We start from the raw sequence: 288358 nt of genomic DNA, 5'->3' as shown, positions 1-288358 counted from the left end.
CGGTAATCTTAATACTTTTACGCATGAAACAATGAGACTAATCAATTGGTGTAAAAAACACAATTGATTGGAAAAAAATTATTTTGTTCATAAAAGGCTGATTCGGAAAGCGATCATTAAATATTTCTGCAGCATTTTTATTGCCATAACATTCGTTCCATGTAAAGGTCAACTTTGTAAATATTTTGTTAAATATGTCAGAAAATTGAAGGTGAATAAAAAATTTCACAAAAGTTACTTGTTTTTATTACGTAGAATATGTTGTCATTTTGAAAAATGTTGTTGATTATTTAAAATGACAAAGTTGACCTTTATATGTTCTAAATTTTGGACAAATGTGGTAATAGAAATGCTGCAGAAATATTTAATGATTATTTTCCGAATCAGTCTTTATGCACAGAATCATTTTTTTCCAATCAATTATATGTTTTCCTTACACCAATTAATTGGTCTCATTATTCTGTATATAAAAGTATTAAGGTTACCGAAAACTGAATGTTTTAAAAGATATGTTATATGTAAAAAAATTGTAAACTTCAGGCCTTATAACTCAAAAAGTACTTAAGAGAAACGTACCTTATAGTATTTTGGAAAGTTCTATAAGCTACAAGAATATGCAATAAAAAATAGGAGGTTCCGCTTAAGAAATTGAAGGTGACCTTCAAATAACTATCCAAGATCAAATCAATTATACCATCTTATGTCTCCCTTCAAGCTATGTTTGAAACATTTTTCTTTGAAATGCTTTGTTTCCGAGATATAAGTTTATAACGTTTTATTTTGAACACCCGGTGTGTGTGTGTGTGCGCGCGCGCGTGTGTGTGTAAGTACTAACGTGTATATATATATATATACACTTCGATTATAATATTTACAAATTGAATCACATTCAGATTTTTTGGTTTTTGGTCGATGAGGCGGAGCTTATCTCAAAGATGTTGAATACACTAGTAACATTGTGATGTAATGGGAAAAGTAAAAGGCTGGCAGTCTACAGTTCTATAGTCAAAGGTTAAAATATAGGACTTTATTTTATACTGAAAGCATCGAAGAAAACGAGTAAATTTTCAAATCCATGTAAAACCTCTCCTCACTTATATATTCAATTTTCGATTTTGAACAATATATACTTATACAAAGATTCTGCATGACTACATATAGGAACGTCTATATGTTTATTAAATATGTGTATATATGCATAGCAATATCTACAACTGCGTTCAATCTTTTATTATTTAACAATATAAAACTATAAAGTTACCAGATGATAATTAAAAAATGGTAATGATTCAATCGACCAACTTTGGCAAATAAGTAATTTTATTGAATTTTTACAACGTTTCGGCCGTGGGTTTCGACCCTTATCAAGTGCTATGTTCTTAAAACAAAATAAATCACAACTTTTTTATAAAACAAAAAATTGATCTTAGAATATGACATAATATAATAACATTGATAGTTATTTCGTTTTTATACTATCATGTTATTATATCATATCATATTCTAAGATCAAATTTTTGTTTTTTAAAAAAGTTGTGATTTATTTTGTTTTAAGAACATAGCACTTGATAAGGGCCGAAACCCACGGTCGAAACGTTGTGAAAATTGAATAAAATTACTTATTTGCCAGAGTCGATCAATTGAATCATTACCATCTTTTATTATTTATTCGTTGCATTATTATTAGTTTATTTTTAATTTCGCTTTGCATACACCTTTCTATTACAATTTTTAATAAGCAGTGCTCGAGTGATGAGAATGACGATTAAAATCTTTTGAAAGTTATTCAGAGTCCCGACTTTAAGAATAATATGTCAAAGTCAAAGTTATCTGCATTATATATTCTACTTTAAAACAAATATTTATTTTGATGTATTTTGTAAAACAAAATACAATTTTATTTTTTTCTCATAATTTAATATATACGCAGTAAGTAATAGAAATTTAAATCGAACATTTATGAATAGCAACTATTGACAATAATTGACAATAATACATGTCTTTTGAATAACTGTCAAAGTTAAAAATTATAAATTTATCTGTAATTATAAGATTATTTGGAGATATTTTGTATTTATCAAAATTCTCTCTCAATATAATGATAAAGATGTGATCTCGCTTCACGTATAAAGTTATATATTAGTTTATATAGTAATAATTATAGTCCTTATTTAGCACTGCAAGTATCGAGAAAAACGAGTGAATTTCAGAAATTTTCTAACCCATGTAAAACCTCTCTTCGCCTTATATGTTAAATTTTCAAATTTAAACAACTTATACAAAATTAAAGTGAAATTAATGTTCGCTTGTGTGTTGTTAAGACAATCAAAATAATTTAGGAGGCCAACTTATCGAGCATTATATAAGGTGTTATATAAACTATAATTTATTCAGTTTATTATACAAAGAATATTATCTAAACGAGAAAAATATATAATTTATGAAAAAATATTATAAGTACATAAATAAAAAAGTACAAGACCAATGTATAAAAGCTATAAAAAGATAGACGTTTCGACTGCACGCAGTCTTCTTTAGTATTACAATTCTAAATATTAAAAAATATCCTAACAGTTATTGGTATTTCGTTAATATCGGATCGAGTATCATTTTGGAAAATTTGTGCGTGTTACAACGGTGTCATGTCTGATTTCTCATCCATGAATTCCTTGTGTTGAGATCGTTTTTAAGACATAAAATGATTCCCATGAAGTTTTGTCGTTTGTAAGCAAGAAATTATTAATATCGGTATGCACTGTGTGTGGTTAATGTCAATTAATAATTGGTCATATGTTATAAAAAATATTTTTACGTTATTATTCGGCTTACTTGTATGTCCCTCTTCACTGTATTCACGTTTTTTAGAAACGTTATAACTAACTGTATGCTAAGACATCTCATTTCCAACTGTATCAAATCACAAAATTGAGTGTGTTTATATATATTGAGATTAAGTATGTATAAATTGTTGATGTCCTATTTGTCTTGTATATATTTGCTAACATATTTAAAACATTAAAATAGAACTCGCAGAGCAACTCGGTATCTTTGTTACAATTTAGGCCGTTTTTTTGTTCTTTGATGTTCAAAGATGCAAAGAAAATTAAGATAATCATTTAAGTTAATTATTTCAGTCTTAAAAATCGACATTTGCTTACATAAATATACGAAAAAACCGCTTAAAAAAGGTTCGCTCAATATAAACACGTAGGCAATAAATCAGGATTAGCGTAAAAAATGTGTCAACTTGCAAAACGAAATTTAACTGAAATTTTTTGATACTGGCCTACTCAGCCTCATAAGAGACATGCGCCGTGCAATCACGTGGCTTCCGAAAGCCAATCGATCATGTTATCGAACGTTTCGCGCATGCCAGGCGCGTACTTATTCCGAGCAGATCGTGGGCAGCCAATTATGACAAGCGCCCTCGCGTCACCTTTGCCGTTTTCAAATTCGCGAAAATTAATTGGCGCAGTAAAGATAGTAGGGCTTCAGCGCCGCAATAATAAAAGGAGCGCCCACCAAATTGCGCCTGCTAGTCTTTCGAGTCTCAGTACGCACAACCGCTGTCAAACCGCTTAGAAAATACCGCAAATATTAACCGCACACGCACATTAAAATCGATCTCGGCTTATCTATTGGAACTTTTTGTATAATTATTGTATCGTCTAAGTTGTGTTAAATTAAACTCTGTGTTATTTTTTTAAAAGGTGACTAATTTTTTTTCGGCTCAAATACGCGCTCTCCTTCACACGTTCGCGCAAACAATATGTAATATCTGAGAGATAAGTCTCTTATGATAATTACATTCTCTATCTAGAATCTTTACATTTTCCCAATCAATAGTATGATTTTCTTTTATTATGTGCTCAGAGATTGCCGAGTGTCTCGTCGAATCCCATCTGATATTATTTCTATGTTCTTTTATCCGAGTATGCAACTGTCTCTTCGTTTGGCCTACGTATGATGCATTGCAATCCTTGCAATCACAATTCTTGTATACATTTGAATGTAAAGGTTGTTCGCTTTTATCCTTTTGTGTCTTAATTATTTTGTCTAATTTATTAAGACATCTGTAGCCCACTAACCAATTAGTATGTGAGGATGATTGATAGGTTGGCGTATATGAGAAAGTGGATGGCTGAGAGATTGAAACATATGAATATGGCTGATAAATTGGAGTATCTGTGAATAATGTCAATGGTCCGGATGCAGTGAAATTTTGAGAAAATGTCTCCGTCCAAGTATCTGGCTATATACATATAAGAAAATATAAAAAGAATGAATAAATGAAACGGATAAAAAGAGAAAATAATCAAAGAATTTTAATTTGTTAGTATTATATATATATATATATATATATATATGTATTGTTACGTCCCTGGTTTACATCCCTTAAGCACCTTCATCCCTTTTCATCTCCTGAGCATCATCGCTAGGAGGGTTGTTTATAGACAACCGGCGTTCGGATGTTTTTCCGGCGCCATGACTAGATTTTGTCTAGCTGTCGCACCGTGCGGACGCTTACGAGACCGATGAGCATTCTGGCCTATTACATATTGTATTTCTTCACTTTATTGTATTGGGTCGTTTCATTAAAACTCTTTTCCACATTACGAGAGTTTGTTCATTCCGGGCGCAAGTAAGAGTGTGTGTGACACCTTTTGTGAGACAGCGCAAGAGACGTCCCGAGGACGTAACATTTTGGGGGCTCGTCCAGGATTGAACAAATAACGAGCTACGAAAGATAATTAGGAAAATGACTACCCAACATTTGCTCAGACTAACCCGTTCACAAGCTTCGCTGCGAACACCATTGAATACGGAGACTTTCGGAGGAAAATGTATTGCAAACTGCGCTCCGGGAAATCAAGGAGCTGCGAGAACAACGAGAGCAGGAGCGTACACAATTTGAAGCTTTGCTGCGACAACGCGACGAGGCGTTGCGCCGATTGGAGCAGAGAATCGCCTCGCGAGAGGAAAACGAGCTAAGTCCTTCCAATAATATCGCTTCTTGTAACACCGATAATAGAGGTTGCGAGGATGTTAGTAGTGATCTTCGCGCGAGAATCGGTTTCAAAGTAAAACCCGATACGTTTGACGGAAAAGTTTCGCTGTGGGAGTTTCTCTCCCAATTTCTTTTGGTCGCGCGCGCGAATAATTGGGACGAATCCGCGGAGACCGTTGCTTTAGCCGCGAATTTAAGAAAAAGCGCGAACTGTTTTAGAAAATATAGAGAATTTAGATAATCTCAGTTTTGCCAAGTTAAAATCAAAATTAGAATTATTTTTTGGGGAGGGAAATCTTACTCAAAACTATTATTTTTTATTTACGAATTTGAAACAAAAATTCGGAGAAGATTTCGCTTCTTTTGGTGCCGAATTGGAAAGATTGTCGTGACTTGCATATCCCGAATGTCCTTACGCGGTAAGGGATAAAATCGCGTGCGCGCAATTTATCTCTGCTCTCTATGACGGTTTCTTGAGAAGGATCCTTCAATTAGAGGAGATGACCTCTTTAAATTTGACCATTGAGAGAGCAAAGACTATAAAAATCATTCAAGGAGAAAATTTTGAAAGAAAGAAGGAAAGTTTAACAGCGCGAATTTTCAAAAGGTGGGGAGGAACGACGCGCAAAAAGATTTCGATAAAAAAACGGGAGCAATAATAAGAACAATGAAAACAGCGCGCGAAAGTCAGATCATGAAAATAGAAATCCTTCGAGAGAGGGATGGCAAAGAAATAATTTTTCCTCGAAAGGCAAAGAGTGCTGGACATGTGGAAAAACGGGACATTTTCGATTTGAATGTCCCGAGGAGAACGGAAACGTGGTTTAGTTGAGCTGTGCGGGGTGAGCTCGACTTTTTCCGAAAAAGCCCCGATATCGAATCGATTTGTAGATTTTAGTGTTGGTAGAATTAGAGAAAATGATTTTTATTATCTCGGAAAGGTTAACGGTAAAAAATGTTCTTTGAAAATAGACACGAGTTCCGATATTTCACTTATAAATAAAAAAATGTTGAATAAGGATGTAGAAAAGATTCAAATTAAAAATTGTATAAACAACTAAGATTCAATAACAGGCTCTGTAATATAAATATCCCCGATTCAGCGATTTTTGGATCTATATTTTTTTCTCGCATTTAATTATTTATTTCAATAGGGGGGTCAAGGGGTTTTTGGAAAAAAAATCTCAAGTTAGAGATTATTTCAATATTCAAAGTCTTGGTTAGTACACTAAGAGTATTTGTTTCTACAGCAACATCCGCGTTTAGCTCTTCACACCTTCTTACAATTTAGATTTATATTTAAAAATTCTAATTTAAAATATCCTACAGGAGAAAAAGTTCTAATTAATTTTTTAGTAGAAGTTAGAGTAGAGATTGGAAGATATTGTGTTTCTATTTCTATGTTTGTCGCCGCTATAAATGATAATTGTATTTTGAGAACAGACTTTCTTAAAAAGATTAATTTACAAAATATTTTTGATGATGAATTTAATGAATTAAAGTCAAAAGAAAATAAATCTTTTAATTGTTCTAGAATTAAAAACTCTTGTAAAGTTCCAACTATTTAAAAAAATTTTTTTTTAAATAATTCTTTAAATTTGAAAGAAACAGAGAAAGAAATTTTTGCAAACTTTTTAAATGATTTCTCTGATGTATTTTCTAAAAAAATTGTGGCTGGCAACTGTAGTGTTGTAGAACATGTCATTAACATAAAAGACTCTCTTCTTATTAAGCAGGCACCTCGTCGAATTTCCATTCATTTAAGGAAAGTAGATAAAATTATTGAGAACATAAAGGAACAAGGAGTAATAGAGGAATCGCAAAGTCCATGGATCTCTCCGGCCGTTATAGTGAAAAAGAAAGACGGCAGTATAAGATTTTGCATTAATTATTGGAAATTAAATAATGTAACGGTAAAAAATTCATACCCTCTTTCCAGGATTGACGATATTTTAGATCAACTCTCAAGTAACTTTTGGTTTTCCATATTAGATTTAAAGAGCGGTTATTGGCAACTAAAAGTCCGTTCCGAAGACAAAGAAAAGACGGCTTTCTCGATCGGCAGGGGTCTGTGGCAATTTACAGTAATGCCGTTTGGTTTATGTAATGCTCCCGCGACTTTCGAACGATTAATGAAAAAAGTCTTACATGGCCTTTTATCGAAAAAATGTTTAGTATATTTAGATGATGTAATAATTTTCGGAAAAACTTGTGATGAAATAGTAGAGAATTTGAATTTAGTATTTTCGCGATTGAGAGAAGCTAATTTAAAAATAAATCCAAAAAAATGTATTTTCTTTCAAAGAAATGCGAAATATTTGGGACATATTATTTCAGAAGAAGGCATTACTAAGGATCCCGAAAAAATTATAGCCGTAAGAGATTGGCCGGTCCTCCATACTATAAAACAGTTACGAAGCTTTCTCGGTTTTTGTTCGTATTATCGTAAATTTGTGAAAGGATTTTCTTCTTTGGCAAAACCCCTTTACGTATTAACAGAGAATCAAGTTAAATTTGTTTGGGGAAAAAAATGCCAAGATGCTTTTGAGAAATTAAAATCGATGTTATCGTCTTCTCCAATATTATTTTTTCCTAAGGGAGAAGATGAATTTATTTTAGATATTGACGCGTCTAATATCGGTATCGGTGCAGTGTTATCCCAGAGACAGATGGGAAAAGAGAAAGTAATCGCTTATTTTAGTAAAACGTTTAGCAAGACTGAGCGGAATTATTGTGTGACTAGAAGAGAATTGTTAGCAATAATAGATTCTTTGAAATTTTTCCGTCATTATCTTTTAGGTAAAAAATTTGTAATTCGTACAGATCATGTATCGTTAAAATGGTTGATGTCTTTTAAGGATCTAGAAGGACAATTGGCTCGTTGGCTTGTTGGCTCGAAAGACTTCAAGAATTTGAGTTTAAAATTATTCATCAAAAAGGACAAGCTCACGGAAATGCCGATGGATTATCTAGGCGGTCATGTGAGACTTTCGGATGCGAATACTGCGTTAAAGTCGAGACGAAAAACGCAGAAGAAACAGAAAAAATGGTCGCTCGCATTATGCTTGCGGGAGAAGATCTTGAAGAGTGACGTCGTGCACAGCAAAATGATCCAAGCATTTCATTTATTATACAAGAAAAAGAAACAGGAAAAAGACCATTGCATTCGGAAGTTGCTACAAAGAATGTTTCGGCTCAGATTTATTGGTCTTATTGGAATTCTCTTGTTCTAAAAAATGGAATTCTCTATAAGAAATGGGAAGCCCCAAATCTTTAAACTAGTTTCCTTCAATTAATAGTTCCTCAAGATCGGATCAAAGAGATTTTACAGGAAACTCATGATTCTCCGTCCGAAGGACATTTCGGAGTTAACAAGACTCTTGAGAAGATTCGAAAAAGATTCTTTTGAGCAAATTGTAAGCAGGACGTTGAAAAGTGGTGCAGAACCTGCAAGATATGTATATCAAAGAAAGGTCCTTCTGGAAAAAGGAAAATTCCCTTTGCAAATTTCTAACGTCGAAGCTTCATTAGAAAGGGTTCAAATGGATATCCTTGGTCCTCTTCCGTTGACTAAGTCAGAAAATAAGTATCTTCTTGTAATGGTGGATTGTTTCACAAAATGGGTGGAAGCTTTCCCTGTCAAGAATATTAGAGCCAAGACTGTGGCTGAAATTTTTGTGAGTCAGTTTGTTTCAAGACATGGAGTGCCTATTGAGATTCACACAGATCAAAGAAAGAATTTCGAGTCTCAGTTATTTGGAGAATTAATGCGACTTCTTAGGATCAAAAAGACAAGGACTGCTCCGCTTCATCCTCAATCAGATGGCCAGGTGAAACGTCAACATTAGACGATTATCAATTACTTGGCGAAATACATTTTTAAAAATCAGAAAGATTGGAATGAATGGATTCCTATGTTTCTCTTGGCATATAGATCGTCGAAACATGAGACTACAAGAGTGACTCCTGTCAAGTTGTACTTCGCTCGAGAACTTAGGCTACCAGTAGACTTGTTACAAGAAAGTCCTAAATTTGATGAAGAGAAATTGCCTCCAGAGAATTTTGTGGATAATTTAAAAGAACAATTAGAAGAAATTCGTTCTTGTGTTAGGAAACGTATGGCTTTAAAGTCTTCGCAAATGAAAGCCAGATATGATAGAAAAGTTAGAACAATTCTTTTTGAGGATGGAGAGAGAGTCTGGCTATATAATCCCAAGAGAAGTAAAGAAAAGGGCCAGAAATTGCAGAATAATTGGGAGGATCCTTATTCGATTATTAAAAGATTTAACGACGTGGTATACTGTATTCAAAAGACTCCTAGGCATAGGAAAAAGGTCGTACATGCGGATAGGATAGCTCCTTTTCTGAAAAGGGATTAGAATTGTTAGAATAGATTGGAGCCTGGAGAATGTCTATTTTATGGAAAATTCAGAGGAAAATTGAACAGATAGAAGTAGAGTGAATTAATTATTGCGTAATCTTCTTTTTCTTTTACAGAATCTCCGAAGAAGAGAAGTTTCACTCGAAGGAGAGGATTCAATTGAAGGAGTATTTACGGTTCTGCTTCGGGGAGAAACAGAGTTTCCTGGATATGGCGGAGAGGCCGATTTTCGAGCTGAGCTTTCCAGGAAGAAGGGTCTTCATTCTAAGAAAACTGCCTTTCCCGCGGTTTTTGATCCGTGGTTTTCTCGCGAGACTTTGGGCAAATGCCGAGGTAGGGACTTGGGGAGTCCATAAGGGACGATGAGTCCACGAAAGTTATCCCCCCTTGTCTGAAATTCTTCATGAGGTCGCAGGAAAATCAGGACGTGGAAGACAAAACATCGGAGGTCGATTGGGTTCGAGTTGGCAAATCGCCCGGTAACCTGAGGCAGCAGCCCGGGATAGGGCAGGATGATTTGTTAGAGCCCTGGAGTTGACGTTGGACTGTCAGTCGATTGGGACCAGAATGACGAAGTCGCTTGGTAACCTGTGGTAGCAGCCCAGGGTAGAGCAAGAAGGTTCGTCGGTGTTCTGAAGTCGACGATAACTTGTATGGATGTGCGACGGGATCCAGAATGGCGGATTGTTCGGTAACCTGTGGCAGGAGCCCAGGGTAGAACAGGAAAATTCGTCGGAGTCCTGAGGTCGGCATCGGAATGCAGAGTTATTGGACAACGTTGGATAACCCCCTGTTTCTGATTGTCGGAACGACAATCTTGAAGAAGGGGGGCAGTGTTACGTCCCTGGTTTACATCCCCTGAGCACCTTCATCCCTTTCCATTCCTTGACCATCGCTAGAAGGGTTGTTTATAGACAACCGGCGTTTGAATGTTTTTCCGGCGCCATGACTAGATTTGGTCTAGCTGTCGCACCGTGCGGACGCTTACGAGACCGATGCGCATTCTGGCCTATTACATATTGTATTTCTTCACTTTATTGTATTGGGTTGTTTCATTAAAACTCTTTTCCACATTACGAGAGTTTGTTCATTCCGGGCGCGAGTGAGAGTGTGTGTGACACCTTTTGTGAGACAGCGTAAGAGACGTCCCGAGGACGCAACAGTATATATAATATACAGTATATATAATATATATGATAAATTTAATACACTAACTTCTGTTGGATATATGATATTTGCATGACTAACTACTGCCTCTATACCAATTAATAATATTAATCGTTCTTCTATTTTTAATAAAGGAGTTTTGCTTGCGCCTCCTCTTCCTGTGTCTATTTGATAATTTTTTAGTTTTGCTGCTTTTGCCTTCACATCAACGCACCAATCTCGCTATGACTTTAAAATACAGATTATTATTATGTATGCATGTTTGTGTATATTACTTATGATATTACATACACAGTTGAAAAATTTATGTTAAATTTAATAGAAATGACATCTCCCAAAAGGACTACAGACGTTTTTCTGTTAATTTAACATAATATGGATATGTTGAATGACACAAAAATATTGTGTTAATATTTTAATAAAAAAGAAATGCAAAACTTCAAATAATTTGAAATTAATTTTGTGTAAAATTAACAAAATGTTAATTAAAATGTTAATTAATTAATATTATTGTTAATGTTAATTTTAGATTTTATCATCCCCACTTATATTATATTGTAAAATAGAAAATCATTTTTTTCTGTAAATTTTAACAGAAAAATCGTGTCACTAATAAAGCAGAACATATTTATTGTGTAAAATTAAAAATAGATGTACATTGTGTTATTTTCACATTTTTTAAATAATTTAACATTTAAGCTTATTTAACAGAACAGTAATATGTTAAATTAACAGAAATTTTTCTACTGTATATATATTATATGTATTACTTATGGTTCTTACTTTTATTCGTTTATCAACGGATTTTGTAGTTCCATTTCCAAAGTATTTGTAAGTTATTCCCGCAGTATCTTACTTTTTTCTTTGCATCTATACCTTGCACTCGATTCTGTGCAAGGTCTGGATGTTCCTCCATAACTTGCAGCATCAAAAGTCGCTGCTCAGATGAAGTTTTTTTACGTTTCTAGAAAATATATATACTTATATGTAATATTATATATATAGTGTATATATATAAAATATTATGTACAATATATATATATATATATATATATATTGTAACCGTTGATTTTATATTGTCCGTCGGATCGAAAAGGATCCGGGAAATAGGGCCGATGTAAGTGGCCGACGGCACACCTTCGGCGCGGAAAGCGGGAAATTCGCGTAAACACAAAAAATATGTTTGTTTGGGCGCCAGGCGCGAGATTCGCGCCACTCTGAAATTTCCAAATCGACAAATGACTTTTATAATCAGTAAAGTATCCCGAAAATTTCCGCGACGGCGATAATCGACTTGCTCAGATCGTCAGGGGGTAGAGGGGAAAGTTCGGGCGGGAGAGAGGACGAAATTCGAGAAAGGCTATTTGAAATCGCTCAAATATAACAAACATTAAATATATTTAGACAATGATGACGAAGATAGACAGAAAAATAATTGTATGAGATCTTGAGTACAATGTTAGGTCAAGAAAGAAAAGTAATATTCGTCCGATAGATTACGGAGAGATCTCCGCTTTAATAACGTCGAAATACAGATAAACGAGGCCGAAAGGTGATTCGAAAAATACAATACGGCGTATGTACGGCCGAGACGCGGCGCGTTGTTATTATTCCACGCCTTTGAGACGACCCGACGCGAGGATATCGGACGACACGCGGGACCCGGAAGTAAATTCGCACGCCTACGTGTCAAATAATTATTAACGCACGAGACTTAATAAGGTCCGTGCGGCGTAATTAATTCCGATGGTCTTAGGCAATACAAAATTTCCGTAAACTCGAGTAGGTCCCGCGCGACTTCCTTTGAGATCGCTCACGCCGGTCGTTCCTCGCAATATTTCACAAGGGATCCGAAGACGGCACAGATAAGGATATGCGCGAGAAAGAATACGCTAGTTCGAATGCGTGACTCTAAATAATTCTCTATTCTCCGATCTAGAAACTCTAACAGACGAGAACGGTACAGTAATTACAAGACGATACTTTAATTTTTACATTAACGTGACAAAAATCGCGGCGACTGTCGGCGTATCCGCGGGAGAGAGAGCCTCTCTTAATATACGCGCGGGAGAGAGCACGCGGTCGGCCGGGCGCCGGGATAAATTCTACGCGGAACGAAACTCTAAATCAAACTCTCAAAATCACGAAATTACCGGTGAATCTAATAACCGGCCGCGGCCGTGACACGCTTCTCTCCCGAATACGGTACTCACAAAGAATTTAGCGGCTTTACAATATTACATATAGGGCCGTTCGTCTCACCGGTATCGCCGGGTCCTCGTATCCTTCGGCATCCGCGCAGGAACCTCTACTCTCTAGGACGCCTCGCCGAACAGTGACGAGCAAGAGGCCTGCCGGGATCACGCCGATAATAAATTTGGCATTTTCCACCCGTGGCACTCCTTATCCTGGCAGGGCCGCCGGGTACCCCGCGGGGCCCTGCGAATTTTCTTGATGTAAATTTTCCCTCGCCGTTCCTCTGTGTTTCCGCTTCGGGTTCCGGTATTCCTCTTTATGGGCCGTCGGGAAGACTCCTACGAGTGCACCTCTTTGCGATTCCTCCCAAAAATCCGCCAGATCGATTGTTTGATCGATGACGGGATTTCGGTGTATCCGGATCTGTGGGGCTCGAGGTAGGGTATCTCCCGCGCCTTTCGTTTGCGGGGCTCTCTCGCCTCTCGCGAGAGAGTGGCCATCCCTGTCTCTGGCCGGAATCTCTGCGGAAGAAGGAACATTTTACGGCGGTACCCAGGTTCTTAACGGGGGGAGCAAGCCAGAAATTTGATGTGAAAATAATATTTACCGGGCGTGATCCGGACTTGGTGGCTCCTGCTTGGTCCTCAATCGTCCTCTTCGTCCTCTCCGTCCTCTCACTCTTTCTCTCTATTGGTTTCCTCGGTTGAGACACGTACCCTATGCAAAATTGCTCGCCGAAATCGCCAAAAATCGCTCAAACAAAAATCATACAAAAAGTAATTCGCGAAACGGATGCGCAAAGCGCATCCTCCGACGCGATAGAAAACGCAAAATGATTGTTCGGGTGCTTTCTCTCTCTCAAAGATTGGCGAGAGAGCAAAGGTTCCCGAATTTCCCGCCTTCCCGGCCGGGCCTTCGGCCCTTGTGACGGACAGTACAAAATGTCACGTCACAATATATATATATATATATATATATATATATAACACATCGTTCAATAAGTCCCGAGACTAACCCAGAGATAGTGCTAGTAGTACCAAGCTGGCCACGTTTCCCTAGAGTGCGAACCTTCACATGAAACGTGTAAAAATTTCACGTCAATCGGACCACAAACAGCTGAGTTATTGAGGTTAGAGCAAAGTCACTTTGTAATTTGTTTGAAAAATGGAAAAAAGCGATACCAACGACAAATCGTTGATTTGGATGGAAAGGAGTCCGGATAACATTTCTCAAGCCATTGCTGGGCTTCTACGGTGTTTTTACCCAACCATTGTTTTTAAAAAACAATGCTTTATCAACACGCGAAACTCGCTTTTTTCCATTTTTCAAACAAATTATGTTACAAAGTGACTTTGCTCTAATCTCAATAACTCAGCTGTTTGTGGTCCGATCGACGTGAAATTTTTACACGTTTCATGTGAAGGTTCGCACTCTAGGGAAACGTGGCCAGCTTGGTACTATTAGCACTATCTCTGGGTTAGTCTCGGGACTTATTGAACGATGTGTTATATGTATATGTATATGTATAATGTTATGTATAATATAGTTATATATATATATATAATATTATAAATATAGATCTATATATTTTTTATATAATTATTATTAAGATAAATACTTTACTTACATTTTCTGTCATGTTTCTACAGCATTTGATTATGATATAAAATAACACAAACACACTAGCCTTTTAGGTACTTTATATTTTAATTTTTAAGACTTTTGATATAGAAAAATAAGTAATAACACTTACTCGGCAAACACAGAATATAGCCACTATATAACATAGAAGTAACATATAATATAACAAATGTTACACTCTATTTATATTATAATTATATAGCATTTCTTTATATATGTATATAATATAATTATGTTATAGAAATGTTATATTATTTTTGTTACTTATTGGTTACAATAAACTAAATAATTAATAACATCAATATAACATGTTATATAACAAATGTTATGTAAATATTATTTTGATGTTATATATATAACATTTGCTTATAATTCGTAATGGTTGGCGCCTTTGTGATTACGCGGACGAAGCATTGTGAGTTGATGGCGCCATGTAAAGGACCATATGATGCCATCACCATGCTCATGCGCCATTGTCACCAGTTAGAGGCTAGATCTAGACAAGTAAACGGCGAGTTTAACGACTTTTCAGTACATATGTGCAAAGATTAATTCGAGTGATTAATATAAGAATTTTGGTAAGTCTATTCTTTTATCGTGTGCATTCGTTCTACTACTTATGAAACTTATACAAGCAAATAAGGTTCCTGTTTTTTATTTATTGCCACACGTGCTGCCATAGCCGGCAATCTCGATCTTGCGACACGTGCTGATTTGACAATATTTTGCTCGAGAAAGGTCAAACGCTCGCGTGTGTCTGAAGTTTTTATGTTATAAGAAGCAAGTGCTCTAATCCTTCTCATCAGAAAGTTATATATATGTACGTATACAGTTATACCTGTAAGCTAAATTTCGGTACAATTATTACATATATATACAAGTACATGTTAGTTTTTACATGAATTTATTTATATTACAGTGCTTCATAATTACAACATTGTATTCATATACTCTACCTCTTATCTTTTGTACTCTGGGCTTATTTAATGCATTTATACATATGCGATTCTACAGTTATTCGATAGCATAGATATTTGACAGCATTTTTGTTTAAGTAAGTATTAAATAATTATAAGCAAATATGCATAAAAGTAAATACATATATATATACACTACATACACACATGCCTACATGCACACGCATATTAATACATACTCAAACATACACACATAAGAAGTATAATAAATGAGAAAAATAAATTTTAACTTTAATTTTATCATCAATTTAATTAATTCTATGCATGACAAAATTTGTTTGTAAAAATAAAAAATAACGTTATTAATTTTTATTACATTTTATTTAATAATGTGAAAATATGATTTGACATATTTATTTTATATATGTATAGTATAATTTTTTATATATTTTTATATATATAGTTATATAGTATTTTTTGCAATACTTTTACAAATTCTTTAATATTACATTTTAGAATTACACATTAAAAATGCCGAAAGACTTATGTTCCTTGTCAAAACGAAAAAAAAATCAACTGATTTCTTCAAGAATAAATTTTTACAAAAATTATTATATATCAAATGTGACAGCACACATCAATCAACATCATATACATTTACAAGAGAGAATTTAAATAATGAAGAACCTTCTGTATCTTCAGAATACATTTCACAGAACTCTCCGAATATAAAAGAGAATTGTGGAGACAATTCTTTGATTAACGTTGAACAGCATGCTATTTCAAATTCAAGTTTCTCAGAAAATAAAAGTTATTCTAGTTATGATGAAATTAGTATTTCACATACTTTAAGTAGTAAATTGCAATCGTGGATGTTCAAAAAACAAATATCTTACAAAGCTGGTAATGCATTATTAAAAATACTTCTCGATTGTGGTCATAATTCGCTACCTAAAAACATTTCAACGTTAATGCAAACAGAGAGAAAAGTTACGCAACAAATTAAAAAATAGATAACGGTTTCTATGCTCATTTCGGACTCTTAAATGATTTACAACGTTTAATGGAAAGATATTGTAAAGAAATCTGTTCAAATTCTGTTATTAAATTAATAATTAATTGTGATGGCATGTCATTAACAAAAAGGTCTGGTAGCCAGTTTTGGCCTATTCTAGTATCATTATATACGGATATTCGTACAGAACCTTTTCCTGTGGGTGTATATCATGGTTTTTCGAAGCCAAAAAATGCGAATAATTATTTAAATGATTTCATAAATGAGATGACAGAAATTCACAGAAATGGCTTTTTGTATAATAATAAGATATATAAAGTATCAATTGCAGGTATTGTTTGTGATGCTCCTGCAAGAACTTTCATAACATATACAAAGAGCCATTCTGGTTATTTTAGTTGCAGTAAATGCACTCAGAAAGGAGATTAAATCTGTTATTTTTCCGAAATTAGAATTTACATTGAGAACTAATAAATCCTTTCGTAGAAAAGAACAAGAAGATCATCATACAAATGTATCTGTCTTGGAAAAATTGAAAATTGATATGATCAATCAAATTGCATTGGACTATACGCATACTGTTTGTTTGGGGATAATGAAACAACTTCTTCTATTCTGGATAAAAGGTTCAAAGAATATTTGTTAGTAGTAATACTAGGAGAGTTCTAACCCGGGAGCAATGAGGGGAGTGCGGGGCGGGGGAGTTTTCGGGAGCGAGAGGTATGACGTCACGCGGGGGAGGGGGTCTTATCAGCTCAGGTTACCTGATAAGGGGCTCATATTACCTGATAAGGGGCTCATGTTACCTTATATGTTTATAAACATAAGATAAACATTCCAGCGATCTCTAAGTTTTCATAAACAAGATAAGATAAAAAATTCTGGGTAATCAAATTCTAAGAATTATTAATGGCTGCCGCTGAATCCAGGCTTGGATCAAGCGCTGACAATTAGATATTTATTACAGCGATATCTATTACAAAAGGGCTGCCGCTGCCGACAATCGGGGGGGGGGGGGGGGGTGCGTTTCTTCTCCTCATACGTTATCTGTATATTTCTAAGAAATATAATCAAATTCTAAGAAGGGCCACCGCTTGGCATGCGCCAACAATCAAGGGGGTTGCGTTTCTTCCCCCATACGTTATCTGTATATTTCTAAGAAATATAATTAAATTCTAAGAAGGGTTGCCGCTTGGATCCGAGCGCCGACAATCAGTTCTCTGAAAATCTAAGATAATCAAATTCTAAGAAGGGCTGCCGCTTAATCCAGGCTTGAGCGTCGACAATCAAGGGGGTTAATACATGATCTATACGTTATCTGTATATTTCTAAGAAATATCAGCGGGTAAAGTTTCGGGGCGAACAAGTTGCTGCATGCAACCTCGCCGCTTGCAGCCTCGCTGCCTGCGACATGTTTTTGCATGGGATTGCATTTCACCCTCGCGGTACCTCCCCAATAAGCCCAATAAGCGGCGGTTCTTTATTGTTTATCTTAGAAAGAAATACCAGCGCCGATAACCAGCGGCTGCAAGAATTTATAAACAAAACAAGCGCCAAAAATCTACGTCATCTAAATTTTTCTCGTTTGTACGTTGACGAACAAAGAGTTGATCGGGATATAAAATGAGGACCGATGCCGCTGCCGGGCCATAGTACCACTGGCGAGCGCATGCTTTCCTCAAGGAAAAATAGTTGTGAGAAAAAAGTTTAGTGTGCAATTAAAGTAGTTATTTCTGTGCAGTACAAGTGAATTTTTTACAAAAATGGAGAACGTTGAGCGCGACCTGTTCCCGCCAAGTCGCCACCTTGGGCGAATATTTTGGATGGCTGCAATAGTGCGAAGAATTTATCGAAGATCTGGAAGAACGCAGCCGTGTCAAGCGTCCGCGACTGTCGATTGGACATAAACAATCTCTGGTGGCGAGAATAGCGCGACTCGAGAGTGCAAAAATGCGCTTGCAGAGACGGTATGTTGGTGAATCCATACCTAGTGGCGGCGGATTTAGTGGTGGCGGCAATAACGTGCAATGACTCGTTTGGCGCGAAATCGATACGGCGTTCGATGCCGTATACTTACCGGTGCGGTAATTAACGCAGACTATATCGAACCGCGTCAATTTTTGGAAAATGCCGCAGACATTGTAGTCGAGAACGTGGAGAATATGCTACAAAGACACTAGCCTGGGAGGGAAATATAAACATACAATTTATTAGAGAAAAATCAGAGTTTTTAAACTCATATTTAACAAAATACACGACAAAGTCGGAAAAATGCAATACAGACTTTGAAGTGATAGATTCGAATAAGTCCTTGGCATCGAAACTGTGGAATTTTGCAATGCGTTCATTAAATAACAGAGAATGCGGTGCTTTAGAAGCTGCGGATACACTATTAGGGAATCCCTTGTACGGTACGGATAATGATACCATGGTCAAATGGATCGATGTTAATGAGGTGAGAAATAGAAAAGTTAAAACATTTAATGAAATTTAAGCTTTTGATGAAAATTCTACGAATATTTACTGTTCGTCACTCATCGATGATTACTATCCAAATAGACCTCAGGAATTAGAATCATTGAATTTGTACGATTTTGCCAGATTCTGGGAAATTACGAAACAGATGTCAAATAATGACGAAGTCAAGTGTTACAAACTGGCATCGGGTTTATTTTTAAAAAAACGAAAAAAGGGTTATTTAATTAACTATTATCGATTTAATATAAAAACTGAGCCCGAAAAATACTTTTACTCGCTGCTTCTTCTGTTCAAACCATGGAGAGATTTGAGTGAACTCAAAGGTACATTCGAGACTTACACGGATGCCTTTAAGAATTCAGAGTCTGTTTTAACGAAGGCGATGAAATATCACGAAAGGCTCGAAGAAATACAGAAAGCTTTTGAGAACGTTGCTGAATTAATCGAGAAGCGCGAAAATGATCTGAAAACAGCAGACAGAGACAAATCCGATGACGATGAACTGGATTGTAATCCGATAGAAGCTGACGACGCGATAAAATATCTGGAAGATTTTGGTAAGATTGACGACCCGATTGATTTATCGCAAATGATGTTGCAATTGAACAAAGACCAGAAAAGAGTCTTTGATGGAGTATGCCAAGTTTTACAAGATAAGAATCAGATTCTGCGACTGTACGTAAGTGGCAAGGGTGGTACAGGGAAAAGTTTTCTAATTGAAACGATTAAACATTGGATCAGAATAAATTTGGAAAAAACGACTGCCATATCTGCTCCCACGGGTATCGCAGCATTCAATATCGATGGCTTGACAATCCATAGAATGTTTCAACTACCGGTTAGTCATGAATCTACACCAAAATATACGCAATTGTCAGACATGGTCTTGAAAACTTTGAGAGACAAATTAAAGAATGTCGAATTATTTATAATCGAAGGAATTACATGTAACAATGCAATGATGGATTTAAGAACGACTGTATTCAGTGATGATCAAGCCTATGTAGGTTTGTCACGAGTAAGTAAATTGGAAGGCCTACATTTGATAAATTTCAATCCAGCATCAGTTAAAGCAAACTCGAGAGCCATTGTAGAATATAATCGACTGAGATCTATATTCAAATCTAAACTGCCACAAATCAATCCGTCCGAGAAAAAGGTTGTGAAAATGTACGATCGTCGATGGGATATCTCTAATATCATTGATGATATGCAGAATTATGATTGAGGAACCAGAAAGTATAGTTACGTGGAAAATATATGGCCTTTGCAATAACAATGCTGTTTCGTGTTACGCTAATGTAATATTACAATGTGCGTTTCTTTGCGTACGTATTAGGCAACAAATACTGAAAAATAAAGCATCGAATGCATTGATTGATGCTATCTGCGCGTATGGTGAACGTAAACATTGCAACATTCAAGCGGTTAGAAGATTTGTCGGAAAACTCTTCGAAGAACGAACACAACAAGATGTTTCGGAATTTTTTACGGCTCTAATGTCGACGTATTCCGACATCAATAATGTATTAGAACTCGAATTAAAGCACGTAACATGTTGCTCAAATGTCAAATGTAATTACAATGTAACTAAGCTGGAAAGCAGTAGTTTGTTAATATTACCTATACATTCGACATTAAAAAGGAAAAAAGGTGTCACTCTACAAAGTTTGATTAATGTAGAATTTTCTAAATGGGAAACGATAAACGGCAATTGTAACGAATGTAAGGGCACCGTGTTGAAAAAGAAAACCGTAATCGAATCAACTTTATCCGTCGTAGTAATACAGCTCAATTTATATACTTTTGTAAACGGTGCTTCTAAAAAAATTATCAACAATCGGATTACCGCCGTGCCGACGAGTAATATCACGATTAATAAAAAAAAGTACAAGCTAATAAACGCTATATTTCACGAAGGTACAGAAATGAATCGTGGTCACTACACGTGTATGTTGAGAGCTGACACAAAATCGGAATGGTATTACTCTAATGATATGGAAGTGTTCAAGAAAAAATGGCCCAAAGGAGCACAAGGGGCATACATATTGTTCTTAGAACAGATTAAATAATGGCGCTGTATAAAGGCTGCCGTAAACGCTACATTAAAACATCAACTGTTCTAGCGCTGTATAAAAGTTGCCGTAAGCGCCAAAATAAAATATCGGCTGCTCTGGTGCTTTATAAAAGCTGCTGTAAGCGCTGCATTAAAACGAGTGCAATAAGTTTCTAATTTGACCTAGGCTTCATGACATTTCAAAAAGTATCATCAAGAAAAAAATTATCAGACAGAAATATGTATGTCGTGTTAAAATCGGAGAGACGAAGAAAAATATATGGTTGCGTTCTCACGAGAATGAGCGATGGAGGGGCCCATTCTTTATTTTCAATATTCATACAAGAATATAAATTCATTCTGTTGCAAATGAAATAAATGTGCAATGTATTGTTAAAAGTTATTACAATTATACAAACATTTACATATATGATTTTATAAAATATATATGTATACTATAATATAATTATATATTTTATATATGTACATATATACCATATATTTCAATTATTTTGAACTGTATTGCATAAATTGTTACTTATACAAAGTTATGTGATAAGAATCGAAAATACATATATTTGTGATACTTGAATTACTAGAAAGCTGCTCTATATATCTGTACTTTAAAAAGTAAGTGATATCCTAAAAAAATCATAAAAATGAAAAGGTTAGGCCATGTTCAAAAGAAAGTACTCAAAAATTTAAACGATCTAATAATAAATTATCACGAAAAGTAACTGATATGTTATTCAAGGTGCCAGTTCAAAGTGAACATACGTAAAGTGTATATTATCTAAATTTAGTTATAATATATTACCATAAAAAGTAACTGTGATATTTTATTCAAGGTGCAAGTTTACATTGAATATACATACATATAAGTAAAACTGATTACAATTTGATTCTAGAAAATAAGTGCGATATGTTATTCTTAGTGCACAAAATATAATAGTTGTTTATTGAGATTTGATTTGAAATTTATACTAGCCCGTACAATGAAAAATAATTGCTCGTAATTCCAGAGTACCAATTTGTTAATGACTCAGAAAAATAACATGGCGGCCTGCTCTCAAAAAACTTTTGATGGGTAGAATAAATAATTGAAATAAGAGTTGTGAAAATTGTATAAATTAAAAACCTCCAGTTTTTCTTTAGTAAAATTTCGAATTTTCGTATCAACTTCCGATTTGTGTTATACCGTATTTTCAGGGAGTAAGTTATTGATCAGAAAACTTTGCCTTGTTGCTCGAAACGGGTGTATATTAAATAAAATTTATAAATGTACAGTTCTCAGGTCAACTACAATAAAGCTATACGCTTAAAAAGTTTACTGATTATTTGTCGTAATATACAATAAAAAATTACATATTAATTATTCAAGATACAAGTGAGAAATAAATATCATTAAAATATACAAAAAAAAATTATCAATTTGACTCTGAAAAGTAAGTGACATGGTTCTCAAAGTGCTAGGTTTCATTTGACTTACAATTTTCTTCAGAAACACAGAAGAAAAAGGTATTTGTATATATTGTTTTGTATATTCACTTCGTTGTGTGTGTAGAGCTTTTAAAAATACGTTGAATCCTTATTCTAATCTAATCTTCTTCTAATGTAATACTTTTCGTATTTCAAATGTTGTAGTAATTATTCTGTAAGAGCTTTGACATTATTTCTAAATGGACATCGAAAAACATCATAGTTTTTTGAGAGCAGGCCGCCATGTTATTTTTCTGAGTCATTAACAAATTGGTACTCTGGAATTACGAGCAATTATTTTTCATTGTACGGGCTAGTATAAATTTCAAATCAAATCTCTATAAACAACTATTATATTTTGTGCACTAAGAATAACATATCGCACTTATTTTCTAGAATCAAATTGTAATCAGTTTTACTTATATGTATGTATATTCAATGTGAACTTGCACCTTGAATAAAATATCACAGTTACTTTTCATGGTAATATATTATTACTAAATTTAGATAATATACACTTTACGTATGTTCACTTTAAACTGGCACCTTGAATAACATATCAGTTACTTTTCGTGATAATTTATTATTAGATCGTTTAAATTTTTGAGTACTTTCTTTTGAACATGGCCTAACCTTTTCATTTTTATGATTTTTTTACGATACACTTAATAGAAAATATTATTTACTATTGATTTCATTTTATGTAGATGTAGTATCTTCTTTATTCGTATCATCATTGTTAAAAATTGCACACGAAACTGCATGTGGTTGAAGTCGATTCTTTAAATCGTTCAAAAACATATAAGATAGAAAATGTTTTAAGCAAACTCTATAATTATTATATAACTTTTTTGGTGCAATATTTTTTTTTATTCCGCATGCTTGTAGCCACAATTGTGCTCTAAAATAAATGTTATTGTAATTTTAGAAACAATTAAATTTTATATATACGTATATAGGAAATTGTCAAACAATTAATACCTTTCTGGATGAGATGGAAAGCGAAAAAAGCTCAAGTGACGACTGGAGCCGGAATTTTCATTGCAATCTTGCATTGCGCACGTGAAACCACCAACAACTACGCGACGTTCCATTATTATAACAATGTTTTTTAAAAATATTTTCAAACCTGAAACTTAACAGAGTCCTTTAATTAACTTGAATTCATTAATAGGATATATTTATTTTGATAAACATAACCACCACTTACTGTGTTTACAACTCACTGTACGCCATATTGTGGATAGTAATCCAACGCATGCGCCGTAGCATTTCTCTGACGCTATTTTTTTTGAGTGACGCTACTGGTTATACATATACTGTGCTTTTATCCAGAATAGAAGAAGTCGTTTCATTATCCCCAAACAAACAGTATGCATATAGTCCAATGCAATTTGATTGATCATATCAATTTTCAATTTTTTCAAGACAGATACATTTGTATGATGATCTTCTTGTTCTTTTCTACGAAAGGATTTATTAGTTCTCAATGTAAATTCTAATTTCGGAAAAATAACAGATTTAATCTCCTTTCTGAGTGCATTTACTGCAACTAAAATAACCAGAATGGCTCTTTGTATATGTTATGAAAGTTCTTGCAGGAGCATCACAAACAATACCTGCAATTGATACTTTATATATCTTATTATTATACAAAAAGCCATTTCTGTGAATTTCTGTCATCTCATTTATGAAATCATTTAAATAATTATTCGCATTTTTTGGCTTCGAAAAACCATGATATACACCCACAGGAAAAGGTTCTGTACGAATATCCGTATATAATGATACTAGAATAGGCCAAAACTGGCTACCAGACCTTTTTGTTAATGACATGCCATCACAATTAATTATTAATTTAATAACAGAATTTGAACAGATTCCTTTACAATATCTTTCCATTAAACGTTGTAAATCATTTAAGAGTCCGAAATGAGCATAGAAACCGTTATCTATTTTTTAATTTGTTGCGTAACTTTTCTCTCTGTTTGCATTAACGTTGAAATGTCTTTAGGTAGCGAATTATGACCACAATCGAGAAGTATTTTTAATAATGCATTACCAGCTTTGTGAGATATTTGTTTTTTAATCATCCACGATTGCAATTTACTACTTAAAGTATGTGAAATACTAATTTTATCATAACTAGAATAATTTTTATTTTCTGAGAAACTTGAATTTGAAATAGCATGCTGTTCAACGTTAATCAAAGAATTGTCTCCACAATTCTCTTTTATATTCGGAGAGTTCTTATATTTGGAGAGTTCTTTAATTGATCACGGCCAAGATTTTAAATTGGAATAATCTCTACAAGAGATTTAATTCCATACATCCTCTCTTCCCCCCTAAGGAAATATACGCTGACTTAAAGGCGTTTGTTTACCAACATTATTATATATATAGCAGAGAAAAGTATAGAATCGAAAGGATCTGAATAGCTCAGTTGGAAGAGCAGTCGCCCGGCAAGCGAAAGATCTCGGGTTTGATTTCCGATTCAGCGACTGTTGGATCTATATTTTTCTCTCGCATTTTTTTCCTTAGGGGGGAAGAGGGGATGTATGGAATTAAATCTCTTGTAGAGATTATTCCAATTTAAAATCTTGGCCGTGACCAATTAAAATTTGATGCCTTGTGCACAGGTATTTAATTCTAACGAAGAAATTTTAGTTATGTTGGGATAACGCACTGTCATCCGTGATTTGGCTCTTATTGCCTGTCTTACACTTTAAATTTGTATTTATATCCGCGTGTTTGTTATTCGAAATCAGGAAAAATTAAACTTGTGGAATTTAAAGAGTTTGCTATTACCAACAAAAGTCCGAACAATTGTTGATTACTAAAAGATAATTCGTTTTTAATTGTAAAAAAAATCATTTTTGTACATTAATTCATCACTAGTAAACAACAATCATGTAAATAATTGTAAATAACATGTAAATATATCGCTTTACTTATATATATATATATATATATATATATATATATATATTGTTCTCGACTCTCCGTTCGGAAAGCTCCGATAAATCGGCTGTTTTTTTTTGGGGAAGACAAGGATGTCGTGGATGGATTGTAGAGAGAAAAGATCACGCATCACCGCACTCACAGCTTCACTTCACGGATTATATTTTATCTAGGCTCAATTATAAATAATTTAATTGACGGTATTCGATCGCTCTCGAATGCTTGTTATTCTCGCAGTTCTCGCAGGAGACTAAACAGCCGGTAAACCCTGCGTAGGAATTCGCGAAGCCTCATCCCCTTGCCCCGAGCTCCTCAATCCACCCGTTGACAAAGGGAATAGGCTCCGCGATATAGAATAAACCGTGTCGCAAAACATCGTCACGGTGACTCCTTATACAAAGATATTTTGATAGCATCTGTTTATGTGACGGCTCGGTCTATCGATCTCGACCGTCATCGGCGCGCGCTAAATCGATTCGCGAACATATATATATATATATATATTTATTTATTTACTTACATATCTCTGTTAAATCTTTGTTTTTCAAAATGTGATTGTTCTGATGCAAAATCATCTAATTTTCTATCCGTTAATGTATATGTTACTCTAAAATTATTTCTTGTAAAAATATATAATTTTATGTATTTATATAATAAACACGTGTGTAATTTTACGTTAATAATATATTATTAATATAATCATATTTAATATAATTACAAATATATGTAATTACAACGAAAGAAAACATTTCTGTTACTAATAAACATGTATATAATATCAATTCTTATTTTAATTATTGAAATTTATACGTTTCTTTTTCTTAGATCATGGCTTATGCAATTGTTAATTTTATTGATGATCTTATATCAGAGATTCCAACAAATCGGTTACATAAAGATGGAGATAATTATACATGTTGGTGGCCACCATCAAATACAAAAAATACAAAATTACTTATATTAAAACGTGCTAAATCTGATATAACAACTTGGATGCTACTTTTAGTAAACGTAGAAAAATTTAGTGGTAAAAATATTTACGTATAAAAAATATTTTTTTAAATATAATATACTTATATATAATATTTGATTTTTTCTCATCTTTTTAGAAACGTATGAAAAAGCACGTAAAATAGCAGAGGATATAAATTATACTTCCGCAGAAGATTCCAATTTGGGGAAAGGTCGGAAGAAAATTCTTGCAAACCGTTATGTCAATACTGTTGATATAAATCTTGACAATACTGATTTATCATCGTCAGATGAATTAAATAAGGATAATAATAATGCTAAGAATACGAGAACAATTAACTCCGATTATACACCAAAACAATACTGCAATAAGTCTAGAAAAAATTTACATGTGAAGCCTATTGCTACTAATAAAAAATTTAATGATAATGCAGTAATTAAAAGCAAATTACCAAAATGGCCATCTTCTATAAATGATTCTAGAAATGAAAAAAATTTCTGTATAAATAAAATAATTGATTTTCAAAGTGAGTATTACATGCATATAATAATAAACAAAGACACATATATATATATATATATATATATATATATATATTTATATGTATAATAAAAATCTATGTAAAATAAATTTAATTTTTTAGCGCTTAGTGATAAAGCTAACATTGATGAGCAGGATGATAATACATCTCGATATCAATCCAATACATCTCAGCATCAATCCATTACATCAGCAAATCTGTCTGAACACAATAAATCATTTTATAACAACAATAATAATGAAAAATTGATAAAATCTGTTCGAGATATTAAAGGTATATTTATGTAAGGTTGAAAAAAAAAATAATTAAATATAGAAAAAAATATAAAAAAACTTAAATATATAAATTAAATTACAACATATTCTTTATAGCAAATACAGACACAATAATAAGAATGTGTGCATCATTTGAATTGCAAATAAGAGATATAATGCAACATATTAATAAACTTACACCAAACATGCAATTCAATGTTTCAACAGAACGTATAACATGTTGCCATTAAAATCCATCTTATAAATCAAAACAATAGAAGCTTTACTACGACAAGAAGCTTTTGTAAAAAAATATGTAAGTTAAGAAATTTAAAATGCATATTCTATAATATTTCAATCTTTTGTTTATTAATTTTAGAAAACATTTATTCTAAAACACGATATTGTAATTGTATAAGTTACTAGCTATACTAGGATCTCGCGGTGCGGGAGAAAGGATTACGAAAGAATTACTCCGAATAGCAACTCTTTATTCGATTCTTCTCTTATAATTTGAGCACGTGTCTGAGACCCCGATTGGTTTTCTCCCTCTCCTTATATACACTGCGAGATATCTCGCAGTCTTCTTAATCACCCTATCAGAGCTTTCCACGGCGTCGAAGATTTAGCGCGCATGATCGATATCAGTTGCCGACCTATCATAAGTCTACACGTCATACCTCGCTGGATACGTCACGCATTATCGGAGCTCTCGCAAGAGCTAGTGGTTCTCATCATACAACTGTCAGTGGCACTCCTCTAATTATAAGTGGTCGATTACAATATACACCTCCTTCTTCTCGGCCACAGAGCCAAACGCGATGTTATTGCAAAATTAAGGAATCTGAGAATCTGTATCCTATGTTTGGGATTTCGAGAATTCGTCTTGTACCTCTTTTACTTTCCCTGTAAAGAAATAGGCGAGAAAAATATTGGTCCGAAAGTTGGCTAAATCGGGAATCAAACTCGAGACCTTCCGTTTGCCGGGCGAATGCTCTTCCAACTGAGCTATTCAGACGCTTATGAAACAATACTTAAAAGCATTGAGAAAAGTATTGTTTCGTAAGTGTCTGAATAGCTCAGTTGGAAGAGCATTTGCCCGGCAAGCGGAAGGTCTCGAGTTTGATTCCCGATTTAGCCAACTTTCGGACCAATATTTTTCTCGCCTATTTCTTTACAGGGGAAGTAAAAGAGGCACAAGAAGAATTCTTGAGATCCCAAACATAGGATACAGATTCTCAGATTCCTTAATTTCGCAATAACATCGCGTTTGGCTCTGTGGCCGAGAAGAAGGAAGTGTATATCGTGTTTTAAATTAAAAGAGCCGACCAAAAATTCTTATTTATTTATTTTAAAAATTGGTGGTTATTCATCAAAAGAAATGATACGGAACGTAGTGTCACGTATATTTTCAAATGAATTTTCGATTCAGTGTTCATGGAAAAGACGTCGACAAAATTTCGGCGTGGCAAAACTGACTCTTATCAGTATTATAAAAGGTAGTATTTATTATATTACACGCGTATAATTACATTTATCATATATACATATGTACGTACAATTAAATATTTTTACAGAAATTATTTTAGAACAATATACATTAACGGAAAGAGAGTTAGATGACTTTGCATCAGAATAGTTCCGTTTTGAAAAGCAAAGATTTAATAGAGAAAATAAAAATATGCAAAACAAAAATTAACTTTTAAGATATTTGAAGATGTTTTTCTTTTAAATTCTTTTACGAAAGAAGATTATTATATAATAATAATAATATTCCTAAAATAGTATTTTTTTTTTAAATTTTTCAATCTTATATATATATATTATTTTTGTCATTTTTAGTTTAAAAATATAAGTTAAAAAACCGTTTTAATTTTATTTATGTATAAGAACAATTAAGTTACAGAATTCCTTTTGTGATGTTATAAAGTTAAATGTGATATTTAATTTCTATAAAAATTGATCTAATAGTTAATTTTTCTATAAAAATTGATACGTGTAATAAGTAAAAAATTAATTGCAATAATATTTTTATTTATATATATGCGCGTATGCAATTCTCAAACATACATTGTGACGTAACGCTTTTGGAGCGCCGTCACAAGGGCGAAAAGCCCGATCGGGTAGGACGCGGGGATCTGGAGCGCCCCTCATTTCGGGGAGGGTGCGATCCGTTTACGTTATTTCATTTTATTACCGTATTTTTTGCGAGAACCGCAGTTGCACGCAGCGTCGGCCTGTCGATGCGCGTGTAACCCGATTCGTAGGAAAAGCGACAGAGACGGTCCGAGAGAGCGGCAGGAGAACGTTGTAAAGCAAGAGGGAGAGAAACGGAGGATGCCGGAATACCGCAGCTGAGAGAGAAGGATGGATCGAGAGTGAGAGAGAGAGAGAGAGAGCACGGGACCTCGCGCAGTTTAAGTATCGAGTAGCCGAATTCAATTTACTATCTCTCGCGCAATGTTGATGCCGTGCAAATATTCTAGGATACCGAGAGGACTCCGAGTCATATCTACACCGGGGCCGCCCCTGGAGAAGGACGACGGAGGGCCCGGCCAGCCTACCGCTTGTTCCCCCAGGAGAAATGCCACAGGAACAAACCCGGAGAAATATCCTCTCGAGCAGCATTAAGATACCGGCACGGCGAGAGAATTACCCCAGATAGAGGGAGAGTGAGGGAGGCCCTAAGGCCCCCGCCATCGACCCTATCATCGAGGGAATGCGCGAGAGATCGGCGCGGCACGTAAGATACCAAGACGCGCGAGGCCCGGCTCTCCACTGTTCGGTGTGCCACACGTGAGAGAGGGTGCCTCCAGACCTCCGACTACACTACAGAAGGACGATCTTTCACCGCCGAAAATTGTAAGCCGCCTCTCAGGTAGCCGTAGATGGGTGTTGGTCGGTGCCGTGTGTATTGAAAACTTAGAGTAATTACCGTGAGTACCGCGTCTCTCAGTATCGTATCGTTTTTGTGTAGGAGAGAGCGGTCTCTCTTATTCTGAGTATCGTACCGCGGAGCCAGCCGACTTCGAGATCGCGAACCGAGCCCTCTCCGAAAAGTACCGCCGACAGTCAATCGTTTTCGCGAGCGATTATCGTACATTATAATTTACCGCTGTATTCAGAGTCACGTTTTGTTGTACATGTGATCTCATTAGATTTTCGGAATTTGCGTGCAGCCGTTCTCCGCGGGTTTGTTAAATATTTCATTTTTCGACTCGGCGAGAGAGTCGTGCGAGAGAGTCGCGAAATTGCCGTTGTCTATTTGTTACCTTTTTTTTGGATACCGCACCATGTCTTGAGTTTATAATTGTGACCTCTGTATGTACCGCGTGTCCGCGATAATAAGTTTGAACCGCATATCAGTTACCGATCTCTGTTTTTTCCGTATAATTTCTGTTCGTATAATATTGTCGAAAATTTAGTTAAAGTATTTGAAAATCGTTATTATTGATAAACAATTAATAGGTTAATTCTGTCATTCCGTTATAGTCGCCGAGAGATTGTTATTATAATTTTTTGTTCATACCGCTAATCTATATATTAATTCCTTTCCAAAAATGTTCTTTCCTTCATAATTGTCGCAATAATATCGCGTTTGGCTCTATTGGTCGAGAGGAATCAAGTGGAGATTGTGGCTTTAAAAATTAAAAGAGCTGACTAAATAAGTATTCGCATTACTATATATTAATGTTATTCTGTATTTATATCGTCCAATTATACTAATCATATGTACCATTGCTGGTCTTAAGTGTCAAATATATATATATGTCAAATTCTATCACCACGTGTATGTCTCTCTCTTAGAACATATATTACTGGAAGGGGAATTGCTATTGTTCTCCATGTAAAAATCTGTGTCCAAGTTGGGTGCGAGAGAGAAAGATAGCTTTTAATCTATGCTTGCAATGCGCAAACGTAGATGACGTTACGGTGACGTCACGCTCACCGCGCCATTTGAAACTGGAAATGTAATTGGTGCTTTCGCTAATTCGCGTTTGCGCATTGCGAACGGAGGTAACAATCTACCCTTCTCTTTCCTTAAAAACGTGGTTCTCTCTCGCACCCAACTTGGATACAGGCTCGATCCTTTATTCCCCTTCCAGTAATATATGTTCTAAGGCCTCTCTATACCTTTCTCTCAACCACAGACTACCATCCTATAGACCCGCGACCCTATATCAAATTTTAATAAATTACCTTAAGTACCGTTCACATTAGTATCGTGGCGCATTCACATGCGCCTGGCGCCCAACTTTACCGTGAATTACCGAAAGTACTTAGGTACGAGTAATTAACTCTTTCGTTACCGAATTTTATCGTATTAGGGTTCAAATCAGTAGAATATTTAAATTGAACGCTCCCCTGTCCGAACTTGGCGTTTCGGAGCAGGAAAAGACGTTGCAACATACATTATATATAATATAATAATAATAAATATAATAATAACAAATATAATAATAATAAATAAGTGATAATGTATTCCAAAGTTATTTTGTACACATATAATTTAATATATGTATATAATAAGAGTTTTTAAAACTTTATATCTATGTAATTTAATTAAAAACCTATAAATATAATATAAATGTATACATTTCTACAGTAATATTGTAATTATATAACAGGAATTGTTGCTCATATATAACTACAATATAACATGTTATATTACATGTTACATTTATGAGTGGGAAATAATAATGTAACAGTAATGTATAAGTTACTTTCCTGTAATATAAACTATTACATCATTTTCTATTGCAGTTATATAACATTGATATAACTGTGTTTGCCGGGTAATAATAGTAATAATTAATCTTTAATAATAGCAATAACCTTTGTTTTTAATTTGGCTGTCAACGATTTTGATGGTATGAAATGACGCGCGGAAACTCGATTCCGTTCCGATTTCGACGAGATTCATAATAACTGAAAGATGCAAATGAAATTGTGATCGGAAACTCGCCGATCGGAAACGTGATATTCCGATCGGAATTATGAAAATTACATAATAGCTGCCCAGGATTTTTTCCGAAGAGACAATCATTTCCGAAATTTTGTTGACATACGGGATGACGAATAATTTTTTTCTTATTATTTCTTTTTCTGTATTATATGTTAGTCCACTATTTTATTGTTTTTTTTATGCTTTTTTGGAAAAAAGATATCCCACTCTATGATTTATTTTGTTAAGTATGAGGTCCAGAGAATAACCGTTGCTTAGTAAAATATTAATAATTAATTCTACATTTTTGTTAAAAAATTGTAGATATGATAGCAAGAAGCATCTATCCACTAAATTAAAAATTACTCCAATTTTATGGCAATGTGCATGGTTGGAATAGAATAATAGTATTCTTCCTGAAAAGGTTTCTTTTTGGTACCAATTCAAGTATATTATATTAAACAATTTGCGTAATTGAACAATTTGCTAAAATTAATGTATTCTTTAAAATTAAAATTTAGCAGTGCTAAGTAATTTTTTATTTAAAAATTTTTGATTCCCGATTCAGCGACTTTCGGATCTATATTTTTCTCTCGCATTTATTTCCTTAAGGGAAAAGAGGGGATGCATGGAATTAAATCTCATGTCTAGAGATTATTCCTATTTTAAGTCTTGACCGTGACCAAGTAAAATTTGATGCCTTGTGCACAGGTATTTAATTCTAACAAAAAAATTTTTAATAAGAATATTTATAAGTCAGCTCTCCAATTTTTAAAACCACCATAATCATCTCGACTAAAGAGCCAAACGCGATTCAGCCGACTTTCGGACCAATATTTTTCTCGTCTATTTCTTTACAGGGGATGTTAGGAGAAGGAACAAGGGGAATTTCTGAGATCCCAACCATAGGATTCAAATTCCTTAGTTTCCAAATTTTCTTATCTTAATCTGTCGCAATAACATCGCGTTTGGCTCTTTAGTCGAGATGATTATGGTGGTTTTAAAAAAATTTTAGTTTTGTTGGGATAACGCACTGTCATCCGCGATTTGGCTTTTATTGCCTGTTTATACACTTTAGATTTATATTTAATATTACAGAGCCTTGTTAAACTCTTAAAATTTTTTAATTAAAAAAATTTTTTTTAATTTTTTTAAAAATTATATATACGTTATATATATATTTTTTTTTTAATTTATTTTCCAAATTTTTATTTTTTTATTTTTGAGTTTATTTTTAATTAGAGCAAATTTTTAATATTATTATTTTTGTAGGATATATAATTTATAAAATTAAAACTACTATTTTGTATAACGTCTTTAATTAATTAAATAAAATGAAAATATTTTAAAAAGTTTTTAGTTTTACAAATTTTTATTTTTACTTAACTCAATTTTTTTGATATCATTATTATTTTGTAGGATTTTGGAGATATATAGTTTTTAACGCAAATTTAGCACCTTTTTTACCTTTTTTAAAGGTAATTTTTTTAGAGATATCACTCTTTTTTGTACTATTTCTTTATTAAGTGTCATTAAATAAATAAATAAAGAACCCACTACAACCCCCGTCATATTTCATTAAAAAAGGACGGTCTTCTTATTTATCAAATTGCCAATAACATTATGATATTTTTTTATATTAAAAGATTGATGAAAATATATTAATTATTAATCACAAGTTAAATATTATGTACTATTATGTAGTATTATATTATGTAGTATGTACTTTTAATTTAATAACATATATATATATATATATTTATATTTTTTGTAAAAAAAAGTAGATAAACATCTTTGGCACCTTTAGGCCATTGCCTTTTTTTAACTTGAGCATCATTAGTTTCGACCATTTCATTGGGACAATGAGATCTTAAGACGATCTCAATTATAACATCTAATATAAATAATACAATATAAACAATATCAATCTTATATTATCTTAAGATTTTATTGAACCAATAAAATGGTCGCATATCAACATTTTATTTATCAGTTGAAAGAGATATTAAAACAATCTTAAATATAAGAATAAACTATAAATACAATATACTATATAATAAAAAATTTAAATAAATAATTTTAAAATAAAATAAAATAAACTTTTGAGATAAACACAAATAAAATAAACTTTTGAGATAAACACGAATAAACGAATGCGGAACCCTCTCTACCTCCCGTATAGATTAATAGACGAGAAAAATTTATACATTATATTATACATTATACATTATTATATATATATTTTGTATATATTTTTTATTTTTTATTTTGACTTCTTCAGTTTTTTGGCCCTCCAGATTCGTGGCCCTTAATAATGGTAAAAACATTTAATATATAATAGTACAGAAATGTAATTAAATTAATAATAATAGAGACATTTACCTTATACATCTTGTATATATATTTTAACAGTCATTTTTATCTATGCTGCATCGATGTATCGAAGCATCAATCCTCATCAAGAAACACGTCAAAAAAATAAGAAACGCTGAATCAACGCATCCGCAACAATGGTGAATAAGATTAGTAATACAATTATATTTATTTATTTTAATAATTATATTACAGTATTATAATCGTATTACTATTATTATTATTAATTTATTTCATAAATTTTTATATCTTTTTATATTTATTTATAGATATCCGACGGATTGGAAGATTTGGACATGGAGGACTTTGAAATCGATTTATTAAAATTAACAAATTCCGGCGCCGCTACTCCTGGCGCCGCTGCTTTTGCCGCCGCTGCTCCTGTCGCCGCTGCTCCTGCCGCCGCTGCTCCTGCCGCCGCTGCTCCTGGCACCGCTGCTCCTGACGCCGCTGCTTCCGAAGTCGCTGCACCTGAAGCCGCTGTCCACTGCGCCGCTGCTCCCGGCGCTGCTATCCCCTGCGCTGCTGCGCCCGGCGCTGCTATCCCTTACGCCGCTACTCCCCGCACTGCTGTTCCCAGCGCCGTTGCTTCCGGCGCCGTTGTTCCTGGCACCGCTATCCCTTGCGCCACTACTCCTGGCACCGCTGCTCCCGGCGCCATTGCTCCCGGCGCCGCTGCTCCCAGCGCTGCTATTCCAATCAACGGGTTTGCCGGAACAAATTCGCGTAAGTTTTAAATTTTGTTTTCTGATTTTGTTTACTGATTTATATTAAAAAATGTAGCGCAATAATTTAATTCTTAATAACAATTTTTTAATCTATAATGCAAAATTACCAGACTAATAGAATATTTTATAATTACAGATTGGAAGCAAAGAGGACGAAGAGCAGGTGCCTGCCAGCAAGAACAAAAATTTTTTTCATTTTTTTATACATTATTATCTTCGCATTATTATTGGGGGCCACGGACCGCAGGACCAAGAAACTAGAGAAATAAAAATGAGCCACGGACCCCGGAGCCAAGAAAAGATGAGGATAATAAAAAATAAAATTTTTTTTTATTTTTTATTATCTTCTAATATTATTATAACATTACATTTATAATTTATTATTTTTAATTACTTATATTACTTATAATATTACTTATAACATTACTTATAATTACATTATAATTACTTATAATTACTTTATAATTACTGTTTTTCCTTTTATTTAATTTTAATAACAGTAATTTTATTGTATCATATCAGATTTGTACACTGTATCTGGTTCAGACGCTTTGGACCCTTTTGATAGACTATTGAATACGTGATTTAGGTTCGATTGTCGTTCTTCAAGAACAAAGAAAGACAGGATATCGCGGATCCGTTACAAGCATACCGCTTTATCGTTGGGTGCTCTCGACTGTGTCTTTGGGCTAACTGAACTCCCGTTTTAACCTCGGGGAAGACAACCGATTTGGAATCACGAGCTTTGCATGAACTCGGCGCGTGACACGCGCGCGGCTAATCGCGATTCGCTGACCGGTTGACCTGTCGATGTCCGCTCGAGGTGCCAAACAAAGTCGATCGTTGGTCGAGCCTTGAGTCCCTGGCTTCGACTCGGAACCAGAACAATATATATTTTTTTTTCTTTTTTCGACGGCTTTGTTTCAAGTTTTAAACATACCGCCCGCCTCGCATGCGAACCGATGCGAAATCATTCCACAGGTTTGAGTCGTTATAATGTGTCAAAATGAACAATCGATGTTAAACTCGCTGAATGACCTTTGAAAGGGCGAAACCTTATAATCTTCGCGACGACGTGACTATGTGACAACAAATAAAATTCGCGAACAATGAGTACAGCTTGCTTAGAACGTGCGAAGTATTTACTTTTTCGAAATTTCGAGTGCAAATAGGGACGGATATCTATACGAAGGTCGTCCGTTCGGATAACACAGTTATCTTCAACCGAAAGACCAGCGAACCGCTGTTGCAAACAAATACAAACTCTTCCCTAAATCTAGATTTAATCCAATTACAAATTTTCTTATAATACGGAATTAATTATCACAATTAATCGGGAGACGGCAAAGCAGCGTGATTGGTCGCTTGAACGAGGAGCACGTGGTGCGTATCGTTACTACCCGAACGAGCCCGTCGGATCCGGGGTGGATCTGTGTAACTCGAGCGAGTTCCCACTTACTCGGAGGGAGCAGTGGGTTCTTTACGAGCACAAGCTCACCGACGCAAAAACTCGCAGTCTTATCCTTCCATTTGCTTCGTTGCTGCAACGAATGCAAATAGTCAAGAGACCAAGCACGCCAGACGCGCTCGTGCATTGCGTTGACGAGCTGCCATCGAGAGAGTCGATTTTTGTTTACCGCGAGTACTGATTCTTCCGGTACTGCGGTTATTGGTCGACCTATGAGAAAATGACCCGGCGTGAGTGCTAACAAATCGCTCGGGTCGTCGTTTAACGCAGCAATGGGACGCGAATTGAGACATGCCTCGACTCTGCAAAGTAGTGTTGCAAATTCGACCTGAGACAAGGCACGCGGACCCACTACCTTTTTCAAGTGCGTTTTTAGACTCTTTATTCCCGCTTCCCACAGACCGCCGAAGTGCGGTGCTGCGGCTGGAATAAAATGCCATTCCACTCGGTCGTTTGCAAGAGTGGCTCGTAGCGAAATATCGTTTGTCAATTTGTCAAAAGCCGTTTTTAATTCTCGGTCCGCCCCGTGAAAGTTCGTGCCGTTGTCGCTGTAGAGGTATTGCGGCAATCCTCGTCGACTAACGAATCTTCGAAAGGCCGCTATAAATCCCGCAAAGGAATAATCCTCAACGAGCTCTATGTGGATAGCCTTCGTCACAAGACAGATAAACAAGGCGATGTAACTTTTACGTGTCTTTTGTCCTCTACCGACTAATAAAGTAACAAGGAACGGCCCGGCGTAATCTACTCCCGTATGCGTGAACGGAGATGATGGATTTACGCGAGGGGAGGGAAGGTCTCCCATAAGTTGATTTGATAGTTTGTTCGCGTAACGAGCACACACGACACATTGTCTAATGCAATGTTTTACGGCATTACGACAACTTAATATCCAATATTTTTGGCGGAGTGTTCTAAGCACAAGTTGAGTTCCTCCATGAAGTGAGCTTTGGTGCGTTTGATCAATTAATAACTCGGCTACTTGACCCCGAGGAATTAAGATAGGGTGTTGTTCCTCGAAGGATAGAGCGGAATTCCGTAACCGCCCGCCGAGACGTAGTAAGGAATCTTTTCCTATGAACGGATTAAGAGGCTTCAGTGGGCTCTTTCGCGGAAGGTTTTCTTCTCTCTTTAATGCTTTGAGTTCGGAGTCAAACGACTTCCTCTGCGTATATGAGAGCCAAAACATTTCCGCGCGTTTAAGTTCGTCCGCGTTAAGAGACAACGCAACATTAGCTTCAAAATTCCTTTGTTTAGCGGAGCGGGATATAAATCTGTAGGCGTAGGCTGTCACTCTAATGAGCTTAGTCCAGGAGGAGTATCTATAAGGGAGATCCCATTCCGGTGTACCTTCCACGTGAAAGACAGTGGACTTTCGACTTTCCGAGTGTATTTGCTTAGTTAACTCCGTAGAGATCGGAGAAGCAATGTTATGTGGCGGCCATGCTGTTGAAGGCCGTTGAAGCCAAGGCGGGCCCGCCCACCATAACGGATGTGAGACTAATTTGGATGCGTACAACCCTCTGGATGCACAGTCGGCCGGATTGTCTTTGGACGGTACGTGATTCCATTTGGCCGAGGGTAGATTACACTGCACCTCGGATACTCTGTTTGCTACGTACGTAGTCCATTTCGATGGATGTTGGCGTAACCATGCCAACGCGATCGTGGAGTCCGTCCAACAATAGATCGGACAATGAATAATATTTAATGACTTAATTACCCACTTAACGAGTCGACTCAATAAAACAACGGCGTTGAGCTCAAGCCACGGAATGCTAACAGTCTTGACGGGAGCCACCTTCGACTTCGCAACGATCAAGCTAACACGGTATTCCGAAAGAGAATGGAAAACGCGCAAGTATACGACCGCAGCGTACGCGCGATTTGAAGCTTCGGCGAATCCATGTATTTCTAACGCGAGATTATCAGGGCTCTGACCCGTCCACCGAGGAATTCTAACGGATTCTAATTGCGGGAACTCGGAAGCAAAAGCATTCCACCGTTGACTCAATTCATTCGGAAGCGGAGCATCCCAGTCGCAATGTAAAAGCCATAGCTCTTGCAGAATGATTTTTGCGTTTATTACAACCGGCGCAGCCCATCCGAGGGGGTCATACAAGCTCGCGATGCACGACAGGATTGAACGCTTAGTTAACGCGGTAGGAAAATTAAATTTCACAGTAAGGCAGAAGGAGTCTTCCGTAGGGAGCCATGATAATCCGAGTATTTTCAACGTTTCGTCCTTCAGGATGAGGTGATCGGTAACGTCCGATTGATCGCTGGATAAATCGTCAAGAAGCTCGCTACAGTTTGAAGCCCATTTACGAAGTGAAAAACCTCCGCGCTTCATTAGCTCAGCGAGCTGAGTTCGCGTATTTATTAACGAATCGATATCGTTTGCTCTGAACAATGCGTCGTCCACGTAAATGGAATCATTGACGATCGGTACCGCGGCAGGATAATTTGCATCTTCATCAAGCGCGAGCTGTCGAAGCACGCGCATCGAAAGATAAGGTGCCGATGCTAAACCATACGTCACTGTAAGAAGGCGAAAGTGAGTAAGCGGAGCGTCATCCGTCGGACGCCACAGGATTCTTTGGTAATCGACGTCCCGCGGATGCACGCGTATTTGTCGAAACATCTTGGCGATGTCTGCCGTGTAAACCAAGCGCCATGCACGCCAACGCAATAAGACGGCAGGGAGATCCTGCTGCAACTTTGGCCCGATGAGCAAATGGTCGTTAAGTGACGTGCCATTCCGGGTTTTACACGACGCGTTAAATACGACTCGAAGCTTTGTGGTGCAACTATCCTCTCTCATTACTGGATGATGGGGAATATAAATCGGTATATTCTCAGTGGGTTCGGACTCGCCAACGCGAGTCATATGTCCAAGAGCCTCGTACTCTGTAAGAAAGTCTCTGTATAGCGAACAGAGGTCGGATTTTGAATTCAATTTATTTTCCAGACGACCGTATAATGTACGCGCTATGGAAAGAGATTCCCCGATATCGATCGGCAAAGCATTTTTGAAGGGTAATCTAACGACATAACAACCGTCAGGATCACGACTGTGCGTTTGAGCGAAATGAGATTCGCATTTTTCCTCCTCCTCCGTGAGGGGAGTTGGCGTGGGAATCTCTTCGTCCTCCCAGAATTTCTGGAGGAGAGAGTCTACATCCAGCGCGGATACGCAATTCAAAACAGCTACTTCTTGTGAAGTAGTTTCTTTACTTCCGGTCGGTCCAGAGATTATCCAACCGAACGCGGTCGATTGGGCAGTGGGCGCTCCATAGGAGCCCTGTCTCAGGTCGCGCAATAATAGCGAACCGTACACGTTCGCGCCGATCAGCATGTGAATCTGATGTCGACTAGATGGATCCGGATCTGCTAGTGAAAGGCCCTGTAAATGAGGCCATGATTCTATAGGCCGAATTCGCGACGCGGCGTACGAAGTTATTCGCGGGAATACATACGCAATGACCGGAAAAACAGGATTCAATTTTTCGCACGGCGTCAAATTTAGCGAAACTCTCGATCGCGCAGAACCGGCATATTTCTCCCCGAAACCTTTTATTTGAAGATCGGTCCTCTGTCGTTTAGTGCAAAGCGTTTGACTCAATGCTTCGGAAATAAAGCTAAAATTAGACCCTTGATCTAATAAAGCGCGGACCTTAAAACATATTCCTTCAGAAGTGTGTATGTCAACCCACGCGGTCGCGAGAAGAACGGTGGGCATCGTGGTATTCTGAGGTTTGAGTTTGCACTCTGGCGACGGCGGCGTCGCCGATTACGACAGTCTTACTCGTGGTAGTAGACGCATTAACGCTCGAATTTGATAAACGGGAATTTTCCGCTGTGTCCTTATTTTGATCACTCTCATTGTGTAACAATGTGTTATGAGAGCGTTGACAATGAGTGCATCGAATTTTGCTCGAGCATTTCGACGTGAAATGTCCCGCTCGCAAACAATTGAAGCAGACCCGATTCTGTCGCGCGATTGCATGCCGCTGTGTCGCGTTTTTCCGACGAAATTCCTCGCACTTCATTACCGAATGACTGCCGGAACAGCAAATGCACTTAATCGCGGAAAGATTATGAACGGAGGACTGCGTTTTGTCACTCTTAGAATTGACGATTACTTTAGGATTGTCGGAGAAGTCCGACAGACCTCGTATTCGAAGCGTGAGGAATTCATGAATATCTTTGTACGAAGGAAGCTCGCGACTTGACGAAATTTTTAAATTCCATTCGCTCCTTCTTTTCGAACTAAATTTTTGAGAGATGAGGTAGACGAGAATGTCATCCCACTCGCGTACCGGCCGCTTTATATTAGTGAGAGCCGCTAGAGATGCGGACACGGTATCTCTCAACTTTCGCATTTCCGCGACGTTTTCCGCCTTCATTGTCGGTAGGCACATGAAGGCATGAATGTGAGTATGGATCAATGTAAGTTGATCGTCATACTCGTCAATCAACAACTGCCAGGCGGACTCATAATTAGCGTCGGAAATCTTTAAATTACTAATAATTGAGGCAGCGTCACTGATGACGCTCGTTTTGAGGTAATAAAATTTCTGCGTGTTCGAGAGAGAATCATTACTCGCGACAAGAGACTCGAAAGTATTTTTAAAGCTCTCCCATTCGGAGAACTTGCCCGAAAACTTCGGAAGTGAGATCCGTGGCAACTGAAAATTGTGATTATGAATGCTCTCGCGAATTGAAGAATCAGTACTGTGTTCTAACAACGGAGATTGATTAATTGAGAATCGACTTATCGTATCGCAAAGGAGGTCGGCCGTGTCGTGGTAGATCTCCTCGGCGCTCAGGAAGTCTCCATTCAGGAAATACGAGACAGTCTTCTGCTTCTCCGAAGTTGTGGCTTGCAGCAGCTTGACGTGTAGCCCTCGACAGGAAGTCCAAAGCGTTTCCAGCGTTGCAAGACGCCCCTGCGTCTTTGCTAATGTAACATTAACTTTCGCTAATTTCTTGAAGTTAACGAGAACTCGCTTTATCGAGTCGATTGTTTCAACTTGCGAGATGAGCAAATTTCTTAATTCTGCCATTATTTCTTCGTTAATGAGCTATTAATAGTGACTTGATCGAAGGTACCGGGCGCGTGAGCACGGTGCCGACGGCAACGAATGCGCGACGACTTTCGGTCGAATCGCGACACTGTTATGTCGCTTAAGAATACACGGGATATGCCGAGGAGCGTTACCGCTGCGCCGACGGCAACCTTTCCGCGGATGTTTTCTTATCAACAAGCGGATTTCTCCGGTGCCTGAAGAATCAACGTCGTGACGTTCAATTGCCACGCCGACGGCGACGAACTCGCGACGATTCCCTTTTAATCGTCGCGTCCAGTCTCGATTAGCACAGTGTATGATGTTCCGGGCGTGTTATCGACGCCGACGGCAACACCTTCGCGGAATACTTCACTTTGTTCCGCGAAACACGATGTAATTTCGACTTTGAGTTCACGAATTGTTTCCACCACCAGACCCCCGCGTTTGAACCTTGTAAATGAAACTCGCGAATAAGGCGCGAAGCTCAACATTTAGATTCCCGCGGGAATGTTCGTTAAAGTTAATTCCACGACGGGAAGATAACTCCACTTGTCGCTCAAGTAGAGTGAGTGAGCCCAGAGAAAAAACCCGTTGGATAGCGAACGCGACACTGTCTTTGTCTTTCCTTCTCTTCTTCTGCACTCATTCGATTGTAAAACGAGGAGTCACAGTCCGACGTCTCACTGACAATGTTCACCCGTTCCGTCTCACAACGCGAATCTCGCGTTAGTTTGATTATCCGTATGATCGGGTCAACGAAATATCCGGCTCGAAGGACCAATGTTTTTCTTTTTATTTAATTTTAATAACAGTAATTTTATTGTATCATATCAGATTTGTACACTGTATCTGGTTCAGACGCTTCGGACCCTTTTGATAGACTATTGAATACGTGATTTAGGTTCGATTGTCGTTCTTCAAGAACAAAGAAAGACAGGATATCACGGATCCGTTACAAGCATACCGCTTTATCTTTGGGTGCTCTCGACTGTGTCTTTGGGCTAACTGAACTCCCGTTTTAACCTCGGGGAAGACAACCGATTCGGAATCACGAGCTTTGCATGAACTCGGCGCGTGACACGCGCGCGGCTAATCGCAATTCGCTGGCCGGTTGACCTGTCGATGTCCGCTCGAGGTGCCAAACAAAGTCGATCGTTGGTCGAGCCTTGAGTCCCTGGCTTTGACTCGGAACCAGAACAATATATATATTTTTTTTTTCTTTTTTCGACGGCTTTGTTCCAAGTTTTAAACAATTACATTATAATAACATTATAATTACAATTAAATTATCAAATTTTTATAAATTAAATTGATTGAAAAAAAGTAATACATTTTGTGATCATATTTATTATTTTATTTTACTGCCAAACATTTTTTATCATAATTCCAATAATTTAAATTATTTTTATAAACAATATTATAAATATATATGTAGGAATAAATTTATTTTGTAAATTTTTATATCGCACAAATATATGTAAGATCGAAGCGATTATAAAAGTGTTTTCTCAACCGACTATTTGCTTAAGACAAATACTGTCAATAAGCGACAAGTAAACAAAATATTGTAAGTCGACCTGTGTATTATGTGAAAAGACGAACTCGAAAATAAAATGTACGATTAGCTTGAGAAGGCAAGCTCGAGAAAACAAAGAGATGATTGAGAAGGTTCGAAACGAATTTGAAGACGAACGGAAGGATATAAATAAACTGGAAAACAGGCGGAGGACACAGTGCTCGCATGATTTTCATACCAGTAACCTTAAATTAAATAATTTCTTCAAGTACATAAGAGATTCTTTATTTCGACTGCTTCATCTTTCCCACAATTTTGGGGGCTCGAGCCAGGATAATTGACGCTGCGGGGAGCGGTAAACGGTCGCAATTTTTGAATTTTGCTCGAAATTGACCTACGAGAGGGAATGGCGAGCGCTGAGAAAGATGCAAACAAGTTCACTGTCAACAAATTGAAAGGAATATTGCGAGAATTGAGCCTGGCGACTACTAGCGTGAAGAGTGAACTTATAGCCAGACTCTTTGAGAAAGACTCAGCGGGCGGATGGATGTCACGGGTGCTGAGCGAGGAAGAGGAGAGACGAGAGGAGTCTCGCGAAAATCGCGAGGAGACGGGCGAATCGAGTGCCGATGGTCGTGATGTTGAGTATTTGCGACGAGAAATGGAGCTGTGCCGGAGAGAGAAACAATTGATGAAGCGTGAACTACAGCCGATGCGGCAGGAGAACGAGCTATTGAGACGGGCACAAAATGTGGACAGCGAGAGAGACGACTTGGTGACGAAAAGTCCGGCAATCTCCCACGAGTCGAGCACAACAAATATAAAATGCAGTCGCGAGTTTGCTGGGACACTTTGAGGGCGACAGCAGCATGTTTGAGTCCTGGGAAAAGCGCGTCAGATCCTTGAGGAACGCATATAATTTGACGGACGATCTGACAAAAATTTTGATCGGAGCGAGGCTGAAAGGCAAGGCACAAGAATGGTTTTACTCTAATCCGACATATACTGAAATCGACGTTGACGAGTTGTTGCGCCAGTTGAAAAATATGTTCTTCCACGAGCCGGGAAAAGTATATATGAGGAGACAGTTTGAGCAGCGTATTTACAAAGAGATGAAACCTTCCACAAATATTTGCACCAGAAGGTTATCCTGGGCAACCGTATTAAGATGGAGGAAGGCGAATTGGTGGAGTACGTGATCGAAGGAATTCCGGATCCAGCTTTACGGAACCAGGCTCGAGTGCAACAACTGCGAACGAAGAAGGTGCTACTCGGAGCGTTTGAGAGAGTGTCGCTGCGCGGGAAAAATCAACCCGGAGTGCAAGGAAGTGCGAGAGACCGGCGCGCCCAGGAACGCAGCGAGAGAGAGGAACCTGGGGCGGCGAAGAGCACGGTGCGATGCCACAATTGCGGAGCGCAAGGACATCGTGCAGCAGATTGTCCATCCAAAGTGAAAGATACGCGTTGTTTTGAATGTAGAGAATTTAGCCATATTGCGGCGAATTGTGAAAAAAAAAAAACTAAATTAAACGAAGTTAAAAATATGTCCGATATTTCGAGAACGGAGCGTAAATATTTTAAAGATATAAATATTAATAATAAAAAGCTAGTCGCGCTAATTGATACGGGCAGCGATCTATCATTAATTCGCGAAGATCAGTACGTAAAAGTAAGATCGCCGAATTCGACACAGCGAGAAATTGTGTTTTGCGGGATAGGCGCGCAAAACTTTAAGACGATAGGCCAATTTGATAGCAAAATTAAGATTGACGGTGAATGTTTTGTAATAAGCTTGTCGGTGGTGCCAAATAATTTGTTGCAATACGATCTGCTCTTGGAAATCGATCTGTTGGACAAGGTAAATTTATATATCGAAGAGGCAAAAATCACAATGCGAAAACCGCGTGCGGAGATCCGAGCGATAAATAATCTCCCCGAGATATTTAAAATCAAGTTATCAAGCGAGTCTAGTAATATCGATTTATCTCATTTGAGCAATGAGCGCAGAGAAAATGTAAGCGAGATGATTAAGAAATATAATCCTAATAAAAGAAATAAGACCGAATTTGAGATGACTATCGTGCTTAGGGATGACGAACCTGTTTACATGAGACCTAGGCGTTTATCTCCGTTAGAAAAAGAAAAGGTTAAGGCACACATAAACGAATGATTGACTGCAGGTATTATACAACCATCGCTTTCGGATTACGCGAGTCCGGTGGTACTAGTAAAAAAACGGGAAAGACGAGGTTGTGTATTGATTACAGACAATTAAACAAAAAGATAATTAAAGATCGCACTCCCATTAATAGATGATCAGTTAGATGCATTGCAAGGGGCGTCGATATTTAACACAATCGATCTGAAAAATGGATTCTTTCACGTGCCGATAGAGAAAGGAAGTAGAAGGTACACTTCATTCGTGGTTCCCGACGGACAATACGAATTTCTCTTTGCGCCCTTCGGTTTATGTAATTCCCCGGCGGTATTCCAGAGGTTCATAAACCAAATTTTTAGAGAACTAATTAAAAATGGCGTGGTTTTGATTTACGTGGACGATCTGATTATTCCGTCTATGAATTTTGAAGCCGCACTATTGGGCCTTGAGAAAGTTTTGTGTGTCGCCGAGAGTTTCGGGTTAAATATTAATTGGAAGAAGTGTAAATTTTTACGTACTGAAGTCAAATTTCTGGGACACATTATATAAAATGGTTCGATACGCCCGACTGAGAATTAAACGGAAGCGGTAATGAAATTCCCACAACCGAAGACGCTAAAATAAATTCAAAATTTTTTAGGACTGACTGGATACTTTAGAAAATTTATAAAAAATTACGCGCTAATAGCTAGATCGTTGAGCAACTTCCTCAAAGCAAACGCAAAATTCGAGTTTGGCACAAAAGTAAAGGAGGCTTTCAATAGATTAAAATTTATATTAAGCGAGAAATCGGTGTTGAAATTGTACAAACAAAAAGCGGAAACTGAATTACACACCGATGTGTCTATGTACGGTTTTGGGGCTATCTTGTTTCAAAAATGCGATGACGATGGTGCGTTACACCCGATTTATTATGCGAGCGAAAAAACAACTGACGTCGAAGCAAAATATACGAGTTATGAGCTAAAAGCACTAGCAATAATAAAAACGTTGCGAAAATTTAGAGTTTATTTGTTAATAATTAATTTTAAAATCGTGACGGATTGTCAAGCATTTGCATTGACGATGAAAAAAAAAGATTTGTGCGTGCGTGTCGCCAGATGGACGCTATTACTTGATAATACGATCGTACGACGTCCGGGAAAAAACATGACTCATGTTGATACATTAAGTCAAAATCCTTTGCCTTGCAGCTTGTTAGTAAACGAATTGGAGGAAGGTATGACTGCAAGAATTTGTAAAGCCCAGAAAGAGGACACAAACGTGCGAGATATGTATACGTTAGCTGACAAAGATCAGAGCGTTGACTATGTTGTGCGAGGCGGGCTGTTATTTAAAGAATCAAAAGATGATCTGCAATTAATTGTGCCCAAGTGTCTACAAGCGCAGGTAGCTCGATTAGCGCACAAAAATGGTTACTTTGCGGTCGAGAAAACAGAAGCGTTAATTAAATAAAACTATTGGTTTTCTAATATGCGAATTATAGTCGAAAAAATTATTCAAAACTGCGTGAGTTGTATATTGGCGAACAGAAAAACAGGTAAACTCGAGGGCTTCTTAAACCCGATACTTAAAGGTCATATACCTCTCAAGACGTATCATATAGATTACCTGGGACCGCTTCCGTCGACAAAAAAAAGATATTGTTATATTTTCGTCGTCGTGGACACATTCTCTAAGTTTGTTTGGCTTTTCGGAACGCGATTGACCGGCGGGACAGAAGTAATAAACAAATTAAATGAATTAGCAGTTAACTTTGGAAATCCGAAAAGAATAATTTCGGATCGAGGAACTGCCTTTACTTCAAATGAATTTTGCGTATACTGTAAAAGAGAAAATATCGAGCATATACTAATTACTACAAGCGTTCTTCGAGCCAACGGACAAGTCGAAAGAATAAATTGATCGCTAATACCGATATTAACAAAATTGACCGCTCCGAAGCCGGCCGAGTAGCATAAGTATGTCAAGAATATAAATATGATGTTTTTTAAATTGGCCAACAGAGCCAAAGCACGAAAAATTAATTATTCGGAACTGTATCTTTTGGTTTGAGATCACTAAGTTCTATATATAAATTAATCTCGAAACTTACATGGATTAATAGGCGCGAAAAATATAGGTCCGAAAAGTCGCTGAAGCGGGAATCGAACCCGCGTCTTTCACTTTCCGGGCGACTGCTCTTACCAACTAAGCTATTCAGACCCTTTTGATCCTATATTTTTCATTTGCCTTTTAGTAGATGTTAGTAAATAACGCCGTGATTAGGCCAAGGCGTGAATAAAATCAGAAAGAAATATTTTTATTGGCTCTCAATATTAAGAATATAAATATGATGTTTTTTAAATCGATCAACAGAGCCAAAGCATAAAAAATTAATTATTCGGAACTGTATCTCTTGGTTTGAGATCACTAAGTTCCATATATAAATTAATCTCAAAACTTACATATGGAGAAATAGGCGCGAAAAATATAGGTTCGAAAAGTCGCTGAAGCGGGAATCGAACCCGCGTCTTTCCGAATAGGTTTATACATAAGACTGAGAGATAATCCCGACATAAAAAACTTTATTGAGGAGGAGATGGAAGCGACATTCCAGGTTGATCGAAGTGAATTGAGAGAGCAGGCGCGAGAATCTATAGCGCGCATGCAAGAAGAAAACAAGCGAAATTATGATAAGCGTCGTAAAAAGGCGAGACAATACTGTGAAGATGATCTGGTAGTTATTAAGAGAACGCAGTTAGGGCCAGGTTTGAAATGCGCTGCTAAATTTCTAGGCCCGTATCAGATAATTAAAACTTTGCGAAACGATAGATATATAGTTAGGAAAGTAGGCGATCACGAGGGACCAATCGAATCCTCAACAGCAGCCGATTATATGAAACCGTGGCTAACGAGTGACGACTTTTGCGACGATGATGATATTCAGAACGAAATCTGAGGACAGATTCAACTGTCAGAACGGCCGAGTGTAAGAATAAATTTATTTTAAGGTAGTAGATATTAAACTGACTACACTGGCTGTCTATTAGATTTGTTAAACTATATTTATTGACGTTTCGACCATACGGGCTGTGGTCCTTTTCAAAATTACAATAGAAGCATTAATGAGTTACTGCATATCGTTATTGACATTTAAAAGTACGCTCCGGTGAGACTTAACTTAAGATCGGATGGTAAATTAACTGCGTTTCACTTGTGTCATCTTGCTGTACACGCAGTACAGTGTGTTCAGTCGTGGCAAGATGACACAAGTGAAACGCAGTTAATTTACCATCCGATCTTAAGTTAAGTCTCACCGGAGCGTACTTTTAAATGTCAATAACGATATGCAGTAACTCATTAATGCTTCTATTGTAATTTTGAAAAGGACCACAGCCCGTATGGTCGAAACGTCAATAAATATAGTTTAACAAATCTAATAGACAGCCAGTGTAGTCAGTTTAATATCTACTACCTTAGTATTTCATTCCTGGCGAACGAAATTTAATATTTTATTGTTAAATTTATTTTGTAAATTTTTATATCGCACAAATATATGTAAGATCGAAGCAATTATAAAAGCGTTTTCTCAACCGACTATTTGCTCAAGACAAATACTGTCAGTAAGCGACAAGTAAACAAAATATTGTAAGTCGACCTGTGTATTGTGTGAAAAGACGAACTCGAAAATAAAATGTACGATTAGCTTGGCGAGCTCGAGAAAACAAAGAGATGATCGAGAAGGTTTAAGACGAATTCAAAGGCGAACGGAAGGATATAAATAAACTGGAAAACAGGCGGAGGATACAGTGCTCGCACGATTTTCATACCAGTAACATTAAATTAAATAATTTCTTCAAGTACATAAGAGATTCTTTATTTCGACTGCTTCATCTTTTCCACATATACAGGATGTCCCATAATTCGCGAACCACCGCGAATGGGCAGATAGAGCGTGTTAAACTGAACAAAAAAGTCCTGTATCATTTTGCGATATTCGCAATAATTATTGAGTTATTTATTAAAATATCTAAACGAATAAGCAGGTAGAAAGCATTATTTGATCGAGAGGCGGCGTCATGCAGCGAGCGGCGACCAATGTAGGGGCGCCGAAAAGTAAGATAATACTTTTGATACTAAGCGGTACATGCACACCGAGTCCGGCCTACCGCTTTCTACCCGCTCATTTGTTTAGATATTTTAGTTAATAACTCAATAATTATTGCGAATATCGCAAAATGATACAGGACTTTTCTATTCAGTTTAACACGCTCTCTCTGCCCATTTGCGGTAGTTCGCGAATTATGGGACACCCTGTATATAAGTTTATTTTAATTATGCTCAGAAATAATTAACAAATAAAATTAAGTTTTTATAATTTATTCATAATTAAATATATAAAATATATATTTATTAAAATGTAAAATGTTTACTTTCTCCATATGTAAGTTCGAGATTAATTTATATATGGAACTTAGTAATCTCAAACCAAGAGATACAGTTCCGAAGAATTAATTTTTTGCGCTTGGGCTCTATTGGCCAATTTAAAATATCATATATTATTCTTAAGATTGAGAGCCGATAAAAATATTTCTCATTTGATTTGATTTTTAATGTTCAAAATTGAAATTATTTATAATTAATTGTTTTACTCTTTATAACCAAAATAAATAAAAGTGACAAGTAATCAATATAATAAAATAAAATCAATAAAATGTCATGTCGCAGAATATACAGTTATTAGCGCCTTTTTTCGCCAATTATATGAACTGTACATTTGAGCCGAGAAAACATTTCTTAATAAAAAATTTTGACATTTTAACTTTACGACATAATAGGTTTTTTTATAAAGCATGTAGTGCAAAAATAAAAACACTTTCATTATATAATTTAAACCCAAGCTATTGATTGAGCCTAGTAAGAACTCGATCTGTTCAGCGGTTATATGTGAACTGAAAATATCGAGTACTCGCAACTATCCGACTCACGTAAAGATACACGGTGTGTCTTGTTGCTTACACAAACTTAGCACAAGACACTACCGTGTCTCTTGATTGTTCATTATTTTAATTGTTAAATCTAAAAAAATTAAAGCTACGGTTTACCTCCTGTTCCACTGTGAATTTTATTCTATCGTGATATTTATTGAAACTATTAACAATTGGAGTCATGTTATTAGCAGATGTAGCTAATAATATGTCATCCACATATCGTAAATAGAAAGTACATTTTATGTTTAATGAATTAAAAACTGTGTCCTCCAGATCCTGCATACTAAATGCGCGATCACTAAATCCGCGATAAATGGTGACAATAGAGATCCCATTGGGATATTAAAAGTTTATTTGTATATTTTGTTTTCAAATGTAAAATATGAGGAAGTCAAAATAAGTTTAATGCTTTGTATAAAATCACTCTGAGGTATTCTTGTGTAATTAGTAATGTGTTCCCACCTATTATTAATACCATTAATCCCAAGATCCAGAGAAACATTCGTGAAAAGCGAAACAACGTCTATAGAGTACAAAGTATCATTATTGTCGATCTTTTTATTAAATAGCATGTTGTACAAATCAAAACTGTTCTTGATATGCTATTGACTAAGGGGATACTGGTTGATAAAATTTTTTGTAGAAAGGACGTTAACGGATATGACGCCATATCTACCAATAAAATTATAATTCTGAATAGGATATTTTCTTTGTGAATTTTTGGTAATCCGTAAGCTTTTAGTAGGCTGGAATTGCTGGAATAATTTATAATAATCATTTATCATCAATAATTTATAATAATTGCTGAATAATTTATAATAATCATTTTTGGAGATATAATCTTTCTTAAGTCAATTTTTTAACAAGTTATTAAGTTCTTCCTGTATTTTTTTCCATGGGTTTTTTTTAGAATAGAATATGTGTTACAATCTTTTAATAAAGGAAGATGTTAAAAAATGTCAATTTTCTGACTATCAATGGAACCTAAAATTCGAGTTCCATGGATATCTATGAACCATATAAGATGTAAAAATGATGGTCTTTTTTCCTAGAGACCTGGGGAAAGTATTAAAAATCTATCAAAACTATTAAAAATAACATCATTTGATTGATCTGAAAACAACTAAAATCGATGACATAGATGAATTTTCAATCAAACCAAGTTCTGGTAAAGTACTTATCAAATAGTTTTTGAGATCAATAATGTTTTAATATCGGGATCGCAAAATTCAAGATTGCGGATCCAATATGGTGGACCAGTATTGAGAAAAACTAGATGCTAGGATGTAGTTTACATTATGTTTTTTAGTTTGTTTATTTGCTTGTTAAATATTTTTGTTTCATTGTTGAATAGAATTCTTTAGTTCTAACATAGAGAATATTAATAGTTCTCATATTTTCTCATATTTTAATTATTTTAAATTATATCATTTTCACACGCTCTGATAAAGGGAATGTGACAGTAGCGCTGGAGAAAACCGATTATATCAATAAAGTAGAGAGTCTTTTAAAAGACAATAACACGTACTCCATTGTCGAAAAAAATCCATGTTTAAAAATAGAAAAAAATCTAAATTTAATGTTAAAAGAATGGGTGAATAAGGAATTCATTTCCAAAAATGAATACTACAGATTATTTTCGAGTAATGCTATCTTACCTAAAGCGGTTACCTACGGTTTACCTAAAATCCACAAAATGAACACTCCCTTTAGAATCATTGTTTCCTCAACCAATACAGCACTTTACTCATTAGCTTTTTATATGCATTTCATATTATATTTCTGTCTCCCACCGGCTAAAAGTCACATCAACAATAGTTTTGAAATGGTGAGCATTCTATCAGGTAGAAGGGTCAATGATGATGAGGTAATGGTATCATTAGACGTAGTCTCTCTTTTTACAAATGTACCTCTGGATCTAGCATTAGACAGTATTAAAAAAAGATTATATTACATTAATAGTGTTACACTGATACCACAGGCGGACTTTCTAAAGATTAATTTTAGAAATGTCGCACATTAAAGAACAACAAACACAGAGTTACTTAGTGATTCTTATTCTGAGATTCTGGAAAAAATGGCAAACTTTGAAAAATAAACAAATATACAAATAAAAGTCAATGATAAAAAAATTTTGAAGACTTACGTATGATATATAAATGCGTAGTTGAACTCTGTCTTTCTATAAGGTACTTTGAGATAAGATGGTATAGAACAATCAAGTGAGAGGTGTTAAAAATTACATTGTAAGTACACATGTTTATTATAATTGTTAAAATGAATATTGTGATGGTCATCACCTAAATAAATTTTAATTCTGTAGATTATTTCATTTATTATAATGAGATCTCGGATAATTCCACGCTTTTCACCGATGGAATTAGATGAGAATTTCTTCCTACACATATTGTTTTCCCTAAGCTTTGAAAGCGGTCATCAAAGGATTTATAGATGAGAATTAAAGATGAAATAGAATGATGATTGTCATAGTTTATCTATATGGTTAATCGACTACGCATCGTTATGGTTTTTAATGATTTTATTCGCATTGTATTAGATACTAACGGATTATTGTAATTTTAATTTAATTGTTTTATTACACTAAAGAAGGCTGTGTACAGCTGAAACGTTTGTTATTCTACTCTATTTTTATTATTTTTTTGTATATCAATTTTAATAATAAACATGTCAAATATATTGTATTTTAATTATAAATTTGTTCTTAAGATCAATTAAATAATTTTGATTATGCGGTTATTTTTTTCTTTTTATGTGATCTTTTAAATTAATAAAAATTAGGTTATATTCAATAATTTTAATGTTTATCAGTTGGGTATACATGTTTGAATTTTTATTTTGATATAAGCGATTATAATTTTTAGAAGTTTAGTTGTCTGTTAATGTTTACATTTTTTAGTTAGTTCTTAAAAATATTTAAATAAAAATACTAAAAAACAATGTATTTGAATGTGGAATCAGATCTTTTATTCGGAAGTAACTACATCCTGGAATCTAGTTTCTTTCAATACTGATCTATCATATTGGATCCGCAATCTTGAATTTTGCGATTCCGATATTAAAACATTATTGATCTCGAAAACTATTTAATAAGTGTTTAACCAGAACTTGGTTTGATTGAAAATTCATCTATGTCATCGATTTTATAGTTGTCTTCAGATCGATCGAATGACGCTATTTGCGTTTCGTTGGGATAACGCACTGTCATCCGCGATTTAGCTCTTATTGCCTGTTTGACACTTTAAATTTATATTTATATTAATTATTTTTATTATTTTTTATTTCAGATACTATAATTAATTCTCGAATTGATTCTAGGATAGATAAAATACAAGCAGTTATTAAAACATGGTTGCAACATGCTGGAGATTATCTTCCTAAAGAAGGAGGAACAAAAACGAAATAAAAATAACTATTTACAAAAAATAGAAAATATAATATAATATATTATTAACAATTAATATTATACAGGGTGTCTGGTAACTAACGGACCAACGATTACAAATGGATTCTTTGGTCAATTTGGGAACGATTTTTCCTCAGCGAAAATGTCGAAAAAGGTCATCATTTTTTACAACTTTCCAATATTTGTCATTATGTATCTTTATAACTAAGCCTCAAATTAAAATTTTATTATAGTAAACTCTACCTGAAATTAACTGAAGAATGTAATTATGTTAGTCTTTTAACTCCAAAACGTTTAGTTTTCAAAAAACCCATTTTTTTCAATCGCTTATAACTCGAAAATTATTGACTTCTCAACATTTTTGCTAAGGAAAAATTGTCTCCAAATTGGCCAGAGAATCCGCCCTTAATCATTGGTCCATTAGTTATCGGACACCCTGTATATTTTATATACATATATATAAATAATGTAGGAATCGAGAATTTATCGTCTTAAGTCCGTTTTTATTTCAAGTTGTTTTGATATATTGTTATTTCTCGTGTTGACGAATCGGTCGTGGCCGAAATTTATTGTGACTTGCGGGTCTATTGTCTCGAGCCCGTATTTGTCTTGAGACAGTTTTTGTACTCTTGTTTTGCCATGCGATGGATTAGATATGCGAATTTGAACACTCGATGTGTCGCTTCCTGATTGGCTCACGCGGGGCTTGACGAAGATATAAAGCGTCTCTCCCGAGGTTCCGGGAGGAGAGCACCAAATTTCGCGAAGCCGAAGAGTACGTGGAACTGCGGATAAGTTATCTGAATATATCTATATTAAACCGTCTCTCGTAATACTTTATTATTCTATCCGAAATAAGACACAATCCGTGATTCCTACAATAATGATATATAAATATAGTTTTTTGACAATAAAGAACAAAGGACAACTCTAATTTTCCTTTATATATTATGTTCATCCTTATTCACATTGTCAAAAATTGTTTCAAGAGCTTGTTAAATATATTACATCAAAACCTTTGCATTTTCTTAATATTGCACGGAGAAAATTTTATAGTAAAGATTATTATGATGTGTAGTAGATATAAACAATCAGAAGATATCATTTTAAAGTAAAGTACTATAAAAAATTGTAAAAATTGTGTAAATTAATTGTCGTAATTTTACAGTTTTTTATAGTACTTTATTTTAAAATGGTATCCTGATCGTCTATAAGTAATACATATCATAATAATCTGTACTATAAAAATTTCTTTGCGTAGTGTTTTAAATATCTTGAAGTAGATGTCTTATCGATATCATAAACACAAACTCTTAAAGATATCCAATTTGAGATATCATATATATATATATATATATATATCAAATATAAGATATCTCAAATATATATAATATATATATATATAAATTAGATATCTTTAAGAGTTTGTGTTTATGATATCTATAAGACATCTACTTCTGTTTAATAATAATTTGAGAACTGATGCGCCGGTTGTAAGCCGGCGCGTTCTCTACCCAACGTTTCTGACTCGCGCCATCCGATTTAAGACGGACGTCGATCCGAATATTGACATTTCCGTAGGCAATGTCTTTAATCTCAACTTCGCCACGAATTTATTTGAAATAAAATTCGCCTGTGCTCCTGCATCCAGCAAGGCACGGCATGACATCCGCGAACCGTCCGCGCCGTAAACGTAAACAACCGCTGTTGACAGTAAGGGCTCCGCGCCGTGCGCGACCACGACGGCAGGGTCGCCCGTAATCGGAGTCGAACCGTCCGCCGCTGAGCCGGCGGCCCGCGAATTCTCAATTCCCCTTCCCTGGTTCGAGAGATGTAGCAGAGTGTTATGCTTCAACTTGCATGTCCTGCAGCCGCTCGACGAGCACTCGGCCGCCACGTGATCACGACTACGCAAGCAATTTAGACAGAGTTTTCGACCGCGCACCTCACCTATGCGCCGATTTACCGGAAGCGCTAGGAATCCCTTGCAAAAGTATATCAAATGCGCACCCCCGCAATAAGTGCATCTTCCCCCCTCGACCGTCGCATGCAGCGCGCGCCGTCCCGAAGTCGATCGCGCCCGCGAACGAATGTCGGAGCGCTCGGAAGCGCTTGATCCCCCCCCAGCCAACTCCTCTAAAATCTGACTGTGATGGGCGAGAAAATCAATTAATTCTTTAAATGCGGGCAACTCCGAGCCCCCCAGGGAGGAATGCCACTTCCTAGATGTTACGTGATCTAATTTGGACGTAATTATATGTATTAACAACGCGTCCCATTTGTCGGCGTTGCAGTCCAATGCAGTTAACGCGTGCACGTGTGCCGCCGCACCGTCCGCCAGCTGCCGAATGCCACTCGCGCTTTCTTTCGTAATCGCCGTTAAATCGAATATCGCTTTTATGTGTGTCTGCACGATTACACGGTTATTGTTATAACGCTCTTTTAAAATATTCCACGCAAGGTCGTAATTGTTATTTGATATCTAATGTTTTGACGATGTCGAGAGCTGTACCCGTCAACGACGCCCGTAAATATTGAAATTTTTGTATGTCAGATAATGTTTTGTTATTATGTATGACCGAAATAAAAGTGTCATGGAACGGGAACCATTCCTCGTACTTTCCGGAAAAAGACGGTAAATTTAATTTTGGTAAACAGACGTATGTTGCGGCTTCGCTCTCGGATCGCGCTGATACTGGCGTGGAGGCCCGCGGACTATTTTGACCGCTGTCATTTTGCAATAATCGCTGCATTCTCGCGCACAACGAATATACGTTGTCTTTGAACGCGACTCTGTCCTCTATTTCGGCCTCGTCTGTTGCCTCTAATTGCGACTGCACCTTGCAGTAATCTTCCCATATTGGGTCTAAGCGCGCGCGCCTCACTTCCAATTGCGCTCGTGCATCGTCATCTACCGCGTTCACACTATTCACAAACGTTTCTATCCGCATGCACGAACCCTTTATTATTCCGCGCCTTCTTTTCAGCGCCGCTATCTCTGATGCCGTCACATTTGACGTCGACGCACTCGCGCTACTTGTACCCGGGCTACGGTCGATCGGCATTTTTTTTTTCTTTTTTCGGTTTACAAACAATTTATAATGACCGACGCGAATCAAGTATTTGCAAATAAATAAATAAATAGGTCACTTACGCAGCGCAAAAAATACGATTGGTGCAGGCTCAAGTACCGCTTACCCAGTTACGCGTCCTCTTCTCTGCCTGGCGCCACGCCGCCCCTCGAGGTGCCGCTCCGACGAATATCGTCTCTCCCTGCGTGCAGCTCGGCAGACCCGGTCACCGTCCCCCAAACTGGCTGTCGTCCTGGTACGTGGCCGACACCCTCGCCGTGGATCCGTACTCAGACTTGAGTCGGTTTCGTCTCCTCCGAGACGCCCGACGCCTCCGGAAATTAATCCGGCTCGAAGGACCAAAATGTTTAATAATAATTTGAGAACTGATGCGCCGGTTGTAAGCCGGCGCGTTCTCTACCCAACGTTTTTTTTTATATTGCGAGATAATGTTCCAGCCGTGAGGCCGTTCCTCTGATTGCAGGATGCAACGAAGGATAGATAAACCCGTGTGGAATATCCACACGGAATAATTATTATGTTCCGCTCCTTGTAGTACAGGATTTATTATTGCGGCGTCCAAGTATACCGCTCGTCTGAGTACAAAAGGTTGTTGTCGATACACGCGCAGGTTTATGTATATTTTCGCCGAGAAGTAAGTACAGAGAGAAGTGTGTCGGAGAAGCGTTTGCTTCTCTATTTATATTTTGGGGCTATCCCCACGTATTTTTATCCGCGAATCGCGTAAGACCATATTTTCGACTAATACTTATATTTTATGATTGGCTATCTTCTGATCGTCGTTGTAAGTACGAAACAACTTCAAGATATTTAAAACACTACGCAAAGAAATTTTTATAGTACAGATTATTATGATATGTATTACTTATAGACGATCAGGATACCATTTTAAAATAAAGTACTATAAAAAACTGTAAAATTACGACAATTAATTTACACAATTTTTACAATTTTTTATAGTACTTTACTTTAAAATGATATCTTCTGATTGTCTATATCTACTACACATCATAATAATCTTTACTATAAAATTTTCTCCGTGCAATATTATATAACAAGATATCTACAAAAAATTATCTTTTTGACGACTTTTGGAAGAGGTCCTTTTCTTTTTAGAAATGGCGCATAGGAGCTCTTTTTGATATCATTATGTTATATTTCTGAAAGAGTTTCTGGATGTCCAAGTCTTGAATGAGAGAACATTAAGAGTTCTTTTTGTTATTATTTTACTATGTGGGATGGATCGTCAAAAACTGAATATATAAAATTTATACGACCTTTATAATTTTGTCATCGATGTTGTTTACATTCTCTGTGTCTTTATGTAGGTTAACTGTATTATTAACTTTTTTGATAAAAAACATCTCTGCGATTTCTCTCTTTCTAACATGTTTTTCATTATGTAATATAACGGGTGATACCCAATCAAATTCATGTCCCAACTCTTGTCTATGTTTGCTTATGACCGAATGATTTGTTACATGTAATTTTATATTGTAAAAATGTTCTTTCATACGAGTACGCAAATGTCTTTTTGTTTGACCGATATATGAGGAATCACAATTTTTACAGTCAATTTTATACACAACATTAGTTCTATCGTCGTTAGGTAATCTATCTTTGCTTCGTTTTATTAATATGTCCAATTTTTTGACTGTTTTATAGACTACACTAAAGCCGGCATTTTTTAAAAAACGACCGATATTCTCGCTCACATTTTTGACATACGGCAATGAGATATAAGGAGACTTGTTTTCTCGCACTTCATAAGTCTCATTTGTAACATTATTACTATTATTATTTTTTTTTACTTATATGTCGCTTAATAATATGTGTTGGAAAGCAGTTGTTCATTAAAGTCTGCTGTACTATATTAATATTCTTGTTATGAAATTTATCATCTGATAGTAAAATGGCATGGTCTATAAGATTGTAAATGGTATTGATTTTGTATTTTAACGGATAATTGGAGTAAAAGTTTATATATCTTCCGAACCAGGTGGGTTTCCTGTACCAATTTGTAATAAGCTTTTTATCATTGTAAATGATGCTAGTGTTTAAGAAATTAATTACAGAATTATTTTCTGTTTTGTATGTAAATTTCAACCTTTGATTATAATTGTTAAAGATTGATAACATCTCGTCTATTTTTTACGTGGCATAATTGCAAAGACGTCATCTACATATCTACATATAATATACAGGTACATCAAACTTTAATAAACTCAAATATTGTGTCTCTAAGTCGTCCATTACAATGTCCGCCAAAATTGGTGATAACGGGGAACCCATAGGACTACCAAATATTTGCTCGTAGAATTGTCCGTTAAAACTAAAACTGGTCGAATCTAAAATCATTTCAATTGCGTATATAAACTGAGATAAATTAAATTTCGTGTTTTTCTCTATGTCGCTCCAGCGTTTCTTGATGCAGTCTAACTAATTCCTTGGGAATATTTGTAAATAAAGAACTAACATCCAACGAGATCATTATATTGTCATCATTAATAGGCATATCTTTAATGTTTTTTGCAAAAGACCACTCATCTTTAATATGGGATTTCGGTTTTTTCATAGAGCTGCATAATATGTTGTGAATATAGATCGAGACATTATACAGTGGACTATCAATTGACGATACAATAATTCTTAATGGAAAACCAATTTTGTGAATCTTGGGTAACCCGTAGCAACGTAATAAATTGTCGTTAGTGCAATTGAGTTTTTATGAGTAATTTCATCTATTAAATTATTCTTAAACCAAGATTTTGTTAAGAAATTTAATTTGTTCGTTAAAGTCTTAATAGAATTTTTCTTTAATTTTTTGTAAGTAGAGTGGCCACTTAATAGAAGTTCCATTTTCTCAAAATAATCTACCTTATCCATGACGACAGTGGTCTGGCCCTTATCAGCTCTCATGACATGAATATCATCATTGTCACGTAAAAACTTTTTGCAAATTAAAAACTCTTTCTGAATGTCTAAATCTATCTAAATAGTTAATATGTTTTTGTTCACAAAGGAATCTTTAAAGTGTATTTGCAATTGAGAGTCGTGTTACTTCAATGGAATCCTTAGGAATATTTTTACAATTTGATTCAAAATTTTTAACAATGTCAAGTACATAATTTATGTGGTCATTCTTTTGAGATTGATCAACAGGTAAAAAAAAATTATCACCTAAGCTTAAAAAGTCAGAAACTGTGTCAGGAATTAATTTATTGCTAATTTTTACTAGCCATTTAGACTTGTGAACTGCATTAAAAGGATTTAAACTAATGTTGTGTTTAAGTTTTAAATTGTTAAATTTCTTAATTGCATTGTTTTTCGTTCTAAATTTAAATGCCAACATTTTTTGTTTATTGAATTAGAAAAAACCAATTACTAAGTCATGTGGCAAACGATCAAAAAGTTTTTCTTCGATATTTTTGATCCTTATACGTAGATAATTTAGATTAATGTTTTCATCCTAAATCTGTAAATTCAACAATCTAAACTGATTCCTCAAAACACCGTTGTCAAACTTACGATGAACGTTGTTGCTGTGAAAAACGATGTTAGTTTTCAAGTTCTTGATATGTGACGGAATTAAATCGCATCTTCTACATCGTGATAAAAATATTAGTTGTTGGTTGGAAGTAAGCATTTTCTTCTTGCAGTTTATCCATGATTTCAGAAGACGTGTGTTACTAGTGTCAAATTGTTTAGAAATTATTTTGTAGAAACCGTTGATATATGAAAACTCCATATTTAGGTCAAGGAGTAATATAAAATCAAATTGAATACTTAAAACGTTCTTATAGTATTAAAGTTAATAATACAGTTAACCTACATAAAGACACAGAGAATTTAAACAACATCTATGACAAAATTATAAAGGTCGTAAATTCTATTTACTCAGTTTTTTACGATCCATCATAACGATAAGATGCGGTTACTTTCTTTCAAAAGTTCTTTCAAAAGTTTTTTCAAATGTTTTAAAAATTCAGATATAATCATATTGTTTAATAATGACAACAGTGTCAACTAACTGCGCTTTTATTAAGAAAGTATGTAAAATTTAATTCTTGCGTTTAACATCAAAATGTTTATCTTTATTAATCTTAATTAATTGTATCATTCTAGTTTCTCACTTGAAAAGGACCTAAAACAGATAGTCGAAACGTTGTGGAAATAAAATAAAAAATTTTTCTTGGCTAGTTTGGGTCGAATTTAATATATCGTTCCTATTTTAAATATCACTAGCGACGTTTTAAGTATTCAATTTGATTTTATATTACTCCTTGACCTAAATAAAGAATTACCGCATAAATTATGTACTTGACGTTGTTAAAAATTTTGAATCGAATTGTAAAAATATTCCTAAGGATTCCATTGAAGTAACTCGACTCTCAATTGCAAATACACTTCAAAGATTCCTTTGTGAACGAAAACATATTAACTATTTAGATAGATACATTCAGAAAGAGTTTTCAATTTGCGTTATTTGATAGACTATCTTCTTATGTGCCAAATGCATTTAAATACATTTGAATACATTTGAAATTTCGGAAAAGAAAGTTGATTATGTATTATCTTTGTAGTTTTATTATATTATTACGTGCATGTAAATTTATGTCATAATTAATTAAAATAACATTATCAGAAAAACATCGAACAAAATTTGTCCAAATTCTAAAATCGAAAACATCTAAAGGTTGGACAACACTAGTTTTTTTGTATTAAAATATTTACATTTAATATTGAGAGCCGATAAAAATATTTCTCATTTAAAATATTTACTTCTTTGTCTGCCAGTATAAATTCTTTTAATTGTTCCGAACAGTGTCCTAACCATGAATCAAGCAGCAATAAATTTTTTTCTCCTTCGTATTTTGTCTTTATTTTATTCCTCAAGAACTAATTTCCGCAACATAATTTTATTATATAATATATATGGTTGAATTTGGCATAACACATAAGCATTAAAATATATATAATTCAAAATTTTTCAAAATATAAAAAATATTGAGGGAGATATTTTGAAAAATTTTATCATTTTTTAAAATTCAAGCATACCTTTGTAAAGTACATTTAAAGCTATAAGACTTTTATTTGAACATCAAAATCTATTATATTTTTATTCGTTTCAAAAATATTCGCTTCGGAATGTAAAAACTAATCTTTTAACGGATGGTTGCACCTCTAAACTCATTTTTTAGGACTAACAAATAATGGTTTCGTTATTAGGATCTATTACATTAAAATTATGACGAGTTTCGAATTTTTTTAAATTTTAACTTGCCGAACATTTCTTGTCTTCTTTAGCGCATGTGCACAGATATCTTTAATCACAAGTAATATTTAATTATTTTCACCAAATTAAAAGCTTATATTTTCAATTTTAATCATATATAATAAAATTATATTTGTTTTCTTATTTCAAGAATAGTATACGTATGTGTGGGTCATAATTTAACTAATGAGCTTCAAAAAAGTCTTGACTTTTAATTTTTCGAAGTAAGATATACAATATAAAATAAATGATTTATTCAATTTAAACTAACACGTTGCAGATGGTATCAAAGTTTATCGGATACAATACCAATTTTGAATATTTAATCAAAATAGATACGATGACACAAGAATATTTTAATGCTGCAATGCGAAGTAGAATATATAATATAAAATTAATTATTTATTTAATTTAAATTAACATGTTGCACGTGATGTCAAAGTTTATAAGAAACAATACAAATTTTGAATATTTAAGTAAGATCAAAATAGATACAATGACACCAAAATATTTTTATAAACGCATTTCATTGTTGCAAGGAAATAAATTTAAAATTTAAAACGTATTTTTTGATTAAATTATAATATGTAAGATTACTATATTTTTATAATGCACTAAAAAATTGTATACGTATATATAATATATATCTTTTTATATTTAAATTTTACTGATCAAATTTTTAAAGAAGTGTAATGTCTGCTTGAAATTTAATGGCTAAATTGTTTCTTGATGTTTTTACTAAACATTTTCCAACCATGAATATAATACTTCCATCTCTAATACTTAAGAACAATAAGACTTTCATAAATCTAAAAACACTGTATACAACAGTATAGAAACATTCAGCTATCGACAATACCCACAAAACAATTTGATATGATGATATATCGTATACATTTATGTATGTTGCATATACATATGTATTACAGCATACATCCAATGTATATGTAATGTAAATACAAATGTAACCCCGCGTATGTACATAGAACATCGTAAAAATTTACATATATATATGATAAGCACATATTCCATGTATATATTTGATGTATGTATATTTAATTTTTATTCATTGCATGTGCATAGGATATAAAAAAATGCGCATAAAGTGTACATAATACGTACATAGCATGTACAATATAATATGTACACAAGATTACATGACACAAGATGTATATTTAATTTTTATTCATAGCATGTACAATATAATATGTACACAAGATGTACATGACACAAGATGTACATGTATATTTAATTTTTATTCATTGCATGTACATAAGATATAAAAAAATGTGCATAAAGTGTACATAATACGTACATAGCATGTACAATATAATATGTACACAATATGTACATGACACATGTATAGGTTGTACATAAAATCCACATAATATGTGCATAGCACGTATACAGAGTGTTTTAACTGCTAGGTAAAATTTAAGGAATGGATTCTTTATGTTTAAAGATGAAAAAAGGTTATATCAACATAAAAAATCCGGAAGATTAATTTTTGAGCTATTAATATTCTTGTAATACAAAATTTTTGTCTCAATTGTCGTCTTACAATTACAGGAAATGTTCAATATGTCCACCTCCTGTAAACATAGGCCGGTGAACTTGAAAAACATCGTTGCCTTTAAACGGACTTCTAAGACGAGAAATGGGACAAAAAATTTGTTTTATAAACATCTTAATAACTTAAAAAATCATCACTTCCGAACCTATGTTGATATAATTTTTTTTCTTCTCTAAGCATGAGAAATCCATCTTCGAAATTTTACCCACCACTTAAAACACCCTATATTTTGTATATAATACCCACACGAAAAATCTCTAATGGATTGTCAGTAGACATTCATTATGGAGATTCGAAATCTTTATTCTACATTCTATGAGGATAAAGATAGAATGATGTTTGTGTCGACTTGTGTTGCTAAATGGAAAGCACCTATCTCTAATCTGGGCACTCGCTTTTTGTTATATATAATTCTCATGACTAAATCTTAAATCTTAAATGTACATCTTAAGCAGAGAGAAACCTGAGAGGGGCCACGCTGCCGTTTCTCGTGAGACGGCTTTCCTAGCTGGTACAGTGGCACTAACTGGATCCATAATTGAGCCAGCAGAACTACATAGTCAGATCCATTTTTCGCTGCCACGATAAAACGAACGATTGGTGCATGTCCGTAAGCTACGATCCATTATTATGAATCTATATGTAAGTTCTCCACAAAAATATAGAGTAATAGGTTTATATTAATACATATGCGTATATTCATTTCTAAAAAAGGCATATTATTTATTTATCGATGTCTCGAAAATCTTGAAGTGTATTTTTGCCTTTAATTTGCGAAGCCGATTGGTTCTATCGTTGCGTTTACTTCGTGAGTCTCTGTTATTGCATATTTTGACAGTTGTACGTATCGAGGGATTAGTGTATTAAAAGTTATGCATTATATTGATTTGTATATAATTTTGTGTATAATTTTGTGTATAATTTTGTGTATAATAGTGTTTTTTTGTGTATAAGTTTTGTGTATAATTGTTATTTATTAATTTTGTTATTCAGTGGTTTTTCAGATAATAAAAAAAATAAAAATTCGGTGCATTAAAATTATATATATTATAGTAATGGAAGTATTCAATTTTAATTCTTGAATTTCCGTTATGTACATAATTTAAATTCCCAAATTTCTATTATGTACATAATTTTTATTTGTCGAATTTCTATTATATACATAATTATAATTCATCAAATTTTTATTATGCACGTAATTTTAATGCCCGAATTTCTGTTATATACATAATTATAATTCAACGAATTTATATTATGTACATAATTGAAATTCCCGTATTTCTATTATGTATGCAATTTTTATTTATAAATTTTTATTATGTTTATAATTTTAATTTGTCGAATTTCTGTTATGTACTTACATAATTTTAATTGACCGAATTTCTATTAGGTACAATTTTTTAGTTATTTACATAATAGAAATACGGCGAATTAAAATTATGTGCATAATAAACATTTAAGAAATAAAATTATGTACATAATAAAAAATAAAAAATTAAAATTTTGTGCAAAATAAAAATTTGGCAAATTAAAATTATATTTATAATGGAAATTCGGGAATTAGAGTTATGTATATAATTAAAATTCGGTTAATTAAAATTATGTACACTCGCGGAGCAGAAATTTGTTTGGTGCGCGCAAAGCACGCGGTTGTATTATCTAGTATACAGGGTGTCCCAAAGTAACGGACCACCCTAATAACTTCAGTATTGAAGTTTCAAGAAAAATGACCTCAATAAAAATTGTAGGAATTTAAGTAAGCTACGTTATGATGACCTTGACTTTGACCTTGATCTCAATTTTCAAGGTCATTTAAAGGTCAACTCATGTTTTCTAAATAGAAACCACTATTTTTGACCTCGGATTCTGAAAGAACGGAAAATGTTACGTTTAAATATGTATCTATAAAGGTTGAAATAAACTGTAGCGGTCATTTGAAGGTCAAATAATTATTTGATTTTGAGAGCACCGTGCAGTAATGGAATACGTTGCCAATGTTCACTTGATTGAATAAAATATTAAGTAACTATTGCCTGCATAGCAGGCTGGATTTTCAAATCCTAAATCTAGTCACTAAAGGCAAGATCGTAATAATCCATCTACTGAAGGCAAGATCGTAATGACCCAGTTACTGAAGGCAAGATCGTAATGATCCAGCCACTGAAAGCAAGATCGTAATAATCCAGCCATTTAATATAAGATCATAATGATCCAGCCATTTAAGGTAAGATTGTAATAATCCAGCCACTGAAAGCAAGATCGTAATGATCTAGCCACTGAAGGCAAGATCTAAGTCATTCGGCTAATGAATGCAAGATAGAGGTCGCTTCCGGAATTGGATCCTCACTTATGTGTAAATGGAAAACTAGTGGATTAAATGTTGAAATCGAAGGCCTTTTGACAATATGTCATGCGTTGATAAAAATCAGAGACAGATCTTTTTATCATATCTTGGTCTATTGAGATACACTTTTGGATAATACGATTTCGGAGCTCATATAAATCATTTAGCTTCGTTCGATTTGATTCATTGATGATTCAATCCATTGATGATGATTGAGAAGGCCATTCGATTTCAATTTATTGATGATTCAATCCATTGATGATAAAACTGATTATTAAGAAAGTCGCGAATAATTATGGCATAATGAGGTTTTGCTTCATCTTGTTGAAACCAAATTTGTTCAAAATTATCACCTGCAATCTCTCTTATCCTTGGTATTATTTGATTCCTTAACATATCTAGATATTTTGCAGCGTTTAAATCATCAATAAAAAAGGACCTACTATTGAATTATTCAAAATATTTGTCTAGACATTCACTTTCTGTGGATATTGAGTAAGAGATTTTTGCTTCCAGCGTGGATTGGTGTTACTCCAATATCTGCAGTTGTGTCTATTCACTTCGCCCTTTAATGTTAAAGTACATTCATCAGAAAATACTATATTGTAAGGAAAATCCTGGTCCCTGTCGTGCAAATCCATCATCACAAAATTCTATTCGACGATCGGCATCGTCTTTATTGAGTTTCTGAACTAAGTGAAACTTAGTTCTCAAACTAGTTTGAGTAATGAACTCAAACTTCATTTTCTCAGAAATCAATAATAGACTGAAGTTCCTTATTGTTAATAGATTAAACAAAGAAATGACTCAAGAAATAAATAACGAAATCATAAATAACGACAGAAATAAAAAATTCATAGCGATACCATATATTGAAAGAATCTCGGAACTAGTAGCATCAGAATTAAAGAAATCAAATATAACAGTAGAATACAGATGTCTAAAGAAATTAAACAGAGTCATAAAAACGCAAAAAAAAACAGGGATAAGCTCCAAAATAATTCGGGGGTCATATATAAGATATCGTGTAATAATTGTGATGCTACATATATAGGACAAACGAAAAGACAATTAGGTACAAGAGTAAATGAACATAAAAATAATATTAGATTAGATTCTGCAAGGCACTCGGTGGTTTCTGATCATATTGTAAAATTTACACACAATTTCAATTGGAACGACACAAAAATCCTAGATTATGAAAAGAATTATTATAAAAGGTTAATATCAGAAATGATATATATTAAAGAAGAAAACAACAGTATCAACCTAAAAAAGGACACCAAGCGTCTTGACGGTTCTTATTTTGATATTTTAAAAAAATTGTCTACGTCATCTTAAAAATTGGGTATATATACAGCGCGCCGACATTGTGAGATACAGATATCAATTTGTTTTTTAAAAAGTACACATTGGGATTATGTTATCTAAAAAGAAATAATTGTTTAAAAAAAGTGTTATGTTCGTGACAAAAAAGTAAGTTAATATTGCCTGTCTTATATATGTTAAATTTATATTTAAGTTAATACTATTTATTAAAAATCTAAAATGTAATATTTGAGCGGATATATTAATTTGTTCACAGTGTTGTTACATAATATAACAGCATGACACACAGAAATCTGACGCTCTAACTCAAGCCAACAAACATGAATTTTGTACTGCGTTCGTCATATGATAATCTCATAAATGTTGTATTTATAATAAGGTCGATATGACTAAATTAATTTTTTGACATATTAGCATGATATTGAAAAAGACTGTCGTACAGTCGAAACGTTTATCTTATCTTTTGTATATTAGGACGTAAATTAATAAAAAAATTTTTTAATTAATATCTTATAAGCTCGTTAAGTTGGCCTTTTATTATATCACATATCTTAAATAGTACTCTAAAGGAATTCTATTATAGATCGTTTTAAAAGCTTCTTGTGGATAAGTTGTTTCGGATAGATTACAAATTATTTATACTTTAAGAATTTAACAAGGCTCTGTAATATATATATAAATTTAAAGTGTAAGACAGGCAATAAGAGCCAAATCGCGGATGACAGTGCATTATCCCAACAAAACTAAATTTTTTTGGATTGGTTGACAAAGCATTTTTATTATCGCACCCAATTTTCCATACCAAGAACTTAAAGTTGATAATTGATATATTAATTAATAATGGTTATCCTACTAAATTAATTTTTTAAACCATAAATCATCGTTTAAAATTACTGATCAATAAAAACAACAACATTATTAACAATAGTATTTCTACTCTAAAATCACCTAATTCATACTTTACCATTCCATATTTACTAACCATATCTAAACAATTTAAAAATATCACAAGGAATCTTAATACGAAACTCTCCTACTTCAGTTTAAACAAGTTAAACAAACACATTAAAGTGCATAAAGATAAAGTTCCAATTTTTTCCAATACCAATGTTGTTTATAGAATTGAATGTGCAGACTGTAATGCATCATATGTGGCCAAACTGGACGTAAATTAAGTACTAGGATTTTGGAACATAAACTTGACATTAATAAGAATACAACGAATAAATCTGTTATAACTAACCATAGGCTCGATTTCAACCACGAATTTAAATGGAATGAAATAAAAATTCTTGATAAAGAAAATTTCCTCGAAAAAAGATTAATCTCCGAGATGATTTATATTAAAAGACAAACAAATTTGAACTTGCAAACGAACACAGAATATTTACCTGATACATATATAAACAGTATTGATAAACTACCGAAATTCTGAAAATAGATACACAAATATAATAAGTTAACACCGCTCATTTTCACCTTCTGATCACTTTGTCTGTGACATTGTAAGTGTGCGGATCTCAGGAATCGATGTTCCTCCTACACTACTGTTTTACGTTGCAATCTAATCATATGTAAGTCTATAAACATCTTCGTTTTCGTACAACCTATTAAGCTTAAATAAATCAATAACTATTTAATAACGTTATAGGATTCAAATCATTATGTGTCTATCGGGTCTAATAATTGAAGTGGAAACACAATTTACGCGAATTTTAATCATCACATTATGACTATGTTGGAAGAATATCGCTTTTCATTTTTACATCATGTTCTCTTTTTCTCTTACCATAATATTTGTTAATCATTATATCTATTATTGTATTTTTAATGCGTTACATACTCTATGACGTTTTTGATTATGCTTGATGTATATGTTACCGTTATGACTCCGTTTATTATTAAGAATTTAATCAGCATTGATAATGGTCAAAATATTGACCGAAACGTTCGCTTTGTATTTGTATTTAAAGAGTATGGTACTTATGTTTAATTCTTTTTTGTCACCTTTTATTGTAATTCATTATTAGACATTAGATTAAAAAATATTATTTTTATTAATGACTTCACTTTTAAACATAATTTGAATTTTTATATTTACTGCTTTTAACAGCCTTTTATCAAATTTATTCTAATTTTTTTTGTTAGAATTAAATATCTGTGCACAAGGCACCAAATTTTACTTGGTCACGGCCAAGATTTTAAAATTGGAATAATCTCTACAAGAGATTTAATTCCATACATCCCCTGTTCCCCCCTAAGGAAATAAATGCGAGAGAAAAATATAGATCCGAAAGTTGCTGAATCGAAATCGAACCCGATGTCACGGCCAAGATTTTTAAATTGGAATAATCTCTACAAGAGATTTAATTCCATACATCCCCTGTTCCCTCCTAAGGAAATAAATGCGAGAGAAAAATATAGATCCGAAAGTTGCTGAATCGAAATCGAACCCGATTCAGCGACTTTCGGATCTATATTTTTCTCTCACATTTATTTCCTTAGGGGGAAACAGGGGATGTATGGAATTAAATCTCTTGTAGAGATTATTCCAATTTTAAAATCTTGGCCGTTACCAAGTAAAATTTGGTGCCTTGTGCACAGATATTTAATTTTAACGAAAAAATTTAGTTTTGTTGGGATAACGCACTGTCATTCGCGATTTGGCTCTTATTGCCTGTCTTATACTTTAAATTTATATTTATTTATACTTTATTTTTATTTTAAAAATAATTTTTTATTATAAAAAGATGTTCTCTCATATAATATAAAGATGTTGACATATTTGTACATTATTTTCTTTGGTTTTAATGTACTTCTAATAAATCATATAAAAATAAAACAGCGTTTTTAATAAATATCTTGATCACAACCAATATCACATGAGAAAAAACTTATAGATACTTAACGATAACCTTAACTTTGTGACAACCCCTTAATGGTCGTCACTGATTATGCCGAGCCGGACATCTGCCCGACGCGCCGAGCCGACCATTTGCCGGTCGCGTGATTCATCCTCTCCGAGGGGATGCCCGCTACGCGCAAAGGAGCGCGTGGAGGGACCCGCGCTAGTATATAAGCCGGCTCGTCCGAAGAGCCGGCACCAGTCCTGTCCCGAATCCTGATCCTAGCACCAGGCCTTTGGGTGTCCCCGAGGTCTCTTAGACTAGATTCCCGACAGTCGACGAAGACGGGAGTACTCTCTTCGGAGCCTGGGAGTTCCCGGCGTTCGACTTTCCTCTCTGCGACCGACGAAGGTGGTTGTAACCCTTTCGCTGCCTGGGAGTACCCGGCGTTCGGTTTTCTTTTCCGCGACCGACGGAGATGGGTTTAACCCCTTCGCTGCCTGGAAGTGCCCGGCATTCGGTCTCCTGTGTCCGGCCGACGGAGGTGGGTTTGACCCCTCCGCTGCCTGGGGGTACCCGGCATTCGGCTCCTTTTCTCCGGTCGGCAGAGGTGGGCGTGCCCCCTCTGACGCTAGGGTATACCCGGCATCCGACTCTCCCGCAGCGCGCCGCGCCGCCGCCCGCGACCCCGCGACCGCGAGATCGTTCGTCCGTCCGCGCGTTAGATATAAGCCAGTGTGACCGTCCGCTAGGCTAAATGTGTATATAGTGTAAATAATCATTGAATAAACCATTTGTAACTTTGAAACCGTGTACGCAAGTTTGGCCTTCCGATTCCGAATCCTGGTTCCGGTGATCCGTCCGAGGCTAACCGAATTCCGTACCGTTACAACTTAAAGATAAACCTATAAACTAGATATCTCTCTCTCTCTTTATATATGTACAATATTATATAAAAGTATAAAGTTTTCTATAATTGTTAATTTATAACGCTCAACATTACAGGCGCAATCTTTTAATATAATTGTACCTTATAATAAATGTATTTTCAGAACATATTTTTTTAAAAATAAAATTATATAATTAAAAATAAAAATAAATCATTTGTGATATTAAAAAAAATAGCGAATTTACTTTTAATACGGAAAATAATTTCGGAAATTTGACCGAATATAATTTATAAGAAATCAAGGAATTCAAATTTCCTTTGCCTATCAGCTTGCTCGTTATATATAAATGAACGAAGTTTCGGTAACGTATACAGGTTTAAATTGTCAAGTATATCCTTTTAATTTACAAAGAGTAAAGAAAAAATTGACAAGAATAACAAGTATCTATATATATAAGCACCGTCTGTCTGTCTGTTTGTTTGTCTGTACCCGAACTACTACCGCATTTGTGGACCGATTTTCGTGAAACTGGTACCAAAATGTTGCAAATTTTTCGGGGGTGGCTGCTGTGGGGTTTTTTTTTAATTTTTTTTTTCCTCAGAGGAGGGTATGTTTTTGCAAAAAATATCTTTTTTTCAAATTGGTACCAAAATGTTGCAAATTTTTCGGGAGTGGCTGCTGTGTGGTTTTTTCAAGTTTCTATCCACCCACGCACACCCACCTACGCACTTACACATTTATTGGCAGATTTTCACGAAATTGGTACCAAAATTTCGTAAATTTTTTGGGGATGACTACTAGGAGTAGTAATACTAGGCCGGTTCTAGACCAGGGGCAATGAGGGGGGTGAGGGGCGGGGGGATTTTCGGTGGTGAGGGGGGGTGACGTCACGCGGGGGAGGGGGTCTTATCAGCAGATTAGCTTATCTTATCAGCTCAGGTTATCTGATAAGGGGCTCATATTACCTGATAAGGGGCTCATGTTACCTGACATGTTTATAAACAAAAGATAAACATTCCAGCGATATCTATTACAAGATAAGATAAACATTCCAGCGATATCTATTACAAAATAAGATAAACATTCCAGCGATATCTATTACAAGATAAGATAAGCTAAGTTTTCATAAACAAGATAAAATAAACATTCCAGCAATATCTATTACAAACAAGATAAGATAAACATTCTAGCGATATCTATTGATAAGATAAAAATTCTGCGAAGGGTTGCCGCATGAATCCAAATCCAGGTTTGGGTCGAACGCCGACAATTAGATATTTATCACAGCGATAAGATAAGGTAAAAATTCTGCAAAGGGCTGCCGCCGATTCAGACTGAGCGCCGACATTCAGATATCTATTACTAAGGGGGTTGCGTTTCGTCATCTAAATTTTCTCTGAAGATAAGATAAGGTTCTGAGTAATCAAATTCTAAGAACAAAAGGGCTGCCGCAGAATCCAGGCTTGGATCGAGCGCCGACAGGTTGATACATACATTTCTAAGAAATATCAGCGGGGGCGAACGCGTTGCGACATGTCAATCCAGGTTGTGACGTGTCAATCCGATCCGACTCGGATAATATTTCTATCGGCGGGTAGGTTAACAATTGCATCATCGCACGTTAAAGAACAAAGGGATGATCGGGATATATAATGAGGACCGATGCAGGCCATAGTACCACTGGCGAGCGCACGCTTTCTTCATTCGGGGTGCAAGAAAAAAAAGTTTAGTGTGCAATCAAAGTAGTTATTTCTGTGCAAGTACAAGTGAATTTTTACAAAAAAATGGAAAACGTTAAGCGCGACCTGTTGGAGCGTTCCCGCCAAGTCGCCACCTTGGGCGAATATTTCGGATGGTTACAAGAATGTGAAGAATTTATCGAAGATCTGGAAGAACCCAGCCGTGTCAAGCGTCCGCGTCTCTCGATTGGACATAGGCAATCTCTGGTGGCGAGAATAGCGCGACTCGAAGGTGCAAAGGTGCACTTGCAGAGACGGTATGTCGGTGAATCCATACCTAGTGGCGGCGGATTTAGTGATGGCGGCAATAACGTGCAAAGACTCGTTTGGCGCGAAATCGATACGGCGTTTGATAGCCGTATACTGACCGGTGCGGTAATTAACGCAGACTATATCGAACTGCGTCAATTTTTGGAAAATGCCGCAGATATTGTAGTCGAGAACGTGGAGAATGTGCTGCAGAGACACATCAGTGTAAAAGTGAACACTGTTTTCAACGGCGAATTTGTGTCCGGTGACACAAGCGCGCATATAAAAGTATCAACACGAGAAACTTTAAACTCTTTCGCACGTCTGATGTACGGGAGTGGTACGAGCGCCGCGTAATCGAACCCACGCTAGCATCGTTAGAAGAGTTCCAGGAACGTGATAGCGGCTGGGCATTGTCACGGATAATAGATTTGACAGTAAATGTAAATAAGTACAATCAAATGCGCGCGGGGTGCCATGTTAAATTACCGCGAAAATTGTGACAAAGAAAGCGGTTGTTAATGTGCGATCAGCGGACAATGCGTGTTTCGCATGGTCAGTGGTGGCCGCTCTGTACCCCGCTGATATACATGTGGATCGGGAATCCTCTTATCCGCATTACATCACAGTGCTGAATCTCCAAGACATTGAGTTTCCAGTGACTGTTAATCAAATTAAAAAATTCGAACTTGCAAACGACATCTCCGTAAACGTGTACATCATCGAGAACAAGAACATCGTCCCGCTACGTCTTTCGGGAAAAAAGAAGGACAGACACGTCAATTTGCTGTACGTGGAGGACGAACACGGGCATTTCGCGTGTATAAAAAATCTGTCTCGCCTCGTGAACTCGCAACTAAGCAAAAAAGCTCATAAAAAATTTATATGCGATCGGTAAGTATATATATTTATTAAACTTAAATTATATTTAAAAAATGATTTTAATTAAAATGTTTAATATTTACAGATGTTTACACTATTTCGGAGCGGCGGATAAATTGCAGGCGCATACAGAAGATTGCGGGAAACTGAACGACTGTGCTATTCGGTTGCCGAGCGAGAATGACAAGTGGCTCAGCTTCGACAATTACACGAGGAAAGAACGGCTTCCATTCATCATGTACGCCGATCTGGAGTGTGTTTTGGCAAAGACCAAAGATGCCAAAAATTATCAACACCATCAAGTATTCAGCATCGCGTATTACGTACAGTGTTCGTATGACAGTTTGTTGTCCGCATACAATTCCCGGCGTTGCATGATTCGCCGAACAGCTTAAAAATTTAGCAATCCGCGTAAAAAATATTTTAACAATCAATGTCCCCATGATAAATTTAACGCCTGACGAGTGGGCAAAATTTCGCACCGCGACACATTGTCACATTTGTGAGAAACCGTTTGACGAAGACGATACACGCGTTCGCGATCATTGTCACCTCACCGGGCGGTACAGAGGCCCCGCGCACTTAAATTGTAACTTGAATTACAAAGAATCATTTTGTATTCCTATAGTTTTTCACAATCTGTCCGGCTACGACGCGCATTTCATTATCGAGGACATAGCCACAGCGTTTGAAGGGGAAATTAAATTACTGCCAATAACAAAGGAAAAATATATATCATTCTCGAAAATTGTTAGATTGACGCAAGAAAACAATGCGAAAAATTATATCAAATTACGCTTTATCGATTCATACAAGTTTCTCAGTGCTAGTCTTGACAAATTAGCGTCATTTTTGGATAAAGAAAAACTAAAAATTTTACATTCGGAATATCAAAATTTAATTAGTGAAAAATTCAATTTATTGACACGGATGGGCGTCTTTCCGTATGAATACATAGACTGCGTGGACAGATTACAAGACACATGTTTACCGCCGCGCGACTCATTTTACAGTTCCCTAACCGGCGACACAGTATCCGAGAGTGATTACGCGCACACCGAGACCGTCTGGAACCGATTCTCCCTTCGAACGCTAGGTGAATATAGCGATTTATATTTAAAAATTGATGTCTTGTTATTGGCCGATATATTTGAAAATTTTCGCGACAGTTGTATAAAAAGTTATGGACTCGATCCCACGTATTATTATACCCTCCCCGGATATACATGGGACGCCATGTTAAAACATACGAATATAAAATTTGAATTATTAACAGACATTGACATGGTAATGTTTGTCGAACGAAGTATACGCGGCGGCCTTTGTCAATGTTCAGGTCGATACGCACAGGCTAATAACAAGTACATGCAATCGTATGACCCATCGAAACCCTCATCTTATCTCATGTATTTCGATGTAAATAATTTGTACGGATGGGCAATGTGTCAACCATTGCCGTATGCCGATTTTCGGTGAGTCGACGATGTATCGAATTTTGATGTATCATCTATCGCGTGCGATTCGCCTATAGGCTATGTTCTCGAAGTAGATTTAGAGTATCCGCAGCATCTTCATGACGCACACATTGACCTACCGTTTTGCCCAACGCGCGATAAGCCACCCGGCAAGCGGGAGTATAAACTCCTCGCAACGCTTTACGATAAGAAGCGCTATGTAATACACTATCGTAATCTACAGCAGTGCACGCGCCACGGGCTTCGCATAACAAAAATATACCGCATACTACAATTCACGCAGTCAGCGTGGCTTCAAAAATACATCGAACTCAATACACAGTTTAGAACACAAGCGAAAAACGATTTTGAAAAAAATTTATATAAATTGATGAATAATGCGGTGCGGTATTCGGCAAGACGATGGAAAATGTACGCAATTATGTGGATGTAAAATTATTAACAAAATGGGACAGACGGTACGGTGCGGAGGCAATGATCGCGAAACCAAATTTTCATAGTACAAGCATATTTTCGGAAAAATTAGTTGCCATAGAATTACGCAAACTCGCAAGTTAAATTTTACAAACCAATCTACGTCGGCATGTGCATACTCGACATATCTAAAGTATGTCTTTATGAATTTTACCACGAATACATGTCACCGCTCTATCGTGACAATTGTAGAGTAATGTACACCGACACGGACAGTTTAATATATCAAATTAAATGCCAGGATGTCTATGAAAATTTGAAACGCGACATCGCTCGATTCGATACCAGCGATTACACCGCGAATAATGCGTACGGTATACCGCTCGCGAATAAAAAGGTGCCGGGTCTGATGAAAGATGAGAATAACGGTGCGATAATGACCGAATTCGTCGGGCTTAGAGCAAAAATGTTGCGGGTGGACGGTAAAAAGGACACTAAAAAGGCAAAAGGTGTCAAAAGTAACGTTGTAGCACGTAGTATAACAGTCGACGATTATACGCGTTGGCTTAATGACGAAATTGAAATGACGCGTCAGCAGTCGTGTATAAGATCGAAATTGCATAAAGTGTATACCATCAGCGAGACAAAAATTGCTCTAAGTCCCTACGACGACAAACGGTATGTCGTACCTGATTCGACCGACACCTTGCCGTGGGGACATTATCGAATACCATTGTAAATTATCTTTATTATATTTATTATATTTATTATATTTATTATATTTATATTATATTTATTATATTTATATTATATTGTAAAGATGTAGTAATGAGAATTATATATATATTTAATACATACGCACTATGACATGTCTTCGAGGGAAATTTTTTCTCGCTGACGCGTGAACTCGTTTACCAACTGCCATCTCTCCAAACTATGTTGCTCGTTGTTATTTTCACTATTCATTCTCGTTCGACAGGATCTTGTTGTATATATATTTTTGTTATATATTTCATATATGATATATAATATATAATATGTTATACAATGATTGAATAAAATACATTATATAACATTGTTTTTATATATCCAAAAGTTGTGCGAACTGTCGAATCCCAGCCATTTCACGTAAACCTCGTCACCCCTCCTGCGCAGTGTTTTCTCCACGAGGTACACATCCGGACAATTTGCGCGATGCAGCTCGTGCTCGTAAAACGCTCCAGCGATAGATGTCTTGCGATAATCCTCGAGTAAATATGTTACGGGATTAGTATGCTGCACTTCAACAATCTTAAACACCTCGGTTGTCCAATTTGGTGTGTATCCCTTCTCGAAAAGTTGTTTGTACTTGCTGACGCGTACCTGATCACCTACTTTGAACTTTGCCGAGCCCGCGATTTTTACACGATTGTACACGGTAGCCAAGAGTCTTTCGGCGATCGCGGGGGTAACGTCGGCGGGTCGCATACCAATTGTTCGATGCGTCCGTTGTAATCTGATACGAGGCGTGGCAGCATGTCGAACCACTTGTAAGTGCCATTCAGCGTAAACATCTTCCACATGTCGTTCTTTAGCGTGCGATTGAATCGCTCGACGACCGACGCCTTCAATACCGAAAATGTAGAATAGTGATTAATGTCATGTTTTCGCATAAGTCGTTGCACATCGGCGTTGTAAAATTCCTTCTCGTTATCGGTTTGCATGTTTTTCGGGCATCTCTTGCTGTCTCGAATTATCTCGGCGATTGCGTCAGCTGTCTCGCTTCCTTCTTTACTCTTGAGTGGTACAGCCCACGCAACTAAAAAGGCAAACCTTAAAGGGACCCTTTCCCAAAAAATTACCCCATTGCAAACCCGGGAATCCATCCTTTTGCAAACCCCGTAAATCCTATAAAATTAAATTCATTGAAAACCCCATGTAGAACCTAGGAAAAATTAACCATTGAAAACCCCAAATGTAGAATCGTACCCATTGCAAACCTATGTAAAATCCTATGAAAAAAAAAACCCTTTTGAAAAATTTCAGTAAAACCCTATAAAAAAATTAAACCCATTGCCCCCCCTGTAAAATTTTATTAAAAATTATCCTTTGCAAACTTTGTAGAATTCCTACATTGAAAACCCTTTGTACAATAAAATTGTATGAAAATTATCGATTAAAAACCCATGTAAAATCGAAAACAAAAGTATGAAATAAAAAAAAATTGCCCCAAAGGGAAAGTCAAACTTGAAACCGGGGAAAATTAAAGTTGCGACATATATGATTTGTATAAGGAATCATAAAAATTTTTAAATTTGAAAATTGGACTCGTCCCAATAAAAAAAACTTATCTTTTAAAAAAGGTACATTCTACATTGCAAATTTAAAAATTTTATGATTCAAACACTCATTATGTCTGCAACTTTAATTTTTCCACGGGTACAATTTTCTATTTCCTTTGGCGCATTTTTTTTTTTTTTCATTATTTTTTGTTACGATGTACATGGTTAAAATCGAAATTTTTTCATCAATTTATTGTACAGGTTTTTGCAATTAGGATTCTACAAAAGTTTGCAATGGATAATTTTTAATACAATTCTCCCGGGGTTTGCAATGGTTAATTTTTCATGGGATTCTACATGATTTAAATGTTATTTTCATAGGTTCTACATGGGTTTTTCAAGGGGGACGATTCTACAGGGTTTGAAATGGTTTTTTCCCAGGATTCTACAGGGGTTTTGGCAATGTTTAAATTTTTCATAGGATTTCAGGGGTTTGCAATAGGATAGGTTTTCTACAGGGTTTGCAATGGTAATTTTGTTAATGGCGTGCCCAAAATGGTCGCCTTTTTTTATTTTTTTAAAAGTGAGTTTTAGAGATTATGTGGGTGTGTGCGTTTTTGGTGTGAGAAAGAAAGAAAAGAGAAAGATAGAAAAGAAAGGATAGACACGGATTTAACCGTGGAAAGAAAGGGAGATAAGACGGAAGTTTGGGAGAAATAGCAAGGAGAGAAGAGGAAAAGAGAAGAAGGACGTGGAATAGTAATGGCAAGATAAGAATAGAAGAAAATGGTGGAGATGGGATGAGGAGAAAGAAGTTTGAAAGATAAGAAGGGAAGTGTAAAGAAAGTGGTAATGGGGAAGAGGAGAAAACGGAGATGGTCTGAAATTGAGATAGATAGAAAGAGGAAAGGGAGAAAAGGAAAGGATGGAAGGTGGTTTTTTGGAACGTAGCGGGAGTAGGGAACAGTAGGTATACTAGAAAGTTCGAACCCGGGAGCAATGAGGGGAGGTGGAAATGTTTCGGTATTCACGTGATCGTTGTACACATGCTTCAAATTGGTGGCGTCCTGTTTAAACAGGATTAGCAGGTTCGCGTTGTTGCGTATAAGATGTTTCGGTATTCTCGCGTATGTCTGACAGAGATAGAAGCAGTCGATGTTTGAGTGGCGCCCCATTGAGAAGTACTCTCTTATCGTATCTTGCTTGTCGCATGCCACATCATCAAAGACAAAAATTGAATTTGGACATGCCTTGCTCGGTGGAATAACGTCACTGTTATTGGAGAATGTAAAGTAGCCGATTTCGTCAATTGGTGTCAATAAATCCTCCAAATAGCGATATTTCGGCTGTTGCAGCGATTTAGAATACACGTACACGTTCTCGAAACGCACGCCGTGCGGACTTTCCAGCAGGCTTATCAACACGTTGGTTTTACCGCAGTTTGAGGGGCCGCAAACGATCGCGCGTATAGTTGTCGGTAACATCGTACCGTGTTTGCGCACACCTTCGTTCACGTTGCAGCGTACTCTGTCGTCGTAATTCATCACTCGTATCGTCAGAGGTTGTCGCACGAATTTCATTTTCTCACTCCCGATTTGACCTCCAACATCCGCCTATTTATAGCTGTGCGGACTCGCGCTTTGCTCAGTATTGTCTAGAAATTATAGCAAATGTCATCGAAAATAGGTACAGGTCTATTAAATCGTGCGATAAACGCACTTCCGGTCGAGCTTCATATCCCCGGCTATCAATTTTGCGGCCCGGGAACTCGTTTGGAATTGCGATTGGCTAGAGATGATCAAGGCGTCAACCTATTGGACGCGGCGTGAACACGATATAGCGTACTCTCGGAGCAGCGAACTCACTGAGAGACACGCGGCGGATAAGGTACTCGCCGAGAAAGCGAAAACTCGCATCGTCGCGAAAGATTCGAGTCTCGGTGAGAGAGCCGCGGCGGTAGTTGTCTGGGCAGCGATGAAAGCCAAGACGAAGCTCGGCATGGGCTTGAAGACGATAAAGAAAAAAAAGATGAAAAAGAGAAGGATACTTTCGGCAGCAAAACGAGGCGGTTTTTTACCGATTTTACCAATGCTGGGCGCGCTCGGATCTTTGGTCGGCGGAGCGGCTGGCGTAGCAAAAGCGGTGAACGACAATAAAGCTGTGCAACGTCAGTTGCAAGAGATATTACGCCACAATCGCGCCATGGAAGGCCGCGGACTGTATCTCGCCCCTTACAAATATGGACGAGCGAGGAAAAAAAAGACGTCAAAAAAACGTTAAAAATGCCGAAAGATGTAACTACAAATGTGCAATTGCTACAACTTGCAAAACGTATACACATTTCATATTTTAAAGGTGTATTTATGCGCAATAATTTACCGATAAATGGCGTGCGAGAAGATGAGAGCGGTATCGTCAATCTAGACAGCACAGACGGTCCTGGCACTCATTGGGTGGCGTATGCAAAAAGGGGAAATCGCGCAATCTATTTCGACAGTTTTGGCAATCTTCGACCGCTCGAGGAATTGGTGCAATATTTAAATGTGCCGAAATTGGAATACATTTACACCTCTTATCAAACGTATGATCAGAGTATCTGTGGACAATTGTGCTTGCAGTTTCTCTGAGATTTCTCACCGCGAATTTAAAGACTAACATTGCGCTATTTAACTCAGTTTTGTCAACATGTCGCTAACATTAACATTGACTGGGAAGAGTAGCGTCCTCGCGGCGACCTACTCTCCACCCATAGATTTGAGCGACGCTGACTACGAGCTCGGTCTGACGGATTTTGAAATTTATTACACTATATCAAATGTGAATTCCTCGAATAATAAATTTTACTACGGCAAAGACGACGCGGAAATTACAATTCCCGAGGGATCGTACGAGCTGCAAGCGATACATGAATTTTTGAAACGCGCACTTTCTCAAAAACATAATGCTGTTAGTGATAAAGATGTCGCTAATGAAGATTATCCAATTGTGCTCCGCGCTAATTACAATACGATGAGAAGCGAGATCAAGTGTGCCTACAAAGTAAACTTTAGCATGCCCAACAACATTGGATCGCTGCTGGGATTCTCGAATCGTATACTACAACTGCGAAAATGGTACGAATCAGACATACCGATTAATATTATCAACGTGAACATTATCCGCATAGAGTGTAACATGACCGCGGGTGCATACAGCAACGATAAACTCGTTCACACAATACACGAATTTTCACCGAGGGTACCACCAGGATATAAAATATCGGAAACGCCGGCGCAGATCATTTATCGGCGCCGATCTTCGTACGGATCATTACTGATTTAGTGTTACGCGTTGTTGACCAGGAGGGACGATTGCTCGATTTTCGAGGTAAAGAGATAACAGTAGATTGCACGTACAACGGCGGGCCGCAGCAACACCTCGTGCGACGGAATGCTCGTGTTGAATAAAGACACGAAGAACACAATCAGGCTAGCAGCAACATCATTCGCTAATATCAAATCAACCACGAAGAAGAGACTCATCTCGTCAAACGTTGCATTTTTACAATCTTTGGGATTTGCGGTGCGTGCCATTTGAACAATGACTGAGATTCTCAACATCGAGGAAGAGCCAGTCTTTGACGATCGCATCGTCAAGATTGAGATTCACACATACAACCCGTTTGCCAACACAACATTTGGATACAGCGATGAGATAAGAATACCCATACAACAACAGGATTTATATACGTTGCCGTATGAAAGTTTCCTCTACATTGAGGGAGAACTGCGGATAAATCATCCAGTTGAGGGATCCAATGTGATGTTTGAAATAATTGCGTCGCATTCATGTTTGACGAAATTCGCTATGAGCTCGATGGTGTGGAGATTGATCGCAACAGGAATGTGGGAATAACAAATCTGCTGAAAAACTATGTAACAATGTCATTCGATAGAAGCGTGATTATGCGAAATGCAGGCTGGGATAGCCCGACTACTGTGAGTGGATACTTTAATTTTTGTGTACCGCTGCACACATGTTTCTGAGATTTTGCGAGAATTACAAACGTGTGGTTATTAATGCGCGTCATGAGTTGATCCTAATACGAGCGCGCAACGACAATAATTGTCTGTATGGAGATTCTGCACTGGAGCCTGCGATCAACATATTCAAGATACAATGGCGAATGCCACACGTGTTGTTGAGCGAGATTAAGAAGTTGTCAATGCTGCGCGCTTTGGAAAGCAGACGTTACCTCAGCATGGGTTTCCGCTCGTGGGATCTATACGAATTTTCACTATTGCAGCGTACGACCAAGCATTCGTGGGTCATTAAGACCGCGACTCAACTGGAGAAGCCGCGATATGTAATTTTTGCTCTGCAGACAGGGCGGAAAAACGTCATGTCCGAGGATACAAGCCGATTCGACGACTGTAAATTAACCAAACGTGAAACTCTATCTGAACTCGGAATGTTATCCGTACGACGATATGATCTGGATTTCGATAGAAACAGATGGTCGATTCTGTATGACACGTATGCGCGTTTCTGCAAAAATTATTACGGATACGAGTTCTCGAGCCGAGCCTCATGTGTCTCGTTATTTCTACGTTACGGTCCGGTTGATTATCGATTTTTCTTGACAAAACAAATCGGTCAAGAGCGCAAACGGTAGATGTGAGATTAGAGTTTGAGTGTAAAAAGAATATACCTAATAATCCCACAGCAATTGTCTCATCATGCACAATCGCGTGATCCAGTACAACCCGTTGACCAACGTTGTGCGCAAAATCACTTAAAAATGTTTACACAACTACGCGTGTGAGAAAGGGGGAGGAGGATACATAATCATGATGATGTGAGATGTCTGAAGAGTATCGTAATACCTCTCAACTGACTCACATCGAAAAGATCATGTCTGCACCAACGTTTGTCGACCTACAAGGATTTATCCTAAACAAACAATTTATTGTGAAGGAAGCGGCAATCCTGAGAAGAGGATATATCCTGTGACTCTATTTCTTCGCATGCCCTGTGCCATGGAGCGTGTTTATAAAGTCGGAAAGGCGCCAGACCTCGTGGTTAACTCAGCATCATCACAGCTTGCAATGAGAGGATGGAAATGTTCCATACTGCATGGCTCAGCGCTTGATTACGGCAGCTATCGCTGGCATAAATGAACAAGAAGAGGAGGAAGAAGAGTCCTCTCTCGTGTATGTAAAAGAACTCGAAAAGCGAGAATGGCTGGCCGAAATAGTGGACGATGCGAGCAGCGGTTTTCACCATTGAGACCTTGGATGCCATATATGAAGATGTGCCTGCATTAAATAAGTTAGATCCCACATATACTCTACGATGTAATAAACATGTAAAAAATTGCGCGTTACAAAATGTATTAAATTATTTAATTGGTGGTCGGCCAATCGCGACGATCATCCGTTTTTTGAATAAAATATTGTTACATGTACATTCTCTTTGTTATTTCCATCACCAGATATTCTAAGAAATCATTTTACCCCCACTCCTCTTAAAAAAATTTCTCACCGGCAATCGTATTTCTAAGAATTTTCTTTTAACCCACTGAATTTATATTTCTCTTTACCTCCAGATATATTTCTAAGAATTCGATTTACCCTTTCTCTTCTATTTTAAAAAAATTTCTCACGGCCTAATCATATTCTAAGAAGAATTCGATGTACCCCTACTCAGTAATATTTAAAAAAATGATTGTTACTGTTATTAGTACTTTTTTATACGATCAGTCTCTCGTCGACCATTCTAACTGACGGTTCACTTTTAATACCCTCGGTTTCAAAGCAGCATGAATTACATACATGCCGAGACGTGATTGAACGTGCGAGAAGGAAAAAGACAATGCGCGAGTAAGTAATAAATTTTTTTATATTTATCTTTTATATATTTTTTTTTACGAGTTAGAATTTTATCTCATTTTACAGCGTTCGCTGAGCCCTAGATATCGCTCAAAAAGGACGCCGCTTATCTTATATGTTTATAAAAACTTAGCTTATCTATATTGTAACAGATATCCGCTTATCTTGTTATAAAAATATCAGGTAACATAATCCCTTATCAGGAAACCTGAGCTGATAAGATAAGCTTATCTGCTGATAAGACCCATCTCCCCGCGTGGGACGTCACCCCTCGCCCCCGATTTCCCCCCGCCCCGCACCTACCCTCATTGCTCCCGGGTTTTAAGAACTCCCTAGTATAGCTACTGAACAAGGAAGGGATACAGAGTTTTGGAAAAGATTAGAGGGGAATAGGATGTGATAGTGTTATCAGAAACATGGATGGAAAAAAAAGGAGGGGAAGAAGATGAGAAAATATCTACCGAAAGGGGTACGTATGGGGAGTACAAGGAGCAGTAGAAAAATAAAAGAGGAAGAGCGATAGGAGACATGATCATGGGAATAAAAAAGGAGATTGCAGAGAAAGGAAGAAAGATGGAGTTGAACAAGAAGGGCTTTGTGGTAGGAAGAGTAAAGATAGGGGAGGAAAATGGAGGGTGGTAGGAGTATTACGAGGAGAAGGAAAAGGCGTGCAGGGAATAAAGAGGTGGACACAGGAGAAGGAGGAAGAAGTTTACACGATAATAGGAGATTTTAATGCGAGGACGGGAAAGGGGGGAAAGAGTTTGGGGTGAGGAGAATGCAGGAGAGGAGAGGATATAGGAAAATAAAAGAAAGTCGAAGGACAACTTAATCAATGCAGAAGGAAGAAAATTGCTGGAATTTTTGGGAGAAAGAGGATGGAGCATAATGAACGGTAACTCAAAGGGAGATGAAGAGGGGGAATGATCATTTGCCCGGAGAAGAGGGAAAACGGTAATAGATTATGAAATAGGAAATGAGGATAGCGGAGAGAGGTGGAAGGTTAAGGATAAGAGACAAGGTGGACTGGTCTCACCCAAAAAAGTGGGATAAAAGAAAGGCAGATAAGAGGGGAAAGAAAAGACGCGGGTGGAATGAAAAGGGTCGGGGTATTGGGGAAAATTGGGGGAAAATAGAAGGAAGAGGGAAGAAATAGATGGAGAAGGGGAAAAAATAGAAAAGGGAATGAAGGAAAGCTTTGAGAGTAACAGAAGAGGTTTGGAGGAAAGGGAAGAAGGAGAAAGAGGATGGTGGAAGGGGAGTGAGGAGGAGAAAAGAAAGGAAAGGGAAGGACCTAAAGAAAGGGAGGAGGGAAGGAGGAGGGGGGGAGAATATAGGAAGAGAAAGGGATTATAAGAGATTGTGTGGAGGAAGAAAAAAAGAGAACGAGAAAGGGAAGGGAGGAGTGGAGGTAAAAAGAGAATCGGAGGTATGGGAAATAGTAGACAGGGAGAGAAGAGAGGAAAAAGAAATAATGAAGAAATTGAGATGAGAGGGGGGGGAGAAATTTTGTAACGGCCCCCTTTCCCGACGCCACGGATCGGCTCGTGGTGCAGGATTCGGGAAGGGGGGGAGCCCAGATTTCAATGAAACGGTTGTTGGTAAAAGTAGATTTTATTCGGGGCCCCCTTCCGTGGTTCTCCCGTGATTCAAACCTTTAAACAGACATTTTAAATGGACGAAAACGGGGCCCAGATGATACAGGCTACCGCTTATTGCGGGTTAAAAGTAAAATATTACGGACGAGACGCGACCAGTTAACGGACGCGGACACGATTATGTAGGATTGATGGATAGAAATTTTAGGACGAGCGCGCCCCTTTTATAGGACGCGGACCGACTTATTGTAGATTTTCCAAGCGGACAGCGTAGGGGGGCCCGGGAAAAGGGCGGCTCCGTCGGGCGCCGGTGACTTCAGGTGGACCCGGTGACCCGAGGACGCTCGGTCCCGACGAGAACGCTGTCGGCGGGGGTTTTAGGACGGCCCGGGACGAGGACGCTGGGCCCCTGCACGACGAAAAAGCTCGTGGGCCCGGGGTGATTAGGGCAGGACCCGGTGCCGGGACGCTCGGCCTGCACGACGAGAACGCTCGTGGGCCGGGGTGATTAGGGACAGGACCGGTGCCCAGGACGTGGGGGCCTGCACGCAGAACGCTCGTGGCCGGGGGAGCGGAAGGACCGTGACCGAGTACGTGGCCCTGCACGACGAGAAACCTCGTGGGCCGGGGGGAGTTACGGAGGGACCGGTGACGAAAGCTCGGCCCCAAGAGAAGTGTGGCGGGGTGTTTTAGGACAGGACCCGGTGCCCGAGGACGCTCGGCCTGCCGACGAGAACGCTGTGGCCGGGGGGGTTTTACGGACAGGACCCGGTGCCGAGAACGCTGGGCCCCTGCACGACGAAAAACGCCGTCGGCCCGGGGGTGTTTTTGGGAGGGGGTTGGGGAGTGCCCCTGAGTAGTGAGGGACCGGGCGGGACGGTGTCGAAGTCTCGGTGCGCCGTTTTTATCCCCGGGGCCACCCCATTTAAGATGTTTGGGGGGGGGTCGAGTGACGGGTGGGGGCGAAAAGGGGGATTCCCAACGTATTCGTGTGGGGGCCCAAAAAGGGGCCTTTTACACGAGGCGGGGGATAGTGGGGCTAATGGGGTCGTCCATCCCCCTTTTTTCAGGGGGGGGGGGGGGCTATTCGACGGATCGTTCGGGTCTTCCCGTCGGTCAATTGATGATCCAGGGCCCCGTGGGGTGGTCCCTTATACGCCGTGAGAGGGTGGGGGGCGTGGTGGTAGTGAGTTTGGCCATCCCCAAGGTGACCGGTGGGGTGGCGGCCCCGGGGGTGGTGTGGCATGGTGGGGCCGGCCGGTTGGAGGTCGGCGGGGTGCCCGGTTGGGGTGGTCCGGCTGGTGGCGCGACAAGGGATGCACCTTTTGGGCCCGTGTTGGCGCGAGCGGGGGGTCGCTTCGGCAGGCGTCGCTGTGGGCGGGGGTGGCGGGGCGAAGGGATGGCGGTGTCGGCGGGTGCGGTTGAGGGAACCCGATGGTTGCGGATGGTCGAGGGGGTGGCGTGCGGGGCCCCGGTGTGTCGTGGGGCTGGGGACCCGGCGACGGGGAGGCGGGGAGCGGAAGGACCGGGGTGTCGATGCGGGTTTTCCCCGGGGATAGGTGGCGTCTGCCGGGGGGGGGAGGTGCCTAAAGAGCACCAATTTCCGAGTCGTGCTCGGCTTTCGGCCCCGCTGGATGGGGGTCCCATTCCCCGGTCTGGCGGGTGGTTCGCCCGGAAAAAACGGGCAGATTTTCGCCCGGGAAACGGAGGTTTTTTTTTTTGAGCCGGGTTTTGTTCTTCTTTGGTTTTCCCCATGTGAGGGGGATGAGTCCACCCAAGGGTGCCCGTTCTTTTCCCCCTCGGTGATCTGGAGGGGGGAATGAAGGGGAGCTCCCGGTGCGGGACGGGGGGGCAAAGGGGACCATGAAGATCCCCGCTTGGGTTTGGGGACCGGGTGGAAAGCGGGGACCATAAAGAAGTCTTTTCCCGGGATTCGGCCAAAAGATTTTCGACAAGACGGGCCATAAAGGTGCCGCCCCACGTTTTTTGATTCGAAACCGCGAAATCCCAACGGTTGCCGGCGGCTTTTTAATGGCGCGCGTGCTCGGGTTCGGACTAGGGTTCGGTCGGGGGACGGGGTTGGGAGGGGATTTCAAGTCCCTCAGTGGACGTGCCGTCCCCATGCCCTGGTGGCCCTTTCAGGTCCACGATGAGGGGGAGAGGTGGTCGGATCGTCAAGGGCCACCAAATTTGGTGTGTTTGGCTTTAAAGCCGCGCTCGGGGGCGAAAAGGGTGCCTTTTTTTCCCATACTCGGTCTAAAATTTTGGGACGCCAGTCGCGTCGACGTAAATCGTATTTTCGTGTTGATGTTGGAAGGCGGGGCCGGGTTTGATTTGACAATTTGTAAGCGTTTCGAGTCGAGGCAAATGTTTCAGGAGGTGCTGGTCGTGCCGGGCGGGGGGTGTCGGGAGGGTGTTGTAACTCCCCCCCGACATCAAAAAGGCCGGGGTGATCCGGGATTCTTGGTGCGGTATTAAAAGCAAAATGGAGGGGGGAATGTTTTACCCAAACGGCGATGTCGGCCCCCACTAGCGCCACCATGGTCTTTAGGGGTGCGGTTGGCTCGTCGACCGGGTTTGCTTGCGGGGGCTTTAGGCGGGGGGGGGTTCTTGTTTGATCCGAGGATGTAGAATCCCGATGGTGGATTAAATGAGCCTTTATCAGAGACGAGGGTGTCCGGGCACCCGTGACGATATAAAAGTCCAGTACTTCTCGGTGATTTTGGGGGGGTGGTTTGGCGGGCGGCTCATTCATCCATTTAGAAATCGATCCTGCTGGCAGCAGCCGGGTATGGCCATGGTCGATCGTGGCAAGGTTCCCGGGACCAAAATCAATGGAAAGGGACGTTGCCAAGGGTGCGTGACTTTGGTGGCTCGAAATTTTCCGGCCGGCAAGGTTTGGGGGTTGTGGGGGCGCAGTTTGGCAGTCACGGAGTACGAGGAGTCGGGAAAACTTTTCTGGCCAAAATATAAGCGCGCTACCGTGGGCGATGGTCTCCAATCAAAATTCCGGGGTCGGGTCGTATGCAGTGGGTTTGCAGTATTTCCGCCCCTGGGGTTTCGGGACGCATTTTTCCTTGCTCCTGCTTGGCGGGGTCGGGGAAGTTGAGACAGAGGATTTTGTCATGCAACTGTGGGTTTTGGGAGCGGAGTCCGCTGTTCGGCGGGTGTTGTTTGTACCTGGTGATAAAGGCGGCGGTTTTCCCATTGACAGTCGGAGCGGCGTATGAAAAGGCCTCGGGTTGAGAGAGGGAGCGTGGGCCCACGATGTTCGTTTCCTTTCGATCCCGGACATATCGTAGCTGAAGTCAAACCATTCCTAGGCGCCCCGGGGGGGTTTTCCAGTTTGCGCCTCGAAGCGAGGGACGGGGGGACCCCGTAAAGTGATAAACCCCTCCAGTAGTCGGCTTTCGACGGTTTCCCCAAAATCCCGCCAACATTCTAGTCGTAGCGCGTATTTCCTTTCTGCGTTTTTAGGCGGCGGCGTAGGCAATGAAGCTTTCCCTTGGATAGTTCTTGGGTGAGCACGGCACCTAGCCCACCGTGTGGCTCGGGCTGGAGGGTGAATGGGCGGCTGAAATCGGGGCAAGCAAGAATGGGGCGGGGGGTGAGCGCCCCCCTTTAGTCGTCGAAAAACCTTTTTTTTTGGTCCCCCCCAAAAGTGCTCTTTTTTTGGGGCAAGGTGTCAACGGGGCGGCGGGGGGTGGAGAAGTTTTGGGAAAAACGGGGCCAGGGGGGACGCGAGGAATTTGGGGCACTGAGTAGGTTGTTTGGGGTGTCCACGCGGCTACCCCGTGACCTTGTCGGGTCATTGAATGCCCTTTGTCAAATCCCCCAAAAATTTGAGACGGGGAACAGAAGGGCACTTTGGGTTTTAAAGGGGAGGGCCGCTTGTCCAAAGTTGAAGGGCTTCGGCCAAAGTTTCATAGGGTCTCCATGACGAGCTGATACGAGATGTCGTCGAGGTGACCAATAGTGTGGCCCAGTTCCGGGCCGAGGACATATCCGCAACCGCTGGAACGTGGCCGGTGCCCAAGTAACCCAAAAGGCATGACTTAAATTGGTAGGTCCTCGCCCCGGAAATTTTAAAAAAAAAAAAAAAAAAAAAAAAAAAAAAAAAAAAAAAAAAAAAAAAAAAAAAAAAAAAAAAAAGGGGGGGGGACGGCTGACCCGGGTTAGTGGCACCCGCAATCCGTCCTTTAAGTCTGTGTTGAAAGGTACGGGGCCCCCCGGGCTTATCGGGGTAGCGAGGATGTGCGGCAGGGGTAGGCATCTTTGTGGGGGCTTTATTCAACTTGCGGAAATCGATACAAAAATGGTTTTTCCCACATCCTTTTTTGACGAGGGCTAGGGGGAATCCAGGGCGGTTGGGGGCGGTTCGATCCTCCGGTTCCAAAATTTTTTTCACCCGCTATCAATGACGGCCGCATGGGCCGGGTTCGGGGTCGGTATCTCGCTTTATTGGGGGGCCCGGCCCAATTGATCTGGTGTTTTGGGGCATCGGGGGGCCCCTGCACGGACTCAAATAACCCCGGGTTCGGTATCCAAAATGCCGGAAAAAGCTGGTCTTCCCCCTTTGGTGAGGTGGGGAGATTCCCGGGGGGAAGGGTTTTCCGTAGACAGACGACCCGGGCCGGAGCCTCCTCCCTGGTCGGTTTGGGTGGGGGAGGCGGCGCGTAAGCGTAACCGAGCCCATAGGGCGATCCATTAGTACCCGCTCTGAGGTTTCCAGGGCCCCGGAAAGGGGGCGGACAGAGCGGGGCCGATGGGGTGGCGAAGCGGATCGAACCGGAGGTGGGTGCCTTGGGGCCCTCGGCAAGTTGACCGGTTCTTCGGACGGTGGATCTGGAGGCCCCGGGTCAGACAAAACGTTTGGCCAGCGGCGTTCACAAAAGACACTTTGGATCCGGAATCGAGAAGGCCCAGGTGTTGAAATCGGGAAAATTGGATGGTAAAGCGGCCGCGGGGTACTTATCTGGAGCGGGTGGGCGATGGGCCCCCTCGTTTCCCACCCGCCGGTCGTTTTCCCTGGGGGGGCAGTCTGCGTTAGGCGCCTCCTTCCCGCCCTGCGAGAGAATTCCCTGCTGGGCGGGACAGTCGGTTTGGGGTTTCCCCCTCGGTTTTTTCAGCCAACGCAACTCGCCGGTCAAGGTATGGCGGCAAAATTTTGCCTCGGGGACCGTATGTTTTGCGGCGTTTTTGGCGACGCCGGGGGATTTTCCCCCCATCGGCGGCCCCGAAATGCATAGCGGGAAAGGGTGCAGTTGTCCAACAAAAATAGCTGGGGTTCCGGGTCGGCGTTTCGTATAATTTTTTGAGCCGTTCCCGGCTAGGTACCGCCAGCCCCCCGATATTGTTTTCGGCGGTGCGTATGCGTAAAGCCTTCCGGCTTCTGCGCCGGCCTTTTATTTTTCCCCTCGTAATTGTCTTTGTCCCGGGGGATGATTTTCGGGCAAAAAATCCCTTTTGAACCCGGCCCCTGTGGACCATGTCTCGGGTTTTTCGCCACCACAGAAGGCGTGCCCTTAAAGTCGGACGACCCGGGGAGAAAATTGTGGTCTTCCCGACCATAGGCCACCTGGTTCCTCCAGATGCCCAGGAAAGCGAGGGGGGTCCTTCCATCAAAAATGGATCCCCATTTGCGTATTGGTTGAGGGTTACCGGGTCGGTTTGGTGGTTCGGGGGTTCGGTGCACTCCGGTAAATTTTGGGCTAAGCGGTGGAGCGTTTTGGCCCCTCCGGGGTTTGGGTGATTGGCCATTAGTGGTCTTTTATGCGGGGCGGAGGTCGATTAATCTCCTTTTGGGTCTAGATGCGGGTGGGAGGTATCGGGCGGCTTCCTTTTATCTAGGCGGTGATCACCCAAGCAGTGGGTTTAAAAACCCGGAGTCTCAGGGCGGTGAGTCGGTCCCGTTCGGGCGCCATGTAACGAAGCACCTTTCCCCACGCCACGGATCGACTGTGGGGCCAGGATTCGGGAAGGGGGGGGATCAGATTTTCAATGAAACGGTGCTTGGGAAAAATAGAGTTTATTCGGGGCCAACTTCCTGGGTTTCCCGTGTTCAAACAATACACAGCACAGTATAACCGGGCGAAAAAAGGACCAGGAACAGACGGTACAATTATTGCTAGGATGAAAAGAAATATTAGGACGAGACGCGACCAGATTATACGGGCGCGGACACGACTTTTTGCTAGGATTGACGGGTGAAATATTACGGACGAGCGCGACCGATTTTACGGACGCGGGCACGACTTATTGCTAGAGTTTCCAACGCGGCACGCGTACGGGCGCCCTGGAAGGGGGAACTCCGTCGGGCGCCGGGACTTTAGGTAGGACCGGGACCGAGGGCGCTCGGCCTGCACGGAGAACCCCGCGGCCGGGGTGATTCGGACAGGACCCGGTGACCGAGGACGCTCGGCTGCCCGAGGAAGTGTCGGCCGGGGTGATTTACGGGAAAGGGCCCCGGGACCGGGACGCCGGGCCGCCACGAGAAGCTGCGGCCGGGGTGATTTCGGCCCGGGGCCCCGGTGACGAGCGCTCGGCCCGCACCGAGAGAACGCTCTGGCCGGGGTGTTTACGGACGGCCCGGGACCCAGGGGCGCTCGGCCGCAAGGCGGAAGCTGTCGGCCGGGGTGAGTTAGGGACAGGACCCCGGGGACCGAGAACGTCGGCCTGCACGACGAAAAAGCCGTGGCCGGGGGGGGAGTTACGGAAGGGACCCGGGGACCGAGAACGCTCGGCCCCGCCAAAAAGAGAACGCCGTCGGCCGGGTGATTTTGGCAGGACCCGGTGCCGAGGACGCTCGGCCTGCACGACGGAACGCTGTCGGCGGGGGGTGAGTTACGGACAGGACCGGGACCGAGAACGCTCGGGCCTGACGACGAGAAGCTCGCGGCCGGGGTGATTTGGGGTGTGGGGGTTTAGGGGTGATCCTGGTACGCTGAGGGACCAGGGGCGGGATGGTGTCGAATCTCGGTGCGCCGCTTTATACCCCTCGGCCACCCCCCCAAGACTAGCTTGGAGGGGGGCGGTGACGGGTGGGGGCGAAAAAAAGGGGGATTTTAACGTATTTGTGTGGTGGCCCCCAAAGGGGCCCTTTACACGAGCGCGGGGGAAGGGACGGGTAAAGGGTCGTCACAATTTTTTAAAACTACAGGAGGAAGGAGGGAGAAGAGTAAGAAAGGAGAGAAAGGAGGGGGGAAACAAGATAAGGGGAGAGGAGGAAGAGGAAAAAAGTAAAGAGAAAAAAGGGAGAGGAATAAAGAAGTTTAAAAATAGAAAAAACGACAGGGTAGATGAGATCCCGTGAGGGATGGAAGTATGGACGAGGAACGGAAGGAAGGGATATGGAAATTTTTCAACAGGATTTGGGGAAAGGGGAAGGCGGCCGAAAAGATGGAAAGGGGGGAGGAAGTACCGATAATAAAAAAAGGGGATTTAAAAAAAAAGGGGAAGATAAGGGGGGTAATTTGATGCATCTTGTAAAGAATATACGATGATATAAAGGAAAAATTGAGGAAGGAGGTGGGGAAAAAAGGGATTTGGCCGGAAAATCCGATGGGGGTTTTGGAGAGAAAAGGGTACGATAGACAACATCTACGTTATAATTTCTTAATAATAGGCAATTGGAAAAAAAAGATGGGAAAGGTTTACAGCAAAGTTTTAGGGGTTGAGGGCAGATTTGATTCAGGGGACAGGGAGAAGTTTGGAGGGAAAGGAAAGAGAGGAAAAAGGAAAGATTAAGAAAAAGGGTTTGAGGAGGTGATGAGGGGGACAATTGAGGATAAAGATAGGGAGGAAGTTTGGGGGAAAATTTGGATAGAGAAAAAGGGGTAAGGGAGGGGTTTTAAAATTTGGCCAATGCTTTTAACATTAATAGCGGGTTTTTGAGGAAAAAATGGGGAAGGGAGAAGGGGGGGGAGTGAGATAAGGAGAGACAAGATTTAATTGGAATTTAAATTTAAAACAGGTTTGGGAGGAGGTGGAAGAGGAAATGCGGGATATTGGAAAAAAAGGTCAGGGGAGCTTTTGGGGAAGGTGTGGATTGAAGGGAGAGAGGAAAGAGAGTTGGCAGGAAGTTTGAGGGAGATATTAGGAGTTTGGATTAATTACAAATTTCTTTTCCGCATATCGGAAACCAATAAATTCCATGTATTCCCTAAAAAGTTTGTTCTACTCTGTGTGCCATATCATCATGGTAGATTCAAATAATTTATTAACCATCGTTTCTTTTACCGCAAAAAACGGCTTCGATCTTCACCCTTTCTATGTACTAAATCATCTTTAATTAAAATTTGTGGGGAAATCGTTGTTCCCAGTTTGGTTGCGATTTTTTTTAAAACCGATGATCCTGAATTTGACGGAATTCGGATCTTTTTCCCCGGGAAAATGTTTCCCCTAAATAACAAATTTGGGGCTTGAGAGCGCATTATACATGCGCCACCGTTTTTCCGGGCCGAAAAAAACCCGGGACCCTTCTTGAAAAAGCGAGAGTCCGCGTGCGATTCTGGGGGTTTAGTTCGCTTTTTTGATAGCATAAACCACGCATTGCAATTTGTAATGCTGTGAAAATTACCCCATAAAAAGCGATGTGAAACGTTCGACGACTTTTTACGATCACGGGGCTTTTCCCTATTTTCGAAACTAAAATATCGGATTTTTTGCCGCATTCGGGGTTCCCTGACTGAAATCCGCGATAGGGCCCATTTCCCCTTGGCCTTTTTTGTAAAAGTTCGCACCGAGGCCTTGAGCACTCGTGTCCGTATGAAAACTGGGTTTAACGCGGGGGGAAATTTAACAGGTAAATACCGGGAAACCGGTAAATTTTTTTTTCTTAGCGTTTCGAATGACGAAATGCAATCTGAATCGAAAAAAAAATCGACTTTTTTTTCCGCAGCCGTTATATAAAGGTCACGCCTTGTGTGCATAATTTTTGGGTGAATTTTTTGAAAATAGTTTTGACAGGGCCCAGGAAAAAACCCGCGCTTTTTTTAATAATTTTTTTTGGGATAGGGAAAATTTTTTACTGCCCCCGCAGTGTGACTGCTCATTATGTAATCTGATTTTATGAAAAAATATGCCAAGATATTCGATTTGTTTGCGCAAGAAATTACATTTTCCCAGATTGAGCTCAAAATCAATTTCTAAATGTCAATATGAAAATCTTTCAATACAAATTTAAATTTTTATTTCCCGAACGAGATTCTTTATAATTTCGTTAAATAAACCAAAATTTTTTTCCCTCTTAAAAAGGTTGTAATAGGGCAAATTCTACAACCTTTTTTAAGGGAGGATAAAATTTTGGTTTAATTATATATATTTTATAAAATATATTATATTTAAAATTTATTAATATATTTATATTATATATATTTATATTATATATATATTATTTTTAAAAATAAAATTATATTATAATTTATATAAATAATATAAAATATATATATATATATATATTAAAACTTAAATTTTTCGTATTGTGGGTTTTGACCCCTAAGTTGTACTGAAAATAAAAGAATTATGGCAAAGTTCGAGGCTTCTTAATTTGCACGCGCGCGCTCGTGTGTTTGGTGTGTTTACGATTTGTGGGCACCCGTTTTGATGTGCCTATCTTGGGATGTCCTAATCTTATCAAGTTTTATAACCAGAGTTTTGAAAATGCTATAAACTCATCTAGAAAAATTTTTTGATATAAATAGTAGTTTCCATTTAAAAATTCTTTTTGGCATTTTCCCGTTACCTTCGAAAAGACCTTAAATGTAAAATCTGGTAAGCTATTTTATTTTCCCCTCCCCCAGCCCCACAACTTTTGTCTGAAACTTTTCAATTTTTACTGTCTTTCTTTTCCCCCTTTTTTTAATGCGTAAATTAAAAAAAACACAAATAATATATATATATATTTGGGTTTTATCTTAATTGGGCGCAAATTAAAAAAAAATAGAGAAAAACACGTGGAATTGAAAAAAGGTTTTTTAAAGATAAGTACATTATAACTTATATTTTTTTTTTTTAACTAGTAAAATTAGAACAAATCTTTAGAATTAAGTATTTATTGCATAAAATCAATAATATATATAAGATTTTAAATCATTAATTTTTATTTCAATTAGAACAGCTTTTAATAAATTATTTTTTAATATTTTTAAAAAACATTTTACAATTGCTTATTATTGATATGTTTGATAATAAAGTTGATTTATTATTCTTCTTTTATATAGATGAGATTGTACAGAAAGAAATCTATTTACTTAAATATAATAAATGAAGATTTATATAAATTCAGAATTCTTATTAATTTCATATTCATAATGGATTTAAAGTTATTATATTTACTTATTTTATCTATCTAATTATATAGAATTATTACATCATATAAAATTAACAAAAAAATAGATTTTTGTAAATTTGTTTCTTTTTATAATTTATTAAAACTGTTATTTAACTGAAAATTAAAACTAATTTATCTTTTTTTATTTTATTTTTATCTTAAGTTTGGTTCTTCTTTCTACAGATTCTTATCTATATATACTACTTTTTCCTAATGAAGTTTTTTGATACTGAGAATAACGAATAATGAGGTTCGGGAGATAATCGTGGAAAGATTATATATGTATAATGGAATATGTGCATAAAAATCTTTTTATATATATGTATAAATGTGTAGTGTATGTATATACACCACAAAATTAAATATAATATACATATATAATATATTATATATATATATATATATTTTCTTTCAGCATTTATATAAAAAAATTTGACATCTGCCTAAAGAATTACGATATTTATTAAAAGCCCCAAATAATTGATTAAAAAAAATTAAAATATGCTTGTCCCGATTTTTTTCCACTGCAAAAACAGTGTAAAATCCATTATATAGAAAAACCAATTACTTTGGAAATATTAAATGAAATTTTTGAAAAAGCGAAAGAGATGCAACTAAAGTAAAAATGCAAAAAATTAAAAATTTTTATTCAGATTCTGGTTCAGATTCTGGTTCAGATTCTGGTTCGATTCTAAAAAAAAATTTGATACATTTTAAACAGAAAACCAAAAACCAATTTTTTAAATTACAAAAAAATCGTTGTTTTGAGGATTCGATAATCTCATTACATCATCTTGTAGTTTGGTGTAATGAAACGATTATACTTTTGGGTTGAGGTAGCAAAAATGTAAATTATTACCAAAAGCCCACAAATTTTCTCAACCTTAATTGAAATAAACCCTTGCTCCATGGGAAATTTGCAAAAACCTAGAATTTACATGATTCGACGAGGGAAATAAAAAATTTTCCCAATTTTTACTTTATATGCATGGTCTTTTTAAAATCTGTAATAGCACTTATGTTTTATGATCATTTTCTTTCTCTGGTATTGCAATTTAGAATTTAATGACCCCAAAATTATGCATAACATTTAATAATTATGAAAATTCTTTGCTATTATGGTTTGGTTATAATTGGAATTTTATGTATGAATATCTGTCGTACAATGTTCACAATCTCTTCATCTCGCTAATGATGTAAAAACATTTGGTTGTTTGGAAAAATTTCAGCTGTTTTAAATTTGAAAATCACATGCAAAAAAATTAAAAAAACATTACATAAGTCCGGAAAACCTTTACAGGAATTGTCTAATCGCGTTTCCGAAGAATTACAAATTTCAATTAAAACCATGCCGTATAGAACAAAATCCGATTGTAATTCACAAACCACGATCAACAATTAATGATATTTCTTATCTGCATTTAAAAACTTTAAAATTTCTATTAACAAAATTGACAAATGTGTTTTGCTTTAAGATAGATCTGCAAGCTTTTATTTTAGATATATTTTGAAAATGACACATGTTAGTTAGTAGTGCACGATGTTTTTTAATTATCCGGAATCTCTGTTTACAATTCCATGCTCTTCGGAAAGACTTTTGCATTTTGTAATATCAAACAATACCACTTCAGAAATTATTCAAGTTCCAATAACACAAATTAAAAAAAAGTGTTTTGAAAATCAAGAATGCTGTCAATGCATTGATTCGTATATAGTAATACCGCTACTTACAAGTAACAATTAGATGACATTACATAATAATGTTATATTTTCGATTATTAAATGATACATAATAATTTTATATTTCCGATTATTAACAGTATATTTATGCTCTTAATGACATTATATTGTTTTAATGATAAATATTGTATTTATTAGATTTATAAGGACAACAATTTTTAAAAGGTGAGAAAAATGTAATTTTCTGTTATTACTTTTTTTTAAGTTACGTTTTTTATGTTTCTTATTTATTTTTCTAATTTGAATATTTTTTTTATTGCAACTATATGAATTTAAAAACTATTTAAATTTAATTATAATACATACTTTTTTATACATATATTCCATTATTATTATAATAATCTGATAAATATGATGAAAAAAAAATTTTATTTAAACCAATATTTATTACACACTATATATAAAAATTGACATACTTTTTACATTAAAAGTTGAAACAATTTAATTTATTTATATTTTTTAGGAATTTAACAAGGCTCTATAATATAAATATAAATAAATTGAGAGTGTCAAACAGGCAATAAGTAATAAGTGGTTCTTATTGCCTGTTTGACACTCTCAATTTATTTATATATTTTTTAGAATTTGTCGTGCAAAAAAGAAAAAAATGTCTTGTTCAGAACGGACAGTATTTACCGACGGTGATTCAATTTTTATCTGATTCCACATTCTCAGAAGTGCCAACAAATTGGCTTACAAAAAATGGTGATACTTTGTATTGTTGGTGGCCACCACGATCATCAAATACTGCAAACATTAATTGCGAAGCGCACAAGTCCAAACTATATATTGTGAAACAATTTTGAGGTGGACTTAATAAAATATTGTAGTAAGTTGTACTATCTATATTTGTTAATACAATATATTTGCTTAAAAATTTTTTTTTGAAGTATAAGTTAGATTTATTAAAATACTCATTTTCATAATTTATTTAAAACATCATTGAAGTCTATTTAACTATTTTTATTTTATTGTTGTTTTAAAACTACTTTTTTAATTATTTTTCGTGAGAGCGATTAAGTAAATAGGGCAGGTACAATATAATTAAAAACCGTGGAAAAATTATCTTTTTTATAATGCTTGTTACAATTCTAAAAATTTATTCTTCATGTTTATTACAGCGTCACTTGAATCGGCACGAAAAAGTGCAGCGGATTCAAATTACAGTACGACAGATGAGGAACGACTTGGTAGAGGAAAAAGACCTCGTATTCTTTACAGGCCTTTCAATTCTGATGATGAACTCGAAATAATACATGTGGAAGAAAGAGTACGTACATATATAACTCATATTTATAGTTCGATCTTATTTTATCTTAATGTCTTAAGATGCCATTATCAATTTGTGATTAGTTTACAATATTAAGACTATGCTTAAAAACGGTCTTCAGTAATATTCGGACTATTGGTGCTTTCCAGCAAAAACACTGTGTAACACAGTGTCCACTGGTGAGAGTGAAACAACACTGATATGTTCTCTCTCTCACACTAGTGGATATTGTGTTACACAGTGCCTATGAGTATGTGTTCTTTATTTTTATAAACTATTATATGTATATAATGTTAAGAAATCCAATTATAATTTTTAATTAGTTCTCTTTTATTGATTATATTAATTCAGCAAATTATTATAATCTTATAGAGTATAATTTAATGCACTTTTTATACAGAAAACCGATTCCAACCAAATATTTTTGAATCCATGCCATCATGTCCTGAAAACTTTGAATTTTACAATTATGTACAACACTTTCAAGACGCAGGATTTAGCGGAAACAGAGACGAAGCTGCAACTTCACAATCTGGTATGTAATTAATATTTTACCCATATACATATACAGTCATATGATCAAAATTATTAAATACTCTCAAATTTTTCTTATTTAATAGTACAAAAAATTAAGGATGTTTTAATAATTTTGACCGTAACTATATATAATAATGATGATATAAATTAATGTTGCTTTTTCAGAAACAAATTCAAAAAACGGCGGTATTTTCTCCACGTGCGCAAGAGTTATCTGTATCGTTGCAAGGTGTACCTGTATTAATACAAGGTATGTACCCAGCAAAACACCAATATATAATTGTTACATTGCTATAATAAAACGGAATATAACAGGTAATATAACATGTACGTTTACATGTAACATCCATGTTAGTTGTAATTTCTCACTCATAGATGTAACATTTAAATATAACATATATTAACATTGTAGTTATATTGTAATTATATACCAAATAGCACATTGATGTATTAATAAGTCAATGCTATCTTGGGGTATAATGACAATATAGTAGTAGTAGTAGTAGATTGGTAGTGAGTGGTTCCATAACTTAGCCCCCCGACGGCACCTAGATCCAGCGAGATCCATTGTGTCTCCTCACTCTTGTCTTTAAACTGAGTGATGTGTACTCAGCCCAGGTTCTCCACTAGGCTTATGAGTTCCACCACCCTTGTTTTGGTCTAATTCTTGGGATTTAAGAAAACTTTTGTCCCCAGATCCTGAATCTCTTTCTAGCCAGAGCCGGACATTGGCACAGAATATGTATGCTGTCCTCTTTTTCCTCCCCGCATAGTCGACACTCCTTCCTGTCTGCGAGTCTGATATTGAATAGGTGGGCTTTGAGTATTGGTGAATGTCCTGTCAACAGTCCTATCCCCATCCTCAATTTCTGCCTATTCAATGTGAGCAGTTCCTTGGTTCTGTTACCATTTATGTCTTTTATCAGGAATTTGGCCTGTCGGCAGGATTTCAGATTATTTCACCTGGCCTTATGTTTGTTTGTCTATACTTTCCCTGATGAAGTTCTTACCCAGCGTAAAGGGCACTCCCATCTCCCGACTATCTGGTGCTTTGCTAGCCCCTTCTCTAGCCAGTGAGTCTGCTATTTCGTTACCCGGTATGCCCTGATGCCCGGGCACCCAGACTAACGTTACTTTATTTGTTCCACACAGCTCCTCCAGCGCCAGCATGCAGTCCCATACCAAGCAAGACTCGGTGGTCGCACACCCGCCAACGCCAGAAGGGCCGCCCTACTGTCTGTGCAGATATATATTTTCCTGCAATTTGTTCCTTTGGTTAGGTTCAGTTCGGCACATCTGAGGATGGCGAGCATCTCTGCCATAAAGACCGTGCAGTCGCCTCCCATTGGAATACTCTCCCTATGGTTTTCCCCAGGTCCATATACTCCTGCTCCAAAGCAGTTGTTTATTGCTGATCCGTCCGTGAACCACATGTCCACCTTTGTGTCCATGATTCCGCCCGGTTTCAGCCACTCGTTTCTATCAGGTATCCATATCTTAAAGTGTTTTAACCAGTTGATACTTTCTTGTAGTTCTGTCTTGTATTCCCTCAATAGGGTACTTTTGGAGAAGACCAAGCCTGGTGTGTCCCAGTCCTGTGTTTCTCCATTCACCCTGACATTTCAGACGGTATGCCGTGGTATTGGCTGATTTTATCACGGCCAAGCCTATTGGCGTAACACTGAGTGCTATTTCAAAGCGCCTCTGTGGGTGTGGTTCTCATGGCCCCCTACTGCAGCCCTTAGGTAGTTACCTTGCAGGCTTTTAAGTAGTTTCTCTGCCTCCCCTTTATTTATTCTCGTCCACCAGACAACTGACGCGTATAGCAGCCGCGGTAGCAGGACCGCCCTGTACAGCCACAAAGCTGCACCAGCGCTGATGCCCCACGACTTGCTCATTGCCCTTCTGCACATCACATGGATGCATAGAACTTTTTCCTTTGCTCTATGAGATGTTTTCCCCAGCTAAGCTTAGGATCTAGAAACAGTCCCAAGTATTTCACCGAGTCTGTAAACGGTATTTCCTCTCCCCAGAGTTTTAACGTCTCTATGGGTTTAGGTTTATATTTTCTGGTGAAGACCATAATATTTGTCTTGGTCGGATTAACCGTTAGACATCTGTTCTCACACCAGTTTGCACAATCCTTAAGATATCCTTTGCTTGGTCCCTTAGTGTGTTGAGAAATGGTCCTCTAACCACTATGGCCACGTCATCAGCATAGCGAAAGGTCGAGAAACCTTTCCTCTGTAGCTCCTTTAGCAGGTCGTCTATCACTAGACACCACAACAGAGGAGATAAAACTCCCCCCTGTGGGCAGCCTCTCGTTGGTTTTCCTCTGATGAAGATGTCTTGGCACTCCACCGTCAAGCGTCTGTCCACTAGCATATTTCCTATCCAGTCCACCAGTGGTTCTTGAATTCCATGTTTGATCAGTGCCTCCCCTACCATTTCGTGTGAAGTGCTATCGAAAGCGCCCTCGATGTCCAGGAAGATTCCGATCGCATAGCCCTTTGCCTCCAGCTGACTCTCAACTTTGCCTATCAGGTGATGTAGAGCGGTTTCGGTAGACCTGCCCTCCCTGTAGGCATACTGAGAGTCGGCTAGAGGTTGTTGTATTAGAGAGTTGGACTTGAGAAATCTGTCCACCAGTCTCTCTAAGGTCTTCAATACAAAGGACATAAGGCTAATTGGTCTATAGTCCTTTGCCCTGACGTGACCGTTCTTGCCAGGTTTAGGTATGAAAACCACCTTGGTTTCTCTCCACTTCTGGGGGACATGTCTAAGGGCAATACTTGCCCTGTAGATTTTTGTCATTGGGCCTAGCAAGATGCTCAGCCCTTTCTGCAGCAGGATCGGGTATATTCCATCAGGTCCTGGAGCCTTTAAAGGCTCGAAGAAACCGACCGCCCATTCCACTGCTTGCGGATAGGCTACTTTAGCTGCCAGTACCCATGCCCTTGATTTGTGCACGGTCATGGGTCTCTGCCTGTTGTTGTTGTCTGCTGAGTCCTCCCTAAAGCCTGGGAAATGAATTTCCATAAGGTGCCGTAGGGTCTCCTCCGCAGTTTCTGTGTACCCTCCATTGGGACGCTTAAAGCAGCCCCATTGTGTTGTGGTTTTCCTTGCAGAGTATTCTACTCAGTCTAGATGCTTCAGGAGCACTCTCTATACTTGAGCAAAAAACTTCTCCATCCTTTTCTTTTAGCTTTTACTATGGCCTTTTTGTAAATTCTCTGAGATTTCCTGTACTCCTCCCTCGGTGTATCTACATTTCTAGCCTTATTAAAAAGTCTTCTCCCCTCAGCCCTTAGCTTAGCTAGCTCTTTATTCCACCATGGTGCTTTGGCTGAAAGGTTCTTTGACTCTAATGGGCAGTTCATCTCGTATGAGTATTTAATGGCATCATTCAAGTAGTCTCCCGCTGTTTCCAAATTTTCTTTGGTGTGGAATCCAGTGGGTGCTTCCTTGAGTCGACTCCTAAGGTCTTCCTCGTACCCTCTCCAATTTGTTTTCCTAGGATTTCTCTTCCATAACCCTTGGCTCTGTACTTGCTCCATGGTGAAAACGGACCTGCCTGTGGTCTGATCCTGAGGGCTCATCAGAGACCCTCCATCCCCTCAACAGGTCCAGTATTCCGCCTGAGCATATGGTTATATCTATCACTTCCTGTCTTCTAGAGTCCAGGAAGGTAGGTTCTGTTCCTCTATTCAGGATGTGTAGCTCCATACCTACCACAAAGTTGAATAGGCTCTCACCCCTGGGATTTATGTCGGTGCTCCTCCACACCAGGTGGTGCGAGTTGGCATCGCATCCCAGGAGTATTTCTAGGCCCTTTCTGCCTTGCATAAGTCGTGAGTTTCATCATGTTTTCGTGTGGGGGCAGGTTTTCCAAATCGTAGGGCATGTACACTGACCCTATAATTAGATCCCTGGCTATTCCACCGGTCGTCTTTATCTTCAGTCTGATGGCAACAAAGTCACCATCGCTAAATTGTGGCAGTAGACAGGCGTCTATTCCTTTCGCTATAATGCACGCTCTCGGTCGGTCCGTGTTTCCGGCCCAGAATAGTTTTCCACAGCTGCCAAGTCCTCTTATGTGTCCCTTGATGATCCATGGTTCCTGTATTAAAAATATATATTTACTTGTGTGCATCACAGCTGCGCACCTGGCTAGTACAGCCGAGGCGCTTTTGCTGTGATGCAAGTTAATCTGCGTAAAGTGAATCCGGTCCGCCATATTTATGCTGACGGGTCCGGTGATTTCTCCTTTGCGCCTTCCTTACTGCTTTCTCCAGCAGGCAACCTGATCGTTGCCTGCCCAAGTCCACAGTAGGGTTTAAAATTGAGAGCTCTTAGCGCCCTCAAAGCCCCATCCCCAACAAGGGCAGCGAAGTGGGTGCTCGTGGCGTCCCTGCTTTCGCTACCCTTCGCGATCACCCAGTCCGGTGACTGGATGCCTACGTTCTGCCTGTCAAGTAGCTCCAACGCTTCCTTGACAGGTATTGTGGGATCCTCAACATGCACTACAATTCGATGTCTCTTAGGGAGCTCATCGACTCGCAGTGCACGCAGTTCGATCCCATTGATCTTGATTTCTGAGGTTAGGCTTCTAAGCCACTCCTCAGTTTCCCTGTTCGTGCAGTTAAAAACAACTGCCCCGTCCCTATCCGAGGTGCCTCTGAAAGTAGGCGCTTTGGTACCCCTTGCTAAGCAAAGGATACGCCTTCTGACCGTTTCTTTCAGAAGCGATGCCTCGTCTTTTTCCAGTCTTTTGTCAGGGTAAGCCAAGGGAACCAGGGCAACCCTCACAAGACCGGAGGTCAATTGGGCAAAAGTCCTTTGATCAGTTATGACTTTCGGCTTTTTGCCCAACTGAGTGTTACTGGCAGGACTGGGTGTGCTATGCTCCGATCTGAGTCGCTTTACCGCCCCAGAAGAAGTTCGCTCCCCCGTCCTGGGAGTAACTGTCGAAACAGATGTCAGTTCCGAGGTGGGCTTTTCAGCTTCCCCCCTTCGCCTCCATCTGCTTCTGTTTTTATAGCGTCGCCTTGCCGCTCCGCTATAACGAACCCTAGCGATTGGTGGCTGGGCCTTATTTGGCTCCGCCCCCGAATTGCTCGGGCTTTCTCCTCCAGGTCGTTCGTCACCTAAGGTGGCCACGCCCTGTAGGACTTCCGAAAAGTTTTCATTTTGATTTTGGCTTGTACTCATATTTGATCCCACGAGTACCGCAGCCGCGCGGTATCACCTGGGCAGAGCCGCGAATGCCCAGGGCTTGGCTCGATACTCTCGAAGGTCGCCCGGTATCCGAGAGGCACCGTTTGTAACGTAACTCCCCTTACGCCATGCAGCCCTCAGCACGGTTGCACACACTTTAGCTTGGGGAGGTTCCTCTTTGTCCGGCGCACACGGTTGCCATCTCCTGAGCGAGCGGCCCCCGCGCGCCCTCTCAAGCCCCTCCACCCGCCCCAGCAGCCGGACGAGCCAAGGGGGCCCAGGCCAGTCGGTCACACACCCTTGAACGGGTGATATCCTTCCGCCCCGGACCCCCCCCCACCCCATCAGCCGCGGGACTTCGTCAAGGTGGGAACCCATCGGGGGGATGAAATTATAAAACATAATGAAGAAATTTGAACATAATCTCGCAAACTACGTAAAGACAAAACTTCGATTATCATTCGATTTAATTACAATGATTGAAACAACTATTCTTAGATGTCTTATGTTTAAGACCATCTCTCAAATAAATGCACAGTTGAACAGCGCGAACAGTCTGCTCCGGCATTTTCGCGAGATGAGTCCCATTTTTCAATCCTTTTTTCAAAATAGATATGTTAAAAGGATTCTAATGAAGAACACTCGGAAAATATAAATTTGCAATAACTTACATATTGATGTTATGTGTTGGTTGTTGCGACTCAGCAATTCAAAAGAATAATACGTGTCATTGTTATATCATAGCCTGTTTATATAGTCAATAGTGTTATCAGTAGTTAAATGTTAATTTGTTTTTAAAAAAGTGTGTCAGATAATTCTATCTAATATTTTAGTCCCTTCTTAATTAAAAGTGTGCTTATCATTTAAAATATGTTCAGTAATCACCGAATGTCTTGCATAGTCTAATTTAATATTGTTTTTATGTTCGTTAAGTCTGGTACGTAATTGTTTCTTTGTTTGTCCAATATAGGTTGCGTCACAGTCTCTACAATTAATTTTATATACAACATTTGAATTGCTGGAGTGGTCATTCTTGTCTTTGTGTTTAATCCAATTGTTTAGATTTTTTATAACACAATATCCTACATTTACATCCGATTTTTTAATATTAGCTGATATTTTTTCGGAGATGGATTCTAAATATGGAATTGCAACAAATTTGTTATTTTTATCCTTGTTATCGTCAGGACTCTTTTTATTTTCTCTATCCGTTATATTTAATTTGCTGCCGATAAGATCTTAATCTTACGATTTATTTGATTAAAAATAAGAACAAGAGAGTAGCTATTTGATAACAGAACATTTATAATTGTATGCAAATTTGTACCATGGAATCGAGGATGCGACAATAGTAGTGTTCTGTCCACTAAATTATAAATAGTGCCTAATTTGTGGCACATCGAATGGTTGGAATAAAAAGATAAAAATCTACCTGAAAAAGGTTTTTTATGGAACCAATCTACATATATCGCATCCTCAATCACATTAATAGAAATGTCAAGGAAATTAATGCTACGATGGGCCAGATAAAAAATATGGACTTGACCTTGAATGACCTATTGACGGTCAGGTCAAGTGAAGTTATCAATGTTTTTTTAAATGGAAACCCCTATTTTTTATTTTACATTTTCTTGTAGCCCTTGTCGAGACATTTCTAAAACACTATCTACTGATGTCTTTTACGCAAACCGTTCCCAAGATATGAAGCTTAAAATGCGATATATCGTCGGCATTTGCATTACCCGATGTACACTGCGAGGAGGTTAAATTGCTCGGTCGGATCGAAAATTTATTATGTCTTGATAAACCCTAAATGCAATATTCTGCGATGTATGATGATGAAGTTTGCACTCTTTCAGAGAAAAGCGGACGATGTTTCTACTTATTGTTAATCTTTGTCTGTTATTAATCTTTGTCAAGTATTGTTTATTATTAACTGATTAATAACATCAGCCAGACGTGAAATAGACTACTTTCGCTAGTGGTGAGATTTAATTTGATCGAGTATCTTGTTCGTAATAAAGAGAGAGAGAGAGAGAGAGAGAGAGAGAGAGAGAGAGAGAAGGAGAGAGATAGAGGGAGAGGGAGAGGGGAGAAAGAGAGAGAGGGAGAATGTAAAGATATATTTATGTTTTTCTAATGTCAATCTTTCACAGACTTATCAAGTGAAAAAAATTATAATATTCTTTGCCGTGATAGAATCAGAGAATTGTATAAAAATCTGCTTTTCTTTATTTTAATCTTCGTATAAATGTTGACAGCCAAATCGTAATTGTCACTACTTTTTTACTCTAGGCTTCTGTAACGGAATGATAAAATGTAAAATTAACATTTATTTATTTAATTTTTATATTAAAACTATATTATTTTCATAAATTTAACATATATAAGATAGGCAATAAGAGCCAAATCGCGGATGACAGTGCGTTATTCTAAACGAAACTAAATTTTTTCGTTAGAATTAAATACCTGTGCACAAGGCACCAAATTTTTACTTGGACACTGCCAAGATATACAATTGGAATAATCTCTACAAGAGATTTTTAATTCCATGTATCCCCTATTCCCCCTAAAGAAATAAAGTGCGAGAGAAAAATATAGATCCGAAAGTCGCAGAATCGGGAATCGAACCCGAGACCTTTCGCTTGCCGGGCGACTGCTCTTCCAACTGAGCTATTCAGATCCTTTCGATTCTATACTTTTCTCTGTTATATATATTAATGTTGGTAAATAAACGCCTTTAAGCCAGCGTGTATAAATTAAGAGTTTAACTAGGCTCTGTAATATAAATATAAATTTAACATATATAAGATAGGCAATAAGAGCCAAATCGCGGATGACAGTGCGTTATTCTAAACGAAACTAAATTTTTTCGTTAGAATTAAATACCTGTGCACAAGGCACCAAATTTTTACTTGGACACTGCCAAGATATACAATTGGAATAATCTCTACAAGAGATTTTTAATTCCATGTATCCCCTATTCCCCCTAAAGAAATAAAGTGCGAGAGAAAAATATATTATTTTCACACAAAATTTATTTCAAATTACTTAAAACTTTGCATTTTATGGTGTTAATATTTATTAACACCATATTTGTGTCATAATTTAATATACCTATATTATTTTAAATAAACACAATAATTTCTATGGACCGTTTTGGACATTTAATAAAAATTAATGGTTTATATATATATATATATATATATATATATGTATATATTGTATATATGTATATATAAATGTATGTATGTATGTATGTATGTATGTATATATGTATGTATGTATATATGTATGTATATGTATATATGTATGTATGTATAGGATGTCCTGCAACTGATGTCCACAGTGAAACTTATATTTGTATTCTTGAGATTATTCTAAAAATAAACATGATTTTGAAATTTTCACGATTTTCTTCATCTATAAATTTTTTGCGATATTCTAATGATACCCTCCTCATTCTTATTCAACATTTATGGGGTTCAACTTTTATAAAATTTTTTTACATAAATAATTATATTAATATATATATATATATATATATATATATATATATATATACAAGTGTAATAAATAAGTATTTCTTTATATATATAAATATATATGTTTTATATACAAATTTGACATGATTATATATGCACCCTTATTTTTTATATATAAATTTACATAATTATGTATAAAAATGGACATATTTTAAAAGAATGAATGAGTGAGTGAACGAGTAACTGGCTGTTGCCGTAAAACGATATGATTGATTGCATTGATTACTAATTGATAGAATACTAACAATAAGCATAAAGGATCAAGAAAGAGAGAGAGAGAGAGAGAGAGAGCTCTCTTTTTTTACTTTTCAGAAAATAGTGACATTCAATGCAAACGATCAATTATACTTATATTTCCTTACGACACATACAACCCGGGAAAAAATTTTTTATATATAATTATATTAAAATAATTGTATAATTTTATACATATAATCGCAAAATTATATGTATAATTATACAATTATTTTATATAATTATATATAAAAAATTTTTCCCCGGCTGTACGTGTCGTAAAGAGATATACAGTTCACCGTTTGCATTGAATGTCTCTATTTTCGGGAAAGTAAAAAAAGCTCGCTCTCTCTCTCTCTCTCTCTCTCTCTCTCTCTCTCTCTCTGTCTCTCTCTTTTTGTTTTATAGACTGCATACAATTTATCTTACATTTACAGTAAAAGTAATTATTATAACAATTTACAGGTATATGCGAACAAATAAAATTCGTTAGAATCACAATGTCTATCAAATATATATTTCAGTAAACTCCCCAGATAGCACAAGACGTCCTATGGACGTACATTTTATATCCATTTTACGTATGTACGTCCATGGACATGAAATGAACGTCCATTGTACATCCGATTTCGGACATCCATCAGTGACTAATATTTGGACGTCCACAGGATGTCCATCAAATTCTCTTACAGCACGAAATATTGCTAAAATATTGCATAAATATTTTATTTCATTGTATCATAATAAATATTGAAGCAACATTGTGCAAATATTATAAATTTAATATTTTATTGGAGACATTGCAAAATATACTATGCAATATTATCTTGTAATAGTTCCTTCATTTGCCGCTATGCGACGCAAGATTCGCTGTTCATCTCGCTATTAAATTTAGTTAAGAGAATTATAAAGCGCATGCAAAAAGTGGCTATTACAGTTAAATATGTTATAATTATTCTGATCAGTTTAACCTTTCTGATACTATCCCAACACAAAAAATTTAGATATTGAATTAATTGAAAAAATTGAACAAATAAAAATTCGGATAAATAAAATGCGAAAATAAGAAATATTCTGCAATATTTTATGATTAGTATAAAAATGAATTAATTTTGCATGTCAAATTTATTATTGCTTATAAATTTCTTCTTTATGAATTTTAAATGTCATTTTCAATTATATACATGTATAATAAAGAACCAAAATATGTTTATTAAAGATTTAAAATTTATTCATAAAAGATCCAAAATTCGTCCATTAGATCCATAATTAGTTTATATGAGATCCAAAATTCGTCCGTTAGATACATAATTTATCCATTTAAAATCCATAAATGACCAATGGACGACTTATGGACGTCCAGACCAGTTGCAAACGGACGTACAATGGACGTCCCTTGTACGTCCGCTGCAGGTAATCTGGACATCCGATGGATGTACACAATGTCCGGATCGGACATCCGTTGTACGTACATAGGATGTACTTGTGCTTATTGGGTCATTACTCGAATTACTTCGATGTATGAAAAATAAGATTTAGTTTTTATAAATTATAAATGCATATACTTATTATCTATAAAAATCATGTGAATATTATTGTATTATACAAATATAATTAAAATAAAATTGTATGTCATTATATATTTCATGTGTTTAATAATATAAATAACACAAAATTTTTTCTGTTTTATATATAGTTTTTTATAGAAAAAAATTGATGTATTATTTATATTATCAAACATAAAATATATAATGGCATACATTGGCTACACTAATTCAGAGGTTATCTTTTTCCTTCCAATGTCGAACAAAAAAGACAACCTCTGAACTAATGTGGCCAGTGTAGCCAAAACGAACAGACCTTATAAAAAACAGAAAGAGAGAGAGAGCGAGAGAAAGAGAGAGAGAGAGAGAGAGAGAGAAACACGTTGCAGCTCCATCTATCACGATATCACGCAACTAATCTACTGCTCTGTTTTATTCCGCAGCCTCGATTTGCACACACACATATGCGTGAAATGTTTTTTTATATATAACTTTTTTATTAGACTTGCAATCTCACTTTTAATTGCTTACTAATATTTCTTCATATAATCCTTACCGCGCATACTATATTTCATGCACAGACAAACTGCAAAACTTTTTTTATTAAATAAGTATTATTACAAACTGACACAAAGCAGCCGATAACAAAACTGTAATTTTTGATTTTTATATGATTTATATATGCAAACATAGCTAGCGCGGTCCGTTTTTATAAGTACTTTAATCGTGGAAAAGGATTTATTGATCAGTATAGTCAATAAAAAGTTATATGAAAAAAATAAATATTCTCGCATTCGGTCGGTAAAAACATCATTTAGGATCCCCTTAACCATCTCCGAAAAATTTGCAACATTTTGGTACCAATTTCGTAAAAATCGGTCCATAAATATGCGATTGCGTGGGTAGATGCGTGGGTGGGGATGTAAAACTTAAAAAAAAACACATTGTCGCCATCTTCGAAAAATTTGCAACATTTTTGTATCAATTTCAATAAAATCGATCAATAAATGTATGATTGCGTGGGTGGATGGCGGTGTAAAACTTAAAAAAACTACATATTAGCCATCTCCGAAAAATTTTTAAAATTTTGGTATCAGTTTCGAGGGAATCGGTCCATTAATGAGGAAATGCGTGGGTGAGTGAGTGGAAGTATGAAACTTAAAGAAATCATTTTTTTCAATATTTTAGAACATTCTAAACACTTTGGTGTAGAAATCTGGAAAAAATTTTTTTCGCGAAAACACCCTCCTCTATGAAAAAAAAATTTTTTTTAAATGAAAATAAACCCCACAGCAGCCACCCCCGAAAAATTTGCAACATTTTGGTACCAATTTCGAGAAAATCGGTTCATAAATGTGGAAGTAGTTCGCGTACAGACAGACAGACAGACGACGTGACTTATATATATAGATTTTGCATGCTCTTGTTTTGTCATCCGCCATTTTTAGTAAATTTATATTGCAACATTGAAATGAATAGACTCTTAAAGTAGAGATTCAACGCTTTATTTTTATTTTTTAAAAATCTTTCTATCTTTATTATTTACGAAGTTATCGTGATTTGTCATTTAATGATTTTTTCCATATTTTTTAAATGTACCGCTTTTTTGGAATGAGTATATTTTAACAAACTTTTCATTGATATATACAATATATTGCACAAACTTTCATATATCCAAAAAATGATCAGTAAAATATTTTACAATGTTATATATTAATAATCACACTATATTAATGATCACTCTATATCGTACACACGTCTACGGTCTGCTTCATATAACGGTATTTGCAATTCTTCATTACAGTGTTAATTTTTCGTATATTGAGGTATATTACTCCTCCTGAAGACGTCGTCAAAGATCCGGTAGGATCAAGTTTCATAGGTATCAAAGTCTTTTCGCAAGGTGTCACTTCAAAGTTAATCAAGAATTTTACAAAAGCTAGTTTCGTCTCTACAAGTGCCATACGATTACCTGTAAAATAAATAACTGTATAATAATCTGTATATATAATATATGTATATATATATATATATATATATATATATATATAATATATAATATTAATTGTAAACAAAGAAGGGCTATAAGAACTATTAAACGTAACACAGTTGTCAGATGATATTAATAAAATTCATTTAAACGAAATAATAAATACATAAGAAATAAACATTTATGCAAACGTTTCGGCTGACATTTTGTTCGGTGAATGGTGAATATATTTATAATATACGACGGTCGGTAATTAATGAACGCATAGATAAAAGCTCTCTCGGCCGCTAGTACGACAGCGCCAATCAAAAATTATCGCGCCACAGTGCAACGGTGTGTGTGTCTTGTGCGTGCGGGATTCATTCGAGAAGTAGCGTCCAACGTGTGCACACGTGCGAGTCGTTCTTTCTTTGTGTAGCGATCATTGCGTGATCTGCTATTATACGTTTCTAATATACGTTTCTCTTATACGTTCCTTATATATCAGTGCATAATCTGATATTATACGTTTCTTATATATCAGTGCATAATCTGATATTATACGTTTCTTATATATCAGCACATAATCTGATATTATACGTTTCTATATGTCATTGCGTGATCTGGTTTGTGCGTTTCTTGTATTATGCGTTAGTCGCTCGCAAAATTCCAGAGTGAATGCGTGTATTACAACGGATCGTGCAGGCCGATCATCGTGCCGAGCACGAAAAGCAAGCGACATCCTTATACGATACACATACAATACATTTCAAAATAAAATGGATTTTTTACGCCATACAGGCTTTTTCCCATCAAAAGTGTAGTTTTATTTCTCTACAAACTTGAAATACCTAATCACGAAAAGGAAAAACGAAACATCGGTAGGACTTTTGAACCGCAAGAGTTTCTACCATACAAATTGGTGTCAGAAGAATCGGATGCGAAACCACGACCACATTGACGAGAAATCTCTGTCATCAGCCGTTCGTCGTCCTCGGACTCGCCACCCCCAGCCTCATCACATTGCTGCCGAAGGTCAACAGAACCGAAAAATAAGTATTCAATACATATTTTACATACGAACATTTTTGCATTGTTCCTTCAATACACGTACTTTTTTGCATAAATATTTGCATTGTTCATTTGCTATACGTTTCATGTAAAATATATTTTCTACGAATATATTACATATAGATTTGCTATTATCAGTCGCATCAGTGTGCGAGTTCATACGATACTTATAATCAAGAGGCGTTCTGTGTTTGTCTCGCGGGCAGCGACAAAGGACACCGCGCCCGTAAGTCGATACGGGTTCGGGCGTGTTTACCATAACAGCAATATAAACATCGAAGCGACGTAGCGGCTATTATTCTTTGTTCTCGCGCGTTCTTTCTAACGAGTCATCAAGATGACGGAACGCGTGAAGATAATAAATCGAAAACGTATTACGTTAAAAACGCAGATAACCAAACTGGAAAAAATTCTTGCGGAAGCAAAACTTGACCCCGCAAATATAAAGGCGCGTTTCTCCCGCATAAAGGAATTGTTTACCGCATACGAGGATTTATATGATGAGTTCGCGCTATTAACTAAGTCAGATAATGATGCTCTTTTAGAATTCGACGACATACAAGATCGGTATTACGCGCTTGTCGCAAAATTTGAGTCGCTTTATCCGTCGACAAATACGCAACGCGCAAATGAATTAAATACTACATCAGTAATAATCGATCAAGGGACGCGTCAAATCAAACTTCCGCATGCCGATTTACCTGAATTCGATGGCGATTTTGGCAAATGGTTATCTTTTAGAAATACATTCGTCGCGATGATTGATTCATGTACCGATATGAACGATTTACAGAAATTCGCTTATCTGAAGAGTTGTTTACAGGGTGACGCGTTAAATAAAATTTCTATTTACGACGTAAGCAAAGAAAATTATAAAACAGCTTGGAAATCAATGCTCGATTCGTACGACAAACCACGCATTCTAATCGTTAACCATCTCGATTCGATTTTAGATTTGCCGGTACAAACGAAAGCCACACATAAGGGTCTTTCGAAACTCGTTGACGACATGCGTCAACATGTAAACATGCTTGCAACATTAAATATAGAACTCGGCGAACATTTATTAGTTCGAATATTGGAACGGGCATTACCAAATCACATTCGCGCAAAATGGGAAAAAACGCTTGATTCAAAAACACCGACACTCGATCAAATTTACAAATTTATTTCGGAAACTGCATATCGTTTGTATTCATTTGAACAAGATAAATCGCACGTTAAATTGGAAGAAAACAAGAGACCATTCGGCGGGAAAGATTTTAAAGCATTAAAAATGCAAAGGACAAATCAAGGCGCGCGTACATTAATGACTAAAACGTCAACAAACAATGCGAATTGTCCGCTGTGCAAAAGGGAGATGCATTACGTATACAAGTGTCCCGAATTCATAAAAATGACGACACGATAACATCAAGATTTTGTGAAAAGGACATCGTTGTGCAGAAATTGTCTGCATACACATCAAGGCAGATGCTTATTTTCACATTGCAGAAAATGTTCGAAATTTCATAATACCTTTTTACACGAAGAATCCGCCAAGTCGGAAACGACATCGACCAAATTCAAGAAAGACGGCGCGTCTGATAACATCGCGAAGACAAAAATCGAATCGGCATGACGAGACGTAATTGCTCATAGCTTTATGGCGCAGACTTTACAATCGGAATTAATATTAAGCGCACAAATACGAATTAAAGATTCAAGCGGTAATTTCGTGACATGCCGTGCATTATTAGACACGTGCTCTACGGCACATTTTATTACGATTGATAATAACGGCAATCTTGCAACAAGATTGAAATTACCGATACGTTCATGCGTTCTTCCTGTAGGCGCGATCGACAATATGAATACTTTTGCTAGATGCATTGTCAAATGCACATTCTATTCACGGTTTAACGACTTTAACAAAACTCTTGAGTTTCTAGTGATTCCTAAAATTTCCGATAGGACTCCAAACGAAATGTTTCCGCGCGAATCAATTAACATACCACGAAATATAAATTTGGCTGATCCACAATTTTATCTGCCATAAAAAATCGACATGCTTATCAGCTCGGGAGCCACAATGTCGTTATTATCAATCGGACGAATTAATTTATCACGCTACGATCTTGATCTGTTTTTACAGAAAACACAACTCGGATGGACAATCGCTGGCGGAACGGCAAAAACCATAAACGGCAATCAAGGGTTTTGTCAATTAACTGAATTAAGAAGACAAATTGAAAAATTTTGGCTACTCGACGACGCGAACGCTTGTCAAATCAAAACGATAGAAAATAACGAATGCGAAATACACTTCGTGAAACATGTTACACGCGATAGTTCAGGACGCTACACGGTTCGTCTGCCATTTCGTATACAAAATCCCGATTTCGGAAATTCTCGATCAATAGCGTTGCGACGTTTCGTCGGAATACAAAGGAGACTCGATTCTGATCCAGAACTCAAACGCGATTATTATCGAGTCATAAACGAATACATCAAATTAGGTCATATTACGCGAGCTACCGACGAATCTCTCAGCGGTTATTATCTTCCGCATCATGCAATCATAAAGGCCACAAGCGCAACTACAAAAACGCGAGTAGTTTTCGATGCCTCCGCAAAATCGAATAAAGGCATTTCCTTAAATGATACTTTGATGGTCGGTCCGACCATTCAATTAAAATTATTCAAACATCTCGTGCGTTTTCGTACGTTCAAATACGTATTGACGGCCGATATACCTAAAATGTATCGACAAGTTTGGATACATCCGGACGATCGTAGATATCAACAAATTTTTTGGTTTTACGCGGACAAAATTCAAGTTTTTCAATTAAATACGGTAACATTCGGTGTATCATCGGCGCCGTTCCTAGCTATTCGAACAATACAAAAACTCGCGAGCGATGAAGGCTCAAATTTTCCGATAGGAGCAAAGATCTTGCACAATGATTTTTACGTAGATGATTTACTATCAGGCGCAAATACGCTTGAAGAGCTTATTCACATTCGTAATGAAGTCATTGAAATATTGAAACGCGGTGGTTTTGATATACGCCAATGGGCATCAAATTATCCGCGAGCTTTAGAAAATCTACCGGAAAGACTTAACAATCTAGAATTTCTTACTGATGAAAATCCGATTCGAAAAACGTTAGGCATCTCCTGGAATGCGCAGCGCGATGAATTATTTTATACGGTCGAAACTATTGAGCGCCCCGAGAGGATTACTAAACGATTTATTTTATCCGAAATCGCTAAGATTTTTGACCTTCTCGGCCTACTTGGTCCGGTCATGCTCATTTCTAAAATCCTTCTGTAACAATGCTGGAAGGCAAAAATAGATAGGGACGAATCCGTTCCTCACGCATTACAAAATGCTCGGCAGTCCTTCTCGGAACAGCTCGCATTAATTGATAATTTAGAAATAAATCGACATGTATTGATAAACGATGCGATCGATATTCAACTTCATGGATTTTCCGATGCCAGCAAGGCCGGTTACGGAGATTGCATATACGTACGTTCGAGTAATAGATAGATAGATATGTTTATTGTTGCTCCAATTAGAGATTACAAGGCGCTTTTTTTCTTGTTTAAAGGAGCGGTTCCAAACCTTTATACCTCCATTAACATTCCATCTTAACCTATAACTTAATCCTACAACTTAAATCTAATAATCTATATAATCATATATACAGTCATATATATAGTCATAACAAAAAAAAATCGCCACGCCGCTCGCTTCGCCGTCTACCATGCCTTTCCTCGCCTTTCCACCCTACCTACTTCCTGCCTGCTCTTACACACACCCGACCCTTTTATCCTAGTCTTTCTTATCCTACGTTTTTTTATATACTATTTTCGCAATCTTATGTACTTCTTAACCTAAGTGGGACCTCCGCTTCCGGTTACTGTTACCCTTTCTCACTTCTTTCACTCTTCCCTCTCTCTCCCTCTCTCTCCCTCTCTCTCTCTCTCCCTCTCTCTCCCTTCTCTCACACACACCCTCTCCCTCTCTCTCTTCCCTCATCTCTTACCCTCTCTCTTCCCCCTCTCCTCCTTTCCCATCCTTCCCATCCTCCCCTTTCCCCTCCCCTCTTGCTTTCTCTAACCTTTTTAGCCACGTTTCCCCTTCTCCCTCCTCTCCTAACACCTCCTTCACCATTTCCTGCCAACTCTCTTCCCTTCCCCATTCCATGCATTCCTTCCACACATGCTCCCACCTTTCCAGCCCTCTCCCACACATTCTGCATTTCCTCTTCTTCTCTTTTTCCCAGTATCTATTTCCCTTCATCTCATTCCCCAATCTATACCTTGCTATTCTCCTCCACCTGTCTTCCGTCCACCCTTTCTTTAGATAGTCCGGTATTCTCTCCCCTTTGACCTGTTTGTACCATCTATTGTATTCCGACTTTTCTATTTCTTCTATCCTCTCTTCCCTCTGCTCCTTCCTTTCCCAGTCCTCAACTTCTGCCCATCTGAACTCCCCTTTTTCTCTTCTTTCCTCTATCTCCCTTATTTCCATCCCCTTACCCTCAAAGAAATCTCTCCTTCCCCTCTCCCAATCTGACAATTCCCCTCCTTTCTTTGATCTCCCCCAAACATACTTTCGCCAGCCACCCTCCCTTACCCTCCTCTAGTCTCTTCTCATACCCCCACGCCCTTCTTCCCATCCTTGTCCTTATCTTTTCCCTCTGCAGCTTCTCCCTTACCATATAACCAGGCGTTCCCCAATCTACTCCTAACATCCATCTCAAATACCTTTCTTGTATCCTTTCCATCCCCTCTCTCTCTTCCCACCCCCATATCTCCACCCCATATCCTAAAACCGTCCATACTAATGCATCAAATAGCCATATCCTCCTCCCCCAATTACTACTAAATCTCCTCTTACCTATCTCCCATACTTGTCCCATAGCTACTGCCCCTCTCTTTATCCTGTCCTTCACCTGTCCTTCTTGCCTCCCATTCCTTTGTATTATATATCCTAAATACTTATACTCCTTAACCTCCTCTAATTTTTTACCTTTCCAGACCCAGCTAGCCTTTTTTAACCTCCCTCCACCTTTCCTGCACCTCATCACCTTCGACTTCCTCTCATTCAATTTCAGTCCCTTTTCCTCCAGATATCTCTCTAACCTTTCCATCATGCACCTCATCCCCCCCTCATCCTCTGCCATCAATACCACGTCATCCGCGTACGCTAACGTGTAGACCTTGCCCTCCCCTAGCCTCACTCCTCCCCATCACCCTTTCCTCATCTCCTCCTCCATGTCCGCCATCAACATATTAAAGAGAAAAGGACTCAGCGGGCATCCTTGTCTCACCCCCCTCCCCGTCCAAAACTTCTCCCCCACCTCTTCCCCTATTCTAACCCTGAATCCTATTTCTCCTAACACTTCCTCACATATAAGAGTTTTAACAAGGCTCTGTAATATAAATATAAATTTAACGTATAAGACGGGCAACAAGAGCCAAATCGCGGATGACAATGCTTTATCCTAACAAAACTAAATAATTTTCCGTTAGAATTAAATACCGGTGCACAAGGCACCAAATTTTACTTGGACACGGCCAAGATTTTTAAAATATGAAATAATCTCATATTTGAGATTTAATTTCAATACCCCCTTTAACCCCCCAACGGAAAATAAATAAAGGAAGGTAAGAGAAAAATATAGATCCGAAAATCGCTGAATCGGGAATCGAACCCGAGACCTTTCGCTTGCCGGGCGACTGCTCTTCCAGCTGAGCTATTCAGATCCTTTCGATTCTATACTTTTCTCTGTTATATATATTAATGTTGGTAAACAAACGCATTTTTAAGCCAGCGTGTATCAATATAAGAGTTTTAACAAGGCTCTGTAATATAAATATAAATTTAACGTATAAGACGGGCAACAAGAGCCAAATCGCGGATGACAATGCTTTATCCTAACGAAACTAAATAATATTCCGTTAGAATTAAATACCGGTGCACAAGGCACCAAATTTTACTTGGACACGGCCAAGATTTTTAAAATATGAAATAATCTCATATTTGAGATTTAATTGAGATTTAACTTCCTCACATCTCCTCACCGTCTCTCCCTTCACCCCCCTCCCTCTTAACGCTGTCATCAACTTCACCCTGTCCACCGAATCAAACGCCGCTCTCAGGTCCACAAAGGATAGCACCATTTGTCTTCCTTTCCTGCTTATTTGCCTGTTTATCAAATAATTCAGAACATAGATATTATCTACCGTTCCCATCCCTTTCCTGAACCCAATTTGATTCGATGGTAACATCCCTCCTTCCTCCACCTCCCCCATCAATCTCTCCACTAACACCGACGCATACACTTTGTATAATGACGGTGTCAACGTTACTCCCCTATACTCTGAAACCTCCCTTCCCTCTCCCCTCTTCAAAATTGGCACCATCAACCCCTCACTCCACTCCCCAATCCATCCTCCCCCCTTCCATATCCTATTGCATATTTCCCATACCCACTTCTCTATTCCCTTCCCTCCATATTTCCAAACTTCTCCCGGTATCCTATCCACCCCCACCGCCTTTCTTTCCTTTAACCTGCCTATCGCCCTCCTAATTTCTCCCTTTTCTATCTGGTCTTCTTCCCTCCCCTTCTTCATCCTATTTTCTCTCATTACTACTCTCGATTCTACCCCCCCCCCCCTAATAGCTCCCTAAAATATCTGTTCCACTCTTCTATCTCAATCCCTCCTCCTATTCCTCCTTTGCCTTTCCCCCTTTCCCTCCTAACCACCTCCCATACCTGTCCCTCCGTCCTCGTTTCTATTGCCTTCCTCGTCCACTCCACATTATCCTCCTCTTTCTTCTTCCTACATAATCTCTTGTACTCTTTTTTTCTTTTTCTGTATTCTTCCCCTTTCCCCCCTATCCTCTTCCACCTTTTCAATTCCTTTGCCACCTCCCCCTTCTCTCTTCTACACTCCCTGTCAAACCACCCTCTCTTTTTCTCTCTCCTCTCCTTTCCTTCCCCCTCTTTCCCCTTGTCTAGCACTTCCTGTATCTTCCTTTTCTTCTCTTCCCATTCCCCCTCCCCTTCCTCTTCTTGTTCGTCCCTCTGCTTCTCCCATATTTCCCCTATCCTCTCCCTAAATTTCTCCTTCCCCTCCTTCGTCCAGCTCCATCTCCTTTTCCTCTTTATCTCTTTTCCTTCCCCTCCTTCTCCTTTCCCTCTGATCCATATTACCACCGGCATGTGGTCCGAGTCCACCCTTTCTCCTATTTCTAACTTTGCAATTTCCTCTCTAACTTCCTCATTCCCTATTACGTAATCAATTACCGATCTCCCCTTCGGCCCCATATACGTCCACCCCCCTTTCTCATCTCCTGTTACTCCTCCATCCATTATCGCCCACCCCCTCTCCTCCAACTTTTTCACCAATCTTCTCCCTTCCCCATTTACCTTTGTATCTTTTGATTTTCTCCCCTTTCCCTCTTCTCCCTCATCCTCCCCCATCACTATTCCTCCCCCTAAATTTTCCGTTCTTGCATTAAAATCCTCCCTTATTATCGTTCTGACCCTGTCTCCCTCCTCCTCCATCCACTCGTTTATCCCCTCTAGTTTCTCCTCCAAATCTCCGTTAATGTACACTCCCACCAACCTCCATCTCTCCCCCTCTCTTTCTATCATCACCTCCAGCATTCCCCCTTTATCCGTTCTACCCTTTTCTTCTATTCTTATCCCTTTTCTCACCCCCGTTATAATTCCACCCATTGCCCTTCCTTTCCTACTCTTTCTCTTCGCATATTGCACCTCCCACTTAAATCCCCCCGGCATCCTCCCTTTTAATTGTTCCCATCCTTTTTCATTCACCCATGTCTCTAGAAAAAACATTACATCCCATTCCCCTATTGTTTCCCAGAAATCCGCGTCCTTATTTTTTAGACCCGCTACATTCCAATATGCCACCTTCCATCCTTCCCCCCCTCCTCCTTCCTCTTTTCCTTCTTTCCCGCCTCTTTTTATCTCTTTACCTCTCCCTTCTCTCCTCTCTCCCTTTCTCTTTTTCACCCTTCTTTTCCCATTCTTTTCTTCCCCCCCTTTCCCGTCTCCTGTGTTGTCTCCATCTCCTTTCCTTTTATTTTTCCCCCTCTGGTCTCTTCCCTCCTCTCATCCCCTGCTCCCTCTTCCTCTATTTCTTCTTTTATCTCGTCCCACCTCCACCATTTACCCTTCATCCAAATTCTCCCATATCTTACCCATGCTCTCCTTCCCTCTCTCTCTTCGCCTCTTGCCATCTCTCCTAATCTCCACATCATCCTTCTTTCCTTCCACGTTAGATCCTCCTCAATCCTCTCCCCCTTCCTTTCAATCTTCTTTTTTTCCATTATTTCCCTTTTAACTCCCATATCACCCACCCTTACTAATACTGTACTTGTCCCGTCCCTTCTCTCTTCCCCTATTCTCCTCACTTCCTCTACTTGCCCCCCTACCCCTATCTCCTTTAGTAAACTCTCTACCTCCCCTTTTACCTCCCCTTCTCCTACCTTAACTCCTTTAATTATAACATTCCTTCTCTTTTCTTCCCTTTCTTTTCTCTCCCATTTCCATTCCATCTTATTAATCCTATCTTTCATCCCCTTAATCTCCTCTCCCTTCTCCTCTTTTCCTCTTCCCTCCTTCTTTCCCATCTCTAATTCTTTCATTTTTCCCCCCATCTCCTTAATCCTTTCCATAAACTCCTCTCTTTCCCTCCCCCATCTCTTCTCCCTCTCCTCCATTTCCTTCTTTAACCCTCTTACCTCTTCTCTTATTTCTTCCTGTCCTCTTATTCCCTCCTTAATCTCTTCTCTAATCTCTCTTCTTATCTCCCTCATTTCCTGTATTATCTCTTTCTTCCATTTCCTCCCCATCTCTTTTATCGTCTCCCCTATCCCTCCTGCCTCCTCTCTCCTTTCTACCTCTGGCGATCTTATCACCTTTTTGCTTCTCCTAAACGCCCACTCTAAATCCCCTATCTCCTCTCTCTTCTTTCTTAATCCTATTTCCTCTAATTCCTCCCTTTTCCTTTTCAACACCTCCTCTGCCGTCCCTGTGCTCCCTCTTCTCCTCCCATTTTTCCGCCTTCTTTATTCTTTCTATCTCCTCCATTTCTTTTCTTTCCATCTCTCTTCTATATCTCCTATACTCTATGCCTAATAATTTCCCCTATACCAACGATTCGTTCCTCTGCTACTAGTGACTTTCTCCGGACCTACACCTGTCTCCTTTCTCTCCACTCCCTCTACACCTGCTCTCCCCCTTCCTAGTTCCTTCCTATCCCCTCGTTCCCCTTACCTATCTTCCTAAACGCTGACTCATTCTTCCTGCCTCACTTCTCTTCCTTCTCACTGCTCTATTCCCTTCTCACCCCACTTGCTTGCACTCCCCTTGCATTTCCTATCTCCAGCCTCTCACTCTCTCACTCTCTCTCCCCCTTTCTCTCCCTTACACCTCTAATACTTTACTTAGAATCACACACCGACAATCCTTCAACCTTCTACCACGCAACCGGAAACGGAAGTCTCACGTTCGAGTAATAAAAATAACGAAATTCTCGTGCGGCTTTTGTGTTCTAAGGGTCGCGTCGCACCGCCCGCGGGACAGACCATGCCTCGTCTAGAATTATGCGGAGCGTTAATGCTCGCTCAACTTTACAACAAAATACATGCGATACTCACGTTTAAGCCTAATAAGATCATATTTTGGTCGGATTCCACGATAGCGTTATCATGGTTAAACAAGCATCCTAGCGAATTAAAACAATTCGAAGCAAATCGAGTACGAGAAATTCAGAAAGTTAACGAAGGAATCGAGTGGCGGCATGTTCGCACGGAACACAACCCAGCGGACGCGTTATCAAAGGGTCAACTACCTCAAGAATTTTTAAACAACAAAACGTGGTTTCAAGGTCCATCGTGGCTCTCGCGATCGGAAGCCGAATGGCCGCGCTCTATCGTAACACATACAGACGAATTGCCCGGAATAAAGAAGACAACATGTCTAACGGTACAAATTCATTCCGAAGAAATATTAGAAAAATTTTCATCGTATACTAAATTAATACGAGTAATCGCGTACTGCTTACGATTCTTGCGTTCCAACGAAAACACCGGCGTTTTATCAGTCAACGAGATAAAGGAAGCCGAACGACGCATCGTAAAGCTCATACAGCGAACTCATTTTCAAGACGAAATAAATCGTTTATTAACGTGCGGAGAAGTAAAATGCACAAAGCTTGGATCATTAAACCCGATAATTGACGAACACAGTTTATTACGCGTCGGAGGACGAATTCATAGGGCCAACATATCGTTTGATCAGAAACACCCAATTCTTTTACCGTCTTGCAACTACGTCACGGATCTCTACATTTGGTACATTCATGAAAAATTTTATCATACGGGAATACAATCGACACTGTATAATGTTCGATAACGTTTCTGGATAATTGACGGTTGCAATCAAGTGCGTAGAGTCATTCGTCGGTGCGTCAGATGTGCACGTTTTCGTTCCGAGAACGCGAAATATAAAATTGCAGATTTGCCAAAATCAAGACTCGATAACGTGGCTCCGTTTTATCACACAGGCATCGATTATTTTGGCCCAATTCTCGTTAAGGAGAAAAAGCATCGTAATCGCAGTAGCATCAAAGTCTACGGGTGTATATTCATATGCATGTCAACCAAGGCTATTCATATCGAAATTGTAACCGATTTATCAACAGATGCTTTTATAGCATCTCTGAAAAGATTCGTCAGTCGTCGAAGTGTTCCGGCGCATATTTACTCAGACAATGGAACCAATTTCGTAGGCGCACAAAATCAATTCCGCGAACTGTACTCCCTAATGGGATCCGAGGAATTTTGTACTCAATTGCATGAGTTTACCTTAGAAAACAAGATCGAATGGCATTTTAATCCACCAAATTCGCCACATTTCGGCGGTCTCTGGGAGGCTGTTGTGAAGTCGAGCAAGCACCATTTAAAACGGGTAATGCGCGATCTCTTGTTTACATACGAAGAATAGAACACTCTAGCGGTAGAAATCGAAGCAATTTTGAATTCGAGACCTTTATGTCCTCTTTCTACCGATCCAAACGATCCAATCGCATTAACGCCTGTACATTTGCTTATTGGCAGACCTTTCACAATGCTGCCGGAAAATGATTTCTCTTGTGTTGCAGATAATCGCTTATCATCATGGCAATTGATTACAAAGATTCGACAAGAATTTTGGCGACGATGGCAATTAGAATATTTAACGGAATTGCAGAAACGACAAAAATGGATTAAAAAGAATGTTAATCTGAAACTGGACTCTATTGTCTTACTAATTGACAAAAATCAACCCTGTATGCAGTGGAGGCTGGGACGGGTGGTCGAGTTACATCCGGGGGACGACGGCGTGGTCAGAGTGGTCACGATTAAAACCTCACACGGAACATTCAAAAGAAATGCGACTTCTCTCTGTCTGTTACCTACGGACGCTTAAGACTTTAATTTCATTTATTATGTAACCAAGAAGATGTAATTTTTATTTTTGCTTTCAACGATTTAAATCATTTAATGTTTAAACGACAATGCGTAACAACAAGCGATTGCTTTGCAAAACAGTCGTCTTGTTGTTTGAAATTTATGCGACAACTGTAACAAGCGTTATTGTTAAGAATTGAACGTCCGCTGCATGCACAGACGCACACTTAAACGAATTCGTTTTGCTCGTTGCACTCCCAACGGGGGGAGGATGTTCGGTGAATGGCGAATATATTTATGCGAAATTGTTCGTGATTCGAGGGTTTTTCAACTCGAATGTCGTGAACGCGTGCGGCGGGTTCCGCTCCGCGAGAACGCGGGATAAATGTGCGATGGGAGAGAAGGCGGTATAGCGTTGAGAAGGAGTGAGAGAGACAGAGTGATATAACGTTGAGAAGGAGCGAGAGAGACAGAATGATAGTGGACCGCGACCGCGAGACTGAAGATTGAAGACGGGAGCGAGCGAGAGTAACAGATTTATAAAAAGCACAATTGTTTAATCAAATTAACAAAACTGTCATTTATTCACTTTGTCCGTGTTAAGTATAATGCTGGAATCGTATCACTGACGCGACACTTAGAGTTCCGCGTTCCCGTTACTAACGATAAGTCCGGCCAAGTTGTTCTAATTTTGAAGGTACGGACGCGATCTCGATCGTATGATTTCTCGTTAGCTTCTGACAAAGAATCGGCGGGAACGCCGGTTCGCTCTTCAATTTGCCCATACGAGAAGAAGCAAAACAGTTTGACCGGGAAACGCTTCAAGGTTTTTTCTGCGTGCGAAAGTCGGGATAGAATAACGAATAAACAAGAGACGTCGAAAACAAGTCAGAGGATACTTTCGCGAACGAGAATCTGTCGACGAGAGTCATGCCAAAATATTTAATTTTTAAGACGATAATCACAAAGGACAGCCGTTACTGCGAGGCTGACACAAATAACGCGAGTAATTTGAAAATATTGACACAATAAGCAAGATCGAACGACTTGGCGGAACGATAATTTGAACGACATAAATTTACAGAATAGACTGACTCGAATTTAATAAACGTGTTGACGGTCCTTAACATACCGCTCGCCTCGAAACTATCGTTTCGAAATATATGCTATGGGTACCAAACTAAGAGAACATTTAGAAGGATTTAACGAGGCGATCGGAATGTCGAGAGGACGTATGATTTCCTTTGAAATTGGGAGCATGAAGTCGCTTTACGTCGGAGGCTCCAGGCTCTCGATATCGATTGGAAGCAGGCATAGCTTATTAATCGGTCGCTTATACTCGGACGCCGCAGTCTTCACCGTAACAACGCGAGTTAATCCGTCTTGACCCGTGTGACATCGTAGTACGCGAGCGAGCTCCCATTTGCAAGGGGGGAGTAGATGGTTACGCAATAAGACGAGTTGACCGACGCGGATCTCGGTCTTGGCAGGTCGTTTTCACTTGACGCGTTGTTGTAACGTATTTACATAGTCGTCAAGCCATAACTTCCAGAATCTTTCTGAGATCTGGCGCACGAGTTGCCAGCGCGACAGTCTATTTTCGCGGAGATTCAAAACGGAAGGTTCGGGAACTGCGGTCAGGGCCGAGCCGATCAAAAAATGCCCGGGAGTTAACGGTTCATAATCGTCGACCGAGTCGTTGAGAGGAGCGAGCGGTCGGGAATTGAGACACGCCTTCACATTGCATAAGACTGTTGAGAATTCCTCAAATGTGAGAGTATGAGCCCCAATCACTCGACGGAGATGGTGCTTTACACTCCGTACTCCCGCCTCCCATAATCCGCCGAAATGAGGAGCGGAAGGTGGCATAAAGTGCCACGTGATTCGATCGGAAGCGGTTCGATTGAGAAAGTCCGGGTCCCTGATAGCCGCGCGAAACGCGGCGGTAAGCTCGCGTTCGGCGCCCACGAAATTCGTGCCATTATCTGAATACATGGCCGAGGGCAGGCCGCGTTGAGCGCAAAATCGAGAAAACGCGCCGATAAACGTTAAGGTTGAGTAGCCCTCCACGAGCTCCAAATGAATGGCGCGAGTCGCCATGCAAATAAAAATCGCGATATACGCTTTTCGTGACGGGATTCCGCGACCAGACAAGGATCGTACGAGCACCGGACCAGCGTTATCCAGTCCGCAATTGAGAAAAGCGCGTGCGGGAGGAGTCACCCGCACGCGAGGCAGGTCACCCATCTGTTGGAAGGGAATCGTGGCCCTTTCTCGAGTACAAACAACGCAGCGAAAAATAGTGAGCTTTGCGAGACTTCAGGCGCGAAGTACCCAATACTCGCGTCGTAGAATAGCAAGCGTTAATTGTAGACCTGTGTGTAGAGATTTTAAATGCACGTGATACAGAACCAAAGCGACTAGCGGATGCGAGGCGAGAATAATCGGGTGTTTAACGGAAAAGGGAAGCGGCGCGTGCGAAAGCCGCCCGCCAACACGGATTAATCTATCCTCGCCGAGGAAAGGGTTGAGCGACAGAATCGAGCTTTTCGAGGATATGGCTCGTTGACTTGTGAGCGCAGCGAACTCGAGAGGGAAAAGCAATTGCTGAATCCGTCTCAGAACAAATTCTTTCGCGAGTTGACATTCGCGGGCTGATAACGCTAGCGTGTTCTCATTAACGTCGTCAACGGGAATCGACTGCTTCCGAGTTTTATTGATGAAGCGCATTATATACGCTGTTACGCGAATTAACCGAGGCCACGACGAAAATCTCATCGTAAAGTCGCAGTCAAGTTCTGTCGAAGCTAAATGAGACTGAATACTCTCCTTTTGTTCAATTTGAGTATCGAAATTGTGCGATCGAGAAGCCGGCTCGTCGATCGGGTAACGCAACCATGCTGGGCCACACCACCAGAGTGGGTGAGTTCGAAGGAGAGACCCGGCGATTCCGCGAGATGCGCAATCTGCGGGATTTTAATTGGTGGAAACGTGGTTCCACACCGCGTTCGGAACGCGCGATTGTATCTCTGATACGCGATTCGCGACGAACGTCTTCCATTTGGCCGGTTGTTGCGTGACCCACGCTAAAACGACAGTTGAGTCTGTCCAGCAATAGCACGGGGAGGTGGCGAGACCAAGAGTGGCTCGCACGAATTCGAGTAGCCGAGCCAGCAAGCCGGCTGCGCATAATTCCAGCCGAAGAATACTGAGGGACTTGATCGGAGCGACCTTTGACTTGCCAATTAGCAAGTGAGAAGAGATTTCGCCAGAGAGAGAAATGAGCCGAAGGTACACGGCCGCTGCGTATGCGTGAGTAGACGCGTCAGAAAATCCGTGCAATTCGCAGCGGACAGTGTCAGACCCTCGCTGAATCCATCGATTCAGTTGGAGATCGTGGAGATCGGCAAGTGAGGCCTGAAGGGCTTCCTACTTTTGCAGGACGTCAGTCGGAAGGACATCGTCCCAGTCGAGTTTAAGCTGCCACAATTGTTGCATAAAGATCTTGGCAGCGATTGTTACTGGAGTGCACCACCCCATTGGATCAAACAATTTGGCAACGTACGAGAGTATTGACCGCTTGGTTTTTGAAACGGACGGAATATGAGTTACGGTAAATTGGAACATATCGGAAGACGGGCTCCAGCTTATGCCTAAGATTCTTAGATGTTCGTCGATTCGAAGAGTGCGATCGCACGCGAGGCCGTGGTTGTCGACCTCGATATCGTTCAGCAGAGCAGCGGAATTGCTCGACCATTTTCTCAATTCGAACCGTCCTCGACCAAGCAAAGTGCAGACCTGATCGCGCGTTTGTTTGAGAAGCGGAATATCATCGGCACCAAACAGAACATTATCGACGTAGATGTTCTCATGCAGGACCGGCGCGGCAAGAGGAAACGAGCTGCTTTCGTCCGTCACGAGCTGTTTTATAACCCGAAGAGCGAGAAAGGGCGCGCACGCTGTCCCGTAAGTAACCGTGGTCAGTTGATAGGCCTGCCCGGTATCTGAGCAGTCGGCGCTCCATAAGATTCGCTGGAAGTCGATGTCACGAGAGTCAACACGGATTTGGCGATACATCTTCGCGATGTCCGTCGCATATACATACCGGAATTGCCGCCATCGCAAGATCACTGCAGATAACTCCGTCTGGAGTTTCGGATCTGCATGCAAATGATCGTTTAACGAAGTCGAGTTTGTCGTTCGACTTGACGCGTTAAAAACGACTCTCAATCGCGTAGTGAGACTACTGTCTCGGATGACAGGATGATGCGGAATATATACGTGCTGAGCGGAAAGCACTGAGTCCAGAACTTGACGCATATGACCGAGCGCTTCGTATTCGCGCAAGAAATCGACGTATTTGGATTTTAGAACAGCGTTCGACCGAAATCGTCGGTGAAGACTGGAGAGTGAACGCTCGGCGATAAAACGCGATTTACCAATGTCGATTGGTGGATCGCGCCTGAACGGCAGACGCACGACGTACCGACCGTCAGCATCGCGCGAATGTGTTTGTGCGAAGTGCTGTTCGCACTGTTGTTCTTCTGGGCTGAGAAGCGCGCGACGCGGCACTTCTTTGACTTCCCAGAAGCATCTGAGTTCTCGATCGATAGTATCCGCGCTCGCGCAATGCTGCACGGTAACCGATCGATGCGGCGCACCGGAATCCGACGTGGGGCCTGAGAGGACCCAGCCGAAGATCGTCCGCTGGGCGATCGGTTGTCCGCTCGTTCCTTTCCGAATACCGTCGAGTAATAATTCGGGATAAAGGTCCGCACCGATGATGAGTTCGATAGATTCGGCACTGACGGGAGTCGGATCCGCGAGCGCAAGATCCTGAAGATAGCTCCAATCGCACAGAGAGAATGCCTTTGATGGCGAGTATTTAGTTAAAACTTTGAGTATCGACGCGGTCGTCGTTAACACCGGTGAGTTAGAATTGATCGGAGCGATCTTGACTTGAGCGGCGAAACGACAAGTGCCCGCATCTACGCCACCGACGGCGGAAATCGAAAGAGGCAATCGAACACGTTGTAATTTTAAATTTTGAGCGAGACGCTGTGTGATAAAGGTAATTTCTGTGCCTTGATCGAGGAACGCTCGCACGTTGAGTGTACGACCCGACGGCGAAAAAACAGCAACACGGGCAGTCGCGAGTAATACATTTTTGCGCGCGGTTACCGTCGAAGTAGAAAATAATGCCGTTACTGAGTCGTTTTCTTTTTTATCCGACGTGTAACACGGTCGTTGAGTTTGGATTGCTAGAAGAAGAGGTCGAGTCAGAATGTAGCATCGAGTGATGTCTATTTTGACAGATTCGACATGAGTATTTGCTCGGGCACGCTTGCACGGCGTGCTTCGAGCTCAAACAATTAATACAGCGATGTGCTGATTTAATGAGTTCAGATTGCTGACTCGGCGTCTTCTTCAAGAATTGCGGGCATTTACTCAAAAAATGCGCAGTTTGACACAAAGGACACGCGAGTTTTGAAACGGTCGCTGACGCGCTTGACACCTTTTGCCCACGCATTTTTTCCGCTGTCGACGGTGACAATTCTTCAAGCGCGCGAACACGCATCTCGAGGAACCGATCGAGAGCTTTGAACAACGGAATTTGCGGGTCCTCACCGGTTTTCAAGCGCCATGCCTTCCGAGTAGCATGATCCAATTTTTGCGACACGCAGTGAACGAGAATGTCACTGAGCATCTCCTCGGGCGACCGCTGAAGAGCTCTCAGCGAGGCGATAGCCCGATTCGCTTTGTCGCGAAGTTCGTTGAGTTCGAACGCGGACTCGCGCGTAGCCGTTGGAAGATCGAATAAGGCGGATACATGCACTTCGACTAATCGGCGCTTATTATCGAAGCGTGAGGTGAGTGTTTTCCACGCGATCTCAAAATTCGTAGCAGTAATCGGAATAGATTTAATGGTATCTAACGCGCGACCGGTGAAGCTTGAGGCTAAAAAATGCATACGCGAAAAGGGAGTGAGATCTTGGTTTTGAATGATAAGCGAAGTAAATCGATCTCGAAAAGATTCCCATTCATCGAGGTTCCCGGAAAAGGGCGGAAGTTGAATCGGCGGTAAATGCGTGAGCGAGAAAGATGGACGATCTATTGTACTCATCGGATGCAGCGGAGACGATGACATCGATGGTGCAGGCTCCAGCTCCTCGAGGCAGTCAGCCATGTAGTCCAGCGTGCCTTCGTAAATCTTCTGGTGACGCTCGAACTCGGCGTCTCGGAAGTAGCTGATGTTGGCTCGTTGCTCTAGTGGGACGATCTGCACGAGGTTGGCGTGTTTGTTCACACAGGTCGTCCAGTTCTCCTTCAAGATTCCGATCCGTTGCCGAATTTTAGCGGCAGTGTAATTGTTCTTGCCGATCTTCTTAAAATTGGTGAGACTTCGCTCGATAGTTTGCAGCAGAATGATCTGCTGCGCCAGAGGCTCGCTCATGGTAAAGCTCGCTTTGAACTATCCTTGCTTCGAGGTAGGCGCCCGTCACCGCGCTGGAGTGGAGGAGGCCACAGAACAGATCCGCACAGAGTCACCCCGATCCGGCTCGAAGGACCAAAATTTGTGTTCGTGATTTGAGGGTTTTTCAACTCGAATGTCGTGAACGCGTGCGGCGCGTTCCGCTCCGCGAGAACGCGGGATGAATGTGCGATGGGAGAGAAGGCGGTATAGCGTTGAGAAGGAGTGAGAGAGACAGAGTGATATAACGTTGAGAAGGAGCGAGAGAGACAGAATGATAGTGGACCGCGACCGCGAGACTGAAGATTGAAGACGGAAGCGAGCGAGAGTAACAGATTTATAAAAAGCACAATTGTTTAATCAAATTAACAAAACTGTCATTTATTCACTTTGTCCGTGTTAAGTATAATGCTGGAATCGTATCACTGACGCAACACTTAGATAGAGTTCCGCGTTCCCGTTACTAACGATAAGTCCGGCCAAGTTGTTCTAATTTTGAAGGTACAGACGCGATCTCGATCGTATGATTTCTCGTTAGCTTCTGACAAAGAATCGGCGGGAACGCCGGTTCGCTCCTCAATTTGCCCATACGAGAAGAAGCAAAACAGTTTGACCGGGAAACGCTTCAAGGTTTTTTCTGTGTGCGAAAGTCGGGATAGAATAACGAATAAACAAGAGACGTCGAAAACAAGTCAAAGGATACTTTCGCGGACGAGAATCTGTCGACGAGAGTCATGCCAAAATATTTAATTTTTAAGACGATAATCACAAAGGACAGCCGTTACTGCGAGGCTGACACGAATAACGCGAGTAATTTGAAAATATTGACACAATAAGCAAGATCGAACGACTTGGCGGAACGACAATTTGAACGACATAAATTTACAGAATAGACAGACTCGAATTTAATAAACGTGTTGACGGTCCTTAACAGAAATATTCACGAGTTTAATGATTAAGTTTAATTTAATTTTTTTCGTTTGGGACAATAAATATTCGTTATTCTTAATATTTAGTTTATTAAGTTTCGTTCTGTACTAATATACGACAGTCGGTAATTAATGAGCGCATAGATAAAAAGCTCTCTCGGCCGCTAGCACGACAGCGCCAATCAAAAATTATCGCGCCACAGCGCAACGGTGTGTCTTGTGCGTGCGGGATTCATTCGAGAAGTAGCGTCCAACGTGTGCACACGTGCGAGTTGTTCTTTCTTTGTGTAGCGATCATTGCGTGATCTGCTATTATACGTTTTTAATATACGTTTCTCTTATACGTTCCTTATATATCAGTGCATAATCTGATATTATACGTTTCTTATACGATATATCAGTGCATAATCTGATATTATACGTTTCTTATATATCAGTGCATAATCTGATATTATACGTTTCTTATACGTTTCTTGTATACGTTTTTATATGTCATTGCGTGATCTGGTTTGTGCGTTTCTTGTATTATGCGTTAGTCGCTCGCAAAATTCCAGAGTGAATGCGTGTATTACAACGGATCGTGCAGGCCGATCATCGTGCCGAGCACGAAAAGCAAGCGACATCCTTATACGATACACATACAATACATTTCAAAATAAAATGGATTTTTTACGCCATACAGGCTTTTTCCCATCAAAAGTGTAGTTTTATTTCTTTACAAACTTGAAATACCTAATCACGAAAAGGAAAAACGAAACATCGGTAGGACTTTTGAACCGCAAGAGTTTCTACCATACACATTTCAAGCCTTTTTCAGCGCAATACAAATATTTTAATTATAAATTGAAATGTAATATTAAACATTGAAGACGGTAATTAACAATGTCAAAATAATAAATATATAAAGTCAGTTTTTTGTCTTGTTACATATACGTATGTTGCTAAACAAGTCATCGTGTATGACAACTACTATTACTGATATATACTGAGTTCGAGCGACCGTACCATGCAATCACTTATGAGTATAGACTTCCTGATTTACTGGTCAAGGGAGATATCTTGATTGAATCCTCATAATGAAATGTTGTTAAACATTAAATTGAGATCTAAATAAACAATATCCGATTATTCATTATAATCTTACAAATAAAATGCACTGCACACTCACTCAAACAAATTGGTGATTATTTTACAGAAATTTCAAGTATCAGATCCGACATCTTTTTAACAAAGTTTTTTTTCTGAAGACAAAACAAAACGTTTAAACGTCACAACTCTCAGATCACAAAAGAGACAGTAACTAAAGTGTTTTACCTTTTTTATATATATCAAGGTTTGTTTATAAACCTTGATAATTTTGGCAAAGACTCAATAATGTTATTATATATATCAGGCAAAAATTCAGTATCATTTTGTAGATTCAATCCATTAGCTTGTCTTTTTATATATAACATTTCCGATATAAGTCTTTTATTATAATACGGTACTTTATCTAAAATTTTTACTTCACCCCAGTCAAAATCATGGAAGAACTCTAATCTATGATCAGTAACAACTGATTTATTAGAACACTTTTTATTGATGTGTTTTTTATGTTCCGTTATTCTAGTATTCAATTTCCTGCTGGGAAAGTGCATAAAATCAATTGTCCCTATAGAGTTATCGTCTCGTCTATTGATACACCACTTTATAATTTAGCAATTTTTTTACACAAAATATTAATAAAAAGTATTCCTAAAACTGGTAATTATACAGAAAACAGTTTTAAATTAGTGGAAAAATTTTCTACATTACAATTAGAGAATAATTCGAGTTTGATCTCATTGGATGTTGTGTCACTCTTTACTAATATACCGGTAGGCTTAGTATTGGAAAATTTATCGGAGAGATGGCAATTCATCACTGATAATTGCAGTCTTAGAAAATCGGAGTTTTTAAATGGCATTAGTCTAATATTAAACTCTACATTTTTTACTTTTAACGATACAAACAAACTTATGGAACTCCGATGGGTTCCCCTCTTTCTCCCATAGTCGCCGATGTAGTGTTACAAGATTTGGAATCCAAAGCTCTAAATTTACTTAACTATAAATTGGTTTTTTTCCATAGATATGTAGATGACCTTATTTTGTCAGTACCTAATAAATATATTGAACATACGTTAAATACTTTTAATTCGTTACATCCACGTATACAATTCACAATTGAAAAGGAAAAAACCATAGTTTGAGTTTCTTGGACATTAAGTTAATATCAAAAGATAATAAAATTATATGTGATTGGTTTAGAAAATCTACGTTTTCTGGAAGGTATTTGAATTTTCTTTTGCAACACCCTATATGTCAAAAAAAAGGCACAATCATCGGTCTGATTGATAGGGTAATTTTATTATCACATCCTTCATTTCATCAGAAAAATATAGAAATGATTATTAACATCCTAATAAATAATAATTATCCTGTAAAATTCATATTTGACACAAATTAACGATAGACTAAAAACTCTAATTTATACTAGAAATAATATTAAAAACAACAGTCTAAATCAGTCAAATGACTCTTCTTTGTTTTTTACTGTACCTTATTTACCGAATATTACAGAACAATTGATAGGTATTACAAAAAAAGCTGACACTAGACTCTCTTATGTAAGCATGAATAAATTAGGGAAATTTATAAAAACACATAAAGATAAAATACCTAAAGGAGCGAATACTAATGTAGTATATAAAATTAACTGTAAAAACTGTGATGCCTCGTATGTGGGTCAGACCAGCAGGAAATTGAATACTAGGATAACGGAACATAAAAAACACGTCAATAGAAAGTGTTCTAATAAATCAGTTGTTACTGATCATAGATTATTGTTCTCCCATGATTTTGACTGGGGTGAAGTAAAAATTTTAGATAAAGAACCGTATTATAATAAAAGACTAATATCGGAAATGTTATATATAAAAAGACAAGCTAATGGATTGAATCTACAAAATGATACTGAATTTTTGCCTGATATATATAATAACATTATTGAGTCTCTGCCAAAATTATCATTTATAAACAAACCTTGATATAAAAAAGGTGAAACACTGAGTTACTGTCTTATTTGAGATCTGAGAGTTGTGACGGTTAAACGTTCTGTTTTGTCTTCAGGAAAAAAACTTTGTTAAAAAGACGTCGGATTTGATACTTGATACTTTTGTAAAATAATCACCAATTTGTTTGAGTGAGTGTGCAGTGCATTTTATTTGTAAGATTATAAGAAATAATCGGATATTGTTTATTTAGATCTCAATTTAATGTTTAACAACATTTCACTATAAGGATTCAATCAAGATATCTCCCTTGACCAGTAAATCAGGAAGTCTATACTCATAAGTGATTGCTTGGTACGCTCGCTCGAACTCACAATCAGTATATATCAGTAATGGTGGTTGTCATACACGATGACTTGTTTAGCAACATACGTATATGTAACGAGACAAAAAACTGACTTTATATATTTATTATCTTGACATTGTTAATTACCGTCTTTGATGTTTAATATTACATTTCAATTTATAATTAAAATATTTGTATTGCGCTGAAGAAAACTTGAAATGTCAGCCGAAACGTTCGCATATTATTTCTTATGTATTTATTATTTCGTTTAAATAAATTTTATTAATATCATCTGACAACTGTGTTACGTTTAATAGCTCTTATAGCCCTTCTTTGTTTACAATTATAAAATTTAACAGAGCTAATTATTATTTTTATTTAATATAATATTGTTTATTTTTAAAAAAGGATATACAAAGGATGTTTTATCATCATTGTATGAGTGTTTATTGACATATTTTACCAATTGGAGTCAATTGTTTCTTAAATTGCTTAGACATTAAAAATGTACAAGTAATTAGCAATAAAAAAAGATTTTTCATAAATTAAGATTCAAAGATGCAATCATATTTTTTTCATTAATTATAATTAAACTTTATATTACCAAAATTATTATATTATTTAATGTTTAATTATAAAGATATGTGTAATTTATGTGTAAATTATGTAATGAAGTAATAAATCGAAATAAGTACACACGACTGAAAATGACTTGTATAGAAAACTCCGAGTTGTGTTACGCCAATAATTTTAAATTATTATCTAATAAAATTTGTGCAACAGGTGCACGGAAAGTTGCCCTTTCCGCACATGATGGGATTTTAAAAAGGGCTCCCTTTCCACGCACCGGTCACACAAAATATCGTGACCAACATGTGCGGGTCATAAATCGGCCGAAAGTGCGGAAGTTTGGCGCACGAGGCGAAGCTGAGTGTGACAATCCGCACTCTCGGCTGATATACGATTTCCCGCACTTGTTAGCCAATATACTATTGTATTACACGTGCATGCAAAGTGGCACTTTTCGTAAGCGATTTCTGTACGCAAAATAACGATTTGCCAACATCTACCTACAAAATATTTCACACGTCATATTCAGAGTCTTAAGCAGGGAGCACACACTCTTGCATAAGTGTATAAGCATATGCATAAGACAATCGATTGGTTGAATTTCTTAAGCGGAAAGCACACATTTTTGCATAGGCACATAAGCGTAAACATAATAATCTTGATTGGTCTATAAACGTATGCATAAGAAATTCAACCAATTGAATTTCTTATGCATATGCTTATGCGCTTATGCAAGAGTGTGTGCTCCCCGCTTTATGCATATGTTTATAGACCAATCAAGATTCTCATGTTTACACTCATGTTTATATGTTTACATACGTGTGTGCTCCCCGCTTTTATTTTACGGGAAAACCGTATTGATATCCGTGAACAAGGCTTGATATCCGTAGGCAATAACTTATTGCCCACGGATATCAAGCCTTGTTCACGGATATCAACGCCATCTCGCAGCGCGCATACAAAACAATTGGCAAAACTACCGCCACTCAGCGCCCTCCAAACACGCAGCTAACCCTATCTGCTATTTATATATCAGTCTACTGCGTAAATCAGGTGCTCAAAGTGCCACTTTGAATGCACTTGTCTTATTTGAAAAAGGGCATGTGACGCTATTGGTTCTTTTAATGCGCTCAGTTCATGTCTTGAGCAGCTGTCATATTTGCAAATTGACTGTTCGCATAAAAAGAAGTCTAAAAATTATTTGAGATTCAATTTATTTAAGAAGTCTAAAAATCAGTTGCACAGGAAGTCTCGTGATATATGTGTGATCAAAAAATAAAAATAATATTAATGGCGCGCGCGAAGCGCGCGCTTGTGTTGCTAGCACGGTCGTATACACAGGTCTCGAAACTCTCATGGTGGGGGTAAGGCTTTTAATGAATGTCGAAAGTTTCTTGAGTTAACCGCTAGCCGTTTGGCACTGTGATCGCATAGTAAGAGTTCTTTTTTTTTAAATGACTATATCATAACTCATATGTCATATGTCATATCTGTTTAATTAAAATTTCATTAAAATGCCGTCGAGATGTGTTGTGCCGAATTGTACAACAAATAAATATAAGTGCATAGAAAAATAGTCAACTTTTCAAGTGCCAAAAGATAAACATCTTTGTGCAAAATGGACAGCATCAATTTCTGGAGTAGAGTGTTTGCGATCAAATCAACGCGTGTGAGAAACATTTTGAAAAACATTTTGTTATTAAAGAATTTGTAAAATACGATAATAGTGGAAAAGACTTAGTGGTGAAGACTTAGCGAAATTAGTATTAAAAGCAATATGTCTTTTAGAAAATGCTGGCGCTCTAATACATGGAGTAATTGGGGATGGTGCTTCAACAAATAGACGAATGTGGAAAATACTTGACATCAATAGTAGTATTGATAATTTGCATAATTGGTTTATTCATCCACTTGATGAAAAAAGGAAAATATTTATGTTTTCGGATTCACCACACTTAATTAAATGCATTCGAAATAGGCTGTATAATACAGGTCGTTTACGGGTATATAATAAAATTTTATATATAATTATAGAATTACATGCTGTGTAATATGTATTATCATATGCAAAACAAGTTTTTATTATGTTTTTAGGTTAATTCAAAACATGATTATATTCAATGAAAATACTTCACTCATTTGTACGATATAGATATTACTCAGCCAGGTAATGCTAGAGTATGCCCTGTTGTACCTCCGGGAAGGCACGGAAAATTTTGGGGTCTCAGTCGACTGAAGGATGAGGATCCTAGGATCGGCGGGCGTCTCCTCCTTGACTAACTTCGATTGTTTATTTGAATAAATCTTTTATTTCCCTTATTTTTTGAGTTGGTTTAATTCTGTATAATCCCACCTGGGTGGTTAGTTAGTATGCTCGCTCTCGATAGTCAGATTACAGGTGATAGTTTATATTCTGCGGCTTGTCTTCGACTCCTAGTTAGGTTCTAATTAGCGACTTGACCTTTTGGATTTTCGTTAGCGACTGACTTCATCGCCTCGCTTTCCGTTCGCGGTGGTCTCCTGCCCTTTTCTACATCTTTCGGGGGAAGATGTAGAGAAGCTCTTTCATTGGCTAATTTTTATTCACACGCTTTTATCTAGGTGCAAGCGAAGCAGGTTGATTCTTCGCTTGCGATCCGCGGTTTTCGGCGTAACGCTTATATTTCATCGCGTTTGCGTCTTTTCGCGATAAGCGCTTCGCGAGAGCGTGAGAACGTTTCTCAAATGATTGTATAATAGCTGACTTACTAATTTATTATTAAAACTATATTAATATAATATAATATAATATAGTTATAGTCATTCGGACTATAACAGCCCGAAAATATCTAGGAGACATATTGAACTAGACAACACAGCCAAAATGCGCGTCCGATTTGCAACTCAAGTAATTTATATTATTTATTTATATTTCTTTTATCAATCTATATTTTAATTAAGTCTACCTCTCTTCTACTAAACAAATACCTTAAAATCAATTAAATTTTTTTAATTAATTATCTATTATTATTTATTTTTATTATCTATTATTTTATTATTCGAAGATTTTTAGCAATTCCGTAGTAATTGGCTTACCTTTTTATTTGGCTCACATTATGAAGCAATTTGAAGGTTGTGAGGCAACAATAGATTTTTGTCTGACAATAAATAACATGTTTGATGCTTTAAATCGTAAGCAGCCAAATGAAGGACTCATACCAGAATCAAAGGATTTTAAAGTTAATGTTCAAATCTTTTTACTTATAAATATATTAATTTTTTTAGACGAAATATCTTAAATATTACATAGATTTACACTTTAATTAATGTTTATAACTTATGACTAATATATTTGTCTGTATTAAAAGATATTAGAAGATGCTCTTAAATGATTAAACCAATGGGAAACGGATACACGAAATAATATTATTCCAGAAAAGGAATTTCATACAAAAGAAACTGCACATGGATTACGAGTAACTATTAAATCTACATTAGATTTATGCAATTATTTAATTGAGAAATACGGTTTTAAGTACTTATTAACTGGCAAAGTAAATCAAGATAACTTAGAGATTTGTTTTCAAAATAATGTCATATGTAATATTACCATAATATTATCAAAACTTATTTTATATATTTACAGAATTTATATTTACAGAAATTTTTTGGAACGATACGTGAGGCTGCTGGGAGCAATGAACATCCTACTTGTTCTACATTTTTATTATTATATAAGTTATTGTCGGTTTATAGCATAATTAGGCCACCAAAACTGGTAACTGCACAGTGACCGAAAAGCATGTTGAAAATGTTATAACAGTTGCGGATCTTAAAGAGGTTTACGGGAAATCTGAATCAAAAACAGCTGCACCCTTAGAAAAATTAAAGAACAAAATCGATAATCAGAAATAAATATTTTTATCGGCTCTCAATATTAAGAATATAAATATGATGTTTTTTAAATCGGCTAACAGAGCCAAAGCACGAAAAATTAATTATTCAGAACTGTATCTCTCTTGGTTTGAGATCACTAAGTTCCATATATAAATTAATCTCGAAACTTACATATGGAGAAATAGGCGCGAAAAATATAGGTCCGTAAAGTCGCTGAAAGTGAAAGACGCGGGTTCGATTCCCGCTTCAGCAACTTTTCGGACCTATATTTTTTGCGCCTATTTCTCCATATGTAAATGTCGAGATTAATTTATATATGAAACTTAGTGATCTCAAACCAAGAGATACAGTTCCGAATAATTAATTTTTTGTGCTTTGGCTCTGTTGGCCGATTTAAAAAACATCATATTAAAATCGATAATGTTATAAAAAAGAAAGATTGGGAGGCAGATGATGTCATCGAGCATGATTATACTCTATCCCCAAATTGCCTAATCTTACATTGCATTATTTATTATGTTACAAGTTTATTTATATTAATTTACATACTTAGAAGAAAATTGTTAACTTGACTAAATCGTTCAACTAAATTTTGTTAATTGAACATATATAAGTATTTAAATCAAATACATTTTGTTAGATTTAATATGTTGTATTTAATTTAAATATTTCTATATGTTTAATTAACAAAATAGTAATATAATTGAACGGTTTAATCAAGTTAACCATTTTTTTCTCAGTGCGCTATATCAAAATATCCAAACAGCACAAAATATCCTGAGAACATCCCAAGATATTTATTTGTGCTGCCTGGATAAATACTGCTTGATTGATTAATTTTGCTAACTAGAAATGTAAGTATACTCGTAATAAAAATTATAAATTATCTATAATTAATAATAATAATAATAATTATTATTATTTATAATTACAGGTTATCTATGTAAGCAAGTATTAAAAAATAAAGTCTACAATAATTGTACATCTTGTAAAGAAGCTTTAATAACCAGTTCGAATATTAATACTTCAGTTTTGCAATTAGTTAATATGAAAACACGAAGAGGTTTGATTCATGCAAATTTAGATTTTTTAAATTTAATTAAATATGTTCAACAATGTTTTTCAAAACACGCGTCTAATTCAAATGTTTTTGATTTAACGGTAGATGAAGTACCTAGCCACAGTAATTATTATGACATCATTTTGACATCAAACCCAGCAAACACAAAGTAACAATCAAGAGACACGGTAGTGTCTCGCGACCAGTTAAGGGCGTAGCGGAGACACCGTGTATCTTAACGCGAGTCGGACATTTGAGTCTTTATAATATTTCGAATCCTCAATAATGGCTGAAGCAATCGAGTTTATACTAGACTTAATCGATAGATTGAGTTCGAATTATATAATAAAAGTGTCTTTATTTCTGCTCTACGTGATTTGTAAGCAGAGATATATAAATGCAAAGTCGAAATATGAAAAATTTCTATTAAGAAACGTCCCCGTCATCATTATCATCATTATCATCATCGACCACGCATACATAGTAGTATCGTGCTACACGTATTCACACGTATACAACACATGCGCACACATATATCACACGTACACAACACATGCAAGATGCATGTAGTGGTAATTTTGTCCATCTCGCACGTTTTACAACAGATAGCGATAGTGGCGCTCCGCCATATCGGCAGCGTGCGGGGTTATGTTGGCTAACTCTCTCTCTCTCTCTCTCTCTCTCTCTCTCTCTCTCTCTCTCTCTCTCTCTCTCTCTCTCTCTCTTTCTCACACACACACGCACACACACACTCTCTCATTCTCACTCACTCACTCACTGTTCGTCTTGTGTACTTATTTAGTACATTCATGATTAAACATCTATATGCATTAATGTGAAATTTACTTACAATTAGTTTACTTGAAATATTCAATCTCTAAAGTGTTTATCTTTTAAGATAGACAAAAAAATCTGAGTAAATAATAAGAAAAAAAAACAAAAGGATTATTATTGTCATAATTTTTTATCAATTAAGTACTCTTAACTATCCAATAATTAAATAAATACGTACAAATGTGCGCGCGTGTACACACATACACCTATTGATATTAAAGAGATTGAAAGAGAGGAAGGAGAAGATAAAAATTTAAATATTCACATATATTTTCAAATATTATATATGAATTTATAGTTTACATATCTAATTAATAATGAATTTCTAATTATATTAAACATATCAATATAAAGACATACATGTATTTATCAAATGAATAAAATTATTAAATACAGACTTAAAAAATTTATTAAACATAGACTTAAAAAATTAATTAAATAAACATATTCCAAATTTAGAAAAAATAAACTTTATTTATATATGCAACAGCTTTTTAAACTAAATTTTTAAATTTTATTTTATATTAGACAATTATCTCAATCAACATCTACGTCCACATTAGCTGCACTGCAGACTACCTCTACAGCCACATTATCTGCTCCGCGGATATAGCGTTATGCCAATACGATACATTACATGTACTTACTTACTTGCATTTACTGTACCAACTCTTGTTCTTTCGACGTAATCATATTTTTACAGTTATCGTTTGCTGTATATCTTCCAGCAAACTTTATTTCGTGTGAAGTGTATTTAATTAATTAAATCTCTGCGAAAGATTGAGAAGATGAAGGGATAATTCAAACTATGAAAACATGGTTACATGGAAAAGACAAGAGTTGATACAATAATAAAGACATACATGTATTTGTATCCTGCTGGCATAAGGTTATAGAAGTTGATTGAGATTGAAAAATAATAATAAAAATAATAAAAAAAATAAAGACACATGTAGTTGTATCGTGCTGGCATAAAGTTATAAAAGTTGATTGAGATTGAAAAATAATAATAAAAATAATTAAAAAAAGGAAATATTCAATCATCATTTAAAAGCATATTTGAAATCTGTAGAATAAACAGTTTTTGCAAAAAATGTGGAGCATTTGTGCTCTAGTAAGTCTAAAAATAAATGTAAACATCAATTAATAATAACTGATGTTATATATATATTATATATATAAACCAATTTGTTGCAATATTCACTATAAAAGGTTGTAAGGGTAAGATGGCTAAAAGTGAATAATTTAAAAGATAGTTAACATAATTTTACATAAACTGAAATATTTCAAAAAATAAAATATTTGTAATATTTCGAAGTTTATGTAAGATTATGTAAAAATTATACCTTTACAACTTTTTATAGTAAATATTGCGAGGAATCGATTTATATGAGAAAAATTAAGGTAATTCTATTTTGAAAATATAAGTGACCTTTAAATAACCTTGAAAATCGCCGTTTAGGAAAAAGTCTGTGTCAACTTTTTCTTTTTCGAAATCCTGCAACTTTTATCTAAATTTAATAGAAAATGTATAAAAAATGCTCGACATTAGTACACACACACACACACACACATACACACATATGGGTAAATTTATATAAATAGGGTGCTTTAGGAGGAATGATCAGGATTCTAGGATATGATTGTACACATCATTTTAAGCAAAGAAGTTTAGATAAACATGTTTAATAATTGTTCTATTCCGGTCATAAAAATATACAAAAATGAATGATATAATCTCTAAAAACTCACCTTTAAAAAAAGGTAAAAAAAGGCAACCAGTTAAGGGCACGCCATTAACAAAAATTATACATTGCAAACCCATGTAGAATCGTACCCATTGCAAACCTATGTAGAATCCTATGAAAAATTAAACATTGCAAACTCATGTAGAATCCTATGAAAAATTAACCATTGCAAACCCATGTAGAATTGTATTAAAAATTATCCATTGCAAACTTATGTAGAATCCTACATTGCAAACCCATGTACAATAGAATTGTATGAAAAATTATCGATTATAAACCCATGTACAATCGTAACAAAAGTAATGAAATAAAAAAAAAATTGCGCCAAGTGAAAGTAGAAACTTGTACCAGTGGAAAATTAAAGTTGCAGACATATATAGAGTCGTATAATGAATCAGTAAAAATTTAAATTTGCAAATGTAGAATCGTACCATAAAAAAACTTATCTTTTAAAAAAAAAGATAAACAAGATGCCAAGTCCATGCGCCATGTGAAAAAGAAATAAAAAAATTTTAGTTAAAAAAACTGGGCGCGCTGCTAAGTTTCAAAATTACAATGCACCTTAAAGTAACATTAATTAATTTAAACACAAAACATATTTTAACTGTAATGAGTTTAAAAGTAACAATTTAATTTTAATATTGTTAGAATATTATTTAGCAGCGCTCCCAGTTTTTTTAACTAAAATTTTTTTATTTCTTTTTCACATGGCGCATGGACTTGGCATCTTGTTTATCTTTTTTTTTAAAAGATAAGTTTTTTTATGGTACGATTCTACATTTGCAAATTTAAATTTTTACTGATTCATTATACGACTCTATATATGTCTGGAACTTTAATTTTCCACTGGTACAAGTTTCTACTTTCACTTGGCGCAATTTTTTTTTTATTTCATTACTTTTTAACGGTTCACCTTTCCCGACGCCGCGGATCGGCTCGCCGGTTCCAGGATCCGGGAGGAAGGGGGAGATTCAGACTCGCTTATTCCTTATTAACAATGCTTTGGTTTATTCCAAAAGAAACAAGTAAACAAAACGTTTGTTGGCATAAAGCCTAAATAGAGAAACTTATTGACTACCCGGTATAAACAAAATACGGAGGCGTATAGCCTGTAGCGGTGTCCGGAAAAGATTTACAAATTACCCGGTATAACTTAGAGATACGGTGTACGGAGGCGTATAGCCTGTAGCAGGAAGAAACCGGAAACCGGGAAACCTGGCGTAATGACGAGAAACCCGTCACCCGGTGTATAGCAGGAAGAGACCGAAAACCGGGAAACCCGGCGTAACAACGAGAAACCCGTTGCTCGGCGTGTAGCAGGAAGAGACCGGAAACCGGGAAACCCGTTGCCCGGCGTGTAGCAGGAAGAGACCGGAAACCGGGAAACCCGGCGTAACAACGAGAAACCCGTTGCCCGGCGTGTAGCAGGAAGAGACCGGAAACCGGGAAACCCGGCGTAACAACGAGAAACCCGTTGCCCGGCGTGTAGCAGGAAGAGACCGGAAACCGGAAAACCCGGCGTAACAACGAGAAACCCGTTGCCCGGCGTGTAGCAGGAAGAGACCGGAAACCGGGAAACCCGGCGTAACAACGAGAAACCCGTTGCCCGGCGTGTAGCAGGAAGAGACCGGAAACCGGGAAACCCGGCGTAATGACGAGAAACCCGTCACCCGGTGTATAGCAGGAAGAGACCGGAAACCGGGAAACCCGGCGTAACAACGAGAAACCCGTTGCCCGATACTAAAGGTAGGAGGCCAGAAACCGAGAAACCCGGCGTAACAACGAGAAGCCCGTTGCCTGGCTAGGAGGTCCGGAACAGGACTGGTGCCGGCTCATCCGTCGAGCCGGCTTATATACCCTGCCGGCGGTTCCCCCACTCTCTATCGAGGCTGTGGTGGGGGTAACGCCGGCGTCGTAGTGGGGCGCCCCTGGGGTAGGGTAACCCGTGTATCAGTTATGTTTTTGTGCTTAGGGGCGCCTTAGGCGCCATAGCCTCAAGTGGCGGGCGGGTGATCGGCCCGCGAGGCGTTAGTAACGGCCACGCCGTTACACTACCCCCTCTCTAGACGGCGGATCGTACGTGGTCGGCCGAAACGGGCGAACCGTATTATCCACCGTCCAGTAGGGGAGGTGGCTCGGAACTTCCGAGTGGCGTGGGCGGTATGGCGCTGGAGGAATCACGGCGGCTGGCCCGGTCCTACGCCCCGATGGTTTCCTCGTCCTCTTCCTCGGATGCCGCCTTGAGGTCCTGCACATGGATGTGGCGGTGCCATCGTCCTCGGGCGTCCTTGAGGTCAACGATTACGGGGGATACGATCCTCCGGACAGTCATCGGTCCGCTGTACTTCGGGGCCAGCTTGGCGTTGAACGCGTTGGCCTTGCTGGACAGGGGACGGTCGCGTTTCCAGACGCGTTCGCCCAGCTGCGGTCGCCAGTCTCGTCGCCGTAGGTTGTACGGTTTCTCTTGCCGCTGGAAGGCCCGGGCGAGGTGGATTCGGACCACCTTGTAGGCGTCCTCCAACTGAGTCTGGCGGGTGCTTGGTCCTGGTGCTGGTGCGGTTCCTGGTCGATCCTCTGGATGTGGGCGGGCGAGCTCTCGGCCGTGCAGGATGTAGGCCGGAGTGTATCCGGTGGCCTCATGTCGGGCGGTGTTGATGGCGAACTGTAAGGCGGGGATTCGCTCGTCCCAGTCTTTGTGCCGCCGGCCTACGTACTGGCTGATCATTGTTTTAACCGTACGGTTCGCTCGCTCTACCGGATTGCATTGCGGAGTGTACACGGGGGATGTCCGATGTTGTATCCCGTAGGAGGCTAGCAAGGCCTTAATGCGTTGCGCGACGAACTGAGTCCCGTTATCGGACACCAGGGCGACCGGACACCCGTGCCGGTATATCAGGCGGTCGGTGAGTGCTCGGGCTACGGCTACGGCGGTGGCTTTTCTAAGCGGGACCATCTCGATCCACTTACTGAACCGGTCTTGTATGGTTAATAGCCAGGTATGGCCGCTAGTGGATCGAGGCAGGGGACCGATCAGGTCTACGGCGGCTTGTTCCCATGGTGCGCGGACGGGGGTGGCCATCATCCGTCCAGCCGGTCGTCGTTGACTGGCCTTATGCCGCGCACAATTAGCGCACCCTCGGACGTACCGGGCAATCTCCCGAAACATGCCGGGCCAGTAATATAGCTGGGCCACCCGAGCCAATGTTTTGGAAATGCCCAGGTGCCCGGCGGCCGGGTCGTCGTGCATTCGCTGAAGCAGGGCGGGTCGTTGGTCTGTAGGCACGCACTGCTTCCATTGCTCTTCGGCTGGTGTTTCCCGGAAGTCCAGATCGTGGAGTATATGCCTGTACAATCGTTGATCCTGGATTTTATAGTCCGGGTGATCGGTCGGATGTCTCCGTACTTCGGCTAGTTTACGGTGGTACCACCGGCATTTCGGCCGGGTCACCGCCAAAGCTTCCGGGAGGCGGGAGAGAGCATCTGCCACCTGGTTAAGTGTCCCGCGCCGGTACTGGATGTCGAAATCATGTTGTTGTAATTCGAACATCCAGCGGGCTAGTCGTCCGGTAGGGGCCTCGATGTGTTGTAACCACTTTAAAGCTTGGTGGTCGGTCACGACGGTGAATCGGTAGCCCTCGAGGTAATCCCGCATCCGGCGTATACCCCACACGACAGCCAAGCACTCTAGTTCGGTAGCGCTATAATTCTTCTCGGCTGCGTTGAGGGTCCGGCTGGCGTACGCGATAACCCGCTCTCCTTCGCCGAGGTGTTGGGTTAATACGGCCCCTAACCCGTGGTCGCTGGCGTCGGTTTGTAGTAGAAATGGTCGCGCAAAATCTGGACAGGCGAGGACAGGTGCGGTGGTTAAGGCCTGTTTTAGTTTCCGGAACGCGGTTTCTTCTTCTTTTGCCCAGATCCAGCGCGCTCTCTTTTTAGTGAGTCGAGTGAGAGGGGCGGCGATAGTGGAGAAGTCAGCGATGAATCGGCGGTACCATGACGCTACCCCCAGAAATTGCCGAACCCTGCGGAAGGTCGTGGGGGCAGGCCAATCGGTAATGGCTCGCACTTTCTCTGGGTCCGTCCGGATTCCGTGCCGATCGATAACGTGTCCGAGGTACCGGAGACTTGGCCGGCAGAAGTGACATTTTTCTGGGTTGAGACGGAGTCGGGCGTCACGGAGGCGGCGAAAGACTTCGGCCAAGTGGCCTAGGTGCTTCTCGAAAGTACGGGATGCGACAACTATGTCGTCCAAGTAGACGAGGACGTGTGGCTCTAATTCGGGTCCTAGCACGGTGTCGAGCAGCCGTTGGAAGGTGGCCGGTGCTGAATGCAGTCCGAATGGCATGACGCGGAACTGCATCAGCCCTCTCCCTGGCACCGTGAAGGCGGTTGCGGGGCGGCTCTCCGGAGTTAGTGGCACTTGCCAATACCCGCTGCGTAGGTCCAACGTGGACAAGTAGTGTGCGCCTCGTAGCTTATCCAAGGTGGCGGCAATGTGAGGCAGCGGGTATGCATCTTTCTCGGAGGCCGCGTTTAATCGGCGGAAGTCTATACAAAATCGGTAGGTCCCGTCTTTCTTCTTTGCCAGCACTATCGGAGAGCTCCAGGCGCTGGTGGAGGGCTCGATGACTCCTTCGGCTTCCATCTTTTGGACCTCTTGGTCGATCACGGCTTGCATGGCCGGATTACGGGGCCGATATCGTTGTTTAATGGGCGGCCCCGGTTTTAGCCGAATTTGGTGCGTGGCTTTGTCGGTCGGGCCGTGGACCGATTCGAACTTTGGAAGTTCGTTATTTAGAAAGGCCTGTAGCCTTAGCGCCTCGCTGGTAGTTCCTGGGCTGATACTGGCTGTCGCGATTCCATCTTTGGTTGTTGTCTCGGTGACAGGTCTGGGCGGCGGGCGCAGCTCGACTCCTAATTTCGCCCAGAGGTCTATGCCTATTAGTACGGCGTTGTCTAGTTGTGGTAGTACGGAGAAGCGGTGGCGGTACGATTTTCCTCGTAACCTGACCGTTGCTTCAATGGTCTCGGCAATGGGGACTTGCGTCCCGTCGGCCAGGCGTATCTGGGCTGCCTTGAGATCTGGGATAGACGGTGTGCGGTTGATTCGGCGGGCCGTTTCAGCGTTTACGAATGAGATCTCTGAGCCGGAATCGAGGAGGCCCCACAAATGTTGACCGGCGATCTGGATCCGGAGGTGCGGTCTCGGGTTGTATTTTAGGCCGAGTCGGGCTGGACGACGGCCGCGACGTCTCCGGCCCGCACCCTGTTTCCCGTCGGGGGGTGGCAGTCACGGGTGAGGACCCCGTCCTTGCCACATCTCGAGCAGAATTTCTTCGGAGGTCGCTGGCAGTGCAGGCGTGTATGTCCTCGTTGCTTGCACCTCCAGCAACATTCCTCCCGACTGTAGACCGCGGAAGCTACGACCGGGGTGTGGCTTTGCGGCACGTCCCTTCGTCGTTCCTGTCTCCGGCGGTCGGCCTCTTCGTATTCGGTGGCTCGGATGCTCAGATCCCCGACGCTGAGCACGTCCGACCGACGGATGTACAATTGGTACTCCGGATCCATGTTTTCGTAGAGCTGTTCCAGTTGATCTAGGGGTGAATATCTCCCGGCGCGCCGCATCATGGTCAGGACCTCGGTGGCGTATTTTTGGAAGGACTCTTTAGGGCGTTGTTGACGTCCCTGGATCGTCCTTTTCATCTGTCTCTCATACGCGCTTGGCAGGTATTGCTGGCGGACAGCTTGGCGAAAGTCGGCCCAGCTGGCTATGGTATCGCGGATGTTGCGATACCACAGCAGGGCGTCTCCCCGTAAGAGTTCGGGTAGCCCTAACAGCATCTGGGCGTCGGTGTAGCCGTAGCCCAGGCACAGCTCTTCCGTACGCTCGAAGAATGCCAGGGGGTCCTTGCCCTCGAAGTGGCACCCCCATTTTCGAATCTGATCCATGATCCTGGCCGGTTCAACAGGTGTCGGGGTGGTAGCTTCTTCGTCTTTGGTTGGGCTTCCGGTGGCCATTTCGACGTTGATAGTGGACACAGATAGGTGAGTTCGAAATAGCGCGGGGTTTTGCCCGACAAATCGGCGGAGGCGTCGGCGGACCTCGTCTAAAGTTCCTTGGCTATCGATTCCGTGTCTTTTGGCCAAGGCAATAGCTTCGGATTTTGATAATTGATTTACCCACGCGGGCATCTGGATAGGCTTAAGCGAGTCGGGATCTCCACTGGGCAGGTCCCTGTTCGGGCGCCATGTAACGGTTCACCTTTCCCGACGCCGCGGATCGGCTCGCCGGTTCCAGGATTCGGGAGGAAGGGGGAGATTCAGACTCGCTTATTCCTTATTAACAATGCTTTGGTTTATTCCAAAAGAAACAAGTAAACAAAACGTTTGTTGGCATAAAGCCTAAATAGAGAAACTTATTGACTACCCGGTATAAACAAAATACGGAGGCGTATAGCCTGTAGCGGTGTCCGGAAAAGATTTACAAATTACCCGGTATAACTTAGAGATACGGTGTACGGAGGCGTATAGCCTGTAGCAGGAAGAAACCGGAAACCGGGAAACCTGGCGTAATGACGAGAAACCCATCACCCGGTGTATAGCAGAAAGAGACCGAAAACCGGGAAACCCGGCGTAACAACGAGAAACCCGTTGCTCGGCGTGTAGCAGGAAGAGACCGGAAACCGGGAAACCCGGCGTAACAACGAGAAACCCGTCGCCCGGCGTGTAGCAGGAAGAGACCGGAAACCGGGAAACCCGGCGTAACAACGAGAAACCCGTTGCCCGGCGTGTAGCAGGAAGAGACCGGAAACCGGGAAACCCGGCGTAACAACGAGAAACCCGTTGCCCGGCGTGTAGCAGGAAGAGACCGGAAACCGGGAAACCCGGCGTAACAACGAGAAACCCGTTGCCCGGCGTGTAGCAGGAAGAGACCGGAAACCGGAAAACCCGGCGTAACAACGAGAAACCCGTTGCCCGGCGTGTAGCAGGAAGAGACCGGAAACCGGGAAACCCGGCGTAACAACGAGAAACCCGTTGCCCGGCGTGTAGCAGGAAGAGACCGTAAACCGGGAAACCCGGCGTAACAACGAGAAACCCGTTGCCCGGCGTGTAGCAGGAAGAGACCGGAAACCGGGAAACCCGGCGTAACAACGAGAAACCCGTTGCCCGGCGTGTAGCAGGAAGAGACCGGAAACCGGGAAACCCGGCGTAACAACGAGAAACCCGTTGCCCGGCGTGTAGCAGGAAGAGACCGGAAACCGGAAAACCCGGCGTAACAACGAGAAACCCGTTGCCCGGCGTGTAGCAGGAAGAGACCGGAAACCGGGAAACCCGGCGTAACAACGAGAAACCCGTTGCCTGGCGTGTAGCAGGAAGAGACCGGAAACCGGGAAACCCGGCGTAACAACGAGAAACCCGTTGCCCGGCGTGTAGCAGGAAGAGACCGGAAACCGGGAAACCCGGCGTAACAACGAGAAACCCGTTGCCCGGCGTGTAGCAGGAAGAGACCGGAAACCGGGAAACCCGGCGTAACAACGAGAAACCCGTTGCCCGGCGTGTAGCAGGAAGAGACCGGAAACCGGAAAACCCGGCGTAACAACGAGAAACCCGTTGCCCGGCGTGTAGCAGGAAGAGACCGGAAACCGGGAAACCCGGCGTAACAACGAGAAACCCGTTGCCTGGCGTGTAGCAGGAAGAGACCGGAAACCGGGAAACCCGGCGTAATGACGAGAAACCCGTCACCCGGTGTATAGCAGGAAGAGACCGGAAACCGGGAAACCCGGCGTAACAACGAGAAACCCGTTGCCCGATACTAAAGGTAGGAGGCCAGAAACCGAGAAACCCGGCGTAACAACGAGAAGCCCGTTGCCTGGCTAGGAGGTCCGGAACAGGACTGGTGCCGGCTCATCCGTCGAGCCGGCTTATATACCCTGCCGGCGGTTCCCCCACTCTCTATCGAGGCTGTGGTGGGGGTAACGCCGGCGTCGTAGTGGGCGCCTCTGGGGGTTGTAGTGGGGCGCCCCTGGGGTAGGGTGACCCGTGTATCAGTTATGTTTTTGTGCTTAGGGGCGCCTTAGGCGCCATAGCCTTAAGTGGCGGGCGGGTGATCGGCCCGCGAGGCGTTAGTAACGGCCACGCCGTTACAACTTTTGTTACGATTGTACATGGGTTTATAATCGATAATTTTTCATACAATTCTATTGTACATGGGTTTGCAATGTAGGATTCTACATAAGTTTGCAATGGATAATTTTTAATACAATTCTACATGGGTTTGCAATGGTTAATTTTTCATAGGATTCTACATGAGTTTGCAATGTTTAATTTTTCATAGGATTCTACATAGGTTTGCAATGGGTACGATTCTACATGGGTTTGCAATGGATAATTTTTGTTAATGGCGTGCCCTTAACTGGTCGCCTTTTTTTACCTTTTTTTAAAGGTGAGTTTTTAGAGATTATATTACATAACATCAATGTTATTATACAATTTCCCACTCAACAATATAACTGCAATATAACATGGCTTGTACGTAACAGTTATATTATTGAGAGGAAAAATGTAACATTAATGTTTTGTAATTGTTACTTTGTATTTGCTGGGAAATGATGTCATAATAATTACTGTGGCTATCTGGGTACTTCATCTACCGTTAAATCAAAAACATTTGAATTAAACGCGTATTTTGAAAAACATTGTTCAACATATTAATTAAATTAAAAAAATATAAATTTGCATGAATCAAACCTCGTGTTTTCATATTAACTAATTGCGAAACTGAAGTATTAATATTCGAACTGGTTATCAAAATAATGTCATAATAATTACTGTGGCTATCTAGGTATTAGATAATTATGAATTTACATTTTCCTGTAAAGATCACGGTTCAAACATTTTATCTTACGCTGTGTTCTATTACATCCGATTAAGAATCCGTCAGTTTACTTATCAAGAAAACCAAAAAGTACAAAAAAATCTATTATTCAACTGTGCACAATGGATAGCGGGAAAGGAAGATCGGAAGCGAGACGATAGATAGGCACTACACTCGACATACGCGTATCGTTAACAAAAATTATATTTCAACTATTAACAAAAAATACAATTGTTTAACCGCACAGAATTTACCAAAAGATAGCCGAGTCGAACGTATTAGAAAAGAATGCAATAAACGAGAGAAAAGCCGGGTCGAAGATAAATTACTGAATGTTCCGCTAGCAACGGTAATTAGACGAGAAAACCGAAAAAGACAAGCGATCTTTTTCGTAAAGTAGAAGCACACTCTATTCGCGACGAGCAATCGGAAAGAGCACCGCGATCACGAGAGAGGAGGTTTATATAGACCCGTATTTCTAGAATAGTCTAGAAAGATTTTCTTAATTTTATCGTTCGGCTGAGGACGAAAGAGCGTTTAGTGTAATTGTTTACTTTCAGGAAAATAGTCGTTTTGTTATTATCGGGAACTAAATTGTATCTCCTCTCGCGCGACCGCGGTGTTTACTATTATATGAGATTTGACGAAAGCGCTTTCTGTTCGCAGGCGCGGGGTATACGTATATCTGTGCGGCCGAGCGCTATTTGAAAATAATATTAATATAAAATTAAGTATGATGCATGTTGCATGTGAATGAAAGGCCTGCATGAATTTTAATTAATAATGTTTTTTAAGACTTTTCAGCTTTTTGACGTTCGATTTTCGAACATCAACGAAAAATGTCTAAACTAAGCAATGTTTAAAATTGTTTGTAAAAAGGTGTATGCGTAATAACATATAAATATATAACGTGTAATAATATATAAATATATTATTTAATACACAGATATTTTTGTTATTTATGTACAATTCTTGAAAATATTTGCATATGTGCAAATATATATAATAAAAATATATATTAATCATATTTTTATTGATATTGATATGTGTTTAAAAACGCCCTAGTGCAAGTCGAATTTAGGCAAAATTACCGCGGATTATCTTTGCCAATCGCGACACCGCGCGTATACAGTCCAAAGCGCCTATAACAAGCGCTAATATGAGAACTGTAAACAACAACATTCTCTCTACGAAAAATAATACGCTAATGTCCTTCGAGACAATTCTAAAATAATAACATGTAATTCTATAAAGGCATCTAGAATCTTCTCGAAAAACGTTGCTATAAAAGGGCACCTCAGATCGACCGGGATATAGTCGCTCTCAGAATTAGAAGCATATCTGTCGCAAGTGCAAGTACGATTTCGGCGCGTTTCTGATTTTACGTAGCTCGCGTATAGCCAGCAACTAACGCAACGCCTTCTCCGTAGCTCGCGGATTCACGTATTAAACTACGGTTTATTTAACCAGTGTAAATAGCCTGTAAATAGTGTCCGTCTTAAATATACATTGTATGCGTCTAAAAATCGACTCTCTAATTAATCGCTTTTGCGAAAACGTCCTTTTCCTTGTCGCGCACTTCTCTCTTGACACTTATCGCTCGCGTTTTTGCTCTGCTATCGAACAATATGCGATATGGTAGAATTATAAAAATCTTTCCTCATCGTAAAAATCGACCAAACTGGCAATCATTTATTATAAATAATTAGTTAAAATACAACATTTCGGCTGTCATTGCAGCCCTTTTCAAGTAAATCTATAAAAAGTTACATAAAAATAATTATAATTTTAATACATTTCATTGCAACAATAATTATAAATTCATATACAAAAATATGTTACATACCAAACGTAAATGCATAATAAATTAATACAGTAAATCAAATTCACTGCATATCACCGACAATATTCATCATTGTTTTAATGAACAATGTAGAATTGACAGAAGTAAGCAAGAAATAAATAGATGTTAACAGTTAGTAAGAATCTTAGTCACTACGCGTTAAGAAAATCGAGACAAAACTAATGTGTCTTTTGCAATCTTAAACCTCATAACAAAGTCAAATAAATAAATAAATAGATAAAAATAAAAATAATTTAAATAGCGTCAAGAACACGATCATAAATCCCACTAAAATTCTCCGTATCTTTCTGGAAATTAATGCTTTTTACTTTGTTTTTTTATATAAAACATTTCTGCAATTTCTCTTTTTCTTGTTTGTTTTTCTTGATGCAAGATCACCGGAGAATCGCAACGGAACTCATGATCGTTGCAAGTCCGATGCAAACTAACGACTGAATGCAATGTAGTGTCTTTTTTGATATTATTTCTATGTTCTTTGATGCGCGTTTCTAAATGTCTCTTTGTCTGTCCAATATACGTAGAATCACAATTCGCACATTCAATTTTATACACGACATCGGTTCTTTTTAAGTTGTCTATCCTATCTTTTCCTCTTTTTATCAGTGTGTCTAATTTTTTTGAAACGGTATATACTACATCAATTCCATTTTTATTAATGCAACGCGTAATATTCTCGCTCAAATCTCTAATGTAAGGCAACACCATACAAGTTCGCGCATCAAATTTATTTCGATTGAATGAGCTACTTTTACCATGAGGAAAGATTTTTATTAATTATTACTGGCAAATCTTAAGGATTATTATCTGGTAGAATTATATCTAAAAAATATTTATAAAATTATATTTAAAACATCATGCATTTACAATAAAAAATTATATTATTTTTAACCACAAAACTTAAAAATACTTCAAGAATATCAATAAAATTTCTTATGCATATACTTATATGCTTCTGTTAATTTGTACAGATATAAGCTCTTTAGGCCGGCGTTCCATGGAGCGGACTACGCGGAAGCGGAACCAGCGGATCGCCAATCACGGAATCGTTCCGATGGAGCTCATCAATAAGTTCTATCGGAACGATTCCGTGATTGGCGATCCACTGGTTCTGCTTCCGCATAATCCGCTCCATGGGACGCCGGCCTTACTCAGCGATCACAGTGCTCTGCGATTAACGACCGATTTATGAACCCACAAATCATGACATTAAGAGTCTTACCACCACCATGAGAGTTTCGATACCTGTGTATACGACCGTGGTTGATAGTAATACAAAATAGTATTTGTGTCACGTATGGAAGTTGGCTATTGTCCACTCGTGCAGGTAAACGCGCACTCGCCTTCGGCTCGTACGCTTACCCGCACTCGTGACCAATAGCCAACTTTCTGTACTTGTAACACAAATAATGTTTCAGATTTTAATAAATTAAATAAAATAAATTTAAAGTGTAAGACAGGCAATAAGAGCCAAATCGCGGATGACAGTGCGTTGTCCCAACGAAACTAAATTTTTTCGTTAGAATTAAATACCTGTGCATAAGGCACCAAATTTTACTTGGTCGCGGCCAAGATTTTAAAATTGGAATAATCTCTACAAGAGATTTAATTCCATACATCCCCTGTTCTCCCCTAAGGAAATAAATGCAAGAGAAAATGTCGCCCGGCATGTAATGCAAGTTCGTACAACGTGAAAGACATCGTTGTCGAGGAGGTTTCGTAACCGGCCGCGAAGAAAATTCCAGCTTGCGCGTAATAGATCGTCCCCATCAAATTCTAGAAATTAAAATTAACCTTTGTATATTTGCCTCTTTTTGCTTGTCACGATTAACGTTAATTTTAATCTGCTTACTAAATCCTCCAATATCTTTGTCACCGTGATCATTTTTCAATTCGATAAGAATATCAATGAGATCATTTCTCGTCTTGCCGGATTCTATGCGTTGTGCGATCGCCCTCCCAAAAGACTTTACGGAAAAATGCATCCGTCTGTTTGCCAAAAAACGTCAGACCAATCATACGACTTAACGTTGGCATGAAAACTGATATGAATATCTCAAAAGAACGAGCAGGCTAAAGATCATGTTGCCGTGTCTGCAAAACTCAGCATCCGGATATTTGAAAGAATTCGTGTTGAGTCCAAAAGCGGTGCTACCAATCACATCCGTAGTAAACTTGGCAGATAATTTTTTTTACATCTATTGTCTTTCCATCATCTGTCAACAATATTATATTATTTTGAAGAAACAATAATTTTCCGTATAGATAGTATATACTTATTGTGGAGGATATAGTATTATACTTATTGTGGAGGATATGCATTGCCAAAAAATTATAATTTCAAAATTTAAGATATAAAATATTGTTCCGAAAAGTCATAATACCGAAATTTAATAAGTAAGACAAAATACCGAAATTTTCATTTAGAGACAACAAGCTGTTCACACACCGGTATGTCAATACTTTGAAAAGATTATTTTCGTATAACATAAAGTTAATTTTTATTTATAATAAAATACAAAATAAAAATATTATTATTTTTATATTATGAATATTTTAGATTTTGAATTTACATACGTATATAATAATATGTATATTATATATGATATTTTATGTATATAATATAATATATATAATATATAAATATTATATTATATAATATTTACGATGATCATGCTTGCCACACCTTTTAAAGTACATACTTGTGCACGATAAAATGCGTGAGACAAATGCATATATAAATACGTACTTGCAAAATAAAAAAAACTCGTTTCATCGACATTTTTTAATATTTATGAAACAAAGTCATTTCCTATTTACGAGCATCGATTAATATACTTTAATTACAATGAATAAGGATTCTTCGAAAAGTTATTGGATCGATGACTAAAAAGAGGAGAGAAAATCCAAATTATTTATCAAAATTCGAAGTCAAGAGATTTTTTTATGACTTAACAACTCATCATAAATAAATTCGAAAACCGGGAAATAATTGTAATGACTCAATGATCAGTTATCTATGAGATACAGCTTCGCTTTACAATGAATCACCTTTTATATATTTTGCAACCGTATAGTTGACATAACAAGCATCGGTGTTATCATAGATAACACGATAGATTTAACACTAAAAGACACGATCATTCTGCCGATGGTCACGTTGAAAATATTCGATTATTTAAAGAACAATTAAAATATAAAATTGAAAGTAATTTCTGTGACATAAAACAATAAAGTTAAGAGTGGAAACATTTATTACAATATAATTACAAATACTCTTTAAATGTAAAAAATAAAATTTCTACCCGTGATAGAATACGAATTTTTACATTAAAACAAAATAAACAAAATTATCGACCCAACTGGCATAAAAATATATTTATTATTACTAAGACATATTATTAAATCAAGACAACGTTTCGACCCTTGTTTTGGGTCCTTATCAAGTCTACAAAAAATACACTAATTAAGGATTATTTAATCATGGAACATCAATTTTTATACAATAATCATTAAATATAAACATAATTGCAATTTCAGCTTGACAATACATTGATAATTTAATAATTTCAACATATCTGAAATAGAAATTAAATTTAACTATTTAAAATACACATAACAAACATAAGTATAATACCATGTGTGAACTCAACCTTTCAACTAGATGGTAAAACAATAACTAAACTAAACACTTTATCACTCTATCATAAATATCATAAATCAAATTCTCAGTGTCTTTTTATAGGTTAATCGTGTTATTAAATTTTTTAATATCAAGAGACACGGTAGTGTCTCGCGACCAGTTAAGGGCTTAGCGGAGACACCGTGTATCTTAACGCGAGTCGGACATTTGAGTCTTTATAATATTTCGAATCCTCAATAATGGCTGAAGCAATCGAGTTTATACTAGACTTAATCGATAGATTGAGTTCGAATTATATAATAAAAGTGTCTTTATTTCTGCTCTACGTGATTAGTAAGCAGAGATATATAAATGCAAAGTCGAAATATGAAAAATTTCTATTAAGAAACGTCCCCGTCATCATTATCATCATCATTATCATCATTATCATCATCATTATCATCATCGACCAAGCATACATAGTAGTATCGTGCTACACGTATTCACACGTATACAATACATGCGCACACATATATCACACGTACACAACACATGCAAGATGCATGTAGTGGTAATTTTGTCCATCTCGCACGTTTTACAACAGATGGCGATAGTGGCGCTCCGCCATATCGGCAGCGTGCGGGGTTATGTTGGCTAACTCTCTCTCTCTCTCTCTCTCTCTCTCTCTCTCTCTCTCTCTCTCTCTCTCTCTCTCTCTCTCTCTCTCTCTCTCTCTCTCTCTCTCTCTCTCTCTCTCTCTCTCTCTCTCTCTCTCTCTCTCTCTCTCTCTCTCTCTTTCTCACACACACACGCACACACACACACACTCTCTCATTCTCACTCACTCACTCACTGTTCGTCTTGTGTACTTATTTAGTACATTCATGATCGGCAGCGTGCGGGGTTATGTTGGCTAACTCTCTCTCTCTCTCTCTCTCTCTCTCTCTCTCTCTCTCTCTCTCTCTCTCTCTCTCTCTCTCTCTCTCTTTCTCACACACACACGCACACACACACACTCTCTCTCATTCTCACTCACTCACTCACTGTTCGTCTTGTGTACTTATTTAGTACATTCATGATTAAACATCTATATGCATTAATGTGAAATTTACTTACAATTAGTTTACTTGAAATATTCAATCTCTAAAGTGTTTATCTTATAAGATAGACAAAAAAATCTGAGTAAATAATAAGAAAAAAAAACAAGGATTATTATTGTCATAATTTTTTATCAATTAAGTACTCTCAACTATCCAATAATTAAATAAATACGTACAAATGTGCGCGCGTGTACACACATACACCTATTAATATTAAAGAGATTGAAGGAGAGGAAGGAGAAGATAAAAATTTAAATATTCACATATATTTTCAAATATTATATATGAATTTATAGTTTACATATCTAATTAATAATGAATTTCTAATTATATTAAACATATCAAAATAAAGACATACATGTATTTATCAAATGAATAAAATTATTGAATACAGACTTAAAAAATTTATTAAACATAGACTTAAAAAATTAATTAATTAAACATATTCCAAATTTAGAAAAAATAAACTTTATTTATATATGCAACAGCTTTTTAAACTAAATTTTTAAATTCTATTTTATATTAGACAATTATCTCAATCAACATCTACGTCCACATTAGCTGCACTGCAGACTACCTCTACAGCCACATTATCTGCTCCGCGGATATAGCGTTATGCCAATACGATACATTACATGTACTTACTTACTTGCCTTTACTGTACCAACTCTTGTTCTTTCCACGTAATCATGTTTTTACAGTTATCGTTTGCTGTATATCTTCCAGCAAACTTTATTTCGTGTGAAGTGTATTTAATTAATTAAATCTCTGCGAAAGATTGAGAAGATGAAGGGATAATTCAAACTATGAAGACATGGTTACATGGAAAAGACAAGAGTTGATACAATAATAAAGACATACATGTATTTGTATCCTGCTGGCATAAGGTTATAGAAGTTGATTGAGATTGAAAAATAATAATGAAAATAATAAAAAAAATAAAGACACATGTATTTGTATCGTGCTGGAATAAAGTTATAAAAGTTGATTGAGATTGAAAAATAATAATAAAAATAATTAAAAAAAGGAAATATTCAATCATCATTTAAAAGCATATTTGAAATCTGTAGAATAAACAGTTTTTGCAAAAAATGTGGAGCATTTGAGCTCTAGTAAGTCTAAAAATAAATGTAAACATCAATTAATAATAACTGATGTTATATATATATTATATATATAAACCAATTTGTTGCAATATTCACTATAAAAGGTTGTAAGGGTAAGATGGCTAAAAGTGAATAATTTAAAAGATAGTTAACATAATTTTACATAAACTGAAATATTTCATAAAATAAAATATTTGTAATATTTCGAAGTTTATGTAAGATTATGTAAAAATTATACCTTTACAACTTTTTATAGTAAATATTGCGAGGAATCGATTTATATGAGAAAAATTAAGGTAATTCTATTTTGAAAATATAAGTGACCTTTAAATAACCTTGAAAATCGCCGTTTAGGAAAAAGTCTGTGTCAACTTTTTCTTTTTCGAAATCCTGCAACTTTTATCTAAATTTAATAGAAAATGTATAAAAAATGCTCGACATTAGTACACACACACACACACACACACACACATATGGGTAAATTTATATAAATAGGGTGCTTTAGGAGGAATGATCAGGATTCTAGGATATGATTGTACACATCATTTTAAGCAAAGAAGTTTAGATAAACATGTTTAATAATTGTTCTATTCCGGTCATAAAAATATACAAAAATGAATGATATAATCTCTAAAAACTCACCTTTAAAAAAGGTAAAAAAAGGCGACCAGTTAAGGGCACGCCATTAACAAAAATTATCCATTGCAAACCCATGTAGAATCCTATCCTATTGCAAACCCATGTAGAACCCTATGAAAAATTAATCATTGCAAACCCATGTAGAATCCTAGGCAAAATTAACCATTGCAAACCCATGTAGAATCGTACCCATTGCAAACCTATGTAGAATCCTATGAAAAATTAACCATTGCAAACTCATGTAGAATCCTATGAAAAATTAACCATTGCAAACCCATGTAGAATTGTATTAAAAATTATCCATTGCAAACTTATGTAGAATCCTACATTGCAAACCCATGTACAATAGAATTGTATGAAAAATTATCGATTATAAACCCATGTACAATCGTAACAAAAGTAATGAAATAAAATAAAAATTGCGCCAAGTGAAAGTAGAAACTTGTACCAGTGGAAAATTAAAGTTGCAGACATATATAGAGTCGTATAATGAATCAGTAAAAATTTAAATTTGCAAATGTAGAATCGTACCATAAAAAAACTTATCTTTTAAAAAAAAAGATAAACAAGATGCCAAGTCCATGCGCCATGTGAAAAAGAAATAAAAAAATTTTAGTTAAAAAAACTGGGAGCGCTGCTAAATAATATTCTAACAATATTAAAATTAAATTGTTACTTTTAAACTCATTACAGTTAAAATATGTTTTGTGTTTAAATTAATTAATGTTAATTTAAGGTGCATTGTAATTTTGAAACTTAGCAGCGCGCCCAGTTTTTTTAACTAAATTTTTTTTATTTCTTTTTCACATGGCGCATGGACTTGGCATCTTGTTTATCTTTTTTTTTAAAAGATAAGTTTTTTTATGGTACGATTCTACATTTGCAAATTTAAATTTTTACTGATTCATTATACGACTCTATATATGTCTGCAACTTTAATTTTCCACTGGTACAAGTTTCTACTTTCACTTGGCGCAATTTTTATTTTATTTCATTACTTTTGTTACGATTGTACATGGGTTTATAATCGATAATTTTTCATACAATTCTATTGTACATGGGTTTGCAATGTAGGATTCTACATAAGTTTGCAATGGATAATTTTTAATACAATTCTACATGGGTTTGCAATGGTTAATTTTTCATAGGATTCTACATGAGTTTGCAATGGTTAATTTTTCATAGGATTCTACATAGGTTTGCAATGGGTACGATTCTACATGGGTTTGCAATGGTTAATTTTGCCTAGGATTCTACATGGGTTTGCAATGATTAATTTTTCATAGGATTCTACATGGGTTTGCAATAGGATAGGATTCTACATGGGTTTGCAATGGATAATTTTTGTTAATGGCGTGCCCTTAACTGGTCGCCTTTTTTTACCTTTTTTAAAAGTGAGTTTTTAGAGATTATATTATTGACATGAATCATTATATGGATTGGAATGATGTTAAAATATTAGAATAATAAATTAGTAAAAATTATAACGCTCTTATATATTGAAATAAAATTGTAAAATTAATGTCAGTACAGGCCAACTAAAGAGCATAAAATTATTCGGATGTTAATGAATATTATAAATTTTTATTTTAAAACCATCAAAACATAATAATACATTAAATCACAAACGTTTCGACTGTACACAGTCTTCTTCAGTAGAGTCATATAATATTAGTCAATTATAAAATTTAAAAAAACATTTCGACAATGCTAACGATTGCAATTCTTACTGTTCATTATAATCATATATAAAATAATTTGGGTGATGCGAACGATTACAACTTTTGATGATGTGTAGCGTGTATGATTTTGAGGCTGAATACATCTCTATATTGTTCTTGGATCATTTCCAGATGTTAATGCGGATTATTTTCAATGATGATTTTAAAGATGGAAAAACTCTTGGCATTCCATCGTTTAAAAGCGTGGAATTGTCTTAGTTTCCCTTAATTATTATACGTTTCTATGTGAAATGACACACTTTTTTTTAATGACTATTGTTAGAAAAAATTTTTTTGAATATTACAATGAAAATTGCTTACTTTTGAATCTGCTAAATCGATGACTTTATAAATGTTTACGCCACAGATTAGTTACTTATCACTTTACATGTCATTATGAAGAATGGTTATACATTTGGTACTTATATCACAGGTTGTTTACAAAGGCATTATTTTTTACATGACATTCTTATTTTGTTTATTTCTTTTTTATGTTAGCTAATTTTTCAAGTACATCCAAATAAGACTCGCTGAGTAACTCTGTATCTTTTTTTAAATTTATACCGTTTTCTTGTTCTATTATATGAAGCATTTCAGAAATCAATCTTTTTTGGTAATTTATTTCATGATCTAAAATTTTAACTTTATTCCAATCAAATGTATGCTGCTCCCTAATTTTATGTTCAGAGATAACAGAGTGTCTCTTTGAATCCAATTTGATGTTATTCATATGTTCTTTTATCCTTGTCTGTAATTGTCTCTTTGTCTGACCCACGTATGTTGCATTGCAGTCTTTGCAACTGATCTTGTAAACCACATTGGAATTATGTGAGACTTGATTCTTGTCTTTATGAATTTTTATGATTTTATTGAGTTTTATAAGTATGCTGTCTTCTAAGCTGGGCAATAGAGCCAAGGAAACGAAACGAAAAATTAATTAAACGGAATTGTATCTCAATTTGAGATCCCAAAGTTCCACATATAAATTAATTTCGAAACTTACATATGGAGAAATAAGCGAGAAAAATATAGGTCCGAAAAGTCGCTGAAGCGGGAATCGAACCCGCGTCTTTCACTTTCCGGGCGACTGCTCTTACCAACTAAGCTATTCAGACCCTTTCGATCCTATATTTTTCATTTGCCTTTTTAGTAGATGTTAGTAAATACCGCCGTGATTAGCCCAAGGCGTGAATAAACTCAGAAATAAATATTTTTATCGGCTCTCAATATAAATAATATAAGTATGCTGTCTTCTAAGCTGGGCAATAGAGCCAAGGAAACGAAACGAAAAATTAATTAAATTATTGTTTAAATAATTAACCCGCCCGGAAAGTGAAAGACGCGGGTTCGATTCCCGCTTCAGCGACTTTTCGGACCTATATTTTTCTCGCTTATTTCTCCATATGTAAGTTTCGAAATTAATTTATATGTGGAACTTTGGGATCTCAAATTGAGATACAGTTCCGTTTAATTAATTTTTCGTTTCGTTTCCTTGGCTCTATTGCCCAGCTTAGAAGACAGCATACTTATATTATTTATATTGAGAGCCGATAAAAATATTTATTTCTGAGTTTATTGAGTTTGTTTAAACATCGATATCCTATCATTGTATTAGATTTATTTATCGAAGAGACAAACATTTCTGAAATCTTGTTTATATACGGAATAACTATAATTCTTTTTTTTGTTTCTTCTTTTTTTCCCCTGAGTTATTAATTTGTGTTGGTTTAAGTTTATATTTGTCTAACATAATTCCATTGGAAATGAGATGCTTAATTCGGTGATTAATGCTGCTGAAGATCATGTCAAGAGGATAACCGTTACTTGAGAGTATATTGACCATTAATTCAAGATTCTGGCTATAAAATTGTGGATGTGATAGAAGCAAACACCTGTCTGTTAAATTGTATATTATTCCGATTTTTTGGCATTGAGGATGATTGGAAAAATAAGATAAAACTCTGCCTGAAAACGTTTCTTTCTGATGCCAGTCAATATAAATTTTTCTATTTAATATTTTAATTGAGAGGTCTAAAAAACTAAGATTAAAATATTAGATTGTGAAAGCAATTATTACAAAAGGTTAATCAGAAACACTACACATTAAACAACAAAAAACAGTTTGAACCTTATAGACGATATTGATTTCTAAAATTCTAAAAAAGGTTATATGTTGCTTTAATTTAATTTATGTCAGACTTAATAAGGACCCAAAACAAGGGTCGACCCGAAACGTCGTCCTTAATTTTATTTGATGTCTAACCAACAATAAAGATATTTTTTTATGCCAGTTGGCTCGTTAAAATTTATTTGATTTATTTTATTAATTACTGGCGGAAAAAAGGAATTACTATTTATTAGTATTAATTTCTATTATACATATACATAATTTTAATTGGCTGAATTTCTATTACAAACCTTATTTTAATTTAATTTAATTTTAATTTTAATTTTAACCAAATTTTTATTATGCACATAATTTTAATTTTTTATTTTTCATTATGTACATAATTTTAATTCTTGAATTTCTATTATGCACATAATTTTAATTCGCCGTATTTCTATTATGTAAATAACTGAAATTGTACCTAATAGAAATTCGGCCATTAAAATTATGTACATAATAAAAATTCAGCAAATTAAAATTATAAACATAATAGAAATTCAAGAATACAAATTATGTATATAATAGAAATTCGACAAATTAAAATTGTAAACATAATAGAATTTCACGAATAATCATTATGTACTTAATGGAAATTCGTCGAATTCTTATTTTGTACATAAATATTTTTAAATTTAATTATCCGAATTTCTATTATGTAAATAATTTTAATTCGTTAAATTTCTATTATGTGCATAATTTTAATTAACTGAATTTTTATTATGTACATAATTTTAATTCGCCGAATTTCTATTTTCGTTTCTAACTAAGAAACTGTATTTAAAACCACTCAATCACAAAATTAATAAACAATTATCACATTTTAATAATTATTTACAACAAATCATTTAATATACATAACTATCACTACAATAACCTCTTGATATGTACAATTGTCAAAATATAAATTTATTGAATTTCCATTATGTACATAATAGAAATTTGGGATTTAATATTATGTACATAATAGTAATTTGATGAATTAAAATCATATACATAGTAGAAATTCAATGATTTAAAATTATGTATACAATAAAAATTTGGTGAATTAAAATTATATACATAATAGTAGGTGAGCCCAATAGGGGATTTTGCGATTTACTCGTGCGCGACAGATTAACATATAGGGGGATACCTTGCACTCTGTTGAGTACCTCCACTATATATAAGTCTTTAATATAGGATCGCGCGTCTAGGGCAGCCGATCAGAATAGTAAAAAAAAATCGATCGTTAGAAATACTCGAGCGCGTCAGATTAAGGTAAAATGGGTTAATAACATGCTAAAAAGTGTGCATTTCAATAATCTGATGATTTAAGCGTGACGTAAGGGAGTGGGAGGGTCACAAACTTGCAAAAAAAAACGTCACCTTGACATTCTCGAGCGCGGTCGAATTTTTTTTTATTTTGAAGGAAATAATTCAAGAATAACGGAAAAAATATATAATCTGCCGATTTTCACAAGCCGAAGTAGTACTAATCGTCAAAAAAGTTTAGAGCGTGCAGCTGCAGTGAAGCATGTATTCCCCACTCCGCACCTCTATTTCCCTTTCACTTTTTGTAGCTAAAAGAAACAGACTTACTCTCTCGCACTGTCCCCACACTACTTTCCGTCGCCATGACGCCATCACAGCTGATCACATGTTCTGTGTGATCACACGCGTTCGTGGCACGCTCTAGCTTGTTTGTGAGTTTAATTATCTAAGAAATAGATTTTTTTATTTGCATTCTATTTTCCATGCATTTTATTTGTCATATTTAGTAATTTAAAAAAACATTTTTTTTAATTTAAAAATTTTTTTTCAATTCGTCAGCACGACTAGGACATCAAGTTGAATCACCACGCGCTCGAGTATTTCAAAATGGCGATTTTTTTTGCATTATCAAGAAGCCGCCATGAGCTTGCGTCATGTCCGAATCGTCAGTCTTTTGAATGGGAGCTTCTTTCGGGTTCACTTAACATCCCCTCTGAATATCTGACGCGCTCGAATACATTTTTTTTCCCGTTTTCAACCTTTCCGTACAGCCACCCTCACCATGCAAACCGGCAGATTAACATACCTCCAATATCAGAGACACATGGGAGCATATACACTATCAATATCTGACGCGCTCGAGTATTTTCATGTGACTATTTTTTTTTACATTTTTGAAAACCTGTAGACGCTTCCCCCACCGGTAAAAGGATGTACATTATATAACCTTTTTTTTCTATCATCTAATCTTCAAAATCCAATAGGTTCTTACGACGCTCGAGTAAATCGCCATTTAGCACTCTGGACTCACCTACTATAATAAAAATTCGGCGAATTAAAATTATGTATACTTATAATGGAAATTTGCTTACTTACATTCTGTTCTGCTGTTCTCTTGGCAATAGCATTAGGTTGAATGACAGCAAATGTACGAATACGCGCACGCGCGAATGTAAAACGAAAAATAATTAATTTATCTTATTAATATATTTATATAAAATTTTGACAACTGTCAAACTATTAACCCTCGCGGTGACAGCCGCTCAATATGTTACGAATATAAACGCACAACGCGAATCGAGACAGCCAATCAGCATTACGGAAAAGAGGCTTCAAAACTTCGATAAAAACGAAATTCACCCAGGTAACACGCCTTTTTTCATAAAGGAAAACATTTCCGCAATCTCTCTTTTCTTTATATGTTTTTCTTTATGTAAAATATCAAAGGCTGTCCAATTAAAATCGTGTAAATAATCGTTTCTATGTTTGCTAATCACGCTCTGATTACTCGTATGTAATTTTATGTTGTTCATGTGTTCTTTTATCCGAATATTTAACTGTCTTTTAGTTTGCCCGATGTATGTAGCCTCACAATCCCTACAGTCAATCTTATAAACTACTTCCGTCTTATCTGCTTTAGGCAGTTTGTCTTTACCTCGTTTAATTAAATAGTCTAATTTTTTAGGTATTGTGTAAATAAACTTTAACCCTATTTTCTTCAAAGATCTAGCAATCTTGTCACTTAAATTTCTTATGTATGGGATTGAAATACAAGACGATGAATCAAATTCTTTAAGTATGTTAACGTCATTACGTGATTTTTTCAGAAAACATATTCTCTTATACATAAACTGTTCAATAACCATCTCTAAAAAACTATTGTTAGTTAGAATATTTTTAACAATTTTTAGATTATTAGAATGGAAAGGTTCATCCGATAACAAAATAGCATGATTAACTAAATTATTAATAGTGTTCAACTTATATTTAAACGGGTGATTAGAGAAATAATTTAAATATCTCCCGGATGATGTGGGTTTCTGGTACCAATTTGTTAACAATTTACCATTTATTCTAATCACCGAAGTGTTTAGAAATTTGATCGTACCTTTTGTTTCAATTTCGTGCGTGAATAGAAGGCGGTTATGGTAGTTATTAAACGTAGTCAAAATCGTGTCAATCTCATTGCGAGGTATTACCACGAAAATATCGTCAACATACCTATAAAATAGTGATATAAGGCGGGTTCTAACTCAGGGTCTCTGAGAGGGGTGCGGGGCGAGGGGATATCCTGAGGGTGGGGGGGGGGGGTGACGTCACGCTGGACAGGGGTTTATGACGTCACACTGGGCAGGGGTTTATGACTGACTGAATTTAAAAAAGGGGCACTCCAAAATTCATAAAACCCTTTTTTTGGAAGCATTTTATTGTTCCGACATACGGAAGGGAATTGAGATATTAGGACTGACGTTGCGACGAACTGTCAAAATGTTATTTATAGGCGGTGCAAATGTAAAAGCGCTGACGTTCGGCAGCTTTGTATCCTCGAGGAAAATCTCCCATAAACGGAAGAAAAATATCTTCCTTTTTTTTTTACAACACATCGGCGCCAACGTTCGGCTGCCTTACTCCTTCACACATAAAACGGCAACGCGGAACTATTTTTGGGATACACCAAATGCTAAAAAAGGATACAGAATTAGGTGAAAATATATAAGAATGAGAACGCGTCAAGCCATAGTACGATTTTGAGAATGCATAGATGCAGTGGTGCAAAAGTTTAGTGGTTACTTTCTTGCGTCAGTGGCATAATAGTGATTAAAAAGAAAAGAACATGGAAAACGCGGAGCATATTGAGCGCAATTTATTGGAGCGGTTTCGCCAAGTCGCCACCTTGGGCGAATTTTTAGAATGGTTGCAACAGTGCGACGAATTTATCGCACAGCTTGAAGAATGCAACCGTGTCAAGCGTCCGCGACTCTCAATCGGACATAGACAATCTATGGTGGCTACAATAGTGCGACTCGAGGGTGTAAAGGTACGCTTGCAGAGACAATATATGTGTATTGGTGGTAAATACAGTGGTGGTGGCAATATCGACGACAACAATAACGTGCAAAGACTCGTTTGGCGCAAAATTGATACGGCGTTCGAGAGTTGTATACTGACCGGTGCGGTAATTAATACAGACTATATCGAACCGCGACAATTTTTAGAAAATGCTAAAGACATTGTAATTGAGAACGTGCAAAATATGTTGCAGAGACACATCAGTGTGAAGGTGAACACTATATTCAATGGTGAGTTCGTATTTGGTGATAATCGTGCCAATAAAAGCGTCAATACGAGAAACTTTGAACTCTTTCGCACGTCTGATTTACGCGAGTGGTACGAAGCGCCGCGTTATCGAGCCCACGCTAGCATCGCTAGAAGAGTTTCAGGAACGCGATAGCGGTTGGGCATTGTCGCGAATAATCGACTTAACTGTAAATATAAATAAGTACAATCCAATGCGCGCGGGATATCAAATTACCGCGAGAAATTGTGACAAAGAGAGCGGTGGTTAATGTGCAATCAGCGGACAATGCGTGTTTCGCATGGTAGTGGTGGCCGCTCTTTACCCTGCTGAAAGAAACAGGGGTCGAGAATCCTCTTATCCACATTACACAACAGTGCTGAATCTTCAGAACATTGAGTTTCCAGTGACTATAAATCAAATTAAAAAGTTTGAACTTGCAAACGACATCTCCGTGAATGTGTACAGCATCGAGAACAACATTGTCCCGCTACGTCTTTCAGAGAAAAAAAAGACAGACACGTCAATTTGTTGTACGTGCAAGACGAAAACAGCGTTGGACATTTCGCTTGTATAAAGAATTTATCTCGACTTGTCAATGCGCAACTGAATAAAAAGAAATGTAGAAGATATATTTGTGATCGGTACGTATATATTTATTAAACTAAAATTAAAAAAATAATTTTAATTAAAATTATAATTTTTATTTTACAGATGTTTACACTATTTCAATTCGGAAGACAAGTTGCAGACGCATACTGTAGACTGTGGAAAATTAAATGACTGCGCTATCCGATTACCGAGCAATAAGGACAAGTGGCTCAGCTTCAACAACTACAACAGAAAGGAGCGGCTTCCGTTCGTGGTGTACGCCGATTTGGAATGCGTTTTGAAAAAGATGGAAGAAGAAAAAACATATCAACACCATCAAGTATTTAGCCTTGCTTACTATGTACATTGCTCGTACGACAATTCGTTATCTATATATAATTCCCGCCGTAGTGTCGATTGCGTGACGTGGTTTGCCGAAGAACTAAAAAATTTAGCAATACGTGTAAGCAATATTTTAAGTACAAACGTCCCCATGGTAAATTTAACATCTGACGAGTGGGCAAAACTTCGCAGCGCAACGCATTGTCACATATGCGAAAAACCGTTTGAGCAAGACGATGCACGCATTTGCGATCATTGCCATCTCACCAGACGGTACAGAGGTCCCGCACATTCAAATTGCAATTTAAATTATAAAGAATCTTTTTGTATTCCGATATTTCATAATCTGTCCGGTTACGATGCGCATTTCATTATCGAGGACATAGCCACAGCGTTCGAAGGGGTAATCGAATTACTTCCGATAACGAAAGAAAAATACATTTTATTCTCGAAAACTGTTAAATTGACGCAAGACAACAACTCAAAAAATCATATTAAATTACGTTTCATAGACTCATATAAATTTCTCAGTGCTAGTCTTGACAAATTGGCATCTTTTCTGAATAAAGACAAATTCAAAATTTTACAATCACAGTTTCAAAATTTACCTAGTGAAAAATTCGATCTTTTGACACGGAAAGGCGTCTTTCCATAAGAATATATAGACTGTATCGACAAATTGCAAGATGCATGTTTACCACCGCGCGAATCATTTTACAGTTCTTTAACCGGTGAAAAAGTATCCGAGAGTGATTATGCACATGCCGAGAACGTATGGAACCGATTCTCCCTTCGAACGCTAGGCGAATATAGTGATTTATATTTAAAAATTGATGTCTTGTTATTGGCAGACATATTTAAAAATTTTCGCGACAGTTGCATAAATAGTTATGGGCTTGACCCTACGTATTACTATACTCTTCCGGGATATACATGGGACGCCATGTTAAAATATACAAATATAAAATTCGAATTATTAATAGACATTGACATGGTTATGTTTATTGAACGGGTATACGCGGCGGTCTTAGTCAATGTTCAGGTCGATACGCACATGCTAATAACAAGTACATGCAATCGTACGACCCATCGAAACCGTCATCCTACCTTATGTACTTAAGATGTAAATAATTTGTACGGATGGGCAATGTGTCAACCATTGCCGTATGCCAATTTTCGATGGGTCGACGAATGTATCGAATTTCGACATCTCATCTCTCGCACTCGATTCACCTACAGGTTATATCCTCGAAGTAGATTTAGAGTATCCGCAACATCTTCATGATGCACACATTGATCTACCGTTTTGTCCTGACACGCGACAAGCCGCCCGGCAAACGGGAGTATAAGCTTCTCCCAACGCTTTACGATAAGAAGCGTTACGTGATACACTACCGCAATTTGCAGCAGTGCACGCGTTACGGGCTTCGCGTTACAAAAATATACCGCATACTACAATTTACTCAATCAGCATGACTTAAAAATTATATCGAACTTAATACAGAGTTTAGAACACAAGCAAAAAATAATTTTGAAAAAAATTTATATAAATTAATGAATAATGCGGTATTTGGCAAAACGATGGAAAATGTGCGTAATCATGGATGTAAAATTATTAACAAAATGGGACGGACGATACGGCGCAGAGGCAATGATCGCAAAACCCAATTTTCATAGTACAAGCATATTTTCGGAAAAGTTGGTTGCCATAGAATTATAAAAACTTGAGGTAAAACTATATAAACCAATCTATGTCGGCATGTGCATACTCGACATATCGAAAGTATGTCTTTATGAATTTCATCATGAATACATGTCACCGCTCTATCGTGACAAATGCCGGGTAATGTACACCGACACAGACAGTTTAATATACCACATTGAATGTGAAAACGTCTATGAAAATTTGAAGCGTGATATCACTCGATTCGATACAAGCGATTACGCTGTGGACAATGCGTACGGTATACCGCTTGAGAATAAAAAAGTGCCAGGTCTGATGAAAGATGAAAACAACGGCGCGATAATGATCGAATTCGTCGACCTTAGAGCAAAAATGTATGCTTTGCGGGTCGATGGTAAAAAAGACACTAAAAAAGCAAAAGGTGTCAAAAGTAACGTCGTAGCGCGTAGTATAACATTCGACGATTATACACGCTGCCTTAATGACGAGATTGAAATGATACGACAACAATCTTGCATAAGATCAAAATTGCATAAAGTGTATACCATCCGCGAGACGAAAATTGCTCTAAGTTCCTACAATGACAAGCGGTATGTCGTACCTGATTCGACCGACACTTTACCATGGGGACATTACCGAATACCGTTGTAAATAAACTATATTTAATATATGTATTTCATATTTTTTATAAATATTGTAAGGAAAGGATGTATTAAAAATAAAAATTTAGTATATTTCCAATTTTTCATATATTTATTTTTATATATGTTGTACAGATTGTATATTTTTTATTTTTTTTATTTTTGATTAATTAATAAATACAATCTGTATGAATTAAATCATATTGTTCTTATGTATCCATGAATTGTGTGAATTGTCAAATCCCAACCATTTCACGTAAACCTCTCTTCGTCACCTCTCTTGCGCAGTACTTTTTCCACGAGATACACGTTCGGATAATTTGCACGATGCAGCTCATGCTCGTAAAACAATAGATTTCTTGCGATAATTCTCGAGTAGATAGCTCACGAGATAAGTACGCTGCACTTTTACAATTTTAAACACCTCGGTTGTCCAATTTGGCGTGTATCCCTTCTCGAAAAGTTGTTTGTACTTGCTAATGCGTACCTGGTTACCTACTTTGAACTTTGCCGGACCCGCGATTTTTACATGATTGTACACGGTAGCCAAAAGTCTTTTAGCGATCGCGGGGGTAACATCGGCAGGTCGCATACCAATCGTTTGATGCTTGCGTGCGTTGTAATCCGATACGAGGCGCGGCAGTATGTCGATCCACTTGTAAGTGCCATTTAGCGTAAACATCTTCCACATATCGTTCTTTAGCGTGCGATTAAATCGCTCGACGACCGACGCCTTTCAATACCGAATATGTAGAATAATGATTAATGTCATGTTTTCTTATAAGCCGTTGCACATCGGCGTTGTAAAATTCCTTCCCGTTATCGGTTTGCATGTTTTTCGGGCATCTCTTGCTATCTCAAATTATCTCGGCGATTGAGTCAGCTGTCTCGCTTCCTCCTTTATTCTTGAGTGGTACAGCTCACGCATACTTGCTCAACACATCGATGACGATGAGTATATAGTGGTAACCTCTGTTGAAACGGGAGTACGGACGCATCTCGACAATGTCGGCTTGCCACAGATCATCGTATCCCCGCACTATGACATGTCTTCGAGGGAAATTTTTTCTTGCTGGAGCATGCAACTCGTTTACCAACTGCCGTCTCTCCAAACTATGTTGCTTGTTGTTTTTTCACTATTCATTTTGGTTTTTTTCGCGTTCTTGCCACGTTCTTTCGGGTTAAATTCTCGTTCTTTCAGGTTAGAATCTCGTTCTTTCGCGTTCTTGCCTCGTTCTTTCAGGTAAGATTCTCGTTCTTTTGGATTAGGTTCTCGTTCTTTCGCGTTCTTGTCTCGTTTTTTTAGGTTAGGCTAGCCATTCACTCACGTCCTTGACAGTTTCGAAAATCGTTCCTGACTCGATCGCAGCCTCGTCCCACGTCGTTTCTGACCCGTTCGAAGCCCGCCCTGGCCCGTTCGCAGCCTTTAAGTACTTGTTCGTAGCCTCGTTCGCAACCCTTAGTGAGGTGTGTGTAGCCTCGTTCGCAGCAGCCGATACGCCGTTCACTGCTAGATTTTTCACTGCTCGACTTTTGACTGCCGTTATCAGCGGTCGTATAACTACCGTCGCTGCTCATTGTAGATTAGTAGTACGCTGATAATCCTTCTTAGCTGTTCAACAACTGTTTACAACTATTCCTTCTAACCGTTTGTGTGATAGACGTTTCTGAGCCAACCGTTTATTAGATGTTTGTTTCTGAGGTAGTGTTTGGCGCACGCAGAAGCTCTTTTATCAGTCTCCAACGCTCGTACATCCTTCTCTAACGCAGTCAGCTTTTCATCTGACTCTTTCTGTTGGGTCATCAATCTTTTAATACAGGATTCCACATACAGTTTGTTGGCGGCATCGGTGTCAGCCTCAGGTTGCGCTACACGGCAAATCTTGCGTGATCTTGCGTCATAGTCCGTAACGACGCGACATAGAGCGTTTTCATGCACGTAACTTTTCACCAATTCTATTCCAAGGACCGCTTGTGCCGGTTCCATCATTTCTTGGTTCGAATAATCCAAATTTATTGATAGGCATTTTGATGCGAGTGACGCAGATGGACTGATTAGTTTGTCGAGACTTTGTTTAATTTATAATAATGCTCGCTTCCCGAAGTTCCTCGATAATCGACAGGATTTCGTTGTCATGCGCGTTGTTGCCGGCTTGGCGCGAAGCGTCGAGCAATCGTAGGCGATTCACTAGCTCGTTGGGGTCATCCCAGTGCACGTAATCAACCTTATTGTCGGTTAGCGTCATAGCGCGAGGCATTCCTCTGCCAGATTTTGGATAGTCCGATTCAATCCGTGTCAACAGTGCGATTATATATTTGTACTTGTCCCCCTTGCTACTTTTCACACGATCTTTCGCATCAAAATTGCGTTTATGCGCGTTTGTCGCCAATAATATGTGCTTGTATTTTTGCAAATCATCCTCCTGGTAATCAGGTCTTTTTTTGAAGATCAACTCGTACAATCCAGGCGTTCCAATGTACCGCGTGTCGCCTATGATTATATTGTTATTTTGTCAATCGCGAATTGCTTGTTTCCGATGCGCATTTATTCTCGCCGAAATAGACTCCGTATACATGATCAATCTCTTTCTTTTCATCAGCACCGAGGAGAGCGTCCATGTACTCTTGTCCTAATGGTCCCAAATTTTTTCGCATCATTTGTCGACCTTCCGGCGATCTTAACCAGTGTCGAAAGGGATATTTCGGACAGGTTACGCGTGGTTTCAAAAACATTTTCGTCTACGAGTGTTTTGGGTATCACAGGTTGTGTGAGGGGCGATGGCTCGAGCGGGAGTTCTCGAGCCATAGCTCCGCCCCTCAAACTTCTTGAGAGGGCGCGGCGTGGGGTCGATGTCGCCCTGCGCCGCAACCGCGAGAAACCCGTACAATAACGGGGGGAGGGTGTCGCCTTCCGCGGCATCCTCCCAAGGAGGGATAAGGCGGGGGGGCGGCCAGTCGGCATGGGATACCAGCATCCTGGCCGCCCCCTGTATAACGCCCGTGAAGGACATCCTCTGGGGTTTTAGTGCGGTAGGTCCTGTCCCGGCTCTCCGGCTCGCCGATCCCGACTCTCCGGCCCGCTACGGCGGACCGGCCAGGCGGATGTGCGGGCCGGCCAGACGGGGCAGGGAGTCCCACATAACCCCCGCCTCTACCCGGAGGCGGACGGTACCATGAGGTTTCCCCAGAGTCAAAAAAAAAAAAAAAAAAAAAAAAATCACAGGTTGTGCGCTTTTCGGTGTAAAGGTTATCGGCAGTGAAGCGTCCAATGGCTTCGAAATATCTTGCAGAATATCTCGATGTGCATTTAATCCTTTTCTCTTCTTCGGTATCTCCTTTTTCGTCTCTTCCTCCTCCTCCTCCTCCTCTTCCTCCTCCTCTTCTTTATATTGCTTGATAGTTTTATGTTTTCTCGTTTTTGATGTCTCCCCCTCATACTGCGTCTCGATCTTCACACCGCCGTCGTCAGTGTTAGGCTCGTTTTTCACCCAAACGTTCGTCGCGTTGTCAGCAATCTTTTGTAGCGGTTCGATAATAGATTTAAAGTGAGTCTTGACTGTGATATCGTCATCGATCTGACCGGTTTTTAAAGCACGATGTTTTTTGCGGATCGATTCGCTCGTTTTCGCAATCTCCTTTGTTATCTTTTCACGTTCGCGAATATTATTAGCCATGTCAACAGAGTAAGCACTTCCCTAGAGTGAGCGTTTTAACTCTTCTCAGCAGAATACGGGCAACGACTAACTGCTTTGTGGTATTGCAAACACGTTAAATTCTTTTCTATATCGCCCATTCGTAAGCGAGCTATCCTTGTCTATCACTAGAAATCCATACTTTTGTTGCCAACAAGTATGACATAATTTACTGAAATCCTCGTATGACATGTCAATATTCACGTGATCGTTGTATACGTGTTTCAAGTTGGTACCATCCTGTTTAAACAAGATTAGCAGGTTTGCGTTGTCGCGTATAAGATGTTTCGGTATTCTTGCGTATGTTTGACAGAGATAGAAGCAGTCGACGTTCGAGTGGCGTCCCATTGAAAAGTATTCTCTTATAGTATTTTGCTTATCGCACGCAACATTATCGAAAACAAAAATCGAGTTTGGACATGCTTCGCTCGATGGAATGACGTCGCTATTATTGGAGAATGTAAAGTAGCCGATTTTGTCAATCGATGTCAACAAATTTTCCAAATATCGATATTTTGGCTGTTGCAGTGATTTTGAGTACACGTATACGTCTTTAAAGCGGACACCGTGCGGGCTTTCTATCAAACTAATCAACACATTAGTTTTACCGCAATTCGAGGGGCCGCAAACGATCGCGCGTATAGTATTTGGTAGCATCGTACCGTGTCTACGCATCTCCACGTTGTTCTCCATTGAGCGTAATCTGACGTCGTAATTCGTCACGCGTATCGCCAAAGGTTGCTGCACGAATTTCATTCTTCAACTTTTGATTCGAATCGAATTCCTGCCTATTTATAGCTGCGCGGAACCACAAAATGGTCAGTAACGAAAAAATGTTTGTTGTGCTATCAAGTGCTTACGATATTCTCGAGCTTACTGTTGAGGAGTTAAAGTTTATTCCTAAGATTGTTTTACTGCAAAATTTTGGTTATTACGTAGAACATTTGTGGGACAAACTTCCAGAACATATAAAAGCGGATTCGGAGATTCAGACCTATTGACGCTGTGTTCGATAGCAGAGCAAAAACGCGAGCAATAAGTATCAAGAGAGAAGTGCGCGACAAAAAAAAGGACGTTATCGCAAAAGCGATTAATTAGAGAGTCGATTTTTAGACGCATACAATGTATATTTAAGACGGACACTATTTACAAGCTATTTACACTGGTTAAATAAACCGTAGTTTAATACGTGAATCCGCGAGCTACGGGGAAGGCGATGCGTTAGTTGCTGGCTATACACGAGCTACGTAAAATCAGAAACGCGCCGAAATCGTACTTGCTACTTGCGACAGATATGCGTCTAATTCCGAGAGCGACTATATCCCGGTCGATCTGAGGTGCCCTTTTATAGCAACGTTTTTCGAGAAGATTCTAGATGCCTTTTGAATTACATGTTATTATTTTAGAATTGTCTCGAAGGACATTAGCGTATTATTTTTCGTAGAGAGAATGTTGTTGTTTACAGTTCTCATATTAGCGCTTGCTATAGGCGCTTTGGACTGTATACGCGCGGTGTCGCGATTGGCAAAGATAATCCGCGGTAATTTTGCCTAAATTCGACTTGCACTAGGGCGTTTTTAAACACGCTGTCTTGAACATTACAATCAACCGTGGCAGGAAACGCACATTGACGGTTCAACGCCTATGATAAAGGATTGCTGCGAATGTCAACGAAAATAGGTGGAGGTCTATTAAATCACGCGATAAACGCACTTCCGATCGAATTTCATATTCCAGGTTATCAGTTTTGCGGCCCGGGCACGCGACTACAAAAACGATTAGCCAGAGGCGATCGAGGTATCAACCAATTGGACGCGGCGTGCCGTGAACACGATATAGCGTACTCTCGGAGCAACAATCTCACCGAGAGACACACAGCAGATAAGATACTCGCCCAGAAAGCGCAAACTCGCATCGTTGCGAGAGATTCAACTTTTGGTGAGAGAGCCGCCGCCACAGCTGTCTGAGCAGCGATGAAGGCCAAAACGAAGTTTGGTATGGGTCTGAAGACAAAGACGAGGACAAAGAAAAAGACAGCGAAGATACTTCCGGTAGCGAAACGCGGCGGTGTATTGCCGATTCTACCAGTGTTGGGCGCGCTCGGATCTCTGATCGGTGGAGCAGTTGGCGTAGCAAAGATGATGAATGATAGAAAAGTTGCACAACGTCAGTTGCAAGAGATGCTACGTCACAATCGCGCCATGGAAGATCACGGATTGTATCTCGCGCCATACAAATACGGACGAGGAGCCTCAACGAGAAAGAAAGGAAAAAAAAACGCCAAAAAGACGCTAAAAATGCCGCAATATTGGTATAACTACCAATGTGCAATTACTGCAACTGGCAAAACGTATGTGCATTCCGTATTTTAGAGGTGTTTTTATGCGTGACTTATTATCGATCGGAGGTATATATCGAAACGAGAGCGGTATCGTAAATTTAGATAACGCTGAAGGATCGGGTACTCATTGGGTATGCAAAGAGGGGGGATCGCGCTATATATTTCGACAGTTTTGGTTATCTCCGACTACCCAAGGAATTGGTGCGACATTTAAATGTGACAAAGATAGAGTACAATCGCACTTCTTATCAAACTTACAATCAAAGCAACTGTGGACAATTGTGCTTGCAGTTTCTCCAAAAGATTGACTCATGTGAATTTAAAGACGGACATTGCACTATTTAACTCAGTATTCGTTGAATAGTTTTGTCAACATGTCTATGACATTCACGCTGACTGGGAGGAGTAGTATTCTCACGGTAAACTTCTTTCCCACCGTAGATTTGAGCGATGGTGAATATGAGCTCGGCCTAGCGGATTTTGAGAGTTATCACACAATATCAAATGTAAATTCCTCGAATAATAAATTTTACTTTGACAAAGACGACGCGGAAATTACGATTCCTGAGGGATCGTATAAGTTGCAAGCGATACACGAGTTTTTGAAACATACAATTTCACGGAAACGTCCGCTACACGCAGTTCGTGACGATAATAAAAAACACACTAACGACTGATGACTTTGAAGATAGGAAAATGGCCGATAGTGCTACGCGCTAATTACAATACGATGAGGAGCGAGATCAAATGCATTTACAGAATAAATTTTAGCAAGCCTAACAATATTGGATCGCTGCTAGGATTCTCGAACCGTATACTGCAGCCGCGAAAATGGCATGAGTCGGACATGCCGATTAACATTATCAACGTGAACATCATTCGCGTAGAATGTAGCGTGACCGCGGGTGCGTACAGTAACGGCAAACTCGTTCACACGATACATGAATTTTCACCGAGGGTACCACCAGGATATAAGATATTGGAAACACCGACGCACATCATTTACCTTCCGGTCATCGTGCGGAGCATTACAGATTTAACGCTACGCATTGTCGATCAGAACGGGCGATTACTCGATTTTCGAGGAGAAAAAATCACCATTAGATTGCATGTACGACGGCGACAGCAATAACATACGTGTGCGGCATATGAGATGCTTGTGTTGAACAAACGCGCGAGGAATAACACAATCTTTACGAAGCCAGTGACGACAATGTCGACATTTTCTAATATTCAATCAACTGGTTGCATTAAAAAGAAGAAGAAGAAACTGAACGCATCAAACATTGCGTTTTTACAATCTTTGGGATTCGTGGCACGAAACATTTGAACGATGATAGACATCCTCAACATCGGGGACGAGCCAATCTTTGACGATCGCATCGTCAAGATCGAGACTCACATACAACCCGTTTGCCAATACAACGTTTGGCCATAGTGATGAGATAAGAATACCCATACAACAACAGGATTTGTATACATTGCCATACGAGAGTTTCTTATATATCGAGGGAGAACTGAAGATAAACCATCCAATTGAGGGATCCAATGTGACACTGGGAAATAATTGCATCGCATTCATGTTTGATGAGATTCGATATGAACTCGATGGTGTGGAGATTGATCGCAACAGAAATGTAGGAATAACAAGTTTGCTCAAAAATTATGTAACGATGTCATTCGATAGAAGCATAGTTATGAGTAACGTCGGCTGGAGTGATCCGATTTCTGCGAATGGACACTTCAATTTCTGCGTACCGCTCTACATGTTATTAGGATTTTGTGATGACTACAAACGGGTAGTGATTAATGCGCGTCACGAATTGATCTTAATACGATCGCGCAACGACAACAATTGTCTGTTTGAAAATTCGACGTTGGAGCCTGTAATCAACTTATTTAAAATACAATGGCGAATGCCACATGTGTTGTTGAGCGAGATCAACAAGCTGTCGATGCTGCGCGCTCTGGAAAGCGGACGTTACCTCAGCATGAGTTTTCGCTCGTGGGATCTGTATGAGTTTCCGCTGTTGCAGCTTACAACCAAGCATTCGTGGGCCATTAAGACTGCAACTCAACTGGAGAAGCCACGATACGTTATTTTTGCTCTGCAGACAGGCCGGAAAAATGTCATGTCCGAGGATATCAGTCGATTCGACGACTGTAAATTAACCAACGTGAAACTCTTTCTGAACTCGGAAAGTTATCCGTACGACGACATAAATCTGGATTTTGATAAAAACAGATGGTCAATTCTGTACGACACCTACACACGTTTCTGCAAGAACTATTACGGATACGAATACCTCGAGCCCAATCTCACCGTCACACGGTTTTTACAAAACGGTCCGTTCGTGATCATTGACTGTTCTCGACAAAACGAATTAAGAGCGGAACAGTGAATGTGAGATTGGAATTTGAGTGTAAGGACAACGTACCTAATAATACCACTGCGTACTGTCTCATTATACACGATCGTGTGATCCAGTACAATCTGTTGACCAACGTTGTGCGCAAAATCACCTAAAACAAAAATGTTTACACAAACAGCTGTTTAAAGAGGGGAAGAGGATATATAATCAAAGTGATGTGAGATGGCTGTAGAGTTTCGTCATTCCTCTCGACTGAGTCGCATCGAAGAGAGAGACCTCGTCATGTCTGTACCAACATTTGTCGATCTGCAAGGATTTATTCTCAATAAACAGTTTATTGTAAAAGAAGCGGCAATCCTGAAAAAAGGATTTATTTTATCACAATATTTCGTTGCATGTCCTGTACCATGAAGTTTACTCATAAAATCGGAGAGGCGTCAAGCCTCATGGTTGACTCAACATTATCATGGCTTACAATGGGAAGATGGAAACGTTCCATACAGCATGGCTCAGCGCTTGATTACTGCAGCTATCGTTGGAATAAATGAGAAATTACAAGAAGATGAAGAAGAAGAAGAATCCTCTATCGTATACGTAAAAGGACTTGAAAAGCGAAAATGGCTAGCCGATATAATGGATGATGAGAGAAACAGTTTTATAATTGAGATCTTGGATGCAGATTACGACGACATTGAGTCTCTAAACAATCTAGATGTTAAAAACACTATGCGATGTGAAAAACATGTTAAAAATTGCGCATTACAAAATGTATTCAAAATATTTAACTGGTGGTCACAACGCCAGAAAGAATATTTAAAAAAATATTATAAAATATGTAAACATTAAAACTTTTTTATTTCTTATTTACCCTTCCCATTCTTTCCTGTTTCTAAGAATTCTTTTTAACCGAGCGATGTCTCTCCCTTCTCTTAAATTTCAGAGCGCTCTAGACGCAACCTCCCCACCACATTTACCCCTACTATCTTTAAGAAATCAATGTTCTAAATTTTTTATTGCATTTTTAATGTTGTTCGAATGATGTCTCTCTCTCTCTCTCTCTCTCTCTCTCTCTCTCTCTCTCTCTCTTCTCCTAAATTTCAAAGCGCTAGAAATACTTCCAAAAAGTCTCCCACCACATTTATCCCCACTATCTTTGAGAAAATAAGTATATATATTCTAAATTTTTGTACGATCAGTTTCACGTTAACCGTTCGAACCAATAGTTCACATTTTCGGAACATAGAAAAATGTACTCCAACAAAAGAAGCTGCAGCGGCAGTCGCATGAATTATTACGTGCCGAGTCGTGCTGAAACTCCATCGTTTGAGAACAAATGTGACGAGTAAGTTTAACTTTTTTCTATTATGTATTATACACTTCTATTTTTTATATCATTACAAATTGCTTTTATTTTTTAAATATTAATTTCATTTTTCTACAGCATTTTGCAGGAGCGTTATGCGGCTCGTATACTAGAAGGACGATACGCATTGACAGCCACGGAATTCAAATTCCTCGAAATTGGTATCAACGTGAGTCCACCGAGTTACGTGGAAATTGTCATAGGAGATCATCGGGGAAAACAACTGATACTATCCATCGAAACGTGAAAGGGACTTTACGAGCAGCGTCACAATATTCTTTGGAACGACTCCATTAAAGATGTATATAATTTTATAAATATTGGACCGCTAACAGTGCGATTTCACACGATTAACGACACCAAACTCGTAAGTCTCGAATCTGCAGATGTACGCATGATCGAGATCGAATCGACGTTACAACGTATGTTTGATCTCGATTCATGCATCGATATAACATTCGACCGATTGGCTAGACTTACTGGAACAATCGATATCAAGTATACACAATTCTCCAATATCGCGTCTACCGTAACAAATCCTAAAGAATTAGCAAATGTAATACGCGCTAGCGATGCCTTCAACAAGCATCAACTCATTGATTGCGAGCTGGTAGCTTTAGTTTTTTAATCCATAATACACAAGAAAAAAATATGTATAATAAATATATATATAAGAAGATTAAAGTTTTGTAAGTCTATATTATGGTGTAATTTCTTTACACGCATTTCCATTCTCCATCCTTTTCCCACCCTTAAACGGTCCCAACTCTTATACATAGCTCCCAATAGTTGTGTAGTCCTGGCGGGGGGATGACGTCACGCGAGCAAGGGGATCGTGAAGCTAGGGACTGCGAGAGCTAACGTTTAGAAGGAGAGATGTCATGGTGTAGACACGTAAGAAAGAGATAGCTCGAGATGCATGCCAAGAAAGGAGATGGTGCGGCTAAGTACATGAGAGAGAAAGAGATAGCTTGAGGCGCATGCCAAGAAAGAAGATGGTGCGGCTAGGTACATGAGAGAGAGAAAGAGATAGCTTGAGGCGTATGCAAAGGAGAGAGAGATAATGCGGCGAGATAATATTTTAATGTATTTTATAAAATTTTTTTTACTAATATTTTTTAAATATTTTTTATAATATTTTCTTACTGGAAAGAGAGAGAGGTTTTTTTAAAAATATGACAATTTTTTAATGTTAAAAATGTTTTTTATTTATAAAACGTGTGTGCATGTATTTACAAAAGTGTGTGTGTGTGTGTGTTTAAATTTGAAAATTTAATGAATATAAGAATATAAGAATATAAGAATATAATAAAGGTATAAAAATGTAAAGTATAAAAAAGATAAAAAAATATGGCTACACATACATGTATATAATAAATGAATAAGAATACATAAAAAGATAAAATCGATACAACCATACAAAATATGAATAGATAATATATATATATACATATATAAAAGAATCAGTAGGGAGTGACGGTGCGATGGTGATGGCACTTGTGAGCGGTGTTGAGGCGGCAAACGGTGGTAACGAGTTTTATGACAGCCGGGCGGGATAATCATCCTCCTGCATAACATAGAAAAAACAATATTAATTTTTATGAATTTTTTTCTTTTAATTAATACTTACAATCTCGTATCTGACTCTTCAATTTCTTGGCCATCCTCACTTTAAACGTTTTAGTCTTTAAAAATTTAATGTTTTAGTGTTCACAAATAGGACACAGACTCCACAATACAGTTTGGTATAGATACACTCCACAATTGTAGCATTTATCCCCTGTCAGTAAACCGCAAGGTCCTGTCATGTGATCACGCACAGCACGAGCACGTGAAAATATATCGTTTACTCGGAGAAAACAATCCGTGCAAAATTTTTCACCAACATTGTTTTGAAAATAAAAAGAAATACTGCACATTACATGGAGATAGTCAATTGCACAAATTTCTTGCTTTTTCAAAATCTGCACCTTTTTCTTCTTATAACGACTGTGGCCACTACTTAAACTGTTAAAGTCCGAATCTGTTGAAATTGCTGATGCTGATGATGATGATTCGTCCATTTCACTTTCCATCGCTTCTTCTTTTTCTTCAATCGCTTCTTCATTGTCTACTTCCTCGCCATCTATTAGAATTTCATCTTCCTCATCTGGGATAATAATAATTTCAAGTTCTTCCTCATCTGGGACAATAATAATTTCAGGTTCTTTCTCCATTTTTAAGACACTTCTTCACTCCGCAAATATCGTAGATAGACACTTCTTTACTCCGCAAATATCATAGATAGACACTTCTTCACTCCGCAAATATCGTAGACCTTATGACATTGTGGACCCGCTCTCCATAAGTTTCAGCCTCTCAAAAAATTTTCACAGAGGACTATCATAGTGATAAAATCAGCCTCTACCTGTGTTTAATTGTTTACACATTCGAGCAGCCCGAACGTTAGCACCAATGTGTCACAATTAAAAAAAAATAAGAAAGTTGTTTCTTTCTCGTTTATGAGAGATTTTCTCAATTCCCTTTCGTATGTCGGAACAATAAAATGCCCCCAAAAAAAAGGTTTTATGAATTTTGGAGTGCCCCTTTTTTAAATTCGGTCAGTCATAAACCCCTGCCCAGTGTGACGTCATCCCCCGCGCTCTCAAGGTATTCCCTCGCCCCGCACCCCGCGAACGTTGACACCAATGTGTTGCAATTAAAAAAATAAGGAAGTTGTTTCTCTCCCGTTTATGGGAGATTTTCCGCGAGGATACAAAGCTGCCAAACGTCAGCGCTTTTACATTTGCACCATCTATAAATAACATTTTGACAGTTCGTCGCAACGTTGGCGCTAAAATTTCAATTCTCTTCCGTATGTCGGAACAATAAAATGTCCCAAAAAAAGGGTTTTATGAATTTCGGAGTGCCCCATTTTTAAATTCGGGCAGTTATAAACCCCTGCCCAGCGTGACGTCATCCCCCCACCCTCAGGATATCCCCTCGCCCCGCACCCCGCTCAGAGGCCCTAAGTTAGAACCCGCCTTATATCACTATTTTATAATAAACTGAAAAATCCCATTGTAAAGCGTTAAAACAATATATTTCAAGATCGTCCATAACTAAGTCTGCTAAAATAGGCGATAGGGGGGACCCCATAGGAGTACCATGTATTATATTTGTTCATAAAATTGAGTATTAAAACAAAAACTTGTCGAATCTAATACCGTTTCAATGACATATAAAAACTGTGATAAACTAAAACTGTTACACGAAATATCTGTCCAACGCCTCTCAATGGATTCTAAAACCCATTCTTTAGGAATATTTGTGAACAAAGATGTGACGTCAAGAGAGATCATTATTTCATTATCATTAATATTACGATTTTTAATTATTGTATATTCGCAAAACTCCAACCATCTTTAATGTGGGAAGCAGGTTTCTTCACTGATCTTTCCAATATGTCATGCAAAAAACGAGCTATTTCATTATCATTATACGTAGGACTACCTAGTGACAACACTATAATTCTTAACGGAACATTGGACTTGTGAATTTTCGGTAATCCGTAACCACGTGATAAAATACCATTAGTAGTATTAAGAAGTTTATATGTTGTGTCGTCAATTAATTTATTATCCCGCCAAGATTTAACTAAAGAATTGATTCTATTCGACAATTTTTTAATGGGATCCTTAGTCAGCTTAATATAAGTAGATTAATCACCCAATGAGACAATCATTTTGTCTATATAATCTTTCTTATCCATAATTACCGTCGTTTGGCCTTTATCCGCTTTAATAACTAAAATAGCCTCATTATCGCCTAAAAATCTATCGTGAAAACCTATTGTATTCTTTAAAGCAAGTAATGACATGTCTATCTATGAAGTTCATATGTTTCTTTTTGCAAAGATATCTATGTACTGTTTTTGTTACCTCATCTTTTGCTACATCAACCTGGTCTTTCGGTATCTTCAAAATAAACAAGTTTTAAATTATTTTGTAGGGTAGAGCGGGACTAATTGAGCATAGGAGCGAATTGGGCAATGTCTATTACTCGGCATGCATTGCGCGTAGAGGAATGAACCTGCGTGAGCAAGAACGTGGCATAATAAAGGTCTCTTCATGTGTGTGAAGTTAGCCCCGCATTTATCGAATTTTGAATTTTTCTTGATTGTGCTGCATTGTGCTCCGTTTGTGCTGTATTGTGCCGCAAACGGCAACTCTCTAACTCAAAGCATATTCAAGAAAAAATAAAAACGAAATTTTTTGCTAGCCCCGCACTTTTCAAATTTTGAATTTTTCTTGATTGTGCTGCATTATGCTCTGTTTGTGCTGTATTGTGCCGCAACTCTCTAATTCAAAGCATATTATAAGAAAAAATTTTATGACTTTTTGAGACAATATTTCATGTCTTCAAATTCAGTACATTTTTTTCGGGATTATGCATGTCATCCCTTATTGTTAACAAAATTTTGCATTCTATTTGCAGTCATCAAGTTTTCTTTTGGTAGATTTAAGATCAGTCTTCATAACATTACGATTTAATTAAAGTGCTCTTTATCATTTTTCTCCCGACTGCTGCCAACCGTAGGTTGGCGAAAAGAGAGGGAGTATGCGTTTCATCGAGCCCGGATCGGTCGTGACCTTAATTCTCGATAACTACTGCATAGTTTTATATCAACTTTGAAACATAAGTTTCTTATTAATCAAGGAAGGTTTAAAGCGTATTATTATCGTTATTTATTCTATTAATAAAAAGTGAAAAATGAGTATTATTTCGTCAATACGGTCTCTCATTGGCTGCTGTGTGAACCTAAGAGGAAAAAATGATTCACCAATGAGATTCGTTGTAGTATCCGGATAGGGAATGTTGGTGACATTGGTATATACATCTCGAAGTAATAATGACGGGACTGATAGGATAGGTTAGCTGTCACCTGTTGCGTGTTATTGTCAACAACAATATTAAGTGAAGTGTATTATTATGGATATATCTCAAGAAGATATAAATAAAGGAGTAAGTTTCTTCTTTTATATTTATTGTTTTTTTCTTTATTTAGGATATTGTTATTATTATTTATTTATTATTTTTTTTCTTTATTTAGGATATTGTTATTATTATTTATTTATTGTTTCTTTATTTATATGTAGGAAGAAGATACTCGCTTGGAGATATCTGAAGAAGAAAACATTATTAATAATAGAAAACGAGTAAGTCTTGTTATTAATAATTAATAAAAATATATAATATAATTAATAATATAATTAATCTGTTGTAGTCATAACATGGCTATATGAATTTATATTTGTCTGCGTAGCCACTTATTTGCTATTAAATTTGCTACGTAGCCACATTGCTATAAATATCCACATATATAATTGTATAAATGTATATAGTTATTTTTTCTCTTATTTGTATATTATATAATAATTATATAATTAATTAAAAATATGTATACAAATATATTTATAGTTATACAAAGATATTAGCGCACCAATAATTATGGCAATGCAGACAAATATATTAACTTACATAGCCAATTATCTACTACAAAAGATTATTCACATATGTAATAATAATTAAGGCTATACAAATATATAAACTTACTTGTGATTACATAATGTATAAACTTATATAACCATAAGAAAGTTAATATATTTGTCGAAGCCATAATTATAACTGCGTATAAGTTTACGTATTTGATATAAAATATTGTTGTCATCTGTCTTTGTCATCTGTCTCTCTCTATCTATCAATCTATCTATCTATCTAGCTATTTTTTTTATTTATCTCTCTATTTATATTATATTATATTAATTAAAAAAATTGTAGCAGAAAAATATTTGGAAAGAATATAGAACATTGCAGTCACATGGTGAGTGTATGTGTGTCTTTATTATTATTATTATTATATTATATACATTGTAATATATATATTACATAATAAAAACTTTTACATGTGTAGGATGAAGAAGCAAAGAGACAAAAGAATGAAGAAACAGCATAAGAACAGTAATAAATTAGAAAATAATTAAAAAAAAAAAATATTAAAAAAATTAGAAAATAAAAAATAAAAAATAAAAAACAATTTAAAAAAATAATAAAAAATAAAAAACAATTAGAAAATAAATAATAAAAATAAATTAGAAAAAATAAACTAGAAAATACAAAAATTAGAAAATAATAATAAAATTTTTTACAAAAAAAAAACTCCCGACTGCTGCCAACAAAGTTTTAATGTTTAAATTAGAAAATAATGTTTAAATTAAAAAATAAATAAAAAAAATAATAAAAAAATTAGAAAATAAAACATATAAAATAAAAAACAATTAGAAATAAATAAAAAATAAAAAACAAAATTAAAGTAAAAAACAAAACAAAAATTAAAAATAATAAAAGAACAAAAAAATTATAAGTATAAAAAATAAGCTTGTAAAAGTTGGAAATAATCACACATAAATAAAGTCTGTTGTTTATTATATAATTTTTCTTATTTAAATTTATTGTTATCATACATATTTAGCGCTATATAATTTACAAAAATTTCAGATTTTTGAATTCAAAAAATTTTTTTAATTATAATTATTATTATTAATTCTACAATTTACAAGAGCAGTCGGGAGACGCCGCGCTAAATTTGAGACATATACGCATGCACACGTTTTATGTAATAAATAGACACAAACACAAATATCGATACTCAACGGACGTACTCACACACTCATACACATGTACACGCACGAAGTCACGCGCGCACGTACGCACATACGTACGCACTCATGCGCGCAAACACGCGCATACGAACATATGAATACCCGCATTCATACACATACTGACATGCACTCACGTACGCACACACGCATATGTATACTGACGCTGCGGAACACACACTTAGCGCGGCGTCTCCCGACTGCTCTTGTAAATTGTAGAATTAATAATAATAATTATAATTAAAAAAATTTTTTGAATTCAAAAATCTGAAATTTTTGTAAATTATATAGCGCTAAATATGTATGATAACAATAAATTTAAATAAGAAAAATTATATAATAAACAACAGACTTTATTTATGTGTGATTATTTCCAACTTTTACAAGCTTATTTTTTATACTTATAATTTTTTTGTTCTTTTATTATTTTTAATTTTTGTTTTGTTTTTTACTTTAATTTTGTTTTTTATTTTTTATTTATTTCTAATTGTTTTTTATTTTATATGTTTTATTTTCTAATTTTTTAATTATTTTTTTTTATATATTTTTAGATTTTAAAACTATACCTTTCTCTTATGCGATACACATTACAAATTAACGTTTTATTATATTTACATTTTATTTTTAATTGTGATATTGATTTAAATTTATGTCACATAAATCAAAGTCAATAATATATAAAAACCAGAACATATAATTCTTATGTTATGAACAAATAATTTCTCAAGAATGTATAATGGTCACTTCAGATTATCAATTTTTATGAAAAATTAAGCTCAACGTGAGTCATTCAAATTAAATTAATAATTCAATTTATGTTTATATAATTTATGTTCAATATTAAAATAATATATATATATTGTATATGTTTATGCATAACATTATTGTTATATCTTAGGTAACAATTTTTATTTAAATAAAAATATTTTTTTAAAAACTCCATATTCATCTCGACTAAGAGCCAAACGCGATGTTATTGCGACAAATTAAGATAAGAAAATTTTTTTCTCAGTTGGAAGAGCAGTCGCCCGGCAAGCGGAAGGTCTCGGGTTCGATTCCCGATTCAGCCGACTTTCGGACCAATATTTTTCTCGTCTTTTTCTTACAGGGGATATTTAGAGAAGGAACAAGGGGAATTTCTGAGATCCCAACCATAGGATTCAAATTCCTCAGTTTCCAAAAAAATTTTCTTATCTTAATTTGTCGCAATAACATCGCGTTTGGCTCTTAGTCGAGATGAATATGGAGTTTTTAAAACAATTGGAGAGCTGACTTACAAATATTCTTATTAAGAAATATTTTTATTTAAATATTTGATACTCTTTTCTTTCATAATATCAAGCTTTCCGTAAATCATTCAGTACTTACCTCCCAAATCCATCGAATCCAAATACTCAACTAAATTTGTCACGCATTCGTCTATTAAGTTCATCATCTTCTTCAGTTTGCCGGGTGTAACAGCCGGTGTCATTTTCAGTTTCATCATTTTCCACACTGGATTGTTTACGAAGAAGAGATTCGCATAACCTAGACGATCTGTCTCATTAGGTACAAAAAAACGATTGGAGAAGTGATTAAAATTCTTTACTAAGATGTGCTTAATAACTTCATGATCGCGAATCAGTAAGAAGGGCTTGTCAAAAATGAATAATCCGACATAAGGTTCATCCTCAACTTGTTCGTATAATTCTTTCAATAGCAATCCTGGTGATTTCTTCATAAGTGCGCATTCCGTAAAATTGCCCATAAAAGGTGTCGGTGATATTTCCGTAACGCCACGTTTCTTCCAATATTTGAACTTGCGTGTCATGTAAAAATAGACAATTGTTACAGAAACTATTAGAATTATTACGCTGTCCAAGATCCAAGAAGACGTTATAAGTGCCATTTTATTCAACTTATGTCTCTGTAAAAAATAGGGTATATAGATTGCAAAAGTAATTATAAAAATAATTATATATAATTCTTTATTAATATGTATTTTATGAGTTTCAAATCGATAGATGAAGTTAATCAATAATTGTGAAAAATATCCTAAGAAAAAGTAGCCTAAATAAAAGTACTCTTTTTGCATAATGTAAGTGTTCTTTAGTAGATATTTTACTGATTTGATATATATATATACTTAGATGTGCATCCGGACTTTCGTTTCCGGTCTCATCGTGGGCGGATGTCGGTAGAGTCTGATCAAGAGTGAGAAAGTGATTAAGAGTGAAAGAGGTGAGAGAGGGTGCAGGAGCGAAGGAGAGAGGTGGAGTGAAAAGGTGGAGTGAATGAGGGAAGGTACGGAGGTGATAAGGGAGACAGGAAATTTAGTTGAGAAGAGCGGAAAGTCAGGTTAGGAGAGAACGTGAGTGCTGTGCTGACAACGTAGGGAGGGTAGGTGTAGTTAGAGAGGCGGAGAGTGTATTAAGACTCGAAATTTACAATGAGCGAACGTGTTACTTGCGTGACAGTGCACCGGGTAGCCTCACCGGAAAAATTCTTCCTTTAGTCCTCGGGCCTCAAAACTGCGCGTTCTTTCTCTAGGAGTTTCTGTCCTCTCTATCTCTCGGCACGTCAAGTTCGGACCAGCGATCGCGCCAATCTGCCGACTCGCTATCAGTAGCCGGGCAAATTCAATGAGTAGGGGATAGTACGCGCGACAGCCAATTAGAGCTCTCCACAATTTTTCTTACTCGCGCGACAGTAATGTAGCGTGAGGGATATTTACGGTACCTCTCACGACAACTAATTTTACAATACAATTTACGCTGTGAAGGTGCGTTATTTCGAGGCGTTCGCGGCCTTGAGCTGCCTCCTCGTTAACGGTCGGTTAGCGGGGTTCTAGCGGGGAGGATGCAGAAGTGCGGAAATTATCCGCGGATCTTCGGGGCCCTTTATGCACCTGTTGGCGGGTACACTCCTGACGTCCTCTCGCCCCATGGCCGAATTACTTCGTTGTTGTCGTTAATCTTCAGGTTGGCCACGTGCTTCGTGCCTAATATTTTTTGGCCGCTTCCTTGTTTGCCGCTTACTTTTTGCGTTTCTCGGTAATCTCTTCTTATAAACAAATATCCTCTCGATAAGGCTCTCGAACAATACATAAAAAAATAAAAATAAAACGCGTTAATAATGCTATCTCTCGCGCCGCTAAGTTTCTCGGGATTCGCGTTCGCTCTCCCTCTCGCTCTCTTGGCGCGGCCGTTCGATTTTTTGGCCCTGCGTCGGGAAGTGCACGTGCGTCGGGACGACCACATCACAATATATATATATATATATATATATATATACTAGATAACACAAGCGCACGCTTCGCGTGCGCCAAATAAACTTTTTCTTCGCAAGGGTACATAATTTTAATCTAATGAATTTCAATTATGTACATATAACTTTAATTCTCGAAATAAAAATTTGAGAATTCAAATTATGTACATAATAGAACACATCATTTTTACATTACGAGGTGCTCGTACGCTACGCACCTACCCTAACCACGAATATATTGCAACGGGCCAGCATCCAATCAGCATAGCAGAAAAAGAGACTTCAACGCTTCGATATATTCGAGTAATCGAATAACATACACTTTTTAAGGAAAGGATATAAATGTATATATTTAATTCATTATAAAACAATACATTATATATATGTATGTGTGTGTGTGTGTGTGTTAAATTTTAAAATTAAAAAACTTTTTATGTAAAGTAAATAAAAGTTTTTTAATTATTTTTTACAAGAAGCAATGAAATTACAACAAAATCTTCACAGAAGAAAAGAAACACGCCATGTATATAAAAAAAAGTCGACATCCTATACAGCACCGAAAGATTGCAGAAACATTGCATAGATCTAACGATGAAACATTGTAATATTGCATGGGAATTGCGAATTGTTTCTGCAAAGTTACTGAAAGATTGCGGCAACGGCTGGATGGCCGCTTTTTGTAATATTGCAATGTAATGTATTTGAAAAAATGCAACGTTGCTGCAACTATATAGTAATATTTATACTATAAATATAATATAACTTTTTTTATTTTACTAGCAAAAATTTTGCTTTTGTGATTTTTTAATAATATATTTATGTATAAATTGATATACAAACATTGATTAGAGTTAATTGTCTTTATTAAAAATTTTTAACAGATCCATTTAATTATACATCTATATATGTGTGTACATAATATATAATATACGTAAATAAAAAAACAAATTAACATAAAATAATAATAAAATTGTAAAATAAATGTAAGAACAGGCCAACTCAAGAGCATAAATCATTAGAATGTTAGTAATATTATAAATTTTTATTACTTCCCAATTATACCATATTAAAACAATTAAAACATATTAATACAATTAAATCAAACGTTTCGACTGTACGCAGTCTTCATCAGTGGTGTCTCATTTAGTATTAGTCAATTATAAAATTTTAAAAAACATTTCGACGATGCGAACGATTGCAATTCATACTATTAATTATAAACATATATAAAATATCTTATATTATCATTATAGTGTACTTGAAAGTATATTGACTACTAATTCAAGATTTTGGACGCAACATACGTGGGTCAGACAAAGAGACAATTACAGACAAGGATAAAAGAGCATATGAATAACATCAAATTGGATTCAAAGAGACACTCTGTTATCTCTGAACATAGAATTAGGGAGCAGCATACATTTGATTAGAATAAAGTTAAAATTTTAGATCATGAAATAAATTATCAAAAAAGATTGATTTCTGAAATGCTACATATAATAGAACAAGAAAACGGTATAAATTTAAAAAAAGACACAGAGTTACTCAACGAGTCTTAGTTGGATGTTCTTGAAAAATTAGCTAACATAGAAAAAAAATAAACAAAATGAGAATGTCATGTAGAAAATAATGTCTTGTAAACAACTTACGACATAAGTACCAAATGTATAACCGTTCTTCATGATGGCCTGTAAAGTAATATGTAACTGAGCAGCGGCGTGAATATTTATAAAGTCATCGATTTAGCAGATTCATTAGTAAGCAATTTTCATTGTATTATTCATAAAAAATTTCTTAACATTAGTTATTAAAAAGTGTGTCATTTCATATAGAAACGTACAATAATTAAGGGAAACTAAGACAATTCCACGCTTTCAAACGATGGAATGCCAAGAGTTTTTCCACCTCTAAAATCATCATTGGAAATAATCCGCATTAACATCTTGAAATGATCCAAAAACAATATAGTGATGTATTCAGCCTCAAAATCATACATGCTACACATCATCAAAAGTTGTAATCGTTCGCATCATCCAAATTATTTTATATATGTGTATAATTAATAGTATTAATTGCAATCGTTCGCATCGTCGAAATGTTTTTTAAAATTTTATAATTGACTAATACTATATGACACCACTGATGAAGACTGCGTACAGTCGAAACGTTTGATTTAATTGTATTAACCCTTAGTCCCGACGGTTCTTTTCGGCACCTTTAATCCCGACTCATGGGTCGTTTGCGTCTTTGCGTTATTTGGATCAGTAAAAACGCTTTAAAAAATCTGAAGAAATTCATGGAGCTTCTTGCAACCTTCAACTTGAAGTCCCAATCATAATATTTCGATAAAAATTATTTTTTTATATAGTTTGTCATTAAAAAATGGAGGTATCTAAGGAAAAATCACTTGTTCACTTAAAATATCATAACTTTATGCCAAATGAAGATATCGACAAAAATAAAAAAAGAAATTAAAGGTGAGGAACACCTTTCATAAAAACAATAGTACAAAAAATTGTATTTAAAAAAATGCTTAATTTTTGAACCTCAAAATGGCGAAAATTGCGTGTAAAAATGACTAAAATCGCGTGTAAAAATGATTTTAATGAATAAATTTGTTGTAAAGTGGGTAAAAATTAATAACAGAACAATGTTTTAGTGTGTGATGATACGTTTAATTGTGATAACAAGATATACAGCATGAAATGCGGTGTTCGTCACAAGTGTTCAAAAATTACAGCACTTTGAAATTTCGTTTGGGTCGCAAACGACCCATGAGTCGGGACTAAGAGTTAATATGTTTTAATTGTTTTAATATGGTATAATTGGGAAGTAATAAAAATTTATAATATTCACTAACATCCTAATAATTTATGCTCTTGAGTTGGCCTGTTCTTACATTAATTTTACAATTTTATTTTAATATATAAGAGCGTTATAAGTTTTTACCAATTTATTATTTTATAAAATAATATTAATAAATTAACATTTTAATAAAATGCTATCTATCTCTTTCATCAATAAAAAAATATTGTGTGGAAATTATCGTATTGTAATGTTGTTATAACATATTGTTCGAAAATCGAACGGCTAAACGCAAACTGAAAAGGCTTAAAAACATTGCGTTAAAACTCATGCAATCGTTTCATTCACATGCAACATGCATCATGCATCATTTTGTATTAATATTGTTTCAAATAGCGCTCGGCCGCACAGGTATACGTATACCCCGCGCCTGCGAAAAGGAAGCGCTTACGTCAAATAACCGATAATGGTAAACACCGCGGTCGCGCGAGAGGAGATACAATTTAGTCCCGATAATAAGAAAACGACTATTTTTCTAAAAGTAAATAATTACACTAAACGCTCTTTCGACCTCAGCCGAACGATAGAATAAAGAGAATTGTTCTCGACTATTCTAGAAACACGGGCCTATAAAAACCTCCTCTCTCGTGATCGGGGGGCTCTTTTCCGATTGCTCGTCGCGTCAAGAGTGTGCTTCTACGTTAAGGAAAAGATCGCTTGTCTTTTTCGGTTTTCACGTCTAATTACCGTTGCTTGCGGAACATTTAGTTATTAATTATCGACTCGGCTATTTCTTTTGGTTTATTCTTGTCAGTTAATTCTCGGGCAATTTCTGTGCGGTTTAAACAATTGTAATTTTTGTTGTTCTTAGAGTAAATATATTTTTTGTTCACGTTACGCGTGTGTCGAGTGCAGTGCTTCGCTGTCCTTTCGCTTCCGACCTTCTTATTCTGCTTTCTGTCGCGCACACATATATTATAAAATCTATATTTATTTAATTAAAAAAATTCATTAATATTTTAACATTCATTAATATTTTAACATTTAATTAATAGACAAAATGACAATGCTACTTATACGGGATCTATAATAGAGTCGTAAAGTCGTAAGAAATTAATCAGTCACAGTCGATTATTCATTTGAACTGCAACTATAATTGATCAATTTCTTACGACCTACATTACAACTCTATTGTTGTTGAGTTTATATTTCTTTACTCATCTCGTATAGCTATAATACGTAATATATCTTTTTAACATTTTAGTCATACGTTAGTGTATATGTATATTTTATTCTTTTATGCTAAAATATTTCTGAAGATATTAATCTATATGTTAATCTACAAGTAATATTATCTTTATAATAATCATTGTTTATATGTTAGAATATCTTAACAAAGCGTACAAGACATTATATATATATATATATATATATATATATATATATATATATATATATATATATATATATAATGTCTTGTACGCTTTGTTAAGTTATTCTAACATATAAACAATGATTATTATAAAGATAATATTACTCGTAGGTTAACATATAGATTAATATCTTCAGAAATATATATATATATATATTATTCTCAAGATTATTAATATATCATTATTATACAGGGTGAGTCATTGTAATCTATGGATCCGAATATCTTCCAAATTACGGTATCTACGAAAAAATGGTTTAGATAAAAGTTGACCAGGACAGAGAGGGTCATTCAATTGTACCATTGGTTTTGACCTTGAGGTCAATTTTGAAGGTTATTTCAAGGTCACGATGGTTTTTTAAATGGAACACCCTATTTTTGACTGCGGATTTTGAAAGAGCGGAAAATTTTACATCAAACTTGTCTTATGAAAAAATTGTTTTTGCGACCTTGGAAAGGTCAAAAATAAAGATGAAATGCCTGAAAAACGATCTGGTGTACTTTTCCTGAAATGACGTGGTTTTCTGGGTAACACAAATGTGCATAATGCTTAAACAAAGTCAATGAATTGTAAAAGTGTAAATTACTTTGACTAGCTTGACCTTGAGGTCAATTTTCAAGGTTGTTTGAGGTTTATAACGCATTTTTTTTATTAGTAAACCCTATTTTTGACCGCAGAATCCGTTTCTTAACAATAGACTCTTAAACAATGGCACTTTTTACATGAGCATAAGGATTTTTTAGTTTTTGACCTGACCTTTTGAAGGTCATATCAAGGTCAAAAGCACTTTCATCTTACTTTTAGCGTTACCCGGAAACAACGACGTGGATGTAGTAAGTTCTGTTTCTTTTAGGATGCTTGATTATTGCGAGTCCCCTTGCTTCTCACGTCGGGGTGCTTGATTATTGTGAGTCCCCTTGCCTCTCACGTCGGGGTGCCTGATTATCGTGAGTCCCCTTGCCTCTCACGTCGGGGTGCTTGATTATCGTGAGTCCCCTTGCCTCTCACGTCGGGGTGCTTGATTATCGTGAGTCCCCTTGCCTCTCACGTCGGGGTGCCTGATTATCGTGAGTCCCCTTGCCTCTCACGTCGGGGTGCTTGATTATTGTATTTCCCCTTGCCTCTCACGTCGGGATGCCTGAATATCGTGAGTCCACTTGCCTCTCACGTCGGGGTGCTTGATTATTGTATGTCCCCTTGCCTCTCACGTCGGGGTGCCTGATTATCGTGAGTCCACTTGCCTCTCACGTCGGGGTGCTTGATTATCGTGAGTCCCCTTGCCTCTCACGTCGGGGTGCTTAATTATTGTAAGTCCCCTTACCTCTCACGTCGGGGTGCCTGATTGTCGTAAGTCCCCTTGTCTCTCACGTCAGGGTGCTTGATTATCGTGAGTCCCCTTGCCTCTCACGTCGGGGTGCTTGATTATCGTGAGTACCCTTGCCTCTCACTGACACTGTAATTCAAATGAGCTACCCACGGAGTAATTGTTCAAAATTACCTCCGTTGACTTCGAGACATAACTGCAATCTGTTTTGAAAACTATCCACAGTTCTAAGCAGGGTAGCTCTAGGAATGGCTGCACAAGCTCTACGAATGCGGTCCATAAAATCATGTCTTGTGGTTAGTCGTTTAGCAAAAACAACATTTTTCAAGTATCCCCATAAAAAGAAATCGGGCGACGTCAGATCTGGTGAGCAAAGAGGCCATTCAACTGGACCCCTTCGTCCAATCCATCTGTCATTGTAACTGGCATTTAAAAAGGCACGTACAATGAGTGCATAATGCGGTGCAGCACCATCTTGTTGAAGCCACATTCTTGTTCTTGTTGCTAAGTCAACATCTTCTAATAAGCCTGGTAAGTGATCTTTTAGCAACGATAAGTAACTGTGTCTATCAATGTTCTCTTCAAAAAAATAAGGTCCAATCAAATAACCATTTACAATGCCGCACCACACCATAATACTCCATCAATTTTGATGATCTATTGGCCTATACCAGTGGGGATTAACATCTGACCAATAATGGCAGTTGTGTCTATTAAGTTGTCCGTCACTATAAAATTTAACCTCATCTGAGAAAAGCACATACCTAAAAAAATTAGGATCATCGTGTAACATTTGTAAAGCTCACTGGCAAAAAGCAATACGCATCAGATGATGATTAGGCTGTAAAGCCTGCGTAAGAGTTATGTGGAAAGGGTGATAATTTAGAGCTCTTAAAATTCTAACAACAGTTCTTTGTGGTATACCTATTTCCCTTTCAATCTGGCGAGTACTAACATGAGGATTAAGGTGAACTATTGTTAAAATAGTTACAGCTCGCGCATCATTATCGTCATATTCATGATGTTGACGTTGACGAACAAGATGTCCATTGCTAGTTCTTTGGACTAAACTACGTATTCGGGTCCATAGATTAAAATGACTCTAACATATATAAGATAGGCAATAAGAGCCAAATCGCGGATGACAGTGCGTTATCCTAAACGAAACTAAAGTTTTTTTTTTTCGTTAGAATTAAATACCTGTGCACAAGGCACCAAATTTTACTTGGACACGGCCAAGATATAAAATTTGGAATAATCTCTACAAGAGATTTTAATTCCATGCATCCCCTATTCCCCCTAAAGAAATAAATGCGGGAGAAAAATATAGATCCGAAAGTCGCAGAATCGGGAATCGAACCCGAGACCTTTCGCTTGCCGGGCGACTGCTCTTCCAACTGAGCTATTCAGATCCTTTCGATTCTATACTTTTCTCTGTTATATATATTAATGTTGGTAAACAAACGCCTTTAAGCCAGCGTGTATAAATTAAGAATTTAACTAGGCTCTGTAATATAGATATAAATTTAACATATATAAGATAGGCAATAAGAGCCAAATCGCGGATGACAGTGCGTTATCCTAAACGAAACTAAAGTTTTTTTTTTTTTTTCGTTAGAATTAAATACCTGTGCACAAGGCACCAAATTTTACTTGGACACGGCCAAGATATAAAATTTGGAATAATCTCTACAAGAGATTTTAATTCCATGCATCCCCTATTCCCCCTAAAGAAATAAATGCGAGAGAAAAATATAGATCCGAAAGTCGCAGAATCGGGAATCGAACCCGAGACCTTTCGCTTGCCGGGCGACTGCTCTTCCAACTGAGCTATTCAGATCCTTTCGATTCTATACTTTTCTCTGTTATATATATTAATGTTGGTAAACAAACGCCTTTAAGCCAGCGTGTATAAATTAAGAATTGCCTATCTTATATATGTTAAATTTATATCTATATTACAGAGCCTAGTTAAATTCTTAATTTATACACGCTGGCTTAAAGGCGTTTGTTTACCAACATTAATATATATAACAGAGAAAAGTATAGAATCGAAAGGATCTGAATAGCTCAGTTGGAAGAGCAGTCGCCCGGCAAGCGAAAGGTCTCGGGTTTGATTCCCGATTCTGCGACTTTCGGATCTATATTTTTCTCTCGCATTTATTTCTTTAGGGGGAATAGGGGATGCATGGAATTAAAATCTCTTGTAGAGATTATTCCAAATTTTATATCTTGGCCGTGTCCAAGTAAAATTTGGTGCCTTGTGCACAGGTATTTAATTCTAACGAAAAAAAAAAAAAACTTTAGTTTCGTTTAGGATAACGCACTGTCATCCGCGATTTGGCTCTTATTGCCTATCTTATATATGTTAAATTTATATCTATATTACAGAGCCTAGTTAAATTCTTAATTAAAATAACTCACCCTGTATAATCTTAAAATACAATAAGTATACGTTTAATTAGGAAAGTAATAATTGTATTTACCTGACGTCTTCCAAAATCGTTTTATGGATATTCTCTTAGAGACTCTTTCTGTGATTTCCTTTTTCATAGTTACGCACATGCAATATCTTTATTGGATATTTTTAAAAAATATAATGAGTCAAACTAAAAAAAATAAATGTCATAATTAAAAATTGTAATAACAACACGTTTATACATACATATATATATATATATATATATATATATATATGTCGTAACCCGATAGCGAAATTAGCCAATTAGCTAAAAACCTAGGCGTTTAGCTAAATGCCGCCTGTTAGGCTAATCGAGGACGATATAGTCTAATGGCCTGGAAAATTCAGGCTGTTAGACGAGAAGTCGGCTTTTCGCCTAACGGCTTGGCGCGCTGTAGGCGATTAGAGAAATGCTTGTTTTGGAGCTCGATATGTCGTCAATTTATTTACTACACAATTATTACTACATTACTATTTGTTAATGCAAGATGCGCTACTGTGGCAACGAGAATTGCAAAGAATTTTTGCTTTAAAACATGCACATCTATTTGTCTGACACTGATTTTTAGCAATTTTGCAATTGCATTTTTTATATCCTTGTCCACCACTTGCCGACTGCTTTGCAGCAGCTTCCCTCAAAGTAAGAAAAACATTTTTGGGAACGTCAGCCATGGTAATAAGATTAGTGCCCGATTTTGCAATTTCAATACGGGGGAACCATCCTTTTAATATCCCATCCTTAGTTCCAATTTGATATACGTCATTTTTGGTATCAGTTACAACGCCAAATATGTTATTAAAATTGAGAGGCCCACGGTCAACAGTGGGAACAGATAATGTAATGGTGTCATTGATCTGAAGGGGTGGAAAAGTGATACTCGAACAGGTAACCATTTTTTCGGCCTCTGTCGTTTGACGCTCGAAACAATTTGACCGAGTGTCAAGTAGCTGTTCGCCTCTAGCGCACAATGAACAGATAGCAATCTGTCCGCGGTCGCTATGCATTTCCATTTTGCACTTTGTGCAAAGTATACTGCTCGAGTTGTCTACCTGTCGCTTCTTCTGTGGTCCCTCTCTTTCCTCTTCTTCATCTTCTCGCATTCTTTTTCTCTTGCCTACGTCTTCGCACTGCTCAACACTAAAGTTCAAATCACTATATGAGTTCTATTACATTATATTTATCTAGTTCTATTATATTTATTTTAAGTCAATTACCTCACGTTCAATTGTACATTCTGCTCCTCCAGAGCTTGCTTTAAGTCTTCCTCTGTCTGAAGCAAATTTAAAATTTCATCAGGCAAAGATGTATTTCTTATGCCGCTTTTTATCGGTCCAAGTAGAGCTTCGTACGGGCTCCTGTTTATGACTCTATGTCGCGATGTATTCTTTTGCCACTGAAATCAATATTTAAAGTATGTTAATTTTCAAGTATGTATTCAAAAACACAATATTAATTTAATTATATATGTGAGAGCCATTACTTGTACTTCGTAGCAACCACGACCCCAATTTATCGAATCATTATCGATCATCCAGGCTCTTAACATGTTTTCAACGTCCGCATTTGACCTTTCGACACTACCTTGGCTCTGTGGGTGTCGCGGACGCCCATGAACAATCCTGCAGTGAGGCCAGATGGAAACAAGTTCGTGTATTACTGCAGCCACGAATTCTCGACCATTATCGCTCTGCAAAATAGTCGGGGCTCCCCATGTAAAGAAGATTTTTGACAATTCTTCAGCAACGTTAGCTGCGTGCTTGGATCTCAAGGGTCGAAGGTGCAAAAACTTGGTAGCGTGATCTTGGTAGTTTAGTAGTCAATTAAACTCACCATCGCGACAAGATTGAAAATTAATTCAATCCACCTGTCCGCGAACATTAAATCTATCGCTCAGTATTGGTTTTATCACAACTCCTCGTTTTGGAGCAACCCTCTTTCTGTTACATGTCCCGCAGCAAAACACAAATATTTCACAAACCACCTTCGTTATCCTGTACTTTTCTTTAATGTAATACTGCATCTTATTCCTTCCGCCATAGCCTGTTTGAATGTGAGCTTCTAACAATTTATCGTAGTAATCCTCCATCGCTATTACGTAAATAACTGGCTCATTCGAAGTTTTTCGTTTTAAAATTACATACGATTCCGTTACAATTTTTGCTAGCTCATACTTCTTCGCGTAATGATAATGAGATACTGTCTTTTTAGTACTTGGAACCTGAATTTCTTGCAGAACTTTCATAACGTTGATCATCTGATCTCGCCTCCACAATGTTCGATTACTGCCTAGTCGATTTGAATAGAATTTATCTAATTTTTCGTTAAACTCATCGCGGTTTACTGGCATATAACTTGCCATGGCTGTTATTGATTGCCAACTAACGAGAAAAATTGAATATACAACGAGCTCTGTGATGATTTACTTAAGACCCACTGGGATATTTACAAACAATAAATTGACAACATATCGAGCTCCAAAACAAGCATTTCTCTAATTGCCTACAGCGCACCAGGCCGTTAGGCGAAAAGCCGACTTCTCATTTAATAGGCTGAATTTTCCAGGCCATTAGACTATATCGTCCTCGATTAGCCTAACAGGCGGCATTTAGCTAAACGCCTAGGTTTTTAGCTAATTTTCTAATTTTGCTATCGGGCTACGACATATATATATAATTAAAAAAAAATAAAATTTTAGTTAAAAAAACTAGGCGCGCTGCTAAGTTTCAAAATTACAATGCACCTTAAAGTTACATAAATTATTTAACTACAAAATATATTTTAACTGCAATATATTTTAGAGTAACAAATAATTTAATTTTAATATCATTAGGATATTATTTAACAGCGCGCCAAGTTTTTTTAACTAAAATTTTATTTTTTTTTTATTTTATATTAATTTACTATTGAGATGTCTGGGTTAATTAACTTAAATTAAAAGACACTCTAAATTGTAGAATAACTAAACATTACAGTTTATTTCGAAATATACTTTGGCTCGACACAGATGCGTAGTGAACAAGGAGCCGGTCGGGACGAGAGTGAGTCTACTCGAGCCGCGCTCTGGCACGCGGTGAAATATGCCACTAACACGATCACGCTCTTTTCACGCAGGCCACATGCTCGCATCACACTCGCAAATACGCACTGGTGTCGATACACCACAACTATTATATTGGGGTGGCGGGTGGCCGTGCACGCTGCGTCACCAAAACTCGCCTGAGGCGAAGAATAGGTGGAACGCAGGTTCGAATCTACCCAGACCCCGGTAGGAAAAAATATATAGACATTTAGGGTCCACATTCATGGAACCAGATGAGCTGTATAATGAAAGGATAAACAACCTGAGCAATCTGGCAAAAAACGACGGATTGGATTTACAGGGATAATCTTCAAGCACAGCGGGGTGTCGCAAAGGAACTTTTAGATCTAGGTGACCTTTAGGGACTTATATATAGTCCCACCCGCTCTTCCTACTACTACTACTACTACTATTACATTAATTTATTAGTTCATTATACGACTCTATATATGTTTAATTTTCCACTGATACAAGTTTCTACTTTCACTTGGCGTAATATTTTTTATATCATGACTTTTGTAGTAAGATTCTGCATAAGTTTACAATGGATAATTTTTTATACAATTCTACATGGGTTTGCAATGGTTTATTTTGCATAGAATTGTACATGGGTTTGCAATGGTTAATTTTTCATAGAATTCTATATCAGTTTGCAATGATTAATTTTTTATAAGATTCTACATGGGTTTGCAATGGGTAATTTTTTGTTACTGGTTATTAAGACATGAAGACGGGGCGAAAAGTGCCAAAAGCGAAAGAAAATAAATATATATTTTGATATCTATAAAACTTGTAAATAAGACGTGCCGAATATCCTCGCCAAACATATCATAAATCGGCAGCCCCGTTAGTAAAAGAGCATAACTAATAATCGCCGAACATTCCGATACACACCCGGAAAATCTAAGAACAAACATCGCCAGCGATATCTAATCTCGAGATATCCCCGCTTTTGAAAACGAACTCCGATTCGAGGATCCTTGTAATAAACTTCTAATTCGTCGATCTTTGGAACCCACCTCATGGAAGGAGAAAGTAAAAATATCCAAAACTGCGTCTACGGATTTCCATTCGCAGGATCTCATTAAAAGGACAAAACGGAGGACGTGAATAAAAAATGGAATATAAACGCAAACTTTGCTACAGAACATACTTACTACCTTTTACTCCGGCAAACGGTTGATTAGTGTTCTCGTACTTGTGCACGATAAGTGTCCTACGAAGCCTTCAACGAGCCACCTGCAGCCAACCGAGGTTCCCTCGAATAAACCTAGACTTACCGCTCGCTATAAGTAGTAAGTCTATCTAATATATTCACATCTCATTCTTGTACTCAAAATAATCTCGGGAATTCAACTAAATTATTAAATTTTTATTTTAATTATTTTCTTATTTTGCTGTGAGACTTGGCAATCAATCATTCCCTTTATTTCTCTCTCTCGAAATCACTCTGGATTCTCCGCGTTAGCATAGTAATCCGTGGTTTCTTGTCTCTCTCTTTCTCGAAAATCACTCTGGATTCCCTGCAATAGCAAAACAACCCGTGATTTTCTTCTACCTTTCTTTCTCTCTCGAAATCACTTTGGATTCTCCGCGTTAGCAGAGTAATCCGTGGTTTCTTGTCTCTCTTTTTCTCGAAAATCACTCTGGATTCACCGCAAATAGCAGAGTAATTCGTGATTTTCTTCTACTTTTCCCTCTCTCTCGAAATCACTCTGGATTCTCCGCGTTAACAGAGTAATCCGTGGTTTCTTCTCTTACTGCCAAACTATTGGTAAGTCTGACTGAGCAAACCAAAAAATAAAATGGAGTAAATATTAGGAGACGCGGTAGTGTCTCCGGCCATGTTCAAACCCTAAAAGCCCTTAAAAGACACTACAAGTCTCCTTATCCTGCACCATCAAAGTCCATTTTTTGGGGGTGTAGAACTACTAAAATATAAAAAATTTTGAATTGCACATAATATAACCTGAAAGGCGGCATTGCCACGAGTAATTTGAGCCAAGAAAAAATAAAATCGGTCAAGCCGTTCTGAAGATACAAGCGGTCAAAAAGTGACGTTTTTCATGAAAAATGAAGTAACGTCGTTTTCTTCTTCTTCTTCTTCTTCTTCTCTGTCCGCTGACGTCATCAGGATTATATATATATATAAATCTTTTCTCACCTTTCACTCACACCTCCCTCAACTTCCACCCACCCCTTTCCCTCCCACATCCCGCCCCCCACCCCCACCCCCACTCCCACCCCTCTTTCGCATCTTTCACCCTCTTTTGTCCTCTCTCACCCTCTTTCGTCCTCTCTCACTCTCTTTCACTCTCTTTCGTCCTCTTTCACCCTATTTCGTCCTCTTTCACCCTCTTTCGCCCTCTTTCATCCTCTTTCGTCCTCTTTCGCCCTCTTTCACCCAATTTCGTCCTCTTTCACCTTCTTCCGCTTATCTCGTCTTCTCTTACCCTCATTCGTCCTCTCTCACCCTATCTCCAAAAAATCATAAAAATGAAAAGGTCAAGCCATGTTCAAAAGAAGGTCCTCAAAAATTTAAACCTTTCAAAATTTAAACGATCTAATAATAAATTATCACGAAAAGTAACTGATATGTTATTCAAGGTGCCAGTTCAAAGTGTGAACATTCGTAAAGTGTATATTATCTAAATTTAGTAATAATATATTACCATGAAAAGTAACTGTGATATTTTATTCAAGGTGCAAGTTCACATTGAACATACATACATATAAGTAAAACTGATTACAATTTGAATCTAGAAAATAAGTGCGATATGTTATTCTTAGTGCACAAAATATAATAGTCGTTTATAGAGATTTGATTTGAAATTCATACTAGCCCGTACAATGAAAAATAATTGCTCGTTGTGGCTTATCCAAACATACTTCGTCTTCCGAAGCGTACTTTTATGAAACTGCTTACGAGCAAAAGAAAAAGTTTGAGCAACCACTTATAATGAGACAATCCTCTCCTCACGGAGTAATAAATGTTTTGCCGTTAATAGATAACAATGGTAAAAAGTTAAAAATGTGGCATTGTGATGAGAACAAATGCCACATAAATGATACTTCCATGGAAAAGTTTGTAAAATTTTTGGAACTGTTTGAAGAAGGTACTTTGAAAAAGATAATGAATGTTAATTCATAGCGCAGCTAAAAAATTGTTCCGTTTCACGTACGAGTAGCAGATTAGGACATCCTTCGGAATGCTATACAAATCCGAATCTTTGCAAGTCATACATTGCAACGATAAACATTTTATCACCTCATTTTCCTTTCGTGAGGAATATTCGAAGAAATGTTTACAAATTGATTGACAATTATAATAAGTTTTGTCAACTGTTTTCATCTTTGAGATTCATCAATATGGATAAATTAGTTGAAATTTCCAATGATTTTAAGAATAAAGCAAGATTTTATCCAAAAAATGTAACTGATGTTTGTTTGGACGAGGAAAAAATTTTCTCGCAAAATTACGAAGCATTTAAAGTCATGAAAAAGCGATTGTTGGATTTACCACGTATCCCTTGCATCTCTTGCGAAAAATTATGCTTGAGAAGAGACGTTTCTAAGCTCGAGAAGCTGAGGAAAACAATAGACGGACCTTTTTGGAAAGATCTGATAGCAAACGTAACAGAACACAGTTATAATATTGAATACGTTTGTAAGCTTTGTTTGGGTAAATTTCAAAAAGGCGTGTTGCCTTCTACTTGCATTTTGAATAATCTTGCGGTAAAACCATTACCAGATGTTTTGTCAGATTTCAGTGATTACGAAAAAATGTTAATCAAGAGAATGAGCAGCTTTCAAGTAGTGCAATTGATGGGCAATGTTTCGAACAAACATACCGCATAGACAAATGATCCGCAAAGTAAAAGGTAGAACATTTCATTTGCTTCTACCTTTACAAGAAACATTGGATAAGGTATGTCCTCCGGAAGATCCTATAAATTTGAATCACGAGTTGCACATTCTCGTTCGAGGTATACCCAAGAAATTTAAAGTGGTTTGGGAAAATTTGGTAGATATTAATAAAGTGTACAAGGCTTTACAATGGTTGAACGAAAATAATCCTCATTACTCGAAAATTCGTCTTCCGGCGTTATCTGATAATCTATTAAATGATAAGTTGCAGGAAACAGAATATCGGATTGTCGATGACGAAAGCGACAATGACGAAATAAATGAGGTGGTTGAGAAATTACCAGCATTGAATTTGTACAATGTACAGGAAAACAAAAATAATAATGATCAAATCGTTTTAAAACGTAGGGCTTTCCTCACACAAATCACTGAAGATTCGGATATTAACGATCAGTATACAATATACCCAATACACGCGACAAGAATCGATAACGAATCTGCATTGAAGCTTTATCAAATGATGAAAATTGAAAATTTTCCAATGGATAATCGTTATAAATATCTGGATGTCATGTGTTTCCCTGATTTATATCCTGATGGTGTCAATGGACAACGAGAAGATAGAAACTTTGCATTGCCGGAATATTTATTTATTAGAACACGATTGATGTCGAAACATAGTAGATTCAGGTTGAATCTGCAGTATCTGTTTTTCCTTCTCAATGATGCTAACTACCGACAGTTGAAAAGTGGTATCTATTATACGATGATGGTTACTAACCCACGAGAGAGATACACTGCTGGTAGATACTTGAACGAATTGAAAGGTTACGAATTAGAATCGAATTTAATGAGTATTTTTGCAAAATTGAGAAATACGGATCAATTTTGGCGACAACCGTCCAATAATGTAAAATGCATGACTTTGCATTACGGTCCAGCGACGTGGTTTTTGACTTTGAGTCCTAGTGAATAAAAATGGTCCGATTTGGGTGAATATTTACGAGATATGAATCCCGATAAAGAAAAGTTAGGCATCAGCGAACTAGTCGCATACGACCCTGTAAGTACTTCTAGATTCATGTGCATAAAATTCAAAGTCATGATTGATTTTATTTGTTCGTCCGATAATCCAATAGGAAAGGTTATTCATTACTTCTGGCGATTGGAATATCAAAGTAGAGGTATTCAGCACATGCATTGTATGATTTGAATAAAAGATGCTCTAGTAATAGGAAAATCGCCGAATGAAGAAGTTGCTACGTTTATTCGAAAATACGTAACGTGTGAAATTCCAGATGAAAATGTTTCGCCAACGTTGTACGATACGGTAATAAGTGATCAGAATCATAAACATAACTCGTATTGCATGCGTACGAAAAAAACGGAAACTAATATATACAGAAAGTGTCGGTTCGATTTTCTTCGGCCGGTTACTGAGAATTTCGTTTTAAGAGACGTTATCACTTCGATAGTCGGTAAAAAAAATTTACGCAGTAAGAGCAGATTGTACGATCTTCCTCGCAAGGAGTCGGAAAGGTTTATAAACGATTATAATCCGGCTATCAAATTAGCCTGGGAGGGAAATATGGACATACAATTTATTGGAGAAAAATCAGAGTTTTTAAACTCATATTTAACAAAATACACGACAAAGTCGGAAAAATGCAATACAGATTTTGAAGTGATAGATTCGAATAAGTCCTTGGCATCGAAACTGTGGAATTTTGCAATGCGTTCATTTAATAACAGAGAATACGGTGCTTTAGAAGCTGCGGATACACTATTAGGGAATCCCTTGTACGGTACGGATAATGATACCATGGTCAAATGGATCGATGTTAATGAGGTGAGAAATAGAAAAGTTAAAACATTTAATGAAATTAAAGCTCTCGATGAAAATTCTACGAATATTTACTGTTCGTCACTCATCGATGATTACTATCCAAATAGACCTCAGGAATTAGAATCATTGAATTTGTACGATTTTGCCAGATTCTGGGAAATTACGAAACAGATGCCAAATAATGACGAAGTCAAGTGTTACAAACTGGCATCGGGTTTATTTTTAAAAAAACGAAAAAAGGGTTATTTAATTAACCATTATCGATTTAATATAAAAACTGAGCCCGAAAAATACTTTTACTCGCTGCTTCTTCTGTTCAAACCATGGAGAGATTTGAGTGAACTCAAAGGTACATTCGAGACTTACACGGATGCCTTTAAGAATTCAGAGTCTGTTTTAACGAAGGCAATGAAATATCACGAAAGGCTCGAAGAAATACAGAAAGCTTTTGAGAACGTTGCTGAATTAATCGAGAAGCGCGAAAATGATCTGAAAACAGCAGACAGAGACAAATCCGATGACGATGAACTGGATTGTAATCCGATAGAAGCTGACGACGCGATAAAAGATCTGGAAGATTTTGGTAAGATTGACGACCCGATTGATTTATCGCTAATAATGTCGCAATTGAATGAAGACCAGAAAAGAGTCTTTGATGGAGTATGCCAAGTTTTACAAAATAAGAATCAGATTCTGCGACTGTACGTAAGTGGCGAGGGTGGTACAGGGAAAAGTTTTCTAATTGAAACGATTAAACATTGGATCAGAATAAATTTGGAAAAAACGACTGCCATATCTGCTCCTACGGGTATCGCAGCATTCAATATCGATGGCTTGACAATCTATAGAATGTTTCAACTACCCGTTAGTCATGAATCTACACCAAAATATATGCAATTGTCAGACATGGTCTTGAAAACTTTGAGAGACAAATTAAAGAATGTCGAATTATTTATAATCGATGAAGTATCCATGATTTCAAATGTGACATTAATGTTTATCAATCTACGATTATGTGAAATCTTTGATACGACAGCTACAGATGATGGTTTCTTTGGCAGAAAACACATTCTCCTGTTTGGGGACTTGTTGCAGCTTCCTCCTGTAAAAGGACAATTTTCGTTTGTTAAAATGTCTCGATCAGAGATTCAGAAGTATTTAGGTATTATGAGTGGATGTGATTTGTGGAGATTGTTCGAGTACGACGAACTTTTGATTAATATGCAACAAAGATGCGACAATACATATCGTGATATACTTTCTAGAATACGAATAGGTTTAGTAACGGATTCTGACATCAATGTTCTTCAGTCTAGAAAAATCAATTTTAAAGAAAGTAGTTGCGACGAAAGATTGAATGAACTTTGCACTTATATGAATCAATTACCGATTGATACAATTTGTTTATTGCCCACATGTTATTTGTGCAAGGTTTTGAACACAGCAATGCTCGATAAAATCGACAGCGATGAAATTCTACTGATAGCAGAAGATGATGTCGACTGTGCTCCAGCAATGAAAAAAAAGGTGCATAAAATTTTGGAAGACAAAGATGATAAAGTGTCTGAAACAGCTGGTATTGAAAGAGTAATAGCGATTAAAATTGGCGCTAAAGTGATGATTCGACGAAACATTGACGTAACTTTGGGACTTGTCAATGGAACGATAGGCAATGTATGTGTAGTTGCAGTTAATCGCTCTGCTGACGGCAATCGTATTGATTCCATCAAAATAGTTATTTCGGATAACAAAGAAATCGCAATAACAAAAGTAGATATTAAATTTGAAGTATTCCACAAATTAGTGGTACATCGGAAACAATTTCCATTGTCTCTCAGTTATAGAATAACTATACACAAAAGTCAAGGAATTACATGTAACAATGCAATGATGGATTTAGGAACGACTGTATTCAGTGATGGTCAAGCCTATGTAGGTTTGTCACGAGTAAGTAAATTGGAAGGCCTACATTTGATAAATTTCAATCCAGCATCAGTTAAAGCAAACTCGAGAGCCATTGTAGAATATAATCGACTGAGATCTATATTCAAATCTGAACTGCCACAAATCAATCCGTCCGAGAAAAAGGTTGTGAAAATGTACGATCGTCGATGGGCTATCCCTAATATCATTGATGATGTGCAGAATTATGATTGTGAGGAACCAGAAAGTATAGTTACGTGGAAAATATATGGTCTTTGCAATAACGATGCTGTTTCGTGTTACGCTAATGTAATATTACAATGTGCGTTTCATTGCGTACGTATTAGGCAACAAATACTGAAAAATAAAGCATCGAATGCATTGACTGATGCCATCTGCGCGTATGGTGAACGTAAATATTGCAACATTCAAGCGGTTAGAAGATCTGTCGGAAAACGCTTCGAAGAACGAACACAAGTTGTTTCGGAATTTTTTACGGCTCTAATGTCGACGTATTCCGACATCAATGATGTATTAGAACTCGAATTAAAGCACGTAACATGTTGCTCGAATGTCAAATGTAATTACAATGTAACTAAGCTGGAAAGCAGTAGTTTGTTAATATTACCTATACATTTGACATTAAAAAGGAAAAAAGGTGTCACTCTACAAAGTTTGATTAATGTAGAATTTTCTAAATGCGAAACGATAAACGGCAATTGTAACGAATGTAAGGGTACCGTGTTGAAAAAGAAAACCATAATCGAATCAACTTTATCCGTCGTAGTAATACAGCTCAATTTATATACTTTTGTAAACGGTGCTTCTAAAAAAATTATCAACAATCGGACTACCGCCGTGCCGACGAGTAATATCACGATTAATAAAAAAAAGTACAAGGTAAGCGCTATATTTCACGAAGGTGAAGAAATGAATCGTGGTCACTACACGTGTATGTTGAGAGCTGACACAAAATCGGAATGGTATTACTTTAATGATATGGAAGTGTTCAAGAAAAAATGGCCCAAAGGAGCACAAGGGGCATACATATTGTTCTTAGAACAGATTAAATAATGGCGCTGTATAAAGGCTGCCGTAAACGCTACATTAAAACATCAACTGTTCTAGTACTGTATAAAAGTTGCCGTAAGCGCCAAAATAAAATATCGGCTGCTCTGGCGCTTTATAAAAGCTGCTGTAAGCGCTGCATTAAAACGAGTGCAATAAGTTTCTTATTTGACCTAGGCTTCATGACATTTCAAAAAGTATCATCAAGAAAAAAATTATCAGACAGAAAAATGTATGTCATGTTAAAATCGGAGAGACGAAGAAAAATATATGGTTGCGTTCTCACGAGAATGGGCGATGGAGGGGCCCATTCTTTATTTTCAATATTTATACAAGAATATAAATTCATTCTGTTACAATTGAAATAAATGTGCAATGTATCGTTAAAAGTTATTACAATTATACAAACATTTACATATATGATTAAATAAAATATATATGTATACTATAATATAATTATATATTTTATGTATGTACATAATTATACCATATATTTCAATTATTTTGAACTGTATTGCATAAATTGTTACTTATACAAAGTTATGTGATAAGAATCGAAAATATGTCGTGTTAAAATCGGAGAGACGAAGAAAAATATATGGTTGCGTTCTCATGAAAATGGGCGATGGAGGGGCCCATTCTTTATTTTCAATATTCATACAAGAATATAAATTCATTCTGTTGCAATTGAAATAAATGTGCAATGTATCGTTAAAAGTTATTACAATTATACAAACATTTACATATATGATTAAATAAAATATATATGTATACTATAATATAATTATATATTTTATATATGTACATATATACCATATATATTTCAATTATTTTGAACTGTATTGCATAAATTGTTACTTATACAAAGTTATGTGATAAGAATCGAAAATACATATATTTGTGATACTTGAATTACTAGAAAGCTGCTCTATATATTTGTACTTTAAAAAGTAACTGATATCTTAAAAAAATCATAAAAATGAAAAGGTCAGGCCATGTTCAAAAGAAGGTACTCAAAAATTTAAACCTTTAAAATTTTAAACGATCTAATAATAAATTATCACGAAAAGTAACTGATATGTTATTTAAGGTGCCAGTTCAAAGTGAACATACGTAAAGTGTATATTATCCAAATTTAGTAATAATATATTACTGTAACGGTTTACCTTTCCCGACGCCGCGGATCGGCTCGCCGGTTCCAGGATTCGGGAGGAAGGGGGAGATTCAGACTTGCTTATTCTTTATTAACAATGCTTTGTTTATTCAAAAAGAAACAAGTAAACAAAATATTTGTTGGCATAAGGCCTAAATAGAGAAACTTATTGACTACTCGGTATAAACAAAAATGTTTGTTGGCATAAAGCCTTAAATGGAGAAACTTATTGACTACTCGGTATAAACAAAAATGCGGAGGCGTATAGCCTGTAGCGGTGTCCGGAAAAGATTTACAAATTACCCGGTATAACGTAGAGATACGGTGTACGGAAGCGTATAGCCTATAGCAGGAAGAAACCAGAAACCGGGAAACCCGGCGTAATGACGAGAAACCCGTCACCCGGTGTATAGCAGGAAGAGACCGGAAACCGGGAAACCCGGCGTAACAACGAGAAACCCGTTGCCCGGCGTGTAGCAGGAAGAGACCGGAAACCGGGAAACCCGGCGTAACAACGAGAAACCCGTTGCCCGGCGTGTAGCAGGAAGAGACCGGAAACCCGTTGCCCGGCGTGTAGCAGGAAGAGACCGGAAACCGGGAAACCCGGCGTAACAACGAGAAACCCGTTGCCCGGTGTGTAGCAGGAAGAGACCGGAAACCGGGAAACCCGGCGTAACAACGAGAAACCCGTTGCCCGGCGTGTAGCAGGAAGAGACCGGAAACCGAGAAACCCGTCAACCGGTGTATAGCAGGAAGAGACCGGAAACCGGGAAACCCGGCGTAACAACGAGAAACCCGTTGCCCGATACTAAAGGTAGGAGGCCAGAAACCGAGAAACCCGGCGTAACAACGAGAAGCCCGTTGCCTGGCTAGGAGGTCCGGAACAGGACTGGTGCCGGCTCATCCGTCGAGCCGGCTTATATACCCTGCCGGCGGTTCCCCCACTCTACATCGAGGCTGTGGTGGGGGTAACGCCGGCGTCGTAGTGGGGCGCCTCTGGGGGTTGTAGTGGGGCTCCCCTGGGGTAGGGTGACCCGTGTATCGCTTATGTTTTTGTGTTTAGGGGCGCCTTAGGCGCCATAGCCTCAAGTGGCGGGCGGGTGATCGGCCCGCGAGGCGTTAGTAACGGCCACGCCGTTACATTACCATGAAAAGTAACTGATATGTTATTCAAGGTGCCAGTTCAAAGTGTGAACATACGTAAAGTGTATATTATCTAAATTTAGTAATAATATATTACCATGAAAAGTAACTGTGATATTTTATTCAAGGTGCAAGTTCACATTGAACATACATACATATAAGTAAAACTGATTACAATTTGATTCTAGAAAATAAGTGCGATATGTTATTCTTAGTGCACAAAATATAATAGTCGTTTATAGAGATTTGATTTGAAATTCATACTAGCCCGTACAATAAAAAATAATTGCTCGTAATTCCAGAGTACCAATTTGTTAATGACTCAGAAAAATAACATGGCGGCCTGCTTTCAAAAAACTTTCGATGGATAGAATAAATAATTGAAATAAGAGTTGTGAAAATTGTATAAATTAAAAATCTCCAATCTTTTTTTAGTAAAATTTCCTGTTAATGACCATTATTAACCTAGGCAAGGTGGCATATGTGATTGGGATTTAACATTATCAGTAATTTATTGAACAGACAGAGAAAAGTTTTGTTGTATGCATCGGTTCAGTGTTTGAAATAACCATGTACTATCCATATACTGTAAAGCACAAATTCTTCATTTCTATCATAAATAATATCTATTTATTAAAATTTTAGCAGACGTCTTTTAAATAGAAAATAGTGTCTTGCGATCATGAAGAATAGGTTTTGAATAGTAAGGTTTCATTTGACTTACAATTTTCTTCAGAAACACAGAAGAAAAAGGTATTTGTATATAGTTTTGTATATTCACTTCGTTGTGTGTAGAACTTTTAAAAATACGTTGAATCCTTATTCGAATCTAATCTTCTTCTAATGTAATACTTTTCGTACTTTAAATCTTGTAGTAATTATTCTGTAAGAGCTTCGACATTATGGTATTTCTAAATGAACATCGAGAAACATCATAGTTTTTTGAGAGCAGGCCGCCATGTTATTTTTCTGAGTCATTAACAAATTGGTACTCTGGAATTACGAGCAATTATTTTTTATTGTACGGGCTAGTATGAATTTCAAATCAAATATCTATAAACGACTATTATAATTTGTGCACTAAAAATAACATATCGCACTTATTTTCTAGAATCAAATTGTAATCAGTTTTACTTATATGTATGTATGTTCAATGTGAACTTGCACCTTGAATAAAATATCACAGTTACTTTTCATGGTAATATATTATTACTAAATTTAGATAATATACACTTTACGTATGTTCACACTTTGAACTGGCACCTTGAATAACATATCAGTTACTTTTCATGGTAATATATTATTACTAAATTTGGATAATATACACTTTACGTATGTTCATTTTGAACTGGCACCTTGAATAACATATCAGTTACTTTTCGTGATAATTTATTATTAGATCGTTTAAATTTTTAAAGGTTTAAATTTTTGAGTACCTTCTTTTGAACATGGCCTGACCTTTTCATTTTTATGATTTTTTTAAGATACAGGTATATATATATATATATATACATACATATATATATATGTATATATATTCTTATATACAGGGTGTTCGGCAACAGGTGTAAATAGTAACTTTAGGCAAGCCATATGCTCTGGGGAGAGTTCCATCAGTAAACAACAAAAATCTGTATTCATTAATTGAAATAAACTTAGAATTTTTCCAACGAACTAACAAGTCATGAAGACTGTTTATTAATTTTCTAGTAGGGTCTTTTTTGACCAACGTATATGTATTATTATCTTTCAACAAGTCCTCAATACTTTGTATATATTTATCTTTATCCAACGCTACCGTTATATTTCCTTTATCCGCACGTGTAAGAATAAGATTTTTATTTTCTTTTAAGAAATTTTTAGTAATGTGATTTAAATGTGAACATAAGAAACATATAATTAGAAATACTAATACTAAATCAGTAATAACGGACCACCGCGTTAATTTTAACCATGAATTTGATTGGGAGAACATTAATATTTTAGATAAAGAAATATATTACGGGAAAAGATCAGTATCAGAAATGATATACATAAAAAGACAAAATAATAGTCTCAATCTACAGACTGATACTGAAAGTCTATCTGATATTTATATCGAAGCTATATAGAGACTACCTAAACTCTAAGGTTAAATAACAAACACAAAATGATTATAGTTGTTTGTCACTTTTCGTTTCCAACTAAGCTTCAGTTTCCTCTGAGCCGTTCTACTGACATGAGGATTACACTAACGTCACTTTTGTTACTGTTACAATTAAAATACTGTCACATCATAAATATATAAATATATAATATGTAAGTTTTTATTAGCATATTTTTTTGATACCATTTGTTAGATTATTGTTTCATAACGCACTTGATTGTGGATCTTATAATTAGTGAGATGTAATGAGAAAATTATTTTAATTTATAGGATGCGATTAATGTTTTATATTTTAACACCTGCCAACCTCGTAGTCAGAAAACTAAAGAGGATCGCTTCTCACAGTAACGTAAATGTGATGGCTTAGTGAGAATCATCTTAATGTTAATCTTACGACGTTTTATTTCGTTTACTGATGTAACCGCGTTTAAATATGTTTATTAGACTTTTATACGTTAAACATTTAGACTTTGGTGATTTTAATTTGCTTTGTGTACTGCGCTGAAGAAGATCCGAAAAATTGGATCGAAACGTTCGCTGACTTTTTCATTTGTTTTAACTTTCGAGTTTATTTTTATAATTTTATATTAATTTAAACTTTATTGTTTCTATCAGTACATATTGATTAAATGTAATAAATTAATTTTTATAACCGTAATATTACTTCTGCTCTCTCTCTCTCTTATTAGCCTTTTATATGTGTAATACTTTATTTGAATTAAAGAGCATTTAATTAGTATATTGTTTATACATTTATATTTTTTATATTTTAATATATATGTATATATATATATATATATATATATATACATATATATCCATACAGCACAGAACATTCCAGTTACATTGCAGCAATGTTACAATCTTCCAAGTTGCAATGTAACATTTTAGAGACATTATAAGAACATATAATTTTTATGAGAACATATAATATATTTTATGAGAATATTACAGCAACATTCCAGAAAAATTGCAAAATAAAATATATATTTAATTTTATTTAGTTACTATTAATTTGTTCATTTATTCCATTTTATGTGACGGTCTTATTGATCCAAATAGACATTGGGAAATATATATATATATATATATATATATATAATATTAAAAAAATATATTATATATATATATATATATGTATAGATTAAAATATAAAAAATATATATGTATATTATATATATTTATTTATATATAAATATATATTTAAATATTATTATATATAGTACATAATATATTTTTATATTATCTGTGGATCCAACCAAGGTCCGTAGATGAACGACAGGAAGGGAAGGAAGGTCCTTGCATGAACAGCCACGAAGTTATGTGTGTTATATGTCAGTGTGTGTCGTACGAAGTGTTAGTGAAAACAACATGCAGCATTGTTGATTAAGGCAAGTTAAAATGAAACGCATGAAAAGTTTCTGAGAGGATTAAAAGCTTGGCCATTATTGTTACTGTTTCGTAACGGTTTCACACATATGCGCACGATAATTATATATGGTATGTATGTACTGTGAAGAAGGAAATAATTGAAGCAGAGAAAGTATTTTATAACCTAAAAAGTATAAAGATGAAAATAAAAAGATTATTAATAAAATTTTGGAAGACAGGTAAATATAATTATATATATTACTTTCCTAATCATATCATATAGTTATTTTGAGGTTATGTAGTGATATTAACCTTGTGCATAAAATACAGGGTTGGGAAAGTTACTTTGTAAAAGTAACTAGTTATACAGTTACAGTTATTTCATTGAAAAAGTAACTAGTTACAGTTACAAGTTACCGATTTTAAAAAATAACTCGTTACAGTTACAGTTACTCTAAAAGTAACGAGTCGTTACTTTTCAGTTACTTTTTAAAAATAATTATACATTGTTTTAAATATAAGAAGCTTACATTTTATGCACAATTACAGTCAAGTATTTAAAAAAATTCTTGAATGTAATATTGATCGATTTGCTTGCGACTTTGCAATTAACATCAATGTATGAATGACCTTTATATACAACAGTAAAAATAGTTATAGTAAGTTACTAAATGGTAATCGCAAAGTCGCAAGCAAATCGATCAATTATTACCTTTAAGAATTTTTTTAAATATTTGACTGTGATTGGTCGATCTTAATTATGTGTTATATTATTTTATGTACACAAAATGAAAATTTTAGGTAAAAGATTAAATCATATGAAAATCCATATGCTACTGTTATCAAAATTTAATTTAATAATATAACGGTTACCATACTTAAACAATACTTTTAGCGCATGTTTCCAAAAAAAGTAACTAATAAAGTAACTATTAAAATAGTTACTATAGTTACTAAAAAAATGTAACTAAGTTACAGTTACAGTTACAGATGGAGAAAAGTAACGAAGTTAAGTTATAGTTACCGAAAAAAAGTAATTGTAGCTGTAACTTCGTTACAAGTAACTCGTTACTTCCCAACCCTGATAAAATATATATATATATATATATATATATATATATATATATATAAACACGTGTTTTTATTACAATTTTTAATTGACATTTATTTTTTCAGTTTTGCTCATTATATTTTTATGTTGAAAATATCTAATGCATATATATTGCAATGCAAAGGTATATTGCATGTGCGTATATACTGTGAAAAAAAAAACCACAGAGAGATTATCTATAAGAGAGGATCCAAATAAAACGATTTTGGAAGACATCAGGTAAATACAATTATTACTTTCCTAATTAAACGTACTTACTTTAAGATTATATAATAATGATATATTAATAATCTTGAGAATAATATATATATATATATATTTATATATATATATATATATATATATATATATATATATATATATGTTACGTCCAAACTCAAGAAAGAAAGAGTCAGAGGAAGCACGTAACTACTGATTTTGTCGAACGTAAATGTGTTCACGTAACATATATATATATATATATATATTTATATATATATATATATATATATATATATATGTTACGTCCAAACTCAAGAAAGAAAGAGTCAGAGGAAGCACGTAACTACTGATTTTGTCGAACGACGCCGAACGGTGCGTTTGTTCGACCCGAACGAACGTGCGAAGGTCCAAATAGGTCAACGACCGAGCAGGTCGCTATTACTCTATTTTAAAAAGCTGTTCGTCGGAGGTCCCTTTTCGGCAAGAGAATTTAATCTCTTTTGCTCGGGGACCTTGTGCGACTTCTGGTTTGGGAAGGAACGAGAATGGGATTTTTTATTCAATTAATTAGATAGAGTTAAATTCATAATTAAAGATTAGATTTATTTTTATCATACTAAGAAGAAAAAATTTTATACATAAAAAATATTAAATTTATATATTAAAAATATTAAATTTATTTATTAATTCTACGCAAAACGTACATAAGGGCGAGTGTGCGTGTGAGTGTGAGTGAGTGTGTGTGTGTGTGTGTGTGTGTGTGTGTGTGTGTGTGTGTGTGTGTGATTCGCGGATGTTACATTAGTACGGAGGTCATCAATCGGGACTGGTGGGGAGAGAGTCATTGTTAAAATATATTAGGGTCCCGATTGGTTAATACAAATTATTTTTATAGATAATAAATACATTATGTGTAGGTATGTGTGTGGAGGGTCATGGGGAATCGGAAGTTTCAGAGGAGAGAAGAGGGAGATTTGTGAAAATAATTCTCGGGAACTCCCTTGTTCATATATATATATAAGAATATATATACATATATACAGGGTAGGCCATTTTAATCTTCGGACTAAAATTTTTTAAAATCCAAAAGTTTAAGACAAAAATGTTTCAGATAACAGTTGTATGGTTTCAAGGGGGACATGAGATGGTGTCATTGATTTGACCTTGAATAGCTATTTGAAGGTTACGTGAAGGTCAACTTCAATTTCTTAAATGGAACACTATATTTTTTCTTGCATACTTTTGTAGCTGACTTCGAGATCTTTCCAAAACACTACAATAAAATATTTTTTCATTAAGTATTTTTCGAGTTATTGAGGCTGCAAATTTGCAGTATTTTGACATAAAATACAAAATATCTTGGGAAATATTCATTTTTCGATTATCATACCTTAATACTTTTATGCACAGAATAATGAGACGAATCAGTTGATGTAAAGAAAACACATAGTTACCTTTAAAAAAAAATATGAAAATTGCAATAAGCAGTTACATAATTTTTCTTTAAGACAACTATGTGTTTTCTTTACACCAATTGATTCGTCTCATTAGATATCGCTGGCGGTGTTTGTTCTTAGATTTTCCGGGTGTGTATCGGAATGTTCGGCGATTATTAGTTATGCTCTTTTATTGACGGGGCCGCCGATTTATGATATGTTTGGCGAGGATATTCGGCACGTCTTATTTACAAGTTTTATAGATATCGCAATATATATTTATTTTCTTTCGCTTTCGGCACTTTTCGCCTCGTCTTTATGTCTTAATAATCAGTAACAAAAAATTACCCATTGCAAACCCATGTAGAATCTTATAAAAAATTAATCATTGCAAACTCATATAGAATTCTATAAAAATTAATCATTGCAAACCCATGTACAATTCTATGCAAAATAAACCATTGCAAACCCATGTAGAATTGTATGAAAAATTATCCATTGTAAACCTATGCAGAATTTTACTACAAAAGTAATGATATAAAAAATATTACGCCAAGTGAAAGTAGAAACTTGTATCAGTGGAAAATTAAACATATATAGAGTCGTATAATGAACTAATAAATTAATGTAATAGTAGTAGTAGTAGTAGTAGGAAGAGCGGGTGGGACTATATATAAGTCCCTAAAGGTCACCTAGATCTAAAAGTTCCTTTGCGACACCCCGCTGTGCTTGAAGATTATCCCTGTAAATCCAATCCGTCGTTTTTTGCCAGATTGCTCAGGTTGTTTATCCTTTCATTATACAGCTCATCTGGTTCCATGAATGTGGACCCTAAATGTCTATATATTTTTTCCTACCGGGGTCTGGGTAGATTCGAACCTGCGTTCCACCTATTCTTCGCCTCAGGCGAGTTTCGGTGACGCAGCGTGCACGGCCACCCGCCACCCCAATATAATAGTTGTGGTGTATCGACACCAGTGCGTATTTGCAAGTGTGATGCGAGCATGTGGCCTGCGTGAAAAGAGCGTGATCGTGTTAGTGGCATATCTCACCGCGTGCCAGAGCGCGGCTCGAGTAGACTCACTCTCGTCCCGACCGGCTCCTTGTTCACTACGCACCTGTGTCGAGCCAAAGTATATTTCGAAATAAACTGTAGTGTTTAGTTATTCTACAATTTAGAGTGTCTTTTAATTTAAGCTAATTCTCTCTAAGAGAGTATCCATAAAACGATTTTGCAAGACGTCAGGTAAATACAATTATTACTTTCCTAATTAAACGTATACTTATTTTAAGATTATATAATAATGATATATTAATAATCTTGAGAATAATATATATATATATATATATATATTTCTGAAGATATTAATCTATATGTTAACCTACGAGTAATATTATCTTTATAATAATCATTGTTTATATGTTAGAATAACTTAACAAAGCGTACAAGACATTATATATATATATATATATATATATATATATATATATATATATATATAATGTCTTGTACGCTTTGTTAAGTTATTCTAACATATAAACAATGATTATTATAAAGATAATATTACTTGTAGATTAACATATAGATTAATATCTTCAGAAATATTTTAGCATAAAAGAATAAAATATACATATACACTAACGTATGACTAAAATGTTAAAAAGATATATTACGTATTATAGCTATACGAGATGAGTAAAGAAATATAAACTCAACAACAATAGAGTTGTAATGTAGGTCGTAAGAAATTGATCAATTATAGTTGCAGTTCAGATGAATAATCGACTGTGACTGATTAATTTCTTACGACTTTACGACTATATTATAGATCCCGTATAAGTAGCATTGTCATTTTGTCTATTAATTAAATGTTAAAATATTAATGAACGTTAAAATATTAATGAATTTTTTAAATTAAATAAATATAGATTTTATAATATATGTTATAACAACATTACAATACGATAATTTCCACACAATATTTTTTTATTGATGAAAGAGATAGATAGCACTTTATTAAAATGTTAATTTATTAATATTATTTTATAAAATAATAAATTGGTAAAAACTTATAACGCTCTTATATATTAAAATAAAATTGTAAAATTAATGTAAGAACAGGCCAACTCAAGAGCATAAATTATTAGGATGTTAGTGAATATTATAAATTTTTATTACTTCCCAATTATACCATATTAAAACAATTAAAACATATTAACTCTTAGTCCCGACTCATGGGTCGTTTGCGACCCAAACGAAATTTCAAAGTGCTGTAATTTTTGAACACTTGTGACGAACACCGCATTTCATGCTGTATATCTTGTTATCACAATTAAACGTATCATCACACACTAAAACATTGTTCTGTTATTAATTTTTACCCACTTTACAACAAATTTATTCATTAAAATCATTTTTACACGCGATTTTAGTCATTTTTACACACAATTTTCGCCATTTTGAGGTTCAAAAATTAAGCATTTTTTTTTAATACAATTTTTTGTACTATTGTTTTTATGAAAGGTGTTCCTCACCTTTAATTTCTTTTTTTATTTTTGTCGATATCTTCATTTGGCATAAAGTTATGATATTTTAAGTGAACAAGTGATTTTTCCTTAGATACCTCCATTTTTTAATGACAAACTATATAAAAAAATAATTTTTATCGAAATATTATGATTGGGACTTCAAGTTAAAGGTTGCAAGAAGCTCCATGAATTTCTTCAGATTTTTTAAAGCGTTTTTACTGATCCAAATAACGCAAAGACGCAAACGACCCATGAGTCGGGATTAAAGGTGCCGAAAAGAACCGTCGGGACTAAGGGTTAATACAATTAAATCAAACGTTTCGACTGTACGCAGTCTTCATCAGTGGTGTCATATAGTATTAGTCAATTATAAAATTTTAAAAAACATTTCGACGATGCGAACGATTGCAATTAATACTATTAATTATAAACATATATAAAATAATTTGGATGATGCGAACGATTACAACTTTTGATGATGTGTAGCATGTATGATTTTGAGGCTGAATACATCACTATATTGTTTTTGGATCATTTCAAGATGTTAATGCGGATTATTTCCAATGATGATTTTAGAGGTGGAAAAACTCTTGGCATTCCATCGTTTGAAAGCGTGGAATTGTCTTAGTTTCCCTTAATTATTGTACGTTTCTATATGAAATGACACACTTTTTAATAACTAATGTTAAGAAATTTTTTATGAATAATACAATGAAAATTACTTACTAATGAATCTGCTAAATCGATGACTTTATAAATATTCACGCCGCTGTTCAGTTACATATTACTTTTCAGGCCATCATGAAGAACGGTTATACATTTGGTACTTATGTCGTAAGTTGTTTACAAGACATTATTTTCTACATGACATTCTCATTTTGTTTATTTTTTTTCTATGTTAGCTAATTTTTCAAGAACATCCAACTAAGACTCGTTGAGTAACTCTGTGTCTTTTTTTAAATTTATACCGTTTTCTTGTTCTATTATATGTAGCATTTCAGAAATCAATCTTTTTTGATAATTTATTTCATGATCTAAAATTTTAACTTTATTCTAATCAAATGTATGCTGCTCCCTAATTCTATGTTCAGAGATAACAGAGTGTCTCTTTGAATCCAATTTGATGTTATTCATATGCTCTTTTATCCTTGTCTGTAATTGTCTCTTTGTCTGACCCACGTATGTTGCGTCCAAAATCTTGAATTAGTAGTCAATATACTTTCAAGTACACTATAATGATAATATAAGATATTTTATATATGTTTATAATTAATAGTATGAATTGCAATCGTTCGCATCGTCGAAATGTTTTTTAAAATTTTATAATTGACTAATACTAAATGAGACACCACTGATGAAGACTGCGTACAGTCGAAACGTTTGATTTAATTGTATTAATATGTTTTAATTGTTTTAATATGGTATAATTGGGAAGTAATAAAAATTTATAATATTACTAACATTCTAATGATTTATGCTCTTGAGTTGGCCTGTTCTTACATTTATTTTACAATTTTATTATTATTTTATGTTAATTTGTTTTTTTATTTACGTATATTATATATTATGTACACACATATATAGATGTATAATTAAATGGATCTGTTAAAAATTTTTAATAAAGACAATTAACTCTAATCAATGTTTGTATATCAATTTATACATAAATATATTATTAAAAAATCACAAAAGCAAAATTTTTGCTAGTAAAATAAAAAAAGTTATATTATATTTATAGTATAAATATTACTATATAGTTGCAGCAACGTTGCATTTTTTCAAATACATTACATTGCAATATTACAAAAAGCGGCCATCCAGCCGTTGCCGCAATCTTTCAGTAACTTTGCAGAAACAATTCGCAATTCCCATGCAATATTACAATGTTTCATCGTTAGATCTATGCAATGTTTCTGCAATCTTTCGGTGCTGTATAGGATGTCGACTTTTTTTTATATACATGGCGTGTTTTTTTTCTTCTGTGAAGATTTTGTTGTAATTTCATTGCTTCTTGTAAAAAATAATTAAAAAACTTTTATTTACTTTACATAAAAAGTTTTTTAATTTTAAAATTTAACACACATACATATATATAATGTATTGTTTTATAATGAATTAAATATATACATTTATATCCTTTCCTTAAAAAGTGTATGTTATTCGATTACTCGAATATATCGAAGCGTTGAAGTCTCTTTTTCTGCTATGCTGATTGGATGCTGGCCCGTTGCGATATATTCGTGGTTAGGGTAGGTGCGTAGCGTACGAGCACCTCGTAATGTAAAAATGATGTGTTCTATTATGTACATAATTTGAATTCTCAAATTTTTATTTCGAGAATTAAAGTTATATGTACATAATTGAAATTCATTAGATTAAAATTATGTACCCTTGCGAAGAAAAAGTTTATTTGGCGCACGCGAAGCGTGCGCTTGTGTTATCTAGTATATATATATATATATATATATATATATATATATATATTGTGATGTGGTCGTCCCGACGCACGTGCACTTCCCGACGCAGGGCCAAAAAATCGAACGGCCGCGCCAAGAGAGCGAGAGGGAGAGCGAACGCGAATCCCGAGAAACTTAGCGGCGCGAGAGATAGCATTATTAACGCGTTTTATTTTTATTCTTTTATGTATTGTTCGAGAGCCTTATCGAGAGGATATTTGTTTATAAGAAGAGATTACCGAGAAACGCAAAAAGTAAGCGGTAAACAAGGAAGCGGCCAAAAAATATTAGGCACGAAGCACGTGGCCAACCTGAAGATTAACGACAACAACGAAGTAATTCGGCCATGGGGCGAGAGGACGTCAGGAGTGTACCCGCCAACAGGTGCATAAAGGGCTCCGAAGATCTGCGGATAATTTCCGCACTTCTGCATCCTCCCCGCTAGAACCCCGCTAACCGACCGTTAACGAGGAGGCAGCTCAAGGCCGCGAAAGCCTCGAAATAACGCACCTTCACAGCGTAAATTGTATTGTAAAATTAGTTGTCGTGAGAGGTACCGTAAATATCCCTCACGCTACATTACTGTCGCGCGAGTAAGGAAAATCGTGGAGAGCTCTAATTGGCTGTCGCGCGTACTACCCCCTACTCGTTGAATTTGCCCGGCTACTGATAGCGAGTCGGCAGATTGGCGCGATCGCTGGCCCGAACTTGACGTGCCGAGAGATAGAGAGGACAGAAACTCCTAGAGAAAGAACGCGCAGTTTTGAGGCCCGAGGACTAAAGGAAGAATTTTTCCGGTGAGGCTACCCGGTGCACTGTCACGCAAGTAACACGTTTGCTCATTGTAAATTCCGAGTCTTGACTGCTCTGGCCCGATCGCTTATTTTAGTGTAATTATTTAGCGTACGGGCTAAGCCCGTTCTAGAGAATAATTTCGGTTGGTGATTTTGCAAGAGCGATCATAGTCAAGCGGCAAGAAGCTTTGCGAGTATCTACGCGTCGTAGTAGTCCGTCGCGTACTTCGATTGTCGCGTGTAATTGAGAGAGAGTGAGAGGGAGAGGGGAGAAAGAGAGAGAGAGAGAGACAGAGAGAGAGAGATCAAGCGCCGCATGCGAGAGCGACAAGGACGGCGAGTGCGAGCGAGACGACGATAGCCGTGAACTGCCAGTCGCTGGCGTATTTGCGTTAAATATCGAACTCTTATTATATTACGGTGGTAATTTTGCTCTCTGTTTGTCGTCGAGAATCTTTCAAATCTAACTTCTGACTCTCTTGATTGCCAAACACGTTGTTCCATTCTTTTCTTATATGTCGTATATTATCGAATTGTCGCGTATCCGATGTATGTAAAATCTTTGTTATTTTTTTAGGCGAGATTGTCGCGGTACTTCTCGTACTATTATATTTGGTCGGCTCTGTCGAAATCTTAGCGACGTCTATTCGATTTGTTACTGAAATTATCTTTTATTTTACGAATATAATATTGACCCAATTTCTTTCATAGTAGCTTCCTGGTTTTTTCTATTTTGTAAAGCCAATATACGCTACTCTTTCACTCTTATGTTTCAAATAATGTAAATTATAAATAATACAAGTAAATAGGCTCGTGTGTTTGCAATGCAAATAATACGAAATGAAAAGACCAAAGGACTAGCGTGAAATACGGGTGTTAAGTATATAATTTTTTTAAAACGAATTGATATGGATTGTCAAATCAATTTAATACATAGTATACATACGTTTCGACTTACTAAGTCTTCCTCAGTGTGAGTTAAAAAATAAAATAAAAAACATAATTAAATTAAAATTCGCAATAACATAAGCGCACATTCAATGATTTAATGTTAATATTACAGTAAATTCATGTTGAGTGTCATCAAAATCGTAAAGTGAACAATATAATTATGCATGAGATGTACTATACTAGAAGTTTTCAACAATATCAAAAAGCAATTTCGTCGTGTGATGGCGAGAAGCCATTTTTGTGTGCCATGAACTTTTTTGTTGTTAACTATACAAATTTAGGAAATTCCTGAATTAGATTCTATTACCGTTAGTTATTAGGTATAAATGTAAAATTGGTCTAACTTACAATCCTCCTAAAATCGTGGTGGTAACTCTCAAGTTCACGAAACAAATGTCAGTATATTAACAAAGATCATTAACTTGTTTAATGTTTACTCTTGGCAAGTTCATCTAGGATGTCAAAATATGTGTTGTCAAGCAATTCGGTGTCCGTGTTTAAGTTTATTTTATTTTTTTGTTCTCTAATATGAATCATCTCTGATATTAATTTTTTGTGGAAATTATTTTCAATGTTAAGAATTTTACATTATTCCAATTGAACATATGATTTGAGTTAATTATATGTTCTGTAACCACCGAATGCTTAGATGAATCTGACTTAATATTGTTGGCATGTTCTTTAATTCTAGTCTGTAATTTCCGTTTAGTTTGACCTACATATGACGCATCTCAATTGTTACAGTTAATTTTGTATATAACATTATTATCTTGGTGTTTGTTTCTATTTTTCTGTGTTTTAATAAATTTATCTAATTTACCAAGGCAGCGGTATCCTACTTTGAAATCCGATTTTTTTATTACAGTTGCTGCTAATTCCGAAATGTCCTTGATATATGGTATAATAAAATAATTATATTCTTTATCTTGTTTATTGTTTTTTCTGTTTGAGTTACTAATCGTTAGAGTTTTTATTCTTCTGTTAATTATATTAAAAATGAGATGAAGGGGGAAACCATTAATCAACAACATTTTGATACATTTCTCTAAATTCTTTTTGTGGAATGTGGGATGAGATAGTAAAATTGTTCTGTTAATCAAATTATAAATCGTCCCAATTTTTTGACACATCGGGTGGTTCGAAAAGAAAGATAAATATCTCCCTGAGCTTGTCCCTTTTTGGTACCAATCATTATATATATGGTTATCAATAATTTTAACCATTAGATCTAGGAAATTAATACCTTTGTCCGTCCCATATTCCACCGTGAATTGCAATCTATTGTGGTAGTTGTTAAATTCATTAAGAATATTTGTGATATTTTCCCTTGGTGTCAATGTAAATTATATTTTCTACTATATATTATTTTTTGTAGTACCATCGCTATCCGATTTACTTTATATCGTATATTGTTTTTTCTTTTCTTTTATTATAATAAATCGGAACTACTTTATATCATCCCTTTGCGTCATTATTTTCTTTTATCTCTTTGTGCTGTTACGCCTCATTACCGAATAATTCGCGTATTGTTAATTTCGCGTGTACTTTGCAACCACACCCTGCCCTTCTACCGTTAGGTGAGCAGCCAGCCCGTCGCAGAACTTCCGGTCAGATTATCGCGTAATTTCGTGTGTCGCGAATTGACACGTGCAAGACCGTGTCTGGCGCCCAAAAATCGAGTAATTTCGCATGTTCGTCGGCTGACGTTCTGCTGTGGTACGCGGTACGCGCAGAGCGACCATGTCCAGTTCCTGCGTCAAATAAATATTTTATAAAGAAAAATTTAATTCTTTTCTCTTTTTTGACAACGATCTCTGCTCGCCGCATTAACTCCGAGGTAAGAAAAGTCGTCGCAATATATATATATATATATATATTTATATTAGTCATTTAAATAAAAATAAGCTAAAGGACATAGCAAAATACTGAATAGGTTTATTGCGAAATCTTTGTGAAACAAAAACGTGACATCAGTGTCATGACCAAAGTTGTGCTTAGATAATTTTAAAATTAAATGAGATAAAAATAAAAATGCATGCTACCTGTTTACTACTGTTTACTTATTTGTTCGCTTTTTCATAACGACTTGTCTTTTTTCCTCTCTTTTATAAGTTCTCGGCAATACATATTAAAAATAGTATTATAATAATAAGAAGAAGGAAAGTTACATAATATTTTTATTATTAGATTAAATGTAGTAGGTCTGCGTCTTAATTATTAGAAAAAATATTATGTAACTTCAGTATTGTGCTATGTCCTTTAGCTTATTTTCATTTAAATGACTAATATGCTAAATATTAATAATAAGAAGAAGTTACATAATATTTTTATAATAAGACGCACGCCTACTATACTTAAGTGTATATAATAGGCGTGCGTCTTATTATAAAAAATATTATGTAACTTCTTCTTATTATTACTATTTAGCATGTTTAATATATATTACCGAGAACTTATAAAAAAGAAGAAAAAAGATAAGTCGTTATGAAACAGTGAACAAATAAGTGTAGTAAACAGATAGCGTGCATCTTTATTTTATTTCTCAAGAATTAATTTCCGCAACATAACTTTATTATACATGAATACAAAATGAATACAATAAATACAAAAAGTAATATTTTCGTAGTTTAAGACTTTCAGGCTTCAGATCTCACGTACACAACTTCGTACGCACATACGCAAAGCGAGTTTGTTCCTAATGGGATATACGTAGCGTTACGGCTGATGCAACCAAATGACTCATTCAGACATTCCTATCGGAACTATTTATTAAAAAGTGAAAAGTGAGTATAAAAAGTCATCGCGATCGCGCGACAGTCCGCTAAGTTTATATTGACGCTAATGTAATTGTTTCTTAATCCCTGTGTTGTTTGTTGAATTAGTTTGTGCGGAAATTATTTATACAGGATGTTAAATTTGAAACGTAACAGGTGGAATATTTCGTAAGCAATGCATTAAAAAAGAATGTTTTCTACAAAAATTGTAGGGTTTCAAAGAAAACTTAATATAGTAATATTAATATGACTTTGAATAGCACCCCATCAAGGACACATAAAAATTATCTTGAATTTTTTAGATAGAACTTTATATTTTTCATTACATATTCTTGTAACTTGCCTAGAGAGTTTTCCAAAACACTATAATTAAATTATTTTTTATTAATTACAATACTATCAACTTAGATCTAGTGACAAATCGTTACCTAAAGCATGTGGGATCCCAAAAATCCATAAAAAAGGTTTCCTTCTCCGCATTATAGTGTCGTCAATAAATAGTCCGCTTTACTCTATAGGTCTTTTTATTCATAATATATTAATTAAATCTTTATCTCGAGCGAGAAGTCATATTGAGAATAGCTTTCAACTTTTTAATGTTTTCTAAAAAAAATGTCTGGATGATTCGATGGTTCTCATATCGTTGGATGTGGTATCTTTATTTACCAATGTTCCGATAGAACTGGCTTTAAAGCGCATAGAGTATATAGTAGATGGTCTTGAATAGTATCAGCATTCCAAAAAACGATTTTTTAAAACTTGTAAAATTTGTTCTAACATCAACATTTTTCACTTTTGACAACGTTTTTTATAAACAAATATTTGGCGCGCCATTGTCCCCCATTATTGCAGACATTGTAATGCAAGATGTTGAGAATAAGGCTTTGTACAAGTTGGGAGTGACTCTCCCGATTTATTATAGACATGTGGATGATATTTTATTAGTTGCTCCTACTAATAAGGTGCAACATATATTACAGACTTTTAACTCATTTCATAATAAGATTCAATTCACATATGAATTGGAAGAAAATAGATCAATATCGTTTTTAGATCTAAAAATAATAGTAGATGATAAAATTATTTTACTAGATTGGCATCCAAAAAGACACATTCTACAAGATATTTGTAGTATTTTTCTAATCATCCAACATGTCACAAAATCGGTACTATTTATAACTTGGTAGACAGGGCCTTATTGTCGTCACATCCGCAATTTCATATATAATAAAAACTTAAAACTCACAATTAATATGTTGCTGGACAATGTGGATATCCATTACCCTTTATATTTAAATATACGAATATTAAAATTAAAAAATTAATACAAACGAAATTAAATAGTATAAACGAAACATTTAATAAGATAGTCCATCACACTGAGAAAAAGAAGTTTATTACAGTTTCATATATTAAAACATTATCAGAACACGTTTGTAAATCGTTTAGGAACACTAATTATACAGTAGGTTTCAGATGTCTCAATAAATTAAATAATATCATAAAGGTACATAAGGATGCCACACCAAGGCATCAGAATAACAATGTAATTTATCAGATTAAATATAAAGGGTATACTGCGTCATATGTGGGTCAGACGGGGAAACAGTTGAAAACGAGAATCCACGAACATTTAATGAACAAGAAGCGGCATCCATCTACATATTCAGTCATATCTTAACATATTGTAGATGAGAAACACGATATGGATTGGGAGAGTGCGCAGATTCTAGATTTTGAGAAAAATTACTATAAGAGATTAATTTCAGAAACAATACATATTAATAAGAACGTAGATATTTGAGAATCGCTAGACAGAATTTAAAAAAGGTTAAAATCTTCTTTCGACCGTACTGGCAAATATTATTTATTCAATCACAATGTTTCGACCCTTCTTTGAGTCCTTATCAAGTGATTTGTAAAATTAAAAATAAAATTATAATTCTAAGATGTCAAGAACGAACATAGTGTCGGTTTGACAACACGTCAAGACTCATAGATGAGTTATTGGAGTCTCCAATAACTCATCTAAGAGTCTTGACGTGTTGTCAAACCGACACTATGTTCGTTCTTGACATCTTAGAATTATAATTTTATTTTTAATTTTACAAATCACTTGATAAGGACTCAAAGAAGGGTCGAAACGTTGTGATTGAATACATATTAAGTTACAGAAAAATGAGCTAAACGCTACAGAGGACAGTGAATATTTGGATTCTTCGTATATCCCCTTGATTAATTGTGTACGCGAATAACAAATGTAATGTTGATACCGGTCCTTAATCGGTTTACATATAGTTATATAAATGTGACTTAGCTGACAAATAAACTTTATTTTAAGTAATACCTCGATAGGGTCATTATACCCATGCTTTGACATAAGTGAATAATATTTTTATATATCGAACGACAATATATACCAATTGTGTTTTTAATTGTCATGACTAATAATTGATTTGTCGAGTTATGTACGTAATTATGGAGTTATTACATACATTTTTATGTTAATTTTTAAAGGTAATATATATTATATAAAAAAATTTTTTACAAAGTAATGTATCGTCGAAATTATAACAATAATTGTTCATAATTAAATTTGTAATATTTTGTAAGGATTAGCGGCTGAAGATGACATAAGTAAATGTTCGAAACGTTCCGCAGTGTATATTTCAATAATAAATTAATTGTCAAAAAATTTGCTCAAAAAAGGCCTTTGTTCAATTATTTCGATTATATATTATTATTATTCGAGCCGATCTTTTTTTGTATTATATAATTGTCATTTTTATTAATTACTTTCCGAGTTACGAGATTTGAAGGTTACAGTATTTTGACAAAATATAAAATATCTTGTGAAAATTTAGTTTTCGGTAATTTTACCTTTATACTTTCATGCATAGAATAATGAGAACAATCAATTGGTGTGAAGAAAACACAATTAATTTAAAAAAAATGTTGCAAATTACATACTTTTTGTTCTCATTATTCTGTGCATAAAAATATTAAGATAAGACTACCGAAAACTAAATTTTAAGATATATATATTGCATATTTTATGTCAAAATATTGTAAACTTCAAGTTTCCTAATTCAGAAAGTACTTAATAAAAAATAATTTAATTATAGTGTTTTGGAAAGCTCTCGAGATAAGCTACAAGAGAATGTAATGAAAAATGGGGAATTCCGTTTAGGGTGATTTTTATGTGTCCTTGATGGTGCTATTCAAATTCATATTTATGTTACTATATCACGTTCCCTTTCAAACCCTACAACTTTTGTAGGAAACATTTTTTTCTAAAATGCATTGTTTGTGAAATATTCCATCTGTTACGTTTGAAATTTAACCCTGTATATTTAAAATTATTTATTGTGAATTATAAGACATTCAGACGAGAGTATCCTAATTAGAGTTTAAATTTCTACTTGGCAGGTACAAATCCTAGAAATCTTCATAGTGCCTATATATGTTAGAAGTTTTTTACTATATAAAATCTTATAATCGTATAATTATAAGTTTAATTAGACATTTAAATCATATAATTATAAATTTATAAGTATAAATATAATTATAAATTATACTTTGCACCGAAAATATTGGGCAAATGATATTTTTTTTTCTTTTTCTTGTATTAAAAATTGTAAATACAGGGTGTCCATAAAATCTGTCCTTACTTCCTGTATCTTAAAAAACGGTTAAAAATTATTAAAAACAGCGATATATGTACGTGTTTCATTACTTCGAGAGGTTACTCTTTTAAGGGAGTTGTGGAAGTTGTTTTCAAGGAGGTGATTCAAAAATTTCACATGGAAAAACTGAAGGAAATACTATAAACACTTATTATAAAGTAACTATTAATATTCTGACAATTCATCTATTTTTACATGAGTTCGCAAATTTCAGTAAATTCAGTATAAGAAAGTGAAATATTCTGAAAAAGTCATTAATATCTTTCTTATGCAATTTCACGGATGCACATCTAAGTATACATATATCAAATCAGTAAAATATCTACTAAAGAACACTTACATTATGCAAAAAGAGTACTTTTACTTAGGCTACTTTTTCTTAGGATATTTTTCACAATTATTGATTAACTTCATCTATCGATTTGAAACTCATGAAATACATCTTAATAAAGAATTATAATTATTTTTATAATTACTTTTGCAATCTATATACCCTATTTTTTACAGAGACATAAGTTGAATAAAATGGCACTTATAACGTCTTCTTGGATCTTGGACAGCGTAATAATTCTAATAGTTTTTGTGACAATGTTCTGTAACATTGTCTATTTTTACATGACACGCAAGTTCAAATATTGGAAGAAACGTGGCGTTATGGAAATATCACCGACACCTCTTATGGGCAATTTTACGGAATGCGCACTTATTAAGAAATCACCAGGATTGCTATTGAAAGAGTTATACGAACAAGTTGAGGATGAACCTTATGTCGGATTATTCATTTTTGACAAGCCCTTCTTACTGATTCGCGACCATGAAGTTATTAAGCACATCTTAGTAAAGAATTTTAATCACTTCTCCAATCGTTTTTTTGTACCTAATGAGACAGATCGTCTAGGTTATGCGAATCTCTTCTTCGTAAACAATCCAGTGTGGAAAATGATGAAACTGAAAATGACACCGGCTTTTACACCCGGCAAACTGAAGAAGATGATGAACTTAATAGACGAATGCGTGACAAATTTAGTTGAGTATTTGGATTCGATGGATTTGGGAGGTAAGTACTGAATGATTTACGGAAAGCTTGATATTATGAAAGAAAAGAGTATCAAATATTTAAATAAAAATATTTCTATTTAAATAAAAATTGTTACATAAGATATAACAATAATGTTATGCATAAACATATACAATATATATATATATATATATATATATATATATATATATATATATTTTAATATATTCAACATAAATTATATGAACATAAATTATATAAACATATATTATATGACAATATATGAACATAAATTGAATTATTAATTTAACTTGAATGACTCACGCTGAGCTTAATTTTTCATAAAAATTGATAATCTGAAGTGACATAAATTTAAATCAATATCAGAATTAAGAATAAAATGTAAATATATAATAATAAAATGTTAATTTGTAATGTGTATCGCATAAGAGAAAAAGTATAGTTTTAAAATTTAAAATGATAAAAAGCACTTTAATTAAATTGTAATGTTATAAAGACTGATCTTAAATCTACCAAAAGAAAACTTAATGGCTGCAAATAGAATGCAAAATTTTGTTAACAATAAAAGATGACATGCATAATCCCGAAAAAAATGTACTGAATTTGAAGACATGAAACATTGTCTCAAAAAGTCATAAAATTTTTTCTTATAATATGCTTTGAATTAGAGAGTTGCTGCACAATACAGCACAAACGGAGCATAATGCAGCACAATCAAGAAAAATTCAAAATTCGAAAAGTGCGGGGCTAGCAAAAAATTTCGTTTTTATTTTTTCTTGAATATGCTTTGAGTTAGAAAGTTGCCGTTTGCGGCACAATACAGCACAAACGGAGCACAATGCAGCACAATCAAGAAAAATTCAAAATTCGAAAAGTGCGGGGCTAATTTCACACACATGAAGAGACCTTTATTATGCCACGTTCTTGCTCACGCAGGTTCATTCCTCTACGCGCAATGCATGCCGAGTAATAGACATTGCCCAATTCGCTCCTATGCTCAATTAGTCCCGCTCTACTCTACAAAATAATTTAAAACTTGTTTATTTTAAAGATACCGAAAAACCAGGTTGATGTAGCAAGAGACGAGGTAACAAAAACAGTACATAGATATCTTTGCAAAAAGAAACATATGAACTTCATAGATAGACATGTCATTACTTGCTTTAAAGAATACAATAGGTTTTCACGATAGATTTTTAGGCGATAATGAAGCTATTTTAGTTATTAAAGCGGATAAAGGCCAAACGACGGTAATTATGCATAAGAAAGATTATATAGACAAAATGATTGTCTCATTGGGTGATTAATCTACTTATATTAAGCTGACTAAGGATCCCATTAAAAAATTGTCGAATAGAATCAATTCTTTAGTTAAATCTTGGCGGGATAATAAATTAATTGACGACACGACATATAAACTTCTTAATACTACTAATGGTATTTTATCACGTGGTTACTTCTTAATACTATTAATGGTATTAATGGTACGTGGTTACGGATTACTGAAAATTCACAAGTCCAATGTTCCGTTAAGAATTATAGTGTTGTCACTAGGTAGTCCTACGTATAATGTAGCTCGTTTTTTGCATGACATATTGGAAAGATCAGTGAAGAAACCTGCTTCCCACATTAAAGATGGTTGGAGTTTTGCGAATATAATTAAAAATCGTAATATTAATGATAATGAAATAATGATCTCTCTTGACGTCACATCTTTGTTCACAAATATTCTTAAAGAATGGGTTTTAGAATCCATTGAGAGGCGTTGGACAGATATTTCGTGTAACAGTTTTAGTTTTTCACAGTTTTTATATGTCATTGAAACGGTATTAGATTCTACAAGTTTTTGTTTTAATACTCAATTTTATGAACAAATACATGGTACTCCTATGGGGTCCCCCTTATCGCCTATTTTAGCAGACTTAGTTATGGACGATCTTGAAATATATTTTTTAACGTTTTACAATGGGATTTTTCAGTTTATTATAGGTATGTTGACGATATTTTCGCGGTAATACCTCGCAATGAGATTGACACGATTTTGACTACGTTTAATAACTACCATAACCGCCTTCAATTCACGCACGAAATTGAAGTAAAAGATACGATCAAATTTTTAAACATTTCGGTGATTAGAATAAATGGTAAATTGTTAACAAATTGGTACCAGAAACCCACATCATCCGGGAGATATTTAAATTATTTCTTTAATCACCCGTTTAAATATAAGTTGAACACCATTAATAATTTAGTTGATCATGCTATTTTGTTATCGGATAAACGTTTCCATTCTAATAATCTAAAAATTGTTAAAAATATTCTAACTAACAATAGTTTTTCAGAGATGGTTATTGAACAGTTTATGTATAAGAGAATATGTTTTCTGAAAAAATCACGTAATGACGTTAACATACTTAAAGATTTTGATTCATCGTCTTGTATTTCAATGCCATACATAAGAAATTTAAGTGACAAGATTGCTAGATCTTTTAAGAAAATAGAGTTAAAGTTTATTTACACAATACCTAAAAAAATAGACTATTTAATTAAACAAGGTAAAGACAAACTGCCTAAAGCAGATAAGACGGAAGTAGTTTATAAGATTGATTGTAGGGATTGTGAGGCTACATACATCGGGCAAACTAAAAGACAGTTAAATATTCGGATAAAAGAACACATGAACAACATAAAATTACATACGAGTAATCAGAGCGTGATTAGCAAACATAGAAACAATTATTTACACGATTTTAATTGGACAGCCTTTGATATTTTACATAAAGAAAAACATATGAAGAAAAGAGAGATTGCGGAAATGTTTTCCTTTATGAAAAAAGGCGTGTTACCTGGGTGAATTTCGAAGTTTTGAAGCCTCTTTCCCGTAATGCTGATTGGCTGTCTCGATTGGCGTTGTGCGTTTATATTTGTAACATATTGAGCGGCTGTCACCGCGAGGGTTAATAGTTTGACAGTTGTCAAAATTTTATATAAATATATTAATAAGATATATTAATTATTTTTCGTTCTACATTCGCGTGCGCGTATTCGTACATTTGCTGTCATTCAACCTAATGCTATTGCCAAGAGAACAGCAGAACAGAATGTAAGTAAGCGAATTTCCATTATATACATAATTTTAATTCGCCGAATTTTTATTATAGTAGGTGAGCCCAGAGTGCTAAATGGCGATTTACTCGAACGTCGTAGGAACCTATTGGATTTTGAAGATTAGATGATAGAAAGAAAAAAAGGTTATATAATGTACATCCTTTTACCGATGGGAGAAGCGTCTACAGGTTTTCAAAAATGTAAAAAAAATAGTCACATGAAAATACTCGAGCGCGTCAGATATTGATAGTGTATATGCTCTCACGTGTCTCTGATATTGGAGGTATGTTAATCTGCCGGTTTGCATGGTGAGGGTGGCTGTACGGAAAGGTTGAGAAAACGGGAAAAAAAAATTTATTCGAGCGCGTCAGATATTCAGAGGGGATGTTAAGTGAACCCGAAAGAAGCTCCCATTCAAAAGACTGACGATTTGGACATGACGCAAGCTCATGGCGGCTTCTTGATAATGCAAAAAAAATCGCCATTTTGAAATACTCGAGCGCGTCAGATTATTGGACAGGTGATTCAGCTTGATGTCCTAGTCGTGCTGACCCATAATCTGATGATTATTTGGAGGGATTTTCTTAATCTGACGAATTGAAAAAAAATTTTTAAATTAAAAAAAAATGTTTTTTTAAATTATTAAATGTGACAAGTAAAATGCATGGAAATTAGAATGCAAATAAAAAAATCTATTTCTTAGATAATTAAACTCACAAACAAGCTAGAGCGTGCCACGAACGCGTGTGATCACACAGAACATGTGATCAGCTGTGATGGCGTCATGGCGACGGAAAGTAGTGTGGGGACGGTGCGAGAAAGTAAGTCTGTTTCTTTTAGCTACAAAAAGTGAAAGGGAAATAGAGGTGCGGAGTGGGGAATACATGCTTCACTGCAGCTGCACGCTCTAAACTTTTTTGACGATTAGTACTACTTCGGCTTGTGAAAATCGGCAGATTATATATTTTTTCCGTTATTCTTGAATTATTTCCTTCAAAATAAAAAAAAATTCGACCGCGCTCGAGAATGTCAAGGTGACGTTTTTTTTTGCAAGTTTGTGACCCTCCCACTCCCTTACGTCACGCTTAAATCATCAGATTATTGAAACGCACACTTTTTAGCATGTTATTAACCCATTTTACCTTAATCTGACGCGCTCGAGTATTTCTAACGATCGATTTTTTTTTACTATTCTGATCGGCTGCCCTATACGCGCGATCTTATATTAAAGGCTTATATATAGTGGAGGTACTCAACAGGGTGCAAGGTATCCCCTTATATGTTAATCTGTCGCGCACGAGTAAATCGCAAAATCCCTTATTGGGCTCATCTACTATTATGTATATAATTTTAATTCACCAAATTTTTATTGTATACATAATTTTAAATCATTGAATTTCTACTATGTATATGATTTTAATTCATCAAATTACTATTATGTACATAATATTAAATTCCAAATTTCTATTATATACATAATGGAAATTCAATAAATTTATATTTTGACAATTGTACATATCAAGAGGTTATTGTAGTGATAGTTATGTATATTAAATGATTTGTTGTAAATAATTATTAAAATGTGATAATTGTTTATTAATTTTGTGATTGAGTGGTTTTAAATACAGTTTCTTAGTTAGAAACGAAAATAGAAATTCGGCGAATTAAAATTATGTACATAATAAAAATTCCGTATAAAGGTTAAAAAGTATAAAGTTAATTAAAATTATGCACATAATAGAAATTTAACGAATTAAAATTATTTACATAATAGAAATTCGGATAATTAAAATTAAAAATATTTATGTACAAAATAAGAATTCGACGAATTTCCATTAAGTACATAATGATTATTCGTGAAATTCTATTATGTTTACAATTTTAATTTGTCGAATTTCTATTATATACATAACTTGTATTCTTGAATTTCTATTATGTTTATAATTTTAATTTGCTGAATTTTTATTATGTACATAATTTTAATGGCCGAATTTCTATTAGGTACAATTTCAGTTATTTACATAATAGAAATACGGCGAATTAAAATTATGTGCATAATAGAAATTCAAGAATTAAAATTATGTACGTAATGAAAAATAAAAAATTAAAATTATGTGCATAATAAAAATTTGGTTAAAATTAAAATTAAAATTAAATTAAATTAAAATTAGGTTTGTAATAGAAATTCAGCCAATTAAAATTATGTATATGTATAATAGAAATTAATACTAATAAATAGTAATTCCTTTTTTCCGCCAGTGATTAATAAAATAAATCAAATAATTTTTAACGAGCCAACTGGCATAAAAAAATATCTTTATTGTTGGTTAGACATCAAATAAAATTAAGGACGACGTTTCGACCCTTGTTTTGGGTCCTTATTAAGTCTGACATAAATTAAATTAAAGTAACATATAACCTTTTTTAGAATTTAAACTATATTAAAGCACATATAAATTAATTGTGTCAATACGACCTTTCGACAAGATGGTAAAACGTCAACGTTGAGAAATTAATACAATAAGAAAAAGCTTCTACACGAGCAAATATGGTTGACTATGTAAAATTACTGTATTTAAATATAAAAATTACAAAAAATTCGTGCAAGACGTTTTGTCAGTTACTTGTGACTTCTCAATCGCTGAATTCAATACAATTACATATAATAACAGTCTACAAATTTCATCTTAAAGCTATAGTTGTCTTGTTAGCAAATGTAATATATACTAATTTGTCCATGTTCTTCATATTATTTAATTTCGGTGCTCGGAAATAATTAATGTTCAATCTATGTTAATAATAACGTACAATTAAACCTTTATACGGATTTTATTAAATCTAATTAATATTATTTTCGCGCCTATTTCTCCATATGTAAGTTTCAAGATTAATTTATATATGGAACTTTGGGATCTCAAATTGAGATATAGTTCCGAGTAATTAATTTTTCGTTTCTCTTTGGCTCTATTGCCCGACTTAGAAAACAGCATATTTATATTCTAATTAATATTAGTTAATTGTAAACACTTAGAAATTTTTATTTTTTGCCTCGATCTCCATTATACTGTGTGTTATTCTTTATCGACTTGTAGGCTGAATATACGCAGAATCTCTTTCTTAAGCTTTATATATTATTTAGAAAAAGGTGAAATTTATTTATATTTTAAAACCACCATATTCATCTCGACTAAAGAGCCAAACGCAATGTTATTGCGACAGATTAAGATAAGAAAATTTGGAAACTAAGGAATTTGAATCCTATGGTTGGGATCTCAGAAATTCCCCTTGTTCCTTCTCCTAACGTCCCCTGTAAAGAAATAGACGAGAAAAATATTGGTCCGAAAGTCGGCTGAATCGGGGATCGAACCCGAGACCTTCCGCTTGCCGGGCGACTGCTCTTCCAACTGAGCTATTCAGACACTTACAAATCAATATTTCTCTTAATGTTTATAACCCCCCACCCCCCATCAAGGCGTCGTAATTGGTCTAAACGCGACAAACAATAATAAGAATATTTATAAGTCAGCTCTCCAGTATTTAAAACCACCATATTCATCTCGACTAAAGAGCCAAACGCGATGTTATTGCGACAGATTAAGATAAGAAAATCAGCCGACTTTCGGACCAATATTTTTCTCGTCTATTTCTTTACAGGGGATGTTAGGAGAAGGAATAAGGGGAATTTCTGAGATCCCAACCATAGGATTCAAATTCCTTAGTTTCCAAATTTTCTTATCTTAATTTGTCGCAATAACATCGCGTTTGGCTTTGTGGCGATAAATGCCACAAGAATATTAAAATAAATATAAAATAAAATGTACACGAAATAAAAAATATATGACAAGCGACGAGTGTTAAGGATATCGCGACCGGTGACACAAAATAATAAATAAATAAATAAGCGTCTAGCATGACGAAGGTAGATCGTGATTTCCGAACAGAATAAAAAGCGAAAGTCTTCAAAATAATAGATAGGCTAATCACCTAAAAATAAAAATAAGGTCGTGGAAAAATCGAGAGAAGCAGGACAATACGCGGCCTCGAAGGGCAGATAGATTTTGACTCGCGCTCGCGATACACGGTTTTCCTCGGTGGAGAGTTAAAGTCTGTATTTGATAATCCAAATAAACGCAGTAAAAGACAATATAATTTTAACACCTAATAACTATTCCGTCTTCACGATCCTCTCCCGATTCGAGATATTGATAAAACAATAATTAACGAACTAAGCTACACACGCGCCCAAAGTGGTGACCCCGACGTGATCAAGGTGACGCGAAGTGCTGTGGACATTGCCGCGAGTCGTGATACGGATCTTGGACAGTGCATTTTTTTTTTTAAAAGTGACAGTATGGTGTTGACGCGTGACGATGGAGCTGCCCCTCCGTTAATACAAATCGAGCAACCGAGACGAGATGCACTGCCTGTGCCAGGGACGCAACAAGCGGTTGAACGACCTAGCCTGTTCATGGCGGGCGCCGAGGTAAATCGCGTAGGCATGAGAATGCCGGAATTTACTTCCGGGGATCCGGAACTGTGGTTCAATATCATAGATCGGAGCTTCCAGGCCGCTGGAATTACTACGGACGCGACCAAGTTCGGTTACGTTCTTACGGCGATCGGTCCGCGACACGCGATGGAGGTACGCGACATAATAATGAACCCGCCAGCGGAACGCGCGTACAAAACTTTAAGATGCGAGCTCATAAAAAGACTGAGTTTATCGCAGGAGCACAAGACGCGACGGCTCCTGGAGCATGAGGAGATAGGCGACCGCAAACCGACACAATTTTTGCGGCACCTTCGAGGTCTCGCCGGTAATGTCGTCGGGGATGAAGTCCTGCGAACCATTTGGTTAAGTCGACTACCGGTATTTGCAGCCGCATCTCGTAACGCGCGTAGGAGATACGCTGGAGACGCTCGCGGATATGGCGGATGCGATCGTAGAGGTAACGAGAGCGCCCGCGGTGCACGTCGCGGAAGCGGCTCGGCCGACGGCGTTCGCGGGTGCCGACGGAAACTGAATAGCTGCACTGGAGGCGAGAATCAATGTGCAAATGACTCAGATGCGTATGGCCATGCAGCAGGAGTTCGCAGAACAAATGACCGGCTTGCGAAAATGCATTGAGGCGTTAGGAGAGCGAGAACCTCGCCGAAGCAACGGCGGTGGCCGTCGCGGGCGGGAGCGTTCGCGATCGCGCTCTCGAGTCCGTGGTCACGCGTCAAACGGTCTTTGTTATTACCATTGGAGATTCGGACCGGACGCACGAAGATGTGAGCCCCCGTGTGCCGGACAGCCGCAGGGAAACGCGATGGCCCGTCACTGATGACGGCCGGTGATCAAGGCCAGGATTCGCGCCGTCTGTTCGTGACTGACCGCGACACGCGAATTAATTTCCTCGTGGATACAGGCGCAGACCTATGCGTTTTTCCTCGCAGGATGGTGCGTGGACCGCGGCAGAAATCGACGTACGAGTTATCCGCAGCGAATGGAACGGTGATCCATACCTACGGAACCGAGACGTTGACGTTGAATCTCGGATTACGACGGAATTTTACGTGGCGATTCGTACTCGCAGATGTGTCGAGGCCGATTATCGGCGCGGACTTTTTGTCTCATTACGGACTCCTGGTGGACTTGCGGAATCGTCGGCTAGTCGATCAGGCGACGGGACTCGTAGCCGGGGGACGTAGCGCACAGTGCGGAGTGCCGACCGTACGAACGGTGACGGGAGTGACGCCGTATCATAAACTCTTAGCGTGTTATCCGGACATCGTACGACCTGACGGGCGCCCGAAAGAGGTGCGACATAACACGAGACATTTTATCGAGACAACCCCGGGGCCGCCGGTAGTGTGCAGACCGCGGAGACTTGCGCCGGATAAATTGACCGCGGCGTGAAAAGAATTTGAAAAAATGATGGAGCTCGGAATCGTGAGACCGTCGAAGAGTAGTTGGGCGTCTCCGCTACATATGGTGCCGAAGAGAGGTGAAGAGTGGCGACCGTGCGGTGACTATCGCTCTTTAAATGCACGGACGATCCCGGATCGGTACCCGGTCCGGCATATTCAGGATTTTGCGATGGAATTGAGAGGCAAACGGGTGTTCTCGACGATCGACCTGGTGCGCGCGTACCACCAAATACCGGTGGCGGAAAGTGATATTCCGAAGACCGCAATCACTACGCCGTTCGGCATGTTCGAGTTCCCGTTTATGTCGTTCGGATTGAGAAACGCTGCGCAGACTTTCCAGCGGTTCATCGACGAGGTCTTGCGCGGACTCGACTTTTGTTACGCGTACATTGACGACATTCTGATCGCGTCAACGACGACCGAAGAGCATAGCGAACACCTTAAAATATTGTTCGAGCGTTTACAAACCTATGGCGTCGTGATTAATCCGGGAAAGTGCGTGTTCGGACAAGCGGAAGTCGAATTCCTCGGTTACGAAGTGAGCGGACACGGCACGCGACCATTGCCGGCGCGCGTACGGGCGATCGAGAAGTTCGAGGAGCCGAAGACGGCGAAAGAACTGAGGCGATATCTGGGCATGATTAATTTCTACCGGAGATGTCTGCCAAAAGCCGCGGAAATTCAGGCGCCGTTAAACGAGCTACTGCATGGCGATATTAAAGGAAAGACGCTCATCAAGTGGACGACGGCAGCGAGACAGGCGTTCAAGGACGCGAAAAGTAGCTTGATACAAGCTACCCTGATAGCGCACCCGAAGGTGAACACGGAGCTCGCCCTATTCACGGACGCATCGGACAGCAGCGTGGGAGCCGTACTACAACAGCGAGCGGAAGAAGAATGGGAACCACTGGGCTTCTTCTCAAAAAAATTAAGCCCGACGGAAGCGAAATACAGCGCATTCGATCGGGAGCTTTTGGCGATCTATTTAGCCATCAAATATTTCCGCCACATGGTCGAGGCACGGACCTTTGCGATTTACACGGACCACAAACCTCTCACGTATGCATTTCATAGAAAGCCCGAGAAATGCACGCCGCGACAATTTCGGCATCTTGATTTTGTCGGGCAATTTACGACGGACGTACGACACGTGAGAGGAGAAGAGAACGTGGTGGCGGACACGCTATCGCGCATAGAGGAAGTGAAAACACCGCTGGATTACGAGGCACTCGCGAGATCGCAGGAGGACGATGCGGAGTGCAACGAATACATCGAGGGCACGAGCGGACTCAAATTGAAAAAAATAGAGATTCCAGGCGCAGGCACTGCGATATGGTGCGATACAAGGACAAAGATTCCGAGACCATTCTTGACAAGGCCTTATCGGAGGGCCGCATTCAATTTACTACACGGACTGGCACACCCGGGGATACGAGCGACGGTGAAGATGGTGACACAACGTTACGTCTGGCCGTCTATAAAAAAGGATTGCAGTACATGGGCACGTGCATGCATCGAGTGCCAGCGAGCAAAAATTACACGCCACGTAAAATCACCGAGAGGCATTTTTGAGTTACCGAGTCAAAGATTTGAGCATGTGCACATGGACATTATTAATATGCCGATATCGGACGGAAACAAATATTGTTTGACCTGCATCGACCGATTCACGCGCTGGCCGGAGGCGTTTCCTATGGAGAACCAGGAGGCAGAGACAGTCGCGAGGACGTTCTACCACGGCTGGATAAGCAGATTCGGCGTGCCTTTGAGGATAACAATCGATCAGGGACGGCAATTCGAGGCGCACCTCTTCAAGGAGTTGAGCGGATTGCTTGGATCTAACCACCTGAGGACGACTGCCTATCACCCCCAAGCCAATGGTATGGTGGAACGATGGCATCGGCAACTGAAGGCATCGATCAAGTGCCATCAGAGGGACCGGTGGACGGATGTGCTGCCGACGGTTCTGATGGGCATAAGAGCGGCGTGGAAGGACGATCTGCAGGCGACGGCGGCCGAGCTGGTGTATGGAGAGACGCTCAGACTGCCAGGACAATTTTTGAATAAGCAGCCCGGCGAGGAGAGAGACGCCAGCAATTTCGTGAAGGAGTTGCGACGTCATTTCGAGGAGGTCCGGCCGATCGAGATCACGCAGCACGGAGAACGACGCCCGTTCGTATTCAAGCAGTTGGGAACCACAGAGAGCGTGTTTGTTCGGCACGACGGGCCGAAAACACAGTTGCAGATGCCATACGATGGGCCCTACACGGTGGTTCGACGCGGCGAAAAAACCTTTGTCGTGCGCATGCACGGCAAAGTACAAACAATATCCATCGACCGTTTAAAACCAGCATATTTAATTTCAGAAAAACAGGCTAACGAAACGTCGCCGACGGCAAGGACTCCTGGAGACAAAGAAATGAGACTGGACCCGGAGCAGTCGAATAAGGCGCAGCCAGCAAAGGAAGGACGAGAGACACGAACGAGGAGCGGTCGAAGGGTCCGATTTCCGGACCGATATACAATATGATGTAACGCGGCGTGTCGGACAAAATTTTCTAATTTATATTGTTATTTATTTATTAATTTTTTTTTTTTATTATTATCTCTCCACGCGAGATTTTACATTGACGCGGTGACTAATGACGACTCGAATCGACGAATAGGCGGTAATTAAATAATTGTGCAACAACACGCGGTAAAAAATTAGAAAACCACTAGAAGGGGGGTACTGTGGCGATAAATGCCACAAGGATATTAAAATAAATATAAAATAAAATGTACACGAAATAAAAAATATATGACAAGCGACGAGTGTTAAGGATATCGCGACCGGTGACACAAAATAATAAATAAATAAATAAGCGTCTAGCATGACGAAGGTAGATCGTGATTTCCGAACAGAATAAAAAGCGAAAGTCTTCAAAATAATAGATAGGCTAATCACCTAAAAATAAAAATAAGGTCGTGGAAAAATCGAGAGAAGCAGGACAATACGCGGCCTCAAAGGGCAGATAGATTTTGACTCGCGCTCGCGATACACGGTTTTCCTCGATGGAGAGTTAAAGTCTGTATTTGATAATCCGAATAAACGCAGTAAAAGACAATATAATTCTAACACCTAATAACTATTCCGTCTTCACGATCCTCTCCCGATTCGCGATATTGATAAAACAATAATTAACGAACTAAGCTACACACGCGCCCAAAGCTTTTTAGTCGAGATGAATATGGTGGTTTTAAAAACTGGAGAGCTGACTTATAAATATTCTTATTATTATTTAAATTTTGTTTATTTTGTCTAAAATCGGGAAATATGCCTTGTCCAATAAATCAATTTCGTCTATAAGGTTCAAACTGTTTTTTTGTTGTTTAATGTGTAGTGTTTCTGATTAACCTTTTGTAATAATTCCTTTCACAATCTAATATTTTAACCTTAGTTTTTTAGACCTCTCAATTAAAATATTGAATAGAAAAATTTATATTGACTGGCATCAGAAAGAAACGTTTTTAGGCAGAGTTTTATCTTATTTTTCCAATCATCCTCAATGCCAAAAAATCGGAATAATATACAATTTAACAGACAGGTGTTTGCTTCTATCACATCCACAATTTTATAGCCAGAATCTTGAATTAATGGTCAATATACTCTCAAGTAACGGTTATCCTCTTGACATGATCTTCAGCAGCATTAATCACCGAATTAAGCATCTCATTTCCAATGGAATTATGTTAGACAAATATAAACTTAAATCAACACAAATTAATAACTCGGGGAAAAAAAGAAGAAACAAAAAAAAGAATTATAGTTATTCCGTATATAAACAAGATTTCAGAAATGTTTGTCTCTTCGATAAATAAATCTAATACAATGATAGGATATCGATGTTTAAACAAACTCAATAAAATCATAAAAATTCATAAAGACAAGAATCAAGTCTCACATAATTCCAATGTGGTTTACAAGATCAGTTGCAAAGACTGCAATGCAACATACGTGGGTCAGACAAAGAGACAATTACAGACAAGGATAAAAGAACATATGAATAACATCAAATTGGATTCAAAGAAACACTTTGTTATCTCTGAACATAGAATTAGGGAGCAGCATACATTTGATTGAAATAAAGTTAAAATTTTAGATCATGAAATAAATTACTAAAAAAGATTGATTTCTGAAATGCTTCATATAATAGAACAAGAAAACGGTATAAATTTAAAAAAAGATACAGAGTTACTCAGCGAGTCTTATTTAAATGTACTTGAAAAATTAGCTAACATAGAAAAGAAATAAACAAAATAAGAATGTCATGTAAAAAATAATGCCTTTGTAAACAACCTGTGATATAAGTACCAAATGTATAACCGTTCTTCATAATGACATGTAAAGTGATAAGTAACTAATCTGTGGCGTGAACATTTATAAAGTCATCGATTTAGCAGATTCAAAAGTAAGCAATTTTCATTGTAATATTCAAAAAAATTTTTTCTAACAATAGTCATTAAAAAAAAGTGTGTCATTTTACATAGAAACGTATAATAATTAAGGGAAACTAAGACAATTCCACGCTTTTAAACGATGGAATGCCAAGAGTTTTTCCACCTTTAAAATCATCATTGAAAATAATCCGCATTAACATCTGGAAATGATCCAAGAACAATATAGAGATGTAAATTTAACATATATAAGATAGGCAATAAGAGCCAAATCGCGGATGACAGTGCGTTATCCTAAACGAAACTAAAGTTTTTTCGTTAGAATTAAATACCTGTGCACAAGGCACCAAATTTTACTTGGACACGGCCAAGATATAAAATTGGAATAATCTCTACAAGAGATTTTAATTCCATGCATCCCCTATTCCCCCTAAAGAAATAAATGCGAGAGAAAAATATAGATCCGAAAATCGCAGAATCGGGAATCGAACCCGAGACCTTTCGCTTGCCGGGCGACTGCTCTTCCAACTGAGCTATTCAGATCCTTTCGATTCTATACTTTTCTCTGTTATATATATTAATGTTGGTAAACAAACGCCTTTAAGCCAGCGTGTATAAATTAAGAATTTAACTAGGCTCTGTAATATAAATATAAATTTAACATATATAAGATAGGCAATAAGAGCCAAATCGCGGATGACAGTGCGTTATCCTAAACGAAACTAAAGTTTTTTCGTTAGAATTAAATACCTGTGCACAAGGCACCAAATTTTACTTGGACACGGCCAAGATATAAAATTGGAATAATCTCTACAAGAGATTTTAATTCCATGCATCCCCTATTCCCCCTAAAGAAATAAAGGCGATTTGGCTCTTATTGCCTATCTTATATATGTTAAATTTATATTTATATTACAGAGCCTAGTTAAATTCTTAATATAGAGATGTATTCAGCCTCAAAATCATACACGCTACACATCATCAAAAGTTGTAATCGTTCGCATCACCCAAATTATTTTATATATGATTATAATGAACAGTAAGAATTGCAATCGTTAGCATTGTCGAAATGTTTTTTTAAATTTTTTAATTGACTAATATTATATGACTCTACTGAAGAAGACTGCGTATAGTCGAAACGTTTGTGATTTAATGTATTATTATGTTTTGATGGTTTTAAAATAAAAATTTATAATATTCATTAACATCCGAATAATTTTATGCTCTTTAGTTGGCCTGTACTGACATTAATTTTACAATTTTATTTCAATATATAAGAGCGTTATAATTTTTACTAATTTATTATTCTAATATTTTAACATCATTCCAATCCATATAATGATTCATGTCAATAATATGTCTAGAAACCACGCTCAAATTCGATTGTTTTATATTTCTTTCATGTTCATTAATTCTTGTATTAAGTTTGCGTTTAGTTTGTCCGACATATGAAGCGAATGTTGTTTTTTGAAATGTGGTCAGTTGAATCTTTATACAGTTTGATGAAACTGTCTAATCTATTAAGACAAGCTTACCCGGGTGTATATTCTGTATTTTTGAAAGATTTTTTAATGTGTTGAGAGAGACTCTTTACATATGGGAAACCTATGAACTTTTTCTGTGACGTTCGTGTCGAATTAGGATTTGTATTATAGTTGCATATATCATATATTATTACATTGGATATATCATATATTATTTTTTTGATCCTTATATTGATATGTTTAAATATAAATTCTAATGGATACCCGTTGTCCAACAATAATTCAATACAAAAAGTAATGTTTTTATTATAATAGATGGGGTCCGACAAAAGTAATGCTCTATCTGTTAAACTAAAATTTGTGCCTATTTTATGATGGGTTGGGTGGTTTGAGAAAAAAGAGAGGTATCTTCCTGAGAAAGTGCTCTTGTGATACCAGTCAGTGATAATTCTATTATTACTTTTGATTAATTTTATATCTAAGAAACTGATACTATTATTTTTTTCTATTTCTATGATAAATTTCATTCTATTATGGAATGAGTTGAATAAATTTTGTATTTCTATTATTTCGATGTGTTTGGCTGCGCATATAATGTCGTCTACATATTTATGGTAAAATAGTATATTATTCTTGATTCTATGTAAAACTTTATTTTCAATGTCTTGGAGAACAATATCAGATATTATTGGGAACAACGGAGAACCCATGGGTGTGCCAAATGTTTGTTTGTAAATTTTGTTATTAAATTTGAAATAACTTGAATTTAATATAAATTGTATCATGTTTATGAACTCATTTTTTGAAATATCTGCTTCTTTTTTTATGTAAGACCATCTGTTGTTTAATTCAATGATGTATAATAGAAATCCGGGAATTAGAATTATGTTAATACTTTGGCAAATTAAAATTATGTACACTTACGGAGTAAAATTTCTTTGGCACGCGCGAAGCGCGCGCTTGTGTTATCTAGTATATTAAAAAATTTAATAACACGATTAACCTATAAAAAGACACTGAGAATTTGATTTATGATATTTATGATAGAGTGATAAAGTGTTTAGTTTAGTTATTGTTTTACCATCTAGTTGAAAGGTTGAGTTCACACATGGTATTATACTTATGTTTGTTATGTGTATTTTAAATAGTTAAATTTAATTTCTATTTCAGATATGTTGAAATTATTAAATTATCAATGTATTGTCAAGCTGAAATTGCAATTATGTTTATATTTAATGATTATTGTATAAAAATTGATGTTCCATGATTAAATAATCCTTAATTAGTGTATTTTTTGTAGACTTGATAAGGACCCAAAACAAGGGTCGAAACGTTGTCTTGATTTAATAATATGTCTTAGTAATAATAAAGATATTTTTATGCCAGTTGGGTCGATAATTTTGTTTATTTTGTTTTAATGTAAAAAGTCGTATTCTATCACGGGTAGAAATTTTATTTTTTACATTTAAAGAGTATTTGTAATTATATTGTAATAAATGTTTCCACTCTTAACTTTATTGTTTTATGTCACAGAAATTACTTTCAATTTTATATTTTAATTGTTCTTTAAATAATCGAATATTTTCAACGTGACCATCGGCAGAATGATCGTGTCTTTTAGTGTTAAATCTATCGTGTTGTCTATGATAACACCGATGCTTGTTATGTCAACTATACGGTTGCAAAATATATAAAAGGTGATTCATTGTAAAGCGAAGCTGTATCTCATAGATAACTGATCATTGAGTCATTACAATTATTTCCCGGTTTTCGAATTTATTTATGATGAGTTGTTAAGTCATAAAAAAATCTCTTGACTTCGAATTTTGATAAATAATTTGGATTTTCTCTCCTCTTTTTAGTCATCGATCCAATAACTTTTCGAAGAATCCTTATTCATTGTAATTAAAGTATATTAATCGATGCTCGTAAATAGGAAATGACTTTGTTTCATAAATATTAAAAAATGTCGATGAAACAAGTTTTTTTTATTTTGCAAGTACGTATTTATATATGCATTTGTCTCACGCATTTTATCGTGCACAAGTATGTACTTTAAAAGGTGTGGCAAGCATGATCATCGTAAATATTATATAATATAATATTTATATATTATATATATTATATTATATACATAAAATATCATATATAATATACATATTATTATATACGTATGTAAATTCAAAATCTAAAATATTCATAATATAAAAATAATAATATTTTTATTTTGTATTTTATTATAAATAAAAATTAACTTTATGTTATACGAAAATAATCTTTTCAAAGTATTGACATACCGGTGTGTGAACAGCTTGTTGTCTCTAAATGAAAATTTCGGTATTTTGTCTTACTTATTAAATTTCGGTATTATGACTTTTCGGAACAATATTTTATATCTTAAATTTTGAAATTATAATTTTTTGGCAATGCATATCCTCCACAATAAGTATAATACTATATCCTCCACAATAAGTATATACTATCTATACGGAAAATTATTGTTTCTTCAAAATAATATAATATTGTTGACAGATGATGGAAAGACAATAGATGTAAAAGAATTATCTGCCAAGTTTACTACGGATGTGATTGGTAGCACCGCTTTTGGACTCAACACGAATTCTTTCAAATATCCGGATGCTGAGTTTTGCAGACACGGCAACATGATCTTTAGGCCTGCTCGTTCTTTTGAGATATTCATATCAGTTTTCATGCCAACGTTAAGTCGTATGATTGGTCTGACGTTTTTTGGCAAACAGACGGATGCATTTTTCCGTAAAGTTTTTTGGGAGGCGATCGCACAACGCATAGAATCCGGCAAGACGAGAAATGATCTCATTGATATTCTTATCGAATTGAAAAATGATCACGGTGACAAAGATATTGGAGGATTCAGTAAGCAGATTAAAATTAACGTTAATCGTGACAAGCAAAAAGAGGCAAATATACAAAGGTTTAATTTTAATTTCTAGAATTTGATGGGGACGATCTATTAGCGCAAGCTGGAATTTTCTTCGCGGCCGGTTACGAAACCTCCTCGACAACGATGTCTTTCACGTTGTACGAACTTGCATTACATCCTGAAATACAGGACAAAGTGAGGAAAGAAATTTTTGAGGCGATTATTGAATGTGATGGAAAAATTACATATGAAATGGTTGGTACACAAGTATCAATTAAGATATTTATTTTTGCTTTTCATCGAATCTGAAGAGCGTCAGTAATGCACAACTGAAATATAAGAATGACAGATATACCTTTAATACTCTAGATCATGTCATTATCGTACCTCGAAATGGTGTTCCTTGAAGTTTTGAGAATGTACCCACCATTAGAATATTTACAACGTACAACTACCGAAGTTTATAACATGCCAAATTCCAACCTTGTACTCGAAAAAGATACACCGATCTTTATATCGGTCCATGGTTTGCATAACGATCCAAAATATTTCCCCAATCCGGATAAATTTGATCCGGAGCGATTCAATGAGGAGAACAGACACAAGAGGCCGATGTGCGTGCATCTTCCATTTGGAGATGGTCCACGTAGGTGTATAGGTAAGAAAATCGATTTTAATTTAAAGATTGATATATTATGTTATGTTCAAAATTAGATAAATGAAAACATTCCACATAAATATACAATGCATAAACTTGTTTTGACTATATTTTGACATTTATGCAAACGTTGAAGAAGAGTAAAATTAAAAATTATAAAATTACATTTTATTTGTATACAATTACAAAATTATTTAAAAATTATTTTATTTAAGAGTTTAACAAGGCTCTGTAATATAAATATAAATTTAAAGTGTAAGACAAGCAATAAGAGCTAAATCGTGGATGACAGTGCGTTATCCCAACGAAACTAAATTTTTTTGTTAGAATTAAATACCTGTGCACAAGGCACCAAATTTTTACTTGGACACGGCCAAGATTTAAAATTGGAATAATCTCTACAAGAGATTTAATTCCATACATCCCCTGTTCCCCTCTAAGGAAATAAATGCGAGAGAAAAATATAGATCCGAAAGTCGCTGAATCGGGAATCGAACCCGAGACCTTTCGCTTGCCGGGCGACTGCTCTTCCAACTGAGCTATTCAGATCTTTTTGATTCTATACTTTTCTCTGTTATACGAGGGTCGTTTGAAAAATCCGTGCAAAAATAAAAACTACTTTATTGTTTGGGGTAAATCTTTTTTTTTCAACATAGTTTCCTTTTAGGCTTATACACTTTGTCCAACGCAGTTATACTATGGGGGTTCTAGACCAGGGGCAATGAGGGGGGGTGAGGGGCGGGGGGGAATCGGGGGCGAGGGGGGTGACGTCACGCGGGGGAGGGGGTCTTATCAGTAGATAAGCTTATCTTTGTTTATAAACATATCAGATAACCTGATAAGGGGATCATGTTACCTGATATATTTATAAACAAGATAAGATAAGGGGATCATGTTACTTGATATATTCATAAACAAGATAAGATAAGATAAGCGGCGTCTTTGAGCGGTATCAAAGTTTTCATAAATTTTCTCCGAAAATCCAAGATAAGATAAGCTAAGTTTTCGAATCCAAGATAAGCGGCGTCTTTGTAAGGTATCAAAGATAAGCGGCGTCTTTGTAAGGTATCAAAGATAAGCTTGAGCGGTATCAAAGTTTTCATAAATTTTCTCCGAAGATAAGATAAAAATTCTGCGAATGGCTGCCGCCGTTTCAGAATCCAAGCTGAGCGCCGACATTCAGATATCTATTACTAAGGGGGTTGCGTTTCTTCATCTAAATTTGATAAGATAAAAATTCTGCGAATGGCTGCCGCCGTTTCAGAATCCAAGCTGAGCGCCGACATTCAGATATCTATTACTAAGGGGGTTGCGTTTCTTCATCTAAATTTGATAAGATAAAAATTCTGCGAATGGCTGCCGCAAAATCCAAATCCAAGCTGAGCGCCGACAATCGGATATCTAAGTTTGATAAGATAATTCTGCGAATTACTAAGAACAAAAGGTTCGCCGACAATCAAGCGGGTTGATCCGTACAGGTTGCGACATGTTAATCCGATCCGGCGTGTCGATCCAGGCTTGGATCCCCGACGGGGTGAAATGAAAGGTAACGGGCGGCCTTATCTATGTATTTCTAAGAATTATCAGCGATATCTAAATTTTCTCCGAAGATATCGCACAAATATTTCTCGCGAATTAACAATTGCATCATCATCCCCACGAACAAAGGGATGATCGGGATATATAATGAGGACCGATGCAGCTGCCGGGCCATAGTACCACTGGCGAGCGCACGCTTCATTCAGAATGTTTGTAATACTATCAAGTGCTTCCGACATTCTCAGTTTAAGTGCCGAACAGTTGCAATATATTCCGAAGATTGTTTTACTGCAAAAGTGCGGATATTTCGTAGAGCATTTGTGGGAAAAACTGCCGGAGCACATTAAGACGGATCCGGAGGTTCAGACATATCGTCGCTGCCTCCAACACTACAATCGGCCGTGGATGCGAACGCATATTGACGGTCCTGCACCGATGATCAGGGATTGCAGCGAATGTCAGCGAAAATAGGCTGAGGTTAAAAGTGCGAATAAGTGATAGACATTGAAAAATGGAGAGCGCACCGCAAAATCATGCAGAGTGTCATGAGAAGGGGTGTTATAAGACTGCTGAGAGATGGTATAGACATCTCGAGGTATGTTGTCACAATGAAAAAAAAACAACCCGTTTTGTAATAAACGTGAAGCGGTGACTTCAATTGTACAATATGTACGAAATCGCGAACTTGGTGTGCGAAAACCGCATACAAGACGTGTAGCCCAGTTCCTGGAAACGCATGAAGACATTGTAAGAGTGGTTGGTGATTTATCTAAATGCACCAGAACGTCTAAGCGACACAAGCGAGTCGCATGTTATCAACGTCGATACAAAAATTGTGTCGATTATTTCACTGTGGACAACTATGAATTTGGCTACATGGACATGCCTTCACCATCGGTGTCATGCAAAACACAATCATCCGAAAATGATTCTGACCAAGAAATGGAGGAGTCAGATAGGAGAGAACCATCGTCATCATCATCATCATCATCATCGCCAGATTTTTTGTCGGCAGCCTATTTATCTTTTCTGTGATAAAATAGGTGTACAACATATGTGATATCAACGTGTTCTGAGAGAGAGAGTAGATATGTCTTCGCGGAAGGTGTAAACATGTCGATAGACAACTACTGAGCAGCCGCTATTTTTTGTTTCGTCGGAGATCATCTTTCGGAGATAATTGCATCATTGCATGAACAAAGGGATGACCAAGATATATAATGAGGACCGATGTCACTGCCGGGTCATAGTACGGTGACATTACTAGTGAGCAATACAGTGAGCATACAGTGATCAATTGTTTTTTTTGCAAAAATGGAGAAAGACATGGAAGTAGTGATCTCCGACGATGAAGAGATGGAGGTGGTGGTCATCCCTGATGACGAGATGGAGGTGGTCGTCGTCCCGGATGACGAGATGGAAGTTATAACCATCTCCGACGACGACAGTGACAGTGATGGTGCGGTGTACGACCCTGTGTACGACAGGGAGGTGAATATCATCTTAGATGATATAGAAGAAATGGAGGGTGATGTCATACCCATTGTTGAGCAAGAAGAAGCAGAAGAAGAAGAGGAGGAAGAAGATTTGCATGATGATGGGTACGAAAGCGAAAACGCTGTTCGGGAGTCGTGCCACTCGCGTACGTTAGATGTACGAGCAGTTGCATCCCTCGACGAAGATACATGGGTATGCGTTATAACAGCATACGTCTCACCAGGAGGGTCAGTGAAAATCTGCATTCCCTGTTTCATGAGAAACAGGGAAAGATTCGCAGCAACTACACTAACGCACAGGCACGTGACGATGCGGTACAGGGATGTACCGCATCTTTATTGCATCGATTGTTTAAAAAAGTGTTCGTACTCTTCCTGGCCAACTTGTGCCCAATCTGTCAAGGCTGTAAGTATATATATATATATATATATATGTCAAAATATAAAAAAATAGTATAATAATTTATTATATTTCTATGTGCAGGCACAGTCTGACAGCGATGGTTAACGCGACCCCCTCTCTCGCAGTCGCAGCAGGCCCGCTGACTCTCTCTCTCGCCGCTACCTAGAGCCGCCGGCTCTCTCTCTCTCGCTGCTCACTCGCCGTCACCGTATATTTTTTATATTTTATATTTTATATTTTTTATATTTTTATATTTTTATATTTTTATATTTTTTATATTTTATATTTTTATATTTTTATATTTTTATATTTTTATATTTTTATATTTTTTTATATTTTACATATATTATTTTTTATTTTTTATTTACACACACAGTAGAGAGGGTTTGGAGTCATTAAATACCGCGGAAGTGACGAACCGCGGGGTCCTCATCTCTACTGCAACACATGTACAAGTACACACACGCATACACACATGCACATACTCTAACATATGAGGTGTAAATCCGACCGGCAACCTCCACGCGGTACACCTCGGGTAATGCTAATGCCGGCGGTAATATATTAAATAAAAAAATATTAATATAATAAAATGTTTATTAATTTAAAAAATGTTTCCCTTCTTTCCTTATAGAAAAAATATGTAAAAACTAATGTAAAAACTAATGTAAAAAAAATATGAATAAAAAGTAATGAATAAAATATATATTTTTATTAAAATAAAAAAAAATGTTTTTCCTCCTCTCCTTCACATCCCTCGCCGCAACATCTCTCTCGCAAAATCCAGGCTTGGATCTCTCTCGTTCACCGTCGCATCTCTCGCCGTCGCATCTCTCGCCGTCGCCTCTCTCGCCGCCCTATCCAGGCTTGGATCTCTCTCGCCGTCGCCTCTCTCGCCGCCGTATCCAGGCTTGGATCTCTCTCGCCGCAGGCCCGAGCCGCCGCATCTCTCTCGCCGCAGGCCCGAGCCGCCGACTCTCTCGCCGCCGTATCCAGGCTTGGATCTCTCTCGCCGCAGGCCCGAGCCGCCGAATCTCGCAGTCGCCGCATGTCCGCTGGCTCTCTCTCGCCGCTACTTCCCTCTCTCTCTCTCTTGAAGGCGTGCGTCTCTCTTACTCTTAATGTCGCGTGCGCCTCGTAAGATAAAATTATCGATTCTGCCGCAGCATGGATGGTCTTATCTCGTAAGATAAAAATATCGATTTTTTTCTCGCTGAATGCATTGTCCTTGACACAATAATTATATCTCGCAAAGTATGTAACGGGTGGCGCGCAAATAAAGTACACCATAATATATACATATAAGTATTTATTCGTCTTATATTTAATACATAATTATGTAGTTTTATTACATATTAAAAAACTAAAGCCACCAGCTCGCAATCGACAAGTTGGTGCATGTTGAAGGCATTGCTAGCGCGTATCGCATTCGACAATTCTCTCGCATTCGTTACAGTGGATGCAATATTGGAGAATTGAGTATATTTGATATCAACCGTTGCGACGAGCCTCGTCAATCGATCGTACATTATTTCGATACATGAATCGAGCTCGAACATACGATGTAACGTCGATTCGACCATCATCATGCGCACATCCGCTGATTCGAGACTTATGAGCTTGGTGCCGTTTATCTTGTGAAATCGCACTGTTAGCGGCCCGACACTTATGCAATTATACACATCGTTGTTGGAGGAGGAGTCATTGTTCAGGTAATTGTGAATAGCGTGGCGTTGCTCGTAGAGTCCTTTCCACGTTTCGAGAGATAGTAATAGCTGTTTTCCCCGATGATCTCCTATGGCGATCTCCACGTAACTCGGCGGATCCACTCTGATGCCGATTTCGAGGAATTTGAATTCCGTTGCCGTCAATGCGTATCGTCTTCCAAGTATGCGAACTGCACGAGGCTCCAGCGAAACGCTGTAAATTAGGAAAAAAGAAATTATAACTCATAAAAAATATATAAAATTAAAAATATAAAAGATACAAAAAAAGTTATACTTACTCGTCGCATTTCTTCTCGCACGTTTCATCGCGTCTCGGCATGTAGTAATTCATGCTGCTGCTGCTTCTTTGAACCGAGGGTATTAAAAAAAGTGAACCGTCAGTTAGAACGGTCGACGAAAGACTGATTGTATAATAAGGTATTAATAATCGAGTAACGGTCATTTTTAAAATATTAGGAGAAGGGGATTCTTAGAAATATATCTGGAGGGAAAGAACAAAGAGAAATATTTAAAATATTAGGAGAGGGGGATTCTTAGAAATATATCTGGAGGGAAAGACAAATTATTAAAAGTAGTGGGGGTAAAAGAAATTCTTAGAAATACGATTGCGTGAGAAATTATTAAAAGTAGTGGGGGTAAAAGAAATTCTTAGAAATACGATTGCGTGAGAAATTTTTAAAAGTAGTGGGGGTAAAAGGATTTCTTAGAAATATCTGGTTAGGAAAAATAATAAAGAGAATAGTATGTAAATAATATGTTTATTCAAAAAACGGATGATCGTCGCGATTAGCCGACCACCAATTGAATAATTTAAATACATTTTGTAACGCGCAATTTTTTACATGTTTATTACATCGTAGAGTATATGTGGGATCTAATTTATTTAATGCAGGCACATCTTCATATATGGCATCCAAGGTCTTAATCATGAAACCGCTGCACGCATCGTCCACTATTTCGGCAAGCCACTCTCGCTTTTCGAGTCCTTTTACATACACGAGAGAGGACTCTTCTTCTTCCTCGTCTTGTTCATTTATGCCATTGATAGCTGCCGTGATCAAGCGCTGAGCCATGCAGTATGGAACATTTCCATCCTCCCATTGCAAGCTGTGATGATGCTGAGTTATCCATGAGGCCTGGCGCCTTTCCGACTTTATAAGCACGCTCCACGGCACAGGGCATGCGAAGAAATAGTGTGACATGATATATCCTCTTCTCAGGATTGCCGCTTCCTTCACGATAAATCGCTTGTTTAGGATAAATCCTTGCAGGTCGACAAACGTTGGTGCGGACATGATCTCTTCGATGTGAGTCAGTCGAGAGGTATTACTTCACTAACATCAGACATCTCGCATCATCATGATTATGTATCCTCCTCCTCCCCCTCTTTCACACGCGTAGTTGTGTAAACATTTTTTAGGTGATTTTGCGCACAACGTTGGTCAACGGGTTGTACTGGATCACGCGATCGTGCATGATGAGGCAGTACGCAGTGGTATTATTAGGTATATTCTCCTTACACTCAAATTCCAATCTCACATCCACCGTTGCGCTCTTGACCGATTCGTTTTGTCGAGAACAATCGATAATCACAAACGGACCGTTTTGTAAAAACCGTGTGATGGTGAGGCTCGGCTCGAGATACTCGTATCCGTAATAATTTTTGCAGAAACGCGCATACGTGTCATACAAAATCGACCATCTGTTTCTATCGAAATCCAGATTCATATCGTCGTACGGATAACATTCCGAGTTCAGATAGAGTTTCACGTTGGTTAATTTACAGTTGTCGAATCGACTCGTATCCTCGGACATGACATTTTTACGCCCTGTCTGCAGAGCAAAAATTACATATCGCGGCTTCTCCAGTTGAGTCGCGGTCTTAATGGCCCACGAATGCTTGGTCGTACGCTGCAATAGCGGAAATTCGTATAGATCCCACGAGCGGAAACCCATGCTGAGGTAACGTCCGCTTTCCAGAGCGCGCAGCATCGACAGCTTCTTAATCTCGCTCAACAACACGTGTGGCATTCGCCATTGTATCTTGAATATGTTGATCACAGGCTCCAGTGCAGAATTTCCATACAGACAATTATTGTCGTTGCGCGCTCGTATTAGGATCAACTCATGACGCGCATTAATAACCACGCGTTTGTAATCCTCGCAAAATCCCAGCAACATGTGCAGCGGTACGCAAAAATTAAAGTATCCATTCACAGTAGTCGGGCTATCCCAGCCTGCATTTCGCATAATCACGCTTCTATCGGATGACATTGTCACATAGTTTTTCAGCAGACTTGTTATTCCCACATTCCTGTTGCGATCAATCTCCACACCATCGAGCTCGTAGCGAATTTCGTCAAACATGAATGCGACGCAATTATTTCCCAGCATCACATTGGATCCCTCAATTGGATGAGTTATCCGCAGTTCACCCTCGATGTAGAGGAAACTCTCATACGGCAACGTATATAAATCCTGTTGTTGTATGGGTATTCTTATCTCGTCGCTGTATCCAAATGTTGTGTTGGCAAACGGGTTGTATGTGTGAGTCTCAATCTTGACGATGCGATCGTCAAAGACTGGCTCTTCCTCGATGTTGAGAATCTCAGTCATTGTTCAGATGGCGCGCACCGCAAATCCCAAAGATTGTAAAAACGCAACGTTTGACGAGGTGAGTCTCTTCTTCGCGGTTGATTTGATATTAGCGAATGATGTTGTTGCTGGCCAGATTGTGTTCTTCGTGTCTTTATTCAACACGAGCATCCCGTTGCACGAGGGTGGCCCGCCGTCGTACGTGCAATCTAATTGTTATCTCTTCACCTCGAAAATCGAGCAATCGTCCCTCCTGGTCAGTAACGCGTAACACTAAATCAGTAATGCTCCGTACGAAGACCGGCAGGTAAATGATCTGCGCCGGCGTTTCCGATATCTTATATCCTGGTGGTACCCTCGGTGAAAATTCGTGTATCGTGTGAACGAGTTTATCGTTGCAGTATGCACCCGCGGTCACGTTACACTCTATGCGGATAATGTTCACCTTGATAATATTAATCGCCATGTTCGATTTGTGCCATTTTCGCGGTTGCAGTATACGATTCGAGAATCCCAGCAGCGATCCAATGTTGTTGGGCATGCTAAAGTTTATTCTGTAGGCACACTTGATCTCGCTTCTCATCGTATTGTAATTAGCGCGGAGCACGATTGGGTAATCTTCATCGTCGACACCTTTATCAGCTAACAGCATTATGTTTTCGGGAAAGTGCGCGTTTCAAAAATTCATGTATCGCTTGCAGCTCGTACGATCCCTCGGGAATCGTAATTTCCGCGTTGTCTTTGCCGTAGTAAAATTTATTATTCGAGGAATTCACATTCGATATAGTGTGATAAGTTTCAAAATCCGTCAGACCAAGCTCGTAGTCCGCGTCGCTCAAATCTATGGGCGGAAAGTAGGTCGCCGCGAGGACGCTACTCTTCCCAGTCAATGTTAGTGTTAGCGACATGTTGACAAAACTGAGTGAAATAGCGCAATGTCAGTCTTTAAATTCGCTGCAAGTTGAACTAAAATTCAATCTCTCGGAGAAACTGCAAGCACAATTGTCCACAGATACTCTGATCATACGTTTGATAAGAGGTGTAATTGTATTCCAATTTCGGCACGTTTAAATATCGCACCAATTCCTCGGGTGGTCGAAGATTGCCAAAACTGTCGAAATAGATTGCGCGATTTCCCCTTTTTGCATACGCCACCCAATGAGTGCCAGGACCGTCTGTGCTGTCCAGATTGACGATACCGCTCTCATTTTCTCGCGCGCCATTTATCGGTAAATTATTGCGCATAAATACACCTTTAAAATATGGAATGTGCATACGTTTTGCAAGTTGTAGCAATTGCACATTTGTAGTTACACCTTGCGGCATTTTTAACGTTTTTTTGACGTTTTTTTTTTTCCTCGCTCCTCGTCCATATTTGTAAGGGGCGAGATACAGTCCGCGGCCTTCCATGGCGCGATTGTGGCGTAGTATCTCTTGCAACTGACGTTGCGCGGCTTTATTGTCGTTTACCGCTTTTGCTACGCCAGCCGCTCCGCCAACCAGGGATCCGAGCGCGCCCAGCATTGGTAAAATCGGCAAAAATCCGCCTCGTTTCGCTGCCGAAAGTACCCTCCTCCTCCTCCTCTTCTTCGTCCTCTTCTTCAAGCCCATGCCGAGCTTCGTCTTGGCTTTCATCGCTGCCCAGACAACTGCGGCCGCGGCTCTCTCACCGAGACTCGAGTTTTTCGCGACGATGCGAGTTTTCGCTTTCTCGGCGAGTACCTTATCCGCCGCGTGTCTCTCGGCGAGTTCGCTGCTCCGAGAGTACGCTATATCGTGTTCACGACACGCCGCGTCCAATGGGTTGACGCCTTGATCACCTCTAGCCAATCGCTTTTCCAAACGAGTTCCCGGGCCGCAAAATTGATAGCCGGGGATATGAAGCTCGACCGGAAGTGCGTTTATCGCACGATTTAATACACCTGTGCCTATTTTCGTTGACATCCGCCGCAATCTCTAGACGATACTGAGCAAAGCGCGAGTCCGCGCAGCTATAAATAGGCGGACGTTGGAGGTCAAATCGGGAGTGAGAAAATGAAATTCGTGCGACAACCTCTGACGATACGAGTGATGAATTACGACGACAGAGTACGCTGCAGCGTGAACGAAGGTGTGCGCAAACACGGTACGATGCTACCGACAACTGTACGCGCGATCGTTTGCGGCCCCTCGAATTGTGGTAAAACCAACGTGTTGATAAGCCTGCTGGAAAGTCCGCACGGTGTGCGTTTCGAGAACGTGTACGTGTACTCGAAATTGCTGCAACAGCCGAAATATCGCTATTTGGAAGATTTATTGACGTCGATTGACGAAATCGGCTACTTTACATTCTCAAATAACAGTGACGTCATTCCACCGAGCGAGGCATGTCCAAATTCAATTTTTGTCTTTGATGACGTGGCATGCGACAAGCAAGATACGATAAGAGAGTACTTCTCAATGGGGCGCCACTCGAACATCGACTGCTTCTATCTCTGTCAGACATACGCGAGAATACCGAAACATCTTATACGCGACAACGCGAACCTGCTAATCCTATTTAAACAGGACGCCACCAATTTGAAGCACGTGTACAACGATCACGTGAATACCGACATGTCGTATGAGGATTTCGGGAAGTTATGTCGTACATGTTGGCAACAAAAGTATGGATTTCTAGTGATAGACAAGGACAGCTCGCTTACGAACGGGCGATACAGAAAAGGATTTAACGAGTTCGCGATACCGCGGAGCCATTAGTTTTCGACAGCACTCTCTAGAGTTTAGGATGGCTGATAATATTCGCGAGCGTGAAAAGGTTGCCATGGAGATTGCGAAGACGGCCGAATCGATCCGCAAGAAACACCGCGCTCTGAAGACCGGAAAGATCGATGATGATATCGCCGTCAAGACTCACTTTAAACCTATTATCGAGCCGCTACAAAAGATTGTCGACAACGCGACGATTTCGGTGAAAAACGAGCCTAACACCGACGACGACGACGGTGTGAAGATCGAGACACGGTATGAGGGGGAGACACCGAAAAAGAGAAAACATAAAATTATCAAGCGATATAAAGAGGAGGAATTGAAAAAGAGAAAATATGATATTTCGAAGCCATTGGACGCTTCACTGCCGACAACATCTACACCGATAAGCGCACAACCTGTGATACCCAAAGTGCTCGTAGACGAAAATGTTTTGGAAACCACGCGTAACCTGTCCGAAATACCCCTTCGACACTGGTTAAGATCGCCGGAAGGTCGACAAATGATGCGAAAGAATTTGGGGCCATTAGGACGAGAATACATGGACGCTCTCCTTGGTGCTGATGAGAAGAAAGAAATTGATAATGTATACGGAGTCTATTTCGACGAGAATGAAATGCGGCTCGGCAGCAAGCGATTCGCGATTGACAAAGATGACAATATAATCATAGGCGACACGCGGTATATTGGAACGCCCGGATTGTACGAGTTGATCTTCAAGAAAAGACCCGATTACCAGGAGGACGATTTGCAAAAATACAAGCACATATTATTGGCGACAAACGTGCATAAACGCAATTTTGATGCGCAAGGTCGTGTGAAGGGTAGCAAGGGGGACAAGTACAAATATATAATCGCACCGTTGACGCGGGTGGAGAGCCCAAAATCTGGCACTGGAATGCCTCGCGCTATGACGCTAACCGACAATAAGATTGATTACGTGCACTGGGACGACCCCAACGAGCTAGTGGATCGCCTACGATTGCTCGACGCTTCGCGCCAAGCTGGCAACAACGCGCATGACAACGAGATCCTGTCGATCATCGAGGAACTGCGGGAAGCGGGCATTATTATAAATTAAACAAGGGTTCCGACAATCTATTCAGTCTATCGCGTGACACTCTACAAAGCATTGCAAAAATGTCTATCAATAAATTTGGATTATTCGAGAGGAGAATTGATACAACCGGCGATCATTGGCACACATTGATGAGAAGATGTGTGCGTAAAAACGCTCTATGTCGCGTCGCTACAGATTATGACGCGAGATCGCGCAAGATTCGCCGTGTAGCGCAACCTGAGGCGGATACCGATGCCGTCAACAAATTGTACCTGGAAGAGTGCTTTAAAACATTGATGGTCCAACAGAAAGAGTTAGATGAGAAGCTGGCTGCGTTAGAGAAGGATGTACGAGCGTTGGAGACTGCGATAAAAGAACTTTTGCGTGCACCAAACACTACCTCAGACATCTAATGAGCGGTTGGCTCGGAAACGTCCATCAAACAAACGTCTAGAAGAAGCGGTTACGATCGACGTGCTACCAAACAACAATGAGTGGTATCAGTGACCGACCCGGAAGCAGCAGTGACCGACCCGGAAGCAGCAGCTGTGAACGACCTGGAAACGGTGGTGAACGCGACCGCTACGATCGAGGTTACGATCATGTCAAACAGGGTTGCGAACGAGGCTACGAACAAGTCCTTAAAGGTTACATACAAGGCTATCACCAACTCAGTAAGGGTTGCGAACAGGTCAGGGATGGTTACGATCGATTCAAAAGCGGTTGCGAACGGATCAGAAACGACTGCGAAAAAGGCTGCAAACGAGTCAAAGACGATTTTCGAATGGGTCAAGGACGGGAGTGAACAACGCTATAACGACTACCTAACCCGAAAGAACCTCGAAACAACGTGAACGAACCCCGAAACAACCCCGAAACAACGTGAACGAACCCCGAAACAACGTGAACGAACCCCGAAACAACCCCGAAACAACGTGAACGAACCCCGAAAGAACCCCGAAACAACGTGAACGAACCCCGAAACAACCCCAAAACAACGTGAACGAACCCCGAAACAACCCCGAAACAACGTGAACGAACCCCGAAACAACGTAAAACAACGTGAACGAACGAGAATGAATAGTGAAAATAACAACGAGCAACATAGTTTGGAGAGAAGGCAGTTGGTAAACGAGTTGCACGCGTCAGCGAGAAAAAATTTCCCTCGAAGGCATGTCATAGTGCGAGGATACGATGATCTGTGGCAAGCCGACATTGTCGAGATGCGTCCGTACTCCCGTTTCAACAGAGGTTACCACTACATACTCACCGTCATCGATGTGTTGAGCAAGTATGCGTGGGCTGTACCACTCAAGAGTAAAGGAGGAAGCGAGACAGCTGACGCAATCGCTGAGATAATTCGAGACAGCAAGAGATGTCCGAAAAACATGCAAACCGATAACGGGAAGGAATTTTACAACGCCGATGTGCAACGACTTATGCGAAAACATGACATTAATCACTATTCGACATATTCGATATTGAAGGCGTCGGTCGTCGAGCGATTCAATCGCACGTTAAAGAACGACATGTGGAAGATGTTTACGCTGAATGGCACTTACAAGTGGTTCGACATACTGCCACGCCTCGTATCAGATTACAACGGACGCAAGCATCGAACGATTGGTATGCGACCCGCCGACGTTACCCCCGCGAGAGCCGAAAGACTCTTGGCTACCGTGTACAATCGTGTAAAAATCGCGGGCCCGGCAAAGTTCAAAGTAGGTGATCAAGTACGCGTCAGCAAGTACAAACAACTTTTCGAGAAGGGTTACACGCCAAATTGGACAACCGAGGTGTTTAAGATTGTTAAAGTGCAGCATACTAATCCCGTAACATATCTACTCGAGGATTATCGCAAGACATCTATCGCTGGAGCGTTTTACGAGCACGAGCTGCATCGCGCAAATTGTCCGGAAGTGTACCTCGTGGAGAAAATACTGCGCAGGAGGGGTAACGAGGTTTACGTGAAATGGTTGGGATTCGACAGTTCGCACAACTCTTGGATACATAAAAACAATGTTATTTAATGTATTTTATTCAATCATTGTATAACATAATATATATTATACCATATATATAAAAATATATAAAAATATATTATACCATATATATAAAAATATATAAAAATATATTATACCATATATATAAAAATATATAAAAATATATAACAAAAAATATATACTTCTCATTAATACATCCTCACAATATAATACATATAATAAATATAATTTACAACGGTATTCTATAATGTCCCCACGGCAAGGTGTCGGTCGACTCAGGTACGACATACCGTTTGTCGTCGTAGGGACTTAGAGCAATTTTTGTCTCGCTGATGGTATACACTTTATGCAATTTCGATCTTATGCATGACTGCTGACGCGTCATTTCAATTTCGTCATTAAGGCAACGCGTATAATCGTCGAATGTTATACTACGCGCAACGACGTTACTTTTGACGCCTTTTGCCTTTTTAGTGTCCTTTTTACCGTCCACCCGCAAAGCATACATTTTTGCTCTAAGCCCGACGAATTCGGTCATTATCGCGCCGTTATTCTCATCTTTCATCAGACCTGGCACCTTTTTATTCGCGAGTGGTATACCGTACGCATTATTCGCGGCGTAGTCGCTGGTATCGAATCGAGCGATATCGCGTTTCAAATTTTCATAGACATCCTGACATTTAATTTGATAAATTAAACTGTCCGTGTCGGTGTACATTACTCTACAATTGTCACGATAGAGCGGTGACATGTATTCGTGATGAAATTCATAAAGACATACTTTTGATATGTCGAGTATGCACATGCCGACGTAGATTGGTTTGTAGATTTTAACTTCGAGTTTGCGTAATTCAATTGCAACTAATTTTTCCGAAAATACGCTAGTACTATGAAAATTTGGTTTCGCGATCATTGCCTCCGCACCGTACCGTCCGTCCCATTTTGTTAATAATTTTACATCAACATGATTGCGCACATTTTCCATCGTCTTGCCGAATACCGCATTATTCATCAATTTATATAAATTTTTTTCAAAATCGTTTTTCGCATGTGTTCTAAACTGCGTGTTGAGTTCGATGTATTTTTGCAGCCACGCTGACTGCGTGAATTGTAGTATGCGGTATATTTTTGTTATGCGTAGCCCGTGGCGCGTGCACTGCTGTAGATTATGATAGTGTATCACGTAGCGCTTCTTATCGCAAAGCGTTGCGAGGAGTTTATACTCCCGCTTGCCGGGCGGCTTATCGCGCGTCGGGCAAAACGGTAGGTCAATGTGCGCGTCATGAAGATGCCGCGGATACTCTAAATCTACTTCGAGAACATAGCCTATAGGCGAATCGAACGCGATAGATGATACGTCAAAATTCGATATATCGTCGACCCACCGAAAATCGGCATACGGCAATGGTTGACACATTGCCCATCCGTACAAATTATTTACATCGAAATACATGAGGTACGATGAGGGTTTCGATGGGTCGTACGATTGCATGTACTTGTTATTAGCCTGTGCGTATCGGCCTGAACATTGACTAAGGCCGCCGCGTATACCTCGTTCGACAAACATTACCATGTCAATGTCTGTTAATAATTCAAATTTTATATTCGTATGTTTTAACATGGCGTCCCATGTATATCCGGGGAGAGTATAATAATACGCGGGATCGAGTCCGTAACTTTTTATACAACTATCGCGAAAATTCTCAAATATATCGGCCAATAACAAGACATCAATTTTTAAATATAAATCGCTATATTCGCCTAGCGTTCGAAGGGAGAATCGGCTCCAGACGGTCTCGGCGTGCGCGTAATCACTCTCGGATACTGTGTCGCCGGTTAAGGAACTGTAAAATGAGTCGCGCGGCGGTAAACGTGTGTCTTGTAATCTGTCCACGCAGTCAATGTATTCGTACGGAAAGACGCCCTTCCGTGTCAATAAATTGAATTTTTCACTAGTTAAATTTTGATATTCCGAATGTAAAATTTTTAGTTTTTCTTTATCCAAAAATGACGCTAATTTGTCGAGACTAGCGCTGAGAAATTTATATGAGTCTATGAACCGTAATTTAATATAATTTTTCGAATTATTATCTTGTGTCAATTTAACAGTCTTCGAGAATGAAATGTATTTTTCCTTTGTTATCGGCAGTAATTCGATTTCCCCTTCGAACGCTGTGGCTATGTCCTCGATAATAAAATGCGCGTCGTAGCCGGACAGATTGTGAAAGACTATAGGAATACAAAATGATTCTTTGTAATTTAAGTTACAATTTGAATGCGCGGGACCCCTGTACCGCCCGGTGAGGTGGCAATGATCGCGGACGCGTGTATCGTCTTCGTCAAACGGTTTTTCACAAATGTGACAATGCGTCGCGGTGCGAAATTTTAACCACTCGTCAGGCGTTAAATTTACCATGGGGACATTGGTCGTTAAAATATTTTTTACGCGGATTGCTAAATTTTTAAGCTGTTCGGCGAACCACGCGACGCAATCGACACTACGGCGGGAATTGTACGCGGACAGCAAACTGTCGTACGAACACTGTACATAGTATGCGATGCTGAACACTTGATGGTGTTGATGATTTTTGGCATCTTCGGTCTTTGCCAAAACACACTCGAGGTCGGCGTACACTACAAACGGCAGCCGCTCCTTCCTCGTGTAGTTGTCGAAGCTGAGCCACTTGTCCTTGTCGCTCGGCAACCGGATAGCGCAGTCGTTCAGTTTCCCGCAATCTTCCATATGCGCCTGCAACTGGTCCTCAGAATAGAAATAATGTAGGCATCTGTAAAAAAATAAAAAATTTAATTAGAAATATTTTAAATATAATTTAAGTTTACTATATACTTACCGATCGCAAATAAATTTTCTACATTTGTGTTTGCTCAGTTGCGAGCTCACGAGACGTGACAGATTTTTTATGCACGCGAAATGTCCAACGCTGTTTTCGTCCTCCACGTACAGCAGATTGACGTGCCTGTCCTTCTTTTTTTCCGAAAGACGCAACGGGACGATGTTCTCGTTCTCGATGATGTATACGTTTACGGAAATGTCGTTTGCAAGTTCGAATTTTTTTATTTGATTCACAGTCACTGGAAACTCAATGTTTTGGAGATTCAGCACTGCTGTGTAATGCGGATAGGAGGATTCTCGATCCACATGTATATCAGCGGGGTACAGAGCGGCCACCACCGACCATGCGAAACACGCATTGTCCGCTGATCGCACATTAATCACCGCTCTCTTTGTTACAATTTTTTGCGGTAATATGATACGACATCCCGCGCGCATAGGATTATACTTGTTGATATTTACTGTCAAATCTATTATCCGCGACAATGCCCAACCGCTATCGCGTTCCTGGAACTCTTCTAGCGATGCTAGCGTGGGCTCGATTACGCGGCGCTCGTACCACTCGCGTACATCGGACGTGCAAAAGAGTTCAAAGTTTCTCGTGTTAATACTTTTATTGGCGCGCTTGTCACCGGACACAAATTCACCGTTGAAAACAGTCTTCACTTTTACACTGGCGTGTCTTTGTAGCACATTCTCCACGTTCTCGACTACAATGTCTTTGGCATTTTCCAAAAACTGACGCGGTTCGATGTGGTCTGCGTTAATTACCGCACCGGTCAGTATACGGCTATCGAACGCCGTATCGATTTCGCGCCAAACGAGTCTTTGCGCGTTATTGCCGCCGCCGCCGCTGCCACTAGGTATGGATCCACCACTAGGCATGGATTCACCGACATATCGTCTCTGCAAGCGCACCTTTGCACCCTCGAGTCGCGCTATTCTCGCCACCAGAGATTGTCTATGTCCAATCGAGAGACGCGGACGCTTGGCACGGCTGCGTTCTTCCAGCTCTTCGATAAACCGTTCGCACTCTTGCAGCCATCCGAAATATTCGCCCAAGTTAGCAACTTGGCGGGAACGCTCCAACAGGTCGCGCTCAATGTTCTCCATTTTTGTAAAAAATTCACTTATTACAAAAAAACTTCTTTGCACACTAAACTTTTTTTCTTGCACCTCGAATGAAGCGTGCGCTCGCCAGTGGTACTATGGCCCGGCAGCTGCATCGGTCCTCATTATATATCCCGATCATCCCTTTGTTCGTGGGGATGATGATGCAATTGTTAATTCGCGAGAAATATTTGTGCGATATCTTCGGAGAAAATTTAGATATCGCTGATAATTCTTAGAAATACATAGATAAGGCCGCCCGTTACCTTTCATTTCACCCCGTCGGATCGGATCGACACGCCGGATCGGATTAACATGTCGCAACCTGTACGGATCAACCCGCTTGATTGTCGGCGAACCTTTTGTTCTTAGTAATTCGCAGAATTATCTTATCAAACTTAGATATCCGATTGTCGGCGCTCAGCTTGGATTTGGATTTTGCGGCAGCCATTCGCAGAATTTTTATCTTATCAAATTTAGATGAAGAAACGCAACCCCCTTAGTAATAGATATCTGAATGTCGGCGCTCAGCTTGGATTCTGAAACGGCGGCAGCCATTCGCAGAATTTTTATCTTATCAAATTTAGATGAAGAAACGCAACCCCCTTAGTAATAGATATCTGAATGTCGGCGCTCAGCTTGGATTCTGAAACGGCGGCAGCCATTCGCAGAATTTTTATCTTATCTTCGGAGAAAATTTATGAAAACTTTGATACCGCTCAAGCTTATCTTTGATACCTTACAAAGACGCCGCTTATCTTTGATACCTTACAAAGACGCCGCTTATCTTGGATTCGAAAACTTAGCTTATCTTATCTTGGATTTTCGGAGAAAATTTATGAAAACTTTGATACCGCTCAAAGACGCCGCTTATCTTATCTTATCTTGTTTATGAATATATCAAGTAACATGATCCCCTTATCTTATCTTGTTTATAAATATATCAGGTAACATGATCCCCTTATCAGGTTATCTGATATGTTTATAAACAAAGATAAGCTTATCTACTGATAAGACCCCCTCCCCCGCGTGACGTCACCCCCCTCGCCCCCGATTCCCCCCCGCCCCTCACCCCCCCCCCCCTCATTGCCCCTGGTCTAGAACCCCCATAGTATAACTGCGTTGGACAAAGTGTATAAGCCTAAAAGGAAACTATGTTGAAAAAAAAAGATTTACCCCAAACAATAAAGTAGTTTTTATTTTTGCACGGATTTTTCAAACGACCCTCGTATAACAGAGAAAAGTATAGAATCAAAAAGATCTGAATAGCTCAGTTGGAAGAGCAGTCGCCCGGCAAGCGAAAGGTCTCGGGTTCGATTCCCGATTCAGCGACTTTCGGATCTATATTTTTCTCTCGCATTTATTTCCTTAGAGGGGAACAGGGGATGTATGGAATTAAATCTCTTGTAGAGATTATTCCAATTTTAAATCTTGGCCGTGTCCAAGTAAAAATTTGGTGCCTTGTGCACAGGTATTTAATTCTAACAAAAAAATTTAGTTTCGTTGGGATAACGCACTGTCATCCACGATTTAGCTCTTATTGCTTGTCTTACACTTTAAATTTATATTTATATTACAGAGCCTTGTTAAACTCTTAAATAAAATAATTTTTAAATAATTTTGTAATTGTATACAAATAAAATGTAATTTTATAATTTTTAATTTTACTCTTCTTCAACGTTTGCATAAATGTCAAAATATAGTCAAAACAAGTTTATGCATTGTATATTTATGTGGAATGTTTTCATTTATCTAATTTTGAACATAACATAATATATCAATCTTTAAATTAAAATCGATTTTCTTACCTATACACCTACGTGGACCATCTCCAAATGGAAGATGCACGCACATCGGCCTCTTGTGTCTGTTCTCCTCATTGAATCGCTCCGGATCAAATTTATCCGGATTGGGGAAATATTTTGGATCGTTATGCAAACCACGGACCGATATAAAGATCGGTGTATCTTTTTCGAGTACAAGGTTGGAATTTGGCATGTTATAAACTTCGGTAGTTGTACGTTGTAAATATTCTAATGGTGGGTACATTCTCAAAACTTCAAGGAACACCATTTCGAGGTACGATAATGACATGATCTAGAGTATTAAAGGTATATCTGTCATTCTTATATTTCAGTTGTGCATTACTGACGCTCTTCAGATTCGATGAAAAGCAAAAATAAATATCTTAATTGATACTTGTGTACCAACCATTTCATATGTAATTTTTCCATCACATTCAATAATCGCCTCAAAAATTTCTTTCCTCACTTTGTCCTGTATTTCAGGATGTAATGCAAGTTCGTACAACGTGAAAGACATCGTTGTCGAGGAGGTTTCGTAACCGGCCGCGAAGAAAATTCCAGCTTGCGCTAATAGATCGTCCCCATCAAATTCTAGAAATTAAAATTAAACCTTTGTATATTTGCCTCTTTTTGCTTGTCACGATTAACGTTAATTTTAATCTGCTTACTGAATCCTCCAATATCTTTGTCACCGTGATCATTTTTCAATTCGATAAGAATATCAATGAGATCATTTCTCGTCTTGCCGGATTCTATGCGTTGTGCGATCGCCTCCCAAAAAACTTTACGGAAAAATGCATCCGTCTGTTTGCCAAAAAACGTCAGACCAATCATACGACTTAACGTTGGCATGAAAACTGATATGAATATCTCAAAAGAACGAGCAGGCCTAAAGATCATGTTGCCGTGTCTGCAAAACTCAGCATCCGGATATTTGAAAGAATTCGTGTTGAGTCCAAAAGCGGTGCTACCAATCACATCCGTAGTAAACTTGGCAGATAATTCTTTTACATCTATTGTCTTTCCATCATCTGTCAACAATATTATATTATTTTGAAGAAACAATAATTTTCCGTATAGATAGTATATACTTATTGTGGAGGATATAGTATTATACTTATTGTGGAGGATATGCATTGCCAAAAAATTATAATTTCAAAATTTAAGATATAAAATATTGTTCCGAAAAGTCATAATACCGAAATTTAATAAGTAAGACAAAATATCGAAATTTTCATTTAGAGACAACAAGCTGTTCACACACCGGTATGTCAATACTTTGAAAAGATTATTTTCGTATAACATAAAGTTAATTTTTATTTATAATAAAATACAAAATAAAAATATTATTATTTTTATATTATGAATATTTTAGATTTTGAATTTACATACGTATATAATAATATGTATATTATATATGATATTTTATGTATATAATATAATATATATAATATATAAATATTATATTATATAATATTTACGATGATCATGCTTGCCACACCTTTTAAAGTACATACTTGTGCACGATAAAATGCGTGAGACAAATGCATATATAAATACGTACTTGCAAAATAAAAAAAACTTGTTTCATCGACATTTTTTAATATTTATGAAACAAAGTCATTTCCTATTTACGAGCATCGATTAATATACTTTAATTACAATGAATAAGGATTCTTCGAAAAGTTATTGGATCGATGACTAAAAAGAGGAGAGAAAATCCAAATTATTTATCAAAATTCGAAGTCAAGAGATTTTTTTATGACTTAACAACTCATCATAAATAAATTCGAAAACCGGGAAATAATTGTAATGACTCAATGATCAGTTATCTATGAGATACAGCTTCGCTTTACAATGAATCACCTTTTATATATTTTGCAACCGTATAGTTGACATAACAAGCATCGGTGTTATCATAGACAACACGATAGATTTAACACTAAAAGACACGATCATTCTGCCGATGGTCACGTTGAAAATATTCGATTATTTAAAGAACAATTAAAATATAAAATTGAAAGTAATTTCTGTGACATAAAACAATAAAGTTAAGAGTGGAAACATTTATTACAATATAATTACAAATACTCTTTAAATGTAAAAAATAAAATTTCTACCCGTGATAGAATACGACTTTTTACATTAAAACAAAATAAACAAAATTATCGACCCAACTGGCATAAAAATATCTTTATTATTACTAAGACATATTATTAAATCAAGACAACGTTTCGACCCTTGTTTTGGGTCCTTATCAAGTCTACAAAAAATACACTAATTAAGGATTATTTAATCATGGAACATCAATTTTTATACAATAATCATTAAATATAAACATAATTGCAATTTCAGCTTGACAATACATTGATAATTTAATAATTTCAACATATCTGAAATAGAAATTAAATTTAACTATTTAAAATACACATAACAAACATAAGTATAATACCATGTGTGAACTCAACCTTTCAACTAGATGGTAAAACAATAACTAAACTAAACACTTTATCACTCTATCATAAATATCATAAATCAAATTCTCAGTGTCTTTTTATAGGTTAATCGTGTTATTAAATTTTTTAATATACTAGATAACACAAGCGCGCGCTTCGCGCGTGCCAAAGAAATTTTACTCCGTAAGTGTACATAATTTTAATTTGCCAAAGTATTAACATAATTCTAATTCCCGGATTTCTATTATACATCATTGAATTAAACAACAGATGGTCTTACATAAGACCATAATCGCTTGCCGGGCGACATTTTCTCTTGCATTTATTTCCTTAGGGGAGAACAGGGGATGTATGGAATTAAATCTCTTGTAGAGATTATTCCAATTTTAAAATCTTGGCCGCGACCAAGTAAAATTTGGTGCCTTATGCACAGGTATTTAATTCTAACGAAAAAATTTAGTTTCGTTGGGACAACGCACTGTCATCCGCGATTTGGCTCTTATTGCCTGTCTTACACTTTAAATTTATTTTATTTAATTTATTAAAATCTGAAACATTATTTGTGTTACAAGTACAGAAAGTTGGCTATTGGTCACGAGTGCGGGTAAGCGTACGAGCCGAAGGCGAGTGCGCGTTTACCTGCACGAGTGGACAATAGCCAACTTCCATACGTGACACAAATACTATTTTGTATTACTATCAACCACGGTCGTATACACAGGTATCGAAACTCTCATGGTGGTGGTAAGACTCTTAATGTCATGATTTGTGGGTTCATAAATCGGTCGTTAATCGCAGAGCACTGTGATCGCTGAGTAAGGCCGGCGTCCCATGGAGCGGATTATGCGGAAGCAGAACCAGTGGATCGCCAATCACGGAATCGTTCCGATAGAACTTATTGATGAGCTCCATCGGAACGATTCCGTGATTGGCGATCCGCTGGTTCCGCTTCCGCGTAGTCCGCTCCATGGAACGCCGGCCTAAAGAGCTTATATCTGTACAAATTAACAGAAGCATATAAGTATATGCATAAGAAATTTTATTGATATTCTTGAAGTATTTTTAAGTTTTGTGGTTAAAAATAATATAATTTTTTATTGTAAATGCATGATGTTTTAAATATAATTTTATAAATATTTTTTAGATATAATTCTACCAGATAATAATCCTTAAGATTTGCCAGTAATAATTAATAAAAATCTTTCCTCATGGTAAAAGTAGCTCATTCAATCGAAATAAATTTGATGCGCGAACTTGTATGGTGTTGCCTTACATTAGAGATTTGAGCGAGAATATTACGCGTTGCATTAATAAAAATGGAATTGATGTAGTATATACCGTTTCAAAAAAATTAGACACACTGATAAAAAGAGGAAAAAATAGGATAGACAACTTAAAAAGAACCGATGTCGTGTATAAAATTGAATGTGCGAATTGTGATTCTACGTATATTGGACAGACAAAGAGACATTTAGAAACGCGCATCAAAGAACATAGAAATAATATCAAAAAAGACACTACATTGCATTCAGTCGTTAGTTTGCATCGGACTTGCAACGATCATGAGTTCCGTTGCGATTCTCCGGTGATCTTGCATCAAGAAAAACAAACAAGAAAAAGAGAAATTGCAGAAATGTTTTATATAAAAAAACAAAGTAAAAAGCATTAATTTCCAGAAAGATACGGAGAATTTTAGTGGGATTTATGATCGTGTTCTTGACGCTATTTAAATTATTTTTATTTTTATCTATTTATTTATTTATTTGACTTTGTTATGAGGTTTAAGATTGCAAAAGACACATTAGTTTTGTCTCGATTTTCTTAACGCGTAGTGACTAAGATTCTTACTAACTGTTAACATCTATTTATTTCTTGCTTACTTCTGTCAATTCTACATTGTTCATTAAAACAATGATGAATATTGTCGGTGATATGCAGTGAATTTGATTTACTGTATTAATTTATTATGCATTTACGTTTGGTATGTAACATATTTTTGTATATGAATTTATAATTATTGTTGCAATGAAATGTATTAAAATTATAATTATTTTTATGTAACTTTTTATAGATTTACTTGAAAAGGGCTGCAATGACAGCCGAAATGTTGTATTTTAACTAATTATTTATAATAAATGATTGCCAGTTTGGTCGATTTTTACGATGAGGAAAGATTTTTATAATTCTACCATATCGCATATTGTTCGATAGCAGAGCAAAAACGCGAGCGATAAGTGTCAAGAGAGAAGTGCGCGACAAGGAAAAGGACGTTTTCGCAAAAGCGATTAATTAGAGAGTCGATTTTTAGACGCATACAATGTATATTTAAGACGGACACTATTTACAGGCTATTTACACTGGTTAAATAAACCGTAGTTTAATACGTGAATCCGCGAGCTACGGAGAAGGCGTTGCGTTAGTTGCTGGCTATACGCGAGCTACGTAAAATCAGAAACGCGCCGAAATCGTACTTGCACTTGCGACAGATATGCTTCTAATTCTGAGAGCGACTATATCCCGGTCGATCTGAGGTGCCCTTTTATAGCAACGTTTTTCGAGAAGATTCTAGATGCCTTTATAGAATTACATGTTATTATTTTAGAATTGTCTCGAAGGACATTAGCGTATTATTTTTCGTAGAGAGAATGTTGTTGTTTACAGTTCTCATATTAGCGCTTGTTATAGGCGCTTTGGACTGTATACGCGCGGTGTCGCGATTGGCAAAGATAATCCGCGGTAATTTTGCCTAAATTCGACTTGCACTAGGGCGTTTTTAAACACATATCAATATCAATAAAAATATGATTAATATATATTTTTATTATATATATTTGCACATATGCAAATATTTTCAAGAATTGTACATAAATAACAAAAATATCTGTGTATTAAATAATATATTTATATATTATTACACGTTATATATTTATATGTTATTACGCATACACCTTTTTACAAACAATTTTAAACATTGCTTAGTTTAGACATTTTTCGTTGATGTTCGAAAATCGAACGTCAAAAAGCTGAAAAGTCTTAAAAAACATTATTAATTAAAATTCATGCAGGCCTTTCATTCACATGCAACATGCATCATACTTAATTTTATATTAATATTATTTTCAAATAGCGCTCGGCCGCACAGATATACGTATACCCCGCGCCTGCGAACAGAAAGCGCTTTCGTCAAATCTCATATAATAGTAAACACCGCGGTCGCGCGAGAGGAGATACAATTTAGTTCCCGATAATAACAAAACGACTATTTTCCTGAAAGTAAACAATTACACTAAACGCTCTTTCGTCCTCAGCCGAACGATAAAATTAAGAAAATCTTTCTAGACTATTCTAGAAATACGGGTCTATATAAACCTCCTCTCTCGTGATCGCGGTGCTCTTTCCGATTGCTCGTCGCGAATAGAGTGTGCTTCTACTTTACGAAAAAGATCGCTTGTCTTTTTCGGTTTTCTCGTCTAATTACCGTTGCTAGCGGAACATTCAGTAATTTATCTTCGACCCGGCTTTTCTCTCGTTTATTGCATTCTTTTCTAATACGTTCGACTCGGCTATCTTTTGGTAAATTCTGTGCGGTTAAACAATTGTATTTTTTGTTAATAGTTGAAATATAATTTTTGTTAACGATACGCGTATGTCGAGTGTAGTGCCTATCTATCGTCTCGCTTCCGATCTTCCTTTCCCGCTATCCATTGTGCACAGTTGAATAATAGATTTTTTTGTACTTTTTGGTTTTCTTGATAAGTAAACTGACGGATTCTTAATCGGATGTAATAGAACACAGCGTAAGATAAAATGTTTGAACCGTGATCTTTACAGGAAAATGTAAATTCATAATTATCTAATACCTAGATAGCCACAGTAATTATTATGACATTATTTTGATAACCAGTTCGAATATTAATACTTCAGTTTCGCAATTAGTTAATATGAAAACACGAGGTTTGATTCATGCAAATTTATATTTTTTTAATTTAATTAATATGTTGAACAATGTTTTTCAAAATACGCGTTTAATTCAAATGTTTTTGATTTAACGGTAGATGAAGTACCCAGATAGCCACAGTAATTATTATGACATCATTTCCCAGCAAATACAAAGTAACAATTACAAAACATTAATGTTACATTTTTCCTCTCAATAATATAACTGTTACGTACAAGCCATGTTATATTGCAGTTATATTGTTGAGTGGGAAATTGTATAATAACATTGATGTTATGTAATATAATCTCTAAAAACTCACCTTTAAAAAAAGGTAAAAAAAGGCGACCAGTTAAGGGCACGCCATTAACAAAAATTATCCATTGCAAACCCATGTAGAATCGTACCCATTGCAAACCTATGTAGAATCCTATGAAAAATTAAACATTGCAAACTCATGTAGAATCCTATGAAAAATTAACCATTGCAAACCCATGTAGAATTGTATTAAAAATTATCCATTGCAAACTTATGTAGAATCCTACATTGCAAACCCATGTACAATAGAATTGTATGAAAAATTATCGATTATAAACCCATGTACAATCGTAACAAAAGTTGTAACGGCGTGGCCGTTACTAACGCCTCGCGGGCCGATCACCCGCCCGCCACTTAAGGCTATGGCGCCTAAGGCGCCCCTAAGCACAAAAACATAACTGATACACGGGTCACCCTACCCCAGGGGCGCCCCACTACAACCCCCAGAGGCGCCCACTACGACGCCGGCGTTACCCCCACCACAGCCTCGATAGAGAGTGGGGGAACCGCCGGCAGGGTATATAAGCCGGCTCGACGGATGAGCCGGCACCAGTCCTGTTCCGGACCTCCTAGCCAGGCAACGGGCTTCTCGTTGTTACGCCGGGTTTCTCGGTTTCTGGCCTCCTACCTTTAGTATCGGGCAACGGGTTTCTCGTTGTTACGCCGGGTTTCCCGGTTTCCGGTCTCTTCCTGCTATACACCGGGTGACGGGTTTCTCGTCATTACGCCGGGTTTCCCGGTTTCCGGTCTCTTCCTGCTACACGCCAGGCAACGGGTTTCTCGTTGTTACGCCGGGTTTCCCGGTTTCCGGTCTCTTCCTGCTACACGCCGGGCAACGGGTTTCTCGTTGTTACGCCGGGTTTTCCGGTTTCCGGTCTCTTCCTGCTACACGCCGGGCAACGGGTTTCTCGTTGTTACGCCGGGTTTCCCGGTTTCCGGTCTCTTCCTGCTACACGCCGGGCCGGGCAACGGGTTTCTCGTTGTTACGCCGGGTTTCCCGGTTTCCGGTCTCTTCCTGCTACACGCCGGGCAACGGGTTTCTCGTTGTTACGCCGGTTTCCCGGTTTCCGGTCTCTTCCTGCTACACGCCAGGCAAGGGGCCCCCCTCCTTCCTCCCCCCCCCAGTTATTACGTGGTGTATGTTCCGCGGGGTGCCTTTAGTGTACTATGGCGAAAGGCCCCCAAAAAAAAAACAAACTGATACAGGGACCCACCCCGGGGGGCCCCCCACTACCCCCCCCAGAGGCCCCCCACTACGACCCCGGCTTTACCCCACCAAGCTCGAGGTAGAGTGGGGGAAACCCCCGGCGGGTAAAAAGCGGCTCGAGGATGAGCCGGCCCCCAGTCTGTTCCGGACCTCCTAGCCGGCAACGGGTTTTCTCGTTTTTACGCCGGGTTGGGTTTTTGGGCTCCTCCCTTAGTATGGGAAAAGGGTTTCCCCTTTTGGGTTTACCCCGGGTTTTTCCGGTTTCCGGTTTTTTTTTTTTTTTTCCCGGTTTTTTCCTGTTACCGCCGGGAACGGGTTTCTCTTTTTTACCCCGGGGTTCCCCCGGGTTCCCGGTCTTTCCTGTTCACCCGGGCAAGGGGTTTTTCTCGTTGTTACGCCGGGTTGGGTTTTCCCGTCTTTCCCTGTCCCCGGGGGGAAAGGGGTTTTCTGTTTACGCCGGGTTTCCTCCCGGGTTTCTCTTCCGTACAGGGGGGGGCAAGGGGTTTTTCTCGTTGTTACGCCGGGTTTCCCGGTTTCCGGTCTCTTCCTGCTACACGCCGGGCAACGAGGTTTCTCGTTGTTACGCCGGGTTTCCCGGTTTTCGGTCTCTTTCCTGCTATACACCGGGTGACGGGTTTCTCGTCATTACGCCGGGTTTCCCGGTTTCCGGTTTCTTCCTGCTATAGGCTATACGCCTCCGTACACCGTATCTCTAAGTTATACCGGGTAATTTGTAAATCTTTTCCGGACACCGCTACAGGCTATACGCCTCCGTATTTTGTTTATACCGGGTAGTCAATAAGTTTTCTATTTAGGCTTTATGCCAACAAACGTTTTGTTTACTTGTTTCTTTTGGGAATAAACCAAAGCATTGTTAATAAGGAATAAGCGGAGTCTGAATCTCCCCCTTCCTCCCGAATCCTGGAACCGGCGAGCCGATCCGCGGCGTCGGGAAAGGTGAACCGTTACATGGCGCCCGAACAGGGACCTGCCCAGTGGAGATCCCCGACTCGCTTAAGCCTATCCAGATGCCCGCGTGGGTAAATCAATTATCAAAATCCGAAGCTATTGCCTTGGCCAAAAGACACGGAATCGATAGCCAAGGAAACTTTAGACGAGGTCCGCCGACGCCTCCGCCGATTTGTCGGGCAAAACCCCGCGCTATTTCGAACTCACCTATCTGTGTCCACTATCAACGTCGAAATGGCCACCGGAAGCCCAACCAAAGACGAAGAAGCTACCACCCCGACACCTGTTGAACCGGCCAGGATCATGGATCAGATTCGAAAATGGGGGTGCCACTTCGAGGGCAAGGACCCCCTGGCATTCTTCGAGCGTACGGAAGAGCTGTGCCTGGGCTACGGCTACACCGACGCCCAGATGCTGTTAGGGCTACCCGAACTCTTACGGGGAGACGCCCTGCTGTGGTATCGCAACATCCGCGATACCATAGCCAGCTGGGCCGACTTTCGCCAAGCTGTCCGCCAGCAATACCTGCCAAGCGCGTATGAGAGACAGATGAAAAGGACGATCCAGGGACGTCAACAACGCCCTAAAGAGTCCTTCCAAAAATACGCCACCGAGGTCCTGACCATGATGCGGCGCGCCGGGAGATATTCACCCCTAGATCAACTGGAACAGCTCTACGAAAACATGGATCCGGAGTACCAATTGTACATCCGTCGGTCGGACGTGCTCAGCGTCGGGGATCTGAGCATCCGAGCCACCGAATACGAAGAGGCCGACCGCCGGAGACAGGAACGACGAAGGGACGTGCCGCAAAGCCACACCCCGGTCGTAGCTTCCGCGGTCTACAGTCGGGAGGAATGTTGCTGGAGGTGCAAGCAACGAGGACATACACGCCTGCACTGCCAGCGACCTCCGAAGAAATTCTGCTCGAGATGTGGCAAGGACGGGGTCCTCACCCGTGACTGCCACCCCCCGACGGGAAACAGGGTGCGGGCCGGAGACGTCGCGGCCGTCGTCCAGCCCGACTCGGCCTAAAATACAACCCGAGACCGCACCTCCGGATCCAGATCGCCGGTCAACATTTGTGGGGCCTCCTCGATTCCGGCTCAGAGATCTCATTCGTAAACGCTGAAACGGCCCGCCGAATCAACCGCACACCGTCTATCCCAGATCTCAAGGCAGCCCAGATACGCCTGGCCGACGGGACGCAAGTCCCCATTGCCGAGACCATTGAAGCAACGGTCAGGTTACGAGGAAAATCGTACCGCCACCGCTTCTCCGTACTACCACAACTAGACAACGCCGTACTAATAGGCATAGACCTCTGGGCGAAATTAGGAGTCGAGCTGCGCCCGCCGCCCAGACCTGTCACCGAGACAACAACCAAAGATGGAATCGCGACAGCCAGTATCAGCCCAGGAACTACCAGCGAGGCGCTAAGGCTACAGGCCTTTCTAAATAACGAACTTCCAAAGTTCGAATCGGTCCACGGCCCGACCGACAAAGCCACGCACCAAATTCGGCTAAAACCGGGGCCGCCCATTAAACAACGATATCGGCCCCGTAATCCGGCCATGCAAGCCGTGATCGACCAAGAGGTCCAAAAGATGGAAGCCGAAGGAGTCATCGAGCCCTCCACCAGCGCCTGGAGCTCTCCGATAGTGCTGGCAAAGAAGAAAGACGGGACCTACCGATTTTGTATAGACTTCCGCCGATTAAACGCGGCCTCCGAGAAAGATGCATACCCGCTGCCTCACATTGCCGCCACCTTGGATAAGCTACGAGGCGCACACTACTTGTCCACGTTGGACCTACGCAGCGGGTATTGGCAAGTGCCACTAACTCCGGAGAGCCGCCCCGCAACCGCCTTCACGGTGCCAGGGAGAGGGCTGATGCAGTTCCGCGTCATGCCATTCGGACTGCATTCAGCACCGGCCACCTTCCAACGGCTGCTCGACACCGTGCTAGGACCCGAATTAGAGCCACACGTCCTCGTCTACTTGGACGACATAGTTGTCGCATCCCGTACTTTCGAGAAGCACCTAGGCCACTTGGCCGAAGTCTTTCGCCGCCTCCGTGACGCCCGACTCCGTCTCAACCCAGAAAAATGTCACTTCTGCCGGCCAAGTCTCCGGTACCTCGGACACGTTATCGATCGGCACGGAATCCGGACGGACCCAGAGAAAGTGCGAGCCATTACCGATTGGCCTGCCCCCACGACCTTCCGCAGGGTTCGGCAATTTCTGGGGGTAGCGTCATGGTACCAGGCCGATTCATCGCTGACTTCTCCACTATCGCCGCCCCTCTCACTCGACTCACTAAAAAGAGAGCGCGCTGGATCTGGGCAAAAGAAGAAGAAACCGCGTTCCGGAAACTAAAACAGGCCTTAACCACCGCACCTGTCCTCGCCTGTCCAGATTTTGCGCGAACCATTTCTACTACAAACCGACGCCAGCGACCACGGGTTAGGGGCCGTATTAACCCAACACCTCGGCGAAGGAGAGCGGGTTATCGCGTACGCCAGCCGGACCCTCAACGCAGCCGAGAAGAATTATAGCGCTACCGAACTAGAGTGCTTGGCTGTCGTGTGGGGTATACGCCGGATGCGGGATTACCTCGAGGGCTACCGATTCACCGTCGTGACCGACCACCAAGCTTTAAAGTGGTTACAACACATCGAGGCCCCTACCGGACGACTAGCCCGCTGGATGTTCGAATTACAACAACATGATTTCGACATCCAGTAACCGGCGCGGGACACTTAACCAGGTGGCAGATGCTCTCTCCCGCCTCCCGGAAGCTTGGCGGTGACCCGGCCGAAATGCCGGTGGTACCACCGTAAACTAGCCGAAGTACGGAGACATCCGACCGATCACCCGGACTATAAAATCCAGGATCAACGATTGTACAGGCATATACTCCACGATCTGGACTTCCGGGAAACACCAGCCGAAGAGCAATGGAAGCAGTGCGTGCCTACAGACCAACGACCCGCCCTGCTTCAGCGAATGCACGACGACCCGGCCGCCGGGCACCTGGGCATTTCCAAAACATTGGCTCGGGTGGCCCAGCTATATTACTGGCCCGGCATGTTTCGGGAGATTGCCCGGTACGTCCGAGGGTGCGCTAATTGTGCGCGGCATAAGGCCAGTCAACGACGACCGGCTGGACGGATGATGGCCACCCCCGTCCGCGCACCATGGGAACAAGCCGCCGTAGACCTGATCGGTCCCCTGCCTCGATCCACTAGCGGCCATACCTGGCTATTAACCATACAAGACCGGTTCAGTAAGTGGATCGAGATGGTCCCGCTTAGAAAAGCCACCGCCGTAGCCGTAGCCCGAGCACTCACCGACCGCCTGATATACCGGCACGGGTGTCCGGTCGCCCTGGTGTCCGATAACGGGACTCAGTTCGTCGCGCAACGCATTAAGGCCTTGCTAGCCTCCTACGGATACAACATCGGACATCCCCCGTGTACACTCCGCAATGCAATCCGGTAGAGCGAGCGAACCGTACGGTTAAAACAATGATCAGCCAGTACGTAGGCCGGCGGCACAAAGACTGGGACGAGCGAATCCCCGCCTTACAGTTCGCCATCAACACCGCCCGACATGAGGCCACCGGATACACTCCGGCCTACATCCTGCACGGCCGAGAGCTCGCCCGCCCACATCCAGAGGATCGACCAGGAACCGCACCAGCACCAGGACCAAGCACCCGCCAGACTCAGTTGGAGGACGCCTACAAGGTGGTCCGAATCCACCTCGCCCGGGCCTTCCAGCGGCAAGAGAAACCGTACAACCTACGGCGACGAGACTGGCGACCGCAGCTGGGCGAACGCGTCTGGAAACGCGACCGTCCCCTGTCCAGCAAGGCCAACGCGTTCAACGCCAAGCTGGCCCCCGAAGTACAGCGGACCGATGACTGTCCGGAGGATCGTATCCCCCCGTAATCGTTGACCTCAAGGACGCCCGAGGACGATGGCACCGCCACATCCATGTGCAGGACCTCAAGGCGGCATCCGAGGAAGAGGACGAGGAAACCATCGGGGCGTAGGACCGGGCCAGCCGCCGTGATTCCTCCAGCGCCATACCGCCCACGCCACTCGGAAGTTCCGAGCCACCTCCCCTACTGGACGGTGGATAATACGGTTCGCCGTTTCGGCCGACCACGTACGATCCGCCGTCTAGAGAGGGGGTGTAGTGTTAACGGGCGTGGCCGTTACTAACGCCTCGCGGGCCGATCACCCGCCCGCCACTTGAGGCTATGGCGCCTAAGGCGCCCTAAGCACAAAAACATAACTGATACACGGGTTACCCTACCCCAGGGCGCCCCACTACGACGCCGGCGTGTACCCCCACCACAGCCTCGATAGAGAGTGGGGGAACCGCCGGCAGGGTATATAAGCCGCTCGACGATGAGCCGGCACCAGTCCTGTTCCGGACCTCCTAGCCAGGCAAACGGGCTTCTCGTTGTTACGCCGGGTTTCCTCGGTTTCTGGCCTCCTACCTTTAGTATCGGGCAACGGGTTTCTCGTTGTTACGCCGGGTTTCCCCGGTTTCCGGTCTCTTCCTGCTATACACCGGGTGACGGGTTTCTCGTCATTACGCCGGGTTTCCCGGTTTCCGGTCTCTTCCTGCTACACGCCGGGCAACGGGTTTCTCGTTGTTACGCCGGGTTTCCCGGTTTCCGGTCTCTTCCTGCTACACACGCCGGGCAACGGGTTTCTCGTTGTTACGCCGGGTTTCCCGTTTCCGGTCTCTTCCTGCTACAACACGCCGGGCAACGGGTTTCTCGTTGTTACGCCGGGTTTCCCGGTTTCCGGTCTCTTCCTGCTACACAACGCCGGGCACGGGTTTCTCGTTGTTACGCCCGGGTTTCCCGGTTTCCGGTCTCTTCCTGCTACACAACGCCGGGCAACGGGTTTCCCGGTTTCCGGTCTCTTCCGGCTACAAACACGCCGGCAACGGGTTTCTCGTTGTTACGCCGGGTTTCCCGGTTTCGGTCTCTTCCTGCTATACACCGGGTGACGGGTTTCTCGTCATTACGGCCAGGGTTTCCCGGTTTCCGGTTTCTTCCTGCTACAGGCTATACGCCTCCGTACACCGTATCTCTAAGTTATACCGGTAATTTGTAAATCTTTTCCGGACACCGCACAGGCTATACGCCTCCTTATTTGTTTATACCGAGGTAGTCAATAAGTTTCTCTATTTAGGGCTTTATGCCAACAAACATTTCGTTTATACCGAGTAGTCAATAAGTTTCTCTATTTAGGGCTTATGCCAACAACATTTCGTTTATACCGAGTAGTCAATAGTTTCTCTATTAGGCTTTATGCCAAGCAATCATTTTGTTTACTTGTTTCTTTTTGAATAAACCAAAGCATTGTTAATAAGGAATAGAGCGAGTCTGATCTCCCCCTTCCTCCCGAATCCTGGAACCGGGCGAGCCGATCCGCGGCGTCCGGGAAAGTGTGAACCGTTACAATATTTATAATAATTCACATCATATCGGTGCTTAAAAATTACATAGGCACACAAAAAACAAAAGTGGTATGTCCGAAAAACTAGATTCCCTACGCCTTGGTTTTTTGTCCTCTGAATCTCTAAATCCGTTTAACTCCATCAAGTCCCAGTTTTTTATAATCTAAAAAAATATGAAATTCGGGGTAAATTCGACTTTATATGAAGAAATTATGTAACTTTTGGCTGAAATTTAATGGAAACGTTATAGACCGATGATATATAGTATGTCGGTGTACTGAACTATCATGCCTATTTATATAAAGATATTTGCATACCTTCTTGAAATACGAGATCAACAGCAAGAAGGAAGCTATATTACCGTGAGTGCGCTCTCTCTTGCTCTCAAACGTTCTGTGTAAAGGCATTCGTTTTTTTCGCTTTCTCGCTCTTTGTAGTATATCTCTTTTCACTGTCCAGTAATAGTCAGCCATCATATTTTACATTCCACCTTCCTTGATATCGACATTCCATTTTTCTGATATCTTGATGGAATCGTTCTTCTTGCTCTTCGCTATAATCACCGAGATTTTCTGAGAACCAATCGAGATGCGAATCCAAGAAATGTATCTTCAAATTCATCAGACATCCTAATTCCTTAAAGTTTTTCAATCATTTTTCCCACCAAGTTCTTATAATCTGGATTTCTGTGATTTCTTAAAAAATTTCCGACAACGTTTTGAAATTAAGCCATGCTTTTTTTTGACATCATTCATTTTTGTAGCAAAGATCCCATCTCTTTTAACAATGTATGAATTTGAGGGCCGTTGAATATTTCTTCTTCAATTTAGCGTCAGAGATGTTAGGAAACGTTGTCCTATGTAGCGAAAACAATCACCTTCTTTGTTTTAAAGCATTTACGTATTGCTTCATTATAAACCAAGTTTTATATGGAGAGGCGGAGGAAGTAAAACTTTTGATTTGTCATCACGATTTTCTTGATTATCTTCATGCATCCAGGTTCATTGTGTTCTTTTCTGGCCATATTTTATTCTCTTTTAGAGCAGTTGTCATCGCCCGTACTGTTCATCAGTCAGCAGTTTCAGTACCCAAGTAGTAAACTAATGTCACCAAAAAAACGTCAAAATGATGTCATTTTGCTACCTGGGTAGTTTCTATCCGAACATGACTTCATCATGTAATGGATGCAAGAAGTATTCAACTTCTTATAGATTGGAAAAATAGTAAACATAAACACAAGATCATTGTGATTTTTACGGCACGAAGACAATCGATGGTCCATTTTTTATTCATCGCATCCAAATAAAGAGTGCACTATTTACAGTAAATATAGCTTCCTTCTTGCTGTTGATCTCGTATTTTCAAGAAGGTATGCAACGATCTCATAGTATTGTAACGGTTTCAACCTTTCCCGACGCCGCGGATCGGCTCGCCGGTTCCAGGATCGGGAGGAAGGGGAGATTCAGACTCGCTTATTCCTTATAACAATGCTTTGTTTATTCAAAAAAGAAACAAGTAAACAAAATATTTGTTGCCATAAGGCCTAAATAGAGAAACTTATTGACTACTCGGT

The 288358-nt window shown here is 37.8% G+C and overlaps 12 protein-coding genes, 1 long non-coding RNA gene and 2 pseudogenes across 14 annotated transcripts; 5 read left to right on the top strand and 10 right to left on the bottom strand.

Annotated features, from left to right (window-relative positions):
- Window positions 1-9937: 9937 nt before the first annotated feature.
- LOC146721053 (uncharacterized) lies at window positions 9938-14391 on the bottom strand. The gene is made up of 5 exons (XM_085487482.1): window positions 14380-14391; window positions 11358-11520; window positions 10886-10899; window positions 10605-10778; window positions 9938-10129 (listed from the first exon to the last, which is right to left on the bottom strand). Exons 1-5 carry the CDS (start codon window positions 14389-14391, stop codon window positions 9938-9940), a joined length of 555 nt encoding a protein of 184 aa, XP_085343608.1.
- Window positions 14392-34711: 20320 nt separating this feature from the next.
- LOC114940803 (uncharacterized) lies at window positions 34712-41650 on the bottom strand. Its single transcript, XM_029315547.2, has 3 exons — window positions 40390-41650; window positions 36612-40208; window positions 34712-35145 (listed from the first exon to the last, which is right to left on the bottom strand). Exons 1-3 carry the CDS (start codon window positions 41648-41650, stop codon window positions 34712-34714), a joined length of 5292 nt encoding a protein of 1763 aa, XP_029171380.1.
- A 14545-nt stretch (window positions 41651-56195) lies between these two features.
- On the bottom strand, window positions 56196-56789 carry LOC146721052 (uncharacterized). The gene has a single exon (XM_085487481.1). It carries the CDS (start codon window positions 56787-56789, stop codon window positions 56196-56198), a length of 594 nt encoding a protein of 197 aa, XP_085343607.1.
- Window positions 56790-106898: 50109 nt separating this feature from the next.
- On the bottom strand, window positions 106899-279048 carry LOC114932957 (cytochrome P450 6k1-like). The gene is made up of 6 exons (XM_085487480.1): window positions 279042-279048; window positions 275672-275863; window positions 273081-273443; window positions 272819-273003; window positions 272416-272704; window positions 106899-106954 (listed from the first exon to the last, which is right to left on the bottom strand). Exons 1-6 carry the CDS (start codon window positions 279046-279048, stop codon window positions 106947-106949), a joined length of 1044 nt encoding a protein of 347 aa, XP_085343606.1. The 3' UTR covers window positions 106899-106946.
- Window positions 111550-191299, bottom strand: LOC114942156 (cytochrome P450 6k1-like). Its single transcript, XM_085487498.1, has 3 exons — window positions 191202-191299; window positions 190096-190633; window positions 111550-111950 (listed from the first exon to the last, which is right to left on the bottom strand). The coding sequence occupies exons 2-3, from the start codon at window positions 190613-190615 to the stop codon at window positions 111721-111723; spliced, it is 750 nt and encodes a 249-aa protein (XP_085343624.1). The 5' UTR covers window positions 190616-190633; window positions 191202-191299; the 3' UTR covers window positions 111550-111720.
- Window positions 127930-130954, bottom strand: LOC114931307 (uncharacterized). Its single transcript, XM_085487479.1, has 2 exons — window positions 129734-130954; window positions 127930-129558 (listed from the first exon to the last, which is right to left on the bottom strand). The coding sequence occupies exons 1-2, from the start codon at window positions 130952-130954 to the stop codon at window positions 127930-127932; spliced, it is 2850 nt and encodes a 949-aa protein (XP_085343605.1).
- Window positions 171682-172271, top strand: LOC146721051 (uncharacterized). The gene has a single exon (XM_085487499.1). It carries the CDS (start codon window positions 171696-171698, stop codon window positions 172269-172271), a length of 576 nt encoding a protein of 191 aa, XP_085343625.1. The 5' UTR covers window positions 171682-171695.
- LOC146721050 (uncharacterized) lies at window positions 181914-182657 on the top strand (annotated as a pseudogene).
- LOC146721049 (uncharacterized) lies at window positions 186717-188019 on the top strand. 2 transcript variants are annotated; one of them, XR_014925810.1, is made up of 4 exons: window positions 186717-187033; window positions 187168-187227; window positions 187850-187898; window positions 187983-188019. It is a non-coding gene; the product is annotated as an uncharacterized LOC146721049 (long non-coding RNA). The 2 variants fall into 2 exon arrangements; XR_014925811.1 differs by having other exon boundaries at window positions 187850-187892; window positions 187983-188001.
- On the bottom strand, window positions 197681-198361 carry LOC146721048 (uncharacterized; annotated as a pseudogene).
- On the top strand, window positions 225397-253128 carry LOC114942153 (cytochrome P450 6k1-like). The gene is made up of 5 exons (XM_085487478.1): window positions 225397-226123; window positions 234039-234588; window positions 252045-252407; window positions 252485-252669; window positions 252784-253128. Exons 2-5 carry the CDS (start codon window positions 234057-234059, stop codon window positions 253126-253128), a joined length of 1425 nt encoding a protein of 474 aa, XP_085343604.1. The 5' UTR covers window positions 225397-226123; window positions 234039-234056.
- On the bottom strand, window positions 257805-259532 carry LOC146721047 (uncharacterized). The gene is made up of 3 exons (XM_085487477.1): window positions 259234-259532; window positions 258516-258638; window positions 257805-258430 (listed from the first exon to the last, which is right to left on the bottom strand). Exons 1-3 carry the CDS (start codon window positions 259530-259532, stop codon window positions 257866-257868), a joined length of 987 nt encoding a protein of 328 aa, XP_085343603.1. The 3' UTR covers window positions 257805-257865.
- On the bottom strand, window positions 261641-262970 carry LOC146721046 (uncharacterized). The gene has a single exon (XM_085487491.1). It carries the CDS (start codon window positions 262774-262776, stop codon window positions 261799-261801), a length of 978 nt encoding a protein of 325 aa, XP_085343617.1. The 5' UTR covers window positions 262777-262970; the 3' UTR covers window positions 261641-261798.
- On the top strand, window positions 263626-264683 carry LOC146721045 (uncharacterized). Its single transcript, XM_085487470.1, has one exon. It carries the CDS (start codon window positions 263636-263638, stop codon window positions 264659-264661), a length of 1026 nt encoding a protein of 341 aa, XP_085343596.1. The 5' UTR covers window positions 263626-263635; the 3' UTR covers window positions 264662-264683.
- On the bottom strand, window positions 269186-270781 carry LOC146721044 (uncharacterized). The gene has a single exon (XM_085487495.1). The coding sequence runs from the start codon at window positions 270608-270610 to the stop codon at window positions 269492-269494; it is 1119 nt and encodes a 372-aa protein (XP_085343621.1). The 5' UTR covers window positions 270611-270781; the 3' UTR covers window positions 269186-269491.
- Window positions 279049-288358: the final 9310 nt, after the last annotated feature.

This window comes from Nylanderia fulva, unplaced genomic scaffold, assembly GCF_048542155.1.
Source record: "Nylanderia fulva isolate GAGA-0341 unplaced genomic scaffold, ASM4854215v1 Scaffold56, whole genome shotgun sequence".
In the NCBI taxonomy this organism is placed as follows: Eukaryota; Metazoa; Arthropoda; class Insecta; order Hymenoptera; family Formicidae; genus Nylanderia; species Nylanderia fulva.
Note: the sequence above shows the minus strand (reverse complement) of the source record. Positions and strands in the feature narration are given on the sequence as shown.

Excerpts from the sequence above, each read along its gene's own strand:
- LOC146721053 (XM_085487482.1), bottom strand. Across the intron at positions 10,130-10,604 it reads ATATCATATATCCAACAGAA|GACTCCGACGAATTTTCCTG; the intron begins GTTAGTGTATTA and ends TGCCGACCTCAG.
- LOC114940803 (XM_029315547.2), bottom strand. The coding sequence starts at position 41,650 with ATGGCAGAATTAAGAAATTTGCTCATCTCGCAAGTTGAAACAATCGAC. Across the intron at positions 40,209-40,389 it reads TAATGCGTCTACTACCACGA|CATTGAGTCAAACGCTTTGC; the intron begins GTAAGACTGTCG and ends TTATTTCCGAAG. Across the intron at positions 35,146-36,611 it reads GACTGCGAGTTTTTGCGTCG|TAAACAAAATCAGAAAACAA; the intron begins GTGAGCTTGTGC and ends AATATAAATCAG.
- LOC146721052 (XM_085487481.1), bottom strand. The coding sequence starts at position 56,789 with ATGCCGATCGACCGTAGCCCGGGTACAAGTAGCGCGAGTGCGTCGACG.
- LOC114931307 (XM_085487479.1), bottom strand. The coding sequence starts at position 130,954 with ATGAGCGAGCCTCTGGCGCAGCAGATCATTCTGCTGCAAACTATCGAG. Across the intron at positions 129,559-129,733 it reads ACTCAACGACCGTGTTACAC|CGTCTCGCTCAAAATTTAAA; the intron begins GTCGGATAAAAA and ends TTTATCACACAG.
- LOC146721051 (XM_085487499.1), top strand. The coding sequence starts at position 171,696 with ATGTGCATACTCGACATATCGAAAGTATGTCTTTATGAATTTCATCAT.
- LOC114942156 (XM_085487498.1), bottom strand. The coding sequence starts at position 190,615 with ATGGCACTTATAACGTCTTCTTGGATCTTGGACAGCGTAATAATTCTA. Across the intron at positions 111,951-190,095 it reads GGATTCGATGGATTTGGGAG|GTAATCGTATGGCACTTGTA; the intron begins GTAAGTACTGAA and ends TTTATTTTACAG.
- LOC114942153 (XM_085487478.1), top strand. The coding sequence starts at position 234,057 with ATGGCACTTATAACGTCTTCTTGGATCTTGGACAGCGTAATAATTCTA. Across the intron at positions 252,408-252,484 it reads CAAAGATATTGGAGGATTCA|AATTTGATGGGGACGATCTA; the intron begins GTAAGCAGATTA and ends TTTAATTTCTAG. Across the intron at positions 252,670-252,783 it reads GAAAAATTACATATGAAATG|ATCATGTCATTATCGTACCT; the intron begins GTTGGTACACAA and ends TTAATACTCTAG.
- LOC146721047 (XM_085487477.1), bottom strand. The coding sequence starts at position 259,532 with ATGTCCGCACCAACGTTTGTCGACCTGCAAGGATTTATCCTAAACAAG. Across the intron at positions 258,639-259,233 it reads GAAGAAGAGTCCTCTCTCGT|TCTTTCGTCGACCGTTCTAA; the intron begins GTATGTAAAAGG and ends TTATACAATCAG. Across the intron at positions 258,431-258,515 it reads TGCGAGAAGAAATGCGACGA|CGTTTCGCTGGAGCCTCGTG; the intron begins GTAAGTATAACT and ends CCTAATTTACAG.
- LOC146721046 (XM_085487491.1), bottom strand. The coding sequence starts at position 262,776 with ATGTCAACGAAAATAGGCACAGGTGTATTAAATCGTGCGATAAACGCA.
- LOC146721045 (XM_085487470.1), top strand. The coding sequence starts at position 263,636 with ATGGAGATTGCGAAGACGGCCGAATCGATCCGCAAGAAACACCGCGCT.
- LOC146721044 (XM_085487495.1), bottom strand. The coding sequence starts at position 270,610 with ATGGAGAACATTGAGCGCGACCTGTTGGAGCGTTCCCGCCAAGTTGCT.
- LOC114932957 (XM_085487480.1), bottom strand. Across the intron at positions 273,004-273,080 it reads CAAAGATATTGGAGGATTCA|AATTTGATGGGGACGATCTA; the intron begins GTAAGCAGATTA and ends TTTAATTTCTAG. Across the intron at positions 272,705-272,818 it reads GAAAAATTACATATGAAATG|ATCATGTCATTATCGTACCT; the intron begins GTTGGTACACAA and ends TTAATACTCTAG.